This window comes from Pimephales promelas, chromosome 2 (genome assembly GCF_988280905.1).
Source record: "Pimephales promelas chromosome 2, fPimPro1.hap1.1, whole genome shotgun sequence".
Classification (NCBI taxonomy): Eukaryota; Metazoa; Chordata; class Actinopteri; order Cypriniformes; family Leuciscidae; genus Pimephales; species Pimephales promelas.
The window spans coordinates 18,028,990-18,317,347 of NC_142770.1; the positions used below are offsets into that span (position 1 = coordinate 18,028,990).

Genomic DNA, 288,358 nt, shown 5'->3' on the forward strand with positions numbered 1-288,358 from the left:
TTTTTTTTTTTAAATCTTAAGCTTGAGTAGCCTAAGCAAACTGTACTTTTTATGTAATCAAGTAATAAACAGAACATTATTGTAAAGTGTTACTGATTAGTTATACACCGATTCAGACGTCTCCCGAGTTCACTGTTGGAAAGATCAGTTGTTTTAACCATTCATTAAAATGAATCGGTTCAAATGAGTCATTAGTTCGCGAATTGGACGTGTTATGCGCGTTGTGTGATTAGCTGTTAGGACATGGATGTCATGTTTATGTCAACTGAATGTCCAGAACGCTTCTCAGAGAAGATAAGGCAACTTATTTAGCACAATTCACACCCAGCGGTAAATAAGGGGGAAAAACACAGAATGCTCCACATTAAACTTTCATCTTCCGACCTTTTACCACCGTGTCGATTTATTTTGATTAATAATATGTGCGAGGGTGGGAGACAGGGAGAGAGCAAGTTGCAAGAGTTTTGTATGGCAGGCAGTAACGTTAGCCAACTAGTTTACGGTTACACTAGGCTAGCTATTGATAACGTTACACTGCATAACATTGTTAATGCTCTGAATTCGCAGCTAATATCAATTCCATAACTTTTGATCAAGTTAAAATGTCCAGGTCAACCATAAATAATCCCACTACCTTTTAATATCATCCGATAACTAATTCAATGCCGATTTGTTGCATTTCCAACTTACCACTCGCCAGTTCAACGTGCGAGCTGCTTGTACCGCCGGAACATACACAGCAAAGATTCTAAAGCTTTGCTCTACGCGCGTAGATTTGATACACAGAGACACCATATTAGGAAAAACGGGCGGGCTAATGCTGACCGATTTATTATCACACATCAAGAAAAAGAATATATTTGAGTCGTTATAGGCTCTGGTAATTATGGAGCATAATAGGAATAAAGGAATCAGGAAAAAAATTAAAAGAAATTTTAAAAGAATTTAAAAAAAAATTATCAGGGAGGAAAAATCTGAGGGGGCACGTGCCCCCTCACTTTGAATGGGCATGACGCCACTGGTAAGGCTGTAACGATCGCGACACTCAGATCCACGAACCTGTGTCGCGGTGTGAGAAGACAGAATCACGACACCGACACGTCCCTTCAACTCCCGAAGTTATCCTTCACGTCCAGACCCAATGCTAGCTACAACATCTTTAAATTACTATTAGTATTATTTGAAGTTAACATTAGCCTATAAAATACGTAGACTTACACCACAAAACTTAAATTATTACTAATTTTTTTTTTAAATTGGGCAATTTCAGCATCCAATTCCCAGATAATTAAATATTTTAATAAATTGGCCTATGTGAACCACACTGCACAAACCAAAAGTAATACTCACCGGATGAAGAAGGGTTGACTCTCTCCAGAACATAAAATCTTTATTTTATTTTCCGTGTTCGCATTTATGAGGAAAAACAATCCGAACGTGACCGTTCTCTGGAAGCAGCACTAAAACTTTCACATAGCTTAAACATGCAAGCACAAAGCCTTTCTTTAAAGTAAATTTCGTTTTAAAATAATTATCTTAATTTAAATCAATGTTTCATCAACCAATTACTAGGATTTAATAATAAGAAATAAATTGCAGACAATAGGCTAGGCCTAATCACGACGCGGAGACGCGCGGCACGTGAACTGAAGCTTGTCTCATGAACCGAAAGTCAGCGTATAAGGTATCCTCACAGACATATATATATTGAAATGTCTACTTTTAAACACAACCATTCAAAATGAAAGAAAACAGACTGCTCTCTGCTTATGTGGGCTAATCCGTATGAAAACTGAATTTCTCTCTGACTCCTCTTTAATCTTTCTGATTTTAGAACATTTTTGTAAAAGTGACTTTTTAATTATTTATTTCAAAAAAATTAAAAATAAGTTGAGTTTCAGCCTCGTTAAATTGCATTTATATGTTAATCTATTTGGTCAAATTAAGCTATATAAAATAAATAGTTTATCCCTTAAAATGCTATGGATTTTGAAAGATATCAAAAAAAAAAAAAAAAAAAAAAAACGGGCAAAAAAACTTTAAAAGCGATTTTCTTAGGTTTTCAATTGGAAAAAAAGGGCAGACGACCAGAATTCAAATCTGTATATCGTTACAACCATTCAAGGTATGACCAAGGTATCATTTGAAAGCTTACAGTGTCCTCTTTCCATTAATATCAAAATCTCAATTTTTAAATTTGGGTCACTGTGACTAATTTTGCTGGATCAGTTCGGTCACAAATGTGTTTTTTATTGTAGTATTATTTTATACAGAAATACATTATAATTATATATAATATACAAAATATAACCGTGGGCGCGATTAAACAGTGTTACAATAAAACTCAACATTGTGTTTTTTAAAAATAAATTCAAATAATACAAATCCCGAAATTGCGCTAATTTTAAAATTAAACTAAAACTCATGGCTGCACAAGCATTCATGACTGTGCGCGCCAACAGCGAGGAACCAGCAGAAAAGAGTGAACGTTCATTCTGTTTAGTTCAATCCTACTTAATAGGAATTTATTTAAAATGCTCGCTCTACTCCACAACATTAATGTCTTGTGCGGATATCTGTATTTTGACTTTCGGTTTTAAGTAAGCGATTTAAAAGTTCCCGAGTCCCAGCGGAGTCACACGTTGATTAACCGGTGGGAATATACACAATAGGCCTACCTGATATTGAACACAAGAGGGCAGTATAGCACTACGTATGACTCAGATTATTTTTTCTTCTTCTGAATTTTAAAACCATTCTGGCTGTTTTTGAACGTAAACATAATTCTTAAATGAAAAAAGGGAAAAACTGGTTTAATTATAATATTTGTATAATTTAATTTAGAAACAAATGATGTATAATTACATTTTTAGAAGATATGAGGCTTTTAGTGTTTACTGTTTACTTTTTTGACATTACTTTAATCTTTTGCCAAAGTTGCACATGCCTACTGGCTAATAAATGTGATGTATCTGTCGAGCTATCTGTATCTATCTGTTTCAAGCAATTTCAAGCATGCTAAGAGTCCCAAAAGTATCAAAAAAGAATGTTAAAGTTTGATTTGTTGCCACAGCAACAGTATCAAAGATATCAAGAATCCATTCACAGGTCTACATCTGCTGTATTTTTACATTATACAGATGAAGTTTGAAGCAAATCGGTTAAAAATAAGAGGGTGATATCAAAGCAGTTTGAAAGTGACACACTTCCTGCTGCCAGTTGGTGGCGCTATAACTCTGACTCACAATAGTCACATCCACGTGATCGTCCTCTTACAGCGAACACACTGCTGAAGTTTCATCAAGATCAGTTAATCTATGCTGAAGTTATAACACACTTCCTGTTTCACGTTTCTCGCCATAATTTTGTGTCCTCGCCACGGCCAAACCGTTCGAGATATCAAAAATCCCCTCGCAAACTTTCATCCTCAATGCCTTGACTTCATGCTGACCGAGTTTCGTGCCGTGTGTTTGAATTCTCTAGGAGGAGTATTGCACATTCCATTGCGAGCGTTTTACAAACAAACCTCAATAGCCGACTTCCTGTTTGGCTGGGGTAAAAAGTAAGAGTGTGAGGTATAGATGAAACGATGAGATCAACATGTGTACCGAGTTTCATATTATTACATGCAAGCGTGTTTGATTTATGGACCAAGTGTTCGGACCCCGTTCCAGGGGGCGCTGTCTAGCCCCCCTGCCACACCCAGGTACCATCTTCAGCCCGGCTCTGATGGCTGTGGGATCTGACCTGTGTGCAAAGTTTCAAGAGTTTTCAAACCCGTTAAGGGCCCCAAAAGCCGCTAAGAGTCTCAAAATCATAAAAAAAAAGAATTTTAAAGTTTGATGCGTTGCCACGGCAACAGTATCAAAGATATCAAGAATCCATTCACAGGTCTTCTTCTGCTATGTATTTACATTATACAGATTAAGTTTGAAGCACATCGGGTAAAAATAAAAGGGTGAGTTCAAAGCATTTTGAAAGTGACACACTTCCTGCTACCAGTTGGTGGCGCTATAACTCTGACTCACAATAGTCACATCCATGTGATCGTCCTCTTACAGCGAACATACTGCTGAAGTTTCATCAAGATCAGTTAATGTATGCTGAAGTTATAACACACTTCCTGTTTCACGTTTCTCGCCATAATTTCGTTTCCTCGCCACGGCCAAACCGTTCGAGATATCAAAAATCCCCTCGCAAACTTTCATCGTCAATGCCTTGACTTCATGCTGACCGAGTTTCGTGCCGTGTGTTTGAATTCTCTAGGAGTAGTACTTCAAATTCCATTGCGAGTGTTTTATGAACAACCCTAAGTAACCGACTTCCTGTTGGGCTGGGGTAAAAAGTAATAGTATGAGGTATATATGAACGATGAGATCTATATGTGCTCCGAGTTTCATATTATTACATGCAAGCGTGTTTGATTTATGGACCAAGTTTTCGGACCCCGTTCCAGGGGGCGCTGTCTAGCCCCCCTGCCACGCCCGGGTACCATCTTCAGCCCGGCCCTGATGGCCGCGGGTTCTGACCCGTGTGCTAAGTTTCAAGAGTTTTTGAGCATGTTAAGGGCCCCAAAAGTGCCCGAATAGTCGTATAAATAATAATAATAATAATAATAATAATAATAATAATCCTAAGGAAAACAATAGGGCCTTCGCCCTTTCAGGGCTTGGGCCCTAATTACTTGTATCATTTGTAAAAAACATGTTAACTCCTCAATAACTACTTAAGCGTTACCTTGTCATCCCGCAGGAACTACTAGTGATGTGGCCCATTATTTTAAAGTGAAAAACATGTTAACTCCTAACTAACTACAAGCGTTACCTTGTGTAAACATTGCGGGATGACGAGGTAACGCTTGTAGTTAGTTAGGAGTTAACATGTTTTTCACTTTAAAATAATGGGCCACATCACTAGTAGTCCCTGCGGGATGACAAGGTAACGCTTAAGTAGTTATTGAGGAGTTAACATGTTTTTCACAAATCATACAAGTAATTTAATTTTATATTTGACACATACTGTACAGGTTCTGTGAGGCACTAATATTCTAACAAACAGAGATATGGTTTTGCGCTTATCGTAACATAAATGCAGCCAATTTCTTCATTAAAGATACAAATTGTTTTTGACAAGTGAACATCAATGTTTATTTTCATGTCCTAAAGAGAAATCCTCCTCAGACAGCTACTGTAACATAAAGTTATAGGTCTTTGGAGTCTGAGATATATGTGACATTCAATAGAGCTCATAATAGTGAACTAATCCAATCATGAGAGTGTCAGCATCACTTCCTAATTATTTAAGGTTTATTTTTAAAAACTGTCTTTATTAGGATTATTTTATGTTTAAGTTTTAAATAAACAGAGAACATGCGTCCATCCTGGCAAGAGTAGTGGTCACAATCTCAACCTAGCTAATGTATTTGGGGGGATATATAAACTTCATAAACTGGTTTCCACAAAGAACCCATCTGAGGCACGTGCTTCTGAAATGTTATGACCATGTTAACAGTAAAACCCCCACAACTGTTCACTTTTTAGACATGTTACTTTTGTGATTAGTAATTAATTGGTTATTATTTCTTAGTTCACAAGTAGTTCTCAATGAGGATATATTTCTTTAGTAACAATCAAATAACTACCAAGGAACTACCTTTGTACTAAATTACCTATTACTTAATGCTTAGTTAATATTGCTTCCATATTAGTTAATAGTATTAAGTTCGGTGTTAATGCAGTACTACCTATTACTTCCTGCATAGCTACTTGTTAACTACTGACCATTATTTTAAAGTGTTACCTTTTAAAACACTTTATTAAGCCTAAAATACATTAAATATTTGTCTGTGTTATTATGCCTAAAATGTAGTTAACAGTTAACATGTTAACTACAAAATCATATACTTTAATAAGCCTGAAAATAGACTAGATTATCACCTTGTTAGCTTAACAACATGCTAACTACAAACTTCGAGACACTTTATTGAGCCTAAAATACATTAAATATTTGTGTGTGCTATGTTTTTATGCCTAAAAAGTATCATGTTAACAGTTAACAACATATGTTAACTACAAAATCTTACATACTTTAATAAGCCTGAAAATAAATAGACTATTAGAGTATCACCTTGTTAGCTTAACAACATGCTAACTACAAACTTTAAAACACTTTATTAAGCCTAAAATACATTAAATATTCGTGCGTGCTATGTTTTCATGCCTAAAAAGTATCATGTTAACAGTTAACAACATGTTAACTACAAAATCTTACATGATACTAATAAGCCTGAAAATAAATAGACTATTAGAGTATCACCTTGTTAGCTTAACATGCTAACTACAGACTTTGAGTCACTTTATTATGCCAAAAAATACATTAAATATTTGTGTGTGCTATGTTTTATGCCTAAAAAGTATCGTGTTAACAGTTACCAATCTTGATACTTTAATAAGCCTGAAAATAAGTCATATTAGAGTATCACCTTAAGTTAGCTTAACAACATGCTAACTACAGACTTTGAGACACTTTATTGAGCCTAAAATACATTAAATATTTGTGCGTGCTATGTTTTTCTGCCTAAAAAGTATCATGTTAACAGTTAACAATATGCTAACTACCCAGATAGCAAACTGACATTGCGTGGAAATATGACATCGAAACAATGTTGATCTGACATTGTTTTGCTCATCGAATTAACGTTGAACCAATGTCAGACGCGTCATTCTTTCAAAACTAACGGAAAATCAACTTGAAATCAACGCATTGTTTCAACGTTATAAAAGCTTTGAAGAATGCCGCGTCTGACGTTGGTTCAACGTTAATTCGATGAGCAAAATCAACGTTGTTTCAATGTCATGAGAGACGTCGTTTCCACGTTGATTCAATGTCAGTTTGCTGTCTGGGTACAGACTTTGAGACACTTTATTAAGCCTAAAAATAAATTAAATATTTGTGCATGCTATGTTTTTCTGCCTAAAAAGTATCATGTTAACAGTTAACAACATGTTAACTACAAAATCAATATGATAGGCTACTTTAATAAGTTTGGAAATAAATAGACTATTAGAGTATTGTTAGCTTAACAACATGCCACTGGCAAACTATCAGAATGAATTGAGATTCCCACTTATTAAGGCGCACAGGTTTGCTGCCCATGTCAAGCGCTCCAAATCCAGCATTAATGGAGTAGTCATGTAGGGAGCTTTGAAACAGAGCTAATATGAAACTGATGTAGTTCCTGTCACCCCACAGCTGTCTCTCAGTACCACAGAGTGGTTGATTGTTTGCATCAGCTCGCTGACTGGATTTCTGTTGGTTTCTTTATTGATTCATTTCAATGCCCTCGCATTCTGATGTCACCCCATGTGTCGCAATTGTTAGCATGGTTTTATTAGTTTTGGTTTAAATGTAATCTTGAGGTCTGACTCAGCTGCTCTATCATGTGAGAGATGGGTGAATCATTTAGCTTACGTGTGTTTAACAACGTAGTTTTTTGCGGAAGTCGGCCACAGGAAAATGCACACCCGTGCACACTGCTATCAGAATCTAGGGCACTGTTTTTATTGTGTTGGTGATGTTTGCTGAGGCAAGCATTACTACTGTTCGTACTTACAGTAGGTTTGGGTTTGGCACATGGCATGGCACATTTTTTATAACATTCCCATGTGAGTGATCATACAAGTTTGGCCTGAATATCAGACTTAGAGGTGGGATTTGAGTATTTGGATTCTTTGTGTTGATTCTAGAACGAGAAAATCAATGTGAAAGCTTATCAAAGACTCAAGATCTTCAAGCTTGAGACTGAATCAAAAATCTGAGGACATAAAAAAAAGATTAATAAAACATAAGAACCGCCCAAAGGGTTACATCATACAAATGATTGCATGACACAGCAGTTGGTCAAGCCCTTACCATTGAAAGACAAACACTAATGTTCCCAGGTCTTAAATTTGCTCTGACAGATGAAGCAAAGCCCGTCTCCTTTAGTATGATGGCTGTTGATTGTGCTTTTGAGAGAGATCGCGAGTCTGAATGAAATGGCCATTATTCTCATTCGCATGGATCAGAGGCCAGCATCGCCCCAAAACAACAAAAACCTCATCATTCGGTGCCCTGACCCCGCCTACATCTCATCTACCTGACATTTTAAACGCCCTAATTTAATACCTCCTCTCACAAGGACATTTTTAGTCCACATCCAAAACCTTCACTGTTTATATCACGTCATATACAGATTTACATGGACGAGTCTTCAGACAGACGCACACCCGTATATTCCTTCACCCGTCTGGTTAATGCTGCCAGTCCTGGAGTTTAATCCCAAAAATCAATCTCCTCTCCAGGGCTTCTGCTTGCTTTACTGTGGCCTTGACAGACAATAAGAGCCAGAAGAGAGATAGAGAGCGAGAGAGATCATCCGTCTGTAAAGTAGGTCTTCCATTCACCCTTATTCTTCCCATTCATGGAGTTAGGGATGGCTGTTTAGGCCAGACAATTGCCGGGATCTAAAAGGCCCGTGCAGAGGTCTGTCGTCTGGGTCAGACTGAAGAGAGACGCTGGGGCACCTCTTGCTGAGGAACATCTGGACGTCATGCACATCTATTCACTCACTTAACAGTAGAATAGAGATTTCACGAGTGTTGTGGAGATCTCTTCAGTATGACGTGAACTCAGAAGCTTCATTTACATGCTTTTGTAGGTCTGAGTTTGAAGGTTAATGCAAATTTAAGACGACACCTTGTAAACTTCGGATTATCTGGCTATTGGGTTCTTCAAGGACAGTCTATAAAGGTTTAGCTGTAATATTAAAACCAAATGGTTTTTAAACAGTATTTAAACATTTTAAATTAAGGATTATTAGTAGCTCAGTTGTTTCGCCAAGGCTTGCAGGCTTTTGCTTCGAGACCCAGATTTGACATTGGACATCAAGATGCAACACAATTCAGAATCAAAATTGGTCCATCATATAAATGTAGTTATTAAAAAAAACCAAAAAAACAGCTTGTCACTGGGGCAGAACTCGTAGCCCTCAAAAAGGTATATACTTTATTGCCCTTAATCCTGTAATTGTGGACTAATGTGGGCACAGAGGATTCAGGTGTGATCCTAATTTTTTATTTATTATAAATTTCATATCAATGTCTTCGATAAAGTTTTGTCTATCCGTTTATGGTGTGTTTTTTTTATTTTGGGGGTATTTTTGAATTTATTTACTTAAAAAAGTACCATATTTTCTGTGTAAATTATGCTTATTTTATTTTTACATTTTTTTTAACTACATTAAAATATCATTCCAATAAGTTCTTAGAGCTAAAACCCAAAGATGAAGTGACTTTTCTGTCACCTGGTGTCATATGAATGCTCTAAATTACAGTTTTTCCCATTCATTTCTATGGATGCCCATTTTTGACCCAAATACAAGATTAAGGGAGGTTGTTTTTTTTTTCACCCACTGAACATTGTAGAATTGAGTCAAAAAAATTGTGTGTTCAAAAGGCAAACTTAGGAAAAGTAGCCAAGTCGTGTACCGCTCAGATCAAGGGAAGTATTTTTTTTTTTTTTAAATAAATCAAAACTATTTTGCCCACATTTGTCCAGAATATGGTTTTAGGGTTAAAGCAACATTTTTTTGGACCTTATTTACCTCTAAAAGGTAACTCCAATGCACATTTTAGGGGCAGATAAGATACGAAGTTGTCCTTTTAAGGATATTTCCCCAGTGACAAGCTGGTGTGACCCTGAAGGTCAAATATTTGCACATTTTTTCAGACATTAAATAGTGAGGTCATGGCAACCTGTCCAAGTTGGCAAAATGAATTTGATGTGGCCGAGTTTGTTTGTATATACAACCTTTGACCAACAACAAAAGCAGCATTTTCTCCACCGTTTCAAAAATGGGATAAAATTATTAAGATAATACAATTATTTGCATTAGTAAACGCATTTTCAGGTCACAAACTTACAGTTCCGTCATAGAAATTTGCTCTCCAGCAATCTCACGTTTTTAACCTCTAGATTTTCAAAGATTCGAGTCACAAAGGTTGCGACCAAATGTTCCTACCAAGATCCCAAAGTCAGAGATATGAAATCAATCGTGTTTTACGATCAAATGATCTGAAATTTTTAATTTCTCCCAAGGAACTGCAGAAGAAACATCTTGAAAAAAAGTCCCCTGAGCTATGATCTTCATGTCTCTATAAACACAATAATCATAATCTGGGTGACCAATTTCTTTGCTGCTATCTCGGTCTCACACATCCACTGTCATATCGTCCCAAGAGGACGGAGGGGGTGCAATAAATAGACAAAGTAGGAGAGGAATACAAGTTTCATCCAGAAAGGATTGGCACAGCTGTGGGCTGAGGATAGTTTCTGTTGAAGAGCGATTCGCTGCTTTAGGTCTGGTGTTTTACTGCTCAGTAAGTCATTTTTCTCTATTTCAGTAGGAATTACGAACCCCTGCCCCCTTCCTCAAAGCCGGTTGTGTGTTAATGCAGGGGGTGGTGGAGCCTCATCCCCTGCCCCAGACAATGGGTGCAGATGGCCTTTAGGGTGGGGTGAATGTGGGCTGGGGAAACACAGACATCTGCAAGGAGGAGCGCGAGAGAGTGTGGCATTTCATTTTGGAAAGCTAACTGTGTATTTTGGGAATGAGGAATTACCCAAAACTAGTTAAGGAGACTGACAGAACTGCAACTGTTAACCAGGAAGGTTACTCAAACAGATATGATGTGGGCATCAAATGTTGCAAATAAAACCAAGGACTGTTTTCAGTCATTTACTCACCTCATGTCGTTCCAAATTTCTTTTGCCTGACATATATTTCGCAGAATGTCCAAGCTGCTTGTTTCCCTACAACAAAAGAGTAAACATATGTAATTGTGTGCCGTCACATTAATCTCTTCAGTCATTTTAGTCATCAATTTCTTTAGTCATCTCTTTACCCAGACAGCAAACTGACATTGAATCAACGTGGAAACGACGTCTCTCACGACATCGAAACAACGTTGATCTGGCATTGTTTTGCTCATCGAATTAACATTGAAGCAACATCAGACGCGTTCGCGTTTGAACATTCATCAAAGCTAAATGAAAATCGAAAATTGGTTTGCTTTCATAACATTGAAACAACGTTGATTTCAAGTTGATTTTCCGTTAGTTTTGAACGAATGACGCGTCTGACGGTTCAACGTTAATTCGATGAGCAAAACAATGTCAGATCAACGTTGTTTCGATGTCATGTTTGCTATCTGGGTAGTCTCTTTTAGTCACATTAATCTCTCTATCTCTTTTTGGGTGAACCAAGTGTGGCAAACTCAATGTTCTCTGAATTTACCGCCTTTTTAATTATTTCTGGCATACTTGCACCTGCTATACTCTCGGTCTTGTACAGTTTGGGTTGCTTTTGTTAAATCCGAGTCCCAGCCCGTTCTTATCCCAAGGCGTCATATACTGACGCTTTTGCCAATACGTATACATCCAACACACATGGCGTCAATATGAGACGCAGATATATATGGGCCAGAAGGCGCCTCCTAGTGGTCCAACCCTACCCCTACCCCAGACCTAATGGTGCGTTCTATTATTTACCCGTCTCGGAGATCCGAATCGACGACAGACGTTGCCTAGCAACACGCCCCCTTTCCTCGGATTTCTCCTCTCGGACGTCGGACAACCGTGAGGACACCGAGCAAGAATTCCGTTTCGGAATTAAAGATGGCTGCTCCCTGTGACTTGTTAGTATGAATTGTTTTTGAACCGCTTTGGTATTTAAATGGCGATTATAATCACTCGTATAACTGCGTCCCCTGTAGGTATGGGAATCGGTTGTTGTGAGTGCAATTACTAACGTTGCTAGCGTTGCTAACAGAAGATTAACATGAAAAACATTAAATAAAGTGAACATTTGCAAGTTCAAATGGCTATGTTCTGATGAGGTGTAGTCATAATATTTTTTTTAATGTAAGTGCCTGGTACTCGGCCAGTCCTACCATTGTAATAGCTTTCCGGGTGGCGTCCATTTTTTTCTCCAACTCGGACACGCAAAACATAATAGAGCGCTTGAAGTGTGGACGTGACGTCAAATCCGAGGTCCGAGTCGGTTCGTTGGCTATAATAGAACGCACCCATAACCGAAGCGTGTTATATTGACGCTAAAGGGTGCCATGTGAGTTAGATGTATACGGATTGGCAAAAGCGTCAGTATATGACACCTTGGGATGAGAATGCGTTGAGAGACCCCTTGTCCTTGGGGAAGTGGCAACTCTCGGCTCCTGCTGCAAGTTGGTCAGTGTGGTTTGGGATGTCCTGAGGTCTAACATCATATCTATCCTGCAAACAAACAACATGACAAATCTAGAAGTCGACCGTTATAATCAGCAAAGCCAAGCACTTACTTAATAATGGGAGTTTTCAAATCACGTCTTTTCAATTCATCTGTAACTTTGTAGATGCTGTAGATTAGCAGTTGTGTGACAAGTCTTCATCTTTGAAGACGGTGAACAAAACTACAAAAGGTAAAGGACAATAAGAGCCAGTATAGGTTAAATAACTATAGTTTACTGAACCAACATGGTTGCTGGTTTCTTGCAGGCCTGAGTTTGGTCATTAGCTGGTTTAAGCTGGTCTTTAGTTGGTAAACCACGCATGTTCCCAAAGCCCAGCTTGATCCTCTGGCATGAGCTGGTTTATCGATGGTCTACCATTTCATCACCAACTTAGACCAGCAAGAAACCAACAACTATGCCAGCTCTTCATATCAGGTAGTCGTGTTTAGTGAACATACCTGGTCGACCAAGTAAAGACCAGCTTGGTCAGCAAGAATAAGCTTCCAGCTACCAGGTTAATATTAATTTCCAGCATGGCTACTGGCAGCCTCCTACAAAAACAACTACTATGCCAAACAATTTGGGTACTTTGTTTCGTGGCATTTGAGAAGCACTGCTCTACTGACACAGATACAAATACAGGGTACAGTTCCTTTAATCCATAGAGATCAGAACACGTTACACAGTAGCAGAGTCGGGTTACTGATCAATGGTTGTTTTTTCCCCTCCGAGAAACACAATGGCATCAGTGTGACCTACTGCTCGATATAGGCGCCCTGAGACTGATGCATTACACACACACAATGGGCTTATCTCACAAGGAGGCCAGTGTGTGTGTGTGTGTTATGACACAGGGTCGTCCTGGATTAGACAGTCGATCGGTCCCCGTTGTGCACGCCTGAGAGTGCTGAGAGTTTGCAGGACAGGGTGGCTCTCAGAGTATTGCGTTACAGGATAGAGACAACCAACAGGTACAAAATAAACCTAAATTTGATCTCATGCTTTTCCCTTCGTCACATTGCGTGACTCCCTCTGTTTATTTTTCCTGTCACATTCGCGCTTTTCCTGAACTATCCCGGCTGCAGGAGGGAGGAAGAGATGGAGCCGGATATTGGCAGTGTTCTTTGGGTGCCTTAATCCCTTTTTAATATCAGATTTAGGAAGGAGGCCGAGAGGAACTGGTGAAGACGGAGCCAGATCCCAGTGCCGAGTCTTGCTGCAAAGTCATTCTGTTTAAACACAATCCCCTTCAGATACTCACAGCGGCCTGTCCTCATTTAGAGGGCTGATGGGAGCGTGTTTATCATCGTACTGCTGACATGGCTTTGGATCTGTTTGGCTTCAGTTCAAGGAGCTTCTGTTCTCTCTGAAACAGACTCGGATTGAGGCCAGTTACAGTCTGACGGGGGCTAATTTTAGTCTCAGCTTAAGTGGAATCGCAGTATAATGTACTTTGACTTGCACGCTTTGTTTCATAATTAGAAGCAAAGTTGTTGTTAAACAGCCATTATGAAATGGATCATTCTAGTCCTGGCTTCTGTTTGGTGAATACCTACCTAATGCATTGATGTGACTACAGTACAGTCTTGCAACCTTTAGTTCATGTCTGTTAGCATTGAAATCCTCAAAAATATTACAACACTTGCAGTGGCATATACAAAGTTATAATGCTCTCTAGAATGAGAACCATCCCCCGACCACACCGGCCACTGACTAGCATTAGCAAGTAGCACATCATGGTTTCTCAGGTGTCATCAAGATCCTGGGTGTTTCTCAAAACCAAGAATGCAAAGAACGGACTTGTGTTCTTGGGAAGAAAGCTCTTGCAAGTTGTTCTTGGAAGAATGAACTCACAAGGTGACGAGCACACAGAACGCTGCTGACAGTTTGAGACGATGTGTTCCTGCTGATATTGCGCAATAGTACCCCCACACAGACGCCGTCTGCAGTGCCCAAACATAACGAGAATTATTGACGTTAACAGCCAGGCTTTATCGCCCAAGCCTACCCTCGCTTAAGGGATTACTCTACAATGTAATGTATATTCATAAAATAAAGCAACGCCATTCTCATTTTAATTCTGCTTCTGTTGTTTTGTTTGTGTACATCACAAGCCAACGGCGGGAAAAAACGCCGGTAATATTCAGTTAACTAAAAATTGACCTGCTTCTCTCTGCTTACCGCTCCTTCCTTGAATGTCGAAATGAATGATGGGATATTTCATGCCGTCGAGTTCACACAAGATAGCAACCGATGCATCCTCGGTAAAATGGGCGTGTCAAGAACACATCCGGGATTTTTAATCGTTCTTGCCAAAATGCAAACTTGCATATTGGGACAGTACTTGGGCCGCGACTGATGACGTTTCACAAGTACACAAGTACAGACAAGAAGGCATATTGAGAAACGGCCCCTGTTCTCCTTCCTCATCAAAGCCAAGTTGTTTTATTTACTCATAATCAAGAAAAAATGTTAATATTTTAAAGTACATACCACAATTCTCTGTGTTTTCAGTCAGCAAGCTAACAAACTAGCCTACAAGCTTAGCATAGCACTAACTGGTTTTAAAAAGCTAAATTAGCTAGAACAAGATGTTATAATGGCATTTTTTTGAGAAGCTTCTGTTGAGAAGACCAAAAATATTTGCTTGCAGTGGCATATACAAACTTATAATGCTCTCTAGAATGAGAACCACCCCCCGACCACACCGGCCACTGACTAGCATTAGCAAGTAGCACATCATGGTTTCGTGGTGTCAACAAGATCCTGTTCTCCTTCCTCATCAAAGCAAAGTTGTTTTATTTAGTCATAATCATGATAAAATGTTACTATTTTAAAGTACATACAACAATTCTCTTTGTGTTTTCAGTCAGCAAGCTAACAAACTAGCCTACAAGCTTAGCATAGCACTAACTGGTTTTAAAAAGCTAAATTAGCTAGAACAAGATGTTAAAATGGCAATTTTTTGAGAAGCTTCTGTTGAGAAGAACAAAAATATTTGCTTGCAGTGGCATATACAAACTTATAATGCTCTCTAGAATGAGACCCACCCCCTGACCACACCGGCCACTGACTAGCATTAGCAAGTAGCACATCATGGTTTCGTGGTGTCAACAAGATCCTGTTCTCCTTCCTCATCAAAACCAAGTTGTTTTATTTAGTCATAATTATGAACAAATGTTAATATTTTAAAGTACATACCACAATTCTCTTTGTGTTTTCAGTCAGTAAGCTAACAAACTAGCCTACAAGCTTAACATTAACTGGTTTTAAAAAGCTAAATAATTAGCTAGAACAAGATGTTAAAATGTTAATTTTTTGAGAAGCTTCTGTTAAGAAGGCAATTTTTTGCACCAGTTTGGAATACAAACCAAAACCTTGGTTTTTCTACACGTTAGTAAACAGCCTATGTTAGCCTTTCCTGCTGTTAGCAGAGTCACAGCAACAGGTGCGGTCTCAGGACACCCGTTTCAATGGGACATTTTATGAAGGTGGTCTTTAAAAGTAAGCTGAAATGCACCAACTTTCACATTGAGACCTTGAGAGTTTGGGGTGTATAAGTGTTTGTACCCACGCACATCCATCTCTGTCACTTAAGAAACCTGACCTGGCTCAGGTCAACACGGAGCGGGACGCTCGGGAGACAATGTGCAGAGCGCAAGGACTGATCCTGATTAACCCTCTCTGACCTACACTGTCATCCTACACTGTGTGTGTGAGAAAGAGAGAGTGTGAGCCAGGTCACCATGTGCTATTGTGGGTAGGCCGATGCTAAGGGATTGTGTCTATCTATGTGTGTGTGTGAGGACCTGCAGTGCCTGGTCTCCATTAAAGGCATTGTCTTTGAGTTGGGACATCCTCCTGCCTCCCTCCACAGTGACCCGATGACCTCTTTTCAGGCTTGGATGGGGACGTCTGCCTCGCTCTTGCCTGGCACAGGGACGGGTTCTTCCTTGAAGTGGTTGGGGGGACTCCTATACACCATCTGCTCCAGATGTCTTGCCCATTGGACACCAGTTCACAGTAGGACTCCTTGCCCGAGGAAATGATATCAATACAATATCCTACCAATAAAGACAAGTGATCGGTTCACAAAGAGCACATTTCAAGCGGGACATAAAATTTAATGGTGTGGACATCCAGGCAAATGTATACATACAAACATTTTAAATGATACAATACTCTTAGTTGTTATATTAAAGGCTATTACTTAAATAATTGAATACATAAATGCATATTTTAAAGATTTAAAAATGTGATTCATATTTAAAATTGCGACAGTACATTTTTTTACATTTTTTAAGTCACTTACAACTTAAATTACACCAAACTGACTTAAATTATTCGTCTCGTTTTTTTACAGGTTATACAAGTCAGGCCCTGTTTACACGAGAACGCTCGCGGGTGAAAACGTAAAAATATTTTATCGGATCCCAGATAGCAAACTGACATTGAATCAACGTGGAAATATGACATCGAAACAACGTTGATCTGACATTGTTTTGCTCATCGAATTAACGTTGAACCAACGTCAGACGCGTCATTCTTTCAAAACTAACGGAAAATCAACTTGAAATCAACGCGTTGTTTCAACGTTATGAAAGCAAACCAATTTTCGATTTTCATTTAGCTTTGAAGAATGCCGCGTCTGACGTTGGTTCAACGTTAATTCGATGGGCAAAATCAACGTTGTTTCAATGTCATGAGAGACGTTGTTTCCACGTTGATTCAATGTCAGTTTGCTGTCTGGGATGTGCCTTTCGTTTACATGGCGACGGCATTTTTGAGGCTTAAAAACGCAAAAAAGTGAAACCACCCTCCGAAGTGGAAATCTTAAAAACCGCTCCACCGCCGCGTTCCCGTGTAAACGGTAAAAACGCAAAAGTCTCCTTGACAGTGCAGGTGCGTGGACTTGGTGTTGTTGTAGTATGCACTCCTAGCCGCCTGAAGTGCATACTACTTTGACTTTCACACACTTTTGCGTCACCATTTGCACGCGGATTTCCCACACAAAACGCTCGTCTAAACGCAGAATAAAAAGTGATGAAGCAACGCCACTTTTGCATTTTCTCTTCAGAATCATTTCTGTGTAAACATAGCCTCAGTTAAATGTAATTTAAGTTGAAATGACTTAAACAGACAAGTTGATTGTACTGAAAATATTTGAAATTGTAACACTAAAAAAGCTACTGTTTTATCATTTTAAAGTATGACTGTTGGATAAATTCTCTCTCTCTATATATTAGGGCTGTCAAACGATTAATCGCAATTAATCACATCCAAAATAAAAGTTTGTGTTTACATAATATATGTGTGTACTGTGTATAATAATTTTCTATACATTAATTCACTCACATACATAATATATTTAAGAAAATAAAATTATATATAAATATAGATATATATAGACAAATATTTCTTAAATATATACATGCATGTGTGTATATTCGTATACAAAATAATTATACACAGTACGCAGTACACACACATATATTATGTAAACACAAACTTTTAATTTGTATGCGATTACTCGTTTGACAGCCCTTTTTTTAATCAAATGTATTCTTTTTTTTTTAAATAGGTGATAATTATATAAAGTTGTAATATATTATTATAAAATTAGGTATGTTAGTGTTCTTCTGAAATGTAGGTAAAGTATAGTAATAACTATAACTACGTAATTAATTCAGATTACTTTAACAGTACACTGTAACAACGACCCCTTAAAATAAATTGTAACCTAAAATGAATTAAACAAATACATAATCCACAGAAACTTTTCTTCTCATGAATGTGTCCTCAACCTGATGTAGAATAGTGTATTTTATAACCCATATTCAGCGGGAGACGGTGGACTTGGCGAGGCTCATGAAGAACACCGTGTCTCAGTGGGTGAGTACGAACTGTTCTGGATGTTCAGGGGTGACGTATGAGAGCTGAAAGAACGAAACAGGGAGTCTACGTTGTTAAAGGGCTTTGCTGAAACACCCCCCCCCCCCCTCCCCCGATGGGCTCTCAGTGGCCTGTAGAGGGAGTGCTCCCGTTTTATCCCTCTAGCGGGGCATCCATCTGGACTTGAGCAGTTTTATTGTTTTGACACTCACAGCAAGACACCGTCTGGAGACCTGGGGCCCCCATCCTTCTCTCTCTCTTTCTTTCTGACACCCCCTCTGCAAATTCCTCTCGCTGTTCTCCGGCTTGATGTGGAGATCTTCCACGAGAACCCATCTACACCATTCCCGAGCACCGTCCCGTCTCTCTCCTCTCCAGGGATGCCCCGGCTCTGAAAGGCTGTATTGTCTACGGGCTGATGTTTCGGCCCACTGACCAACTTCCCACAGCTCCTGCAGGCATGACCTCATAGGGCCAAACACACGATGACAATGCAGCCGGGCGGGGGACCGAGGAGCGTTTCATCCCGACAGGAAGGCCATTTCCGGGTTTTGGGATTCGCCGAGGCACATGTGGTTAAAAAACATGGACATGCTTATTAGAATTGCATTTGAATGCTGCTCTTGTGACCATGATGTTTATTTAGGACACATAGGGTATGATCAGTCTTCTATGAAAGCTTGGAGCAAAGAGGACACCGACAACACGCCGACAGACAGGACAGAGCACGTTCCCTTTGATATAAGAAAGTCGCGGCTTTTAAAGTTGTCCATTTAAGAAATTCAAACCATAAATTCTGTTTTGTTACTCTTATTGTATGGGGACAGATCTCATGAACTGATCATCTCTTCCTAGTAGTTCATTTATAGCACCAAATAAATATAAATGAAGATGTTTCAACCGCAGAAAGACGTCAGTACACCGTTTTCTTAAGTTGTTCATATTTCTTTTTTTTTTTTTCAATTGAGGTTCTCACAATCCTGACTTTTAACCTTGCAATTATGAGTTTATATCTCACAATTCTGACTTATTTCTTACAATTGTCAGTTTATCTCACAAATCAGACTTTTCCTGCAATTGCCAGTTTTTAAATGTCAAAATTCAGACTTTCTTCCTCAATTAAGTTTGAATCTCACTATTATGAGTTTTCTCCTTGAAATTATGAGTTTATATCTTGAATTAAGTTTATCTCAATTCTGACTCTCGCAATTGTGAGTTTATATCTCTCATTTCTGACTTTTTCCTCAAAATTGCAAGTTTATATCTAGCAATTTTGACTTTCTCTCAGGTTGTGAATTTGTGTATTTGTACTCACTGTAAAAATAAATATGCCTCATCTAATCAATAGAATTGGGGAAACAGATTACATGAAATATTATTAATTAGATTTAAGAAATTAGAATTGAGTAATAATTAATCAAATTATTCCTTAAAAGTTAACCATTTAAAATGAGTAGAGTTTACACCAAAAAAATGTAACAAAAATATCTGAATAATAGACAGACGTCAAAGATTAATTAAGAACTCTTTATTTTAAATGGTTAACTTTTAAGGAATTAATTTGATTAATTATTACTCAATTTTAATTTGTTATATTTAATTAATAATATTGCTTGTAATCTGTTGCCACAATTTTTTTGGATTGGATAAAGCATATTCATTTTTACAGTGCTGTAAAAAAATATGTTCATGATTTGTAATCACAATTTTTTCTTTTGTCAAATCAACTTAAATAAATAATGTGGTTCAGATAACACAATATTTTGAGTTTCCAATTATTAAAATCAATCTCCATTGTATTAACTCAATTTTTCCATTTCAATGAACTTCAAATTAAGGCAAACAGGTTACTTCATTTTTTAAGTTAAACAAACAAAAATCTTTAGTGTGTTTATATTGCAATTCTGAAAAAAAGACTGAATTGTGAGATGTAAACTTACAATTGTGAGATAAAAAGTATATATATATACATATAAAAGTATATATATACACACACACACTATTTATCTAAAGATATAAACTCATAATTTCAAGGAGAACAGTCAGAATATAATTGCTAGGAAGAAAGTCTGAATTTTGAGATTAAAAACTGTCAATTGCAGGAAGTCAGGATTGTGAGATATAAACTCATAAATAGCAAGAAAATTGAAATGGGGAGAATCAATTGCAAGAAAGTCAGAATAGCGAGAAATAAACTCATAATTCCAAGGAAAAAGGTCAGAATAGTGAGATATAACCTCAATTTAAAAAAATATAAATAACATAAAATAAAATGGTGTACTGACATCTTTCTATGGTTGAAACATGTTCATTTATAAATATATATATATATATATATATATTAATTCTGTAGTAGAAACAATCTTCCATAGATTTTAGTGCTTGGAAAAGATGCAAAATAAACACTGACCAAGTGCCAAAGGGAAGTAAATCTTGTTTTTTTGGAGAGCATCAAACTCACCAGTCAGCTGTGAATTTTATTAGGACATGTTTGTAGTTTGTATTTTGATGTCATGCACGACAGTGGTTTGTAAACATTTTAAAGCAGGGGTTAAAGCATGGGCACAATTAAATTCACAAGGCCGCTTTGTTACATTTCCATTTAATCTTGATGCTTCATATACAACCAAAACATCTTCAAAACATTCATCTGCACGGGAAAAATAAATCACAAGGCCGATAATATTTGGATCACCATTAGAGTTTAATCTGAAGTTTCACTATGCATAGGTCCGACCCGAGATCAGCCCTCAGGGCAGCATTAGTCTATGGCTCTAGAGCTAAGAGGGCAAAATGAGTCGATTGAGGATCATCAAATTAGATGTGCAGGGAAAATGAAAGCAAATGAGCCATGCGAGACTACCGATCTACAATCCTGACCACTTTGTTGGCTAAAACGGCTAAACTGACCCTCAATCAGCATGTTAGCCACCCACAGTTTAACCAACGCACACAGCCTCGATAAGTTTGTTGCATATTTCAGTTGTTCCACTCATGGGAAAGACAGAAAGGCACACCAGAACGAACACAATAGTGAAGCGCCTGCTTTTTATACGAACAGTCTGTTGCTTGTGCAAAAGGAATCCGATGCATATTCAGTCCACGAGAGGTCAAAGTGAAGAATAGACTGGATTTATCAAACTCTGAGCATTACACGTCAATATATGTTAAAAATTCAACATACTCTTGTCGGCATGTGATTGTGAAGTAAAAGTATTATTTTTTTTGCTGTAAAGAGACAGAATTCGCTGTAGTAGTTTTCGGTGCATGTTTGTGTTAGAAGCATAGTGGGACTCTTAAAGTGCGGCATACAGAAATGCAAAGGGAAAGCGAGGGCTCATTATTACACGAGTAATAATGAGCTTTTTAGAAACATGGTTTGGTGCACATCCTGCTTTTAGAAACATGGTTAGGTGGACATCCTGCCTTTAGAAACATGGTTAGGTGGACTTCCTGCTTTTAGAAACATGGTTTGGTGCACATCCTGTTTAGTCATCATATATTCACTCTCATGCCATTGAAAACTCATCAGACTGCGTGGAACACACAACAAACTCCTATTTCCAATCCAAGCTCACACTTTTTTGGGACGTTTTTACGAACTGAGAGGCAAGTCTAGAGCCAGACCGATATTATCGGCCGATATTAAGCATTTTCTAAAAATATCGGTATCGGCATTCATAATGGCCGATAAATGAATATTTCAAAAATAAAATAAAAACGGACGAATCACACTTCAACCACGTCATGAGTGTTGGAGTTGTATAGTTTGTCCACCACCACTCTACACCGTCCCTGTTGGAAACACTCGTGTATAACATTCTGTCGTTCTGTAATAGATTTAGATTAGAATCGGCAGGCAGCGACTGATGATTGAAAATGGTTGGATGGAAAGAATTTAAAAAGTGCAGGTAAAGGGATAAGCAAGCTGACATTGTAATAATAAGGTAGCTTATGAGGAAAAGTAGGGACTAATTATTATTTTATTTATCAGAACTTTAATATATTTTGATGTTCCTCTGTTCTGTTGTGACAAATAGGAACAAGTTTCTTTTTAAAATGCATTATCATATTAGTTTAGTTAAAACTCATAAATAACTACAAATAACTAATGTTAGGGAAATCTGTTAATATTTTGTTGCACGTTTCTGTAATAAAAAAAAAATAATATCGGCCGATATATCGGATTTTAAAACCAACAAATATTTGTATCGGCATCGGCCTTCAAAATCCTTTATCGGTCGGACTCTTAAGAACCAATCTTAATGCTCCAATTTTTAGATACCAATGACACCCGGAAGCTATTTTATGAATTTAAAAGACTGGCAACTATTGGCGATAGCAGTAATGTTGTTAACTGCACAGTTTTTCCATTGTTTCTCTAAGAAAAGACGCACTAGAAGCTGTATTTTGCAGTATCTCGTGCACCATCCTAAAAAAACAGAAGTCGAGTTAAAAGTAGTTCAACCTTTCTGGAGCTTTACTTGTTTTTTCATTCCACTGCCCTGCATCTTGTGTTTTTAACCCTCAATCGGGTCATGGGGTCTACACGACCCCAATCGAATTTTACTTGATTAAAAAAAAAAAGGTTCCCTTCATCTCGGTGGAATAAGATTTTGTGACTTTTCATACATTATCTATCTATACACACAAAAAAACTGGGCTTGATTCGGTTGTTAAGAAGGTATGTACAAAAAATGCTTTTACACTTCTGGTCTTCGGGGTCAATATGACCCCACATTGAAATGAATGGGAAATGTGAAAAAACAAAATATATTTTCTTCATGTGTCAAAAAACAAATGGCATAAATCTGAAATTTTTTTACACAGAAATGAAGAGCATAAATGCAATGTATCATAAAACAAATTATATGTCATATGCTAATGCTAAAGCTAATGGTGTAGTTGAGGAATTGTGTGGTATATGGATACAAAAGTACTTATATCTCCAAAAACACAGCATTAATGAATAGATGAGAAGTAAACAAAACAAAAATGATGTTTGTATGATTAAATCAATCAATAATTAATCAATTATTGGGGTCGTACAGACCCCGAAGCCCAGAAGTGTAAACAGGAAACGAAGACCATTTGCAGGTTAAGCACAAAAACACAAACAAGTTTGGCCTGAACGGTTAAAAACTCTCTCTGCTTCAAAAAACTCGTATTTCGATGATAAATTACAGCATTTCCCAGCCCAATTTTTATTTTAGATAGAAGACCACAATAATCGTGATATTGTGTCAACCATACAGGTGATACTGCCCACTTTTGCCGAGTGAAACGAGTGAAAATATTTCTCATTTCACGTCCCAGAGAACAACATCTGGGGATCGGAATGACACGAGGGCCAAGTAAACTACTTTCTGAGGTAAACTAACCTTTGAAGTCAAACGTTCCCATTTAGTTAGACGTAAACATGACTGTGAAATGGTTGCATGTGAAGAACTGAGAATAGCCATGAATGATGTAAACAGATGCACAAATGCTAAAGATAATGGAGTGAAACGTAGCATGTTCCCCACAGACTTCGAGTGCCGTGTTTGCTTCTTAAAATAGTTTATTTGTGAATTTACACTGATTAGCAATACATCTAAAAGCAAGTCCGTTAGATAACCATTTATATACGATTTCACAGAGAGGCTCGCGTGCCAAAGCAAACAGGCGCTCTGAACCAGAGACTACAACAAAGAGGCATTAGTAAAACAAGGTGCAAAAAGGGAGAAAAAAAGCAACAAAATTAAAAACAAAACGAGAATTGAATACCTTGTAGGGTATGAACTACACTCCCTGAAAGCAAAAACCACAGCGAAAAGAACCAAAACAGCAAGAAAATTTAAAAGCAATAAAATGAGTTAATCTCCAGAGTTGTCGCTCTAAACTCACACCCGGTGCAGCTTTAAATGTGTTTTAATCCACGTCTGGCCCGCATTCAAAACCACATGCTATTTACACAGCTTAGAAGTGTGTGTCTCTCTCTCTCCGTGCCCAAGCCAGTACTTCACATTGCCCACTGGGATATACATCTTTCTCTTTCTCAGTGGTTTCGCCTTCCCCCTACGGGACGTATGACGACCACATTTGGGCCCGAGTGGGGTTCAAACCAAGGTCAAACTGCTAATCTTAAGCATGAGAGATTAGCTTTTGGCGAAAAGCAGTACATTCTGTCCACATTGTGGTGTCTCATGGGACAGGGCGCTTCAAAACAAGCCAAACGAGCAACCTCTGAACTCACGGCTTACATCTGGCGCAGGGAAGATGAGCAAATCAATCCAGTTTCAGACAGACAAAAACACACTGTACAATGCCGTTTCTCATGAAATCATACGGACACTGATGCTTTGGAGACTTTTGAGCCAGTTGGATGGTCATAACAAGGTGGCATAATGAATGATGTCGTCATCCGGAGCACTATAAAGGCCCAGAGTAGATTTGAGATAGATTTGAACCCACCGTAGACGCCGTGAGAGCTTTGGGACAAAGATATTTGTTCAAAAATACAGTTTAGAAATATATATTGTGTCTTATATGTTAACAAGTTTCCCTTCTCCACCCTTTTTCAAGACATTTCTCATGTTTTCGTATCGCGCCTCTTTCGCTCTTTCGCCTGCCGAGTTCATCCGGACACATTTTGTTATGTACACCACATTAAAAAGTGCAGCACAAAAATATCATATATATATATATCATTAACATCACTCCAGTTTTCATACATTTCCGTTACACGTGTTTAGTAATCTGAGCTATTACACGACTGAGAAGGAGTCAGGCACCGCTACATTATCAGCCATATAAATTCAGGCTAGCAAAACATGCGTCAAGGTTTCGTTTTTTTTTACGTTGTTAAAGTATAGAAACGAGTACAAAACTGAATGGATAAAACCTAAATCGTTTCAATAACAATAATAAAAAAAAAGCTACAATAATTCATTAGAGATAAAGAGTGGATGTTCACGAAACCAAAATTACAGTTCACTAAAACGTGATTGCTCTGCTTTTTATGCTATTTGGCAAAGAACAGTACGGAGAGGAGGCTGGAGCGGCTCTACACAGGAGCGTCACACGCGCGCTGCTCAATTTCACACCGACAATCACAGCTGAGAGGAAGCAAATAAAACAAACCCTGTCAAAATAACCCCAGAACGGTTTCCAGTGTGATTCCTGTGTAGTGTAACCAATTACGCCCGCCGTCCACCCACGAGCACAAGCAGAACCGACACCACGAGGGATGACGTGGCGGATGGAAAAGGGGCTCTGTGTGAGAATCGAATAAACATACAATATGAAAACAAAAATAAAAACAATGCAGTATGGGCTCATCAACGAGATAAAATCATTAGGAAACTGTGTACAGAAACATTTTCAGTCCGTCAGGTGAGAGAAGCCAGTTTCCCAGGAGTTTCCCTCGCTTCTCTTCCTGTATAAAACTCATCTTAAGATCACGTGAAAAACGGATGTAACTCCATCTATTCACCGACTCCCAATATAACCATGTTTTTGTTATACATAACCTCAACAAAAACGAACTCAAACACATAAAACGACAAACAGAAGGACAGAGGAGGTGGTCTCTCTCTCTCTCTCTCTCTCTCCCTCTCCTCTAGGCCTCCACTTTCTCTTTCTTTTTGCTCTTCTTCAGGAAGGACGGGGTTCTGAACTTCTTCTTCTTCTTGTTGGGCGATTTGGAGGGCGAGCTCTCGGGCGTCAGAGCCTCCTCGATCTTCTCTCCCGAGCGCACCTCGATCTCCACGCTCTCCACGCTGGTGGTCAGCTGACTCACGCGCTTGATGAGCTCGTCCTCGTCGCCGTGCCCGTCTTTGCCGTTCAGCATCACGCCGGTGTGGTTCTCTGGAGCAACACAAATAATTCACAATCAACACTTGCTAACTATAACAACAACATTTTTTTTACTGTTTTATTAATTACACTGAACTAATTATTCAAAAAATAACTAATATCAACTAATTCAATTCTTCAAGTTGCTGTATATTGATACTTGGTAACCATAAACAGCCAAATGTTGTGCTGATGAGTTATTTATTTGCCCTAAGATATGTTTGTTTTGTTTATTGTATTAATACATCTAATTATTAGAACAATTATTAATTAATAATAAATTCAATTCTATCAGTTACGATGGGCGGTAGTTAATTTTATTTCATTTTCTGGAAGATTTGGTTATTAATTATTGCACTAATATATTCTTAACTAAATAAAGAAAAAATTCAAATATTAAATAATAAAATATTTAAGTATTAAATTAAGCTAAAATGTTGCTTAGCAACAAACAGTGCTAATTTATTATTTTATTTGCCAGAAGAATTTAGTTTTTATCCTTTTAATTCATTATTAAAACTAATAATAAAAAAAGTAATTTTGATATTAAGTTGCAATATTTTCTGAGGGGAAAAAAAACAACAAAAGGCAACAATTGCGCTAATCAATTTTATTTTATTTTTGTGAAGAATTGTTAATGGAATATTTATTGCATTATTAATAAATTCTAATATTAATGATCTAATTATCCGAAAAAAAAAGAAAAAAAAATATGAATACGATTATTTAAAAATGTTTAACAAACAACAATGTTGCTTGGAAACCATAAACGAATTGTTAATGGAATATTTATTGCATTATAAATAAATTCTAATATTATGATCTAATTATCCGAAAGAAAAAAAAAACATGAATACGATTATTTAAAAATGTTTAATAAACAACAATGTTGCTTAGAAACCATAAACGAATTGTTAATGGAATATTTATTGCATTATTAATAAATTCTAATATTAATGATCGAATTATCCAGAATATATATATATATATATATATATATATATTTATACGATATTTAAAAATGTTTAATAAACAACAATATTGCTTGGAAACCATAAACCTATAGTTTAAAATAAATGTTTGCGATTATCAATTTTTCCATCAACTCACTCACTACTTTATTTAGCTTTAGATGGAGTTAAACGGAATGGCATTTACATTTAACTTTAGGTAATTACTGCATAATTTATAAAACATCTTATGAATATTTAATAAAAAGCTTTTTGACTATCAGATTCCCATCTAAATTAGTAATAACCAACAATCCTCATTGCAAGAAAACTGTGTAAACTGTCCTGGCTGGAGTGTGACCTACACTTCAGATAAACACGTTGAAAGCGTCCTGGATTGTTTATGCTTCATCAGCGGTCGTGTAATGCGTCCGGTTGGGTAACCAGTGAGTTTGATGCAACTGGTTCACAGAGACTAGGACAAACGCATCCTGTTTCTCCACCTCACGCCTGCGAGAACGCATAGATTTCGTTCATTTATGTAAGGCTTCATCTTCAGTTTACGTAAGGGTCTCTACATCTTGCAGACGACTTGCATTTACTCTTCAATCAAGTATTGCTTGTTTTCTACAAAGGCAACATCACAGAAGAGAAGGTCCTGCAACATCCTGCCAGAACCTTTGCCAACACCCACTTTAACATGTTGCAAAAAGATTTAAAACAAACAGGACAGTTCATTTCCAAACGATTCACTGTTATTTTACTATTATTTATATACTATTATAATACTCATTAATATTTGAATTCTTCAGTTTCTGTATGTATTTTTTTTATTATTAACCGATATAATTATTTCTATTTAGCTTATAGGCCTACTTCATTTTATACTTCATAATTAATTAACTTAAACTTGTTTATTTCAGTAAAATTTCCCAAAGCAAGTTTTTCATGTAATACTTTATATCAGCTTCGACTATAAGAAATGACTAAAAACCACAATTTTTATAGTTTTACTTAACAACAACACTGCAATGCGATTCACACAAACGGCACGAAAGCAATCCAGACTAACCTATAAAAATGAACCACTATTAAATTAGTCATAATCTGCATGTTACAATATAATGAACCTCAGCGCATGCGTTTTGTTGTTACCAGCTACCCTGGTGGACAATTGCTGCTAATACTATTCTCACGAGAGCGCTTTCAGGGCGTTATACCTTCTTTGGCTGGAGTGTTGTGAGGAGACACTGACTGAGAGAGCGTGGACGCGTCGTCTGACGTGAGCTGCTCTTCATCTGCAGAGTGAGTTGGTTAGTGAACAGACAGTCAGGCAGGGAGACACACCGTTAGAGAAGTAGACAGGTTAGCATGCAAGGACATCGTCACAGCCGTAAGACACTCATCTTGGCTGGATGTTTTATTCATGTTAGTCCTGTGCAAGTCACACGGTATTGATTTTTAGCTATAAGGGGCAGTGAGTTACAACATTAGCATTGACTGGGTCATATAAGTGACATGGGGAACAGGAAGTGAGGTGCTCTTGAAAGAAAAGAGGTGTCATGCATCTCAGTTTGGAAGGTAATGTTCAAAAGTTTTGGGTTGGAAAGATTTATTTTTGTATGTTTTTCTGAAACAAGCTCATCCACCCTGCATTTATTTGATAAGCAGTAATATTGTGAAATAGGATTACAGTTATTGTAAAATATAATGCATTTCTGTGATCAAAGCTGTATTTTCAGCATCATAACTCCAGTCTTCAGTCACATGATCCTTCAGAGATCACTCTAATATGATGATTTGTTGCTCAAGAAACATTATTATCATTATTATCAATGTTGAAAACAGTTAACTTAAATTTAAACTTAAATGACAATTAATAGGTAATCCTCATTGCAATTTAAGTGAAATTACTGAACTTAAATATTCAAGCTTGATAAAAATGTTCATTCTAGAAGAAAATTTCAAATGGCACTTAGATGCTTTTGCATCTGAACTCTTCATTTATTTTGTAATATTATAAACGTCTTTACAGTCAATCCACTTTTTTGAATCAATTTAATTGAATTTGGCCTCACTTTTGGTCAAATTAATGCATCTCTGCTGAATAAAAAGGGTTCATTTGAAGTGTAAGGTGGAGTGTTTTACCATCTAATCCTACTCTCTTCTGGTAGTCGTTCATCTCTTTCTCGATGTGCTCGCTGAAGGGGTTTGGAGGAAGAGGGACCATTTGGTCCTCGCAATCGCCCATGTACGGCTGCGTGGGCAGGAAAGAGAACACAAAAATAAGACACTAGCATAGCACCTCGGTAATGAAATGAGTCATAACGACGACACAAACCACTCAAACACACAGACCACATGTTAATCACTTAGCATTCAAAAGCAAAGTGTCACAAATCCTCTAATATTAAAATCAAAAACTAAAAAAAATGAAGTAGGAACACTGCAAATCCAAAACTACAAATTTACCGGTGACCTCATGCAGACATTTCAAAACTCAAAATCGTGATTGTTTTCAACATAACGACAAACAAAACACCCTGGGATTTTACCTTAACTGGCGACTGTCCCTTAAAGAGAAAAACAGAGCTTCATAAGACCCTGCTTTAAAATATCCTTTGCCCCACAAGCTGATGCTAATTCCACCAACATCGTTCACACTGCTCATCTGTCTCTGAGAGGATCTGGCGCCACCTAGTGCCGCAGATGTGTGTGCTACCCACACATGGTTTATGCTAATGCCGTTCTGACACTCACCGGCGGTCTTTCCACCACAATCCCTGCCAGCCGCTGTGACTGCGGCCCTGCTGTCATCATATCAAACCGGTTCTGCTCGCGAATCTGAAAAGATCACAGGAAAGCGGTTTAAGACCCAGTGGCATCGAAGAAATGGTGAATATTAGTCTGATGTATTTCCAGTTTTCAGCTTTGTAAATCTAACATATCTAGCAAAATGCATATTTTTAGGGCTGGGTAAAAAAAAAATTGATTTCTATATTTTAATCATTCTTATTTTTATGAACCGATATCGATTATTAAATCCCAAGAATCGATTAGGCTAGTCATCCTGTTTTCAGTTGATGAATGAATGGAACATTGTAGCGCGCATCCCATCCAATAAATCACAATAATCTTTGTGCTTTGTTATATTGATATGAAACAGAGTCTCAGATTTCAAATTACCTCCATTTTCTTATGAAATTAAAATAAACAGCGTTTTGTTTTTTACGGAGCCCCCCCTGGTCCCACTTTGGCAAAAAAAAAAAAATTAATTATATAGAGTTAGTATCTTGAGGCCACGGGTTACTATCTTGAGGCCACGCGATAGTTATAATTAATTTTTTTTTTTTTTGCCAAAGTGGGACTAGGGGGGCTCCGTAGGTTTTAGCTCTGGCTCAGCTCAGCTGAAGAGAAGCAGCAGCACCACCCATATAATGCCAGTTACAGCATGAAATAAACATTAATGAGCATCTGAAAGTGGTAAAAGATAGAGAGCCAACTCGATACAACTTATCGAAATCTGTATCATGTCACATTGAATCGCTCAAAATTTCAACCGTGGAAAGACGTCAGTTAAACAGCTTGTAAACAATGTCATGTAACGTCACATTACCTCAGAAAAACCATATCCACTGACCATAAACTCATTAGTCAGCTAGAAAAATTAACTCTAGAGGAGTATTTTGCTAAATATTTGCACCGTATTACATATTCATTATAATTTATAATGTTCTTCAATATTTAATGCATGTTTGAACCTGCCAAGTTTTTATGACAGACACTATTTAAATGTTTACATTTCATAAAATAAATAAAAGTGTAATTTAAGTGTTTCAGTAACAAATCAGTCAATTTTTACCTTCAATATTATAGTAGGCTAATAGGCTACAACTGACTCCCATAGTTTACAGCATTAATTAAGAGATTTGTTTTCCTTGGGAAATATGCCATGTATTGTACCTGATATCCAGAACAATCAATACTGAATCGAAATCGAATCGCAAGCTTGTAAATTGAAATCGAAATTTGTGTCAATGCCCAGCCCTAATATTTTTATTTTTTTAAATAGTTAATGTACATTTATAACATTAAACTTGTGTTATATTACCTTGACAAAGCTAGTTAGCGCTGCTGTGCGCTTCTAATACAAGCTGAGGAACATCTTTCTCTCTTCTGACAAACAATCAATCTCGCAATATTTTTTTTCTTCAAGTCTTAGAAACATTCACGGAAGGCAAAAATTACATTTTTTGTATTTTTCGACCCCTACTATGCAAGTTTGCATTCTGTGACGACTTCTGCATCTAGGCTCAATGATCAACCGTCTGTTCGCACACACAACTCACCTTATTTCTCTTTTGCAGAACTTCACTGGGGTTTGTGTTCATCGGAACAAACTGGTTGGGATCTTCGATGCGGATCGGAGTCCCGCTAGTGTTACCGCCATCATCTGACTTCATCCACTGCAGAGATTTAGGACACAATTCAAGAAAACAAACACAAACTGGGATTTGTTTACAATTATTAAGCCCTCTGCGCCCATTCAGAGTCAACGTAAAGTCTAGGGGCAAAAGAGTTCCAACCAAAATTTCTCTCAAGTACAAATTTTTGCCATGAAATCATTTGCACAAAAGTATAGTTCTGAGCTCGGTCTCCTTTTTTAGCTACGGCTGACATTTTGCTCTTAGTGAAAATGCAGCCAAAGTTGTAATACTAAAGCCTCGACCACTAGAGGTCAGTAGGGAACTGTGTTAATCCTTGAAGACAGTGGCATCATCCAGAAGTTCAGGCTTCATCTGAGTTTCATCTGCAGCTAGACCGTCAGATATGCCCAGGAAATAACCACATTCTTGCTCTTCCACAAAATCCACCTGAGGACTTTCTGCTTTTTTCATTTAGCATGCAAGGCTTTCAAAAACAAGACCTCAGAGCACCATAACAGAGATGACCTGAGCCTCACCATGGTCTTGGTGCGTCCGTTCTCCTCGCTAGCCCCGTCCGACACGTTCACCTTCATGTAGCAGTTGGGTGAATTGAGCCAGCGTGTTTTCTCTCTCTGCTGTCGCTGCTGCAGAAACTTCAGAGGGAAACGCGGAGTGTCGTCCTCGTCGAACATGAACGCCGTCACTGTCGCGGGAATCTCCACCTCGCTCTTGTGTCGCGGCTTCTCCCGCACGATGGGGTGCCGGTACGTGTAGCCTGTCCTGTAACCCTGAAAGTAAATATATTACATTAAATAAAAACAACTAGATATGTTACAAGGATGAGACCTATTCCTAAATCATTTAATAGAGGGAACGCATTGGCGTCACTTTCCCGCCGGAACGACCCCCCTCAGCCTGACTGAGTGGCAAAAGATCTGCTGCGTGACTGGATTTAATAGGGGAAACTGCGAAAATGCGACTATAACGAACAATTTTATCAATTTAAACTAAATGTTGGACTCAATATAGTGTTCCTTACAACTTACTAAAGATCCAGTGATCCATGGATATTGACATGCAGCCAGGAATCGTGTTGCCTGACATTTATGTTTGCCTGATTTCGACACCGGGGAAATAAAAGCAATATAGACCCAAACATGAAGCAAATTTGCTTGTGAACGCTTTATATAAATACAATATAGGTAGGTCTAAATCCAGGTGATCACTATACAGCCTATATATCTATATAGGCTATATATAACACCATATCGTAACACCATATATATCATCATATCGTCCAGCCCTATAACTTTTGTTTTTTTGGTCAGTGTTTATTAAAAAACATCCAATAATGCAGAATATGCAAAAATAAATATTTAATTGATGAGTTGTTAATATATATAACAATACAAAATATACGGGTATGGTTTTACACCTAATTCAGCATATTGACTCAAAATGATAACTGCAAATCCACCTTTCGCTGTCCAGTTGTTTCTGTGAATTGCAGCGATCCATTTGCTCCTCTTTCTATAGACCTTATGTAGCCCCGCCCCTTTTCAGCGTTGCGCTCGTTATCTTTTGACTTCCGGTCTGTATTTCCACAGTGATCTTGCATAGGTATTAGGGGTGGCACGGTTCACAAAACCCACGGTTCGGTTTGTATCACGGTTTTAGGGTCACGGTTTTCGGTTCTGTACGGTTCTTGTTATTTTTTCTTTTAATCTTTAACACTCCAGAAATGTACTTCAGCATGTGATATATAGCTTAATTATCCACACTTTAGGATACAGTATTAAAAATATATATATTATATTCATGCAATCATGCACAAACTGAATTTGACTCTTTGACTTTAAGCACATTTTGGGACTATCTCAGAGGAAAGCTAGGTGAGATTTAGATACAGCAAGAGAGAAGAAATTGACATGCTTTTTGTTTATTTGGCAAAAAAAAGGAGAATGTGTATCACTATCTCTACAAGAACTTGTGCATTTTTATCACATAAATCTTATTTACACAAAGAAATTAACTTTCATGTATCAACTGCTAACTTTTGTAGCTCTTACCAAAATTCTATCTTTTAAAAGAAAAAGAGAGCAACTCTTAAAACACTGTCTTTTAAATGTCAATATACATGAACCCTCATTGCCTATAGATAATAAAGCTATTGCAATAGCAAAGGCAATAAACATAAAGTGAAATTTAAGTTCAACCTCAACACAAAAACAGTATCAACAATGCTTCTATTCCCAAAATGTGAGGGTACTTTTTTCCACTTAAAATTAAAGTGCAGGGTTTGGAAACGTATGACTGAAGCTCTTATCTATACATAAAGTGCCACTGTAGTTAAATTAAAATATCATAACATGAAATCCAAAATGTTCCCACACACCGGACTTATACCATAGACTTATACGACGCTGGCGCGTCCTCCAACTCCCTCATCTCTCCCACTTGCCATTTCTCCGCGTGCCGTGACCTGCAGCGCTCCATACTCCACTTTTACTGGCTTGTTTATTAATTTGAACCGGCGCTGCACAGAGCGATCGGTAATGACATCAAATACCGCGAAAGTGATGAATGCATACGGAGCCGACTCGCGCTAGATTGATGTTATTCACCGATCGCTCTGTGCAGCGCCGGTCCAAGTCGAACAAGTTTATGTCGCGCGAAAAGAAAACACACGTCACATACGGGCACGAGGTTACATTGCGCATGCGTCGAACCGTGAGACGCACACGCGCTCCGAACCGAGACAAGCGAACCGAACGGTTCGGGTGTTTTTTCATGTACCGTGCCACCCCTAATAGGTATGAATGAACTGCTCATAAAAAAATTCCCGTTTGACATTTGTTAAGACATCTGCTTTAGAATGCTTATGATAAACATTACAATGCGCATGATAACTCTACAATAAGTAAATCCACTTCACCAGCTAATTACTCCTCGACAGCGATGCCATAGAAACATACAGAACCGGAAGTTCAAAGACAATATTCTAAAGATGACGGCGCCCACGTTTCTCTGGTGCATAAGGTCTATAGCAGTCTGTCTCTGATTTGCGGTCAAATCTAGTTGTACAGTCAATCGCAAAGCTCTTTCCCACTTTATGTGTGTTGGGTCCGTTTTTCGCGGCATTTACGCTAATAACAAATACAGCCGCTCAGTCTTTTTGTGGGTAACTGCAGGCACTCTGGCCGACGGTGATGTCACGCGCATACCCTCTATTGCCAACGAATCAAAGTCCGTTTATGAATGAGCTTCAACCCTTTGAATAGGTTTATGTAACGAGCCACTGCTTGAAAACTGACTTTGCAGAAGGTGCACGAAAACACACAGTCTTAAAGGTACATCTGCATTTCAAGCGCATTCTGTAACCATATCCTGAAACTCTCCAGCATAAGTGGGAAAAACATTGCTTCACTGGAAGCGGGTAATGGTGGCTCACTGAGCGACGCACCATATCATTATCATCTTCCACATCACTCCATTCTTCTGTCTCAGCTGAGAAAACACTTTCCACATGCCGGCATTCTTCCCTATCTCACACGGACAGAGAGAGAAAACAGAGCAGTCTGCACAGCTGGAGAAAGACATGGACAGAAAGAAGAGAAAAGAGTTGTGGCAGAGAGTTTGTCTCTCTCTTTACGTTGGTCTCCTTTTGTCTGTCTAATAGGAGGGGAAAGTAGTGATTTTCCAGTCTCTCCGCTGTGATTATTCCTCTCAAACACAGTTCGACTAGTAGTAAGTAGTCATTTAGTGAACACTTTTGGCTTTTTCACACTTGGCACGATCGATGAGTTCAAATCCTGTTTCTGTATGACACTGGGAGATGATTATAATTTGGCGCACAGCTCATTGTAACCGTATTTGAGTCTCACACAAACATACCAGGTTGTCCAGCATTCTCATGAGCGACTCGAACTCCAGCTCGCCCACCCTCCACTTGTGCTGGGAGCCGAAGTTGACCCCGGCTTCTGCCACCCCCTGTGTACGAGGTTTAAACTTCTCCAGATCCAACAAGATCAGGTTCTCCACTCCTCCAGCGCATGAGAACGCATTCACCTAAAGAGACAGAACCACGTCAGACATCTACGGCACAAAAGGCCAGTTGTGGATCATTTTGCAGTAATGAAGCGCAGTTTAACATTTAGCTTACTTAACCCCTTACCTGTCGCCCCCCTTTTTGAGAATGGGGGTTAAAATGCACTTTTCACACTTAAATGGTTGTAATTCAAGAATGCTTTGGAATATATACCCAAGTTTGGTCTTGTTTTAAAGGAAACACTCAAAAAATGAAAGTATGAAAAAGCTATGGAAGTTTAAATTCACAGTAAATCAAATATACTGTACTATATATTTTTATTTTATATAAAATATATATTTTACTCTAAAATTACTATAAAATCAAAGCCATAAATCTAACCAAGTTATGTTCCGGGTGCCATTGAATTCCATTGAGTTTAGTTGTATACATTCTACCTTAACAGATTAATACATTTCTGTCCAAATATCAATTTTGTCACAAAATTTGAACCTTGAGACCTTTCTGACAATATGCGTTTTGTCAAGATTAGAAAAGGTTTTGATCATAAATTATGAAATATAATGATACCCAAAAGGGGAGGAGCCAGATAAAATAAGTACCGTTTCTATGGTAACGCAACGTTCAATTATAAAACTGTTTTCACAGGATGAATTCTGAGTTTATAAGCTTTCAAATGATACCTAATTTATGATAACTACTAAAATATGTGATATAATAAAAAAGGCGATAAAGGATAATATATATATATATATATATATATATATATATATATATTATAATAATTTTTAGAGGATAATATTATACTATAATTTTTTATTGAAAAATACTAGATTATATGTTTTATTATGAACTTTTAGCATAAAAACAGAAGTTTCAATGATTAAAAATGGGTGCATCGACTTTTGAGACAAAGGTCAGACCTCCTGTTATGATGCAGATTTTTTGAGGTGCACTCCTGTCATAAATTCATCAATTACTCTTCCCACATAATTTGTAACACAAAACAGGGGTAGAATATCTATTTAGAAGTCTTAGACCTTTCCAACGATATATATTATTTGTCATAATTAGATTAGGATTTAATAGAAATATTGTGAAGTAAAGTTAAGGGGTTAAAAGATGAAAACAAAAAATGAACATTATCCCATAATTTACTCGCACTCGAAATATCCTAGTTGTATGTGACTTTTTCTTTCAGCCAAACACATTCGTAGTTATATAAAAAATATATATATATATATCCTGGCTCTTCAAAGCTTTATAATGGGAGTGAATGGTAACTTGGATTTTGAAGCCCAAAAAAGCTCATCCATCCATCATAAAAGAAATCCATACAGCTGTGAAGTGATTTTGTTTTGTGAACCACAGACACAAAATTTGGTTCTGTTAGCCATGTGTATGTTATAAAAACATCACCCAAAGCATTTTAAAAATGCATTACCCAGCATTACGAGCAATTTACCTGAATTTCACAGGCCAACTGAGCGTTGTAAATGTAGTGAAAGGCCTCTTCAATGGTCTCCCCGAGAGCGACAACCCCATGATTCCTTAAAACCAACACCTGCAACACACACATACACAGATCGGAGAAAAATATCTCGCACATTTACAAACGTACTGCAATTTTCGCTTTCATCATACAACTACTCATGAATTTTGGCAACGTTGTTTACCTTCGTTGACGGTCCGAGGGCTTTCTGGAGCTGCACGCGCTCATCTGGCTCATCTACACTGCCTTGGTAGTCGTAGTAGGCAATGTCACCGAGGATCAGAGACTCCTGAGAGATGGGCAGCAGGCCGCACTTCATAGACGACACCTGACATAACACAAGAGATTCATGCGAGTCATGGAGATTTAAAATAAACAGTCATTTCTTTGGATTTTCTTTTTTGAGATGTGAAGTGCACGTGAAGCTGAAGCTGGTGTGACACGTACAGCAGCAGTGGCCGGTGTGCGTATGTGAATGATGCAGCGCACGTCGGGTCTCATGGAGTAGATGGCAGCGTGAGGGCTGAAGCCGGCCGGGTCGATCTGCAGGTTGGTGGAGCCCTGATCGATCACGTCACCGAGAATGTTCACCTTTACCTGCAGAACGAAAGAAACGCATAATGTGGAATATAATGTAGTTTATGATCAGCAGTGAGGCTAAAACAGACACAAACCAGAAGTATCAATACAAAGACTACAGGTCTTTATTCCCTTCTCTAAAGTGTCCAACACATTCCCTCATTTCCAATTAATCCTGACATCGTACGCCTAATCAGGAAGGAACCGTCTTCGAAGATAAACTGAGAACCAGTGGATGATTCGGTTAATGTTTTTAATAAGCCTCCATTTCCTGGTAACCTCGATAGATGATGACCATTAAGCTTTACATTTATAGACCATTTTGCAAGATGTAAACAACGCTGCTCCAGAAGCACTTCCTCTTTCAGTTTTTTAACACTACATAAAAGCTGGGATAAAATACAACCAACAGAACATTTAAAACTGAATCAAAAAGTTCAACAAACATCTTTAAGATGTTTCCTTTACATGTGAAATAAAGAAAACAGTTACAAACTGAAACAGGAAGTGCTTCTGGACCAGTGTTGTTTACATCTTGTGAAATGGTCTATAACTACGGTTCAAAAGTTTGGGGTTTTTGAAAGAAAAAAACCTGTACAAACTATATCTGACCAGATTGGTACAGAAGGCAGACAAGGTTTGTAGAGATACAACCCATCCACTTTCATATGAGCTCGAGCCGCTACCTTCTGGTCGTAGATATAGATATAATAATAATAATAATAATACGTTTAATTTATAACGCACTTTTCATCCAAGGATCTCAAAGTGCTACAGGTTAAAAACAATAAAAGATAAACAGAAAAAAAAAAGAAAGAGGAAAAAACTAAAGAAAAAAAATAACATCTAAAGGGTATCAAAAGCTTTGCTAAAAAGGAATGTCTTAAGGCCTTTTTTAAAACATTCAGTGGATTGAGGTGCCCTCAAGGTGTCAGGGAGTGCATTCCACAGTTTTGGGGCAGCAGCACAAAAGGCCCTATCTCCCATTGTCGTAAGTCTGGTTCTGGGTATGTGGAGGAGGTTTGAGTGAGTGGAGCGGACAGAACGTGTTGTGTTATGTGGGTTGATAAGTTCTTTGAGGTAGGGGGGGGCATGACCATAGATGCACTGATGTGTGAGAAGAGAAACCTTGTACTCAATCCTGGTGGAGATGAGAAGCCAGTGGAGTGAGTGGAGAATGGGGGTAATGTGCTCATGTTTCCGGGCTCTCATCAGGATCCTAGCTGCAGAGTTTTGGATGTACTGAAGCCTCTGCAGACTCTTTCTAGGAGTCCCAATGAGAAGTGCGTTGCAGTAATCCAGTCTGGAGGAGACAAAGGCATGAACCAGCTTTTCAGCATCTGAGAGGGAGAGAATGGACCGGACTTTGGAGATGTTACGGAGATGGTAGAAAGAAGTCTTACACAGGTGATTTATATGGGCTTCGAAAGTAAGTTGGGGGTCCATTTTTACACCAAGATTAGTGACTGTTTGTGAGAGGGGGATGATGGTGCCAGAAAAAGTGATGCTGGTTATGAGTGATGATTTAACCTGGTGAGGAGTGCCAACCAGGATGGCTTCGGTTTTGGAGCTATTTAGTTGAAGGAAGTTGTGTTCCATATCCGAATAGTTAGAACAAATCGAGCAAAAAAACTCATTTATTCCGATGGCAATAACCCAATCAAATAAGGCGGGGGGAGGGGTATGATTGGAGAATACATGTGAAGTAATGTGAAGTGGTTTATTTTGTATTTTTACCTATTTATTTATGACATTGTGTATGTGGAAATGTTTGTGTTGTGGATTATGTGTCAATATGCCTGTATTGCACAACAAATTGCCTTTCGAGGACATTAAAGTTTTCTAAGTCTAAGTCTAATAAAGAAATTGATGCTTTTATTCAGCACGAGTGCATCTAAACAGATCAAACCAGGACAGACGTTTATAATTTTACAAAAGATTTCTATATCAAAGGTTGATCACAGAAATAAATTACATTTTCAAATTCATTTTAAATTGTAATAATATTTTATATGACTGTTTTTACTGTACTGTATATATGATCCAATAAATGCAGCATTGGTGAACGTGAGACTTTCAAAAACATAAAAAAAAAAAATCTCTCACCAACCTCAAACATTTCAACGGTAGAGCATCTATAAATGATTTATCAATCATTGGTTGTGCGTGTTGTTTTTGTCGTGGGAAGTGAAAGAAGAAGCTTGTGCGCGTCTGATTCCTCTAGAGCTCTGATTAAATATTGAATTGCATCACATGCTGGTCCTGTAACAAGCCTCCCAACATGCCCTTCACATGCCTGCCGATGCCGCACCCCATATCACTACCAGCTAAAATTAACACACAGTCCCTCTGCTCTGCTAATGAGCTATGAGAGACATCCAACCGATCGTGTTTACACACGGCCACTAATATCACATGACAGTTCTGACATCTATCTCATGCTATTCTTTCTTCATCGGTTATATTTTGACTATTAAAATGGCCACAGGAAGTTGGTTCTCTTCTATGTAGACATTATACCAGCACACTAACGCTAATGGACTGAAACAAGACCTAACAGTTCTTTCAAGACGAGTCAGGAAACTGTCAAAATCTCTCATCCGATATGAAGAGACTTGTAGCTCAGAGTAGGTCTTTGGTTATTAAGTAATACATGGTAAGAGTAAATGCTTTAATCAGTATGTATGTGTGGTTTCTGTAAAATAGTCCAGCAAACACATTTTATATTCATCATTACGAATTGAATTTTGTGGAGTGAAAAACATTTTACAGTGCAATTAAAGGGCATAAAAAGGAAAAAACAAAAGCTACAAGTTACAATTTCCTGTTACAGGAATATTTGGAACGGTTCACAGCAGTTGCTTCATAGACGTGATGAAATCTCATGCCACATTATTGTAACAGTAAAAGCTTGCTTTAGCACAACACTAATCAACATTGTGGTTAGGAATTTGAACACACTCCTTTAGGTGGGGGGGCCATTTATCATTGAGGACGAAATCCATGCTGAAATGCTTGAGCACGACTGATTTCCCCATGCAGATTTCGCAAAGCGGAAATTAAAGTTGGATTTGCTGCATTGACAAACAGAAAGCTGCTTGGTTTGAAAGTGACTTGTGTGAGTTGCTTCACTAATTAAAAATAGATCAGAGACCTTTTTAAGAGCACAATGATGGCGCTTTTCTATTACCAGTACCAGCCATAGACAGTATAAGAAGTGGACAGAGCCTCCATTGAGAAAAAGTGAAGCCCATTTTTGCCGATTTTTTAGCACTTCCGTTCCTGATGCGCAGACTCAAACAGAGCTTGATGACGTAGATGTGACGAGAGCAACCCTTTCGAAACTTGCGGAGAGTGGAGCAGGAGGAACTTTTTCTAGTTATTCATTTTGCCTCCATGTTTCCCTAATTGCGCGGTACCTTCTCCTCATGTCCATACGGTAATCTCTCTACTGTGCAACGGAGTCGCGTGGTTATGACGCAATCGTTACCCTACTTTTACAAAAAACTGCTTCTACGGGGCCATAACATAAGCTAAAAGGTAATGGACCATTTTATTCATTGTCATGTTTCTTTAGAAATACATAAAGGAAAAATGGAGTCTTCAAACGCCTCAGATGTAAAGTTATTCGCCGTCAAAGTGACGCCAAAATGAATGGGAGTCAATGGGAATGCTAACGCAAGTGAAGTTCTGCTAAAAGATGGCGGCACCCGGCCAGCTTCAACTTCCGGTCGATGGATTACCCCATTGGTACCAGCTCGACTCGCCTCGCTTTTCACCTTCTTTTTTTTCACATTGCCGACAGTCCAGCCACAAATAGTACCCAGTCGTCAAAGCGACGCCTTTCGTTCCTCATTGCCCTATCAATCTCTCGCTGGATCCTCTCTTCGGCAACCACACAAAGGAAAGTCTGCACCTCCTCGTTTGACCACAGCATATTCTTCAGAGTTGCCATTACAATAGTAGTAAGTTTAGTAACTATCTAACTATTTAAAAATGGCGGGGATATTCTTGATACTCCATCTGGCGCATGCAATGATGACGCAGTGAAGAGTGACGATTCTCTCTGACCAATCAGCAGTCGGGATTGTTTTTGCGTCACATTTTAGTATCGCCTCAGCTCGCTCAGAACTAAATGCACGACACAGGATGACCAATGGTTAATTTGAATAAAACTCACTCAGAATATACAATTTTAACAAATCTAGGTTGTTATTATTATTATTTTTTTAAATGTTACTGTTTTTGTTAATTAATTTAAGTTTAACATAGTAAATCTCATCCTAACTCAAGCTAATACTACTGTCAACTCACTGTCAAATATGCGTTTCGAGACAAAACATGTAATATAAATATTGCAGCCTGCACTCCAAATTGTGCTGAAGATACGTGCCAGGCAACACAAACCTGTTTCAAGACTTGAAACAATATCCCCCATTAGTGCATACAGAAACTAAGAAATATGTTTTTCCATTCAGATATTTATTTTGTTAAGGGAAAAATGACATGTTTGAATGTTCTACCTGAGATTTGCGAAATGTTCTGACAAAGAGTAGTTTAAAATCACAATTAACGTTCTGGTTTCTACAACTTTCACTTAGGAGCAAAAATCTGCCTTTAAACTCGAAACTGTGATAATTATCGATATCGACTGATATAAAAAAAAAAATATCGTGATTACTTTTTTTGGCCATATCGCCCAGCCCTACATTAACTCTTTCCCACCATAGACAAGATTTTCCGTCATATATGACAACACTTCCCTGCCATTCAGAAGTATGTATGGCGATCTGCATCTTCTTAAATAGTACAGCATTTCCTGATCCAAAAACAAGTGAAGATGAAGAGGAGCTGTTTACGCACAAGTTAGCTAACCATCAACGGCACATAAATCAGAAACTGCCAAACATTACCGTATGGAATGCCGAAACCCACAAAGGTATAAGACCGTGCAAGCTCTGGGCGTGTTGATGGACTCATTCGCCGATAATTCATGTTTTGATCCGTCATTCTGAATCCGATCAAAACAAAGTATTTGACAAAAACATAATTTCCTTCGAAAATGTTGATTTTTTGTTGTTTTTACATGAAACCTTCAAGTGTTGATTAAAGAATGAATGAAGCTAGAATAATTGTATTTGTTTGTTGAAAAGCAGATGCGTTGGTCTTTTGATATATTGACTATTTACAAGTTTTGTGAACATGATCAAACTTAAAAATGACCCCAAATAATGTTTTTTGTTGATGTTGAAATGTACTTCAAAGAATAGATCAGAGCCGTGTCGACCTTTTGACTACACACAACACCCTAGTCCCGAGTCATGGCAGTTTTGCAGGGGCATTCTCTTCTCCTCATATTCTTCTCTGTTAAGGGGCATCTAGTGTACTTATAAGTGTACAAGAGAGAGTGTAAAAGTGACTGATCACATAGAGGGTTAATAAAACTGTGACCCAGATTGCTGGCCTCATTCCAGCGGGCACAAATCCACAGCCACGCCCACAGAAGCGGAGAACAGGAGCGGTGTCAGCAACACTGAGCTCTTTCTCTCTCTCCATCTCTCACACACACAGATAAAAAAAAAAAAATCCTGTATATCCGACTATGCAAAAGAGATCGGGATTTATCTAACTCTCACTGTCTAAAACAGTCCACACAAACAGAAACTGGACAAACCTGTACTGGCTTTGATCCATAAATAAAAGGTCAACAAATTAAAGCCTATTATCTAACCAAGAGTGCAAGAGCAAAGAAATCTGCCGCGATCCTGAAACGACACAATGACTGAGTGTATTATGCGAGTAACTCTACCCCAAACACAATCCAGCATTAAAAACAGCATTAGCCAGCGCAAGAGTGCAAGTCGGATGCAGACACTGCCGCTGCTGTCCTCAGGCGATTTCAATTCAGTTCACGGGGTCATAAATGCTGCAGACAGGAGGACATGTGCTTCACAAACTCATTCCAGCACTAAATCACCTGATTGGCAGGAATTTGTCAAAACAGCATCCACCACGAGCATGACAAAACTCATTATATTCACGCCTGTCATAACCGTAATTACAAAATGGTAACCCGTAACTCGTTAAAGCTAGAGCTTTTCACATCCTCAAACTTGGATATGTGTTTTTATGTCAACACCATCAACACAGAAATGAATCTGCAGCAGTCAGGTGGTACAAGTAAGAGCTCTGTAAGTTGTTTACATTCATTGTGGCCGATACCGATAACCGATAATCTCATATTTAAAAGCCGATAACCGATATATTGGCCGATAAATCTAAATCCACATTTTTAGAAAATTTTTGAGAGCCTGATTATAAAAAAGTCTCCTCATTAAAAGCCAAGATACACACACAATTATGATGTTCGTATTTTAATGTTTTGTAGCCGATATGACAGACTTGCGCTGCACATTTTGCACTTTAACTGGATTTTCCCTTTTTAAAGTGATTTCAATCGTATTTCAAGCAATTTAAAAGCATCATGTTGAACAGTGCGCATCTAAAGTGCCTCAGCTGAAGGATAAAATACATTATTTATCAGCTTTTAGATATCGGCTAAAATGTTCTTGTTGGGCCGATAACGATAATATTAAAATCGGCCGATACTGATAATGTGGCCGATATATCGTGCATCCCTAATTATTTTTGTACTGTTTGAGACATGAGGTAGTTTAACATCTCTCATTTTGTGAGGCTTAGCAGATTCTGCGGAGTGGGTTCATGTGTTTTGATGTGTTTTGAAGGGAGGGTGGGATCTCAGGCTTTCAAAACTAGCTTCCTAGTGCTAGCCTCTCTGAAATTGTCTGAAAAAGTACACAGACATTTAAATATGTCAACTTCTGCAGAGAAATAGCACAAACACAGGACAGGGAAGGAACTTTCTAGTGCCAAACTGGAGTATACTTAGGGAAATATCCTAAATGTTCAATGCAGGGGTTTTCCAGGACCAGGGAAATAATAAGAATACTAAATAATAAGCATGAACAACTACAGGCACTAAAAGCCTCCGACTAACATGAACACACAGGCTAGTACGGATCCAAAACCCACTCTGAGATTTCAAAGAAATAACCGGCTGATTAAGCATGTCAAACATTGGCAACGATCAGAGCGCTCAGTCAAGGTCTGCCAACACACGTTCCCTCTGTGCACGGCACATTTCAGACTTAAATCCCAAACACAAAGACAAACACACATCATTTTAACTATTATTAAGCTCTGGGCAATAATAATGTCTCAAAAATTTAAACAGGCTGTTAAACCAATAAGATAAACAGCATAAAATGTAACCAATAAGCTATCATTTATCATGTCATTGACATAATATGTAACTGATAAATGAATTCCGAAGGTAAGAACGACAAATGCCTGTCGAATCTATTTTCATTCTCACTGGAATGTGAGTTTGAGCTGAAGTCGCTGCTCAAAGTGACCCTGTCAGCCCTGTGGGCGTGATGCTCAAGCCATTCCCAGAACCGCTATCAGGCTCTGCTGTGATAATGCGAGACAGGCAGTTTGTTTACCAGATTGGACGCGGAGGCCTCGGCAAAGGACAGCCCTCTGGGGATGATGAGGATGTGATCCTGTTCCTTACTGACACGAACCTACAAGGTAAAAAACAAATAAGCAGCTGCTTTTCTTCTCGTGATCAAATTAGAACAAGTTTTTTTTAATCCGTACCAACAGCCATCCATATATTTAAAAAAAAAGTGGATATTTCGTTTTTTAGCACATCAGCATTAGCAGAGATGCTGTAACTACAAAAGTATGATGACAAGCAGCATATTTCTCCATTGACGGCCATTCAAAAAATAGTGGTGTGCTATTTAATAATATAATAGTATAATATGACATTATTGGGGATTCAATGAATGGAAGGTTTATAGACCTACTTGGCTCAATGAATTAAATTACATTAAATTTCCAGTGTCTGATAAGAGGAAATATGTTCTGCCTGCAAGAATGGATTGCCAAACACTGGATAACACCATGTATGCCATTCACTTTCATTTCCTTGTTCTAAAATACTAACACAAAATCAACTATATTATTTAACCTCTGGTATCAATATTAATGATGGAAAGCTAAGGCTTACTGTAATGTAACAGCTTGTGAAGTGGGCCCAGCTGAACAGGTCCACTATTCTGTAGAGGCTGGCCAGTTTGCAGCGGGTCTGTTTCTCTCCCTTCACCATAGTACTGGACTCCATGCTGAACATGTCGTTTATTGGGGTCACCATGCCCAAACCTGCGAAAACCAGGAATTCAAGAACTGGTCAAAGACACAAAATAAACAAATTTCTATGTGCTGCTTTCTCGTTTGTTCGTTCAGATTACACGATTTTAGCCCGATTTTGGCACGATCCGTTTGACTTAGGGTGTCGTGGGGATTCGTAAACGACAACGGGTGTCGGGACGCAAAATTCGATCGTATCATCTCGTATAGTGTGTCATAGTGGGCGACAACCTACATCGTGTCTGCGATGCTTCGCGACATCACGACAAAAAGACTAGCATGTTTAATTTTTTTAACGGTCGTCCACGACGGTTCCGTCACATGTATGAGGTTGACCAATAGGAGGAGAAGCTTTTCCATATACAACTTTCAAAAAAGACCAAACGAAAGAGAGACGATGGTGCTAAAAGTAAAAATATATAAGAAAACAATATTTTACCTCAAGTTCTCCTTGGAGGATTGACAGCCCATACTGTCCTCTTCAAGTAGGGTTCTCAAGTCTCAATGGCCGTGAAACACACGCAATTCAACCAGTTCACACACTCACACGCCACACAGTGCATTTCTCACGCTGAAGAGGGCAATGCCGAGCAATCCAGGAAGTCACTCGCTACGAGTTTCGCCTTCTCGATGACATCACGCGCGCCGTTAAACACTGGTCAGGAAGTAACGTGTAGTCTTGTCCACGACACGACAAAATTTTAAGGAGCCAAAATCACGTAATCTGACTATCGTAACAGACAACAACAAAAAAAATCGTGTAATCTGAACCAGGCATTAACAGTTTTAAACCATTTAATAAGATAAGACTTCAATTAAAAATGTATGTTTCGTTTATATTAATGAGTGAGGCCAACTGAGCGCACAACTTGAAATTGACATTTTAGGACAGCTCTCATGGGAATAATATGGGCAACGAAGTGGTGTGTAAGTCGATACCCTGATACTGATCAAACTCAGACTCTAAATAAAGCCAGTGGTGTGTCCAGATTAACTGATAACACCTCAGAGGTGTCCATGAAACTCTGATACGCCTGAAATCTAATAAAGACGTTTTAGTTGGATTGAATTTATACAGCTAATAACATTCCTGAAATCAATTTGCCATAGCTTATTTATAACCTTTAGGGATTCGGGTCAAAGAAGAAGAATTAGGAAATCCAATAATGATAAAAAAAAAAAATTAGTCCATACAATAAACACGGTTAAAGGGATAGTTCACCCAAAATGGGAAAATTCTGAAAATTCTGTCAGTATTTACTCACCCTCATGTTGTTCCAAACCTCTATGTGTTTATTTGTTCTGCTGAACACAAAGGAAGATATTTGGAAGAATGTTTTAAACAAACAGATCTCATTCCCCATTGACTACCATGGTAGGATAAAATACATACTATGGTAGTCAATGGGGAATGAGATCTGTTTGATTAAAACATTCTTCCAAATATCTTCCTTTGTGTTCAGCAGAACAAATAAACACATAGAGGGTTGGAACAACATGAGGGTGAGTAAATACTGACAGAATTTTCATTTTTGGGTGAACTATCCCTTTAAGCTCTTCGCATCTACAATAATCACATTTATTTAAAGCACAGACGTAAATCACGACTTCAAACCATGACTCAAGCATTCCAGGCCAGTCACACCAAACTATCTGAGCGCAAGGAATTGTGGTAGCTAGATGTAAATAAACCAGCATGGGGGACCTTTCGGGGCTTATGCGCATTTGCAATAATTTCTGTCGCCAAAGATGCTTACTACTCCTGTTTATTTGAGGGAAACTGAGGAGGAAAAACAGCGCATAAGACAAGATAAGCTGTTATACCTTTTATTTTACTTCATTTCTATATTTAGAAATGTATTAGGTATTAATTTATCTTTGCACAATGGACTGAACACTAGCTAACATTATATTGTCGTAAGGTATATTCTGTTATCCTGCAGAAACACTGCATCCGTAGAGGTTGCCTTTGTTGTTTTGTGGGCTATGTGGCGTCGAGTTCACGGGTGGGAAGTCACGGGTTTGACTGCCGTTCCAGTGCACTTTCACGGTTATAAGGTTGTAAAAACACGGGTTACAGGTTGCCTGGAAGTTTATTACAGAACTACACTTGGCTAAACGTTCCAGGACTCATCCGTGAACTAAACATTCCACACGTCTATCCTAGAACTTTACTAAACAATCCTGGGCTACTTTTCCCAAAAGCATTTTGATTTTATTGTAATGAACACTGGTGGCAACGGTCTCCACACACTTGGGGACTCGGGCTCACAATGCTTTTGGGAAATGCAGCACCAGATCTCATTCTAGAGCACTGGATGACAACACATTTCAGAAGTCTAAATGTCCGAGAACTGTTTCCAGAACTCCAGTTGGCTGAATAAAACTCCAGCTGGATCAATCCGGAGCTTGGTGTAGTGTAAGATTGAGAATTGCTTTCAAAATCTACATTGAATAGACTTCATATATCTGTGCAAATGTGGGCAGTCATAAATAAACTGTGTAAACTGAAAAGGGAGCTTTTGAGTTTGAGTTTTTTTTTTTGAGAGTGCATTAAATTCGTATTTCTAATTATCCAACGCATTCTCATCCTAGGGTGTCATATAGTGACGCTTTAGAAATTTCATCTAACACACATGGCACACTTTAGCGTCAATATAACACGCTTCGGTTATGGGTAGGTTTAGTTCTGGGGTAGGGTTAGGGTTACACCACTAGGAGGCGCCTTCTGGCCCATATATCTGTGTCTCATATTGACGCTAAAGGGTGCCATGTGCTTTGGATGTATACGAAATGTCAAAAGCGTCAGTATATAACGACTTGGGATGAGAACGGGCTGAATTATCCAACGCATTCTCATCCTTTAGCTAGCATCATATAGAACGCTATATGACAAAACGGCGCTGTTCTACGCACATGGCACCCGTTATCGTTAATATAAAACGCGCTGTGATGGGTAGGTTTAGGTGTGGGGTAGGGTAGTCTCATATTACACTAAAGAATTTATGACGACTTGGGTTTGCGTGTTATATTAACGATAAAGGGTGCCATGCGCGTAGTATAGCGCCGTTTTGTCATATAGCGTTCTATATGATGCTAAAGGATGAGAACGGGCTGAATTATCAGATCCAGTTATCTGCTCTAGAAAACGCTCTCGACCTATGGATGGTCTACAGACACCTGTGAGGTTTCGCCTCTGAATGTACAGTCAGTCCTGAAAGGGGTTCACTGAAGTTCCACTGATTAGTTCCGCATAGCAGAGCACCGAGAGAAAACAGACACATGTGTGGAGAGCTGGATGGGGTGATAAGGCAGGAAGTAGTGAGATAAAAGAATGCAAATGCTTTCTTGACTTGGCTGCTCGTATTTCCTTCTTCAACGTTTGTTTATGGAAACAGCAATTATTTAGCGACTTGTATGCTAAAAAAAACTCTTGTGCTTTTAACCTTTTGAAACTGCATGTGTGTATTTTTTACGTACAGCACTTTTGGTCAACCAAGGTTGCTTTCAAATGTGCTTCGTAAATAAATGGCAAATGAACATGGGAATTGAACTGTAACTGTGAACAGGTGGAGGAGTTTCTGATGCAATCTGTTGCAGTGGAGATGAGCCGCACCATGGCGATACTCACTGAGGGGGGAGGTGGAGAAACCGGCTAAGGAGCTGGTCATGAAGAAGTCTGCGATCTGCCGTAGAGCGAGCAGTCCTGCTGGGTTATTCCCCTTGTTCATCTGTTCCTGGATCATTCCCTCCAGTTCATCTTTAAATGCCTGAAAGAGAAAGCAAGCATGAGATTAGAGATACCTCACACACAGTAATGAGAGATGAAAACACAGCTTTAATCCTCTCACGCTCCAACACGCTTTAACCTTCACATACAGTTTTTACCACTTGTACCGCAACACCTAGTTAAGTATATTAACCTAGAGGCCTACTCCACTCAATCAGGAGGAGATATGATGTTCTCTACAGACAAAAACAGTGAAAACCGGAGTATATTTTGGTTACGATGTTCATTTTTAATATACCGCCATACCGATGTATTTAATTACACAACGTTCGGAATGAACGTTACGCTGCACCGCCGACACTGTTTTAGACGGACTATTTACAATGTTGCACTTCTAAGCAGCGACGGTGAGGCGAGGGTAAATCAAACAGCAGTGCTCTGGTTTTACGTTACAGGGAAAGTGGATGCTGCAGAACTATGGCGTTATTTTCTTGTCAAATGTCGAGAGCGCACTATTGTAGCGCGAGAGTAAATTAATTTAATAAATCTCGTGTGCTCTCAGATACAGGCTGCTCTTGTAAGAATAGGTCTATTTTCTCTGGGCTCGCTCAGAGAATCCTGAACTTAAAACATGTTCAGTGCAATCAGGAATCTCTCCTCTTCCCCAGCTAACAATCTTAGGTTATAAGAATGTTTCATAACGTTTCCATTTAGTTATAAAAACGTCATTCAAAACGTCCAGTTTTTTAGACGTTGTATTAACGTTCTTGCTTGGTTATAAGAATGTTATTAGAACGTTAAGAAATAACAATTTTAGGTTATACTGGGTGCTATTCTATTCTACAATTTTAACTAATGACAATAAAATAGACCATCCTAAGTCAATTTATTGCAGTAATTCCTCTCTCAACCAATAGAAAATGCTTTGAACAACTGATTATGCATGGAAAAAAAAAAGTCAAACCAGAAAACCGGCTTAATTCTGAAAACAAAAAACTTGATATCAATGTTTGGTCAAACCGCCCAGCACCAGATGAAAGTAAAATCTCTTGTAGTAAGATTTGTCTTAAATAATTTGGTTATCCAAGTCCATTGAAACCTTGAAAACGTATTTTCAATGTTTAAAGGAGGAAATCCCCTACCACTTTGCATCATGTGTGTTTTGCTTTCTTTTTTTTTTATTAATTTATAGTGCTGTCAAACGATTAAAATATTTAATCGCGATTAATCGCATTAATGTCGTAGTTAACTCACGATTAATCGCACATTTTTATCTATTCTAAATGTCTTTTGATTTCTTTTTGTTACATTATTTTTTCTCATTTTAATGCTCTTATCAACATGGAAAAGTGGATCGGCTTGTTTAGTGCAAATGTTTTTTTTTTTATTATTATTATTGAAAATAATATTGGAATAGTGTTCAATTTCACACTAACATATATAAATAATCTCTCACACAATGTAACACTGTCCATCAATAAAAGGGTGAAAGAAATACTGACGAGGTCCTTTATTGACGAGGGGCGGAGAATTTGCGTCATCTCTCTGTGTGTGTGTGTGTGTGTGTGTGTGTGTGTGTTTGCTTGCTTGGCCATCATCAAGTGGTGTTTCAGACTGGACGTGCTGTGATGATAGCTCAGTTCACAACGACAAAACACACAGATCACTTTGGTCTTGTCAATGGGACAATTTGGCAACTTTTTAAAAGTAAACTTTCCATTCAGAATCTTAGGGCATCCGTTTAGGCGTCTCGCACTCGTCATCCAATCAAAACTATTTGGCCGGCTCGCAAGCCGAAACGAGTGTGTGCGGCACAAAACGTCCACAAAACGACGTTTTGTTGCTTCTTCGACCAAAGCGCAAGCAGATCTAGCTAGACCGGAAACAAAACAACAGGCACGCCGCACACACTCGTTTGGGCTTGCAAGCCGGCTTTGAGTGGATGACGAGCGCGAGACGCCGAAATGGATCAGGACGCATGCCGCGTCCTGTTGCAAAAGCATGTGAAAAAACTACAAAGTTTGCTAGGACAAAAAGACCGTTAATCGCGTGATAAAAAAAAAATAACGCCGTTAAAATCGGTTTGCGTTAACGCTGTTAATAACGCGTTAAACTGATAGCCCTATTAATTTATGAAGCCACTTTAAATTTTGTCATTACATATTGTTATATTTAAATGCTATCCTATATTGGGGAAGCAATTCGACCTACCCACCACATATCCGTAACATGCCCACTCTGCAAAACTAGTAGTTTTGGGGGATCCACCCCCCCCCCCCCCCGCCCCCCTGAGAAAGATCCTAGCGGAAACACTGATTCATAACTGTTTTTAAAAGCAGTGATAAAGCTCTTCTGTAAAATGTCTTGTCATTCTGCACACCTGTTCAGATCAAAGAGTTCAGACTGAAGAATGAATCGCAGACATTGATAGAGTGCTCACATGCTGCGGGTAATAACAGAGGAGATTCACTGACACAACACTTCAGTTATGATGACTTCATTCTTACTGAACAAGTGCACAAAGACTTGTCTTATTACCAGGTGTGAGTAAGTGTCTGGATGTGAGCTGATGCATGCACAGTATGCAAGGCTGTCACACTGATGCGTCCTAAGCAGGCAGAATACATGCAAACACTATGCAAAAACATGTATGCATAAACCAGAACAAGAAAGGTAAACAAGTTGCCTGATGGATTTTGCACACAAAATGGTGAGCAGTGGTTAAAAACCAGCTGTTTTAAGCTAGGTTTATGCAAATTACATGTACTGGGATAAATAATGGCTTTTTAAAGTTGTGCTTATACAGTAATAATAAGCACCAATCAATCACTAGATTTGCCAAAGTTTAGGGTCATTGACATCAAATCTTTGAGAGACACTCAGAGTTTAGTTAATGGTTAACTAGATATCTACGAGGAGAAATGTCCTGCTTTGTGCTTGTGTGTAAACTAATCAGTACTTATTACTAATCTAGGGTGGAAAACTACAGAGGAATCAAATTACATTGGCCTTTAGGTTTGTTTGGTTTTTTGAACGAGAGCGAGAGCCTAATCCATCAAGCATATACCGAGAAAACAAAGGGAAAGAAAGAAGCCACAAACGCATGCCCTTAATACACACATAACAGCCCCAAACTATGGTTATGGGTTTGTTAATTTTTAACTCTTAAAGGTGTGGTCATGAATCCAAAATCCAGTCTTTTTAATAGCAATCTATGACATTGGGAAAATCACGTTAAGGTGAAAAATTTCACAGATTTCGCAACACATTCAGGTGGGTAATGCGAATTTGCAGTGTTTAAGAAGAAAGATTCGTGGTTTGAATGTGACTTGTGTAATATATTGACAAAAGACACTGGATGTTTCTTGCTTGGAAAGTTTTGCAGAAATGTGGCTAATGTAGCACTTTAAGTATGAGCAATAGTAATAGTGATGCTTGTCTACTACACTAAATAGGTGCGAATAAGCACACAAGCAATCTGGGATCAGTTTTGCTGTGTGCAGTTCAGCGAACTACTTCAGAGGTGAACAGCATGATGAAAGATTGAGGATAGTTCACTTTTAAAAACTTTTGCTGATAATTTGCATGTCATCCAAGATATCCACGTCTGTCTTTCTTCAGTCGAAAAGAAATTAAGGTTTTTGATGAAAAAATTCCAGGATTTTCTCCATATAATGGACTTCAATGGGAACCAAACGGTTCAAGGTCCAAATGAGAGTTTCAGTGCAGCTTCAAAGGGCTTTAAACGACACCAGACGATGAATAAGGGTCCTATTTAGGACCCTTCGAGTCATGACTCGAAAAAAGATTTGTTCATTTTGATGACCGAGTTTGAACGGGAGAGTCACGAGCGCGCATCACAGAACAGAGCAAGGCGAGCATTTGAGCTTATAAAACTTAAACTTTTTTTATTTATTTTTTAAATGAGCGATCGTTTCGCTTGATAAGACCCTTATTCATCGTCTGGTGTCGTTTAAAGCCAATACCTTGAACTGTTTGGTTCCCATTGAAGTCCATTATATGGAGAAAATCCTGGAATGTTTTCATCAAAAACCTTAATTTCTTTTCGACTGAAGAAAGAAAGACGTGGACATCTTGGATGACATGGGGGTGAGTAAATCATCAGCAAAAGATTTTTTTTTTAAAAAAGTGAACTACTCCTTTAACTGTGGGAATCAAACATGTCTCCAAAACAAGCCATGCATGCTTGTAGGGTTATGCCATCACACAAACATGAGCTGTTATGCCCACACTTGTCATTAGATCAAAGCGGTGAAGATATAACTTCATAACACAAAACACAGTTGCTACATTAACATCAAACCACAAAACTGTATCCGTCATGGTGGAAGATGGCCGCGATGCGACATTGTAATGTGGGTCAGAGTGAGTTTTGATACGAATTTGTTTTAGTAACCCATTTACCTAACGCTATGAGCACATGGGCGGCTCTTCAAGCGTAACAGTCCGAGTCAAAACTACGTACTAAGTACAAAGGTGAGATGGAGATATCCTGGGCTTTAATTCCCTGTGCCAGTATTAAATTGTGCTTGGACGCCCGGGACAAGGTATGAACGATCCCGCCTGCCTCTCAGCATGAAATCCTCTCAAACGTGATTGTCCTGACCAAACCAAACCACAGCGCTCTTGGAAAACAATACGACTCTGGGAATGGCATGCTTTAATGCTGAAAATGGAAACAAGGGGGGAGTGGGGGAACTAAAAATAACCCAAGGGAGGAAATTCAAGACAAATTCAATTTTGCCATAACAGTTTAATATCATTAACATGTTGTTTAACCGCCTAAGCAAATATCCGTCGGATCAAACCACTACTTTGCCTCAGTTTCCAGGATGGCTTGCGTTCACATTGAGATGTCTTCATTTGTTTTGGTTGCGAGAGCGAGCGCAGATGAGGTCTAAGCATAGCAAACTCCGCCCTGCCTATAATAGTCCGACCTTAAACACAGTCTACGGACAGACGTGTAATTTAAGCAGCTCTCTTCCACACGCACACACGTGCAAACCCTGACGCTACAGAGAGAGATGAAAGAGGTGCTTGTTGAATCGTCTCTGATAGCGCAGACGTAAACACACAGTCCTGTGTGCCGATACACCTGCTGCCTACCCGGCCTGGCTCCTCTCTCCACACAGAGTGAAGGATGAGTGAGAATAGTATATAGCGCGTCTCAGAAACACGTGCTCGGACAGCTGCTGCTAATAAAGCCCAGCAGGCCATGGCGTAATTAACCGTGCTGTCACACTGCCTCTTGTTTATCACAATTACAGAGATCGCAATGACAGAAAGAATGCATTTCACTTTCAAACACTGACGTTAAAGCGCTCGACCTTGCTTCAAATTCAGGTCAAAGGAAAGTGCAGAAGTTTAGACTGATCCTTTTCCACCACAAAAACCCTTAACATTTAAATTTAGCATTTGTCATTTTATAATTAAAACTTAAACATTTATTTTTAAAAATGGTTATATTTTTTACAAAGTGAGGTACGAGTTGGTCGATGGCTTGTAGGGCCCTATAATTTCCGCAATCGCAATCTAGTGTTAACGTGGAATTTTATATATTTGGAATGAAATTCTGTTTTTGTGTGGGAGAAGAACGTATGTGTGGTGAAAATGCAGATCGGGAGAAGCAAATCTGGGCGACGCAACCATTCCGGTCATTTCAGCTCCAATGACGGCATCAAAACAATCAAAGCATGGCGAAACTTACTCGACGGTAAGCCCTCGGTACCGAGCAGGGGTGCGCTTCCCGTACACCGACGTATTTCACTGTTTCACTATCATAGTACGATGCATCGTTGGAAAAATCAACTAGCTACTAGTCACGACTGTTTCCCGAAACCCATTGTCGCAAAGTATCGTTCAACCACGTTGGTTTCGCATGTGGCGGAGTAATAACTACTTTAAATGAAACTGTTTGAGATCCAATTAACGCTAGATTTGTTTTATATAAATTACAGACATGACATCTGAGGACTATTTCTAATTATTCTTAGTTATTTTGCTTTATAACCAAACTCAATATTTGGCTCGTTCTTACATAGTAGAGCACTTTCGCACATGCGCACTCTTCAAACACGGTACTTTAAATCTTTTGAAAAACTAAAAGACGTAAATTACATTTGTATGTTTTCTAAATAAAAGGCACCGGTTGTACTGAATGTCAGCTTGCTTATTTTGCTCAAGATAAGGATTTATTACGTCCAAATGTGATGAAATATAGAAACGATGCCTCTAACCACAGGTCGAGAGCTGTCGTTCAAACCACACCACTTTGCGATGCTGTTTGCGAATGTTCGTTGGAACGATGGTTTCGGGAAACACCGACTCGTTGAACTATACTGATAACGACAGAACTTGCGACCATAGTTGGCTAACAATGTAACGAACAAGGTAACGAAGCTTTCAGGAAACGCACCCCAGAGCAGTTTGCACGCGACTTTAATGAAGTGTTTCCCACACATAGACTAATTTGTGGATGTGTGCTAAAAAAAAAAAAATCGTTATTAATTTGTTGTGCCATTTAAAACACGCAGCGTATTCTTTTGGTTGCATTTCCTTTCTCCTTCTCTCTCTCTCTCTCACTCACATCTCACACACACACACACACAAAATCATCTCCATGCACGTCTATCTATGTTGCACCGGACTGGACAAAAGTGCACGAGAGAGACCAAATGTGTCCGAGAGCGCGCACCAATTGGCACTAAGGGGCCTAAAGTGTGCCAAGAAAACATCCCCCACACCATTACACCACCACCACCAGCCTGCACAGTGATAACAAGGCATGATGGATCCATATTCTCACAGAGCATGCCTTTTATTTAAACTTATATAAACTAGTATAATCTATTTTACTGGACAGTTTAAAGCTCATAACCATATTTTGTTGTTACTTGAAGAGTGCAGTGCTATGTTGCATCATGCAGAAAATGTCTGTTACCTCAATCATTTTAAGGTCATTCCTATTTTATTTGTGTACATTTTAATCATTTACATTAAAATAAAACTCTTTTTACAGCTAAAATAACAGTGAAAAGGTAAAAAAAAAAAAACGAATTTCCTAAAATTTAAACGAAAAAAAAAAAAAAACGGAATTGGGAAAATTTTATAGGGCCCTGGGCATGTGACAGATGTCGTCCATACAGCTTAACTTGTGTTGAACCCAGAACATTCCTTTAAACAGTGTGTGTTTACTGAAATGCCTGCAGGAGTGTAATCTGCGCAGTATGTTCACTGTAATCTCTGCAGCGTGCGTTAACTGTAATCTTGTGTGTGTTCGCTATAATCTCTCTACTGTAGGTCAGAGGTGCAGGGCTGTGCTTCGCTGGCTGGCTTGTGTTTATATGTGAGAGGTGGATGTCGGTGGTGTGTGTGTAATAGGGTGTGGTCTTCCAGATGGGTTTTACGCTGCAGCTGTGGCTTTGTGTGTACAACTGAGCTGTAACTCAAAACATCACACCAAACGCACAATTAACCTGCTGACAAACCCACTCATCCGATAAAAAATAAACCATAAATCTTTCATTGTGAACAGAGAGGCTGTGTAAGGTGCAAGCGGCCGGGTTCAAAACTAACTTTGGAAGTTCATGCCAAGCTTTGAATGTAAACTTCACGGTAACATGGCGTTTATTCAAAACCACATGGCTCGACACAACCTGTAAAATCTATAAGTAAACACTTTCACATTAAAAGCACATTCTTGCCGATTAAATCAGTGGAAAACATCCCTGTACAGTACAAACAAAAGTGTTGTTTCGGTGTGCACTGTTTTTACTTTAAAAACAGTTCACTCTAAAAACAATTCACACTGAAACGGCTAGTAAATTTCACAAATAGTTACAAAAAAATGATGAGTAACCCAAAGAATTAAATATGAATTTACCTGATAGTATTTTCTTGTTAAAAAGTCCAAGTCGAGCAAGACTATTGACCAATAATGTATGGGCCATTAAATAATTGGTTCACCCAATTGATTCGCTCAAAACGCGGATTTATTCAGAAACGAAACACGGCTGTGTGTTGCTGGGAGACGTGCGTTGTCACCGATCGATTTGTGCAGTACCGGTTCAAGTCGAACAAACCTATTTACTTAATTCCTGAATGAATTATCTGTTTGAACGATTTAAATGAATGACTGACTGACTAATTTTGACATCAGCTCAAATGAATAGCACCGTTTTCGTTTCGTTTTCGTTTGCCATTTGACGTTTCTCGTATGTAAACAGAAGATGCAGGTCTTATCAATTGGGCAACGTGGTGGTCGCACCAGTGCGACATGTCGCCCATTTGGTCGCAGTCTGGAGCGCTACTTGCATAAAGGCTCTTTTATCCTTCAACCTCGTAGAAGCCAACATTACGCTAGATTTTAATGCAGAGGGTGCCGGTCGGATTACTCGCTAAACCATCATGCGTCTCTGTTATCGAGCATCCTTACACCTTCACCGGAAATACCGCCGTGCATAGAGCCCATTAGCGCCACAGCGCCGTAGTGGTCAAATCACGATATTGCACGCCCTTACATTAGGTCACGTGAGATCAAACGACTACTCGACAACAAAGATATTTGTCGACAATTTTTTTATTGTCGACGTTGTATCGTTTCAGCCCTAACCGACAGTGGGGGGGGGGGGTGCCGCGGTGGGCAAGTGATGTAACCGGTGTTGCGGCTGAACACTGGTAACACTATCGCAACAAACCTAATTTCCATATTAATACAAATAAATGAATAAAAACCTAAATGGTTGACCTTAAAAAATTAACCATCTGTCGTTTATTGGCCAGATGAAGCATAAAAGTTTGTGTAATAAATGTTGAATCAAATATAATATTTCCTTCTAACGCTGATTTTTGAAATGCCTATTTGATGCGTTTCTCATCTAACACAATAATGACTTTAAGCTGTCTTTTGGGGGTAATTTCTCAGCCAAATTCAAAAACACATTTTTTTAACAGTGAGTGTTTGTGTTTCCTTACTGGACTCTGTAGTATCTGTGTGACTCTTTTCTTCTGCTCCATCATGTTGAAGTCTTGTCGCAGGTCAGGTGACATGTTGCGTGCACGCAGGTATTCGGGGTCATTTTCATTGATGCGGTCGAAGTAACCCTCCCGTTTCCCCGCGCTCGGGGGCGGAGGGGTTGTCACCACCCCCGGTCTCGACTCGCCACTCATCTCTACTGTATTGTCCTGCAGTTTTCACCTGGAAAGAGAGAAAAACGTATTATTGGACACCCCTATTAAACGCAAAGTACATCTTCCACTCACTGAATGAAAAAAACCTGCAAGAGGAAGCCTGTGCGCTTCATTTGACAGGCAAAACAGTCTCGATCAGTGATGCTGTGGGAGCAAACCTAACACGCACATACATCCACCGATCAATACAATCATAAAAACAGGCAACCGCACATAAGCTGAACTCACTTGCTGAGAGTATCACTATTCACAATGGACCTTGTTCTTTGTTCACCCTCAACAAAAAGAAGAGTGGCTGTCCCGCCAACAGCGAAGGGTGGCGTCAGGTCAACCAACAGGAGGGCAGCGCTATCCTATTACACTATCAGGTTTAGTTAGGCCTGATTTTTTGCTCTTTCTCACACACACACACACAGTTGTCCCAGCCATTTGGATCTCCCTCTAGTTTGAGTAAAGCTGAGTATTAAAAATGAATTTCTCCGGATGGCACACTGCCGTTCAAAAGTTTGGGGTTGGTATGACACTTTTATTCAGCAAGGATGCATTAAACTAATCAAGTAAAGTAATCAAATAAATGCTGTGCTTTTGAACTTCCTATTTATCAAAGAAGCCTGCAAAAAATATATATCACGGTTTCCACACAAAAAATGAAGCAGCACAATGAGCACATATGTTGTCGTTTTTCTCCAATTGATATGATTTGAGCATCAAATCATCAGATCAGAATGATTTCTGAAGGATCATGTGACTGAAAACAGGGGTAATGATGCTGAAAATTCAACTTTGCGTCTCAGGGAATAAATTACAGTTTAAAATCCATCATTTTAAATTGCAATATTGCTGTTTTTGTTTTCAAATAAATGCAGCCTTGATGAATTGAATATAAGAGACTTCTTTCAAAAACAATACAAATTACGGACCTGGCGACCCAAAACTTTGTATTTAAGGACATGATTTGATCATTTTATGGTCCAACTGGTGAGAAAAGCATGTTTGATTGATTAGAAAAGTAACAGCACACCTCTCCTGAAGCACCATTCATGTCTGTGAAATAAAAATGTGATGAGTTAAAGTGGTAGTTTAACTCTGCTAATGGCAAGCAAAGACCACTGAAATCAGACATTCAGCTGGGACTGTTTTCAAATCACTTTGCTGTTGCGCCAGACTGTGTGTGTCAGGCATTTTCCCAGGCCACAGTAAAAAGCTTTCACCTGTACTTCTCTGTTTTCACACTCACTCCCGTCTCCGCTTCATCCTGCAGGGGCGGGTGGGCTTCTTTACTCTGCTGTACGTTGCTAAGCTGCTCTTTCAGGTCAAATGGCACTTGGAAAGATGGTTTAGATTAGAGACATACAACTCTGCCAGAAACACACACACACACACACACACACACGGTGGGCTGAATAGAAGACCTAGCCAACAGGAAGCAATACTTCACCACATTTTTAGGCATGTGCTCTACTGCACGCATGCAAAATTATACCATCAAATATCCCGATTAACCGGATTAAGAGTTGCATTCTAGGATATAAAAGTCAAATAAACACACACAAACATAAACAAATACAACCTCTACAATAGATCTGAGCAGTTCTGACTAACAGGAAGAGAGGAGCTTAAGTTTATTATGCTGTCAAGACAACAAGCCAATATGTGCACACAAAGCTCATGCGTTTCAACTTATGATGCAATAATCGAACCTAGCGAGGCCTGGCTGCTGCGGTCGTGTGCTGACAGATGACGACAACTCTGACACACCCACCCACAAACAGAAATACAACACGAAGGCAGCCAAGCCTGAAAGGCAGAGCTACAAACCGCTCTAAACAATGACAACAACAGCAGGTGGGTGGATCTCACCTGACAAGACCCCAAAAATATAACTTCGGTTCACTCATAACTTCATGTCATTTAAAAAAAAGGGAAAAAAAAGTAATTGTTCAATAAAAAAGAAAAATTATTTTCGTATAAGTTTTATAGTTTAGAACGAATTCTCAACTGGTTTGACTATGGGACCCACATTTACGCATTAAGCCACTATTGTAGGCGCGCCTCTCCATTTGTGTGTGCAATACAAGCACAGTTCAACATCTGACAAGACAGGAAAGTTCGTTTTAATGAGGTGAGACTTTTTATTTAGTAACAAGTTACGGAAATGGCATTAGAATTAAAGCGATAGTTCAAATTGAAATTAATTTTTGGTATGTTTTATCTTACCTCAAGGGCATCCAAGATGTAGGTGTCTTTGTTTCCGCAGTATTTTCAATTTTGATATTTTTAGGTCAAACCGTTCTTGTCTGTCAGTCATATAATGGAGGTCTATGGTCACCACCTCAAAGAGCAGCACAGAGAAGTCCAAATTAAACATGATTCAATGACTCCATTAATGATTTAATGGACTTCTCTGTGCATGCTCTTTGAGGTGGTGACCATAGACCTCCATTAAGCTCTTTGCTTAAATGCGACAATGACATACTCGTAAATGTAAGTACACATTGATGGCCTAAGACACGAAACGAGCGGTTTGTGGGTGAAAACCAAAAAAACCAAAAAACTTCCCTTGATATGTTGATACTGTTCGTTTTCTCACACAAACCGCTCGTTTCGTGTCTTAGGCCATCAATGCGCACTTACATTTACGAGTATGTCATTGTCGCATTTAAGCAAAGAGCTTAATGGAGGTCTATGGTCACCACCTCAAAGAGCATGCACAGAGAAGTCCAAATTAAACATGATTTAATGACTCGTAAATGTAAGTACACATTGATGGCCTAAGACACGAAACGAGCGGTTTGTTTGAGAAAAAGAAAAAAAAAACATTCCTTGATACATTGATACTGTTCGTTTTCTCGCACAAACCGCTGGTTTTGTATCTTAGGCCATCAATGTGTCCTTACATTTACGAGTCATTAAATCATGTTTAATTTGGACTTCTCTGTGCATGCTCTTTGAGGTGGTGACCATAGACCTCCATTATATGACTGTCAGACAAGAACGGTTTGACCTAAAAATATCAAAATTGAAAATACTGTGGAAACAAAGACACCTACATCTTGGATGCCCTTGAGGTAAGATAAAACAGACCGGAAATTAATTTCAAAGTGAACTATCCCTTTAATGACAATGACATATAGCCTGACAACATCTCATCTGACTGCAGAAACTGGATCAGGACAACGCGTTTTTCTCAGGCACTCTTTGCTTAAATGCATCTGACAGAAGAATCAACAGCTTTTTCAGGCTTTCAGAAAATAAATAAATAAATAAATGCAGCTTTGGTGAGCATTAGACATGCTACTTTTGTGCCATGTCTAATTTATCTAACCATTAACTATCCAACCATTTAAAACTTTCCACCATCTGTTAAAAAACTGCATAATGGAATTATAATCTGCTAAATATGAATCTGAATCTACTGGGACGGGCGGCAGATGTCCTGTACATGAAATTATATAACCATGCCTGTCAATCTCAGCTTATCGACTGCTTTAATGCAAAGCAGTGTTGATTTGTAACATGTTGCTGATTGCTACAAACTCTCATCATGGGTGTCCGAGGAAAGTAAAAAAGTGTGGGAAATGGGAAGGACCCTCAATCCTCACTTATAACAGCTGTTCGGCAGGCAATAATGAACTGCTGTGCTGGATTTCTCACACATGCATCCAGATCAGTGCTGTAATAACAGAACAGACACTAGTAATACAATAGCCACAGAAGACAATAAAATACACTACAGGGACACCAGCAGTACGAGTCACAAGATTCACAGTGTGCACTACAGTCAATGCCTCATTGTGTTACTGCTTTCTCTCACACAGCTTAAATTCAGTTTGACATGAGTCCCATTTCAGACAGCAGTCGCCCTCATATGAACCATTACAATCACTACTTACCATTCACAGCGGGAGCGACTGACCCAAGGACTGTATGTGAACCTTTTAACATACACATGTCGTGACATTTATACATTTTTTTTCCGTTTTAAACGCCCTAAAGTGCCTTTAATGGAACTGTAGGCTACGATATGCGTGTTTCCTCCCACACCCACCCATCATCGTCGGTATGCCTTACTATTTCTCTCTTATCTTTAGCAGATCTATAAATAGCGAGAGATTTTCAGACTCGGATTTCAGGCGTTGCGGGGTCTCGCGCTCAGAATAGCGGACCGCGAGGGGGTGTGTGCGTGCTCGCGCAGAAATAACGACAAAGCAAGCTTTAAAAAAAAAAGCACAAAATTATGAAAAAATTATATGATAAGATGCAAAAACACTGTTTTAATGTAAACAAAATAGTGATGGTTGACGAATAAGACCTTTAAATCGTTTTTTGCCGCTGTTGTGATTTCAGGCGGCGATATTTGTAGTTTACTCAATCGTTCAAATTGCCTTTAAACGATAATGCAGGGTTAGATAGTAACCCTGAAAAGAAAACGGAATGGTTTTCCAGAACTTGTGCCGTTAAACTCACCTGTTTGATCCTCACAGAGTGAAAGTCCAGTGAGCGCTCGAGCGCATCTCTTTCATTCCCAGATTACCTCGGAGGATTAAACACGACAAAAACAGTCCAAAAACTCCACAAACAGTCCGCAATTCCACTCAGTAAAGCGCACAAAGCAACCCTCACACTCCTCTTCCCTCGTAAATAGGGGATTTTCGGCTGTAGTGTGTATGTGCGTGTTTGTACGTGGGAGTCTGTTTGAGAGGATCTGCTTCAGGAGAGAGAGAGAAACTGAAGTGGTCATGTGACCTACTAATCCGGCCCCTTCACAGAGCGCACAAATCCAATCGGCCAATCAGAACGTAGGATATCTACTGTGCCCCGCCCACTCGTGTCCAAACTAGAAGAATTAAAGGTCAGTGTTTACGATACTGAGTGTGCGCGCGCGCGTGTGTGTGTGAGAGAGAAAGATATGAAATTACAGTGACACAAATCCACACTATAACCGAATTATCCTCATAGCTCGCCTCACACACAAGAAATCTACACATAGATGTGAACAGGACACTGTTAAAGTATTAGAGTCTTTCATTGGCAGCTGGAACACATCTTGCAGGTTTTATCGTCAAAACAAAACATTAGCATTGAACAACAAAGTTTGATTCAATCAATGTTTTGGGTTCAATAGGAGTTCATCAGTATCAACTCGACAGCATCAATCATTTTGACTCTTCATCACATTAGTCTATAAAACCAGTCACAAAAAAGAAGAGAGAGACGCAGCTTATATTTATGTTAAAGCACTTGTATTAATTCTTTCAAACAAAAGTATGTATTATTAATCACTGTCTGGCCATCTGGGATTTCGTAATGGAGATAAAGGTTAGGATTGTGATTTCAACACACTGTGAGAGTGTATACAAGTACAATTTGTTGTTTGTTTTAGGCATCTGATAATGTTTTGGACTTGGAAACAGTGACGTGTGACGTCAGAATGATCAGATTGGCCAGTGAAAGCAGTAATGAAACAAAATTATTCAACTATTTTCCCACGACTTGCCGTCCAGAGGGTTGGAGACGCTTTATAACACATACTGATATTGATGACTTGCATACTCTTCTAGTCGGAGTGTGTGTCAGTGTTTAAGTTCATAGATAAACATGAGGTCAAGGTAAGCATGGGCCAGTTCGCATCTGTAGATGCCGAAACAACATTCTGGGGATAAGCACCAGGTTACTGTTTCCTCTGTCCTGTCAAACAAAGGGTACTGCAGGTTACTGTTTCCTCTGTCCTGTCAAACAAAGGGTACTGCATATGTAAAGAGAGGCATAAAAACTCAGCTCAAGAGAAGACAGACACCAATATCGCAACCATAAATCTTGTTTTCCTGTCAACGTAAACAGATAAACATAACTCACACACATCTTATCTCAGAAGGCATCAGGGAAGTGAGGATCATTCCTACTTTATGACTGTTGTGACACAGACAGCAACAATAGAGTATAACAGACACCAATGCAAACCAGAATATCAGAGATAACTGTGGGTGTGATCTGTAAACTTGCACAGGAAGCGTCCAGTACACCATAGTAATTACACAAAATATCCTAGCAACACCTTAGCAACGTGCCACTTAAGAAAATGTAACACTTTACAATGCTTCATTTGTTACCAGTGATTTACTGTGTTCGTTACCATGAACTAATAATGAACAATACTTCTAGAGCATTTATTCATCTTAGTCAGAGGTAATTTTAACATTCATGAATATATATTTGTAACTGTGTGATCTAACATGAACAAACAATGAACAGATTATATTATACTAATATATTAACTAAGCCCATCATGATGAGGAGTTTTGTTCTGATGATTGACATTCAAATAATTGCAATTAAAAATTTTGTTTTGTTTTTGTCACTTTATATAATAAAACTTATAATTAAAATATGCCAATGATTGACTTAAATGCTGTGAAAATGAAGAATGTTTGTTAGTGCTGTTAAATCAATTAAATCACATCTAACTATAAAAGTTTATGTATATGCGTATATACTGTACATATATATGAAGAGTTCAGATGCAAAAGCCTCTAAATGCCATTTGAAATTTTCTTCTAGAATGATAATTTTTATCAAGCTTATATATTTAAGTTCAGTAATTTCACTTAAATGGCAATGATAATTACCTATTAATTGTTATTTAAGTGAAATTACTGAACTTAAATATACAAGTTTGATAAAAATCATCATTAAAGAAGAAAATTTCAAATGGCAATTAGAGGCTTTTGCATCTGAACTCTTCATATATATATATATATATATATATATATATATATATATAAATAATGGGTAACACTTTATTTGAAGGGGAGCGCATAAGACTGACATGACACTGTCATAAACATGACATAACACCTGTCATGAACATGAAGGAGTCTTTATGAATGTTTATGACTTTTGTCATTAAGTGTCATTCGGTAAATTATGACACTTCTAATGCAAAGTTGACATTGTTTAAAATGTCTTGATTATGACAACTTGACATTAACACAGACCGAAATGTCTTTGTTATGACAACTTGACATTAACCAAGAAATCATAACCTGTCACAAATATGTCATAACAGGTCTAATTATCAAACTTAAAGAAGTTATTTAGCTTTGCGTTAACATTACATTACCCTGTCATGTGTGGTTGGTTTTGACTTTGGCCGTCATGACACCATAACTCTGTCATGAATATTTTACTTGTCCTCAAATGAAGTGGACACATTGTACTAGTTATAAAGATGTCATTAAGGGTTATTATTACACTGTGAAATACTATCAAAAAACAGTGTCATTAATATTTCCCCTTACCTCAAGTAAAGTGGAACACGTTGGACTAGTTATAAAGATGTCAGGTTGACAGGTTATGATTTCTTGGTTAATGTCAAGTTGTCTTAATCAAGACATTTTTGTCTGTGTTAATGTCAAGTTGTCATAACAAAGACAATTTAAACAATGTCAACTTTGCATTAAAAGTGTCATAATTTACCGAATGACACTTAATGATAACAGTCATAAACATTCATAAAGACTCCTTCATGTTCATGACAGGTGTTATGTCATGTTTATGACAGTGTCATGTCAGTCTTATGCACACCCCTTCAAATAAAGTGTTACCAAATAATGTAAGTGTGTGTATGTACAGTACAATATATGTGTGTGTTAGATGTGATTCATCTATAGACAGCGCTAATTAATTAGTCATGAATAATAACTATACTAACTATAAATATAAAATACAGATTGTTTGGATGGAACAACATGATACTGCACAATTATCTCAAATAACAGCGATTAAATCGAATAACCACACTGTAAAAAAATATTGTTGGTTTAACTTAAAGTAAGTAACCTGGTTGCCTGGTAAAATTTTAAGTTGACTGAACTGGAAAAAGTGAGTTAATACAATGAAGGAGATTGATTTAATCATCAAAAACTCAAAATAATAAGTTATCTGAACTAAATAAATTATTTAAGTTGATTTGACAAAAGAAAAAATGTGATAACAAATCTTGAAAATCAGACAATTAATCAATAACTGTGACAGGCCTAACACTAAAAAAGATGCTTTTAAAAATATATGAGTCATGTAAGCGAATGCATTCACTAATGTTAACAAATGAGACCTTATTGTAAAGTGTTACCGAAAAAGTAAAAATCGAGTGCATTTTAATGACAGCACTTGGATATGATCATTGATCAATGGCAAAGTGAAGCGATAACTAACTTTCAGCAATGACAGAGACAGACTATAAATACATGGTTTCCATGTGCCAGTTCACCAAAGTCCAGTGGGAGGACAGTCAATCAGATTGACAGCCAGAGGACAGACAGGAATTCAAAAGAGAGAGTCGGCAAAACCGAGCGGACAATCTTTGTCTCGTGGTTTGGCCTGCAAATAAAGTCTCACTTTTATGGAGTTTGCCCTGATATCACTCCCTTTCCCACAATTCTCTCTGCCTACTATTTGACTAGAGTAATACCAACAGAACAGGTGCGATTGTGTGTGCGTACTTCCCAGTGTCCTAACGCAAACAAATGCCATTCACTGTTTACTCTCTCTGATGGCGCATGTGTGTGCGGTACGGTCATCTCGTTCTGTCCCGTGTTTCCGCCCGTATCTCGCTGTACGAGGCCTGACTGCATTACTTGATGCAACCGCAGTCACCGCAGACCGACCCTACCCTCTAATAACAGGCATCCGGGCCTTGCACATGGTTCGTACAATTGGTTTGAACCCCTGTTTGAGTTCAGTGTGAAACCTATTGTTTGCACTGATAAAAACTGTAAAATATTGACTTTACAACACACAGACACATTGTAGTGATATCAAATCAGGCCATCGTTCCTCATGTTCCGTCAAAGCGCGGGGCTTTATGTGTGATATCTCAGAGAAGGGCAGAATCATTGTGGCCAGAGGCTAATATTTAACCCACCCTGACTTTTTGAACAACGGAGACAGTGTCCTGTATGTGGAACAACTCTTCCACACACACACACACACACACACACACACTGATATTTAAATGACTCTCTTACTGAACCTGCACATAAACCTGGAACCGGGACAAATTCATTAAACTGGTGATCTCAAGCATTTCAGAAGATCATGAAGACACACATAAACATACGGTTTAATGAGGGACAGAAATGAATTCATTAGGTAAACTAGTTCTGGAGTTGGTAGTGAAGCTATGGGTAAATGCAAACTAGATAAAGACATTAAAGGAAATAGGCTCATTTTACCACTCCCCCAGAGTTAAACTGTTGGGTTTTACCGTTTTTCAATCCATTCCGCCAATTTTCTGATATTTAGAAGAATATCAGTAAGCAGATAGTTTCTGGTCTCATTGACTTTCATAGTATATTTTTTTCCTACTATGGAAGTCAATGAAACTGTCTGGTTACTGATATTCTTCTAAATATGAGAAAATCGGCTGAAAATTACCCTCAAAAAGTAACAATTTAACTAAAACTTCACATACACACTCTGGGGACATCGAAGACGGAAATTTCCGTTAAAAGGGTGGTTTCGCATCTTGTGAAGAGGGCATTATCCCACCCCCTTTAATGCCGCGGAAGTGTTGTCTCCTAAATGACGAAAATATCCGTCAATGGCGGCGGAAGAGTTAATAGTTCGACTTTGTTAGCTTCTGTATGTGAACTTAAAATATGTCTGAAAATATTTACGTCCTTAACGCCACTGGTACTTGGATGGTTGTATTAGTATTCTGGCAAATCAGTATCAAATTCTTGTGCTTGTCAGTCAGTCAGCCAGACAGTAAAGTTCATGGCTGATGTACGAGCGTGTGCCAAGATCCGCCTGTAGCGCCGCGGCTCCTGGAGGACAGCATCACCTGATAGCCTTCAACAAATTCCCCAAGTGTAGTAAGCGTAATAACACAGGGCAGCAGACCAGAAAACATGCACACAGATAAACAGACTCTTTGTATGTTGTCATATTTTGGATTCTAAAACAGATAACCGTTAATAGTAGCCATGGGAATGCGCAAATAGTAAACAAGCTAAATGCGCAACCATGTCAACTTAACTATAGGCTTAGAAATTAAAATGTGGGCTGGATAAGTGACATTGTCTTCATATTTAATTTTATCATCATAATCTGACCTGGTCAGGGAGTAAAAGGTAAAATTTCCTGCTTGGTGCACCAACTTTTACAAAAACAGCGGATGCAGCTTGACGAATACTGTAGTTTTCACTCAGTAGTGACCTCTCTATGATTGTGTGTTTTATCTAGAGAAAGAGAGAGTTCCTCAGGGGAAATAATTTTACCTTGAACTGTTTGAGTTAAGTTGATTTCCGATTGTTTTAATTCAATCTGAGTCAGAACATCACAGGGGGGACGAAAGACTTTAAAGGGGACATAATAGAAAACAGGATTTTCCTAGGTTTTTTTTTTCTAAATAAATAAGACTCTGATGTACAATGTTGTCATACTTTTAAAGTTCACAATATAAAGCCCCCTCCCCAGTACATCCAGACCTGAAAACTAGCCAAACTAAAAAAATAAAAATAAAAAATCATAAAAAAACAAAACAAATATGGCCACTTTAAGCAAACAAGTTATCGTTTAAACCTTGAATAAAACACTGTACATTCTCATCTTGTAACAGATCTAAGCTATCTTTTCTATCCTTTTATTCTCAATGCTGATCAAAGCCTTTTCTTAATAAAGCAGTGCCAACATTAATTTCATACCAATAAGCGGTTAACTCGCTTGCTCATTCATTAGGGATTATATAATAGCTGATGACAAAAAGAGACATGCTGCTCGTTTGATCACAAAAGTCATTGCTTTCTGTCCCTCAGTCTCATTTAAAGTTAAAAGGTGATCAGGCCTTTGCTGCTGCGGGTCCGAGGCTTTGGAATAGTCTGCTTCTTGAACTAAGAGAGATCACCTCTTTAAATAACACAGTCTCATCCCAAGAAGTCATATGACGTCTTTTGACCATACGTCAACATCCGCCTTTTTAGGGTACCCTTTAACGTCGGTTACATGACGATCCCGGGCCGTCATACAACTGACGCTTTACCTTTAACGTCAGTTAGGTGACGGGGTAGGTTTAGGTCTGGGGTAGAGTTAGGATCCGATAACGTCATCTAACCGACGTTTAAGGGTACCCTAAAAAGGCGTATGTTGACATATGGTCAAAAGACGTCCCAAGACGTCAGTTATATGACGTCTTGGGATGAGACTGCGCTGCTTTAAATGTATTTAAAGGGGTCATGAACTGGCTTTTTAAATTTTATTACATTGTTGTCTGTGGTCAATTGATGACGTTCGCTTGGTTTTTGCATTCAAAAACATGAATGAATAAGTAATAGGCTATTTTCTACCCTTGTTTTGAGCCTAGCTGAAAAACGCTCGGTTTTAATGGGTGTCTCGCACTGAAGACTTGGAAGTAAACGCCCACTGCTGTGAGTGGATAACAGTTTTGCATATTATAATGAGTTTCAACTCACCCGTCGATGCTCTTGGGGGAAATTGTTTTGAAAACATCCAATGTTGTAAAATGGCAACCGGAATGATTCGCCCATACATGTTCGACCGAGAGTTCGTGTGTTCCACCATTCCTGTCAGGTCCAATATAGGCACAGCAGCGATCTTTACTCTTAATCGGTCTGCAAATCCAGTCTTGTTTACAAAACAATCCTCAATGAAATGAAGCGAACAGACGGACAATGTTTTACCCTCATCAGCTGGAACGTCATTAAAAATAAAGTTTATCCGTGCAGACGGGGCTAAACCGGCCTTGTTGAAGTAGGCGTTGATCTTCTTCTGCGGGGGTGGTGTTTTATCCTCTTTGACATCATAGTTCCCCACTTTGAAAAACGAGTTGTTTGCTGGGGTTGGTGTCAATAAAAGCTTTTATTGGACTAACAAGGACGTTTTCAGTTCTGAAACTTACAGGATAGTCTTATAATATGATGACCTCTTAGATGTCAAAAGCTCAAGGAAAATTTGATTTCTCAGTTCATCACCCCTTTAAAGCCAGTGTTAAAAAAATATTTCTTGTCATTAGCCTTCGCGAGGTTGGGTTAGTATCTGTATTAGTAAGCTGCCTGTTGTTTTGCGTTGTTTGTTTTTATGCTGCTGGTTGTACAGCACTTCGGTCTGCAGTTGCAGCTGTAAAGTGCTTTATAAAGAAAATCAAGTAAGTAAAAGCTGCAAAAAAGACATCAGACGGTAATTTAGAATTAGAATAACAGAGATTGCCACCTTTCAAATTTTAGACACTTCATTTATACACTCCACAAAGTGATTCTGATGGCATATATTGACCATTTCACAAGATGTAAACAAAACTGGTCCAGAAACACTTCCTGTTTCAGTTTGTAACTGTTTTCTTTATTTCACATGTAAAGAAAACATCTTAAAGATGTTTGTTTAACTTTTTGATTCAGTTTTATATGTTCTGTTGGTTGTATTTCATCCCAGCTTTTATGTAGCGTTAAAAAACTGAAACAGGAAGTGCTTCTGGACCAGTGTTGTTTACATCTTGCAAAATGGTCTATAAAGCAAGTCTATAGCCTAGTTTATAAATCACCAAACCTCATTCGAAGGTCAATGTCACAAATCTTGTCCTGAGCCATATAACATTGCTGGGTTTTTTTCACTGAAATTAAAGATAGACTAAACATGTATGCACTAAACCACATTATTAATTTAGAGTAGATTAATTAGTCAGTTTAATTTATGGATTTGCCAATCATCTCACAGACCACTCGGAATCCTTTACAGATCCCAGACTGAGAACCACTGACTGCACTAACCAAAAAAACAAATCACCATATAACAGATCCAATGAATACATCCTTTCCCAAAAGAACCATTCACCCATGTGTAATAGACCTCATTTCGTGATGACCCTGATAAATAAACTGATAAAGAGGATGTTTGTGTACTGCTATGTATCACATGGCACTGCTGTGACTCTATTTCATGACCACACAAGTTCAAACCCCTCAGGAGTCATTTTAGAGGCACAGATCCTGTCGATCCTAATGGCGAAAAAAATCACATGGTGCCGTCAATCCGCACAGAAGGAACTCTTGTCTTTATAGTTGGCTAATTAGATACAATCACAAGGTAAACTGGTAGCCATTTGTTCTTTATTAAAAATGCCAAGAGAACCTTTAACCAAACCATCAATGAACATGAAACGTCAAGTGGAATCGCAAATGGAACAATAATCAGTAAACATCTTTTAATTTCCCATTACTAACTCTAACTCTAAGTCTTATATGTTGAGCTTGACCCAACCATATCAGATTATGCTGATATCAGATCATAACTCGGAAACGAGGGGAATGTCAACAGGCGACCTTTATCATAATAACCATCTCACTCTCCCCGTGGAGCCATTTCAACATTCCAGAGACGGGAATGAGTGAATTAAAAAAAAAAAGAATATTAGAACAAGAGACTCATTCACATCTGCAGAAGCCATTGTTGCAATCTAAAAAAAATAAATAATTTCAGAGTCATGTCCATTGTGGGATCGATCCCGAGAGAGATGATTACTGAAGTTCATGAGATGAAGCTGAACTTCTGGCCGTGACAAGGACTTGTGACAGTCGATTTGTATAACTGAGCAAAACTGAACTGAAACAATCAAAGCTTGCATGGATGAAGGAAGGGACGACTGTTTCCTGGAAGGGTATTGCGCAGTCAGGAAAAAGAAACCGGGTGTGTGTGTAAGGCAATGATGTATTACCCCATGAGCCAAAAGACTTTCTCACAAGGTTTGTATGACCAGTCCATCGCAGACACACACACACACACACACACACACACACACTTAAAAACATCTGCCGTTCACTCAGCCGAATTATCAGAGGTTTCCAGGGAGACGAACACAACCAGTGGAGATGTATGTTGCGGCCCCACCTCGTGCCCTAAGAGAGCAATCAACCTGGGTAAGTCCCCTCCTTCCCTTCCGTCAAATTTCACATATGGTTCTTTTTACCATCTTCAAGGGACTCGTATATAGAAAACATCTCAAACACACGATAACATAAACCATGTGTACAAAAGATTTAAGAAGTAATGGAGCAAACGTGTAATTACATGGGATGATCTTCCATCTTCACTCTTCGTACGAGACCTTTGCCAGATTAAGACATTATCACCAGCCACCTGCTATGGGTAACAAGCTAGAGGTGAAGATTTTCATAGGGGTCCCAAAGGCGCGAACAAATATGTGCTGGGCCGTGAACTTGAACTGTGACCATTTCAACCACTAGATGAAAGAGTAACTTGTAGGACGAAGGGTTGCCGAGGTGAGTTACGAGCTTTCTTTCCTCTGGGTCTCGGTGTTTTCAAAGCATGCTGACTGAATGAAGGAATCACAGAGACTTTTCTCCAACGCAGTCGTCTAGTTCTGCTCAGGAATTCACCCCGACTGAAGGAGGAAAAAAGGGTTTTATTCAGGGGTCCCATCTAAAAGGCAAGGGAGTCTTCTGAAAGTCTTGTTAAAAACACTTTGATCACAGTCCTTTCTGTTCTTGTTTTAAACAGTTTACAACAAGCAAGTTTAGTCGAAGACAATCAGACCACTTTCCTGCACAGCTTATTAATCTACACTAGTTTCTCTTAGGTTGGGCTGGGTTGAAGAATGGATTTTAGACGATAAAAAATAAGCTAGGGCAGGAAATTCCAATGCAATAGGCAAGAGGACAAAAAAGGAAATACATTTATGGAGAAAAGACAACTGAGAAGACTCGACTAAACTGAAGAGTGGTTCTAAATATCCAAGGTCTGAATTGATCCCTTTAGGATGAAAGGAAACTGTAGTTGAATATTTGCTGTAGTATGATAATGTGCTGTCAAACGATTAAAATATTTAATCGCGATTAATCGCATTAATGTCGTGGTTATCTCGCGATTAATTGCACATTTTTATCTATTATAAATGTCTTTTGAATTCTTTTTCTCGCATTCTATTTTTTCTCATTTTAACGCTCTTATCAACATGGAAAAGTGGATCGGTTTGCTTTGTGCAAATGTTTTTTATTGAATTTTATTGATTTTTTTTATTTTTGGAGCAAATAATCTCACACTATGTAACAGTGTCCATCAATAAAAGGGTGAAAGAAATACTGACGAAGTCCTGATATTGATGAGGGGGTGGAGAATTCGCATCATCTGTGAGTGTGTGTGTGCTTGGCAATCAAGTGGTATTTCAGACTGGACGTGCGGCGATGATGATAGCTCAGTTCACAACAACAAAACACAGATCACTTTGGTCTGGTCAATTGAACCATTTAGTAAAGTAAATTTTCCATTTAGAATCTTATTGGCATCCATTTCAGCGTCTTGCGCTCATCATCCACTCAAAACGTAATGTTAACCAACTTTTGGAAGGCTCGCAAGCCCAAACGAGTGTGTGCGGTGTGCCTGTTGTTTTGTTTCCGGTCTAGCTAGATTCGCTTGCGCTTTGGTCGACAAAGCAACAAAACGTCCTCCTCGTGTGGCGCAAGCCATTGAAATGAATGGGTTTCATAACGCAGCGCCATGAAAAAAAAACCTACAAAGTTTGCTAGGCCAAAAAGACTGTTAACCGCGCAATAAAAAATTGACGCCGTTAAAATGGGTTTGCGTTAACGCCGTTAATAACGTGTTTAACTGACAGCCCTAATTATGAATGATCTTAACTAGCACTCAAAGCTGTACGGCTCTTTTCCAATCTGGCAGGTTAGTAATAGAAGACAGTTCAGCTGGAGGAAGTGAATCAAGTTTTTCTCTGAGAACTGTGGATGCCCCATTGTGTATCAATGCTAAACACCCATCGGCAGGGGTTTGGAAAATTCCGGAGCCCCTGCGAAGTGAGCAGAAGGTCAGCTCCGAGCTGAACCAGCAGTAAAGGCCAAGACAGAGACCAATAGACGTCCGCTCACCCAGCAGCAGGAGCCATCACTTCCCCAGCCAAATCCATTTATGCAGCACCACCTCCTGCCGCAAACACCATTCAGCTAGTACCACTGTTCAAGATCAGACTTCCCAAAAAGATAGAAGAGTTTGTGGTCGCCGCTTTGTCCATTCAAGGGACAACAGGACCTGTCACTGGACTTGCTGCAAAATTTCAGATGGAGAACAGCACAACTAAATAGAGTAGCGACAAGAACACTTCTTCCTACTCCTTATGCAATTGGCCATTAATGACTCAGTGGTGATGGGTCCACAGTCGGGATGAGGCAAATCAAGAACCAGAATATAAGGAGCCAAACTTCCTGATAGACAAAGGGATCCAGCTGGGTCACAGGCATTCATCCAGAGCCTGGATGACATGCAAAGAGACAGAAGCATGAGTAATACGTGACTCAGGACCAACAGTAAATTCTAAACTCTCAAGCCAGTTTTAAATTCCAGTCAAAAATTCTAGAACTTTGTCAAGTCAAGTCAAATATATTTCTATAGCGCTTTTCACAATACAGAATGTATCAAAGCTGCTTCTCCAAATCAATCAAGACAACAGTGTTTGTTTATTCATGGAAAAAAAGACAATCAAGTTTGGTAGAGCTGATCAATGATGGCTCATTTAATTTGAGTATACCCAACTGAGCAAGCCAAAGGCAACAGTGGCAAGGAACCGAAAATTCCATTAAGTAACCCGATGGTGTCCTAAAACACCATCAGACTTTGAGGTAAACAATTGTAAATCAAGTTCAACAACATTGAATTCCAAACTACAACCAATATAAATTAACTGGGGATAACTGGGGTTATCCCATTTCCTACAAACAAGGCATGTCATTAAGGGGTGAACACCCTGGAACATTGTCCCAGATCTTTTGATATAGGAAGTATTCTAAGGTCTTCTATGGTACAGCCAACTCATTGGGCATGCATACAAAGCTGGCCTCCTTCTAAAAAAACTTCATTCAGGACCCTGTAAATTTGACCAGAGACCCTGCCCACAAGTATGGAAAACTTTGTTCCTCAGGAAAAGCCTTGACAATGGACCACCAATGTACACAGCTGTCACAGTCAGGGCCGTTGAGGCGGTCCGAGAGGCACGGCAATGCCTTTTTACTGGAGTAGGTTGTGCTTAAGTCATATGGATAGTATCTCTCTTTGTTTGTTGATAAGACTAAAGGTCACTCCTTCCAGCTGTTTCCTTCCACACCCCCAATGGAGTGAGGGAGTAATGAATGAGTACAGACTGCTCAGGGAGGATGGTACTGATGGCTCAAGGAATCGATGCACTGCTGCTACTGTAACTGTAAACACACACACACGTGACCCAAGACAGGCAAGTCATTTGTAGCAAGTTTTAAAGAACAAATTAAGGGTGTGACCTAAGAAATGTGTGGAAAGAATATAGAGCTGAGGTGATCCAGACAGGTTTGTAAAATATTTCCTCTTTGCAAAGTAGCTCATCACAAATCATGCCAACTGTCTATTAAAAGTAATGCGTTGTAAGACTAGAAAACTGGAACTGGTTGATATATAATAAGTGACCAGTGTCTTCTGGAGACAAGAGGACCTTGTTTGAACAACACACACACACACACACTCTTGCAGAGGAAGCTCACACAAGAATATGTGTTTTTAATGTGAATGTGATAATCTTAAAGGACTGTTTAGAATCATTTCATCATCTCAGGGTGACTGGTAATAATGTCTCATTTCCAAAGAAGTTAAAGAAAAGGTAATAAGGTTTTTAAGAATATAGAAATATCTTGCACACAAAAGGGTGTGTCTTTGAGTTAATCACATTCTACCTTTTGCCTGAATGCAAACTCTCCTTCCCCCAGTAAACATGGTGGGGGTTTCAGTCCATTGTAGTTTGGTGATTGGATCAGGTAAATTTGGTGATTAGATCAGGTAAGGTTTGGCTCTATTTAAGGAAAATGCTCAAGAGTTCATGGCTGCCTTTCTGTATTCAGATCAGCCCATGATGTTGTGTCTCTTCGAGGCTCAGCTCATGTCGCCTAATATGTTGGGTAAAGTTCTTTGTTCTAAAACATTTGATGGTTTGCTCTGATTATCTTGTGGAATTGTAATGATACATTTACCTGACATAATAAATTGTTATATTTGGCTATTCTAACAGACTTTTACTTTATTTTCATTAAGTTAAAAGTAATAGTCAAGCATTAACATATTTAATGATGCACAGATATCATTGATAAACCCTTTTCATTTTATGGAGTCAGATGAAACGAGTTAATACATAAGATTAAATGTGTTGCATTTAACTAAAATTCACTTTGCCATGGAAAAGACGGAACACGCTTGAAACCTTCACCACGAATCGAATTCCGCGATTTGGGTCGATTTCGTGGCCCTTTTTACAGCGTTGTCGATTTATTTTACAACAGACGCGACAGCGGAATTTATACATCTCAAGGAGTGTGAGCTTTTTTAACCCTTGTGCTGCATTAGATTTTTAACACCGTTGAGTGCATTAAGGACCAAAAATGGCCACATATTAAACATTGCCTAAAATATTATATATTATTTTTATTTTCCACTTTTACCAAGTTAAATCTTTTAACCAGCATCAGTCCTCATCATAACTACCAAAAATGTATTCAATTTCAGGATTTTAACCCTTTAATTACCAGTTTTGTTTGCGAAACCATCGATTTGTATAAGAGGAAAAAACACAAAAATTCAATTATTTTCAATAAACTAAATGCAAAGAGAATACTTTAGATTTGGATTATCACAGTCCCACTTTGCAAAAAACCCCACTTAGCGCGTTAGAGACCAAAAATGGCCACCTATTAAACATTGCCTATTGCCTAAAATAAGGTGCATTTCCACCCATAGGGAATAAATATGTAGTGACGTCATCTGGTGGAATACACTATATAATGCAAATATAATGCTTTTGCTTCAAAATGAAAGGATGTTTGTGCAAAAATCAGCAAAAATGACAGCCTCAGATTTAAACAACGTTTTAATGGGTTTCAATGGGCAATTTTTGGTCTTTATGGTGCTGAGTGTTACTATTTGATCTACACAGTGTGTGTTATACATATTTTGCAAAATGGGATCACATTTTTTACATGTATCCAAAAAGTCACAATTTTGCCAAATTTCATACCATTTGCATTAAAACAGCCAAAATGGTCAAAGAAATTAAACTGCAAAAGACCAAAAATGTCCCTAATGCAGCATAAGGGTTAAAAGTGAGGCAGTGAGTATCTGAATTTACTGGTCACTGGTAAACCAATAAAAGTACTTCCAGACTGTCTCGCTTCTTAGCAGTGACCAGTGGGGAGAAAATCACTTTCAAACACCCTCGATGATCTCAGTTTCTTTTTCATTTCTCTTCCTCTGTTTAAGGCATCATCTCACTCTCTCAGTCCTGCGTAGTGTACGGATTGTGTGAGCTCAGAACTGGTGATGACTCTCATATTTCCATGTTTTTTTTTTCTTCTCTTTTTGACACAAGGAGATATTAAACACTGCTGTGTATCCATTAGGTTTGGTGACGGTCAGTGGAAAGATCTTCTAAGGACAGCCTGCACACTTCAATTTTCCCCAAAGTACAACCCACTGACATCAATATCTAGAGCACAGCCAGAGACCATAGAGATTTAGCGTTTCATTTGACGGGGAAAATACGCGTGGTTACTGATAAGAATATAGTGTTTTATGTTCGCTTGTAAAATCCCTATTTTTCTCCTTGTTCCTCTTGGTACAGAATGAATAATTGGACAGGACGTCCCTGCATAGTTTCGTTATCCTCTGTTTTCATTGCCCATCTCCTCTTATTCCTCACTGCTGCCATCCTTCCATCCAGTACTAATGCCGCTCTTCTTCCACCTCACTGACTCCCAGCACTTGTTTGTCCTTGCTCTTTGTTCGACAGGAGTGGAGAGGGCGGAGGGGTTCAGGCCCCGTTTAGGGAGCCCCTCTCTGTCTCCAATGACGGACAGTGCAATATTCTCCCTGCCCCACCCACATATGGAAAAATAAACAAGTGTCCATATGTAGCCACGGAATGTTAATGGTTTCCATAACTCTGCTCCCCACCTGCCAAAATGCAAGCAAGTCCATAATACAGATCCTGACATATTGCACTATGCACTGAATCTCCAGAGTTAATGTGTACTAAGAATATTCATTCAGAGAAGCAAACTGAAGAAAACTTCTTTGCAATCAATTTAAATGGTCTGGCAGTTCAACCAATGGACTACCTTTTTGCTGAACAATGGAGGAGTGTTTGAAACCAAGTTTTAGGGCGTTATCACACCTGAAAGTCCGCACCAAGGTCCGAACTAAAGTTCATGTTTTGAAACATTTTATAATTTCAGACAGTTTTGGTTTGGTTTTACACTGCAATAATGCGAGCGCACTATAGAACTTTACGTGACATATTCACGTCCTGTCATCATCATCTATGTGGGCTTCATCTTGACATTGGTTGGTTTAGTAAATGGACGTGCGTCTGACGTAAGCGTGTTGTCAACTTCGGTGGGTAACTTTGACAACATGAACGAACAGACGCATATCGTTGCAACCATATTGTTATTTTTATGGCATAATTACCTGCAGCACCAACTATACACAAGGCTAGTTCAAATTCGCCAAATGAACGTCCTCGTCGTGCGTACATTTTATTGTCGCCGGCAGGAAAGGAGGAGAAGACTGCAAGTTGACTTCTTATTATGTCATCAGGCCATACTTCAATTAAAAACCTCGTCTCCTCATCTCCCAATGTGCAACACGGCTCATTTTTCCTGCCACCTTCTGTTTTTCGGCTTTTTGGGAACCACCAGAACTTCCTGTAAAAGGTCTGAAAGTTCGAACCATACATAAATGCTTTCACACTTGAAACGAACCAAACCTTTGTTCAGTTTGATCCGGACCGAGACTACCTCTTTTCGTCGGACCAATTTTCATCTGTTTGGTCCGGACTGTGGTCCAGGGGAGGTTTGACACCTATAATTTTGATTAGGACCAAACAGGGTAGGGGTGAAAGGGCCCTAAAAGGCCTTAAATTTAAAGACTTTCAGCCTGAAAGTCTTGAAGTGTGATGAGGACTATTCAGTTGTCTGAGGCCTGCAGTCCAACCAAGCCACACTACTGTTGTGATTAGTCCATAAACAGGGCTGTTTACTCACACAATGTCCATCAGATGGTCCCTGTAATGGAGGTCTGGCCTCAAGACTGTTTGCATGATCTCCTTCACATGGGGTCTCTCAGACACTGGGTGGTCCAGGAGACTCAATATTGAGTTTTAAAGCGGTGTTCCCTTTCTTTCATGACTTCAGCATACAAGAGCTCTTCATGAGCCTGAGGGCGCATTACTTAGGAATTTTCAATGGCTACGTCTAGGGTTTGTGTGACTACTCAGTTTTAGTCAACTAGCAGTCCAAAAAGTAGAAGGGATGTGCAAAATTCCCAATTTCCATAGTCCACGTCATGTCCACGAGACCCAAATGCAACCCTAAGCTCTTGAGTCCACACTTTCTTGACATAATGCAGCTTTGACTGTGGGATAGAAGTGAGCTTGGCAAAAGAGAGAAATGACAAATGGGAAACCCTACTTGTGGACTTAACAAACTAGCGGCAGCCATAAGTCCACAAGACTGTAAGTGTACAAGAAGTGTGCCATTTGGGACATGGCCTGGATGTAAGTTTCTTATGGATATATGGATGTTGCCTTCAATAAGAGAACTAACAAATAAAAAGGCTATAACTACACTTTATTGCACAGAACTAATGTAAATCCAATACTGAATAAAACAAATGGCTTAAATGTGCATACCTAGATGCAGAATATTGAGCTTCAAATGTAGCCAGAGAGGCAAACTATATATTATGGCTGCGATACATCTAGTTCAAGCCATCCAACAGTTTGTTTAACCTTTTTTCCTACTCTTAACAGTTTAAAGCTGTAATCAGTGCTCTGAGAAACACCCTGGAGCAAGTAACACACCATAAACAGACATTTATGAAGAAAAAATACTGTCCTTTAATCTCTTCACAAATAAACTTGTGGATTCTGCATTATAACATGAATTAGATGTATGCCGGGACACAGTTTGTGGAGCACAGTAGAACCAATACACCAGTCTGTGCAACCACAAACTTTTTCAAGTAGAAAACGTGAAAAAATGTCTAGTTTGGACATTTGAAATGATGCTTTGGTGACAACAGATTCTGTCCATCTCTGCTGATCTTGTTTTCTGTGATGCTTTACAGAGGAACACCCAAACTCACGCTGGGTAAATGTTTAGTTTTCCAAAACTCTGTGTTATTATCCCCTCTCGCTTGCTCCAGCTGCAGAGGAAATGACAATGCTCGAAGAAAAAAAAACAACAGCCGGTGCAATTCATAACCTCCGCATCTCTCTACAGCTGGAACATCTCGAGTACGGGGCGCTTCCTCGACTGTGAAAGGGGTCTTGACCCTGAAATCCAATACGTAACAATATAACGCAATAAAATATTGAGTAACAAACACTCACATGGGGTGGTCAGATGCTTGTTTCAGGAATCCTTTCAGGCTTCTTGAAGAAAGAAACACTATGACTATAACTAAAAGCAGGATTACGATTTGAATGGGATAAAAGCCCGGATACAAAAAGATGGAGATTAGGAGAGTGGGTCAAAGTAATGCATTTGTTAACAGGATTTGTTTTTGCATCACATTAGGATGCACATAAGTCCATGTGTGTGTGATATTGATGTCGATAAGTCACAATGTAAAGTAACAGCAACAGATCTTTTTGTCCACATTGTGATGTACAGTACATCCAAGTAAAAAAGTTAGAGCGGAGATTTGGTTCTGTCCATCGGTTGTTGATTGGAGGAAGGCAGATCCAAAAAATTAAACATTCATTGATGAATGCAATGACTGAATTGTAATTTGCAGTCACTACGAGGCACTTAGCTCATCAGACGAGATTGGGTTCACGAGAACGAGACGAGCTGAGATTTTTGCACAGTATTTTTAAGAAATCAGCAACGACTAGAAAACTATTCTGCAGGTGCATTTTGATATGTTTTAACTAATAATCTTGTAATGAATGCCATTTCAGTTCTACTTTGAGTATGAATTATCATATGCATTGAAAGACAACAATATACAAGCACTGAAAAATGTTTTACCACAAACTCAGCTGACCGGCTTCTGTACGATTCCACATGAGTCTCTTCAGACTTAGAACTGTACTAGATTTATGAGCTTCCTCAACTTTAGACCTCCTAACTAATCTCCTCTCCACAAATTGATCATAGAAATAAAAACAGTTTAAATAAAAATTAATAACAGTTTTTTCATCAGGCTTAAGTGCAAACAACAAGTGCAACCATAATCAAAGTACTCTCTCAATATTCAAAGTGTAACTAGAGATCAAATTTTTCTTCAAGCATATTCGCATGCATCAGGAAGCCACTTTCAAAATGTGGGGTATTAAAAGTGCGCTTGCGTTTTACTTTCTCGTGTACTTTGTGAATAGGGAGCGGTGGTGCTGAGGTGGCATATTCTACAAGATAATACATTTATCAGACTCTTCCGCCATGGTCTTGTCAGTCATCTCACTCTCGTCACGTGATCAGTGAACTCTGAATCCGGCTGCACTGCGCGACTCTGCAGTTCGTGTTGGATGTGGAGAAACCGAAAGTGGAGGCGTAATGTAAACGTACAGTAGCGGTGGCATACTCTATGCTATTTTCACCCTCACACTCCATCATGGCACTATCGCGAGACAGCTTTTCACCTTGACGAGGAGGTCAAGGTGCTCTCGTCACACCCCTAACAGTAACTGATATTAATTTTAGGATTTACAAAAGATAACATTTATCATTGTTACAAGCCTTACCTAAAAAGGTAACCTGTATATGTAAATATGGAAGAAATGAGCATGAATATTTACATTTCCAATACCAACTGATCCCATTACATTGACACGGAATCTCTCTAAATACATCCAATATTTTGTTAATCTCTAGTTTTTAAAATCCAATTAAAATTGTCCTACTTTGAAAGTGCATGACGTTCCTGAGAGACAAGGAAAGATAGAGGAGAGGTGGGTTAACGGGTGACAGGATAGGGAATATTGCTTTACGTGTTCTGGCCTTGTGGTTTCTGGATAACAATGGATATTCCATTTCCCTCCCTGAAGACTCCAGCCGGCTACAGAGGCCCAAAGCTCAGCTTAAAAACTTTTGTCATGACTTCATCGCTCTCCCACCCTCTTAGTTCTGACTTTCCCTCTGCACTCTGACAACTCTGTCTCTCGTCCCCCTGTGGTGATGGTTCACATGCCGTATGTGTGGCCTCATGGCCTGACAATTCCGGTCCCTTTTTCCGCTCAACACAGCCGCAGGGTCTGGGGCCAGTCATGAAAAACATCACATGGATTATGAACCCACAAATGGCCCACAAAGTTTCCAGATTCAGAGTTAAGTGGCTTGTCTTTTATTGATCAAAACCAAAACTCGGAAGAGAAGCGTGATTTGTGATTTGCCATCATTTTCTTACACTCATGTCATGCCAAATCTGTATGTTTTTGTTTCATCTGCAGAACACAAAAGATGATATGACTGTTTTTCGTCTTCGTTTTAAGGACAAAAAATCATCTCAGACAAAAAAATCAGGCAGATCTATTTGTTCCTCGGATCAAATCCACAATCTCCCATGGAGATCAGTGAAGCAGACCAGATGTGGTGCTTTCTGAAGAGATTCGTTCCCTGGATCTGTCACAATATCACAGTCAGCACCGAATCAGACCTGGCATTCTGTGTCAGATAGCAAATCTGGAAGGAAATGAGACTTTGAAGGGTTGAATGGAGGAATGCGAGTGGCGTGAGAGTGGGACAGGCCAGAAAGGGAGTCGGATCAGATCCCCACGCACACCCAAAGCGCTAGTCTTTTTCCAGGTGTGTTGCTAACTTCTTGGATTAAATACAATATTGGAAACACAGTGCAATCTGGACAGCATATGGATACTGAGATGTAAAGACTGCATTTCAAAATAACCGATATTACAGATTTTGAATTTATCATATTGGTAATGATCATGTCCTGATTTTAGGGTCACTCCACCTCTGGAAAGATAAATGTGTGTTTAAAATGGGTCATTTATGTAGAAGAAATGTGAAATTATTTTTGAATTTGGAGCTTTCTAGACTGAGAAAAGCCAGAAAATGTACTTTTGGCTTATGTGGATGAAAGACAACAACTCCCAGAATGCACTTGCTTCGCTGCCACACCTACTGGTAACAGAGCTCAGTAGTTAAACAACAAGTCTAGGCTACTAGCGAGTCTCCGTTATGAGTCTGCCCGAAAATGTGTTTCGAGATCGGCCAAAATGTCCGGGATTCAGCTTTTGCGTTCTACAGTCGCCATTCATCATGTTTACTGTGGCGAGCGGGACGAGTGAGGGCCGCGGGAGAACGATGCAAGGCCGGTGGCGTGATTACCGATGAGCGACACCTGTGAGACGCAAGTTACCGGTCTCGTATCTCTCACAGAGGAGCGGGAATTTTCTTAGTTATGTTAAAACGCACATCAACCCATCACTTGTTTAGCGTTCATGTAAACACTACATTCAGATTTAACAATCGGAATGAATTCAATTAGATTGAAACAAAAGCTGTACATGTAAACAATGAATGACGACTGCAGAAAGAAAAAAGCTGAATCCCGGACATCGACGGCCGGACATGTCCGGGAAAAAGAGGATGGTTACTACTCAGCTTTCTCCACAGAACAAGAGTCTGCTAGCTTAGCTTCCAAAACAAGATGGCTGACACCATGTGTAATCCCAATCCTCCATAACGCATCCGTCTGCGTATTCAGTACCTTCGTCCATATTTTCAAAAAGTTTCTGCCGGTGAAATCAAACGCACTGAAACTGATCTGTGATTGGTCTGTTAGCGCATTAGGTCCAACCCCCAATGGGCAGGTTTGAAAGGGTGGGAACTAGTGCTTGTAGTCTTTACAGAAACCCCCCCCCCCTCTTACACTTCCGCCTACAATGACGTAAAATTACGATTTTTGCGTCATTGTAGGAGGAAGTGAAAAAGATAAATAGCGGATTTCTTTCATCTCAGGGGAAAATGAGAGTGTGTTGCACGACCAATCAATAGTATGACTGGGTTTCTAACAATGGAAAGCTTAATGCAAATGGGTGGAGTGTCCCTTTAAGTATTACCCCCAGTTAAGGTGTAGGCCATCTTTATGAATGCTAATAATTTTTATAACACTTAAATATAAACAAGCAAATTTCAAAACAAATATACTTTTCATACAATGTTATTTAAAATGTATTACTTTTGTTTTATTCTTAATTTATTTAGACAAAAGACTATAGAATTATAGTATAGCTATCGGTCATACTATGAAAATAATTATCACCCAGAATTAAAGAGCAAAAACAAAAACATAGGAGGGTTGCATTACGTGAATCTCTAGGCCTTACCTAAAAGAACTGGATATTGCTGCAAGGAAACGCTGATTAACCTCTACATCGCCACAGTCCTCCAAATGAGCTCCAAGTGAAACCAGACCCACATAAACATATCCTCATGGGTCCATCCCTCTTACTGCCAAATCAGGCTCCGCCACCTTAAATCAATCAGAATCCGGCCCAATGACACAGAAATAACTTCAGCGTGTTCATAAACAAACTCTTTCTGAGCATAAAAGCGCTTTCTGCTTTTCTTTGATTGTTGAAAGCACGTCACATCTACATCACTGCAGAAGAATGCCGTGAGTCCCGGCCCGTGAGCCCAGACCCAACCCGAATACATTTGGTTCAGTTTATCATGAAGCCTGACTCCACATTACTCAATCCGTCTCACACAAACACCATTAGTCCACACACTTTGGGGGCTACGGGCCGCCAAGACACATACGTGGTCACACAACACACACAACCATTTGTTACATGCACACCTGCAAGTACAGAGGGAGAGGGATGTTTCCTGTTGTTTCATTTTAAAAGCCAAGTGATCAAATGACTAAAGGATGGCAAAGGCTGAATGAAGGGAATGTTATATCACATCGTTTACAGATGCATGAATCCTGCCATCAGTTACATGACATCTCAGGTTCTGATCACAGACTAGTATTAAAGGGGTGATGAACTGAGAAATCAAATTTACCTTGAGCCTTTGACATCTTAGAGATCATCATGTTATAAGAATATCCTGTAAGTTTCAGAACTGAAAACGTCCTTGTTAGTCCAATCAAAGCTTTTATTGACACCAGCCTCAGCAAATGACTTGTTTTTCAAAGTGGGGAACTATGACATCAAAGAGGATAAAACACCACCCCCGCAGAAGAAGATCAACGCCAACTTCAACACGGCCGGTTTAGCCCCGCCCACTGATTCACGCATTACACGCTTAGCTAAATAACATAGATGCCTACCTCGTGATGACAAACCGGATCGAGCTACCAAGCAATACAAAATATTGTGCAGCGCCTGGTTGTGGAAGAAGACAGTCGCTGCATAAGCTTCCTCTGGATTCCAATAGGACTGCATGGATAAACTTTATTTTTAATGACGTTCCAGCTGATGAGGTAAAACATTGTCCATCCGTTCGCTTCATTTCACTTCAGTTTCAATTTCAGGATTGTTTTGTAAACAAGACTGGATTTGCAGACCGATTAAGAGTAAGAACAGTGCTGTGCCGTCTATATTGGATCTGACAGGAATTGTGTAACACACAGACTCTGGGTCGAACATGTATGGGCGAATCATTCCGGTTGCCATTTTACAACATTGGATGTTTTACCCCACGTGTACTGACGAGTGAGTTGAAACTCATTATAATATGCAAAACTGTTATCCACTCACAGCAGTGGGCATTCACTTCCAAGTCTTCAGTGCGAGACTCCCATTAAAACCGAGCGTTTTTCAGCTAGGCTCAAAACTAGGGTAGAAAATAACCTATTAGTTATTCATTTTGATGTTTTTGAATGTAAAAACCAAGCGAACGTCATAAGTTGACCTCAGACAACAATATAATAAAATTTAAAAAGCCAGTTCATGACCCCTTTAATTTTTTTTTTTTTTTTTTTTGTTAGGTCACAGCTACAAACCGTGACTTGATAGTTACTAGATTGTGGCAGACAGAATGAGGGGAGGGTCATTCTGCTTCTAGAGGTGATATGAGTCACCAATAGACATTTATCTTATCTTATTTTCTTCTGATTTGCCAGAAGATAAAAACTGTAAATTCTAAAATGCATATTAACTACAATTCGCAAGTTTGGGATTGGTACGATTTTTATGTTTTAGAAATAAGTATCTTATAAATCACAAAGGCTGCATTTACTTGATCAAAAAGACTTATATTGAGGGGAAAAGAACAGCATTTATTTGAAATAGAAATCTTTTAAAGCAAACCAGACCGGACCCCCAAGAACCACATCTAAACTAAAACATTTTTTATAGTTACTTTTGATCAATTTAACATGCTCTTGCTGAATAAAAGTATAAAAACATACTAAAAGCGAATTGCCAACATGCAGGGGGGCTCTAGCATAATAATTAGCCACGATGCTAACAGACATGGAATAAAATCCACAAAACTTTTAATATCAGCACATAAAGAAGAACATCAGATCATGTGCTGACCTCTAAACCACGTCTCAGACAAACCAGACCCCCAAGAACCACATCTAAACTAAAACACAGCTAGACCCCCAGACCCAAACCAAGATTAGACGCATCACGACCCAGATACCAAGAGCTACTGTAGCCCAAAAACCTAGACTAGACACAGACCCAGAATAAGACCAAACCCTAAGACTAGACTTCAAGACCCAGATCAAGAAACTGGCTGTCCATTGGCTGGCTGAGTCAAAAATGAGGAAACCCAAACCAAGAGACAATGCGGTCTGAAGTAGATCTTCATTCTGCAGACTATACATCAAACACTTCCATATAGTACACTTCTGTGAGGCTATATACTGAATACCTGTGTGACTACTTGTGATGATCTACAATCCCAAAGAACAACCTAAAACGAATGCTATACACTAAATAACTTGGAGCAAAAATAAGCCATGATTTATGACATTGAAAGTAGTGTTGAAAATATCATCTAATATCATAGTAGTAGGGAGATCTAAAGAAGATTTACAGCTCTTATATAGTGCCAGTGTGGATTTCAGATCCCAGTTTACAGAACTAAAGTAATAACGTTAAGTCCTTTACTGCAAGCGTTGAAACCACAGGCAAATGGATATTGTCTGGCTTTTGGCAAAATGCAAAATTTCTCTTGAAGTGTAGCTTTTAAATCTCTTAGGACGGTCGTCAGGAATTTCAGTAATGTGGAAAGCGGCACTCACTCCAGTTTATTGACTCTTTAATGACATCTGTGCGCATCTCCGAGCAGCTCTTGGGATTCGGAGATGTGTGGGTGGAGCTTGTGAAGCCGAGTGACAGCATCTTTTCACACTTTAAACAGGATAAAAGAATGATTTATGGTTAGCCTGAGGACTCTCCTGCTTTCCCATTGCTTGACACGTTGGCCGTCAAATAGTGCAAAATCTTGTTCGTAATTATACACCATGACAACGGTTCACACGCTTATATACGTTTTCATTTTTTCAGCTCAAACTTAGGAAACATTTCATTCATTTTGACAAACAAATATGAAAACTACTCATGCTTTGTGTTTTTTTTTTCTCCAAACGTCTCAAGTATATCAACATATTAATAATCCAACACTAATAGATCCGTCATTGTGAAACTGGAAACAATTAATGTATTCTAATATGACATTAGAAAGCAATGTTTACTGTGTTGTATGACTTATTTTTGGAATACCAGGCATAACATTTCCTAACCACTGGACGGATATTACAGAGAAAGCTGTCCTGGGATATTGTATTGGTATCAGCGAGAGACCTAAAATCTGTAAAATGGCAAAAGAAATATGCCCGAACGCCAACCGTTTGGGGCTGTTTTTCAATAAAAAAGACTGTACCTCAAAATAATGGAAATAAATGTCTTTCAACTAAATTATTCTATCAAAAACTAACATACAACACCAACCAATATAGTCGGACTCACTAACAAATGACTATATAAACCTACAAACCAGTTATTTTTAGTGACTCATATCATACAGAACGACCCATAATCCATTTAACGAATAGTTCAAAAAGACAAGTTACTGGTTTGAATCAGTCTGACACAATGATCTGTACAACTTACTTTAGAAGAGAGAATTTCTTTCATATGCAAGTAAAATGAATATTGTAACTGAAATATGCCCAAATGAATCAGAATCAAATCAAAACCATTTCGTCATCAGAATCAAAGCAAACCTCTCAGCTTCAGGATTCTTTCTCTCCAATACATACAGGGCATGAGATTTACAGTATATTGAGGGCAGCGGCAATCATGTGGACTGGTGTGGTTTTCGCAGCATTGCATCTATGAACGGGACGCATTCATCTGGAAACACAGAGCATAATGGGCCAAAGGCTGCTTTTATGCCCACTTAAGATGACTTCAGTAAACAAAAACACATGAAAGGAACTCACCCGCTGAATGCCGTACTCAAGTTCTTGCTTGTTGCCTTCAGGCAAAGAGTGTTCGGAGAAGTGAAATGACACGGCGGGGCCTTGTTTCAGCCTCAGTTTACATCAACCACACTTTTGCACCTTCGCTAACCAATACACACACAAAAAGTCAGCCCTTAGGCAAAGTGGCTCCTTTTGCTATTAAACTGAAGCACATTGTCGACACCCTGACCTGCACAAAGATCTATCCGTCAAGGTTTTTCTCCAAGACTTCTAAGAAAGAGAGAGCTCAGCAAGTCCATCTGACTTTGATTCGGAGTTGGGTTCGGGCCCACGGTCGCTGCCTTGTACGCTAATTAGTTATTTATTTGCCCGACTGCAAGATGACAGCTCTGAGAATTCAGTCTCAACAATATACGAACAATGCACCTCCACCGCTAAGATCCATGAGCTCATATGTACTCAATCTGAAGGGATAGTGAATTGAAATGAAAGTGAAATTTTGTAGAGTACCTAAAGGTATGTGTTTCTCAGGGGAATGCAAACCTTTTGGGAGAATCCAAAAGCTTTGCGAGCAAAAATGCTGATTTCTTGCAGGAATGAAAGTTTTGCAAGAAAAAATTGGCGAGCCAATGCGAAGCAATTCTTTGAAGAGAAATGCATGCAAAAATGCAGACTTATCAGAAGGTGGTGCTTGGCGAGGCGACTGCATTGCCGCTCGGGTTCAAAAGAATTGCAGAGGAATGCACCTCAAAAATGCAGAGGAGATCAGAAGAAAAATCGCAATAGACAGAAAAATTCACCTGCTCGAATTCCTGGACTTCCTGTTCTCAAGGTTTTGTCTCTTTGTCGCACAAAAATTCCAGAGCTCCTACATGGGCTCTCCAGTCTCCACTGGAGAAGATACCACAATACTCATCTCTCACGGTTAGGAGAGACTGATAGAGAGAGAGAAAGAGGCAGAAACAGAAAGAGAGAAATAGACACACACACATAAGGGAGGGATCTCTGATTAAAATTCTCCTGGCACATTGTCGAAGGCCGTTGCAGCAATAAAGCCCTGCTGGCTGGCTTTTGTTCAAGTTTAAGGCTGTAGTCTTTTTTCACCCCGATTCTGCCTCTTTTGGTCTCCTGGCAGTCTTCTCTGCAGCTGAAGGGAGGTGCAGGGATGCAAAATGAAAAACTAGCGGGGTAAGAAAAAAAGATCGCCCCCTCCTCCCTCCCCACACTCTTGTCTTCTCACTTTCTTCAGATGTGGTATTCATTGGTCTCTGAAGGGACAATGCCCAGCATCAGACCGCAACAAAGCCGAAGCAGCTTTCAAACCGTCTTACAAAGTAACACGGCCTTCAAAGCTGAAAGACTGCCAAGAGTTTGCTTTGTAGATTCACAATCAGAAATGAGGACCTAACATGGACAGAGATACACCTGATATATAAACCCGGCCAATTTTACCATTATATCCACTCCAGATATGTATGGACCAATATTGCAATTCTGGTCAATACTGATTGGCTAATAATTGGTATGGTTGATAACTGGACAATATTAAAACTTAGAAACTAGTTTATCTAAATTAATTTACAAAACAATCCCCAGAACTTGAAAATGTAGGCAGCACGAAATTAAAATGTTTAGCATGAAAAATGGATATTCATTTTGAGATTTGTTAAATTAGCCTACATTTAACAATGTTATTAGATAAATCGTTTTTTAAAGATTAATTCTAAAGCCCCGTACACACCGGGACGAATATCAATGTGCATTATTCGTCAGCGTTTTTCAACGCGTTTTTTGTTTTCACACCCAAGCGATTTTCGCTGACGATGAGCTGAGTGAACACACAAATTCATTCCCTGACATTAGATGGCGCCAATTTGCTCTCCAATACCACTCCATATCAGTTTTCTTTTATTTGTAGTCCCTGTCACGTTTGTCATGTAGTTCTTTATGTTCTAGCACCAACGAGAACAGCAGCTCTATATTCATCTTGCCTTGCATCTTCCTCGTCTTATTTCTTCTTGGCAGTGTAGACGGCGACGCTACTTGGGGTATATCTTCTTCGCCGTTGCATAGGTGTGCTCGGCAAGACCGTTTTGTGTTTGAGCGCCCCCAAGTTGTGTTTTACTGTAACTTCAGGAGCTCCAAACACGTGAGCAAAAGCGCCAATCTCAGTGGTCGGATAGTTTTTGACGCAGCGCGTCAAACTAAAAAAAACACCCCGTCCCGAGGCGGTTTTTTTTTTTTAATTACGCTTTTACGCGTTGGTGTGCACACTCACATTGGCGCCCTTTGTTTAATCACGAGGCGTTAAACGACCGTTTTATGTTTGAGCGCCCCCAAGTTGTGTTTTACTGTAACTTCAGAAGCTCCAAACACGTGAGCAAAAGCGCCAATCTCATTGGTCGGATAGTTTAACGCAGCGCGTCAAATTAAAAAAACGAACCCGAGGCGTTTTTTTAAAAATGACGCTTTTACGTGTGGCGTTGTACGCGTCGGTGTGCATACTCACATTGGCGCCCTTTGTTTAGTCACGAGGCGTTAAACGTCGGAGAATAACGCGCGTGAAATTCGTCCCGGTGTGAACAGGCCTTAAGTGTGTGTTAGATTACAGCAAAGGTCATTTAAATATCGAATACAGACTGATACAGATAAATATATATTTTTAAAAATCAGTAATATTGGCCAATAACCAATATGGTACCAATATATTTCGCATACCTGGTTATAAATCTACAAACATTTGTGCATCATTTGTGGTATAATCAGCCAACCCACTACACACAAAACCCACTCTTGCGGTCTTCATAAACTTTTAATCTCCATTAAAACCAAACTCAACATGTCTCTCCGGAGTTGGCCCCACATGCAATTGAAACCAGAAGTGCCACAAATTTTACTCCAGTGTCGGTGGTAATTGTAAAGAAGTTCTTGACAGTGCTAGGCTAGTTTATCCTGCAACATTTTTTCAGAACAAAAAGTGGGGCTCCCATTGGTTGTATCATCTTAATGGGTTTTTAGTATTGTTAAACGGTTGTCCCAGGGTCAATTTGTTAACTAAAGAGGCACAAAGAGTGTGACACTGAATTAGCATATGAATAACTAGGCCTATATACTATTCTGCTGAGTAAGTCATCAGTAAATCTATCTAGTTTGTCTCAAAAGCTCCTGTTGGAATTTGTAAGACCAAAGCAAGTGCTGTAGATGTAAACAAAATTTCACAAAATGTCGACGATCATTTGAAATGGGACAGCCTAATACAAGCAAAACAATCCAAGTAAAGCTCTTTCCAACACAACCGGTGGTTCCTGATGTCTTTTTAATTGCTGAGTGAAATGCCGAGATCTGCTAGGGAGTGCTGACCAACGGAGACAGTGAAGAACAACAGTTATGGGAGGGTAAAGTATGACTGTGTACTGTTCACCACAGAAAACCCAAATGAAAGCCCTCAGCGGGGCCTCTGCAAGTGTGGGTCTCTCAGGGGATGTTAAAAATCAATATGCAACCAATTATTCATGCCGGAGGAAAAGTCTTTTGCAGTCCAAAAGTTGACAAGAGGCTGGAAGATTCTGTATAGTATAGTTGAGAGTTACGCAACAAATTCATTCTGTGATAAAGATAGTTAATAAAAATCAAATTTTTTAATGTTGTTTAGTCTATGTATGTGGTGTTTTTAATGTGCTTTAAGACAAACCACGAGCAAATTCATCAGTCAACACCACCATTGGTGATTATTTTCCCCTAAAAACTGTAGTGAACTGCAGACGGTCTCAAAAACACGGTTTAAAATCGCCCTTGTTCTATATGTCACAAACATGTAAACCAATCCCATCACGAGGGGGGCGGGCTTTGGCATATCATTAAATATGGTCTCAAGTGAAGCCAGGTTATCATGGTATTTTTCTGTTGATATAAAAAAATCGTCTAGATTTAGCAATATAGTGGGTGAATTAAGTATATGAAGACCACCAAGATGGCCACCATAACTTGCCTTTAATGGATTTGGACGGTATTCTATATTTTCTGCATCTGAAACCCACTTTAAGACGTGCAGCGTTGCAGATTTGTAGTTGCAACTCCCTTCAATTCTTTACTCAAAGGAGTTTAACACCGTCTTACAAAGGTCAAAATCCAGATGTGTGTTTGAAAAATTAGCCAGGAGTATGCAGCTCAGTAGAATTTAAATAACGCTGTAGGGGAAGTAAAATCTGTTTACTTGAGTAAGTAATGGACCATATTACATCTTTTCCATGGGGACAAATAATAAATGAAAAACATTCACACATTATACATTGCTGCAACCAAATTGAACAATTAGCTGATAGCATGCTGTACGTCTATAGGCCTTAGTCAGGTTAGACGTCATATTGAATTTAACGCAGATGAAAATTATCTTTATAATGGCACACACTGCATAAAGATCCTAGATCACATAATTTTCACAAATCACAACTTTTAAAATGGTTTTATGAAAGTTTTCTTTGAAAGACGTTTCATCAGCTGTACAATCTGCCTCGTTTTCATTCCTGTCGAAAATTCAATATGGCGCCATCATGGTGCCAAAAGGTCTACCGAAATATCCAAATGTCAACTGCCAAACAACTGATTAAAACAAATGTCTGTAGGGACTCGTTAACATCTTCATTTCAAAATTGACAGTCATTTTGTGGCATAGGGCTACATCTAGCCTCAATTAATTATCAATATAGTGCTCTCTGACATTTTTGACTGGCCAACTTGTTAATGAAGAGGGAATGCCATTTAAAAATCAATCAGGCACTAAGCACGCATGACCTATAGTGTACACTTCAATATGTACGGGAAGAAAATCACAGACTGGCTGCCATCCAACTAGTGCTTTATGTCTAGACTGCATACAAAAAGCAGTTAGTTAATGTGTTGCATTTAACTTAATAGGTTTAATTGACACTCACAAGTGGTGTACTGCATAGTACATACTAAAGTATTATATCAATGATTTGGGTCTTTAGGGGGCTTGCAAAATACCAAATGCAACAAAAAAGACTGGATTAACTCACTGACATTGACTAAACGTGAAGAATTTGCAGCTGCACTTCACCACACAGAGAGAAAATGCTGTTCATCACCATCAAACTAAGCTTTGAGTATATTCAAGATTCAAGCTACTAAAAGTATGTTTTACAGGCATCTACAAATTTTGCTTTTAAAATGTATGATTGAAGCCGCCTATGCTTAATTTCCCTAGACCTAGACCTCTATTATTGGAATAGAATCATATTTGCAAGCCTTTTTCTGTTTCTTTGATGGATTTAGGGTTGATGTTAGATAAACTGTATTTTTCGACAGGGTTGACAAGTCTGAAATGCTGGACCCAGTCGATGCTCATTTACATTTCCTGTACCAAGCAGAGGCGGACAGAGTACACAGCTTTATTACTTGAGTAAAAGTACAGATACCCCTTGCTAAATTTTACTCAAGTACAAGTAAAAGTACTACAGTCAGATGTCTACTTAAGTAAAAGTACTGAAGTACTTGTTTTTAAAAGTACTTGAGTATCAAAAGTACTTTTTCTAAATATTGCATTATTACTGTCACAGTGCTTACATTTATGGACAGAAACGTCCTACATGAAGTTATGAAAAAGGTTAATGTTTATACGTTGGAGAATGCAAAAGGAATTGAAAGTAAAATCAAGTCATTTTCATCTTTTTACCATGTTGCTTTATTTAACATTTAAGAAAATTTCAGAAAATTGAAATAGTCTGGCGAGGTGGGGCCACGGGTTGGCACATTCACGGGATGGACCGGCTGCGTCTTCATCCATTGTTTCGTCTCTTATCTAAATCTGACCATGGAGTTGACTTTGGCGGAAAGCTGAAGGTGATTGCTGATAGGCTACAGATTGTGGCAACAGATTACAAGCAATATTACTAATTAAATTGAATAAATTAGAATTGAGTAATTAATCAAATTAATTCCTTAAAAGTGAACCCTTTCAAATGAGTAAAACTTAAAACAACAACCAAAAAAAAAAAACATAAATTGAAGTCACCATTATGGTGATCAGTTTTTTTTATTTAGGTTTGTTTTAAAATTACGGTTTCCAGTGTCAACCCGCCAAAGGTTGGATTTCACCAGTGGCGTGTAAAGCAGTCACCCCTACTAGCCACTTTGGTGGGTTGAATTGTAATATTAAATTAAGTGGTCTTTTAAAAAGGCATCTGAAATAAAACTAAGTGAAATGTAGTTTTGTCAAAAATATAGATTTTGACACATATCGATATTGAAATGCTTCCAATACTAATTTTCTGAACAATATATACACGATACCAGCTGTGCTTTCTCACTTTCTCATCTCTCCGACAGCGAGTTGACAAACAAACCCGCCTCCTCTCACTCACTCGCTTTATTTGCTCCGGATTAACATTGTTGGGGTTACAAGGCTTGGATTTCAGTATGGGATTGCACGTATTGAGCATAATTTTATTAATTCCCGCATATATTTTTCTATACTTATCGTGCTTTGACAAATACAGACAAATTAATGTCAAGTATTCATATAAACACATTTAAAGTGAACGCAAACAGTTGAGAAAGAAAACGCATGTCTAACAGTATAATGGATCCTTGTGTCCGGTCCTAAAGTGACAGAAGCCTAATATGCCTGCTGCCAAATTAAGAGATATTATTAAAAATTAGATTAAAAATATCTTTATGGCAGTTTTTCCCCATGGTATCGATGTCCACTAGCCACAGTGGGCAAACAAGTTAATGTCAAGCCCTGCTCATTGTGATTTGTGAAGGCTGTTGCAAAACGCTCAACATACAAACAAGGTGATGGACTTCGCTTCAGGATGAATCTTTTACAGACGGGGTAATCTACCACAGTTTTATATCAGAGAGCTTCTGGGGTCTTGGCAGGTTGGGAGCAAGTTGCTTTGACCCTCCTCTGGCAACCCCAAACAACCAAGAAAGTGTCAGAGAGAGGGGGCACCAATAAACCAGTCCTTTGAATGCCCATCTGCCCTGGTTGCCCAGCCAGGGAAGTCAAATGCATCACCGCACACTAGATCAACAGGCAGCACAATGTGTCTGTTGATGGGGACACAACAAATCAGATCAGGCAGGGAGGGGACATTGTGAGACAAACCCAAATGTAACTAAGAAAAAGCACGAAAAAGAATAGAGTAGCTCATTTCAGCTGCTAATGGATGAGATCTCAAATGTACGAGGAACATGTTAGGTTGCAAACCAGATCTATGATGGTAGTAAACTGGACCTGTTTATAGCTAAATGTAAAATAAAAACACCTAAAACATGCTGGTTGGAAATGCCAAGAAGTTTTTTTTTTATTACCCGATAAGATGATATAATCACAAAATTACAAGGTCACGATTAACTTCAAGTGAAATCGAAGAATGAACTGATGTGACGTCATTTCGAACAAAATCAGTCTAATACGAGTTCCGGAAAAAGTTTGCTTCGGCTAGTAAACTCCTTTGTTCTGCTATTGGTTCATGGTGATTCATAATATATGTATTATAATATTATAATTAGAGCCAGGCCGATATTATCGGCCGATATTAGGCATTTTCCAAACTATCGGTATCTGTAGTTATAATGGCCGATAAATGAATACTTCAAAAATAAAATAAAAACGGACGAAACACGCTTGAACCATGTCATGAGTGTTAGAGTTGTATAGTTTGTCCACCAGAGGGCACTCTACACCGTCCCTGTTGGCAACACTCGTTGAGTTGGTCACGATACATATATTGCTTGAATAGCAATTAAAAGATCATCCCCATCAGTTCTCTTAACTGAAATAACCACGACAAAATTTGTCCAATTTGCAGTATGACATTATCCATTACTAAATTATAGCTCATCATAGACTAGCTAACCTCAAAGCTAGCTAATGCAACGCCAATCAGTCTGTTCTGTTGTGACAATAAAAGAAACAAGTTTCTTTTTAAAATGCATTATCATATTATGTTAGTTAAAATTCATAAATAACTACAAATAACTAATGTTAGGGAAATCTGTTAATGTTTTGTTTTGCGCATTTCTGAAAAAAATAAAAATAAATATCGGCCGATATATCGGAATGTCGGATTTTAAAACCCAAAAATATTTGTATCGGTATCGGCCTTCAAAATCCTTTATCGGTCGGGCTGTAATTATAATATTGTAATATATGTAACTCGGGTCGAGCGCACCAAAAGCTCTTTCACGCACTTCACGCCCTACGACCTAGCTGTTCGTGATAGGCGCCTTTTTGCTAAAAAGATAGACACTTAGTGCAAATATACGGTCCGTTATCGTAAATGTAATTTTTTTTCTTCCCCTCGCTTGAGCCCCAAGTGCGCATGGCAAACTTGCATTGAATAAATTTTATCAGACCGGACAGACTTGAAACACTACCGGCCCACCAGGGAAACTCCCGACTCTCCCGATTGCCACTCCGCCCCTGCTGGACGAACTGCTTTTAGTAGAAAAAATGAAGTTGTACTTCTGATTAAAATGAGACACTGACACTGTTTCATGTTTAATCCGGTAAAGCTGATTGATTTTAAGCAATCTAAAAAATGCTATAAATATATAAACGTGACGTGACTTTACTAGAGCGCTGAATTGCAGAACTCGTGCAAACATCCACATCGCCACGATCAGATGCTTTTCTCATGCTTTATTAGGAAAAATGCTTGCCGTTTTCTCAGTTTTATTGTGTTTATTTTGTTATTGAGAGGAAAGCGACGTCAGATGTTCAATAACAGTATATCGCTGCTCGCGTATTTTGAACTTCGCATTACCCCTAAACGAAGAACAAAAATGTTCATGTTTTGACGTCAAGTCATGCAATTAACGTTTTCACGATCGATCACTGCCATCACTTCAGATTACTCGGACAAACCAACCCGATCTCACGGGAATTCGTATGAATTTTACGAGGTGGCTAATTCGTAACAATTCGTACGACCTCACTCGTACGATTTTGCTAAATCGTACATATTTTACGAATTAGCCAATTCGTATGAATTCGTACGAATGATCCCTGACCCCGCCCCTAAACATAACCGTCACGTGGGTTTAGACAAATTGTACAAATTCGTACGAGTGAGGTCGTATGAATTAGTACGAATTAGCCACTTTTGAATCACTCGTACGAATTGGCCGTGAGATAGCGTAGGACAAACGCAATCATGCTGTTTTTTCAGCAACGCTTACAGTAAGTGTGCAACAACCTTTGGTTTACTGCCACAAGGACCCTTTGAAGTTGCCTTCGGTAAATACAGACACAGACGAACAGACATACTGTACATGCAATTACATGCAGCAGAGCAACGGTGCGGTGCAGATCCATGAGCCATCATGGTTAACTCAGCTGCTGCCTTTGAGGAAAACACCCAACTGGATAATCACACACACACACAATAATCCCACCCTCAATACTGAGTGTCTGAGTTTTAACTGTGTTTTCGGCATTCTAGAGCAGTGAAGTCACTCGACAGACTGTATTGAGTGGGAGTGAGTCCTTTTATGCAGTCCGGCTCTTATTACATTACAAGACCACAGAGCAGAGAAATCAACAGCTTTACAATATCATCTATCCATGTACCACACAGGCTCCGTCTCAAAAGCTAGATTGCCAGACTGTCTACATTAAGTCGGAAACGGAAGTTGGGATCATCTTTTCTTCCCTATTATATATCAGAGTGAAACGGCTTCTCGAACAAGAAAAAAAAAGATTGTCCATTGGGAATTGGTTGTGGTTTGCCATTGGTGGATCTCAAGTGAGTGACAGGTTGCCCCACCTTCGCGCCAATAAACGCATGCAATGACAAGCATTTATGTGAACTTGTGTGAGTTTGAAGACAGTTTAATGACTGACAACTTCTGGAGAGTAACAGCCCAAACACTGGACAAAGATGAACCTTTCTAAAGGCTATGGCTACGTCCGAAAGCTTAAAAATGCTTCCTTCGGAAGACGTATTCGAAGGTAGGAAGGCAATGTTAGCTTCACTTCCGGTCTCAGAGATGCCTTCATCTGATCGAGTTTTGAAGGCAGCAAATTTATCCTTCACTGCCTTTGCCTCCACATTCTGCAACAGTTAAAATAAAGATGGCGTCTGAAAGTCGCGGTTGGTTTGTGCGTTTTTGACAATTTTTTTCCACTTTTGATGTAATTTTCAGCAAGAAATTAGCATTGGAGTAAATAAATATTTCCTTAGTTTTCACCAAAGCTTGCTCTACCGCTGCCTCAGAAGTGTTGTGTGAGGTATATTCGATTAAGATAAATATGTAAATTTGCACTGCGCACTTCCCTCTTAATACCAACAACAGCAAAAAAGAAATTGGTGAGAAAACAGCAGTTTAGAAAGCATCGGATCATAGCAATATGGATATGTTTGCACTCCAGTAAAGTCACGTCACATTTATACAATAGATTGCTTTAAAGCAATCATCTTTACAGTATTAAACATGAGAAAACAAGTGTCAGTGTCGCTTTCAAAACTTCAATTTATTATAGCGGCTCCAAAGTTTGTAAGTTCTTCTTGAGCAGTTTTATTTGCATTCGACCTCAATGGAGAAGACTTCCACGTCAAATAAGGCGAAGCCTCAGAGCCACACCCACCCACCACATAATTGCCACGGTCCAACGGTAGTCCAGAAGCGTTTAAAAGCCAGCATGAACCAAGTTCGCTTGGAAGCGGTTTTGAACTCCACACTTCGTTTTGGCCTGATTCTGTTAAGATTGACGTCACACCAGCTCAATCTTCAGTTGTTAAAGGTGTCATTTGGTTCATTCAACAAACAAAATGACTTGAAAAAAAGATTCGTTCATTTTAATGAACGAGTTCGAACAGGAGAGTTACGAACGCACATCACAGAACAGAGCAAGGCAACCATTTGAGCTTATAAAACTTAAACTTTGTTATTTATTTTTGAAATGAGCGATCGTTTCGCTTGATAAGACTCTTATTCGTCGTCTGGAATCATTTAAAGCCCTTTGAAGCTGCATTGAAACTCTCAGTGCTCAATGAAGTCCATTTTATGGAGAAAAATCCTGGAATGTTTTCATCAAAAAACTTAATTTCCTCCTTAACCGGGGGTGAGTAAATTATCAGCAAAAGTTTTTTTTAAAAGTGAACTACTCCTTTAAGTATATATTCTTTGAGGGGTCGGGTTAGATTTCAGGTGACTGTAATTAGCTTCGAATTGCTGAACTGTACAAAAACAGTATGTGCTCATTTAGATAAAGTTTCAGCCCTGCCAAAAACCAAACTCTACCAAAATCTATCAAGGTCATCCCTATACGTGTATATAATTATGTCAATTATGAGCTTTCCAAATCCGAATTATGACTACAACGGATTTAAGTCGCAACTTAGCTCAGTTTGGACATAATGTGAAGTTACTGCATTTAGCAGCATGGTAAAACACTCTCATACCCTGCAAGTGTCTGTTTAAACTCCCAAACTCTTGCACAAATGACATCATAACGGAGGGGGGGAGGGATATCAGTGCTCAAAGGGGGTTTGTAGATGCGTGTGCAGTGAAAAAGAGCAAAAGAGACAGAAAAGAAGGGCAGAGAGGGGATAGGGAGGAAAGTGTAGGCTTGAGGAGTCATTTGGGACGTTTTCTGCAGTCCAGCCAGAGAATGAGGCCTCAGAGAGACTCAAGTGTTCGGTTAAAGGGGTTTGCAGACAGAAACCTTGTTTTGTTGTTTGTCGTTCAAAGATGTAAAACTCCTGTGGATTGATGGACTCCTCTCGAGACGTTATTCACCTTTCATTAACATATAAAACATGTGAAATTGTGTCAGAGGCAAGGAGAGAAAGATAAGATGGAGTCATTTGGACTCTACAAACGATTGCGTCATGGCTTTAGAATCCGAACGGATCATCCAACAGCTCCCTCGTCGTGCTTTTTCACATTAAAATCCACCTTGTTTACAATGAACTATGATTTATGGGATTATGATAACAACACAGCCCAAATCCACTTTACCGGTAACCCTGATTAGAGCTGTCGCATTATGTGGGTTTAGCCAAAAATCACATTCAGCGAGTAAACTGAGACTAAGACCTCAGCGACAGATTATTAGGCCTGTAGTGTGGAATTGATCACAGATGACTTCACAATCATAACCAGACCACAGACTATCCTAAAACAAAAAGTGAATTTTATGCAATGACTTCAGTTTATCTAAAGTTAAAAAAAAAAGACAAATCGAAAAAATACCAAAAACACAGGAACAAATGGAAAAATGTTAGTAACAATGGAGGTAAATAATCTGAAATCTCATATTGGTTTGTATGTGGACCCGAATGTCATGAAACGAAACAAAAAAAAACAAAAAAATTATAAAAAGTGATGACTGACAAACACAATTTAATCTGTCCATTAAAAAAGTATTTTATAAATAACTATTATCTATCATTAGTGATTAATAAACTTAAATTTGCTTGTCTGTTTTTAGAAATTCATTTGATTTGATTTTTAGTGAATTTTTATAATCAAACTTCAAAATTAAACAACGTATCCATGTTTACAATTTTTTTTTAGTTCATTGTATATTAAGTAATTTCTCTAATGATTGTTGGTCACATTTTGGCATTTATCATTTTGTGTGAATATTTATTTTATATTTCTAGCTGACAAATAATAAAAATCATGAATCATTTGCAGTGCCTAAAATGATTTGATGTGAGGGAAAATCAACAAAATCAGTCATACTATACTGAGCTGATAAGAGATGTGCGAAAAAAATGTTCAACTGGTAGCGAAAAACATTTAGTATGTCCTCCAGACGCCATTCGTGCACTGAACATGCGCATCATGAATAAACTTATACACACAGCACGAGTGGAGGCTACTTTGAACAGAGCTCTGTTCGTTTTCCCAGCATTCCCAGTCTGTGTCCTCAAACGCCCCAGAATTGCAACATCATTGTAACAAGAGTCCAAGAATCAGAAACAACACTTCAAATTAAGTTATTGACCCCAAGAAGAGATTTATGGACACTCAAAATCCGCCTCGCCTTCGCCTCAAGTCAACGGTCTACATTATTTAGGCCTATATTTTATGCCACTAAATCCCAGCAAACCTAACTAATAAATCTATAGTGCTTCAATAATATTTCCCAGACGTCAGAAACCCCTCAGGAAGTGTAATCCAAGCGCTTTAAACATGGGCTCTCCCAACAGTCCCGTAAAGCACGCTAATGCTCAGGGACGCGCCGTCATCACTCTCTCTCTCTTTCTCAGCGGCCGAAGGAGCGGGAAGAACTGCAGAGATGTTAAATTAATCACAAGAGCTCAGAAAAAGAGAGACTGCGACAGAGAGGGGAGCTTGTAAACTGCCCGATTTGGGTTTGCGGTCATTACAGCCGTCAGCGGTTCCCGCTCCAGGACTGTAAAACGTCTCGCCAGGTCTTCGTGACTACATCCATGTCATTTATGTCATTCAACAACAAAAAAGGCCCAACCATCCACACAAGTGCTCATTTTCACAGAAACAGACTTACTTGGTCGGGGGCTAATCTAATCAAAGCTGACAGCAGATTTTTAAACTGACACAAAATGTATAATTCTATTAAATTGAGCAAGCGGTCAGTTAAGGCCAAATGTTGTCCTCAGTCTCGGAAAAGTCATGCAAGCTTGCGTGAGAACTGAATTTTGGATCTGTATGATGCATAAGCTGTTTGATTAGTTATGTAAAATGGGCACAAAAACACAGACAACACAACAAAAATGTGCTTAAAGCTACACTGTGTAACTATTTTAGTTTATTCTTAGCTAAAAACTCTGAGTTCTTTCAAAAATATATGTGCTCATTAATTTATATTTACTTCGTTCAAGTATGAAAATACACACGGGTAAGGGGTTCTAATGTCGGTCGCCATGTTGCCCCTCCATCTTTAAAGTACATTAGCCAAAGAGGGACATATCCGTTAATTTTTGCGTTTACGTTTGAGTTAACACTCATGGACGAGGTCGAACTGGAAGCTATGTTAATATTGTACTACATTGGCCACCGTAGGAGTTAAAACGAAATCGGAATTGAGAGGAACAGAAACTAATATTCACTGGATGGTCATATACCTTTTCACCACTAGATGGGGGTAAAAATCACACAGCGTAGCTTTAATGTGGAAACGGCTGACTCACCCTCATGTTGTTCCAAACCCGTAAGACTTTCATTCATCTTCAGAACACAAATGAAGATATTTCTGATGAAATCTGAGAGCTATCTGTCCCTTCATCGACAGCAATGCAATTTACACATTCAAGGTCGAGAACGGAAAGACATCATTAAAGGGATACTTCACCCCTGGAAAGATGAATGTGTATATAAAATGGGAAATTGAAATGTGAAATTATTTTTGAATTTGGAGCTTTCTAGACTGAGAAAAGCCAGAAAATGTATTTTTGGCTTTTGTAGATGGAAGACAACAACTCCCAGAATGCACTTGCTTCGCTGCCCTAGGAGGCCACCCCTACCGGTAACAGAACGCAGTAGTTAAACAACAAGTCTAGGCTACTAGTGAGTCTCCGTGATGAGTCTGTGTTTCGAGATCGCCCAAAATGTCCGGGATTCGGCTTTTGCGTTCTACAGTCGCCATTCATCATGTTTACTGTGGCGAGCGGGACGAGTGAGGGCCGCGGGAGAACGACATGAAGCCGGTGGCGTGATTACCGATGAGCGACACCTGTGAGACGCACCGGTCTCGTATCTCTCACGGAGGAGCGGGAATTTTCTTAGCAATGTTAAAACGCACATCAACCGAACACTTGTTTAGCGTTCATGTAAACACTACATTCAGATTCACCAATCGGAATGAATTCAGTTAGATTGAAACAAAAGCTGTGCATGTAAACAATGAATGGCGACTGCAGAAAGCAAAAGCTGAATCCCGGATATCGATGGCTGGACATGTCCGGGAAAAAGAGGATGGTAACCGCTACTACTCAACTTTCTCCACAGAACTAGAGCCTGCTAACTTAGCTTCCAAAACAAGATGGCCGACACTATGTGTTCATTCTGTGAGTGAGATCCCCCCCCTCTATGGGCGGGTTGAAAACATGCGGAACAGCTCCTTCTACTGGCTTTTGCCTCTGGACAAGAAAATCCTCCGATGACGCAAAATGACGATTGTTACGTCATCGAAGGATTTTTTCCGGACAAAAAAATACATAAATCTCTCGTCTCAGGGGGATATGAGGGTGGAAAGAATGGTAATTTGAAAATACTACAGGTTCTCTACTAATACAAAGCTTAATGCTAAATCCTGAAGTATCCCTTTAAAGTAATCCATGCAAATCCCGTGGTTTAATTTACCACTTTATTTATGAAAATGTTGACCTGCAATCCAACAGGGGAAGCACCACGAGTTCACGACGACGCATGCGTGTTGTGTTGATTTGAGACCGGAAGTTGTCTCTGAAATATGGTTGTAAATTATGTTTTTTGCCGCATACAAAAGCGCTCACTTCAGCTCACAAAATTGAGGTTAAACCACTGCAGTCACATGGATAACTTTAATGATGTCTTTCTATCGTTCTTGACTTTAAATGTGTTACAAATTGAGTTGCTCCCAATGGAGGGACTGAAAGCTCTCGAATTTCATTAATAGGTCTTCATCTGCGTCCTGAAGATGAATGAAAGTCTTACGGGTTTGGAACGACATGAGGGCGAGTGATTAATGACAGCATTTCATTTTGGGGTGAACTAACCCTTTAAACAAATGAACTACAAGCATAAATGTCCATTCCAGTTAGCTTTTACAAACGTCTACAAAAACTGTACAACTTTCCACAATAATTTACAACTTCCAGAAAACATTCAAAGCAATAAATAACAAGATAAATTATTTATCAATATTGACAAGTCATAGACCAATATATTCGCCAATTTTTTACCATTTTGAGATTATCGGCATTTGCCTGTTATATGTAGAACTAAGTCAACATTTCAAAACGCATTCATACTCATTTCAAAACAGCATATTCACTTTTAGCCTCTGAAAACAAGCATCTCCAGACTCAAGCAAAGGCCGTACCCCGAGGGAACGTCTCGCTGTGCGTTGAATGAAAAGGTGCTGCGAGTCAAGGTTCAATTGAAGGACTCGCTGTGGGAATGAGCTTTATTTAGACTCACCTGCTGGTAGCCTGAGATCACACCGTCTGTAACGCTCGCGCTGCTCGATCACCTGAAATAAACAAACAAACACAACAATCATCCAAAGTGATGAACGCTGCATCTGGAAGTAAGAAAGAAAATATCAGCTACCAGTAGATTTCACTCAAAGCCTTCCAAATAGCTAGGTGCACTTCCTCCCTGATCTGATGTACCTTGTTATCTCTTCAAACGCCTGGAATGCACACGAGAGCCAAAAGATTGAAAAAAACGTAGACAGTCAACTCCCTAGGCCTAGACAAGCCCATCAGTCGATAAATGGAGAAACGGGCCAGGCTAAACTCTTTGAATCTTTAAAATAATAACTCCTGCACACATGCTAAACGCTCCTCTTCTATGAATCTCACAACGTCTACACCATTTCATTACAGGGTAACGATAACCACATTCTAGAACCAAGTTAACACTTCCTGTTTTTTTAGTTGTTTAGCTAGCGTTTATTTAGTGAGGTAATCTCTCAGTGTACAAGCTTAGCACTCCGTTAAACAATTATCCGGCTAACTTAAGGCCTGTTCACGCAAAGAACAATAACTACAACGATATTAGCTTTGCCCACACCAACGCATAATAACGTTTGGTTTATTATAACCGTTCTGCGGTTCTCGATTGGCATGTCAGTGTTTTTTTTTTTGTTTGTTTGTTTTTTTTACATAGAATGTTAATTGGGAAAACGAACATATCTGCGTGATGAGAACTACCAAAAATGACAGAAACAATTTTAGGAAACAAATTATTTGAAATTTAAATCAATTTTTTAGTTTAGCTCGCATCCCATTCGATTCGATGGAGAGGGCGGGATTTATGAGCTATACTGCAGCCAGCCACCGGGAGATGACCAAAATGTTTTGGCTTCACTTTTCAGGACTTGTGCTGCACACACTTGGTTTTAAGACTTTTTTTTAGATATAGTTCCTCTGTCTTTATCATTATGGTTGTGCTGTGGACTTCTCTATTCTCAGAATTAGAATGATTATTAAAACGTAATAGTTATCGCTAGTTATTGTCCTTGGTGTGACCAATTATTTAGCCTATATTCTGTTCAATTATACAGTTTTCTTTGATCATCAGGCAACACAAACTGTGGACATTGGACAGACTCAATGGGTGGACGAGAATACTTTTTGTGCGGAAAAAACAACAAAAATAACGACTTTATTCGACAATTCCTTTTCTTCCTTCTGGGCCTGAGACGAGAGTTCAAGATATTTCCACAACGCATGCGCGAGAACTAAACAAGAAGTAGTAGAAAAATAAAGTAGTTCTCGCGCATGCGTTGTGGAAATCGCTCGAACTCTCGTCTCAGGCCCAGAAGGAAGAAAAGGAATAGTCGAATAAAGTCATCATTGTTTTTTTTTTCGCACAAAAAGTATTGTCGTCGCTTGATAAACTTATAGTTGAGCCACTGTAGTCACATGGAATATTTAAACATTTTCTTCGATGACTTTCTGGGCTGTCAAGTTTCGATCCCTTAGGCAGCCAATGTGGTAGTGAGACAGCTCTCAAATTTAATCAAAAATATCTTCACTTGTGTTCCGAAGATGAACGAAGGTCTTACGGGGTTGGTACAGCATGGGGGTGAGTAATTAATGACTTAATTTTCATTTTTGGGTGAACTAACCCTTTAATAACAATAACAGATGGTTATTTAGCTAGTATTGGTTATTGGACTGCCAGTACCGCTAAAGCGAAGGCACAGTCGAATTTACCGTTATTTGTCAAATGTTTGTCAAATGTTTTGAATCCACACAATCAGGAATTTTAACGCAAGGATAAAAGATTTCGCAACCAGTTCAAGTTGGTCACGCAAATTTGCTAAAAGCTGCTTGATTTGAAACTAACTTCTGCACGAGCTTTGCTTCGTACAATATTGCTATACAGTATATTTGACAATGGACATTTTTTTCCAACAAAACTTTGCAGAAATGTGACTACACCTTTACTTTACAACTTGTCACTAGTGTTGTCGTGATACTGGAATTTCCAACTTCGATATATGATACCATGAAAAAACATCGATTTTGCAACATGGCATCATGCCTTTGCGTAAACATACTATACTTTCAAGTCAAGAGGCGTGTTATCTATACGCATTTTGAGCTATCCGCGTGTATGTGTGTATGTCTACGCCGTTAAATGTCCGAGTGATTCCGCGTGTATGTACATGCTGTCATATGTCCGAGCGAAACGAAGCAAAATGTAGATCTACATCTGGGGAGCGATATTATTTTCCTAGGATGGTAGGAGAAGACTCATAAATGCTATTAACCCCAGTGACGGGTAGGTTTAGGGACGGGGTTGAGGTAGGTCATATATTTATATACAGTAATAACGTTAACTCAACGGCGTTCATAAACACGCTGAAAAGCGATCATGCGTGTTGATAGCACGCCAAAAATGGAAATACGAATTGGTGTGTCATAAAAATGCCATTTCATGAGAACAGTCTGGATATTCAACCATTTACCATCACCATTTTCGATACAACGGAGAAAACTGCCATCTATACCGCCATACGGATAATTTATCATATAATAATTTGTGGATAATTTGGGTAATTTAGTTGTGATATCTTACACAACACAGGGAGGGTTTTATTTGAATCGTTGAACTACATTTACAAAAAAAAAAGTAATAAAAAGAGAAAAAACTGAAAACGATAGAGCAATAAATACAATAGAAAACAAAGCGGCTAATGAAATAAACATGGCTTTTCAGATAATATCAACACATCAAAATATCAACATTTTTGACAACACTACTTTGACCACCACCAATAAACATTTTGCAGTTTTGCACTTCTTCTCAATTCTTGCCAAAATGTTGCTATATTTATGGTTTAGCACCTGCAAATAAATCAGACGCTTTTCCGCATGTTTTAAAAATGCTCTAAAAATGACAGACCCCCTTTACATACCGAGAGACAGACAGACCTCCATCAAAGAGCTCAGTTGAGGGGAAAAACCCATCAAATTGACCCTGTCTAGAGCCCTCGGGAAGATCCGCAGCATGTGATGACCATCTTTATCGTCTGTACCAACACATCTGTCTAAACACTGCTAGGTCATCCACACAGCGGGTAGTGCATGCATCACGTCCATGCATTATTTCATTCTGTGTGTCCGATTATGCTTAAGTCTTAAAACAAATGTTCCCCAAAGAACCTTTCACTGAGCATTTCTTAATCAAACCATTTTGTTCTTAGCATGAAAAACATATCCAAAGAACCATTTGCCACTATAAAGAACCTTTTCTGCAATAGAAAGTTCCTGCGGATGTTAAAGCCTCTTCATCCATAAATGCCAATAAAGTTAGAAACCAACTGAATCTAAAAGGTAATGTTCAGAAAACTCAAATTAGTACACTCCTGTTACGCCACATGCAAATAATTGGTTCACGCTTCATTCACCGTGCTGATGGGGTTCAGGGTCACTTAGATAACATCCGTACTTACATAATTGTGTCTGGCCCGTGTTGTCCCACAGACAGCTAGTGGCCCCTGAAGCGAGGTGATTCCACTCGGCAACTTATGCAAGCAAGCTTGCAAACGAAACATTTAGCATCTGTTTTCACACTTCCAGACATATTTTGGCTAAGGAACCCATTTAAATTTGGGGTTTTATTGTAGACCAGTGAGCTCCCAGCTATTTTAAAAAACTCAGACCACGCCGTTTGTGGGAAACGAGACACTTACGCAACACTGGATTGTTAGTGTGATTCTGTCAGACGGCTCTGAATTTCACAGGCTCTCGCTACTGAGTTTGGCTCTTTTTGACACCCTGAGCATGGAGTTTATGAGAGGAATGTGCAGAGATTTTGGGGAATACTTTGGTAACCCACAGCATCATTACGTCAGCCACGTTACGTTTACTGGCTGCTTGACGCATATTGCGTACAAAAATGTCAAGCGCTGGCTAAAAATGTACAGTTCCAATCTGATTGGCTGTTGGAGGTTCTTCTTGAATTATTAGCAATATAACAATTCTGGAAAAATATAGCTGCATGATATACTGTATATCGCAATGAAAGCATTATCGCAATATCGCAATATGGCTTAGCACAATTTAAGCAAATATACGTGATACCGGTTTCAGAGTAAAGCACATTTACACACGTATAGTTCATGATACTGTGTTTCCGAGTCTTGGTTAATTTAAAGTGAATTAAGTTCTGAAATGCTGTGAGATACACACGTGTAAATGAACTAGAGCCAGGCCGATATATCGGCAGGCCGATATTATCGGCCGATATTAGGCATTTTCCAAACTATCGGTATCGGCAGTTATAATGGCCGATAAATAAATATTTCAAAAATAAAATAAAAACGGACGAAACACGCTTGAACCACGTCATGAGTGTTGGAGTTGTATAGTCTGTCCACCAGAGGGCACTCTACACCGTCCCTGTTGGCAACACTCGACTATGTGACTGAAGTATTTCTTTAATAGCGCGTGACAGCTATAGCAATGAGACGCATCATCTCTCCTTGGCCTGTTATATTGAAAATGTATGTTTTACAATTAGCATTATGATGTAATCCAATGGTAAATTATGGCTCATCATAGACTAGCTAACCACAAAGCTAGCTAATGCCACTATCATCGGTCTGTTCTGTTGTGACTAAAAGAGACAAGTTTCTTTTTAAAATGCATTATCATATTATTTTTGTTAAAACTCATAAATAACTACAAATAACTAATGTTAGGGAAATCTGTTAATGTTTTGTTGCGCCTTTCTGAAAAAAATAAAATAAATATCGGCCGATATATCGGAATATTGGATTTTAAAACCAACAAATATTTGTATCGATATCGGCCTTCAAAATCCTTTACCGGTCGTGCTCTAAAATGAACATCTAGTTCCTTCACTCTAAAACCGAAACCGCATTATTTATGTATTGGCAACCCGTCAAAATAAAAGCTTGATGACATACTGTTTGAAAATGACTGACAAAGAATTGTGAATTAACATTTAGAATTAACATTTCTTATGTTTCATATGTTTAATATATTTAATAAAAAACAACAATCCTTAATATAATCCTATAATAATAACACTGAAATCAAAATCCTAATAATTATTATTTCGATATAATTGAATTGGTTAAAAAAAACAGTGTGAATGTGGCCTATGAAACTTAAGTGGATTTTTTCTGATGTTCACTTTATAGTTAGAATTGGTTCTTGTAAACAGTCAACTTAAATATTAACACCACATTTTTCAAGTTTTCAGACCTAAAAGAATATCACACTCAAAATAAATGCAAATGCACTCACCAACAAAATCTCAATGATTCTATAGCAATTCATAGTTATTTCCAAATAGAGCAAGTCATCTGGTGAAACTTCCTTTCCTTTTCATATCACATTTATAGTCGTAAAATATCGTGCTGCCATTTTTCCCCCAATATCATGCAACCCTATGAGGTATAAATGAGGTGTACATGTGATCTTGCCCAGCTGTGGTTGTCAGATATGGTCTGAGCTCAAAAGAGTGATCAAAGAGAAGAGGAAGTCCACTTTGAACGGCTGACTAGCTATATTTGACAGAATAACGGGCAGATGAGCGTTCAGTAAATCATCTCAGAATGTGAGTATCCCTGCGCTCGCTCTACGCCAGAACAGATGGTGCTCGGGAATCCCTCAATAAATGATAAACCCCCCTCAGGTCCACTGCATGACTGACAACCCCTAAGAATATGAACACATTTATGCCAGTGATTACTAAAGTGCTTAACTTGTGCACTTTTGAATGCAGACGAATCTCTTTGCTGTTACGTAGCAGCCAATACAAGCCTCTTTCACACACCTTTCTTTGACATGGCATGACATAATGAGGATATGGTCCTAATTTTTGTCTTAATTACTTAGGGCCTATTCACACCTACCGTGTTTGGTTCGGAATTTCTGACTTTTCTGTTCGGTCCGAATCAAAATTACAGGTGTGAAACCTACGTACCAAACAGGCGAAATTTGGTCCGACGAAAAGAGGTAGTCTCAGTCTGGATCAAACTGAACAAAGGTTTGGTTCTTTTCTAGCGTGAAAGCATTTCTGTATGGTTCGGACTAGGCCTGGATGATTAATCGAAAAATAATCGAAACCTATAACCGACGTCATTTTACCATGTCGGTTATTTCGGTTTTTGAATCCCATTAATATTTCCGCCCACTCTGTGTTAATGTACTTTCCCCTTAAAACATATTACCACATGTGTAGTCACGTAACTCCGCCCCTTCCAGTCTGCGACATTTAAGCAACATGAGCCCCTTTCACACAGCGCGTTGATCCCGGGAAATTGCCAGAACAAACACCTTCTGTCCCTTCACGACCCGGGATTGGTGCCAGGTTGGGGACAGAGCAACATTGTCGTGTTCAGTCCCAGAACAAAAGCCGTAATCAATGCCGTATTGTAATGATGGCGATTAAGCCGGGATCGTTCGCCAGCGTGAAACGGTACGTAATGCGCTAGTTTATGATCGAATCAGAGACAAAAAAATGCACAAGCTTGGTTTCTCGAGAAAGAATATAATAATAATAATACAATAATTATAAAATTAATAATATAATAATAAAATTATAATAATTTATTTTCTTTACAAAAATAACTATTTTCTACATTTTTAAATATTTTGAAATATTTAATAAGCATTAAAAGCTCTATGTGCGTTTCCTTATTTTAGAATCACAAAGATAGGACTCTTTCCTATAGAAAAAATACATACATATTTACAGTATAAGCTTTAGTGACATATGAGAACAATTTTTTTAAATAATCGTTCAATAATTGTAATCGAGGTAACTTGTTCGATTAATCGCAATTATGATTTTAGCCAAATTCGTCCAGCCCTAGTTCGGACTTTCAGACGTTTTACAGGAAGTTCCGGTGGTTCCCAAACGATACGCATCTGTTCATTCATGTTGTCAAAGTTACCCGCCGAATTAACAACACGCTGACGTCAGACGCACGTCCATTCACTAAACCAATCAATGTCAAGATGAAGCCCACATAGATGATGACGACAGGACGCAAGTATGTCACGTAAAGTTCTTTAGTGCGCTCGCATAATTACAATGTGAAACCAAACCAAAACTTTCTGAAAGTATAAAATGTATCAAAACGCAAACTTTGGTTCGGACCTTGGTGCGGACCTTCAGGTGTGAAATGCCTTTGACAGTGTGACATGTGCCTTATAGTTTCATTTGAGTTCATGCTAGAGTTGGACCAAAATCTTATATCAAAGCATGAATAATTTTGTCTCACAATAACACATTTTTTTAAAGGAGCTGTATGTACGAAATGTATTTCAAATAATCATAAATGGCCCTGATATGTCACTTGGCATTAAGTTCATTTCAAATATTATATTACTGACAACAGTAGTCCGGCCAGGATATTGTCATTTAAAAAGTGAAGTTGCAGCCCTCAACTGATGTTGATGTTGTCATGTTGTGTTTTGGTCTGATGCTCTACCCTCCACATATCTACCAATCACGAAGTCAGTAGTGTTGCGGCATCCGGGTTGCCAGCTCTGCTCTAGTTACCACAGCTGCAGATATAAATGTGTCGGATAAAATGTTGGATCCTGCAGCCTATCTGGCAACCTCGAGTCAGGGGGGAGGGGATTCACCGCTCTAAGGTAATTTGAAAGTGATTGCAGTACCAGTTTTGGCCACAATCTTACATACGGCTCCTTTAATGTTTTATATTTTGCACAAGATAAAAAAAAATAAACTACTCATTTAAAAAAATGCATAAATATTGCTGCTTTACATTAAAGGATTAGTTCACTTTTGAAAAAACTTTTGCTGAAAATTTACTCACCCCCATGTCATCCAAGATGTCCATGTCTTTCTTTCCTCAGTCGAAAAGAAATTAAGGTTTTTGATGAAAACATTCCAGGATTTTTCTCCTTATAATGGACTTCCATGGGAACCAGGTCCAACCGAGGTCCAAACGACAGTTAATAACAGTTACAGATGCAGCTTCAAATGTCTTTAAACGACACCAAACGATGAATAAGGGTCTTATCATGCGAAACGAGTGGTTATTTCAAAGCTTATTCCAAAAATGTAACTTTTCTAAGGACAAATGCTAGCCTTTCTCCATTCTGTGAGGCGCGTTTGCAACGTCACGTAATACGCAATTACGTTCAAAAGGTCACGGGCGACGTAGCCAGAAGTACAGAGTCAGAGTGTTTACAAGTTGAACGCATAGGTTGAACGTGAAAACTAACTCAAACGCCGTTTACAAAAAAGGAATTAAAAGGTAAAACAACGATGTCGGGCGATTTTGATTCTGTACTTCCGGCTACGTCGCCCGTGACCTTTTGAACGTAATTACGTATTACGTGACGTTGCAAACGCGCCTCACAGTAGATTACAAGGCTAGCATTTGTCCTTAGAAAAGTTACATTTTTGGAATAAGCTTTGAAATAACCGATCGTTTCGCATGATAAGACCCTTATTCATCGTCTGGTGTCGTTTAAAGACATTTGAAGCTGCATCTGTAACTGTTATTAACTGTCGTTTGGACCTCGGTTGGACCTGGTTCCCATGGAAGTCCATTATAAGGAGAAAAATCCTGGAATGTTTTCATCAAAAACCTTAATTTCCTATCAACTGAGGAAAGAAAGACATGGACATCTTGGATGACATGGGGGTGAGTAAATTATCAGCAAAAGTTTTTTCAAAAGTGAACTAATCCTTTAACTAGTGTCCTTTGTTTGCTGACAGTGCTTGGGAAACAGGGTTTAATGGTCCATTGCTGACCCAATGAAACACTGCCCGTGTACCAGAGGAAAACCTGCTTTTAACTCGCCTGACGGTTATCTGATGTAGTGACTCAGAATCCCCCGGGAACGATCAGCTCAATGTTAAGGAGGAACTCAGTGTGCAGCGAACATAGCCAAAGCACAAATCATATAAACATTCAGCGGAGAAGAGACACAAGGTCATTTCAATCTCATAGTTGGAGCAGATGGGATGGCGACCTTTCAGTCGAGATTTCTAAATGAACAGCATGTGGTTTATGTAAAACAGCCCGTCCCTGCATCAAAGGGTGTTTCCTAACTTGCTTGAATAACTGATTTATGAAGTTGTAATGAAACACAGACCCATTTCAAAGAGAAAAATTGGTGTTTCTGACCACTACAAAAGACAAGAATTTGAGAAAAAGACAAATTTGTTATTATTCACTCATCCTCATGTTTTTCCCTAATTTGTATGTTGTATTTTTTTCCATGGAATCTTATGATCCACAGAAATAAAAAAAACCCACCATGCAGGTTTTGAAAGAGGGAGAGCAAACAATAACTTTTGTATTTGTCCTGTCAACTATCTGTTTAAAATGTATATTTATATGTTGGTATGAATCACCAAATTGCTAATCTCTTCAGGGATCTGCAGTCACACCCTCATGTAACAGGATTTGTATCTTATGGACATGGCCGTGGAGATGGGAGGGTTAAGGTTCATCTAGCACTGACACAGCAGCTGATCTGAAACACATATGTCCAGTGAGGCGTGATGACTGTGCACACCCAAACACACAGATGGACGGGTGGGGGGAGCGGCTGCGACCTTTTCATGCACTTTCAGGCTCATTTCTTCCTTACTGTCAATCTTTTGTTTTAAAGGGATACTCCACTTTTTTTTGGAAATAGAATCATTTTACCACTCCCCCACAGTTGAACAGTTGAGTTTTACCGTTTTCGAATCCATTAAGCTGATTTTCTGATTTTTAGAAGAATATCAGGAACAAGACAGTTTCTGGTCTCATCATAGTATATTCCTATGGAAGTCAATGAGACCAGAAACTGTCTGGTTACTGATATTCTTCTAAATATCAGAAAATCGGCTGAATGGATTCGAAAACGGTAAAACTCGACTGTTTAACTCTGGGGGAGTGGTAAAATGAGCCTATTTCCAAAAAAAGTGGAGTATCCCTTTAAAGTTCCCCTGTGGGGAAAAGTTTGAAAATCAAGCTTTTATACAGTATGTCAGTCTCTACAACTAGCTGACTAATTAGTCTTAAAGAAGCCCTGTATAATTACGCTGGATTCTCAGTTCATGATAGGATGAATTTATATCAAACACTAGTTCAGTTTAGAAAATGCTGTATTGTTAATTAGGGTTAGTTTAAAGTTTCAACTTGCGACCTTGTATTGCATTCCAGATAACTTTGAAAATAACTAATAGTATTTTGTTTCAGTTGCCATCAAATGAAGCTTCTCTTCAAGATTGCTAGAAACTTCCAGGCCAGTATTAATCCAAAATTGCATTGTAGGCGCAATAGCCGCATTAAAGAATGCGGGCCAGGGCTTTAAAGACGCATTCCACCTCTGAAAAGATGAATGTGTATTTAAAATGGGTCATTTATGTAGAAGGAATGTGAAATTATATTTTAAATTTGGAGCTTTCTAGACTGAGAAAAGCTAGAAAATGTATTTTTGTCTTATGTAGATGGAAGACAACAACTCCCAGAATGTACTTGCTTCGCTGCCCTAGGAGGCCACGCCAACCGGTAAAAGAGGGCAGTAGTTAAAAAACAACTCTAAGATACTAGTGAGTCTCAGTGATGAGTCTGCCCGAAAATGTGTTTCGAGATTGCCCAAAATGTCCGAGATTCGGCTTTTCGAATGTTTTTCGAGCTCAGACTTAGGTAAACTCCGCCTCTGTTCATAACCACGCCTCAAGCCCGAGCTGGCCCGCTTTGGACCAAGGTATTCATTGGGCCAGAAAACCCAGGCCGAGGAAGCCCCAGCGAGGCCCGAACAAGCCCCCGGGAATGACAGTGGAAACATGACTGGCCCTGGCAGCATGCCCGCTTTTGGCCCAACAGTGGAAAAGTGGCGAGTATGGGTTGAGGTATCCATTTCAGCCATCATGGAAGCCATGGAAAAACACATGTATGGCCCATACTGTGGCTAATTCAGATAGCAACGTGACATCATGACTTTTGCATAAACATACACGCAACTTTCGAGTCAAGTGGCGTGCTATCTCTACGCATTTTGAGCTATCCGCGTATGTCTACGCCATTAACGTCCGCGTCATTCCGCGTGTCTGTACACGCTGTCAAATGTCCGCGCGAAACGAAGCAAAATGCACATCTACATCTGGGGAGCTATGTTTTTCTTTCCTAGGATGGTAAGGGAACAGTCAAAAATGCCATTAACCCCAGTGACGGGTAGGTGTAGGGATGGGGTTGAGGTAAGTCATATATTTATATATACAGTAATAACGTTAAGTCAACCGCGTTCATAAACACGCTGAAAAGCGATTATGCGTGTTGATAGCACGCCAAAAATGGAAATACGAATTGCCGTGTCATACACACACTACTTCATGAGATCAGTCTGCAGATAGGGACAATACCGAAACCCATAGTCCTCAAATACCTCAAGCCCATATTGTGCCTATTGGCCCCACCATGCAATGCTAGCTGGGTAGGTTGGGACAAGCTAATATATGCAGAATATTGACCCTCCAGGACCAGGAATGGACACCCCTTTTCCCATCAGAAGTGCAACGGAAGTTCCAAAACAGCGGGATGGAACACAATGGAATGGAACAGACTGCAAATATCCATAATAATGGATGGCTGTAGCAACAAAAAAATGTTTTCATGAAACCTTCATATTGTCCTTTTTGTTTTTCCTGCTTTTATTTTCCTCGTAAGCTTAATGACTGACCACATGCCCCTCAGCTTCGGAGGCAAATGTGATCTTGCTTGTCAGCATGTTGTGAAATGCCACTCTTGGCTGATGAGACACAAGAGCACCATTTAAGAAGACATCTGAATACTACAACTATGACTGTCCCGACTGTTCCATGGAGGAAACCCATTCTTATTACTGAAAAATTGTCCTTGTCAATTCTGTGAGGATTGTGTGACACAGGCCATGGACCAGATCCATCCGGTGCACTGCCGTCATCAAGGAGACCCATCTTGTGACATCACAGGGTCACTGTTTTCCTCTTCCTTCCTGAATGGAGCCATCACAATAACTGCATAATATGATCATATGGGGTGACCTACATATCTCCACTGACAAAAGACAAATTCAAGGAAAGAAAGTGACAACATCAACATTGTCTTTTTTCAAAGTCTGTTGTGTCAGCTTTGTAACCATCTGTTAAAAAAGAAAAAGAGCACTTCCTGTCCACTTAATCGAGAATAGGAAGAGGAAAGGGATTGCTTTCCTGCTCCTGCTGCGGATTGCATCACTGTCATTCGAACACACACGCACAACATAAAAACAAAACAAACAAAGGTTTACAGCACTCTTAGGGAGCCAAAAACAGTGCTGGACAGCAATTTTTTATTTTTATTTTGTTACTGTACTTAAGTAGCTCTAGGGAAACCTTTACTAGGGGTGTAACGGTTCACAAAATTCACGGTTCGGTTTGATACGATACACTTGTGTCACGGTTCGGTTCGATACGGTTCGGTACGTTTCCGATAAAGCAAAAAGAAAGAAATAGCAGAGAAATGTCCTTGATTTTTTTATTTTTTATTATATTTTTATTAAAACTAACATCATAAAGTATGATATTTTTAACTTTGAGCAATGATGGAACTATACTTGACTTACTTGAGCATATAAAACAAAACAGCTCCTTGGACAAAATGATATTTAATATTGTAGTAGTTATAAACAAACATTTAAGAGCAGCATTGTATTCATAATGTCAAAATAAAACCAACGTAACTAGTAGCTCAGTTTCGTTCCACTTACATTATATTTTCCATTTGGGCACTGTTGTGGTCACGACAGCGTCTCTTACATTATGAGCATGCTTGCCGCGCGCAACCCGCCTACATTTGAAATAACGAGATTTTGGTCGGCAGGAAAAATGGTCCAACGAACCGGTTCAAAAATGCGAACCAAAACCGAACCGAAAACCTCGTACCGAACGGTTCAATACGAATATGTGTATTGTTACACCCCTAATCTTTACTACACTTCGTTCCAAAGTTCCACCAAAGCTAGGCAGGGTTGAGCCAGGTTAGTACCTGGATGGGAGACATCCTGGGAAAACCAGGTTGCTGCTGGAAGAGGTGTTATTAAGGCCAGCAGGGGGCGCTCACCCTGTGGTCTGTGTGGGTCCTAACGTTCCAAAATTGTGATGCGGACACTATACTGTCAAAAAGCACCGTCCTTGGGATGAGACGTTAAACCGAGACTCTCTGTGGTCATTAAAAATCCAAGATTTACCCATTGGTCTCTGACCATCATCATGGCCTCCTAATCATCCTCACACCGATTGGTTTCCATCACTCTTCATCCTTAAGTAAATATTTTATTAGAGTATCTGTACTTTTTCTCAAGTAGGCTACTTGATGTGTACTTTCGTCCACCACTGGCTAATACTTACTAAGTAATAATTAGGCTAGTAGCTATATAATAGCTGCTCAATGAGTGGTGGTGTAGCACAACAAAATGCTGCATCGCTATTTTAAACATGCTAAATGACCAAAAATGTCATCTTATACTCATGTAAACATTTAGTTTTAGAAAATGTTCATTCGGAAGGTTAATTTAAATGAACTGTTTTAAAAAATACTTTATAGTGTAGACTAGCTAAAAGCTAGCGATTTAAATAGCATTAAAGCTAAGTTAGCTTCCACAGCTTCAAAGTAGCTTTCCCAACACTGATATCTGTTTTCGCAGCCACACATCCTCAGTGGAAACTGTGATATGAGGTTGGAGCTGTGCTTTGATAAGCCTGAGACATGCAGGGCTGGACTATCTCACAGTGAACCGTGTGCGTCTCACCATCAGGAAAACACTGAAGCGAGCACACTATGCAAGCGTTTGTTATTTTCTGAGGTAACATTTTTCAAGATATACACACATACAGTCAAACCTTGAGCCGTGAGGTTGCCTCACAAACCAAAAAGTACAAAATGATATAAAATTGACTTTAAAACGTCAAAACTGCAAGTGGCTTTGTAAAAGTGTTTGATATGACTGTTCTATATTTGACAAGAGGTGCAGCAACATGACTATCCTGACTATCTCCAAAAAGCCTCGTTTTTCACAAATTCAAAAGCACAAGAGTCAAAAAGGTTTAAGTGCTTAAGACAAACAACAGTAGGAGACTCTTTACACAATGATATCAGCTTTACTCAGGGAGGGGGTCAATGGGGGCTCGCTGTTAAAATACAAAGCTAAATGAGCATGGCGACCCATGACAGACTTTGATTGATGCCGGTCGGTTCAAGAACTGAAAGAGTCACATTGAGATTGTGGCTCCAAACCAAAAGCCTTTGGGGTTTGTTGGCCGGTAATAACGGTCTTGAGCGAGAGTGAAACTAGAGTTGTTATTCCTCTTTTTCTGTGATTTTTAACACATTACAAACTTGATGCTGGTGTTTCATATTACAGAAGAATATGACCACAGAAACAGCAGGTAAAACATTGTTAAAGGTCATGAGGGAGATCTACCACCATAAATGTCAAGAGAACCTCGGGAAGACAAAACCTGCTGTGCCACTTACTTTCAGGGTCGTTTTTAAGAGTAAACCGCTGCCTCATCCTTGACTAAATTGCCACATCCAGGAAACAGCCTTTAAGTGGTAAAGAGCTGGTGGAAAAGAGTGTACATTTAGACGTCAGTCATTATTTAAGAACATTGCCCTCCATTTGCTCTTAAATCTTTCAGTGTTATGTCCAGTTTAGCAACATCGTAGCAAAATTAGGACAGCATTACGCAAGTTTTAACCGCAGCTGAAGAGTGTGGGCCCTGCCCTGTAAACAATGATGCGAGAACAAACTGCAATATCCTTCTCCATTAGCTTGACTAGCCTCGCCCATAATCTGATGGGTATATTGCTTGATGCTATTTTTTTTTTAAATGACCAATTTATAATAAAAAAAAAACAAAAAACACATATGATGAAGTGAATACACATACTGCAACGTGGCCACGGGCCAACTCTGCTGGTACAACTACTAACTTATCCATTATGACAGGATGCTACAAGCCGGATAAAAATAGTCGCGCTTCTTCTCCATGAACTTGGACACAGTGCCTGGAACCAAAGACTGTGTTCAAATAGCAATGCGTTTGTTTATTGAGTTTGTGTTGCATGCAGATCGTTTATGTCATGTTAAGCCAAATCAAAGGTGGCCGTGTGTATCATTTGAACAGGGTATCTAGTGTCTCTGAGGAACACGACCCCTGCAGTGCTGTACATGGAGAAGCTCCAGTAATAGAAGGGAATTCCATGCTTTTAAATTTAGCATGAACATCCACCCACCTTCAGAAGGCTTTGGCACTCTTATTTCAACACACAGTAGTAAACTCGATCCTATCGGTCATTAACGCATCCATAAATACCCACTGTAATATACACAATCATTACCAGGTTGAAGAGACGAACTTGTGAACTGCCATTCCTTGCTCAGATTCCCATCAGTCAATAGAAATTTTAAAAGATCTCCTAGTAGATCCAGCATTCCTGGTTACTGAACTCCAAATGATTCTTCTTGATTCATTTAAATGTTATACGTTTAACCTTGCAGGAAGCATTTATTCCAAAATGTGACCAAGTAAATGTGAGGTATATTTAGTGGCAAAATTCGCTCTCGCCGCCCTGCCAGCGACGCTGTTGAAAGATTCGTGGACGCTCTGATGCTCTGATATAGATTGAATGCGTGATCTTTTTTAAAAATGTAATTAAAGGGGCCGAAAAGCAAACAAGCATGTCGATTGTTATTTTTGCAGAAAATTGATTGATGGAAAGAACTTAAAAAATTATAGTGACATGTTTGCTAATGAAATAAATTAAGAGCCATTTGCGTGGTGTGGCTTTTGTGTTCATGGTTAATTGCTATAATAATTTGCATTCCCGCTGAAAAAGTGTTCTAGCACGAAAATCTTGCCTATAAATAGTGTTGCGCGCCCTCTTATCAAATTCAAATGATCAACCTCCTCTATTTTGCTCCGGAACTAATGTGGTCGGGACTAAAGTTTACAGGACTGCGTTCTCTGGGATTCTCTCAAACGGAGCACTTCTACATTCCGATTGGTTGCTGCCGAACCGCGTCATTGCTTATTACCATAAATTTGAACTCACTTAAACTCTCCTCGCCGTCTAAGACGCGTCGCGCCACCCTCGCTGGAGCTCGCCGCCAGCTTTCATTGAAAATGAATGACTTCCGGCCACTTTGACGCTCTCGCCGTCGGTGGTGTGAACAGTAAGAGTCTGGGTGGGGGGTGTGGCATCAACATGGTGGCTCTCTATCGTGATGTCCATCGGCACAACCCTACATTGTGCCACTAAAAAACAAATCCTATTTGGTTTTTGTCAAGGAAACCAGTTCACCTCTCTATTGTGCTGGATTCAACCCTACTCTAGGAGCTAATTTTAGCCTGGTGAAAACCAGACCATTCTCAGTTGGAACTGAGTTGTGGTCTGGCAAAGCGTCATAGACAAATCATTTCCAGAGGGGCGTCACCAGCGGACGTCGCGGGTAGACCTAAAACCAATCAGAGCGATGAAGGAGATGACGTATGCAGAGCGGCGGCTGGCGGAGAAACATCTCTGAGTATTGTTCTTTGCCCAGTTTTTAACAAAAAGGAAACGTTCAAATCGCTTAAAAACAGACGTGATGGCTGATTCGAGATGGCGGCGTCCATCTTTGTAATGTAGGCTACAAAATCTGCTTCAAAATCCCAGCTCTGTCATCATCGTGTAAAGCCCGCCCCAACGTTTCTGATTGGTGCCGCGATTTCTGCAGACTGGAAATGGGACTGGAATGAGCTCTTTGCCATACTAACTTTCAGAGCAAATCTAAATTTGCCGGAAGTTGTCTGGGTTTTCCCAGGGTAAGCTAATTTAGTTCCCCAAAAGGCATTCCTATAACCAAAATCATTCCCAGTTCCTGTAGCGCAAACACGCCGAAAAGTGGGTACTTCCACCAATAGTTGTAGGAACTATGGAAAGGTTCCTCCAGTGCAAAAGCCCCTATACTGGGTAAGCATGGAAAAAGCTAAATAATTGAATTGTCATGGCAACATACACTTAATAAAAAAGGGCAAAACACAGTTGCGTTATACTTTCTCATTTCACTCACTATTGGCAGGTGTGGTAAACCGTACATTTTGGACCCTGTTTGAGAATAGAGAGCTGTGATGCGGCACTCGACAACAGGAACTATGGGTAGGGTGTGTCCGCCCAGGCAGATGAGTCGTTATATTTAGGCTATTTTTTTTTCTTTTTACACAATCAGTGCAATAGAGCACGTTTCCTTTGTGGGCAGGACGCCATACACCACCCTCAAAGTCACGGTCAGAGGGTCACAACATACGCATATAAACAGACAAGCTTAATAAACGTTATTTTCTTTTGTAACAGCATATTAATTGTGTGTGAAGTTCCAATCCTGAAAAACCTTTATGAAAGTACATTACAGGGCAGTTTTCCTTTCCTATGCACCATGAAAACACCTGTTTTTCAAAAATGCTGTTTTGCAATAGTTGTAAATATAACACCAACAACTTCCCTGATCCAGTTGAAAGATTCATATACACAACATATACATGTGTATAACTTCAGGCTAATTCCACAACTGAAGATGCTGTTGGTGCATTCCTGAGAAAGCTGAGCTGTTTTGGCCGGAGGGAGGGAAGTAAGACTGCCAGAATGTATATATCTTCATTAGCACATATGCGCTCAGATTTGTGTACTCAACCGCAAGAGACAGGGTCAAAAAGTTGATTTTCCGAATTCCAAACGATTCAATGACAAATTGAGCCGAGTCAAGGATTAGCTTGACGGTTCACACCTTCAATTAAGTTGTCAAAAAGACACGAGGCTTTAAGGAGGATGTCTTCAGAAAAGAGCTTGGCTAAGTGCTCTACACTTTAATCTGACCTCGAACCGCTCTCTGTTCCGGGGGCCGTGAAGTCGACCTCAACCATGAGAACTCAGAGCCACTTCCTCCAAACTTGCTGTGATTTAAAATCTAGGGATTCGTTGACCAGATCCGAGGCTCTTACCGAGAAACGAAGCGCTAGGGATCTGACACGTTAAATTAAACAAGTGCCTACGATCTATCAATGAAGAAAAGAGTTGGTTGGACATCTTTGTTTTCATGGCATTCACAAAGGTGGAATGTTTTAATGTCGGACAAACGTACCCCCTGGGGATTTTATGGATACAAAGCGTTGCTTTTAAACTGCAACAAAGGCCTGTCGTCCACTGGAAGCGATACGAAACCACTGTATGGGGCTACATTCAGTCTCGACATGTTTATGTTTCTTATTAAAGGAGTAGTTCTGATAATTTACTCACCTCCATGTCACCCAAGATATCCATGTCTTTCTTTCTTTAGTCGAAAAGGTTTTTGATGAAAACATTCCAGGATTTTTCTCCATATAATTCACTTTACTGGGAACCAAACGGTTCAAGGTCCAAATAACAGTTTCAGTGCAAACTACAAACTTTTCAAAGGGCTTTGAACGATTCCAGACGATGAATAAGGGTCTTATCAAGTGAAACGATCGCTCATTTAAAAAATAAATAACAAAGTTTAAGTTTTATAAGCTCAAATGGTCGCCTTGCTCTGTTCTGTGATGCGTGTTCGTGACTCTCCTGTTCGAACTCATTCATCAAAATGAACAAATCTTTTTTTGTGTCATTTGGTTCATTCAACGAACGACATGAACGTATTGGCTCGGAAAAACATTTGTTCATTTTGAAAACTACTTTTTTAAAGAAAAAGATCACACTGGTTCTGCTCAGCAAGGGTACAAAAATACAGTAATATTGTAAAATTTTATTACAATAAACTGTTCTATTTGAACATTTAAAAATGTATCAAAGCTAAATTTTCAGCATCATTACTTCAGTCTTCAGTGTCACATGATCCAGAAATCAGTCTAATTGGCCGATTTGATGCAATGACAGTATTTTAGACCAGATTTTGATGCAGAAAGAAAGAAAGAAAGAAAGACAGATGTGACAGCCACATCTGGGAGTGATTGTGCCGCTCTCAACAGATGTAAAATGACAGTGATTGGGCCCATTAAACTCCTGACCTGGAACATTTTTACTGTGTTCCCAAGACAAAAACACACACCCCCAAAGCCCCCCTGGGGTTAAGCCTCACAGTAAACACCACCAAACAAATATTACCCACACAAACTACATCTGAGTGGTTTGAGCTCGCAGCTGTCAAACCACAGCTACAGTACATCCCACCAGCAAATCAAAACTGTTACAAAATGTTATTAGCCATAGCCATGAAAATGGCCTTTTTTTGTAAGCGCATGTAATCTCTTTGTAATTAAAGTGAAATTTTAATAACGATTTCATTTATCTTAGTTAGTCTGATTTGAAACTCTTGCGTAAGACGTCTGGCCTCTCAGATCCAGCATGCAGAAAACTGGCTGGGACATCAAACAGTTCCGTCTCAAACTCATTTGAGTCAGCTCTTGGCATCTCGTTCTCGTTTTTTTTCCTCACGGGGTACGACCTTGTAACCATGGCGAAGAACTGCTAATATCAATGCAAATGGATTCTCTGCTTGCAGGAATTCGGCTGGACCGGAGGAACCCCGAGTGCCAGTCCATTTACATTCACACAGTCCAGGAATTAAAATCAAAAACCAGACAAAAACAAAAAGTTACATATATAATCAGGCCGGGAAATGCAGGTGTGTGTGTGTGTGTGTGTGAGAGAGAGAGAGATGGGGGGTGGTTCAGGGGAATAAATCCAAGAAGGCAATTTGAAGGGAAAGTGGAGTTCCAGTTCAAAATGTAGAGAATTTCCATCTTTTAGACATGTATACCAAACGCTATGCAAATTTCATAGATCAATATGCATCAATTTCTGCATCTGTGGTATAAAAATAAAATAAGTCACCTTTATTTATATAGCACTTTTTACAATACAGTACAGATTGTTTCAAAGCAGCTTTACAGTGATAACAGGAAAATAACTGAACAAAGTTTGTTTTGGCCAACTAGGGCGAATATTGCCAATTTCCACCACTATAATAGGTACTGTAGAAATTGTAGCAAAAAAGTACAGACCATTTATAAAAAATGAAGGGCTTTATTGTGACCATGTTTTTGCTAATCTAAATGCGTCTTAATCAGATATCACTATGCTACGCTGATAGGCCTGCTATGTTTTTAGTTTGTTCACCACCGGCTAATGGATAAAACAACGAAGACGGAATATTTGGACCAAGTTCTGAGAAACTTGACATAGGTTTTTGAAAAACTTGGACACCATTTTTAACAAAAGTTTAAATTCAAACACTCTAATGCCTGGTTCAGATTACACGATTTTAGCACGCTCCGTTTGTCATAGGGTGTCGTGGGGATTCGTAAACGACAACGGGCGTTGGGACGCAAGATTTGATCGTATAGTGTGTCATAGTGGGTGACATGTAGTGTAACATAGTCTGCGATGCTTCACGACATCACGACAAAAAGACTAGCATGTTTAATTTTTTTAACGGTCATCCACGACGGTTCCGTCACATGTATAAGGTTGACCAATAGGAGCACAGAAGCTTTTCCTTACACAACTTTCAAAAATGGCGAAACGAAAGAGAGACGATGGTGCTAAAAGTAAAAATATATAAGAAAACAATATTTTACCTCAAGTTCTCTTTGGTGGATTGACAGCCCATACTGTCCTCTTCGAGCAATCCAGGAACGTGTCAATTGTTGGGTTTTCTTTCTTTTTTGACTTTTTTTCTGAACACAGGACAGCCAATACAACACTCACCGCTTCATTCACTGTTTGTTTACGTTCGTTTCTGGAAGTCACTCGCTACTAGTTTCACCTTCTCAATGACATCACGCGCACCGTTAAAGACGGCGTGCGATGACTGGTCAGAAAGCAACATGTAGTCTGATATGTTTCTCATCCACGACAAGACAAGATTTTAGGAGTCAAAATCATGTAATCTGACACAGTGACTATCGTAACCTGATGTGTAATCTGAACCAGGCATAAAATTGTCGGTAACGCTTTCTTTTACAGTCCAGTTACCCATGTAAATACTGTGTACTTATTTTAGTAACTACAGTTACTGGGTAGTAACTAGTACTAACCCTGAACCTACCCCTAAATCTACCCCTGTTCCATGTACTTACCTTATATTAGCCAGTTCTTTCTAGGTAAGTACATTGTAAGTACACTGTAAGTACTGTACTGTAAAAGGAAGCGTTACCAAATTGTCATGTGGTATCACCAAGTAAAGGTACACTGTACAAATGATTTTTCGAGGTACATTTTACAAGAAAATACTAATCTTTCCACTTCAAAAGTTCATGCTTAATTCAATGTATTACTTTCCATTTATTTGAGCTGCACGATTTAACGTTAAAAGGTCACAATCTCGATTCAAACACCCATGTGATCTTATTCCACAACGACAATGATTCGCCTGAGTCTATTAAACCTTTGACAAAATCACAGCGAACTATAAAAGGAGACTTGTTTAGTTAGTGGTTGTTTTTTTTCCATTTCATGCTTTGTTTTGGTTGCACCTGATGACTTTCATTTAGCAGATACAGTACAGGATAAAAAAATAAATAAAATAAAATCATGCTCCACATAACTCCAAATCAAACAAAATTCTGACTGGTCATGAAATTGTGGCTTCACTTTTTCCGAGGACAGAAACATAACTTGACTGGAAACTTGTCGCATCTCCTCTAAACAGAAGGACGTTGTAAAAGGACATGGAAAAGATCTCTTGGGCAAGACATAAGCCCATTCAAAGTCTGTGAAAAGGGTCCTTAGTGTCACATCCAAAGCGATCTCATGGGGTCTGTCCTCCTCTCACTTCCTGTGCTGGTGTAGAGTTGTGTTACAGTCTGTGAGAACCATCTCTATGGGGCCTGTTTCCACCCACACATGTATAAAGAGATTATTCTGACCCTTATCCCACAGAGACACAATTCCTGACAATGATGCGGTCTTGTTATGCCACACCGGCTCATCCAATTATATTACAAGATTTGCCCATGTTGCTCTCTGTCATTTAGCTTGTTCATCTATAATCAAATAACACCACGGAACAATATGTGGATATGGCGAAGACCACATTATGCAGCTGTGCGCCATTTTGTGGGTTTATAAATCTAATTTTTGACTGGAAACGACCGGAATCTGGAATGTCAATGCAGATGTTCTTCTCCAATGGACTTTAGGTTATAAAACTCTCATTTAAGGGGTCTTCAAATGATAATAAGAGGTATCCCTCGCTTAAAAGGGTATTTCATAGGTTAAAGACATCAAGAGCAAGGACATTTACATGTGTTGAACTACAACCCATGCTCTTGACCTTAAAGGAGTAGTTCACTTTTAAAAAAAACTTTTGATGATAATTTACTTACCCCCATGTCCATGTCATCCAAGATGTTCATGTCTTTCTTTCTTCAGTCGAAAAGAAATTAAGGTTTTTGATGAAAACATTCCAGGATTTGTCTCCATATAATGGACTTCAATGGGAACCAAACGGTTCAAGGTCCAAAAGACACTGTCAGTGCAAACTGTTCAAAGGGCTTTAAACGATTCCAGACGATGAATAAGGGTCTTATCAAGCGAAATGTTCGGTCCTTTAAAAAAATAAATAAAGTTTTATAAGCACAAATGCTCGCCTTGCTCTATTCTGTGATGAGCATTCGTGACTCTCCTGTTTGAACTGGTTCATCAAAATGAACAAATCTTTTTTCGAGCCATTTGGCTCATTCAACGAACAAAATGACTCGAAATAAGATTCGTTCAGTTTGATGAACAGGAGAGTCACGAACGTGAATCACAGAACAGAGCAAGGCGAGCATTTGTGCAAATAAAACTTAAACTTTGTTTATTTTTGACATTTTTAATCCTTTAAAAAGCTGGTGCAAAAACAGTCTGATTTTGGCCTTAGGACAATTTACAAATGAATGACTGTTGAGAGATGGCTGCTGTAATAATGAATCAGTCGAAAAAGACTCAAAAACTCGCAAGTAATGGCTTTGAATCACCTGAATGATTTCGTTAATTCACAGAAACAGCATCGGTCTCATTTACTAACAAATAGGCTAATAGCAAATAACAACTAGCAATAATTTACTGAATATCTTCTTTAAAGCTACACTGTGTAACTCTTAGTTTATTCTTAGCTAAAAACACTTAGTTATTTCAAAAATATATGAACTCAATATATTTACTTCGTTCAAGTAATCAAAGTATTCTCGTGAGTGTATAATATGCCATTGCAAATACATACGGGTAAGGGGTTCTAATGTCGGTCGCCATGTTGCCCCTCCATCTTGAAAGTACATAAGCCAAAGAGGGACATACCCGTTAATTCAAGCTTCGCCTTTCGCGTTTACGTTTGATTTAACACTCATGGACGAGGTGAAACTGGAAGCCATGTTAATCTTGGACTACATTGGCCACCGTAGGAGTTAAAATGAAATCGGAATTGAGAGGAACAGAAACTACACTCTAAAAAATGCTGGGTTGTTTTAACCCAACTTTGGGTCAAATATGGACTAACCCAGCCGTTGGGTTAAATTTTTACATTACATATTTAACCCAACATTTTGGGTTTGTCCATATTTGACCCAAAATTGGGTTAAAACAACCCAGCATTTTTTAGAGTGTAATATTCACTGGATGGTCATATACCTTTTCACCACTAGATGGGGGTAAAAAAAAAAAAAATCACACAGTGTAGCTTTAAAATAAAAAAAAGACACCAACCAAAGGTCTGTATTCCAAACTACAACTATTTACGCTCAAAAAGTGGGGTGACAGTTTGTCAGATTAGTCCAATAATTCAGATAATCCACAACTAGTCAACTTTGAAAACACGTAGTTTGGCATTTCCCCAATTTAAATCAAAAGATTATCAGCGCAAAACACATTTACATACAAAAGTACTCTCAGCATGCAAACGGTGAGAAAGAAAACCAGGATAAAACAAACCCGAAATTAGACTCGCATGGAGCGGCAAGACCAAAGAAAGTGAGAGTAACTTGCACAATAAAAACACCACTCACTCGCACACACTCCACACATCCTCAAAACAAAATGAAAAGTTTCCATGGCAGAACGCAGTCAGCATGTGGAGCTCATATGTTTCTGATAAGCGTTAATGGGGAACTGTGAGGTAATGATGAAGTCATGCTTGTCCACTGGACAGGTTCAAATAAAAGACTGGTGCTTTCCAAAGGGTTTCATTCTTACTCAAGCACTGACACACACACAGAAATGAGACTTGTCAGGGCAAGAGAAGATAAAATTACAGTTTAAAGTCGTGTTTATCTTTACACACGGCTGGATAACAGATCCTCCAAATGCATCTCTGTGTATCTGACCTCAGAAAGCATTCTCAGCCAGACGGTGTTTTTTCTCTAATATGAAGAAAGAAAAACAGAGAGAAGCCTGATCATCTGCAATATTCATTCTCTTCTTTGCGTTCAGAGAAAGACAAGCAGACACACCCATCGAGAAAGGAGAATGGCTAAAAACTGGCTTAAGAAATGGAAGCTTTAGCGGTAAGTTCTGCCAGGAAGACTCAATTGTCGCGTCACTAATTACTTTCTCATCTATCCAATCTCGTCTAATACTTACGGTATAAAAGACCGGTACTTACACGTGTTTGAGTTCATAGATGCTGACGCTTCCATTGACCTCCATCCTCCCCTACACCTCCAAGATGGTTCCTTCCCTTCCAACCTCCCCACCACCACCAGGATGGTCCCTTCCTTTCCAACCTCCCCACCACCACCAGGATGGTCCCTTCCTATACCTCCTAGGGGGTCGGCTGCGCCCCTGCCTTCGTCTTCAGGCAGGAAATGCAGAGTCCGGACCCTCGGATTGAGAGCTATGGACGGGGCCTACGCCAAATAACTTTATTGCTTGCTGGGCTATCAATAAATGTATTTCTTGTTACAGTATTTATTCTCCCGAGTCTTTCTGGTTGAACTCAAATTGTAGTATGAAAGAAAAAATGTGTGATACCATTTTAAAGCAGAACACGGTTGTCAGTCCTGAGTCCTTAACACGTTACGCTCACACTCAGTTTTGTTATTTACATGAGCGACAAGTCACTGTTCTCCATAACTACTGTAATTTGGAAGAGATGTAAAGCTGTGACTTTTTACTCGAAGCGGTTCGTGACTCATATTTGTGTTTCAATGGCGATCAGGTGGTACTAGTAAGAGCACTGTAAGTTGTTTAGGTTCATTGTTATTGTATTTGCTCCTTGTGCGTGTTCATTTTGGAGATGGCGTGGCTTTGTAGAAGCTCTGAAGGAAGGGTGCGATCTCATGCTTTCAAAGCTTGCTATTGCTAAAATTCCACTTATCTAAAGAATTATTAGGAACATCTGTTCAATTTCTCATTAATCCAATTATTTAATCAACCAATCACATGACAGTTGCTTCAATGCATTTAGGGGTGTGGTCGTGGTCAAGACAATCTCCTGAACTCCAAACTGAATGTCAGAATGGGAAAGAAAGGTAATTTAAGCAATTTTGAGCGTGGCATGGTTGTTGGTGCCAGACGGGCCAGTCTGAGTATTTCACAATCTGCTCAGTTAATGAAAGCTTTAGCTTAAGTTCTCAATTAGCGCGTCATGTATAACCTCATTTCTATCCAATCAGGTGCTAACAGTCATAGTATAAAAGATTGGTACTTACACTTGTCTGAGTTCGCAGATGCTGACGCTGCCATTTACCTCCATCCTCCCCAACCTCCACCAAGATGGTCCCTTCCTTACCTCCAGTAATCTCAGGCAGGACATGCAGATTCGGCAAACCTCGCTTTGCTCGCTAAGGACGGGGACTACGCCAAAGAACTCATAAATTTATGCTTGCTGAGCTGTCAATAAATGTATACTGCTTTTATGTATACCCGAGTCTTTCTGGTAGAACTGGGATTGTTATGCACAACCATTTCTAGGGTTTACAAAGAATGGTGTGAAAAGGGAAAAACATCCAGTATGCGCCTATGCGGCAGTCCTGTGGGTGAAAATGCCTTGTTGATGCAAGAGGTCAGAGGAGAATAGGCCGACTGATTCAAGCTGATAGAAGAGCAACTTTGACTGAAATAACCACTCGTTACAACCGAGGTATGCAGCAAAGCATTTGTGAAGCCACAACACACACAACCTTGAGGCAAATGGGCTACAACAGCAGAAGACCTGAGTACCGGGTACCACTCATCTAGGAAACTACAAATAGGAAAAAGAGGCTACAATTTGAATAGTTATATAGTATACTATATCTTTATTGTTATAGTGATCGTCCTTCCTTGGTGTGAACAGGCCCTATCATGGATTTTTGAAAATGACTGTTCATGTAGAGTGGAATATAGCTCTAAGGGAATGAAAACATCCTGCAAAGATTTATATCTGAAAGTGCACCGTATATAAAATTATTTTCTTTCAAAAGTGAGAGTCGACTCTGAGTCTATGAAATGAATTGTTTTTGAACGAGTCATTAGCTGTTACATCGTGACGTAGATAGGTCATTGGCCGCTCCCAACAACTCCGTGCGCAGACTTGAAGTGACGTCTAGAACACATCATGTCGAGAAGACGCTGTGTTCTACATTGCAAAGACAGTTCAGCCACTTGTTTCCACTGTCCAGGGACGAGCATGTGAAGAATCAGTGGTCAGAGTTCATATTTGCAATGCCCGAACCTTGTGTTCTCATCATTTTAATGACGAATCATTCAAAATTCAAAAATATAAATGAATTCAAATGTGTTGATTCGCAAGCCGGTTGTTCCCGAAGGAGGGCTCAGTATCCAGTGTATTTGGATAAGGTTCATCCTCCTCCGAATCACAATCTGTAAGTAATATTATGTTTTCTGTAGCATGCACAATATAGTTATGTGTGTTATGTACACTCCGCGCAGCTTCTAAGCGGGGTAAAGTTAGTTTTGTTTTTGATATTCACCAGACATTCACTGAAAAATGGCAATTACCTCCTAAACGACTTAGCCAAATCTGACTAAGCTCTATATAATAAGCAATGCCCTTCAAAAGCCCCCGCAATGTGAGTTTCGCTGGGAAAGCTCGCTCCTGACGGAGACGTGAGTAAGGGACCGTGTGGAAGTGCACTTTTTCTGACACGTTTGTCCAAACACTATATACAATTTTCAACACTTGACAAGCTATAATCCTGGTTATGGGCATCCCGTTGCCGACAGTCTCTGCCTACGGTTTACCAATAACAACTGACTGGGTCATTTGACCAATCGCCGCAGATTCGCGTCACTCAAAGGAGGTGTTTGGGAAAATGAATCGTCGAACAAATCATTTGGGAGTCGTTGAGCAAATCAGTTAAAAATAAATGCATGTTATAAGACAAATAAAGTGTTTTATATCCTTGCCTGCACGTTAAACTGTTTTTGGGAACTCCTAAAACAAAAATAGGAACATTTCAAATGCTATGATAGGGGCTCTTTAACCTTGACTTCACTAACAGTTTCAGTTACGTTCACCGGGAATCACTTCTGTGATGATTACATGTGATTAAAGACATATTCACAACAGAGTTTTGCTCTAAAATAGGCCTAATAATGGTCTTCTAAAAAAAACATTTCACATATTGTTATCTACAATGTGAGGTCCAATTGTACGGTTGAATCAACTGTAAAAGAAAGACCATTGGAACAACAATCAGTCAGTATCTAGGTTATTTGTTCTAACTAAAACATACTTTTTAGTAAATGTTGCATTTTAGGAGCCAGTGACTCCTTTGTCAGTGTCTATGTCTGGAGCCCTGTGCTTTCAATATTATTAACCTTGACTTTGTGTCCAACCCAAGTTATCTCACTCCCTATCAGGAGTGGACATAAACACCATAGACATTAAGATCCTGCTACCTACACTGCAATCTTGGGCATAATACACACAGAGCACTCCTGAGATATCAAAAATGCTGAATAGGAAGACAGCTCATTAGGATTTGAGACAGAGCCAAACACATTTTAGTCAGGGGCCTGAAATGAACAGAAGGCAAGTTCAGGCTTAATTAAATATTAAAAGCCCATAAGAGTCTTTATTGGACATACACACCTTGCCCTGCAGACAAATTAATCTTCAATTTTTATATCTCATGTGCAAGCGTGACTTAATTAGAATGAATTATGAATCATGATCTCCAATTAAAGAATGAAAGAATTACCAAAGAGCAAAGAAAGCTTTAAAAGGCGCGAACATCACTGTATGTGCCTTTGACTTTTGACTGTATTAAGCAGGCGATAATGACGGCCTGCGGCCTGGGACAGAGAGTTTAGAGCCAGTTTACAAAACTAATCTATTATCCAAAGGCAATTTTTTATTTATTTATTTAAAGAAACCTTCACATTTGATATATATATACATATATATATATATATATATATATATATATATATATATATAATTTTTTTTAATTGTAAAAAAAAAATCAAGCATAGCCTATATTTAATGTACTTCATATATTAAATTTAACATATTTATTTTAATGTGTTTTTAAATAAAATTCATAATATATATGTGTGTGTGTTTGTGTGTGTGTATATGTGTGTGTATATATATATATATATATATATATGTACACAGATTTAACACCTTTTAATTAACACAATATATAATTTTAGATCTATAAATATTTATTTAAATAATATATAATCAATTGAATAATATAAGACTTCAAATGCAAAAGCCTCTAAGTGCCATCTAAAATTTTCTTCTAAACTAGCATAATCATTCTGATCAAGCTTGTATGTTTATATTCAGTTATTTCACTTTAATGCCAATGAAAATGACCTATTGCCATTAAAGTGAAATTACTGAACTTAAATATACAAGCATGATAAAAATGCTAATTTTAGAAGAAAATTTCAGATAGCACTTAGAGGCTTTTGCATCTGAAGTCTTCATATATACAACTTTTTTATTTAATAATTAATTTCAAATTCATTTTATTCATAAAATATTAATGATGTATTCTCAATATTACAAAATCTCATTATAAATACATGCATGCATACATAAAATTATGGTATTTATAATTTTTATTTTACATATTAAATAGTTTAATTCAAATAAATGACATTATATTTGATATTATAACTGTTTATCTATATATTTTATGTTTAAAAATACATTTATAATATGCTGAACTTAAATATATCTATTTGATATTTTATATAATATATTTCTAATTTATTTATTTATTTATATCTATTTCACCTAAAAACCCATATGCATATTCCTCTGTTTGATCTGCATCAAACACATTATTGCTCTGATCTGATTGATCTCCATGACGAACATGACAGACAGCATCTCTGTTACTCCATCGCAGCGCAGGGAGGGACACACTGGGACACTTCAGAGGCTGCACTGCATCCATCACTTCAAACCAGCTTCATAAACGTATAAACTGCGCTGCAACTGAATTCATGCATGAACAGGCACGAGCACTCTCCCAAGCGCAGATGCAGCATGTCACAGACAGTCCTGTCTCATCTGACAGAGGCCTAAATAAAATATCGTCCCAAAGCGTATTAAGCGCCGCTTACCTGTGACAGGTTTGGGAAGTTGCACCCAATCTGGTACTTTCACTCAGTCCACGCGCCGCGCACGTTCAGCGCCGAGAGCTCGAGCGGTTTGAACTGCGGGTTCATCAGGGCAGATGCAGTGAAGAGCGCGTGAGGTCAGTGGCTCCGCGCAGATGACATCAGCAGAGGGATTGACGTCACACGCAGTGCTCAACGGCTTCAGCGGATCCGCATGTGATGATGATCTGCGGCAGGGCGGCACGCGCACTATGTGGCAGGAAGTCATGCTCGTCACGTTTGCATAAGGAGCAAAATATGGCAGCCGCCGAAAATGTGTAAACCAATCGAGTCTGTAAAAGGGTTTTTTTTAACCCTCTGATTATCTTCATTTGAGGCCTACACGGACCCAAGACAACAACTTTTAATTTTGTAACAGAATAACTTTTTTTGTAATTTTATTCTGTTTATTAATGTTTTTACTCAACATTTGTGTGCAGTTTTTTGAGCATTTATGATATCTTTTAAATTCCTATAAATAAATGTAAACATTTTTACCAAAAACAGCATTTTATGTAAAAATTCACTTTATTGAAAATTTAAAGAATATACATTTTTGAAATACTACAAAAGAAAGTTTAGCACCGGTGTCTGTGTCTATGGGGCAGTAAAGCAGCATTATCTAAAGGAGATCCTGCTGTTGCTCTGCTGTCATCTAGAGGCGGTAAATGGAAGTGTTTCACTCAGTTTTACCGCTGGATGGCGCTGTCACTCGTTGACTCTCTCTATTTCACATTCATAAGCACATGTTCATCATTCGCTCATTTACATTATTTATATGTTGAGAGAACTCGATCTCGATCTAAACTCTGTCTAGTTTGTGTCTATTTGTGCATCAGATCTGCAGTAAACTTCATCTGAACTTCTGTGTGGAGAAACCGATATGAAGGGTTTTAATCACAACAACATGAAGATCATTTAGCTTCAGCTCTGTGAGTTTATTACATGTTATAACTAGCCTACCAGTCAAAAGTTTTGGATGATTTTTTATGTTTTGAATGAATGTTTTGAAAAAATGTCTCTCATGCTCACCAATGCAGGATTTATTTAAAAAAAGAAAAAAAAAAAAATTGTGAAATATTATTACAATTTAAAACAGCTGTTTTCTATGTAAATATATAAAGTAGTAAAGTGTAATTTATTCCTGTGATCAAAGCATTTTCAGCATCTTTATTCCAGTCCACGATCCTTCAGAAAACAGTCTAATGAGGATTTGATTCTCAAGAAACATTTCTCATTATTATCAATGTTAAAACAGTTATTTACATTTTTATTTCAGGACTCTTTGATGAATAAACATTAAAGACTACCGTTCAAAAGTTTGGGGTCAGTTTTTTTTTACAGATATGTTTATGAAATAAAATAAAATAAATAAATAATATTATTCATAAAGGATTAATTAAATTGATCAAAAGTGACCATAGAGACATGTATAATGTTACAAAAGATTCTATTTATAAATGCTGTTCTTTTGAACTTTCTTTTCATCAAAGAATCATGAAAAAATCATTGTACAAAACTGTTTTCAAAATGTATAATAAGAATGAATGTTTTTTAAACATCAAATCAGATTAAAGTGATTTCTGAAGCATCATGTGCCACTGAAGACTGGAGTAATGATGCTGAAAATTTAACTTTGATCACAGGAATAAATTAAATTTTAAAATAGTTCAAAAAGAAAAAGAAACATTTACAGTATTTTAAATTGTCATAATATTTAACAATATATTACAGTTGTTTTTTGTATTTTTAAGCAAATAACTGCAGCCATGGTGAGCAAAAGAGAGTTCTAAAAAAAAAAAAAAATTAAAAATCACACCTATCTAAAACTTTTGAATGGCAGTGTGCATATTATGATTATTAATCTCGCAGCTTTTTCATAAAGTGTTATTTATATGACTTCACAGTTTTAAATAAGCTATCTTAATTATGATGCATGTTTCATAGATGTATTAATCTGTTGTCGAGCTGCAGTATCAGATCAACTCACTGATCTGGGATCAAATGTGACCATAAACTGTGATCTTGATGAAAATGAGGTTTATTGGATTTTACTGAAAACACCAGATCCTCCAACAGTGATTCTACGATCATTCTCCACACCAAAATCACCTTTTTACTTAAATGATGCATTCAGAAAGAAATATTCTGTGATATTTAAACACCGTCTGGTTATTAATAATGTATCCGCTGATGAATTAGGAGTTTATTACTGTATGAAAACAGGCACACCTCCAAAACTCAGCAACAGCACCAGACTGCACTTCACCGGTGAGTTCATTTACTCCTTCAGTGATCAAGACATTGATGCTTTCATGTGTCATTTACTTCCTTCACTTTTTTCTTTCTTTCCAGAATCAACTCAACTAACCGAGTATCTCAATCATACAGTGGTGGAGTGTTTTGATCAGAATCAGAATCACACACAATGGCAGAGTATTGTCATCATATCTGGACTCATGAACGGCCTTCTGCTCATTGTGCTGATCGGTGAGTGACTGTTCTTTAAGAAAAACTAAATTAGGAAATGAAATATATTAGTGTTTGGTGCCATTTGTAACAATATAAAGATGATGCTCTTCTCCAATTGGAAGGTGACGTTTTTTCTATTAATTCGTATTTTAACTATTATTTTGTTTGTCTCTCCATATATACTGTTAAAATTTAAGGATTTTTAAATCTGAATTCACTGTTTCATTTTCAGTTTTTGCAGTTAGAAAAACAGAACGGCTGGAAAAAAGCATTTATAATGCTGATTTACTGCTGACAAAAGTTATGTATCAGCCTCAGGACCCAAACCAGTCAGGTACATTATATGAAGTCATTCATATCAATACTAAAATTAATGAGTGTAAGTATTGATAATAGTGTAGTATTGCTGATGACCTTTTATTTAAAAAATAAATAAAAAATTTGTTTGAAATGCAGCTGAAATGCTAATATTGTGTTTCTCAATATTGTTTTCAGGATACTGAGAGGGAGTTTATGAGCTGGATAAAATATTCACCATCCAAATGCAGCAACTGTACGTGTGACTATAAAACATGTTCATAAAATATCATGGACTTTACATTGTGCATCATGTCAAGATTATATTGTTTTACAGTGTATCAGGAGTAGGCTATTGGAGAGACTGGGGCTGGTTTTTACTTTTACACCAATAAAATTGTTGAAAATCGATTATAAAGTCTCTTTCTTTATGTGCACAAACCTTGAAGTCTTGGCCATTGAACATTTCTATTGGCTGGGAAAAAAATACGAGGAGTTTATGACTTAATGAACTCACAAAGATTGTCAGATTCATTGTCTTTCGTTCATTGTTCATTGATGTAAACTTTAGTTCATTCACTCAGAATATAATGTAAATAAATATGTGATTATAGTGAACAATAAATTAAACATAACAAAATAAATTGTTCTTCAAAAATGGCCTGGCATGAGTTATGGACCATTTTTATAATAATAATTTATAATTACTATATTTTTATGACTTCTTGTTTTGAAAAAAAAAAAAAGATACAGGCTACAGCATGTGGTTAAACTGAAGCACAAACCAAAACCAGAAACATGTTCCAGTTTGGTCAGCTCACAACTAGTGATGAACAGAGTCTGTCACCTTTGTCTAGAGTTGAGGTTTAACTGTGAATCGAGTGTTTTTCCAAAGCCTTTGTGTCTTTGTGTATCTCAGTTCTCACAGTTGTCTAAACCTCAAGTGGAAACAGCAGCATTGCTTTGTCTGCATTAATGTCTTAGAGATTGACAAGTGTTTTAATGCATGGAAATCACCTTCACACTAGATACTGTTATATCACTGTGAATGAGTAATTTTCTCATTGCGGGAATATGACCGCCTCTGTACTAAGGTCGAGACTAGCCTTCATTCGCAAAGCTGGAGTCTCCATCCCCAGGCTCCACTCTACTGTCTCTTCTGGAATACCTTTCCAGAAAATACCCAGCGTGCGATCTGGGCTGGGTGACTCAATGATTACGGTGAGGGGCAATCCACCCGGCAAAGCCCCGTGAACGCCGCTCCTGTAACTTTAGTTCCTGAAGTGCATGAGGAGTTGACAAGGGCATGAGTGGCACCTTTCTCTTCCAGAAATCACCTGACTAGCTCCACCCCCCTCACTACCCTTGACGGGTGAGCAAGGCTATGGGCAGTGAAAGGTTACGAGGCTATCCCTCCAGTGGAGCAGTCTGTTGCGATGCAGCTGTGCCCAGCAACCGCTACCTCATGGTAAGGGGATCCTCGTCTCCCAACTAAGGCCTGTAAGTACTTGTCCGTTCTCATGGGCAAGGCTTACAAAGTCTGTGGGCCAGCCGCTTCCTCTCTGCATGCCATGGCGTAGCTTCAGGTCCACCAGGCCCAGGCACTCATGAACATGCATGAGGGTAGCCCAGACTGTGAGATCACGAATGAGCTCTGCACTGCAACCGACCTTGCCTTCTTGGGCACGATGGATGCAGCTCACGCTGGACCATCATAGCGGCCTCCACCTAGGCCTCAGCATGTAGCCGGCCGCAGGAGTGGCACCCCGCCTGCTTCAGACGCTGCCAAGCCAGGTGGCAAGCGACAGAAAAAGCGTTAAACCTGAGACGGGCCACCTAGGGATGCTCTTGGAGATGGTCACCGGCCGCTCCCTTCACTCGTAAGAGGGCCAAGTGAAGTTGAAGTTTTTGTGTGGGTGTACCACTGTTGGTTCCCAAAAAAGCGGTAGCCAGTGGTACCCACATTTTCAAATAAAGAGTATTTTCTCCCTTCCTGGGCCCCAAGAGGGCTAGTTGGCAAGCCTTGCACCCTTCACCTCCCACTTGTTCGCCTGCCGGCATCTAAATGCAGTTCGAGGACCCGGTCATCCGCCTTCCCAGGTATCCCCTGCCACTCAGTGAAGTCAGGTAACTGCAAATGCAGCTGCACTGCACACTCAGACCCTGATTTAGGCCACCTCCGGGCCTCTCGAGTTGGGGCCCTGTTCTCCACCTCGCTGCCCCACTTCAGGTACGTCTGAGGTCTCTTTGGCCCCTGGTATGGTGTGTGTAAGCCTCAAGTGCTTCCTACCGCTCCACTTGGCCCTGAGTTTACCAGCAGACTTGGCTTGCGATTCATTTCGCTTTGCTTCTGCCCTGGCTCAGTGATATTCTTCACACCTAAGTGTTGAGCTAGATGCTCCTAAAATTATTGATATTTTTTCACACCTACATGTTGAGCGCTGCTCCTGTCCTGTGTGCGCACATTGTTGTCCTACTGGCTAAGGATACGATGTAGCCCCTTCCTCAGCCAATATGAGTACCGGTTTCTTTTAACCTGTACTTCATTCTACCCTAGATATTTGTTGGGTTATGGCCATCTTTGACCTGTGTCAATTGAAAAGGGACACTACACAGAGATGCATTTTCAAATGCTCCATCCCCAAGGTTGGACAGACACTGGCTCTCAGCTGACCCTGGGACACTGCAGAAATGCGTTCCCCTGTGAGTCTTCTAAGAAAGCGGCTATGTAATTCATTGCTTGGCGCTGCTCAAGTTCAGTGATTTCATCACACTCAGTTTTTGAGCAGAAAGGCTCCTGAAGCTCAGTGAGATTCACATCTAATGTTGAGCAGTGCTACTGTCTTGTGCATGCATGTCGCTTGCACATACTGTGCTAAGTCATGAGTGGAACAGGTCTTGATAGTTGTCCCTCATTGGCCCAACCAGACCTAGTTCCCTCGACAGCCTTCCTGACTTCCCCTGAATACATTTCAAGGACGAGGCAGGATGGCACCCACATTCAAAAAACTGGACGGGGAGGTTCAGGTGGCTACGTTATGTGACCATCACATCTACAAGCACCCCCTTTAAGAAAAAAGTTGTGCTTCGCTAAATTAGAAGAGGAACCTATTCATTGAATGAGTCTTCTCTCCATGAAGAGATCCTGAGAACATTTGGCCATTTCACCAATCTCTAGTGCTACTGCACTGCTGAGCCACTGGAGTGAGTTAAAAATTCTGTTTTTACAGTTCTCCTGCTCGCATGGTCTCTGATAGAGGGTAGGGACTTGATCGCTTTGAAGTTAGAACAGTGAAATCATAATCAACCACCCCGTTAAACAAGTTAAATGGTGTAAGCCTAATTTCACGACAAGAGTCATCAAATCAACACATCTAACTAACACAACTAAATAATACTATTGATGCAATCATTTAATTTGATTTATTTTCATTTGCACATATAAATGAATATACACTCAGTGAAGATACACTAATGGTACTTAAGCAAATCATTGAACTCGTCAAATGTCCCAGTGCACACTGCAGACATGAAATGCTATTATTTTAGTTTTGTTACCATTTACTCAATAATGTTGTTAGCTTCTGCTATACTCCCTACAACCTTAATATTTATACATTTCAGTATATACAGGAAGTTTCCATACTCTAAATACAGGAACACAATATTAGATAGTGACCCACCAATATTTTATTCACTCAAATACAATAATTTTAATCTCTTAAAAATTAACAAACATTAATATATTTTGTTTAATCTTTGATAATAGCTGAATACCTAACATAACTATTTTTGAACTACTTTCTACTGGAAGTATCATTTTGAATGTTATTTATAGGAAGAAAAATCCCAGAATATTCTAGACAGAAAAGCCTAAATTTCAGAAACTCATTTCAAACTGCGGTCTATGAATTAAAGACCTACAATTGGCTCATTTTCATTCGTCATTAGATGTAATCATCCAAACTCTCGATAGCTTGCTCTTTTGAGTAATGGCTCCATCCGTAAGAAATGTCATCCCACCTGTGGAATGTTTTCTCAAAGTATTCTTCCAGATCTTTCTGAAATCTGCACACAAACCACTTCCAGTATGGCAGCTCAGAGAAGTCGGGGGTGATGCTCCACTCTGCATAAACATTTCCTGCATTTCTGTATTCTCTACATGGAATCCACTGACCTGTATAGAACATTTTACCAGTTCTCACTAATGTTGTGCAAAAATCTGCACTGAGACACTCTGTTTCCTCATAACAGCATCCACTGAGTCCATCCACCCGATGGAAAGGAACGCTGTGATCTCCAGTATGGTTTTCTAAAGTGTTAGTGCAAGTGGCAGCACAGAACGGACACTGAACCCAGCAGCACTGACAGAGATGATCAATCAGAATCTCATCGGGTCTGTCCTTGTGTTCCAGATTTTCTGGAAATGTCTCTTTGCTGAATTTATTTTGTATTTCAGATGATACTGAACCAAGTTCTTCACTTATCACAACTTCTAGAAGATTGAAATCATCAACACCATCTTGACTCACTCCACTGAGGTCCTTTACAGAGAATATCAGCACATCGGAGAGCTGCAGTGTGAAGTAATTTAGCCACTTCTGAACATCTCCGCTGGTTGTGTTAACCAGTGTAGTTGCTCTATGAGCCGCTTCCATGATCTTCTGTTGCAGGAGTTTAACGTTCTCCTTCATCTTGGGCCGAACACTGACTCTGAAGTTATCAGTTATGTACCGATTGACTTCATCTTTGATGAAACTCTTGAAGTGATCTTTGGGACTGTAAATGTAGGTAATGTATTTGTGAAAATCCTCTTCTTCTGCCAGAGTCTTGAGGATGTGTTTTTCTAGTTTCGATCTGTTTCCATTTAGCGATTCACAGTTTGTCTTAATTTCATTTGTCAAATCTCCGGCAGTATCTTTGTAGACACTTTTTTGAATGGGCTCTTTCAGTTTCTGACAGATGATCTCACCAAAAATGGCAGCTGATGTTGCACCTTGACAGTATTTCTGAAAAATACTGTAGTACTCTTTCTTCTTCTTTTCAAAGTAGAAAACAGGATCGTTGGCTTCCCTAAACATTGTATGCTGGTCAGTAATTAACTTGTTTTCTCTCTTAGAGATGGAAATTATCAAATCCATGTAAAATTCCTTCGTAAACACAAAGTTCCTGGAGCCTTGCTCATAATCTTCTACTCTGACTTTGATATATTCTACGAGTTCTTGAATGTAGGTTTTGTTGTAGCCCATCTTTGCAATGTTAAACGACATGATTTTTTTGTCTGCTTGCTCAGCAATCTCATTGACCAGGGTTCTAATTTGGGTTTCAACCTGAAATTTCTGTTTAGCTGATCTGAAGGGATTTGTAACATATCCTGTAATTCCACTTGATTTCTTGAACTGTATATAATCTGAATAACGCCGCACAGAGAAAACATCCATTCTCTTCTTCCAGTCGTTGACAGGAACACTTTTATAGTTACTGAGGAATTGTTTCACGTCTTTTAACACATCAATGGTTTTGATGGAAGGAGTTTCAGTGGTAATCTTCTTGACACACTCTTCCCAAAACTTTCCAAACTCTTTTCTCAGGATTTTTTCATCATTGGCTTTGTCTTTGAGTTTTAAGGCGAGTTCTTTGCTCTTTTCCAAGAGGGTATTTTCATAACGCGTCCTCTGAGCATCAATCTTTTTCTTTATATCTCGCTGCTGAAGAATCTCATTTAATTTCCTCTTTGTTTCTCTCACAATGTTCTCCTGAAGCTCTTTAACTTTGATGTCAAATGATGTTTTCCACTGTATCAGTATATCTTTATCTTTGTCTTTCTCAAAGAATTCTGACATTGATTTTTCTACTTCTTCACTTTTCTCTTTTAGTTTTCCGTGAAGATCACTTTCTGAAACCTCATTAATTGTTTCATTTTCGATGTTGTTGTAGAGTTTGTTCTCTATTTCCAGCATGGTTCTGCGAAGACTCCAGGACCACTTGCTGTATTCTGTCTCTAGCTTTCTGTATGTTGCAATTTCTAGAGCATTTTTGAAGCTGAATACAAACCGTTCATTCAGTAAAGCCTCCCAGAGATCATTAATTCGAACTTTTAGTTGTGTCAACTCTAACCCATCTGATTTTGAGGCATGGTCAAAAAACATTGTCTTTAGCTCTTGGATGTTCTCACAGTATGATGGGTTTGGTGGTGCCATTGGTGGGCTTCCCTCCCAGAGCTGTGCAAAATATTTCACATCCTTCTGTATATCAAAAGTAATGATATCATTAAAACACTCTGCAACATAGACTTCATCTTTAGCAGCGAGTTTTGTCATCTCATCCAGTGTGTCCTGCAGCCGCCTCCTTCCCTCCATATTCTTCTCTCCAGCTGTGATGTCCGAAACATTCTGATGGACAAACATACAGCTGGGATTCAGTCTGACCTTCTTCATCCTCATGAAGGCCTGAACAACGATCTGAAGAATGTCCTGCAGCTCTGATGGGCTTTCTCCAAAGATATTGATCAGTGTCATATTACCAAGACCAACAACAAATGTGGCAATTTCATTGTCTTGGTGTCTTGTTGACCTTCCAGACAGTTCTAGAGCACGGAGCCCCTCAGTATCGACAACCAGAATATAGTCAAACTTCAGCTGTTCTTTCATCTCCTCTGACACTCTGATCAGCTGCATGAAAGCTCCTCTGGTGCACCTGCCAGCGCTGACGGCAAACTGCAGTCCAAACATGGCGTTCAGCATAGTGGATTTCCCTGAGCTCTGAATCCCTAAAACTGACAGCACAAAGACTCTCTTGTCTCCCAGTTTCTTGATGAGTTCATGCAGAACAGCAGTAACCCAGACCACAGGAACATGAGCAGCATCTCCATCCATCAACTCCAGTGGAAATCCAGAGATCATCATGTCTGCTGCAAGACTCGGGAGGAAAGTAAAATTACACGGCAGGCCTTCCTTGTTGCTATTCACTGATTTACATGATTCATAGATCTGACCGATCTCCCTCAGGATGTGCTCCAAGCCAAAGGTTGCAGCTTGAAGTTCTTCTGATATCCTATGAAGTTCTGTGTGTTCATTGGTCATCTGTTGCGCAGCTCGGACTTTTGACCATTTTTCATTATACTTATAATGTAGAGCAGAAAGGTCAGCTGAGGTATATTCATCCAGGAAGATTGCGAGCCATTTCAGAAAAAATGTCTTCTCATTTGGAGATTGTGAATTAATTTTTGCAATAAACAAATTCATGAACCCACCAATGTTCAGCGCATGCTGCTGTTTACGGATTTCCTTCATTTCTTGTTTCTGTTTTATTTCCATGTCTGTTTCATTCCCCTGAGATCGATGTAGTTCTTTGTTTTTGTCACACCACTGATGCCACAGTTTCCCCTGACAGGGCAGAAATGATTCTTTAATTTTTGTCAGATTTTTATCTTTCAGTAAACTCATAATCTGCTGTGCTGCTTCTTTCCCTCTTCTACAGTCATTGTCATGATCCTCATCTACTCTGATACCCGAGTGTTTGGACACATCTTCAATCCTGAAAATAAAATATGGCTCTGATGATGAGGATGAGAGACATTTATTTATAGTTTTTATGAGTTCTTCAGATACATCTGATTGATTTCTGTTATCAAGTCCAATTTTGTATTTCCCTTTCTTCACTTGAGTTAGACTATATTCATCCTCAGTACAAAGAAAAATGAGTGGCTTTTTGTCCTTGAACAGGTTTTGGATCTTTACTGCATTCTTGTCATTCTTGTCAAGTCGTGGTAGGATAACAACATTGACTGAGGCCATTTCAGTGAGGATCTCCAGCTGTTTCTCATGGTCTCCTGCATCACCGTGAAGGTTACAGAACGCAACACACTGAGTAAATTTATCTGTGTCTTTCCCAGAGGGGCAGTACCAGGCGATCTCCACCACTCCATCCATCAGTACTCTGGTGTTGCTGCTGCCTGGACAGTGCCTGTGGAAGAACGTGTTGTGTTTCTCATTGATCAGACTGTTCATCAGCTGAGATTTGGATGAGGACAATGAACCAAACCTAATGAAAGAAACCATGCATGTTTCTGCCTTCCAGACTGGTTGGATTTTACTGATGATTTCATTGTGCGTGTTCCTCATCTTCCAGCTCTTGTTGATTTGTCTGAATGTCCAGAGAGGAAACTCAATCTCTTGTGTGAATGGATCAGGAACAAGCAGAGGCAGAGCGTACTGACACTGAGATAGTTTAGTCACCATGAGCTGCTTTAGTAAACTGTCAGCATAATAAATTGCGGCCATCTGGACATCCATTGGGTGAATAGCATCTTTTCTATTGGTTTCTTCAGGAGATATTTCGCTGTATAAATCAACATCACCCTCATCATCAGATAAATCATTGTTAAGTTGTTGTCTGTCATGCTGAGTATCTTCAGTTTTAATGCATCTTGCTCTGTAGTTCATCATCAGCAGTTTTTTCAGGAAAGCCTGAATCAGGTCCTCCTCAGCACAAGACTCATAAGACTCTAATGAATGTTTAGTTAGTTGAAGAACATCTGCAGCTCTTAGTTGAAAGGGGTGCTTTTTATCAAGATGAAGCCTGTGAAATAGATGCTCTACTTTATCCCCCCTTCCGTTTCCTCTTTGATCCAATCTTGCACCATCAATTGATCGCGTCTCTCCCTGAAAAATATACAGCACAAGTGTTAGCTTAAAACAATTTACAATCAACTTAAATAAGTATGAACCTTTCCCCATCAAGTATTAGCCGTCATTTCACCATCTAGGTTAACTATAGACCCGATATAGTCCAGGTATGAGTAACCCACTTCTAGCCAAAATAACCTTGAATTTGGTTACATGTCAATTTTTGCCAAAATAACTTGCAAGATGTATGATATTTCATCATGTAAGCAAAGTCGACAGTGATTACAAGTTGTTTGGTTTAATTTCTTTGACATTTATCTAATTGATGACCTGTCTATTATTGGGCGTTGGTTTTGATGTGTATAAAATTTTCAATGACAGCCCAAATTTCTTCTCCTTTAAGCCTAGACGTCAGGGCTGTGTTTGGACGGCTATTAGACGTCTTTTAAAAGCAATATTGCTTGCTGAGTTGGATTTTAGTACAACCAGTAATTGTTGGAAAGAAACCTTCTTTCTCATTAGCAAACTGTGTACACATGATTAGCAGTCTTTGGAAAGTAGTGCACATGACAGATGTGCAATAAAATGTGTAAAACCATATATTTAAGATGTATATGTTAGTGTTTTTATAAAAGCAAAATATCTGAAAGTTTTGATGAGAAAATGTGACTATGTAGTACAGTCATCGGTAAATATTTAAATAACTCCAAAACCATAAAAGGTCAAGGGAAACTATCATAAGGAAAGAATGATAATAAGGAACCACACTCCGTAAGCTGTATGTCTACATTCATTGAATTCTTTCTCCCTCTATTTTTACACTAACTCAACACTTACCTCACGTCTCTCTCTTGTCTCTGTTGTCGAGGTGTAGTCCATACTCTTTTCAATAATTGTGGTTTGATCTTGTGACAGAACAGAAAATGTGACAGAAATATTAAAATAGATAAGATCATTAATGGTTTCTAATTGATTGTGTTAGTTCAGTTCAGGTGTGTTTCAAATAATTATCTAGATAGTTTCTCTCTTTGTCTGCAGTGCTTGAATTCTTGATTCCTGCTTCCTGTGTGACCGAACTACACAGTGACCGAACTACACAGCGTATAACATTAAAGTCCCTGTGAAATCAAAATTGACCATACTTTGTTTGCCTAAATTGATCATTTTGTGCAGAACAATTCATACATGCAAGTCAATCCACTCAAAAAAAAATTTTTGGCTTCGTAATCTTTAATCAAATTTTTAAAAATGCCCCTCCCCTCTGCATTGGAGGACCTTGCCTGATGACGTAGGCTTTACGGTTTGGGTGTCTCCTTAACATCCATAACCACGCCCATCTAACTGACAGCTGCTGTGTGTTTGCGAGCGCCAAGCGAGCATTGATTGACAGCGTGTGTAAACTTGCGTCATCCTCCATTTCAGAATGAAACATCCATTTTTCTAGATCCAATCAGGTGCTAGTCGGAAAAAAAAGCCACGCCGACTATTTTGCCTCATTTAGTATTCCGTTTCTCTCGGAAATACGTCACAACACTGGAGAAAAGTCGTTTGCAACTTCCGGTTCACGGGGACTTTAAGTTAGACTTATAGTCTCAGTTTAACAAAACATACCAACATTTTTGAGTCTATGATACTGTTGTAGCAGTTTCTTTTTTTGTTGTAGCCTTTTTTGATTTAATTATCTCCAGGTGTTTTCTGTATAATTTTTTTCATTGTTTTTTTAAAGCCTTTTCACTATGTAACATGTTCGTCTGGTCAAATCTGTTAATTGATTCTGGAAGTTTTTGGTTTTCTTTGTTTTTAATTCAAATGTTTTATTTCATTCAAATCTAAATTTAGCTTCTGAATCTCAGCTCAGTTACAAGTACAAGTAAAAAATCATGAATAGAAGTGTTAGAGTCAGGGGCAAATAAACATGTCAGAAAGCCAACATAATGTCAATGAAACCAAATCTGTGTTCTTACCTCTTGTGTTCCTGTCTTGCACATCTTCTCTCTTTCTTAGCGCAGTGTTGTACATCTCTCTAGTGTAGTACTGCTGGTTATTCTCAATAAACAGATGCTCAACTCTGCTCATCAGGTCTCTCATCTCTGACTGTTTGGTCATGTTCTTGCTGCAGGTATGATATCGTCCACCACATTTCTTCAGCAGCCGCTCCAGAGCAGAATTTCCCTTCAGATCGTCTATTATAGAGTCAGACTCTTCTTCGCTCTCATAGGTGAAGAGAATCATCACAAACTGAAGAACTCTGTCACCAAATACTCTCTGAATCCACTCAATACCCATCTTATCAGCGTCTGTTAGCTGACCCAGTCGCACAACAAAGATGAAGGAGATTATTTTATTTTCACTCACTAGTTGACCAGTGAGGGGATCCAGGTCAAGTGCACTCTCATGCAAGCCAATCATGTTGATCACTGAGACACGACGTCCTGATATCTTCATCTGGAAAGGAACAATCCAGGACATTTCTACATCTCCAGTATCTGCTTGTATTTCTCCAAGTAGAATATTGTCATGTTGAAACTGGACTGCCGCAGAGTTTCCAAATAACAAAATGGTCTGATTGGGATCTAGAATATGAAGAGCCATTCTCAGATTCATCAATGTCCTCCAACATAAGAACAAATCTCATTCGGTAATGTGAATAATCATATATATATTTGTCTTCTTACCCATATTGCTGAGCGATGGATCAACAGTCAGACAGTTGAGGTGCTCCTCAAGTTTAGAGATGGTCCTTTATTCTACATGCTGTTCATTATCCTGAAAAAGATAGTGTAAATTAACTTTCATACTTTTAGGTGTACATGCATATAACATATTTTTTTCTTTAGAGTATAACACACTTTATATTTAGCTTGCTAACAGGCTGCAACCATCCGAGTGATGAGTATCAAGTCAAAACCAAAGAGACTTGAACTCTTCCTGCTTACAATATACAAATATAGGTTTAGATCCAGTCTAACAGGTTTTGCAGTTTACATAAAACATAGTCTGATATCTAGTAAATCACATGGTATCTTTTCTAAGAACACCTGACTACCATGTAAGTTATTTAAATCCCATGCCGGTCATGAGCCGGGAATGAGATATCTCATTCTTTTATGTCTTGTTTTAATTCCTCACTCTGCACGTGCGCTCATGCTCAGCTGTTTGCGATCACACTCACCGCGAGCGCTTATTGGCTTATTGGACGACTCTTCGGGAGGTGTAACGGTGGAGGACCAGGGGAAGGGGTGGTGGGCCAGGTCCATGAAGGGAAACAGGAACAAGGGGTGACGGCTTAGCTGACAGCCAGGAGCGAAACAGAAAGTCCATCGGGTGGCCAGGGCGAGGCAGTCAGTCTATCTGGCAGCCAGGGCGGTGAAGACCCTTCGGGCGGCCACGGCGGAGACGAACCCTCAGACGGCCAGGGCAGAGACGACCCCTCAGGCGGCCAGGCCGGAGACGACCCCTCAGGCAGCCACGGCGGAGATGATCCCTTTTGGCGGCCGTGGCTGAGGAACAGACACTGGCTCAGACACCGACACAGGCTCAGGATCAGCAACAGGAATAGACGACACTGGCTCAGGAACAGCAACAGGAACAGACTACACCGGCTCAGCAACAAGAACAGACAACACGTCTCCGGCTCTGGAACAGCAAACACTGGCTCTGGCCCTTGAACAACAGACAAGGGCATCTCCAGGATCTGAGCTAGATGTTCCAAATAGTCGGTCAGTACCCTCGCGGCCACGAGAATGGAAACCCCCCTGATCCGACTCTGACTGGGCAGACTCGACGTGAACCGTCTCCGGCAGGGCAGACGTGACATGAACAGTCCCTGGCTGGGCAGACGTGAAGTGAACCGACTCTGACTGGGTAGACGTGATGTGAACCATCTCTGGGTGGGCAGACATGACCTGAACAGTCTCTGACTGGGCAGACGAGACGTGAACAGTCTCTGGCTCCACAGACATGACGTGAGCAGTCTCTGGATCGGCAGACGTGACGTGAACAGTCTCTTGTACGGCCTCTGGAAAAACACCAGGCTGCAGGGGCACTGCCTCCGGGTTCTTGAGGAGGCTGGAGGTCTTCCTCCTCCTCCACCATTTCTGATGACGATATGCACGCTCTGGGCTGGACAGAAACAGCGGCGGATGGAGCTCTGGGTGGCTGGGGAAGAGAGATTAGATTAGAACACATACCGCTGGATCTTGTAGTGATGGAGTCCTTCTGTCACGATACACCCACAGGAAACAGGGAAAGTAGATCCATAAGCAGTATGTCTTTTATATAGGGTAATCCAAAATCATAGTCATCCAGGCAGGGGTCAAAATCCAATTAATCAATCCAAACAGAAGAACCAAAACAATAACAAGCAAGAAAACAGACCTCAGAAGTGGTGTGACAATAAACAGGGACTCCATAACAAACACTAAACAGGCAATGTATTTATACACACAGAACATGACAATCATGATGGGGAACAGCTGAGTGCAATGAACAGTGGTGAGCGGAGACAAGGATTGTGGGGAATTCAGAAGTGAATGATACAGTTGGGAAAGAGGACCTCTAGTGGACATCAGGGAACATAAACCAAACACTGTGACAATATGTGCACAGGCCTGTAGTCCTTCTTCACAAATCAACCCTCAACAAACTACTTGTCAGGTCTAAAAAATGTATAATACAGAATTTTTTGTCGCTTCTGCATAGCCACGCCAATCGAAATTATCTGGATAATGTGTTATCTGTACAGAGGTAAAGGGAGGAGGCCTTCACAGGGGAGAGACTAGTTGACACTTGTGTTGTCGTCGTGTCCAGGCGATGGTCCTTCATCAGATCTGGATGCGATGTGGATCCGGTCAATGGTAGCATGACTGTTTCAAAGTGTTAGTGCTAAATAGGAAAAGGATCTATCTGAAGGAGATATTGCAGTTCCTCTGCTGTCCTCTAGAGGCGGTAAATGGAAGTGTTGCACTCAGTTTCACCGCTGGATGCCACTGTCACTTGTTGACTCTCTCTAGTTTCCATGTAATTGTCTGTTTGCTGAAACATCACACTTTCACTTGCACATGTTCATCAGTCGCTCATTTACATTATTTACATGTTCAGAGAACTCGATCTGTGTCGGATTTGTGTCTGTTTTTGCTTCAGATCGGCAGTAAACTTCATCTGACCTTCTGTGTGGAGGAACCGATTCATATTGAAGTGTTTTAATCACGACAACAACATGAAGATCATTCGGCTTCAGCTCTGTGAGTTTATTACATGATATTTACACTACCAGTCAAAAGTTTTGGATCGGTAAGATTTTCTTTGTTTTTTAAAAAAAAGTCTCTTAAATAAATGGCTGCATTTATTTAATAAAAACAGTAATATTGTGAAATATTATAATTTAAAACAGCTGTTTTCTATGTAAATTTAAGGTAAAGTCTATTTTAATCCATCAAAGCTTAATTTTTAACATCTTTACTCCAGTTGTCAGTGTCATCCTTCAATGTGAGGATTTAAGAAACATTTCTCATTATTATCAATGTTAAAAGCAGTTATTTACACTTTTGTTTCAGGATTCTTTGATGAATCGAAAGTTCAAGAGAACAGCATTTATTTGACATATAAAGCTTTTCAAAAGTTCAAATGTGTTGGGTCAGTAAAAATTTTCTTTAAAAAATATTTTTAAGAAATGAAAGAAATCAATACTTTTATTCATCAAGGATTAATTAAATTGATCAATAGTGACCGTAAAGATGTTTATAATGTTACAAAAGATTTTTTTTTAAATGATTCCTATTCATCAAAGAATCATGAATTATTTTTTACAAAACTGTATCCAACATTGATATTAATAATGAATGCTTTTAAGCATCAAATCATCATATTTGAATGATTTCTGAAGCATCATGTGCCACTGAAGACTGGAGTAATGATGATGAAAATTCAGCTTTGAGCAGAGGAATAAATCATATCTTAAAATAGATCAAATATAGAAAACAGTTACAGTATTTTAAATTGTCATAATATATAAAAATCTTACTTTTATTTATTTTTTTATTTTTTTTATCAAAAGAGACTGCTTAAAACATTAAAAATCGTACCTATCCAAAACTTTTGAATGGCAGTGTACATATGATTATTAGTCTTGCAGCTGTTTCATAAAGTGTTATTTATATGACTTCACAGTTTTAAGTAAGCTTAAACTTTTAAGTAAATCTTAATTGATGCATGTTTTTATCTCATAGATGTATTAATCTGTTGTCGAGCTGCAGTCTCAGATCAACTCACTGATGTGGGATCAAATGTGACCATAAACTGTGATCTTGATGAAAATGAGGTTTATTGGATTTTACTGAAAACACCAGATCCTCCAACAGTGATATTACGGTCATTCCCAACACCAATATCACCTTTTTACTTAAATGATGCGTTCAGAAAGAAATATTCTGTGATATTTAAACACCGTCTGGTTATTAATAATGTAACCGCTGATGAATTAGGAGTTTATTACTGTATGAAAACAGGCACACCTCCGAAACTTAGCAGCAGCACCAGACTGCACTTCACCGGTGAGTTCATTTACTCCTTCAGTGATCAAGACATTGATGCTTTCATGTGTCATTTACTTCCTTCACTTTTTCCTTTCTTTCCAGAATCAACTCAACTAACCAAGTATCTCAATCATACAGTGGTGGAGTTTATTGATCAGAATCAGAATCACACACAATGGCAGAGTATTGTCATCATATCTGGACTGATGAACGGGCTTCTGCTCATTGTGCTGATCGGTGAGTGACTGTTCTTTAAGAAAAACTAAATTAGCAAATGAAATATATTAGTGTCTGGTGCCATTTGTAAGAATATAAAGATGATGCTCTTCTTCTCCAATCAACAGATGAAGTTTTTTCTATTAATTCGTATTTTAACTATTATTTTGTTTGTCTCTCCATATATACTGTTAAAATTTAAGGATTTTTTAATCTGAATTCACTGTTTCATTTTTAGTTTTTGCAGTTAGAAAAACAGAACGGCTGGAAAAAAGCATTTATAATGCTGATTTACTGCTGACAAAAGTTATGTATCAGCCTCAGGACCCAAACCAGTCAGGTACATTATATGAAGTCATTCATATCAATACTAAAATTAATGAGTAAATATTGATAATCATGTTGGATTGCGGATTACCTTTTATTCAAAAAAACTAAAGTAGCCTTTTGTTTGGATTAATTTTGGTTGAACTGCAGCTGAAATTCTAATATTGTGTTTCTCAATATTGTTTTCAGGATACTGAGGGGGAGTTTATGAGCTGGATAAAATATTCACCATCCAAATGCAGCAACTGTACAGTGACTATAACACATGTTCATAAAATATCATGGACTTTACATTGTGCATCATGTCAAGATTATATTGTTTTACACTGTAATATTAGGTGTATTGGAGAGACTGGGGCCAATAAAATAGTTGAAACTTGAAACTTAAAGTCATTTTCTTTATGTGTACAAACCTTAAAGTCTTGGCTATTGAACATCTCTATTGGCTGGGGAAAAAAAGAGTTTATGACTTTATGAATTCAATCGCATCATTGTCAGATTCATTGATAAAGGGTCTTTCGTTCATTTTGATATTTAGTTAATTCACTCAGAATATAATGTAAATAACAATGTAAATATGGGATTGTAGTGTACAATAAATCAAATGTCAAAAAATTAAGTTGTTCTTTAAAAATGGCCTGGCATGAGTTAATGGACCATTTTTGTAATAATAATTTTTTATTAGTATATTTTTATGACTACTTGTTTTCAGAAATAAAAAAAGATACAGGCGACAGCATGTGGTTAAACTCAACTGAAGCACAAACCAAAACCAGAAACATGTTCCAGTTTGGTCAGTTGAGGTTTAACTGCATGTGAATAGAGTGTTTTATGTGTTTGTGTATCTCAGTTCCCACAGTTGTCTAAACCTCAAGTGGAAACAGCAGCATTGCTTTGTCTGCATTAATGTCGTAGAGATTGACAAGTGTTTTAACGCATGGAAATCACCTTCACACTAGATACTGTTATATCACTGTGAACGTCCAACAGTTAATGGACTGCAACTGTCATGGCCGCTTTACATGAATCTAGAGTCATTCTCAGAGGATTAAAAAATAAATAAATACTATTTAACCTTATCAGTTTAACCTTTTTCAGATACCTACAAATAAGAAACTATTTTACAAATCATAAGGAAAGGGAAATAAATAAAAAAGCCCTAAACTAATGTGGAACATTATTTCAGTGCTATAAAGAAACAACACCTACATAAAAAAAAAAACATATGTCGCACATATACAGCAGATTACTGCTTGATTCAACATAATACATTTCATACAAAGACAAAGTGGGAGTTTGAAATGAATGATCATGTAGAGGATGAGACTTTGGTAAACATATGCACAGGATGTCATAAGCATAGATATCCATAATAAAGGCTAGATATCTTACGGTGGAGTCTCTATCGTCATCACCGGCGGCCATCTTGTCACAGGCAAGCTTTCTGGCGGGCTCTGTGGTAAGATGAGTGATCAGCACAAACACAAATACTCTTATCTCGTTGAAATCTTGACGGATTTACAAACGGGTTGGTGTCACAGCCTGTCGTCTGCACCAGTCTGTCTTTGTCATCAGCACTACACTTCCCAGGATCCTTTTGTCTCCTCTCCTGAACTCACTCCCTCATCAGCCACCTGTTCCTCGTTTTGATCATCTGTTTCACCTGTTTCCACTCCATTATGTTTGATTCTTCTGTGTATTTAGTTCCATCTCATTCAGTCTGTCTTGGTCGGTCGATGTTGTTCGTATGTTGAATGTTACCCGGTGTACCCCGTCTTCCTGCCTGTATTTCTGAATTAAATATATCTTCATTGTGACTCTGGAGTCCTCCAGTTCCTTCTGCCTGCTCCACACCGTGACAGTTGGTTTCTTGCAAATGTTATTAATGTGGCTATAATTCTGGATGATTGTTTATTGATAAACTTATTATTCATAACTGAGCAGTGTCATATACATCTCTGACGTTTATAACAAACCAAACCGTTTGAAAATCGGTAGAAAACTGAGCAAGATATGGTCATTTAAAAATTCCATGCACCATTAAAACTCTGTGTTAGGAGTGAGCGAGCCGACAGTGACAAGATGGCCGTCAGTGCGTACGTCGACCTCCATTGGCCAGCAGTGCGGACGAGACATCTAACCTTTATTGTGGATATCTATGGTCATAAGGGCGTCAATAGTCATAACTGGAAGGAGTTTGACTGGAAAAACGAAAATCAGGTTTTTTAGAACACCACAGGTGATATTAAAATTTGTGGATAATCCAGAAACATAGAAATGTTGGAGGGAGTATTTTGGGAATGTCCAAAGGCACACATGATCCAATTTGGTCATTAAGCATTCACCAATACAAGAGCCCCAGACCCTTGTATCTCCTAATAAGACCACCCAGCTGCTGTTCTATTTACAGAATGACCTGACTTGCATCATCCCGTCCTCGGTAGCACATACTGAGATGAACTTGCCAAATCTCTAATGATATAGCACTACAACTCATATTATACACAGAGAAATATTAATTAAATCTCTTATAAAATAGCTATCGGCTGACCACAAAGATTTTAGACCATCATTTTTGTTTTTAACTCTTTTTATGCCAGTACTTTTATTTTTGTTTTAAAGTTGCAAGCCAATGCAATCATAATTTTCACAAAATGTTCATGGCCCCCAGAATATTTTGTAGTGAGAATATATGAATACTATTCAATATATCAACAGAAAGGTCAGTCTCTGCTCTTAAACAACAGCAGCAACAAAACATTTTATTCTAGCTCCATGCATTCTTTTTTTATCAACACTTGAGCAAAAACCTGAAAAAAAGAGCATTTTTGTTAAAGACTTTGTCTGGATCAGATTCAGAACGATGATCAAAACATAGATGGATTAGATTTAGTCCATCAACGCCCAACGCTTCACAGTCCTATAGCTTGTCCTGGGTCCACATTAAAGGGTTAGTTCACCCAAAAATGAAAATTCTGTCAGTATTTACTCGCCCTCATGTTGTTCCAAACCTCTATGTGTTTATTTGTTCTGCTGAACACAAAGGAAGATATTTGGAAGAATGTTTTAATCAAACAGATCTCATTCCCCATTGACTACCATAGTAGGAAAAAATACTATGTTAGTCAATGGGGAATGAGATCTGTTTGATTAAAACATTCTTCCAAATATCTTCCTTTGTGTTCAGCAGAACAAATAAATACATAGAGGTTTGGAACAACATGAGGGCGAGTAAATACTGACAGAATTTTCATTTTTGGGTGAACTAACCCTTTAACATTAAGCAGTTTTGATTTATATGTTGTTGAATGTTGGATGATCGCGTTAGCTGACATGTGCGTGAGCAATGCTTCTTTACCTGTGTTTTGATCATGAGATTCTGTACTCTTTCAGAAGATGGATAATATCGCCCCAAACCGTATCACAGTGAAAACATGGATTACCGGACAATTCAGGCAATGACAGGGAAAGAGTTCAAGCTAAATTTGCCAATGGTGTGTAACTGTAATTATGTTGTAACAAAACATGAATGAAATTGGATAAGAGTTTAAATGATAGAGAGATGATTACAAAAGGTAAAATCGAACCTCGAAAGGGTTTGTTTTGTCAAAATGACCAGCTCAATCTACATTATCACACTTATCACATACCAAATAAATATTTGCAACATGAATAATGTTTTACATACGTTTTTATTAGCTTTTTTGTACTCGGGACAGATTCAAGTTTCTGCTAAGAAAAATAGTCAATTAGTGGAGAAAATAGACAAAATCTGCATTAAAAATAAGAGGTAGAACACCAACTTTCACAACAAAATTTCACATCAGTGCTCAAATAAAGTTTCGATCCTGGCCAGGAACAACAGCAGCATAACTGTTTACAGCAGTGTAACTTCAGGGCCAGGGGTGAAACAACAAACACAAAACTATCTACTAAAACTACTACAAAAACTAAATTACTAATTTAAATAAAATTTAATTTAAATTCTGAAAATATAATTTAAAAAAAATCAATCAACTAAAATAAAAACTTTCTTGTCAGTATTTATATGAGAAATTGCACCTAGCCCTTAACACTCTCCAACTATTGATACGCAGTTTACAGTTCTTTAAAAAAAAAATATGATAATGCAAATAACTTTTTATAAAAAATATATTTGCCCAGCCTATTAAACATCCCAGATTACGTATGTAACCATGCTTCCCTGAGAAGGGGGTGAAACATCACGTCTCCTTTAAAGAAGTTGATCATGTGTACACCCTCTTGTACTCACGGTCGCACCCGTAGAAACGTCACGAGCTGTCACCGACCAATGATATTATTGCATTTGAATAAGGCAATTAAATAATCAGGAAAGGGTATGCAAGTGACGTCCCCGTCAGCTGGAGTGACTGCGGTTACACCCACTGAGTGACAAAAAGACGGAAAAGCAGCATTGGTTTTCAGCGTGAATGCTTTAAAAAACACAAAAAACACATCTAAAATGGGAAAGAGCTTGACAAATGACTGTAAAACTACACTTGACAAGAAATCTGAGGTATATTTTTACAGACTGCCAAAAGCTACAGAAAAAAAGAAGCAAATGGATTTCTGCAATTCATAGAAACAACTGGACTCCAGGCAGCGAAAGGTGGATTTGCAGTTATCATTGAGCACGTTTACAAGCACACCAATAACACAACAACGCAAGTAAACCGCGTTTACATGACTTTAGCAATAAACCAGGCCATCACCCTCTGTGACGACAAAACAATCATTTGTGTATCATTGTGAGATTGCGATGAAGTTGTTTAATGATAATAAAATTTGCGCTCTTTGCCTAGTAAATATTTTTAAAGGGGAAGTACATATCAGAAACGTCTCAGGTTACGTATGTAACCCTGGTTCCCTGAGAGGGAACTTCGAGCTGCGTTGTCAAACGCGATGGGAACGCTCTGCGTGATTGCGTCATGAAGCGTCTGTACAATCAGTCCAATGAGAGTGTAGGACGTCTGGTGACGTCATTGACCAGGAAACTATATCGCACCCTTGAGATCAGCTTCTGGAAAGGCCTGAAGCAAGTCGATCAGGGCATGCAGGAAGTATGGCAGGCGAACGCAGCTCTCGTTCCCTCTCAGGGAACTTCGAGCTGCGTTATCAAACGCGATGGGAACCCCATACCCACTATGCCATGCTGAGAAATGCCCATTCTGTGTGAAGTCGAATGCGCACACTAAGAAGCGAGCAACCTAGCCCCGGGAGTGGAGAGGTCTAGGTCATAAAACCTGACAAATGAATGCGGTGAGGACCACCCTGCCGCATTACAAACGTCTTGAAGGGAAACACCCGAAATTAAAGCCTTAGAGGCAGCCATACTCCTTGTAGAATGGGCACGGACCTCCATAGGTGAGGGATGTCCGACCGCATTATAAGCAATAGAGATAGCCTCAACTATCCACTTGCTCATTACTTGTCTCCTTGATCTATTACTCCTCGGAGCATCGCCCCCCAGAGGGCGCTGAGGAGGAATGATTTCTCGAAACCATCCCTCCCCGGAGGGGACCACCCTCAGAAGTCTGACACCCTGTGAGTAAGGACTTCTTCTTATTCCAGGATTTCTTAGAGATGACAGTACTCAGATCTTGCCTACCCCTAACTGACCTGGATTGCGACCGCCACCCAGGCTCCGAAGACTGTGGAGGAGCCCGGGCGGCAACGCTTTGCCTTTGGCGTGTTCTTGTGAGGAGCTAGCACTCGGCTCAGAAACATCAAAACGACAAGGAAGGATTTTTTTTGAAAAGCAACTGACTGTTTTTTAGTCTCTTGAAATCGATCGATAACACAGTTGATAGCGTCGCCGAACAGACTTGATGGTGACATCGGTGCGTCTAACAGAACAGATCTATCTTTTTCTTTTATTTCAGAGAGATTCAACCATAGGTGGCGCTCCGTGGCCACCAGGGCTGCCATAGACCGGCCCACTGATTTGGCCGTCTCCTTAGTGGCACGGAGCGCTAGATCGTACTCACTTCCTCGCGTTCATCAATTTCCCTTAGCAGATCAGCCTGGTATGCTTGCAGTATGGTCATTGTGTGCAAGCATGGCGCAGCCTGACCTGCTGCTGAGTATGCTTTACCCACCAGAGAGGATGTAGACTTTAATGGTCTGGTGGGTAACGTCGGGGCTTTTAATGATGACGATGACTCGGTAGAGAGATAGCTCGCAAGCGTAACCGCATAACCATGATCAGCAGCACCTAATATGTTAATATAATTAGATGTCTGCGGGTTAAACACTCTAAATGAGACAGGTTTATTCCACGATCTCGCCACCTCAGTGTGGAGATCGGGACAGAATGGTAAACCCCGACGTGGAGGCAGTGTTTTAGATGACAAAAATCTTTCATCAAGTAAACTTCTTTTATTAGATACACTTTCACTTTCATCAGCTGGCCAGTCGATATTTCATCTAGCTATAGCCCGTGATAAAACCTCCAAAAGCTCCTCATCACCGGGGGTATGAGCTGGCGAATTTACATCATGATCCCCCGCATCAATGCTGACGACATCCAATTCCTCGGAACTGGATAGCGTCAGCATTGGTGCCTCAGCCCGGGAAGGAGAATCCGCAGAGCGGGCTCCTCCCTGGGCAGAGGCACTGGATCCAGCAGGTGAGGGCTACCAGATCCATTTGCGAATCCCAAGATGAAAGTCGACGCTGTGCCTCGACGACAGCAGGACCTGCACCTCAGGGAATGCGGACCGAACCGTCCTTCTCAAAGAACGCCTGGCGGGAGTGGAGCGTTCTCATAGAAAGCTTCACACAATGCTCGCAGTCAGCTCCCTCGAGAACTGACTGGGCATGCTCCACTCCCAAACAAGCCACACAAAGCTGATGTGTGTCCCCACCCGTGATGAAACGGGGGCAAGGAACAACACAACGCTTAAACTTTTGATTCGTCATTGATATATATATATATATATATATATATATATATGTATAGTGTGCTTGACAGACAACAATAAATAGACAGAGACAGAGTACAGAGATCGCTTGCTGAAGGCAACAGAAGCTGTCGCGGTCTGATCTCAAGGGTGCTATATAGTTTCCTGGTCAATGACGTCCTACTCTCTCATTGAACTGATTGTACAGACGCTTCAGGACACAATCACGCAGAGCGTTACCAAACGCGTTTGACAACGCAGCTCAAAGTTCCCTTGAAAGGGAACTTAATATTTTGTGTTTTGGTGTTGTTTAAATTTAGAATTTGGTCTATTTCAGTTATATTAGACTAAATACGGGATGTTATTGTTTTGGTGATTGTTTTGTAGATCATAAAAAATGTTGTAGCTATTTCATGTGTTATGTCAGTTGATGTTAAATAAAGCTTGCAACATGTCAGCTCATACTTTATCTTCTCGTGCAGTTACAGATGCAGCGTTTTGACTAAACCATTTCTACTTCCGTTGCACAAAATGATCATTTTTTGTGTGTGTGTGGGGAGGGGGGGATGCATTAAAGAGTCTGTGTATGTGATATTCTTCCTTCTTCCTTTCCTTCAAAATATGTCTGGATGTGTTTGAGTCTGCACTAAGGATGCGTTTCTGTCACATTTCACACATGCACACTTCAATAAGCTGACAGAAAGCATTTTACCGTGCAAAATTCGAGTTAGAGGCTATCGTAAATTCCAAGGTAGTACTTTTCAGAGTTCGGGAACTTTCGGGGTGGGACTTGTGCGCTGAACATGCTGATTGGTTCTTACCACTTGTTCTTTCTGCCCGATGGCGCGTGTTCGTCCCATCCCTCTCTCGGTCAATGTCCGCTGATAACAAACGTCTACTTTTATATCTTGCATTCTGAATACGCTTTGGGTGCTTGTCTCTTTTCTGCCGTTTTGTTAATTACCTTGTTAGTAAACCAATCGCACACAAAAGCAGCACAGCTTGCGCAGATTGGGAGGAGCAGTCGCACGCAGTTTGACGTCACTACATAATCTTCCCGCCCTGACCGGTACTTTTGTTGTAAACGCTTTTGTTGTGAAGCGGTCTGGGGCAATTGCGGTGGAAACGCGGCTAATGTCTCGTTCCCGCCTCTCAGGGAACCAAGATCGACTGATGACGATCTGCACTAGATCCCGTCTAACCCGTTCTTATCCCAAGACGTCATCTAACTGACGCTTTTGATGTACGTACGTCAACATCCAACGTTTTAGGGCAACCTTTCACGTCAGTTAGATGATGCTATCTAACCCTAACCCTACCCCAGACCTAAACCTACCCGCGTCATCTAACTGACGCTAAAGGTAAAACATCAGTTAGATGACGTGATCAGAAAGTGACATCAATTCTTATAACCATGCATCAGTTGAGCTTCTGTCATTGCATCTGTAGTATACATGCAGCCAATACACAAACAACACATCATATTCTTTCTTCATTCAAATAAATTGAAGGAGATAAAGCAGAATTAAAAACATAATCCCCTCTGCTCTTGTCTTTGCTCCATGGTTTCTTATGCCTGTAAGACACATCACAAAAGCATTTAGAGAATTTTTCCTTAAATAAATCAACATTGTATTTTTAAATAAATAAATAAACACACACCTTTGACGAAAAGCTGTGTGCTTGGATTTTGATGTGCCTTTGTGATGTAGCAGACATATTTTCCAGCATCAGTGTATTGAAGTTTGTTGAGTTTGAGTGAGAAGTTTCCTTTCATATACTCATTAGGAAAGGTTTCAGCTCTGTTCTTGTATGCCGGGTCCTGCTTCTCTACTGAACCTCTTCCCTCAAGTATGTCATAAACATTTTGGCTGCTGTTATGTCTCCAATAAACTGTTATATCTTCATGTTTAAAGCTATTGCCAATGGAAGAACAAGGCAAGACAGCAAAGCCTCCAAGATTACCCTCAATAATGGACTGCAGACACACTGAAAACAAGAGAAAATTTTAGGATTAAGGTCAACTACAACATTCATTTCTGTTATACTACAGGGCTGTTTAATGCTTGATTCTGATTGGTTGAGGACGTTCTAAGGGTGTGCAATTATTTTCAGGGATATGCACGGCTAAAGTAGTTTCAGGCAGGTTTAACTAACACAGTCTCATCCCAAGACGTCATATAAATGACGCTTTTGACCATACGTCCACATCCGCCTTTTTAGGGTACCCTTAAACGTCAGTTAGATGACGATTCTAGGGCGTCATCGAACTGACGCTTTACCTTTAACGTCAGTTAGGTGACGGGGTAGGTTTAGGTCTGAGGTAGGGTTAGGATTCGATAACGTCATCTAACCGACGTTTAAGGGTACCCTAAAACGGCGGATGTTGACGTATGGTTTAACCGCATTACAGTTCCACATCACTGCTCGTAGTTAAAGGGATAGTTCACCCAAAAATGAAAATGGAAAATTAAGTCATTAATTACTTAATTTTCATTAATTAAAGTCATTCATTAAAGACCTTCGTTCATCTTCGGAACACAAATGAAGATATTTTTGATTAAATTTGAGAGCTGTATATCTACCACAAAGGCTCCTATGGGACTGAAACTTGACGGCCCAGAAAGTCAATGAAGAAAATGTTTAAATATTCCATGTGACTACAGTGGCTCAAGTATAAGTTTATCCAGCGACGAGAATACTTTTTGTGCGAAAAACGACAACAAAAATAACGACTTTATTCGACTATTCCTTTTCTTCCTCCTTGTAGGCCAGAGACGAGAGTTCAAGAGATTTCCACGACGCATGCGCGAGAACTGCGATCTTCTTCTACTCCGATCTAGTTCACTTCTCGCGCATGCGTCGTGGAAATCTCTTGAACTCTCGTCTCAGGCCTACAAGGAAGGAATATTTAAACATTTTGTTCAATGACTTTCTGGGCCGTCAAGTTTCAATCCCTTAGGGTGCCTATGTGGTTGTGATACAGCTCTCAAATTTAATCAAAAATATCTTCATTTGTGTTCCGAAGATGAACGAAGGTCTTACGGGGTTGGTACAGCATGGGGATGATTAATTAATGACCTAATTTTCATTTTTGGCTGAACTAACCCTTTAACTGTAATAACGGAAAATAGGATACAATTCATAACAAGAAAAAACATGCAGCCCCATGCGCTTCAATTTTGGATGTCACAATCAATGGACACATACAGTTTAATTTTAATAAATAAAGTATGTAGTCACATCTATAATAGGCTAAATAGAAAATTAAACTGAATAGGCTATATAAATAAATTGATAGTCCTGCTGTATGGATTTTCTTCTTTATTTCAGATAATATAACAAATAAATAATTATTGATAAGCCTAAGGGCTTTGTGTGTTTCATTAATTGGGTTATCTACTGTCAATTATAGAAAACAAGAATGAAAGAATTCATTAAAACAAATTTAATTAATAAATAAATCATTATATTGACGCACATGCTTTTCTGTGTCATTATTTCAACATCTTCCACTCTCTAATAACTGCATTAATAACTGCATAAAGCCGGGACACACTTAAGGCCTACTAAGGGCAGTTATGAATGTAATTTGATACTTACAGTATGACTGATCATGCCCAAACGCGTGCATTACCCTTCAGGTGTGCATTATTTTTCTAATAATTCAATGGCCTATCATCAATTATTCCTTACTTATTGATGCATTATATAAAAGTCTGACTTAGACCAGGGCTGCCAACTCTCACGCATTGAGCGTGAGACTCACGCAATTGAGCCAATTTTCAAGCTCTCATGCCACACCCCCGATTTCTCACGCTAAAGTGTCAAGCTGGTCGGTAAAATACCTGAAAGATGAGTTTATCTATAGATCCACCAGTTGAGCCACTCGTGATCGACTAGTTTTACCGCAAATTAGTTAAAATATCCTCTAATCTAGAGTGAGCGTGCATGCAAGACAGATGTTGAGCTCCTAACGGCGCGGATGCAAAGCCAGGACTGGAATCAAAGCACGTTCCTCTCTGCACTCTAAGCGTTCTGTTGTCACGCCGCTTTAGTCCACTACAGGTTTTCCAGTCTCACTCACAGGAAAAACTGCTCTGTGTTCAATCATTTTTAAAAGATAATCTTATGTTTTATTTTTATATATATATGAAAAACTGCTCTGTGTTCAATCGATTTTAAAAGATAATCTTATGTTTTTTTTTTTATATATATATATATACATATCACAAACGTCTGAATTTATAATAATATATGTAATGGCTTGAAAAGTATTCTACACGTTTAATAAATATTCCAGCTGCATTAACTTGCACAAGCACACCAAGGTAAAATCCAAATCCATTTACAAATCCTACGAACACTTTTAGTTTGCCAACAGTTAATTATAATAAATATCATTATTATTATTATTATTATTATTATATACGTATATGCCGCACATGCACGACGGCAGAGAGGTAAGTGAGCGAAAGACCTTGCGTGTCTTTTGCAGCAACCCCCCCCCCCCCCTTGTGAAAAAACTCACGCCAAGCTAAACTCAAAAGTTGGCAGCTCTGTTGGACAATGAAAATGACAAAAAATGTGGTTTTCATGCTACACTCACCTTTGTATATCAATATGCCAAAGACATAGAGACAGAAACTGTAAAATAAACCCCAAAACTTATTTGTATTGCAGTGGCAAAAAACAACAAAAAAACCTAACATTACAAAAGTGACTAAACACATCGCTGGCCACACAGCTTGTTTTTTGCACCCCAATAGCACATGTATTAGTGTTCTGTACTGGAGGCTAGAGCAAATGTGCTTAGTGTTATTGGTTGGCTTTTCCAGAATAGCTCAGCATATTCAGTGCTGGCCTGTAAAACTGCAGCATTTGTGGTGCAATGACACAGCACAAACTACTGCAGCAGACCCAGTCAAAAGTGCCTCTCTCAACAATTATCAATAAAACAATGCATTTGAATGTTTGTTTATTTTTACGTATTTATAAGTCTGAGAAATTATTGCCAAGGAGCATTGCTATGGTGAGAGTCTTCTGACTTGACCGACACTGCCTTCTTTACTTTTGTTCTTTTGTTGCAATTATTCTGCTCATTGTAAAAATAAATGAGTATGTCTGACGTCATGAACGAGAACAATGTTTTTCGGACCCAGCCACGCTAGGATCGAGATGGACATGATGGCTAAAGTCTTTTGAACTGTATGGAGATGGGAAACGACTCATCATCTCAGAGGATGCGACGTACGCGACTAAACAACAGAGGAGATCTTTATTGTTATACCTCACAGAACGAGACGTACAAGGTACAAGATATCTTTTCGACTCTGGAAAACACGGTGGTCACTGCAGTGACGGCATCTAAATCTAATTCCTATTCCGTGCCTCAAGTCGACGCAGAATTCGCCTGGCAAGCTTTTCACAAGTTGACTTAGAAAACAGGTAAGACGATACAACAATTTGCTACTCTTCTGCGGCAAGCTGCAAAAGACTGTGGATTTCGATTAGACACAGACAATCAGATACGAGATGCTATTTTTAGCAAATACACGTCAGATTACAGTACTTTTGTCGGAAATTGTTAGAGGAAGGCTCGAGTCAACCGCTTGCTAGGTCAGTAAAACTAGAGTCACCGTGTGAGAGAATTGAAGAGCAGAAATCAGTCATGTCGTTGAAACCTTCCTTGAAACCTGAAACAGGTGCAGTTAATAGAACTGCACCAAAGAGAGAAAGAAAAGAGAAAGGCGATAACGGATACACCACAAGAATGCAGGAAACGGATTATGCATTTCGTTGTCCAGGAGAATACAATGTCAGGGAGGTTGTCTTTTCTTATGATTGCCAACGCCTTAACAGGAATTGACGATGTAGAAAATATTTCAGACGATGTCATTGTTCATGCTTGTGACCAAGAAATACACAATCAGCATTTACAACGTGAATTGACATTAAACTCTGAGAAGCGCCAGTTGAACATGAGCAAACTGTTATTCATGGGAATTCTTTTGTCTGAGAAAGGAATCAGTCAAACAGAAGAAAGGGTGCAAGCTGTAATGGAGGCAAGAGAACCAAAGATGACTTCAGCGGTTAGGAGCTTCCTAGGTCTGGTCGGCTACAGCAGCAGATTCATCCCACAGTTTGCAACAGTCGCTGTCTAAAGGCCTCATTATGCTTCTGCGTCAACTCCACGGCGTAGCTACGTCGTCACTACTACGCCGTTGTGGCCGTTTTATGCTTCTGCGTGAGGTTGTGGTGCTTCGCGGTGCATTTCACCGGCAGAACGCTAGGGGGGTGTGTGGTTCGCGAATCTCTTTGCTAGTTTGTTTTGGTTCCGTGCGCCGCTAGCGAAAGAGAGAGAATGTTGTTGCAGCTGGAGCTAATCGACGTTGAATAACAAGATGACACAAACTGTATCCCCATTGGCTATGTGCACAAGCGTAGTTTCGAACTTCCGCTTTTGTCAGAAGTCGGCATATCAGTTTCCGGTCTACGACTGGTCATCCGCATCCACTAATAAACAAACAAGATGAGTGCTGCTGTTGTACGAAAAAAAAGAGTTCTTAAACACATATAAGTTTCTAAGAACTGTAGTGGATCTAACATCCGTTTCACACCCGTTTGCAGTGTGTGTTGCGGTGCAGGAGCGTGCTGTTAGGGCGTTCACATATTATGATGCGTTTGCACAGTGAATAACTGATCCGCGGCTCTACAACAAACACATACTTAATATATTTATTATTTTTTGCGCGTCGCCCAAAATGTCTATTTTGTGCAGCCACTGCGCACGAAGGTTGGTGTTTATCAGGAAGCAGTAGAAGCTCAAATGACTTGAAGCCGAGCAAAGTGCCACAAAACAGTCTCCTAACGCACCATGTAAACAGGTTAGCTGCTAGGGCTTTCACTTTTCACTGATGTGGTACGTATAACAGCAGCACAGCGATCGTTTCCACGCCGAATCTATTTCTGCTGTGCTGCAAACGCTGGTGGTCAAAATGATAAAGATTGACCTGAAAATGTAGTAATTTCACCATAAATGCGTTTAATTAAATAAAATGTAGTAATCTCACCATAAATGCACATTTAATCAAGGAAAACTACAATTTACTTCAACCAGGCGACAGAACGAACAACACTCGTCTCAATCGTGGAGGTGGAAAAATAAGTTATTTGTGACATGCAAGATCAATTGTTTTAAAATTAAAATGCAAAAGAAAAGGCAAGTCGGCTGCTTTTGTCAATTTCAAGTTTTAATTTAAATTATTTGCGATTTTAATATAGGAAATATTTGACCACTTGCTTGAGCAACTTGTAATGCATGGAGTAATATAGCCCTAACTTATTGTTTAAATTGCATTTAAACGTGCATACAAAGAATCGCAATGCTGACACAACTTTTTGTTTTTTTAAAAATAAGTTGCAGCATTATGGACTTTAAATAAATATATTAAGTACGTGTTTGTTGTACAGCCACGGATCAGTTATTCACTGTGCAAAGTGCAAACGTATCATAATATGTGAACGCAATAACAGCACGCTCCTGCACCGCAACACACACTGCAAACGGGTGTGAAACAGACGTTAGATCCACTACAGTTCTTAGAAACTTATATGTGTTTAAGAACTCTTTTTTTCATACAACAACAGCAGCACTCATCTTGTTTGTTTATTAGTGGATGCGGATGACCAGTCGTAGACCGGAAACTGATAAAAGCGGAAGTTCGAAACTACGGTTGTGCACATAGCCTATAGAATCAACACGGATGTCCAGGGCCTGTTCCACCCATAGAGAGTAAAAGAAAGGTTCCACCCGAGCTGCCATAACGATAGCTGTTCGGAATGACTTGAAGGATTTTGTCCACATGGAACTGTGCTATTGCAGGATAATGTGTCCCGTGGCTGTGGCAGACTTGGTTAGTAGGCTACTGTATTATCAATTATGTAAGTTAACCGTGAACATTGTATTGAAATAAACAACAAACTGTGTTTCAAAACAAACGTTTGATTTATTGATTGATTGAAGTTTATTGTGAGCAAAAAAGAAAGAAAGGAATAACAGTTATTGACGTACTGTATATTATCAATGAAATAAAAACAACACCGATTATTTTAGTTTAATTCTTTATAAGTGTATTATAATTACCAGTACGAGGGTGCAAATGTTAAAAATGGCTCTATAGCGGGAGGGGGAAACTCCTGAAATGATGTATAATCTGACCAATCACAGCCCTTGCTGTCTGCGTCGCCTCGACACGTAGTTAAATTTTTTTGGAGGTGAAAAACACGTCAAGCTACGGCGGAGGGGTCGGAGAGGGGTTCGCATCGATGCAGAGAGGTCTGCGGGCAGTACACCGTCGATTCGACGCAGAAGCATAAAACAGGCTTGACAGAGGCCCTGGCTCTTGTGTGGGCATATGAGAGACTGCATGCTTTTATTTATGGAAGCGAATTTGAGCTGATCACTGACCCCAAACTGCTAGAGGCCATATACAGCCGTATATGGCCTCTAGCAGTTTGAGGTCAGTGATCAGCTCAAATTCGCTTCCATAAATATAAGCATGCAGTCACTCTTTGCCGAAATAGAATGGTGTGTACTCCGACTACAGCCATGCAATTTCAGAGTCACGTACTTACCTGGCAGACCTGCAGTCAAGACTGCTGGGGGGAATATCAAAAACTGAGAGACACATACACAAGTAAGAGGAATATGTCAGGTGTATTTGCAATGAGTGCTACTACCAATAGAAGATGCCTCTGAGAGCGACCCAGAATTGAAAGAAGTGTGTTTTGCAGTTAACAGCGGACACTTTGTGAATGGTAAAGCATTTGCTCCGTAATGGCCATTTGGTCCTCTGTGGAACACACATTGGGGTACCAAAAGCGTTACAACCTAGGGCACTGGCTAAAGTCCATAAAGGACACTTAGGTAATGTGGGGACTAAACAGCACCTGCGGTTGAAAGTGTGGTGGCCAGGTTTGGATAAAGCCACAGAGAAGTACTGCAAGTCATGTCATGGGTTCCAGATCCACTTGAAACACTAAGGCCCACACCACTGCCAGATGGACCCTGCCAGGATTCGGTCATAGACTTGTTAGGCCCACTCCTGACTGGTCACTCCATACTTGTTGTGGTGGATTATTATATTTGCTACAATGAATATGATGTACTGATTTCGACAACATCAGAAAAATTCATAGTCCGGAATCTATATTTAGCAGACACGGCCTACTTGTTACATGTCGGTCAGATCAAGCAACTCAGTTCAGATCTGGGGTGCATTTCCCAAAAGCATCGTTAGCCAATTATGGTCGCAGGTTCTGTCGTTATCAGCATAGTTCAACGAGTCGGTGCTTCCCGAAACAATCGTTCCAACGAACATTCGCAAACAGCATCGCAAAGTTGTGTGGTTTGAACGACAGCTCTCGACCTGTGGTTAGAAGCATCGTTTCTATATTGCATCACATTTGGACGTAATAAATCCTCATCTTGAGCAAAATAAACAAGCTGACATTCAGTACAACCGGTGCCTTTTATTTAGAATACATACAAATGTAATTTACGTCTTTTAGTTTTTCAAAAGATTTAAATTACCGATTTTGAAGAGTGCGCATTTGCGAAAGTGTTCTACTATGTAAGAATGAGCCAAATATTGAGTCTGGTAATAAAGCAAAATAACTGAGAATAATTAGAAATAGTCCTCAGATGGCATGTCTGTAATTTATATTAACATCATGACCAGTGATCAGAATTCGAGAATCAGTTGCTTTATCAGTTAAAAAAATAATTTTATAATTGCAGGATCGCGAACAACCCCATACCACCCGCAAGGAAATGGACAGGTTGAACGTTTCCACCAGACATTACTCCAGATGTTAAAGACTTTGACAGAAACCCAGAAGTCTAAACTGGAATGAGTCATTGAACAAACTTACTTTTGCCTGCAACAGTACGCAATGTGAGGTTCTTGTTTGGGAGATTGCCAAGACTACCCATTGCTCTTTGGAGTAACGGCAAAGGAAGGGACTAACGACCATAAGGACTACGTAAAGGGATGGAGGCAAGCAATGCAGGAAGCTTTTGAGATTGCCAAATAGAACAGCAAGAAGACAGCAGAAAGAAACAAAAGGAACCATGAGCTCAGTGCTGCACCCAGGAGATTGTGTTCTGTTGCGAAATCTCACACCCAGAGGAGGTACAGGAAAGTTTTGCAATCACTGGGAAGACCATATACTGTACACACAGTTATTTATCGAGTGGGAGAAGAAGGCCCTGTTTATGAAGTCAAGCCGTAACGAGGAAAGGGAAGACCAAGGGTTCTACATCAAAATCACTTGTTACCTGCCAATGGAAATGGAGCTCAGAACACAACCAAAAACAAAGAGAAAAGTGGATAAACCTGACGATGAGAGAGACGATGAAGACGAGGAAGGATGCAGCCAGTGGTACTTACCTGCGATCCAGTCTCAGCAACCTGTGGAAGGAAACAATGAGTTAGCAAGTGGAAACTTACCAGTTATCTGGCCCAGTGAACCTGAAAAGGAAAAGGAAGAAATTGGCCTAGAGGTAGCGAAGGATCATGGAACAGAAGTTTGAATGAAAAATTAGGAGATAGCTTAAAAGGAAGTTGATGTGATGGAGGAGGAACAACCTGGAGGAAAATCTCACGATAGCCGACAGGAGATGGACATCTAGCCCCGTGGGAAAGTAACAGTGAAGAAGAACAGGAGTGTGGAAGAGAGAGAGGAGACGAAAGACATTCAACTATGATCACCTGGGTACCCCTGCATGCTATAATGTAGAACATACGAACACAATAGCGTTTTAGCCCACGCCATATGAAATACAGAACATGACTCCATGCCTTACCCAGCATCACAGTATCAGCCACTATACTTTTACTCATACAAAGACTTATATGCACAGTGAAAAGAATGGATTAGGAGATGAAAAACATACAAGGAGATGACTGAAAGGAATAAATGCTATGTCAAATGCACCACAGAAACAATGGGACAACCACAAGTTAAGTAGCTGTAGAGGCATAGGCCCGTATGTTTGCATATTTTGATAAATATGATGAAACTGTAGGATTACAAATTTATCAAAATGATTAATTTAGGTTCCAATAAAATAGTATTTTAACTGGTAAAGTTCTGTAAACTGTTTTCCATTTTGAGGCAATCAAGGTGTCGGACATTAACCTCTTGTCACTTTCCAAAGGTCAGCTGGGCCTTTTGTTGATCTAATCAGGCTGATTGGATTAGCATCTCAAGGCTCTGAGTTACACTGTTATGCTGATGAAATCAGGTAACCAGCTGAATCAACATACTTTGTTTCAGAGTGTCTCCAACTCTATTGTTTCAGAGTGTCTCAAACTCTATGTAACCCCTCTCCCTTGTAAGGTAAATGAACACAAGGTATTTTGCCTTTAGTCAGACTTGGCTACGATTTTTGAATGAAGTAGACTACAGCAATAAACAATTATGCTTAAAGATAGTTCTGAGTCTCCTGGTTTTTGCTTCTGATTTTTCAAACACTTTTGAAGAAAAAGTTCACAACAGAACACATTTAGCTATTTGTTAACCCTTTAAGGGTTAATAATTTGGTTATAATTTTGATGGAAAAATGGTTCATTGCTATTTTTGTATGTATCTAGACTAAAATGGCAGAGTTCATGCATTTTTTTCAAAATATGACCTATAGTTTCTAAGTTATACTCTGTATCTCCCGAGATACATTGCCCATTTAGGGTTACATTTTGCAATTTATTATATTTTTTTATTATAGTTAATATGACAACTTTTAAAACATTTAATGAACAATTAATTAGCTACAATTTTTCATGTTATCCATACAACATTAGAAAAATTGGAAAAAACTTTTTCTCCCAAGATGCATTGCCTATGTAGGATATACATTTAATATTTCATAACTTTTTAAACAGTCCATGTGGCGATTTTTTAAACACCCTTTTCCTGTTTTGTTTTTTTAATTCTACCATCTTCCCTGTGGTGCCCCACAACAGATATGTTCTATGGGCAATGGAAGCTGAGAAAACAGTTGTGAGCATTTTGTCCAGTGACCAGACAAAGCCTGACTTTTGCACTTCTGACACATGATGGATTTCTGCCCATCCTGGCACATCCAAAACCTTTATCCTATTCAATATCTGTAGAGAACAGGCCTCAAAACATGAGAATATCTGTGAGTGATCAGCCCTGGAAAATACCCTTATATGGGCAATGTATCCCCCGGGATACAAACATTCAATGCCGAATAATCAAAGTTGTGAGAAGATTATTTTGAAAATAACAACAAGAACATGTAAAACTATCCTTAAAAAACTACTTTCTAAAACAAAAATCACTCTAAAATAGCATAATCGTGAAAAATATAAAAACACTTAGCTCATGGCGAGTGTCTTTGTCCACATATGCTGCCATTTTGGATTTTGATACAAATATTTGGAATGTTATAGCAAAAAGTCACATGACCTGATTACATGACCCATCACCCCATCAGTGTTTCTCATCAACTGCAACCAAATAATGCCCCTCCCCCCATAGCCCCTCCCCCTACAGCCTGTTAAATCTCTGTATCCCCCAGGATACAGAAACTCTTTATGTCTGCAGTGAAAAAATTAAAATGTTGAGAGTATTGTGAAAAACAGAAGAAAAGAAAATAATATAAATATAATGGCCTGAAGAAGTTCAAAATATTCATTGAGTTATTAGAATTTAGTATTGATAAAACATGTTCAGTTAAGTAATGGCCTGAGGTAATTATTAATATGCAGATTTAAATGTGAAAAGGTGAGAAATCGGATTTGGTCAGTTTGATCCGTGCATTAGATCTTAAAGTGACGGCAAAAAGATAATTAAACCACTACAAATACAGAAAGAGAAAATAACTCATTGCTTTGGACTGAAACCAGTTACATTGCCAGTTACATTTAGGATTGATTTTAAAGTAGTATTACTGGTATATAAATCATTTAATGGGTTAGGACCTCAATATATTGCAGATATGCTAACTGAATTTAAACCCAACAGATCGCTCAGATCATTAGGATCACATCAGCTAGAAATACCAAGGGTTCACTCTAAGCATGGAGAGTCTGCTTTTAGCTATTATGCCAGCCGCAGCTGGAACCAGCTTCCAGAAGAGATCAGGTGTGCTCCTACAGTAGTCACATTCAAATCCAGACTCAAAACACATCTGTTTAGCTGTGCATTTACTGAATGAACACTGTGCCACTGTTCGTCCGACTGTTACCGTCCTTCATTTTATTCTAAATGGTTTTAATTTACTGTATTTTATTTTTATCATAATTTTTATTTTTCATTATTTCTTATTCTAAACTGTTTTAATTATTCTGATTTCTTTTGATTATTTTAATTTCTTCTATGCAAAGCACTTTGAATTGCCATTGTGTATGAAATGTGCTATATAAATAAACTTGCCTTGCCTTGAAACAACTTTAAGCTTAAACAAGGTTTAATCTGTATTTAATTTATAGTGTGAAGATTATGTAGTGTTATTTTACATTTGATTATCCAATTTCTGTACATACTGCTAGACCTATATTTATTTCATTTGTTTAATGTTTGTTCTTTTAAATTGGTTTAAGGCCATTGCTTAAATTTATTTTTTCTTATTTGTTTTACGTCTAAAATAGCTTATTTATTTCAACAAAACGTTACATGGGTCAAAAGAAAAAAAGCAATAACATTTTAAATGTATTATTATAATTTTTTGCCCAGTTGTGCCCCTTATTGTTTGTAGTATTTTGCCAATACTAATGTAAAAATATTTATCATGCCAGACCTAGACTATATTGAAACTAAAACTAAAACTCTCTCTTTCATTCACATGCACGCCCATTGCTTCTCTCTAATAACTAATATTACTGGAGCAGCGCATTCATTCATTACTAGTTTTAAAGTGACGCTTTTGTGGCATTCAGACTGATTTTTATTATGGATATGAGACTGACCTAAATTATGAATGCTAAATCAGATGCAGATAATGGACTATCATAGTCGATCTCTCTCTCATAATAATGTACTCTTAGATAATACAATAAGCTAGTTTTAGTAGCTAAAATACTAATACTAATATATATATATATATATATATATATATATATATAAATACTAAAATACTCGTTTTAAAGTGACGCTTTAGAAATAGCAACGAAGGCTTGGTCTAAATTCCATCCCCCCCCCCCTCTCCCTCTCCCTCTCCCTCTCTCTCTATATATATGTGTGTGTGTGTGTGTGTATATATACATATATATGTATATATACACACACACACACACACACACACACACACACACATAAATGCAGAGAAACTGAACTGCATTTAAAAAGTCTATACTACACATTATTGTAGTTAAATAATCGTTCTTATCATAGATTACAGTTCGCAGAATTTTAGGGTGCTGCCATTTAAAGCAAGCTAGATTTTTGGAACAAATTCACAAAGAACTAAATTAAATAATGCCATTAATAATTTACAGAACTAGTCATGATTAATAATAAAGGAAAACAGCAATCTACTGTACTATATTACTACTGAAAATTCACATTCAAAATTCACAAACAAAATAACACATAAAATCCAATAGGCTATACCTGGATCTCATGTTCCAAACCCTCACACTGCAAATACAATATGCACACTTCTTTTTTATCTTCTCCGACTCAGAGAGAGGATAAATGTCCCGCAACCGACAGCTGACACTGTGAACTACTGCCGCACTGACCATGTATGTGCGCAGGCCCCTATAGATCCCTTTTGCCCGTCACAGTTACGTCACAGCACTAGCTGGAGGCAAAGCAAAGTTAAAACTGGAGGCGGCCAAATGCAAACCAGCACAGATTCGGCTACATAATAAGGAGCTTAAATAATTGTTACTATTATTAAATGTCATCTTGTTGTGTTGTTTGGTGCAAGAATTGATTATAAATGAATATGCTGTATCTGGAACTTTTATTTCTAGAAAATATTCACATCATTAAAATCGCACTGTAATGTCACTCTTTACATTGTCGTGGTCTCGGCGCTGGCTCAGCAGAACTGCGGATCGTACACACAAGTCTTGTACAGGACCATATAGACATCAAAAGGTTTACATGCCCTCAGTTTCTATTTACGATCGGTTTCTCTATAAGGTAACGTTAGGTGTAGAAGTCAGGCCACTCAACCGATGTAACGTAACTTACGTTAATCCTGTCAGATCATCCATGCATTGAGTGAGCGTGTAGGCGGCTACAGGTCGGCCAATCTGGTTCCGTCCGTTAAAAATAACTTTTGGTAATAACAATCGCGGTCCTGGACACTGAGTGACCTTACTTACACATTAAGATAATATCGGATTTTCTCCAGTCATTGTTAAAAAACAAGCTAACAATACTTGCTAACTAGCGTTAGTGAAGCGGCCAGAGGGATCTTTCTGCCTCCACCTAAGCTCCGCCCACAAAAAAAATCACCATGTTTACTAACTGTAAAAAAGGGTCTATAGTCTTTCTTTACAAAGTGTTATCACCCAACTTGTCCGGCCTGCATAATACAGAATTATTAGTTGTTTCCATGGATCCATCTGAACTGGAATAATTTTGGTTATGTTTTATATGTGCAGAGGTAAAGGGAAGGAGGGAGAGATAATGACACTTCAGGACTGCATTGTCGGCGTGTCCAGGCGCAGGTCCTTCATCAGATCTGGAGTGTGTGTGTGATGATACATTGTGGATCCGATCTCATCATGTTTATCTATGTAACATTGATTAGTACGCACACAGATCTGGAGTATGTGTGTGTGTGTATTTGCTCCCCAATGTTTCTTCTATTAATATCTATGTTTATACTATATCTCCACTCAGTCACTTATGATATGCAGATGAGATTGGAGTGTGTAGTAGTCAGAGCAAACCTGACTTCCTGTGCTTGACATGGTTGAACTTTCCCTCACTTTGCTCGATGCAAGAGTTCACCACTGTCTCGAGGAACCCGGGTTTCATATCCAAGTGTTTACAACTACAACATGACTATTCAGATTTATCTCTGTAAGTATCTTTGAGCATTTTGAACAGCTTTTCAAGCGCTTTATTCCTGTTACTTTATTTCATGTGTTTTGTCAAATGTTTGGACACACTGCACTATATTAATTTCTCTTGATGCATTTGATGCAATGCAATTTTTTTTTTATCTTGTAGATCTGCTCTTATGGTCTCAAGCTGCAGAGGCTTTAACAAATCAACTAACAGATTTGGGGGAAAATGTGACCATAAACTGTGATTTTGAAAAAGACGTTTTTTGGTTTTTACTAAAACCTACAGATTCTCCGGTTGTGATAATGCGCTCTTTTCCAAAGTTGCCGTTTTACTTCAATGAAAGATTCCGCCTTAAATATTCAGTGGACTCTAAAAATAATCTTTTCATAAATAATGTCACTATTGATGAGTTAGGAGTTTATTACTGTATGAGCACAGACTCAGATCCTAAATTCAGCAATGCCACCAGACTACACATCATTCGTGAGTACACTTTTAGTCATATTGTTCAGTATAGTGACTATTTAGAGATTATTAACACAGCTTAATTCATTCTTTACAGAACCAACTCCAGTAACTGAGTGCCAGAATCATATAGTCGAACAGTGTATTCAGCAGAATCAGACGATGGTGAAGTACATTCAGCAGAATCAGACGTCATGGCAGACTCTTACTCTCGTATCTGCTCTGTTCAATGCTGTTTTGGTCGTTGTGGTTATCGGTGAGTTTTCATCAGTGTAAGTAAAATTACACAGATAATTGCAGTGGTACCGATAAGCTTTTGTGTTATGGTGTTGATAACTGATAAACGGCCCATATTAAACTTCTATATTTCAATTTCAGTATTTTTAAATTGAAAAGATAATGTAGGCATTACAACATTCAAGGGCCCTATTTTAACCATCTAAGCGCATGGTCTAAAGCAAGCGCACTTAGGGCGTGTCCGAATCCACTTTTGCTAGTTTAACGACGGGAAAAATGGTCGGTGCTCCCGGCGCATGGTCTAAAAGGGTTGTCCCTATTCTCTTAATGAGTAATGGGTGTGTTTTGGGCGTAATGTTCAATAAACCAATCAGAGTCTCATGTCCTATTCCCTTTAACCCTTTCACTCGTACGATCACACCGGTGTGATCAGTCTTGGCTGGTCCCTGGAGCGTACGATCACACCGGTGTGATTAGAACGGTCAGTGCATCACGTCAGCAACTGCTAAATTCAAACTTGCTCTCGCGCGTTGGCTGCCGCTCAGCCAGAGACGGACGCACTCAGTGCTGTCATACATCACAACTACTGAGTGTTTTCAACCACATAATGTTTATTTTAGGTTTCAGACATTTAAATACACATATGTACAAGCAAAACAATGATTTTGAGTTTGTAAAATACACAGATGTCTATGGAAGCGGCAATAATAATCCTTTCAATTATAATAAGACGACACGTTTTATTCATATCAGATACACATTCTGTAAGTAGCTTGACGTTGTAAATCCAACAGATCCGATTCTCTGAACTGAAAAAAGAAATTAAAATGGCGCCACCTATTGTGCATACATCTCAACTAATGCGAACATTATAAAGATTTTTAAACAACAAAACCCATCCACTTGCACATATTTGACAATCGGAATATCAGTGTTTCATGATATAGCTAATACATTTTTGAATATTTTAATAAAAAAGGAAAAACGACATAAAAGCAGATCATCCTTCATTCAGCGCTGTGTTTTGGTTGTGCTGTGTCACGTGACAAGCAATGACGCGTCACCATGGAAACATTAAAGTGGCAAGTTCGAAATAACGGTCACCTTGAAAAACTCACGCTGGGGGGTCAGTTAGAATATTTTAAACTTATGTGTGAAAGGGTTAAAAGTTGCGCTCGCTCCATGGCGGATTCGCTATTTACAAGGCGTTATTTGCAAGCGGATCTTCAGTGAGGAAACGGATCTGCTATTGCGTGACTTTAAAGCGAGCAAACGGACCATCTACGGGCCACGCCGGATTCCACTTTTATGTACACATAATACTCTTCTACATTGTAATCCTTTCATTTTGAATATTTGCCATGAGTTAGTGCTGCTGCATGTCCCTATGTGTGTAATAAGCACAGTGTGTGTAATAAGCAGTTTGTGTACGCGCGTTCTGGACCCGACTATAGGTGCACATTACTAACGCATTCTTTAAATAACAAAAAAATACTGCACCATTAATTCTAGACCAGGTTTCAGTTGGTTAATAGTGCAGTCTATTAATATTAGTTGCCTTACAATAGCAATGCACAAAAAATGCACCTAAACACACCTCGTTTTCAGACCAGCAGTCCATGGGCGCACAAATGGGTGCAAATGCATTTTCTATAGCCGCTTTCCGACCAAGTAGTTACAGGAACGGTCCACTTCTAAACAGTTCTAAGAACTACTCTCCCCCAAACTCGGTTTTGCTGCTTGCGTTCGCACTGGCCAAGTGGCCATAGGAACTGGTAGGAGAGGTAACGCAAGCACGGCGACGGTCTTTATAGTAGCGCGGCCAATACAACAACAACAAACCACCATGGAGGAGGCTATTGCAATGTTCCTGTTCTGCCTTGCCGGGACCTTAATTAACGGAGAACGAACGGCGGCGTTTAAAGATTATGCTTGAGTTCTGTACAGAGAAACACAAAAGTCGAAGGCTCCAGCGTAATATGATATTAAGTAATATGATGGAAGAAGATAAAAGAGCAGAGCGCAGGAGGCAAACAAAACGATGGGTAAGTTTAGCTAGCATTAACAATTAGCTGGTTGAATGCGTTATGTTTGTCTTAATCCTCGTTGTAATGTTTTGCAAAAACACACAGCGTATGGCAGACAGCGCGCTACAAGTTCCATGTTGACAGTGGGCATGATTTATAAGTTGAACCAATCAACGTAGACCTAGGGAAAGGGAACTAAAAAAGTCCTTGCTCTAGACTAGGTACTGAAAGAGTTATAGGAACTACGGTCTGAGGAACTAAAAAAATCGCCAATTTAGTCCGGTCGGAACACGAGAAAAAAAGGGTTATAGGAACTGCAAAAGTCATTCCGGTCGGAAAGCGGCTTATGTAAACAGTGTGGCACAGGATCTGAAAATGATAATTGCGTCAGGCTGAAACTAGCAGAATAAGCACTTGCGCTGGGTGTAAGAAGATAGGGCCCATTATGTGGAGTATGAAAAATGGAAATTCATTTTGAGATTTGCTAAAGATCACTTTTAACCGTTAACATCAACGATTGGCGTTTTAAAGATTAACGTGAGAGCTGGATAATGGCATAAATAAATATAGAGGAAATAAGCAAGCACAATAAACATATCAACAGATATGACACATTATATTTATATTGCTAATATCTGCCAGTACAGTGTAGGAGATCAACATAATGTTGCAAGCGTTTCACGAGTTTCTTTGCCCATATAATCTTTAGGCTAATAAGGTTACGCGTAATTGGCTTGCAGTCCGCAGTGGAGGAAGAAGCAACTTCAACTTGAGCTTATATATTCCCCCCAGTGGGACTACTAATGCTTGGATGATGAGTATGAAACTTAATTGTTTACATATATTATTTCATTTCATTTATTGTACTCTATTCTCAGGACATTTGAAGGTTTGTGTTGTCAGAAGGTCTGCAGAACAACAACTTCATAATACTGACGTACAGCCGACACCAGATTTACAACAGCATCTAGATCCAAATCAATTACAGGTACATTATGCAATATCTATCTATTTATCTATCTATCTATCTATCATCCATCCATTCATCAATCGAATACTCTTTTCCTCTTTGTTCTTTCAGCATGCTGAGGTGGACAGTTCCACACTGTATACAAATATTCATCCCGTTCGAGTCAATAGCGGCTATGTTACATTACAACTGCCAAAATAATACACAAATGTACAGCTGACCTCATACACGCTTATTTAATAGTGGAAGATCAAGCACAGAACAAATAACTAAAGCTCTGGTGTTGTCCAAGTGCACATGATAATGGTTGTGGTTTGGTCTGCAAAAGTGTTGCATCTAGACAAGTGGTCTGCACTTTGACCCAGTGAAGTGTTTTTCCTCTTTGTCTTCTGTGATGTTAACATTTGATCTGTGTTCCCAACAAGTGTGTGATATTTTATGATATGCTGAAGATATTTCACAGTAAACTGAATATTTCAGCTAATGCCATGTTCAACCATGTTTCTTATTGAATTAAAGTGCCATGCAATCCCTGTGTCATTTCTGTAGCTATCTTTACACTTCTGCAAATGCTTTAAAAAAGAGGTGTGGAATTTTTGCAGAAAGGAACATTTGGAGGTGGGGACGGCCACAAAACATCTAGATCTAAAGTGAGATGAGTAAGCTGGAACTGTGACATGAGGCATACAGACAAATGCAACAACACCAAAAACAACGCAAAAATCTGCCACTGTACCATCTAATATTAATAGTTGCTATGAACATCCTGTGAGTTTTAAAAGAACCACAGTGCTGCGATAGCTTTAATTCAGCAAGAGTATTTCAATTTAAAGGCCCACTGAAGTGCCTTGTAATGCATAGCATTTATTCTGTGTTGATGTCATTTGAAACAGGAAGCGAGGGCAGGAAATGAAGCCAGCACAAGTTCTACCAAGAAGACTCAATCGTTCACGTCATGTATTACCTTATCCAATCATATCCTAATAGTCAGTATAAAAGGGTGATACTTACACGTCTGAGTTCTGAGTTCTCACCTCCATCCTCCCCATCATTCATGTGCTGGGTCCTCCCCTCCATCCTTCCCACCACCTCCTTATGTGCTCTCCCCTCTACCCTGAAGACGCCAGGACGTCCTCTCCTCCTTCCACCCCACCACCACCAGATGGCACCCTTCCTTACTTCGCAGGGGGTGGGCTGGGCCCCTGCCTTCGTCTTCAGGCAGGATATGCAGATTCCGTACCCTCGGAATGCGAATTACGGATGGGGCCTACGCCAAAGAATTTGATTGTTTGCTGAGCTCAAATAAATGTTCATTTTCACAGTATTAATTCTCCCGAGTCTTTCTGGTAGAAATATTGATCCGTTCCTCCCCTTTTTTAAATGGCCAATAGCGTATAGTTTATTTCACAGCTATAAGTAAAAATTGTAAACATCCAGGCAAAGGTTCAAAATCCATACAAAGGCAGTCCACAACATGAAACAGACCTCTGAGGCGCAGTGACTTTAAACAAGGAATCCACAATGAACACAGAAACAGACATGGTATAAATAGCCAGGTGCAAATGATGTGAGTGGGAACAGCTGTGACAGAACAGGATGATGGGAAATGCAGTTCCAGATAAGGTGGTGATGGTAAGGGGAAGAGACCTCTAGTGGTGACCCAGGGAAACACAACCCAGACACTGTGACATAAATTGTACTTACTACAGTGCATCACATGTGGCCTGGGAATTGGTTCACATTAAACATTGTATTAGCCTTTCGTATGTGATCTAAGTTGTAATTTTGAAAAAAAAAAATGAGACAAGTGAAGTAAGTGAACTTTGGATATGTAGTGACAGGCAGAATCATCACAATACTGTAACACAAGCACAAATCATCACTCACGTCTACCTTCAACAAGATGTGCACTATAAGAGAGCTTTTACACATTCAAATCATGTTGGTGTTTGCACAACTACACAAAATGTTAAAAATGGACTAAAAATAACAGAGTAATTATAGAGTGATATCTAATAAAGCCATCCAGCTGTTTCCAGGAATTGAGTCATTGGAACTGGAGGTGAGTAATGGAAAGAAACTCCTTAACCTTGTTGGGTGTTCTGTAAAACATTATTACAACAGTTAATTAAAGGTTGTCTCCAAAAGCACTTGCAATATGAAGAATGTGTTGATCACGCTGTTAACATTGCTAAATGTACTTACAGCTCAAATAAAATATAAGGCCACCCCAATACACAGAGTGGAAATGATCATTACGATCATCTCTGGTTTGTGGTTCGAACCTTCATTTGCGTTTTTTGGATGGTGCATTTTTTGTCTCTCTGAAAGACAAAACAAGGTTCAGTGATAAACACACAAGTGTATCCTTTTATGTTTCTATGGTAGAATAGATGTTATAAGAGGGTGCGAACATTTTTGGCATTTGGTTATACACACCTTTAATCAAAAGCTCAACATTCTGGACAGATTTCAGCACTGAATCCTGTGTGATGAAGCATATGTACTTTCCTGCATCAGTGTGTTGAAGATTGTAGAGTTTAAGTGAGAAGTTTCCATTCAGATACTCCTCAGGGAAGGTTTCAGTTCTGTTCTTGTATGCCGGATTCTGTGCGTCTACGGAGTCTTTACCCTCACTAATGTAATATACACTATGTTTGTTGTGTCTCCACTGCACAGTGATGTCTTGAAGTTTAAGCTGATGTTCTTCGGACGAACACGGTAAGACAGCAGAGCCTCCGATAAAACCCTCAGCGGTTTCCTGCAGAGACGCTGAAAACAGAGAGAAGTTATATAAAAGAAGCAAGTATGATTTAGCAGACAAGAAAGGTCGAAATTTGCTTCTGAAATAATTGTTCATTTTAGCACTCACCTTCATTTATTAAAAGAAGCTCAAGCAGGGAATAAAATAAAACCCATCTGTAAACACAGAAAAAGATGTTAAATGCAGACGACATTATAGGTGGGATCAGTAGTTTTTTAAAGGGTTATTTTAAAGGGTGGAGACTTGAATATGTATTGAAAGTGGGTCATATATGTAGAAGAATAGTATCATAAATTTCTAATTTGGGTCCTTTTTGGCGGATAAAAGGCAGAAAATGACTTTTTAGTGCTTGTGGAATGTAGACAACAATCCCCATAGCGCATTGCAATGCTCCGCTCTGCAGGCCACTCCCACTACTCCCCCCATCAAGCTAGACTCTAGAGTCTAGAGTTGAGCTCCACTCTACGCTACTGCCTGGAAATCATTTCGCACAATGAAATCAGGTAATGCGCGATAATATAATATGACGACGTAAGAGCGTCAAGGCGGCGCCCGCGCCATCAGCCAATGGATTGGCGTGATTCTATATGGGCTTCAGACAATCGGCACACTTACTTTGATGTGTAATTTTACACGTGAAATGCAGCCAAATCTTGGAGCATTTTGTCTTCTTCATTAATCCACTCGCTATCAGACGTTCCGGGAGTCTCCCGCATATTGATAATGGCTCCCTGAAGCCCGCAAATTAGTTCAAATCTCCCGAAATCTAGAGCGAGTGAGCAAGAGTGCGCATGCGAGACAGATCAGACTGTGCTCCAAACCGTATAGTGCGCGCACGAGGGAGAGAGTGAGAGACTTAGTGTGTGTGCGCCTCATGACACAGAGACTCAGGCACCGAAATTTTCGTTTCGTTCTTATTCGGTCTGGTTATTACCGTTTACGTCGGAACCGGTTCCCTATTGGCAACCTAATCCATAATGCATCCGTCTGCGTATTCAGTACCTTCGTCCATATTTTCAAAAAGTTTCTGCCGGTGAAATCAAACGCACTGGCACTGATCTGTGATTGGTCTGTTAGCGCATTAGGTCCAATCCCCTATGGGCGGGTTTGAAAGGGTGGGGACTAGTGCTTGTAGTCTGTACAGAAATCCCCCCCTTTTACACTTTCTCCTACAATGACATAAAATTACGATTTGTGCGTCATTGTAGGAGAAAGTGAAAAAGGTAAATAGCGGATTTCTCTCGTCTCAGTGGAAAATGAGAGAGTGTTGCACGACCATTCAATAGTATGACTGGGTTTCTAACAATGGAAATCTTAAAGGGTTAGTTCACCCAAAAATGAAAATTCTGTCAGTATTTACTCACCCTCATGTTGTTCCAACCCTGTAAGACCTTCGTTCATCTTCGGAACTGTACCGCAGAGTATAGATTTTAATGAATTTACAAAAACACATACAGATCTATACTGCCGTAGAAAGGCAAAACGCCGTACCATCATGTTTGGTCAAAAATGAGTTAGTGTCATTTTTGTGGTATTTGAGACGTCCTTTATCATGAGTATAAATATCGTGAGTCAATTTGATTGTTTTAATGAGAAAATAAAGGGCATCCAAAACCATATGAGAAACCAAGGCAGAACGCCTTTGTTTACCCTGGCATCAAGAGATATGTTACGGTGCCGCTGTGTTACTGTACTCTGGGTTTGTCATACTGTCAAATTTGTCCGCTCTTTAACTGTGTCACCAACCACATAACATGCACATAATTCATCTTACATACAACACAAAATTTTATTATCAGCTAGTTTGCGAGAACATAATACCACCAACTTTGCTGACCAGACAAACTGATAAGTATGCAATCAGAAACAAAGCAAGGTGAACAAGCCATAGATGGTATGCAAGCTAATAAGTTGTCATAAATGTTGTTTTTCTTTCAGGACGATTGGTTCAGATCTGTAAATGTCAGTGACGGAGCTAAATTTAATTTGTGTCATGTAAATTAGCGCTAACGTTCATGCCAAAAACTAATTATTAAATGCACAGGCACCCTACCTTTCCAAGCCATCCGATTTAATCCATGGAAAATACATAATCCATAACAATGCATGTCACTGTATCCACAACAATCCATACGTGTTTGAGTCATATTTCCTTCTTGCAGACATTCATGATCTTACTTACACAAATCCATAGCACTAATAATCGCTAACGTCCGTACAAAGTAGGCTATCCTACATGGTAAAAGTAGCTTTTTTTTCTGTTGACTGTCTATTTGATCCATCTCAGAATTAAAAAGCAGTAATCCAAGTCGAGTTTGTTGACTGTGCATCTTGAGCAGTTCGTCACCACACCAAACCCACCACACCCCTTCTCCCCCAGTTCTCCCCTCCCCTCCCTTTTTTCGCATAGACATGAAAATCGCTATCCAAACTAATGGTTGTAATTCAAGAATGCTTTGTAATAGACCCATGGACAAGTTGTGTTCCAAACTTTAGGTTGAAAAAATGAGCATTCACTAATTGTATTTGGGCGCTGTAACAAACTTTGTCAGATGAACAGCCAAGCTTCCTTACTGACCATATAAGGGTGCCTCTATGTTCATATATGCTTTGAGTGATCTGAATTCTGAACAAAGAATTTCCATAATTTGCATACAATTTATGAAGTAGAAATCCTATTCAGAAGTAGGATGAGTGGTTGGGCAGTATTTGGTTTGAATTCAACCTCTAATAAACACATAAAACGAGCATATAGGCTATGTGTGTTACAGCTGGCAGCCGCATCACAAATCGAGAATCCATAATTTTTTGTTCTTATATATATATATATTTTTTTTTAAATTCCGACTTTAAAAAATAAAATTGAATTGTGTTATTTTTTAACTCTTGGTATGAAAACAAACTGAGCTTTCTAATTTCATGATTTTTCATGTTTATTGCTTTTTCAAAATAAAGGCCTAACGATGCCTAATGAATATGACATATTCTTGTTGCAAATTTATAAATTACGTTTAATTAATTATTACTCTATCTTGCATTTAAATAAATATACTTTTGTATTCAATTATAATTAAATTATCTTTATTGTGAAAATATTTCTTGTATTTATTCATACTGTAGGCTACTGCAAAGTAACTTATCTGTCATACTGTTTAACTGTGTTAGTGTTGCTGCACTATCCTGATCATTATAGCACTAAATAGGAACAACCATAGGTCTTCTATATAATTTAAAACACATACCATGATGACTAGACTTGGTTAGGTGTACTTATGGATGTAAGTATGGAGAACAACAAGCAAAAATTGATTATATGTCAGTTACTGCCTTTTGCCTTTGCACGACTTCTTATTTTTGGCACATGATACAATGGCAGAGTACAGTAACTGCCAAAAAAGGGGTCAAAGGTCAATTTTGAGCTCAAGATTTTTTGCATACAAACTTTTCTTCATCATAGCAACTAGTTGTCAAATTTTGGGAGTCCTACCTATAATACTTTTGTCTGGACAGAACAGAAACTTTAAAGTCATTTTTCTCAGTTTCACACTCTAGCGAGTTAAGGTCTTTTGCCTTTGCAGGGCAGTATACACATGCACTCACTCAAAAAGGAGCACAAAACGCAAGGCTCGCAAAGGAAGGAAAAATGCACAGGCATGGAGAATTGCACCCACACCAGAAGCCTCCCCAACGGAACCTGAAGTCGCATGACTTATGTGTCGCAAGTTTACTCTCACATGATATAGTTCCGTTGGAAAAAACCCAGATTGTAGAAGGAACAATGTAACCCAGTTCAGTATAAATATGACTGCTCTTTCGCTGCTAGTTGTTGCATCCTTGATCGAGATCTTGCGTGCATCCCTGAAGGTAATAACTCTTCAGTCCAGTTTATTGGAAAAGTTTTCATCTAATTGCTCTGATGTAAGATTTTAACTTGATATGCTCTGAACAAGACCAAGTTAATTTTCTCATCTGTTGCTTGAACTGTATACAAGGTATATAGCCTTTGTAATTGTGCCACTTATACAGGACTGCCCTGTTAAATTTGGATATACTGAAGTATTATAATCTGTAACCTTTTATTATTTTGCTACAAATCCGAATGTGTAACCAGTATTTTTATCGTTTGTACAAATACATTTTTATTTTTCTATAAAGACAAAAGTGGTATAGTTTTCACTTCAGTGTATATGAGACAGTTCTATAAGCAATAGTCAGAGCATTAGAATCATTCTTGCAAGATCAAGAAGTCACCAGGACCCCACGGAATCTTCTCCTAGGAGGGTGAGTATGAATTGAATTAATGGTTGTTAGGAATAAGTTATTGTTTCACATGAGTGTAGGGATACACCTAGATTTACTGGTATAGGTTAAATGAGCTAGAGTGGATGTTTATACAGAAATTCTGACCTGACAGCAAAAGGCCACCTGGCTACTTCGATACCAGGGGCTCTTCAGGAGCTGAGGTAATACCAGATCTCACCACAGAACACAAATTAAGATATTTAAGATATTAAGATCGCTCCTGCATACTAGTCCATAGGCTTCTTGAGGGAATGACTTGCTGTCCCCGAAAAGTCATTAAAGGATCGTTAAAATAGTCCAAGTGACTACAGGGGCTCAATCTTAAGTTTATCAAACGACAAGAACACTTTTTGTGCGCAAAAAAACAACAAAAATAACGACTTTATTTCAACTATTCATTTATTTCTCCCTCTGCGCGAGTCAGGTTACTAGTTTAATAGCGTAAGCTTCTGTTATTGTACGTCACACGCATCACACACACGACCAGCGTCGGCCAATAGTGAGCCTACGTGTGACGTAGCTCTACGCAATCACACTACGTTAACTGACTTACAGGCTCATGGAGAAGGAAGTGAATAGTTGAAATAAAGTCGTTATTTTTGTTTGTTTTTGCGCACAAAAAAGTATTCTCATCGTTTGATAAAGTTAAAATTGAGCCACTGTAGTCACTTGGACTATTTTAACGATGTCTTTGATGACTTTTCGATGCCAGCAATAGTCATTCCCTCAAGAAGCCTATGGACTAGTATGCAGGAGCGATCTTAATATCTTAAATATCTTAATTTGTGTTCCGAAGATGAACAAAGATCTTACGGGGTTGGAACAACATGAGGGTGAGTAAATACTGACAGAATTTTCATTTTTGGGTGAACTAGCCCTTTAAATATGCCGTTGACCAATGTTGATATTTGAAACCAACCCTAACAAACACACCCCTCTCTTTATTGCTCCACCTCCAAAACTCTCACTCCAAAACGCCCGTCCCGAGTCGGTCTTTAAACCCTGATCTCTGCAAGCGAGGCGAGTGCAATAACAATGATGCTAAACACCGCATTCACTAGCAGTCGTCAGCTGGAATCACACCAGCTGTCCTCCGTTGCGCACGCAATACATGAGTGCATGTCTGTATCCAGAAGCGCAACTGAATAATGCTTCACGAAAAATAAAGCAAAGATGATAACCGAAAGACAATTAACGTACACTACACAATGGTAATTACAAACATAAGTTGGTTGTTAGTTGCCAACAGCACAGCAGACACACAATGACACACCCAGTGTTACTCACATATGTAGTGAATCAAAGCAACATCTGTTTGCGTTTAGGCCTCCAAGTAAATTAAGGAAACGGCATTCACAATCCATGTAACACCAGCTGTTTTGTCCATATTATCACGTTATTTCATTTTATTAGTCATGCTTTTGAAACAAGACACAAAAGCTTTAATAAGGGCTTGGCTTGTTGTTCTAATTCATCTAAAAATAAAAGATATTATAAAATAAATATGTGTTGGGAAGAAAATATATAATTGCCAATAATATTTACATTCATATCTATGTAATATGTTTTAGTGTAGATTAGTTGACCTATGTAGAAAAACAAACATGTTGGCCTACCTCCTGACATTTCCAGATTTTTGGCAGAAATCCATGCTGGAAACAATGAATTGTAACACAGAATGTAGTCTATACTGTAGACTCTCAGAAATATCTTCAACCTACAAAACCAGACAACTCCAGTTACGTGAAGTAAATCCTGCCACAAAAAACCCCCATCTCACTCGTTATTACTCATTCTTTACAAACAAGAACAATTCACACAATGATTTTATATATAAATACAGAAAGCTTTTGAGACAAACCTTTGTTACAACCTTGTCCACCCAGCGATTCTGTGAAAATGAAATTAGGTCAGTATTCCCACAGCTCTTCTTCACATTTACTTCTCCTGAGTCACTTCTTCACAGTCCACTTCCCGTAAACCATAAAAAAACTAATAAACTGAAAAAAACTATGAAACTTCCTGACAAGCAGTTTCAATCTTCACTTGAATTAATATATCCAATTGTTCTATCTGCTCAGTTCCTGTAATATATTTTAAAAATCATGAAAGTGCGTATCTATACCACAAAATTCATTTCTCGTGCTATTTATAAGCCAAAAAATGTGTTTGCATTTTTCAAAATGGGCATATGCGCACTGTAAACCCATTGGAGGGTTGGGGTGGGGAGTGTGTGCGTATTACACGCCAAAATGTGCGTATCATATGCACGTGAAAACTGCGTATCGTACACGCAAAACTATTTTTAGCTTATAAATGGCACAGGAAATTAAATTTGTGGTGTATATACGCACTTTCCTGAGATTGTGTTGATTTAACCCCTCTTTCCAAACTTGCTTTTTCTACATCATGAAAACTGCCATTACAGATTCTTTGGTAAATTTGTGGTTCTACAAAAACCGCCGGTCTGAGTATTTCACAATCTGCTCAGTTACTGGCATTTTCACTCACAACCATTTCTAGGGTTTACAAAGAACGATGTGAAAAGGGCAAAACATCCAGTATGCGGCAGTCCTGTGGGCGAAAATGCCTTGTTAATGCTAGAGGTCAGAGGAGAATGGGCCGACTGATTGAAGCTGATAGAAGAGCAACTTTGACTGAAATAACCACTCGTTACAACCGAGGTATGCAGCAAAGCATTTGTGAAGCCACAACACACACAACCTTGAGGCGGATGGGCTACAACAGCAGAAGACCCCACCGGGTACCACTCATCTCCACTACAAACAGGAAAAAGAGGCTACAATTTGCAAAAGCTCACCAAAATTGGCAGTTGAAGACTGGAAAAATGTTGCCTGGTCTGATGAGTCTCGATTTCTGTTGACATTCAGATGGTAGAGTCAGAATTTGGCGTAAACAGAATGAGAACATGATCCATCCTGCCTTGTTACCACTGTGCAGGCTGGTGTTGGTGGTGTAATGGTGTGGGGGATATTTTCTTGGCACATTTTAGGCCCCTTAGTGCCAATTGGGCATCGTTTCCTACCTGAGCATTGTTTCTGACCATGTCCATCCCTTTATGGCCACCATGTCCCCATCCTCTGATGGCTACTTCCAGCAGGATAATGCACCATGTCACAAATCTTGAATCATTTCAAATTGGTTTTTTGAACATGGCAATGAGTTCACTGTCCTAAAATGGCCCCCACAGTCACCAGATCTCAACCCAATGGAGCATCTTTGGGATGTGGTGGAACGGGAGCTTCGTGCCCTGGAATGCTGGAATTTCTAAAGAATGCTTTCAGCACCTTGTTGAATCAATGCCACGTAGAATTAAGGCAGTTCTGAATGTGAAAGGGGGTCAAACACAGTATTAGTTTGGTGTTCCTAATAATCCTTTAGGTGTTGTTCATTTAAACTGACTTTTATTTTTTGTCATTTACAATATTGACACCTGCTGGACTGTTGTGCCTTTTATTTATTTAGAGTGTTGGCTTTGACTTCCTCAGATTGATGTGGCTAAAATAACCCTCCTAAAAACCCAGAGTCCAGCTTCACCTACAAAGCAGTGTGAACCAGACCACATCATGTTGAGGATCCTAAAGCTTCACCTCTGTGAGTTTATTATACATGAAAATCTTTTCAAATGCATTTGACATGTTATAATGAACACATTTTAAGTAAAATACTCCTAAATATTTTTCTCCTCATAGATCTGTTCATATTGTGTCAAGCTGCAGAGACTTTAACTGATCGAGTAACAGATTTGGGTCAAAATGCGACGATAAACTGTGATCTTGATGATGCAAAAGAGGTGACATGGCTGTTGCTGAATCTACCTGGTCCTCCGGTTGTGATATTACACTCCTTCTTAAACCCTCCAACAGCATTTTACTACAAAAATACCTTCCGGCACAAATATTCAGTGAAATCTGCACATCATCTGTTCATAAATAGCATCTCCATTGAAGAGTTGGGAGTTTATTACTGCATGGACACAGAAACAACTGTGAAATTCAGCAATGGCACCAGACTACACATCATTTGTAAGTGAATGTATCCTACACCATTACAAATATAGTAGCCTGGTCAATATTTGAAGTGGCTCAAAACCTTTCATCAAATTTATACAGGAATTTTGAACAACACCCATTCTTGTCTTAGTTTTGGTCCACTTCAAATGTTGACTACTGTATTTGTTATTGAAACTAACATTATATTAATAGTAACACACATATTCACAAACATTTGTATATTTGACAGGGGTGCGTCAAGATGTTTTAGGTTGGGTGTAGGCTACTGTTTTTTTTTTTTTTGGGGGGGGGGGGAGGGGGGGGTTGTCATGACCCAGCACCCCAACTTCCCGCACCCCTGATATTCGAACACTTTTTCTTTACAGACCCGACTCAACCCACAGAATCTACAGTAAACCTACCGTGTCCGAATCACACAGTAGTGGAGCAGCATGATGATGATGAGCCGTCGTGGTGGCAGATTGTTACTATCATATTTGGTCTGATCAGTTCTATTCTAGTCATTGGGTTGATAGGTAAGTTGGTTTTCGAAAATATTACAATTAAATGTTAATATTACAAGTAAATGTGTAAAGAAACTCTATTTGTAAGAATAATGAACATAGGTTGGCTAATGTTATTTTCCACTAGGCTAGTTCTTAATGTGTGATTTTTCTTATTTTATTTTTTAGCATTCTTTGTAATGATTAAGTATTTTCCCTAATGCAACAAACGAGCTCATGAAATGGACTCACAGGAGAAGTTTCAAGTGTCCAGACGTCCCTGTTTCACAACGTGTGTCCTGGACCATTTTTCCATTTTTCGCATGTAAGCAGCCACAACAACATACTCGCGTTTTGCATTCACAAGAGTTTCCGCTCATCATCTACATAGAAAGTATCTGCTAATGCTAAAGTTTACAGTATATATTTTAATAACAACCATGAATGATAAAATGCTTATTAGGAGTGCTGAGAAATAACGAACGATATGCATTATGTATTACAACATATTGTGTTTAGGCTATTTTCTATTCAACATTTCAACATTTGGAATTGCCATGCCATTAAGCATTCGCTAAAGTCATCATAATAAAATTGCTTGAATATTAGCCTACATATGGCTTTGCGTTTTGTTTCATTTTTTTCATCATGAACAGTTTGTTCTTAAAGACTTAAAAGTCTTCTGCTATAAAATCACATGTACGTTTGTAGAGTCGAATGTCTTCAAGCATGTAAGCCGGCTCTTATCATTTTCTATAGTTTTAGAACAACATACGTAGGCTAACACTATCTGAACTGTTTCATATTGTGCTTAAAGTGATAGTTCACCCCAAAATGAAAATTCTGTCAGTATTTACTCTCCCTCATGTTGTTCAAACCAGTAAGACTTTCGTTCATCTGTGGAACACAAAATCACTCTGGATCACTCCTTCGTAGGCTTCTTAAGGGACCAAAACTTGCCAGCCCAGAAAAAGACTTTGTTAAAAACTTTGCGTATATCAAGCGACAAGAATACTTTTATGTGCAAAACAACAAACAAACAAATATTTATCTTTATCAAGATGTCCTAAGAAGATATTTGTCCCCATTTTGGTCAAGACAAGGTGGATATATTGTCAGAGACCAATTTAGCCCAACCACATTCAGACCTCTCTAACCAATGGGAAATGTTGTGTTTGCAACGGCAAGCCCTACGGCAAACTCTTTACTCTTTCAAATTTAATTTAGAGATTAGACATAACTTAGAATGAAAATTCACTGCATCTATTTTGAAAAGTTTCTGACCTCATAATGTTCAATCAAGATCCCATAACAAGACTTTCCAGTGAAAATGTTTTATGCAGGACATTGGTGATGTATGCAGAACCCTTCCAGCCATTTAGTTTTTAGTTTTCCAAGCATTTCATTTGAGAAGCCAAACGCCTTCACAGTAAAAATGTTTTACAGTAATGTAAAATCAACAGTAACTTACTGTAAACAGCGTATACAATAGAAAACTGTTAAGAATACAGTGATAATGATGTGAAAATGACAAAATCTAAAGTAACATTGTCCTCAGATTCTTCACTAAGGCATTGTTGAGAATACAGTAATATTACTGTGAAAACAACAGAAATCATTTAAAGGGCTACAAAAATCCTTGTGACGAAATACTGACTTATTCTGTACTCTGGAGAGAACCAAAGAAGAAATAGAATACATGTCTAATTAGAGAAAAAGAGGAACTAAAAAACAAACATTACGGTAAGAAAACAAACTTAAACATACTCAGCAACCAAGGAAACCAAGTCACAGGAAATGTAATAATGGAAACAAAGAAACAGAATTTTATAAAAATAGATGTGTGGCAAAAGTGTGTATTATGAAGAAAAAAAATACATTTGGCTTGTAAAAGGCCATTTATAGACCATTTCACAAGATGTAAACAACACTGGTCCAGAAACACTTCCTGTTTCAGTTTGTAACCGTTTTCTTTATTTCACGTGTAAAGAAAACATCTTAAAGATGTTTGTTTAACTTTTTGATTCAGTTTTAAATGTTCTGTTGGTTGTATTTTATCCCAGCTTTTATGTAGTGTTAAAAAACTGAAACAGGAAGTGCTTCTGGACCAGTGTTGTTTACATCTTGTGAAATGGTCTATACATGCATTTTCATCAGGGGAGAGTGGGGTGAGGCAACATTTCTTTTTTTTTTCTTTTTTTTTACTCACGTGGTCCAAAAGATAAGAGAAAGTAGACAGAAGTGCAATGAAATTATCTAAAGTAATTTCAGGATGTTTCCTATCATTTTAAATGATCAGAATATGTCTATGACAAAGGGTTCTAAAAATACGACTTCTTATATAAAAAAAAAAGTGTTCCTGTGACTCAATTTGCCCCAGGTAAGGGGTAAGTTGATCCAAGTCAGTAGGTGGATGCACCATCTGGGTGTAAACTGAGCATCACTTTGTCCCTTAGCTGCCATTTTGGATAAAACTATAGCTTAGCAATTCAGGCTAATACTTAGCTAAATGATTTGCATGGTTGTATACTTTACTAAATCACCAATATGGATAATACATATTTTAGACCTGGACAAATTTGTTGTGATTAGCCATTACATCTGTTATGCTAAACATACTTGACAAGCCAAAAACTGTTTTTTAAAGTAAAAACGGGTGCCTTCCACTCCTCACATGTGCTTCTCCTTTTCATAGTCTGGCAGAAATGATGGGTGGTTCCAAAATGTATGGTAACATGACAATAAAAGTATACAGTTGCCAAGATAAAGGGGGGTAGTAGGACAACTTACCCACTGGGTCATCTCCCCTGCACATTCATGTTTTCGTTGGATTTACACTGTTCTGACCAGCAGATGCCGCCAGCCTGTGCTGTTTCGAGCGCTTTGAAACAGTGAATCATTTTACGTATTGGTTCAATTGATTCAGTGCTTCTAAAAAATCGAATCACTTGCGCGAGCGGTGCGCGATCGTGGTCGACTGATATCGACATTAACCCTAAAACAGGCAACGTGTCTCACGAGATACATAGGTTTTCTTGTATTTTTGGGGGACAAAGAAAGATTTTTTAATCAGATCTTTTATCACTTATGACAGCTTGGTCTGTCTTGAGTATGCTGGTCACATGCTTCAAATTTTTTTGTGATCAATTAGTCAGCCTGCCTGACCTAAATCCAACATGGCTGCCAGTGGTGCAGAACCTATAAACATCAAGATATTGAGAAGTAAATATATATTAAACTTACTTTTCTTCTGGGGAAAAAAAGAAGAAAAAAAGAATACTGCTAACATTAATTTTGAACATTGTCTTAAGGTGCTGAAGGAGAAAACTAAATAAAATGTTGTTCATGTTGTTATCTAGTACTTTGGACTATATACACCTAAATTTGGTCTTGTTTTAAAGAAAACTGTCAAGATTATTGCTGAAGTAAAAGCACTTAAAAAATAAAATATGAAAAAGTTAAGGAAGTTTAAAACTTGCATTAAATCAAATATACTGTTAATATTTATTCTTTTTTTTATATAACATTTGTATTTTACAAAATATTTTTTTTACTATAAAATTACTAGGCTATACAAGCCATCTATCTAACCAAGTTGTGTTCCACATTTGAAGTTGATATCACAAAAATGTAAGTTCCCATGAGATTTTGTTTAGGCATAATACCAAAAATAGCCACTGGGTGACTTATATTCTATTGAATTTAATTGTATGCATTCTGCCTTAACAAATTAATAAACTTTTGTCCAAATATCACTTCTGTCACAAAATATGGAACCTTGAGACCCAGCCCAATAATATATTATTGGTAAAATATTAAAATATTAAACAATAAAATATTATTGATGAATAGTTTCTACAAACCTAATATATAGGCTATTAGGTTTGTAGAAACCATTCATTAATAAATTGATTTGACAGCATATTTTGTTTAATGCAGATAACTGGCTAAATAACATATCTGTGATCTTCAATACTTGTGTTGTTGTGCCTAACATTTCTTTATTAAAGTTGAGACAAGCTCAGTAAAATGTTTCACTTGCTGTGCACCACAAACAATGAATCACAAAGTCTCACCCAGGATGTGTGAATTAACCAAATGATTTCACATCAACCTCGAGTTTCAGTCATCACCATTTTCTTCACCTCAAAAGAAAAAAAAAATGTTGCAGGGGTTTAAAATAGTTTCTGTATGAAGTATTTCATAGACTATCATACTGTAGATATTTACCAAGAGGCCACACACGCAGTTGCTGATAACTGCCATCATATTGATACAGTACATACATACATATCCGTTCAAAAGTATAAAAAAGCTGTTACTGACATTAAACTAAAATAGACCGTTAAATATTATTGGGTCAGTATATTGTGCTCACTAAGGCGACATTTATTTGATAAAAAAAAAACAGTAAAATAGTAATATTGTGAAATATTATTAACATTTTAAAATAACTTTTACAGTATGTAATATATTTTAAATTGTAATTTATTTCTCTAGTCTAAAGTAAAGCTGAATATTAAGCATCATTACTCCAGTCTTTTGTGTCACATGATCCTTCAGAAATAACTCTAATATGATGATTTAATAATAATAATTTCCAGTTTTGGTTCATTTAATTATTCTGGCTGAAGAAAAGTATTAATGAACTTAATGAATCCAAAATTTTGAATAGTAGAGTGTACAGTTATTAAATAATGTATTAGGAATTTAAATAGCAACTACTATCACAGAAATACACTTTTGTGCTCAATAAAATCTAGAGATAAAACAAAAACAAAAATGGTTCTTCTGTTAGGTGTATAGCCAGAAAATATATTCTCAATACATATATGACAATTTTTATGACAATACATTATACGTACATTAACTCGAGTAACCCAACATGTGAGCTCTGTTATTCAATCAACAAACATGAAAACATTTAGCTTTAACTAACTTACCACTTTAACCAATCAACAATGAACCTATTTTAGATTCCACCATGAGCCAATGACATCTTTTCATTCAGATGTGGTAGAAAAGAACAAAGGCCTGAAGATTCTGGAAGTCATTTTCATGGACAGTCAAAATAATTTTAAAAGCCCTTTGATGAATCCGTGGAGGCCATCTATTTATCATTCCCAGATGCTCCGACACACGACATATTTTTGATAACTGTACACACAAGAGACGAGCTGAACGGTTTTGGAGAACTTTGCTTTTCTTTACAAAATGACATGCATAGAAGTCATAATACAAACACAATATTTACTCATGGATGTTCTCAGGAAAGAGCAGAAGAAATTGTTCTTGAAAAGGAAGGAAACATGAAGCGTACATCCTGGGCAAACTTCCTCTGAACATGGAGGCACCTGCTGTTCTCATAACAAACTACAAAATTTGAACATTTGACTATCAATAGTCCAAATATAATATCGATACAATGATATACAGATCTATATAATCTACATGCCAAGTGAAAGCAAGAGAAGTCAGTTCATCTTTCCACTGCCGTTAGCCGTTGGCAGCGTGTTAGATTATCCATTTGCAACCATACATAGCATTTAGCATAGATGCTTGTCTTTCAAGAAGGTTGACAAACAACAGAATTACAATGAAAATATTACAGAAAATGAATGCAAAAGGTGTTCAGCTGGATGCCAGATTGCACAAATTCATAGTTGCACAGCTACAGGCTGTTTGGTTACACTGTGTTAAAGCTACATGCTAACGCTAGCACCTAGGCTACAAAAATTAAACTTAAGAGAGGACTTAATGAAAAATAATACAAGTTCTCAAGGTCCGTAGCCCTTTGTTGTTGTGCTAGTAGCAATTGGTGGATGCCACTAGTTGGAAGTAGCCTTTGTAGCCATTAAGCTACAAACAAGATGCTAATTGTCCAGATAAAGTCACACTCTCCTTTTCATCAAAAGTCTGCAGTTTCACCTCCGTCTAGAGGCTCGTCCGGTGGATTTTGTCGCCTAACTCTTGCTTTACGGTTTTCAGACACCTGCTTCCACTTCAGCGTGCGAAGTTTTTGCTGTCGCCGTTTTTCACGATACCAAAGATGTTCACAGTACTCGTCAGCTGTTAGCCCGCTAACTCCCAATAGATGTAGTTCCTTTAAGCTTCGCGGTGAGGCTGCGTAATTTCCGGCTTGGGTGTTCTGCGCTCTCGACATGTTGTTCTGGGGGATGACGTGCAGCTCGTAGCGGGCTAGCGTGCGGGAGAACGAGTGTTCGTAGGCTACGCAGAGGTACAGGCCAGCGTTAGCAGATGTTAGCTGCTGGATTAGAAGCCCACGTTGCATGTGGATGAGGTTTTCTTCACCTGGAAACAACTGAGAAACAGAAATTGGTTTGTGTTAGTGTAGAAGTAAAGACTGTTCTCATGAAGTGGCGTATGTATGACACGCCAATTCGTATTCTCATTTTTGGCGTGCTATCAACACGCATAATCGCTTTTCAGCTTGTTTATGAACGCCGTTAACTTAACGTTACATTACTGTGTATATAAATATATGACCTACCCCAACCCTGTCCCTAAACCTACCCGTCACTGGGGTTAATAGCATTTATGAGTCTTCCCCTACAATCCTAAGAAAAAAATATCGCTCCCCAGATGTAGATCTACATTTTGCTTCGTTTCACTCTGAGATTTAACGGCGTGTACATACACGCGGAATCACTCAGACATTTAACGGCGTAGACATACACGCATACACGCGGATAGCTCAAAATGCGTATAGAAAACACGCCACTTGACTTGAAAGTGGCGTGTATGTTTATGCAAAAGTCATGAAGCCATGTTGAGAAGTAAGTTAAGTGTGTATCCACTTATCAGTTTACAAATGTTTACATCGTAAAAACAGGATGTGGACGGACCTCTTTGCTGTTCTGGTTGTTGTTTGGCTGAATTATCCACTTGATTGTGGCTTGTGGTGAGCGTGGGACACATTCCAGGAAGGTTGAGTTCGTCTCCACACCGTATACCGTCTTCAGTTCAGGCTGCTCTGAACCTGCAGAGAGGAATGGACACTTTTAAAGACAGGGAAGGCGATTTCGGTGAGGTTAGCAAAAGTGAGCTAGCTTTGAAAGCCTAAGTTCCCACCCTCCCTTCTGAGCATCTCCAAAGTCTCGCCTCCTTTAAAACTCATGAACGCACACAGCAAACTCTGCAAAGCGTCACAAGATGAGATATGCTAAACTACCTCATGTCTCAAAGCACATAACGTTACAATGATAATGAACAAACAAATCACAGACATAGTTGTACCACCTGACTGCTGCAGATTGATTTCAGCATTGATAGTGTTGACAGAAACGCATAAATCCGATGAATTGCTCTGAGTAGAACGTCACAAGTAGCCATCTCGTAATTACGGTTATGGCATGATATGAATGCAGCATAAGCTTGTTGTTTTGGTTCAGGTGACTGACATCTGTCTACAACCCGCATAGCCTCGAATGCACCGAATGCAATGATTGGACGATTTTATTTTTGGTCCTAAGACTTCCACAGAAGATATATGTTTAAATTTTTTAGATCACTTCTATTATTGTTTGCTATCAGGATGTGAAGAAAGTTTCAACCAACGTAACAAAAAGTCTTTATGAAAAATTTGTAAGGCCTGAATAAACAGCGGTGACAATTTCCAAATAAAAGTTTGTTTGTCCAAAGCGATCTTTGGAGATTTAAACATTCCCTGTAATTTTTGTTGCATTTATTTTATTATTGAGAGGAAAGCGTACAACATATTTGCATATTCATCTAAACACGGCTGAACAAAATCTTCACTGTGAGTATATCAGGGTATTTAGCTTCCTAAAATATATACATTTTTTATTTCTTTGAGACATGTTTTACTAATTTGTCTCAGTAACACCAAAAACTTGCATTAAGAAGCAAACAGAATCAGTTTGTATTTCATATTCAACTGGTGCACACATCTTAGCATGTGTTAGTATCCATTATGCACACTAGAGGGAGTAGTGTGCACTCTTTTTTCCAGGACTGGGCAATATCATATACAACCTGATGGTGAAGAGTCGTGAACACAGTGTGATTTATTACCGTCTCGCATGTCCTGACACTGGCTCCAGGGGTCTCCATACCGCACATCCTGTCTCCGGGCGCGCCTGCGGACCACAAGAGAATATTAGGATCAACCCTCAGATGCATTATTTCAAAGGTTTCCTCGTGGTTTTCAGTATTGTTATTTATGTCAGTAATAAATAAGCCCTCACTTTATTTCAAAAGTTCACTTTAGACATTCAATTAACTGTAAATAACTTTGTGACTACATGTCAACTAGTGGAATAAGTTGTACCTTTTGTTGCTGGGAAAGTAGTTAGTACAGGAGGAGCCGTCCCAAGCGCAGTATGGGTCTCGAGCTAAACAGCAGTCTACACACGCTTTACCATAGAGATCGCATCTCTGCACCGGAAGCTGGACGATACCCTCATCACTGCTTACAAACAGCACTTGCTAGAGAAGATATCAAATAAAAAATGAGGACGTGTGGTGGATTTGAAAGCAGAATCATGACCACCCACCAAACACGTCCACTTACCCTCTTGGTGGAGAGCTCCATGCTCAGTATTGGGGTCGGAGTCTACAGAACAAAAAAAGAGAGGAAGAAAAATCTAAACACATAAAATAAATCAACTCCCGAACAAAGTGGGGGACGACACGCATTGTTGGCGCTGAATAAGAGCAGCTCATCATAACAGGCCCTTGTGAATGTTTTAAAGCTTTCTGCTCTATTGGTTCATTTCTCTTTCATTTACAGCAGCAAATGAGCCTTGACTCTTAAAACTACTCTGGCTCTACAAATGGTAGGTGGGCAATGTCTTCAATCATATGTCTTCTGATAGGTTTGACTGATTACTTGACATATACTAACGATTAATAATGTCCATACCAATTGCCTTTATGCACAGCTGCACCACTTCCTGAACTTCAGCCAGCTCCTTGTTTCCTGTCTGCCATTATTGGACAAATTGATTAATTCAGGTGTGCCTGACCTCAGTAGTCATGGCAACAATAATCAGACACATCTGAAATAATCAAGTTTGCCAATAATGGCAGACAGGAAACATGTGTAGGATTAGGGGTGGGGTTAGGGATCAGAGGGTGGAGATGGGTAGGTTTAGGGGTGGGGTTAGGGATCGGGGATGGAGATGGGTAGGTTTATGGGTGAGATCAGGGATCAGGGGGTGTAGATGGGTAGGATTAGGGGTGGGGTTAGGGATCAGGGGTGGAGATGGGTAGGTTTATGGGTGGGGTTAGGGATCAGAGGGTGGAGATAGGTAGGATTAGGGGTGGGGTTAGGGATCAGGGGGTGGAGATGGGTAGGTTTAGGGGTGGGATCAGGGATCAGGGGTGGAGATGGGTAGGTTTAGGGGTGGGGTTAAGGATCAGAGGGTGGAGATAGGTAGGATTAGGGGTGGGGTTAGGGATCAGGGGTGGAGATGGGTAGGTTTAGGGGTGGGATCAGGGATCAGGGGTGGAGATGGGTAGGTTTAGGGGTGGGGTTAAGGATCAGAGGGTGGAGATAGGTAGGATTAGGGGTGGGGTTAGGGATCAGGGGTGGAGATGGGTAGGTTTAGGGGTGGGGTTAGGGATCAGAGGGTGGAGATGGGTAGGTTTAGGGGTGGGGTTAGGGATCGGGGATGGAGATGGGTAGGTTTATGGGTGGGATCAGGGATCAGGGGTGGAGATGGGTAGGTTTAGGGGTGGGGTTAAGGATCAGAGGGTGGAGATAGGTAGGATTAGGGGTGGGGTTAGGGATCACAGGGTGGAGATAGGTAGGTTTAGGGGTGGGGTTAGGGATCACAGGGTGGAGATGGGTAGATTTAGGGGTGGGGTTAGGGATCAGGGGGTGGAGATGGGTAGGTTTAGGGGTGGGGTTAGGGATCAGGGGTGGAGATGGGTAGGTTTAGGGGTGGGGTTAGGGATCAGGGGGGCGGAGATGGGTAGGTTTAGGTATATGTAAAGTGGGAGGAATTGGATGCAGATCCAGAAAATAATGCCTCCCCCTGGATTTCGTGTTCTGCAGTTAGGACCATCTCTAAGTAGACAGCCATGGGAAATCTTAGAGCAATCTGTTTTTCTTCTTTAGGAGTTATTTTTGTTTGGGAAGTGCTTGACATGAAAACAACAACCAATAAGAGCCCAGGGTCGGGGGTCATGAGGGAGTCCAGCAGATGGCTTTACAAGAGAGAGAGAGGGAGAGAGAGATAATTACATCTTATTCAATTACCTTGAAAACATTCAACTCCTCTAGAATGATTTCTTCAGTTTCCCAGTTCTCTTTAGGTACAGAGACCACCTTTATTACTTTGCCATCATCTGAAGATACAGAAGATTAACTGTGTGAGATTCCAATAATAGATAGATAGATAGATAGATAGATAGATAGATAGATAGATAGATAGATAGATAGATAGATAGATAGATAGATAGATAGATAGATAGATATTCACATTAACCTTAACCTTTAAATATATCCCATAATGCACCCTTTCTTAGTTACCATGGTAAGTGAGCACTGGCTTTTGGCGTGTGTATTTATCCAGCCCCCTGAGGGCTTGCAGCTGTTACACTGTTCTAGTGCTACACAGTGTAAAATTGTAAGTCTGCTCTCTGTACACACAGGTTAAGCATATTTGTCCTGAACAGAGTATCTATTTGTCCTACATGATTTACTTAGATGTGCCAGATTTCAAGCACACATCCATCAGTTCAGAATGAAACTCAGACAGGAAAAGAAACACTGGCTCCTCGCATGCATGCATGGGAACATCTTTGATAGCGTTTGCCGGATCTGGTTGCCTATCTAGGAGATTTACACATTTGTAGTGCAATTTAGGTCTAACACTGTGTCTACAACTGACGCGAGCGGCACAATGTGACAAAAGACCAATTATGAGAAGTGACGTTGGAACACAAGGGCTAGTTGTCACACTTCTTTACTAGTCTAAAAGATTCAGCTCTTTGCACATGTTAACCACTTTCCAATACCTGTGCCAAGGTGTAAGACATCATATTGGCCATCCTCTGCATCAACCCTGTCAACCACAAGCTTCATTAGCTTGTAGGGTGCATTGATCCGAGTGAAGATGGGATGCTTGTGGATGGGGACCACTGGCTCCCACATCAACTGATGGGCCCTCATGAAGCTCACAACATCGTCTGGGAAATCACGGGTGGACTTGTGCAATGGGTCGTAGGTCTCGCTCGGACACTGAAGGGACATAGGAAACATAGTTAAGCTCATATTTTGGAACCCACTGGACAATTTGGCATCAGACTTAGGTAAAAATAGTCAAAAACATTTGTGCAGATGTGGATTTTGGCCACTGTTTGAGATATTAGTGCAGCAAGCAACATAATTCTTATTTTTCCATATTGAGAAATGCAGTTTTAAAGGAGTCTTCTGTTGTCAGTCAGTTTACCCACTGAAGCGAGTCCATCTAAAACCCCAAAGAAGCCAGCCTGAACCAACATGAATTTTTCAACAGGGATGTCCTACTACAATTTTCCTACTACATGTAAAATGAGTCTAAAGTAGGTTCCTTTAGTTTCAACATGATCTTAACTGCACATTCTAGTCATTAAACCCCATAATTTGAAAGGGTTAATCTGCCTACTCAAGAGTTCAGGTCAACTCTCTGGTTGTGACTTTGACAATTAATGGAGCAGAATTCACAGCCCTGATAATTGACTTCCTTTTGAAGACCTCACCACTAAAAGGCCACACTCCACCCGCTTCACAAACTGCCCAGACACGTGACCCCTAGAGTGCTTGACGACACTTTTACGGTCCCCTTGAGCCAGCGCAGTTAGTGCGAGGAGTGTCTGGCCGCATGGTTTCCAAGCTGCCCCAACACTCAACAACTAACCATAAATCTCAAATCTTGCGTCCACTTTCGAAAGCAGCATCAAGGTAACAGTTGGACTACTCAAAGTGGTTCAAGTTGTGAACAGAAAGGAAAAAGTAGCATCCCTCCAAATGAAATATCATCTTCTCTACTCCGCCAAACATAATTCCTCCCTGTTGAGAACTCACCGTCCCTGGCCGTGGATAAGGGATCCTCCCCTTGTACTCCATCCAGCGATAATCGGGCCCCTCCTTATGCGCAAAGGGCCCATTGAAGGCAGCTCGGATGGAAGCCATGGAATAGACACAAACGGCTGAACCTCTGAAGACGGAGCTTTTGAAAAGGAAACATGTATTAGTCAGATTCCAGGTTAGAATAACAGAGTTCTTCAAGCTAGGTGACCTTTCACCCCCCCTTATGGCCTCAAGCTATCCATTCCTCGGGTGGGAGCACCGAGACGGATTGTTCTTGATAGATCGGGCGGGACGGAGACCATCCTGTGACCAGACTGTTGATTTTAGGGGCGTTTTGATACTCATGTCAGTTCATAAGATAAACTGAGATAATCAGATTTAGGTTGTTGGAACGAACAAGGGAGGTCTGGGAACCTGAAGGGTTAGTTAAATGGGAATGAGTGTGACGGATTGGCTGATTTGGATGGAGCCAATGCCGAAATTGAGATAAACAAATATAACATTGGCAGGAATGTCGTTCCAAAAAGTTAAGAGGGTTATTGGGTAGTGACCCAATGAATGACAGACGTTCCAGGTAATGAACCTACCTGGAAGTGGAGAAGACACCATAGATGACTGGATTCTGAGGATCTTTGGTCTCCAAAAGAAAGATGTCCTCTAAACATGGGCAGAAAGTATAACTAGGGTGAATTTTTTAGTTCATGTTGACTATAACAGATGGCTGATTGAAGAGCCTACCCAGCTCGTCAAAGTGTGTGTCCATGCCTCCATGTCCTGGCACTGAGCACACCAGTCTGGCCTTCAGGAAGGTGCTCCAGCGATTAATCAAGCTTCGTTTTCCTCCTATGTCATTCTTATGAACACAGAGAGCTTGATTTCAACACACCACACAGCTTTCAAAATCTAGGCATCATACACTTAATGACATCATAAATGGTTGCAGAGGAAAAACTGGGCATTATACACTAAATGACTAAGGATCACACTACCAGACATTTAAGCCTTACTGAACACACCAAACTCACACAGAAACATCATGTGCTCCCTGCTAGGAGACACATAGTCTGTCATAATCATAGTCTGAAGCTAAACACATTGGATTCTGTGCCCAAATCCCATAAATCTGACTGCGTTGAATCCTCAAGACTCCAAATTGTAAATCGCGTGGTGTATTCAAGCCTTAAGCAATGACATTATCTCAATAGCAAGTATCGAATACATTACATTTTCATTCATTACAAACAAATACAGTGTTAAATAAATGAAATATTGAAAGCACTTCAAGAATGCTCTGATAAGATAACCCTGTACTGAAAACCTTTGCTATATTTGTTGCTAGATTAGTGTCAAACAAACACTTCATTCTTTCATTATTAGATACATGCTGCTGCTGCTACTGTACAACAGATGACACCGAGGCCTACCCGTCCATTCATTAATGCCTACAAAAGACTCATTGATTCTGCATACCAAACAAAGGTCTTTTGGATCTATTTCATGTTTTTATTGGCTCATTATGGCGCTGGATTTGGCACTCACCTTGCAGACACGGGCCACCCGACTGTAGACACGCTTGTCGAGCTGGTTGGACTCTACGGAGGTCTCTTTAAAGAAGAAGTAGACTTTTTCATCGTCCAAGCTGTGAGTGTCGGGGATGGAATATGATCCCACAAATTCTGGCTCTGTGAAAAGAATTTGGCATCAGAGAGAGTGAGGGTGGAGGAAGTAACACAAGTTCATTAGGCAGCACCAGCACCCCAAAACAGTGAATTGTTATCTTTTTGGGACATACACCTCCTTCTTATCCACTGCCAACAATTTCTATACCAGTATTTCTTCTTGTATTTTTGAAGAAATCACTACACATCCATAAAACCTGCTAATGTTTTTAAGGATGAAAAAAGTAATCTGATTATGTAACTCAACACTGCTTATCATATATATACTGTATATAGATATATATTTATGGATATATACACTACATTCTGTATAGACCATTTCACAAGATGTAAACAACACTGGTCCAGAAGCACTTCCTGTTTCAGTTTTTTAACACTACATAAAAGCTGGGATAAAATACAACCAACAGAACATATAAAACTGAATCAAAAAGTTAAACAAACATCTTTAAGATGTTTTCTTTACATGTGAAATAAAGAAAACAGTTACAAACTGAAACAGGAAGTGTTTCTGGACCAGTGTTGTTTACATCTTGTGAAATGGTCTATATGATAAGCAGTGTTGGGTAACTTGAGTTACATAATCGGATTACTTTTTTCAAGAAAATAGTAAAGTGTCACACTACTTTTAAGTTAACAAAAAATATATACGAGTTACTTTTTCAAATAAGTAATCCATGTTACTTTGTATTGACTGTTAGCTCTCCTTTCCCCATGTTGAGAGGATTCAGTATTCCTCAAAATCAATAAAAACAGTTAAACATCCCATAGATATCAACAATAAAGGCTAGATGTCTTACGGCAAAGTTTCTATCGTCATCACCGGCGGCCATCTTGTCACAGGCAAGCTGATGTAAAATGAGTGATCAGCACGAACACAAATACTCTTATCTCGTTGAAATCTTGACGGATTTACAAACGGTTTGGTTTCTTACAAACTTTATTAACGTGGATATAATTCTAGATGATTTTTTATTCATACACTTAATATTCATAAGTTTGCAGTGTCATAACTACATCTCTGACGTTTAGAACAAACCAAACCATTTGAAAATCGGTAGAAAATTGAGCAAGTTATAGTTATTAAAAAAGTACTGTACATGCACCATTAAAACACAATGTTACGAGTGAGCGAGCTGACTGCGACAAGATGGCCGCCAGTGCATACGTCGACCTCCATTGGCCAGCAGCGTGGACGAGATATCTAGCCTTTATAGTGGATATCTATGAAACATCCTCCTCATGCGTCCTCTTCTACTGCAATGAATGGCAGCACATCTGAAAGGTTTCAGCAGCGCCCTCTACTGTACAGGTGTGAATTTGCATTTCCTTCCGTCTGAAGCTTATTTATTTCACTTTTGGCGTAAAATTGTCTTTACTGTTGCCAAAATGATTTTTTGTTACTAAAAACCAAACAAGCAGCCAAGGCGAGAAAAAGTAACGCAAAATTAACGTAACACATTACTATTTCCAAAAAAAATTGACTAACTAATGCAATTAGTTACCTTTTTAGGGAGTAACGCAATCCTGTAATGCATTACTTTTAAAAGTTATTTGCAAACAACATATTTATCACAAAATGTTTATTATAGTAGATGCTTCACCAGTGACCCGTTTATTTGGAAAAAAACATTTTCCTGTCTACATTTGCCAGCTAAGGAACTGCCATTGAGATCAATTGAAATCAATAGCTTTCTCCAGGTATATTAGACCCTTATGCTTGTTCAGTTGTTGTTCATTTATAATGCAATATAACTAGATCACTTTCTCTACCAGCCTAGTTTGAAAAAAAACAAAGAATGTTTTATTTCGCTTCTCACCATTTAGCCAGTGGTCCTGGTAAGCTTCAGTGCGGATATAGTGTTGATTGCTGCTATGCACAGATGTGCGAAAAATGGCAGCATTTGTTCCCATGAAGTCTACGGACGTCCCAGCGTACAGGTCCCCATCTAAGGTGAGCATATACATAAAATCACATCCAGAACAACTCAGAATGACAAATGATTTTCTATAATACATGGCTCATTTTTAATGATTCTACCCTCTGACTCCAGATCCTTTGTTAAAATACTCTGTTTTACAGCAGCTTGTGTGAAAAGGAAATTTTGATTATTCCAGAGGCATCATTAAATGGTCAAAAAGGTCTCCAGTTGCAGTAATAAGCTTTAATTAGGTAACATATGGCTTATGCATTATGACCATCTGGGGTGTACATGCTTTAGAAACCCCCCCGAAATATATTACAAATTTTGGCAGCTGGGTTTCTTTTCCTGACCACACTGTAACAGCAACTGGGCAATTGTTTTAACCCAGTATACAAACTTAAATGGTCGTAATTCAAGAATGCTTTGGAATATAGACCGAAGTTTGGTCTTGTTTTAAAGAAAACAATCAGCAGATTATTATGTGAAAGCACTTCAATAAATTAAAGTATGAAAAAGTTATGAAAGTTATAATTTACAGTAAATCAAATATACTTTATTAATATATATATATATATATATATATATATATAAAATAAATATTTTATTTTTGCTATAAAATTACTATAAAATGAAAGCTATATATCTAACCAAGTTGTGTTCCAAATTTAAAGTTGATATCACAAAAATTGAAGTTCCCATGAGATTTTGTTTACGCGTTATACCAAAAATAGCCACCGGGTGCCATTGAATTCCATTGAATTTAATTATATCCGTTCTGCCATAACAAATTAATAAATTTCTGTCCAAATATCACTTCTGTTACTAAATATGGAACCTTGAGACTCTTTCTGACAATATGTGTTTTGTCAAGATTAGAAAAGGTTTTGATAATAAATTATGAAAGATGATGCCCAAAAGGGGAGGGGCCTAATAAAAAATACCGTTTCTATGGTAACGCAACGTCCCAAAAACAGCACAAAACATAAAATATCTATTTAGGAGTCTTAGACCTTTACAACGATATATAGTTTGTCATGACTAAATTAGGATTTAATAGTAATATTGTGAAGTAAACTTAGGTTGCCCGTATACGGGCAAGTGACAGGAAGGGCAGTTAACTTTTTCACTGCCTATTACTAAGTGTCCATTGGAGTCAAAAATGGGTGACAAATCTGTTTACTGCGGGAACTTCAAAATTCTGGAGCTATACAGATTCATTTATAAGTGACTCATGAGTACGCCTAACAAATGCACAGTTTTGTGCATTTTTCCTTTTACCACAAAGGGCTGATTGGTTGTTTTTGAGGACAGTGTGTTTAGGCTGTCGGGTCCAGAAACTCACCTGTCAGATGAGCGGTAAATGTCTCATGCGGACTGAAGGGACATTTTCCTCTCCCGGATTCTCCAACATGGCTGAGAAGCCGGAAAGTTGGTTTCTAGGACACCAAGACAAAGACTGTCACTTTGTTTGCACCATTACCCCCAGTATTAGCTCAGCTGTATGGTCAATAAGCCTCTGTTGGGTCCAATTCACTCTGTCAGTGCTCATATATATACAAGAAAATGTGTTTACTGCATTTCACAGTGGTTAAGGGTCTAAAAAGATTGACTGCTCACCTCAAGATTGTGTCCTAGGTCAATGTAGGTGCATTGTGGGTGGAACGCGCCGGTTCCACATACATAGACATGAGTTTTATTGAAGGGCTGTAGGAGTCTCACGTAATTGGCACAATCCATCTGAGAGATACATGTGGTATGCGATTAAAAGCCTGATTTTAAAGACTATTAGGTGTATTTGAAGCTGTTTAAATCATGCACCTATGATGTTTGCCTGTTATTGCAGGGGGGAAGTATGTTAAAACTTCAGACTTGCCCTCCCTTAAGACTTTTCAACTTGACATATATCCCCCCCATAACGCTATAAATATGATTGTTTTTTCCAGATTTTATTCTTATCTCAGTCTGTGAGATCACTTTATTAAAAAGGGTACTTGAAAGCTTTTTTCTCCATTTGTGCCCTTTTAAAGTTGTAGCGTCTTACCGATAGATTCTTTCCTGCATATTTGCAGCGTTCGACGTGTTCCTGTCCAGCTGGCCAGTGAATCTAAAAATAAAAGAGATAAAAGACAGTTTTCCCAAGGAATTATATAAAGATAAAAGAGCTTTTTCCCAAAGAACAGAACATTATGCATAACAAAATAACACATTATAGTTGTAAGTTATAGGGCGGTTTGTAAAGCAGTGCTATAAATGTATTATTTAATAGAACTATAAGTTTGAATAATAATATCCAGGACCTAGTAATAATTATTATTAAAATGTCCTACACCCCTTTTTAATTGATTCCTTAAAAAAAAAAAGTGCATTACATTAATGTTCTTGTAAAAAATGTGTTCAACAAGTATTGAGTTGATTAACTCTGCTTGGCGCAATACCATCATCACTCAACAATCTACATGCCTCTCAAACTGTAATCATTTCCATGTGGGAATATGTGCAGGTATTGACCTAATCATTAGCCGGCAATCAGCACACTGTACATAATGATATAATTGGAAGATCGAGAACCTGCCGTGCTTTAGTTCTTATGAAGATCACGTATGAATGACTGTGCCATGACCTTACGTTTAACCTCATTATTTCTTACAGGCATCTTTTGGTATTTCACTATTATAAAAGACAGAATCAATTCATTTGAACTAAATGTAATGTTTATTTAGCTGTGATGGTGTGTAGTGGAGAATTTAGAACTGAAATATGTAAATGCAGATACAAATGACTGGCCAACACATTGAAAGCACTTTACTTAGCGTGCAAACCTCCGTACACAAGGGGGCGATAGAGATTCCATCAAATATCTGCGTTATTAAAGTCGGTGTGAAACGAAAGTTGAGATTGTCATTTTTTCCTTGTCGTGAAATATATCCGAGTGAAACGACTTCCAAAATTCGAAACAAATGTAGGGCAGGGCTTGATTTCGTCCTTCGGGAATTGATCAGATCGTTGGAGTTTGGGCATTGACATTTCAAAGCATATTTCGGTTGACGGCATTTGTGTTCAGTTAAACTTGTGTCGATTATCACCTCAGAAAATAATTTCGAACTTGTCTCTCCGTTTGTAAAAACAAACAAAAAGTGTGTTTACAATAGTTAACTATAATAGTTGAGTTCAAAGATTGAATATATATATATATATATATATATATATATATATAGAAAAGCCTGTTCACACCAATGACTATAAATATAACGATAAAAATAGTTCAAAATCAATATAAATATAAACAAATAGCAGTCCACACCACAACTACAGTATAACGATAACTTCACAGAGCAGCAATTATTTTTCAGCTGATGAATGATAAAAACATTGACAGCCAATCAGAATCCATCCTGTTTTAAAGAGCTCGAGCATTTAAAGCGGCAGACGACAAAACTGCAGCGCGCTTATAATAAACAGACTGATTTAGTCAACTGGTGTGGACGCTAATACGTTTTTTTATGTATAAAGAACATTTATTCGTGGTTATAAACGTTAGAGGAATATTCCATTTTATCATTTTGAAAACGTCACGATGTTTACAGAGACAGTTATTCAAATATAAACGTTATATCTGAATGTTCGCTCAGTGTTTAAAACACGCTTAACAACGTTTTCTTCTCAACATTACGAGATATGATAAGAACGTTACATAAACATTATTTTAAGATTGTTTTGTCCTATATATCATTTACATTACCTTTTAAAAACATAATGGGAACATTCCATATTAGCTAGGAACATACTAAATAAACAAACATAATACCAGTTAAGCAATGAAGCCTTGATTTACAGTGTTGCTAGCTAGTGTTTAAATTTTACGCTTTAAAAAATATTGTTGGTTTAACTTAAAAAAAAGTAAGTAACCTGTTTGCCTTAAAATTTTGAGTTACTTAAAATAAAAAAAATGTAAGTTAATACAACAAAGGAGATTGGCTTTTTCAACAAAACTCAAAATATTCTGTTTCCTGAACCCCATAAATTATCTAAATTTATTTGACAAAAGAAAACTTTTTTATAGTGTATTTGTATTCATAATACGCAGTTTCAAAGCAGCTTTACAGAAAATCTTGATGTTAATGCTTATAATATCATACTATCTTTATGCCTTATAGTCAAATTTACAACTGTGCAATAATATACTTTACATTTTGTGATGATACAAACAAGTTAATCTGCTATAGTATATATCGCTTTATGTAAATATATTGTATATACATCTTAGTATATAGAGCTGTGTGATAAAACAGTTTACGTTTTGTGAGTTAATCACCTTGTAAACATTTTAAATAGTTTGCAATTGTAAATATACAACAGTAGATGCATTTTCATACACTTTTAAAGAGGGACAAGTCATTTCCTGTGAATAAGGTGGAGCAGTTTTTGGACAGAACCCTGTAACTTCATAAGATTCATGTGAACAGTAATGCATTGTAATCACGCTCTGTTTTCACTTTCGTGACCCTTATCCTCTCTGTCTGACATCATGCACTGTCAGATTGAGGTATTTGCATGCGCTGACCTTGCGTGTCGGTTGGGTGAGGCTGTCAGAGTTCAGCATGTAGATGTGGTCTCGGCCTCCGACCAGCAGCCATCCGCGGTCCTCATCCAGAAGTAAGGCCTGGTATGCTCCCGCCTCGCCACCGTCCCAGAACACAGCAGAGCTGTTCCTCGACCTCAGTTCTGACAGACAAAAAAAGTTTGTTTAGATGTTCTGACCTCCCAAATGTTCTGGTACCACATGACGAAAAAACTAGAATATCGAATGTATGCTGGTTAAAGTTAAGCTACACTCTTAAAAATAAAGGATTTAAAATGGTGTTTTCACAGTGATTGCCATAGAAGAACCATTGTTGGTTCCCCAAAACCCTAACAGTTCTTCAAAGAACCATTTAATGTGAAGAACTTTAAAAATGTGAAGAACCTTTTGTGGAATGGAAAGATTCCATGTTAAAGGTTCTTAATGGAACCATCGATGCCAATAAAGAACCTTTATTTTGTACATCAGTGCATGACTTATTTTAGAAGGATCGTGTTGGAATTTGAAACTTGTTAGACTGATGTCATTGTGAAGTGGGTCTGATCTTTGATAGATATGTAAAATAAATATGCCAATCATATGCAGAAATGGTTTTGGCATGCTCACATTCCAGGTTACAAGTATCAATATTCCCCTACAGTGACATTCACACAAAATTATACATGATACATTCTCGAAACGGACACATTCAGACACGTCCACATCTCTGCAATCCCCCCTTGCTGGTGCTTAAGCAGGGGAAAAACAACCTTCACAATTAAAGCCAATTAACCCTGAACACGTTCCTTGACAGCTGCACTCCTGCTACCCACAATTCCAATGGGACGAGGGGCCTACATATGTGGCATAAGTGTGCATAATTACACGTCCACAAGCAGTTTGAGTTAGCAGAACGTCCAGCTTTTGGAGGTGCCGGGCATTAGAGGAGGATTGTGGTAATACACTTTGACAGGTGTTTTCTTAGCCGCACACCCTGCCGATAAAGGGGAGTTGAGATGTTGCACAGGAAATAGCTCAAGGTCTAGAGACTGCATTCTTTGCTTGGTCCAGTCACACCAAGGTGAAGGTTAAATGGTGCATCTGGATGTTGCTTTCCTGTTCTTTTTTCTTTTCTGAGATAAATAGTACCTATTATGCCCTTTCACAAAGTCTTGGTTTTGTTTTTAGGATGTACTAGAATAGGTTTTCATGCTTAAAGGGATACTCCACTTTTTTTGGAAATAGGCTCATTTTACAACTCCCCCAGAGTTAAACAGTTGAGTTTTACCGTTTTCGAATCAAATCAGCCGATTTTCTGATATTTAGAAGAATATCAGTAACCAGACAGTTTCTGGTCTCATTGACTTCCATAGTATATTTTTTCCTACTATGGAAGTCAATGAGACCAGAAATGGTCTGGTTACAGATATTCTTCTAAATATCAGAAAAGCGGCTGATTTGATTCGAAAACGGTAAAACTCAACTGTTTAACTCTGGGGGAGTTGTAAAATGAGCCTATTTCCAAAAAAAAGTGGAGTATCCCTTTAAATGTTCAAAAACACAATATTTTTCGGTACCTCTCTTCCCAGTCTGTCAGTAACACTCTGGGTTAAGTTGGAAATAACCATTGGTAGCATTGTTTCTACGATACTTGGGGCTATGATGCATTTGGGAAACTCATCTTTGTTTAGTTGCCGTCTCTTTCACACAGAGATTCCGGAAAATACACGGATAATGTGACCCGGCATTTGTCCCGGGATTGTTTGATTTTGGTTCATTCACACTGCCAATGATTTGCCGGAATCTGTGAGTGTGTTCACACTCAAACCGCAAAGATCCCGGAAAGACAGATGACGTCAGGATGAGACGTGTAACGTACGCGTCGAAAACATGTACACGCGCATGCCGTTCAACAAAGCTGGTGAACGATCTCAGCTTCAGCGCGGGGATAGTGAGGAGCTCCTGTCTCTGCTTCGTTCCAGTTTGACGAACACAAACTTTCTTCTAAGAGCAACAGAGTCGCGCGATAGCACGCGCGGAATCACTATGACACACCCCTTACGGCATTGGTCCTGGCTTTTGTTCACACAGCGCGCGTCCCGGGACTGATTCCGGCAATGTTACTAGGTCCCCAACCCGGGTGCGATGCCGGTATCAATCCGGCAATTTCCCGGGATCAACGCGCTGTGAAAAGCACAATGTGCTCTGATTGGTTGGCTGAACCAGTGTGTTGAGATTGGTCAAGTGCTTCAAGTGTGTTTTGGAAATGTTGACCATGATTTTAGTCATCTTGTTATATTAAATTAGCATTGCCTAAAGGCCCGTACATACCGGGACAAATATCAGCACGCTTTATTCGTCAGCGTTTTTCAACACGATTGTTTGTGTTCACACCCAAACGATTTTCGCTGACGATAAGCCAAGTGAACATGCAAATTCATTCCCTGACATTAGATGGCGATACCATTCCATTTCAGTTTTCTTTTATCAAGATGTTTGTAGTCCCTGTCGCGTTTGTCATGTAGTTCTTTATGTAGTCCTTTAACACCAACGAGAACAGCAGCTCTACCCTTGCATTTTCCTCGTCTTATTTCTTTCTAGCTGTGTAGACGGCGACGCTACTTGGCGTATATCTTCTTCGTCGTTGCATTTGTGTACTCGGCAAGACCGTTTTGTGTTTGAGTGCCCCCAAGTTGTGTTTTACTGTACCTTCAGAAGCTCCAAACATGTGAGCAAAAGCGCCAATCTCATTGGTCGGATAGTTTTTGCACGATAACTAATAGTGATAGTGATAGCGCGTCAAACTAAAAATACGAACCCGAGGCGTTTTTTTTAAATGAAGCTTTTACGTGTCGGTGTGCACACTCACATTGGTGCCCATTGTTTAGTCACGAGGCATTAAACGTCGGCGAAAAATTCGTCCCGGTGTGAACAGGTATTAATACTTCAAATATAACTCATACTATACTTTTTATTCTAAAAAATCAAACATGTACTGTTGTTATTATAGTTATGTTTATAAAAACAATATACTTCATATAAAATGTCCTCGTTTAGACAAATTGTGTGTGTGTGTGTGTGTGTGTGTGTATGTGTGTGTTAACTGACATGAAGAGGCCATGATTAACTTCCACCCGTGTGAGGAAATTCCACTGCTTGCTAATGAGGTTATGACATTTAAAAAAATAAAATAAAGCCTATTTCTGTGAAAAAAAAGTTTCCATGCTGCCTTTAAAAAAGAAACATATCCAGTAACATGACCATTAAAATACATAAAGTTGATAACTGAATCGCCCGCATATGTAATGCAAATGAAGGCAATTAGGATCTGTGATTAATGCAAGCCAAATGTCTTTCTGGATTATATTTCACATCTCTTCCTGCTTCAGCTTTCTTTTTTAGTTTTCATACTCCATTAAAGCAGCAGATTGCATGACTCACCATTAAAGGAATTCTTTGATGACACAAGGTGATTTCTCACTGACAAGTAAAATAAATCTCATAATTGGGGCATGTTGATGCTATTCATCATGAAACACATTTAGCACGAAGGCCAACACACAAGTCACAGCACCTGCAGGAATCCTTTCCACGCGGCTTCCAGCGCTTGGTTAGTGTGTTTCCGGAAGGAAGCTGTTCTTTGGGGAATTTGCCTCATTTCATATGGAGAGTTCACATATAGGTGACTCTTACTGGTCTATTGATTAAATTTTTTACTTTCAATACAAAAAAAGGGATGTTTTCAAACTTCCCAGATAGCAGACTGACATTGAATCAACGTGGAAATATGACATCGAAACAACGTTGATCTGACATTGTTTTGCTCATCGAATTAACGTTGAACCAACGTCAGATGCGTCATTCTTTCAAAACTAACGGAAAATCAACTTGAAATCAACGCGTTGTTTCAACGTTATGAAAGCAAACCAATTTTCGATTTCATTTAGCTTTGAAGAATGCCGCGTCTGACGTTGGTTCAACGTTAATTCGATGAGCAAAATCAACGTTGTTTCAATGTCATGAGAGAGGTCGTTTCCACGTTGATTCAATGTCAGTTTGCTGTCTGGGTTGACTCCTTTTAAAAGAACCAAACGAATTTAAGTGAATCAAAAAGAGAACAGTAAGCGAAAAACAAACATGTTCTCATTGCATTCACACTCTTCCTGGCCTTAAAAGTAGATCTCATTTCGATCTGGTTCAGTGTTGAACAGCTCTCCGCTTTCTTATTTAATATTTGAAAATAAATATGAATATTCATTTTATGTAATTTTTTAAACTGAAGAGCAAGACCTTTGACTCTAAGGTCCTGTTTACACCTGGTATTAAGATGTGTTTTGGTCGATCGTATCCCGTTCACACCTGGTGTTTTAATACGTCTCTTTTGTCCATTTTCAACCAATTCTCCTGATTTCTTCAAGGGGAGGGTCTACGGGCGGGTAAATGTATGGGCTTTTTCAGATCTTTCGATCTAATGGACAAAAGAAGCTCACACAAATAACAAATGTATGCGACTTGAGATGACGGAAAAACATGGTAACAGTGTTCGGCAATGTTTTTCCGTTGTCTCCAGTCACATCCGTATGTTATTTCTCATCTGAAAGTTGTCGAAAGTAGAGAATCTCAAAACGTTTTGGACCCCATTTAGCGTCTGTATTTAGCGTCGTCCACTTGTGATCCGATCGACCAAAACACATCTTAAAGGGTTAGTTCACCCAAAAATGAAAATTCTGTCAGTATTTACTCACCCTCATGTTGTTCCAACCCCGTAAGACCTTCGTTCATCTTCGCAACACAAATTAAGATATTTAAGATATTAAGATCGCTCCTGCATACAGTCCATAGGCTTCTTGAGGGACTGGCTCTTGCTGTCCTCGAAAAGTCATTAAAGACATCGTTAAAATAGTCCAAGTGACTACAGGGGCTCAATATTAAGTTTATCAAACGACGAGAACACTTTTGTGCGCAAAAAAACAACAAAAATAACGACTTTATTTCAACTATTCGTTTATTTCTCCCTCTACGCGAGTCAGGTTACTAGTTTAATAGCGTAAGCTTCTGTTATTGTACGTCACACGCATCACACACACATGACCAGCGTCGGCCAATAGTGAGCCTACGTGTGACGTAGCTCTACGCAATCACACTACGTTAACTGACTTACAGGCTCATGGAGAAGGAAGTGAATAGTTGAAATAAAGTCATTATTGTTGTTGGTTTTTTTGCGCACAAAAGTGTTCTCGTCGTTTGATAAAGTTAAGATTGAGCCCCTGTAGTCACTTGGACTATTTTAACGATGTCTTTAATGACTTTTCGGGGACAGCAAGAGCCAGTCCCTCAAGAAGCCTATGGACTGTATGCAGGAGCGATCTTAATATCTTAAATATCTTAATTTGTGTTCCGAAGATGAACGAAGGTCTTACGGGGTTGGAACAACATGAGGGTGAGTAAATACTGACAGAATTTTCATTTTTGGGTTAACTAACCCTTTAAGGCCGTGTGTCCACCAAAGCATTATTTCACGCCCCTGGCGTATGTTTTCAATTGTTTTCAATGGGAGCGGCGCGTTTTTTAAACGCCATGAGCGTACTGAGGCGCTGAGCGTTTTTTTCACGCTGAAGCGCCGAGCGCCCAGCGTTTTTACTGGTCGCTGGTTGTTGAAAAATGTTCAACTTTGGATAAAACGCAGCGCTCATCACTGTCACTTTTTACCCAGCTGTCCAATCACAGTGGAGGAGGGGCGGGACTAAACCACACCGACCAACTGTCACAACATTCAAACTGCTGCGGATATTCTGTATCATAGCGACGAAACGTCTCAACGGAAAAAACGCTGCGCTGCCAAAACGCTCTCAAGCGCCCAAAGCACGGTATCTTCAGCAGAGCGTCTAGCGTTTTCAGCAGGCTTGGTGGACACACGGCCTAATACCAACAGGGCCTGAGTAGTTTACATAGTTTTCTAATACGTCCCTCAATCAGTTAAATCCAAAACGCTAGAAGCTCATCTGTTCCTCTCCTGTGATGTTTTGTTCGCTACAGGGTCTGAGTTCACATTTTGCATTACGCAATCTAACCAGACATCTTTATTTTATTGTCGACAAAAGAAACAGCCTTTGGTGAGATCATGGCTATTGAGAGTCTAGCATGTGTTGCTCGTGTGTCATGCACTGGATCAGGAATAATTCCCACATATTTCTGATAAATGATAAAGAAATCCCCCTTTCCCACCCACTTCCTAAATACACAACTTCTCATTACTACAGTCTTAAACACGAAAGACTCAATTCCTTATATCTCTTTCAAAGACACATCTGTTTGAGACCCAACCCCGTCCATTGGGTCCAGTTATCAGCTTTTCCAGGCTATTAGGATGCTGTGCCAGTGTACAGGTTCACATCAAGTCTTATGAATGCAGGAAAGAGTTTTGCATGTCTAGCCAGAATCTGTTAGGAAATGGTTTGCTTTAATGTGTTGAGTCCCAAGCACTGACTCAAATCAATGACGTTTGCTCATAATATGATGGTTTGGAACAGTTAGTAAATCATATCTGAACATGTGACTGAAAACAATGACTTTGTGCTAGCAACTAGCATGCTAATTGACTGATCTGTGATTGATGAAATGATTAAGGTTGGAAAAGCGAGGAGGGAATGACGTTCAGGCTTGAGATCTTCAACACAGCGCGGCTCTGATCTGGACTGACATGCACATCTGGTCGACATGATACAGCTGGAATCAACTTCTGAACGATCCATTCATGCTGAAAGTCGTTTTGTAGTCGCAATAATACAACGTAATTTATTTTTACTTTATGTTGAGTGTTTAATGAGTTGCTGAGTTTATTTTCAAGATGTTAAGCCATTGTTTCCAGGCATTTTACATCAACTGTTTAACGTTGTGCATTATATTTGTTTGTTTTATCCATTTATGTGTTTAGCTTGCTGTCAATCATTCGGATATTTATTTAATTGTTCAGAACATCATGTCATTGCAACAAAATGTTTGGACAGTGTCAGAAAAATTTTCTTTTTTCCTCTTCAACAAAAGGCCAGTGACATTTAACAACTTAAAATTCAGAAAACAAACTGCTGGTTTAAAAACTTATTTATATCAACTATATATATACTGTAGTATACATAAGTTTGAATTGTTATATATAGTATATATGTAACGATGATGCGGTTGAAGCACGGAAAATGCTGGATCCAAGTGCACCACACGCTTTATTTAACAGACTACAAATTTAAACAGACTAGACTGGATACAAGACTCGGGACTCAGGAACTGAATACAGGAACGGCCAACATCAACCATTCGACATTAAACAAGAACTCACCCAAGGCTGAAACACAGGGCTTAAATAATCAGGGACAAACGAGCTAGACAAGATAAAAAGGGGGCGTGAGAAATAAGAAACACCTGGGAAAATTAATAGACAGGGAACCACTGATAACGAAATGACAGGACACAAAACTCACATTATGACAATATAAGTTTTACTTACTTTTATCAAATGTATTTGCATTTTTTTTTTCACCCTCACTGTAATTTTTTAAGTAAAAATAAAATTTTTAAGTAAAATCAACTTAGATGTTTAGGTCGTTAAACTGATGTTAAAAAATGAGTTGAATGAATCTTGCATTACATAAAAACGTTGAAAACTGCTCAACTTATGAGTTAAAACAATGTTAAAACACGTTGTCATAACTCATTGATCATATATTGTTGAACAGTGCTGTTACTAATATTCAATATGTCTAAATATTAGGGCTGTCAAATGATTAATCGCGATTAATCGCATCCAAAATGAAATAAATAAAAATTATTTTATAAATATAAATACACACACATGCTTGTATATATTTAAGAAACATTTTCATGTATATACTGTGTATAGATTTATATATAATTTATATTACATATAAATGTAAATATTTTACATAGAAATAATATTTTTTTCTTAAATATACATGCATGTGTGTGTATTTATATATATAAAATAATTTTTATTTATTTTATTTTGTAAACTTTTATTTTGGATGCGATTAATCACGATTAATCGTTTGACAGCCCTAATATTTAGACATATTGAATATTAGTAACAGCACTGTTCAACAATATATGATCAATGAGTTATGACAACGTGTATATATATATATATATATATATATATATATATATATAAATAAAATAATTATACACAGTGCACCCACATATATTATGTAAACACAAACTTTCATTTTGGATGCGATTAATCGCGATTAATCATTTGACAGCCCTACTAAAATCATATAATTCATCTTTTAAAAAGCAACAACATACGAATTGATAACAGGTTTGCAAATGTAGTCTAGTTTGTAATTAGGCTGTCACTTAGCAAGTGTTATTATAGTATTATTAAAAGGATTATAGTATACACATATTCTAAATTAGCTTTTTCATATTTACATTTTCTGGGCACGAGAGTTGTTGTTTTTAACTGAAAATCATGCAGTAATTAGGGTTACACACAAAATATGGAACAGAGCTACATGTTTTTGGTTTTCAGATGAATTCCTGAATTTACAGTCAATAATTGGAAGACCTCTGAAGTGGGACTGATGTTTAATGTGGTTTGTGTTATGTGGAACTTAAAAAAAAAGTAACAGGCAACCAATTTGTCCAATGTCAGATACTGTTCCAACTTTCAGGACATCAGCTATCTGACATTGACGCACCTTTGTTCAGCCTCAGTTAAGTGTTTCGAAGGCCAAGTTGCCAAAACCTTCAAGATTTAAGGGGTCAAAGGTGATGTCTTGATTACCATTCCTCTTTACGTACTGAAACTTGTGGATTAGGCTTGGAAATGCAATTAGGCCACCCAGAATTCAACACAAAGCGTTCGACAAAGCATCTTTTCGAATCCAATATCAATAATAGCGAAATCCTGATAATCAAGTCCAGAGTTGTTTTGCTTCTTGTACGTTGGAATGGAGTGCTGGTGAGTTCACCGTCTCGAGAGATCATAAAACTCAAGCGTTTGTATCTGACGCAAGACAATTGCGAACATTTGCTTGTAATCCATGGGCACATCAAACGGAGAGGTTCGCTGGGACTCGGCCAAACACCTGTAACAATCTCTCGCCTAGTCAGAGGACCATGGAAATGAGCAAAGAAGGGGGAAACTTCTAAGCAGCCACTTCTGAGATATTAGGAAGCGTGTCTCTAATGGAAGACAGAAACTCAAGAACTCAAAGAAAGTTCACCCAAAAATATAATGCCATTATTTACTGACCTTCAAGTGCAAACAACATCATAACAACGTTTCTGCAACATTGCGAATATGTGTATTTATTATGTTAAAACATAAGTTAACAAATCTGAGTGGCTTTTTTCCCCTTTTTACGGTTCAAGCCACTATGATTTGTCATATGAAATAACCTGTAAAGTGAACTTTCCCTTTTAAGAAAGACCGGCTTAGCGGTGATTGCTTGCGTGAAAGCTTTTAATCAGACTATTCAATTTCTCCATGGGTATGAGCGTTTGAAACAGTGCTCTCATTATAGCAGATGGCTGATTAGTAGAAGGAGGGACTCTATTGACAGATTCTGTCACTCCTCAAGCAGCAGGGAGTCCGTTTCCCTCGTTATCTCGGATTTCATCAAGTGCTGGTGGCCTTTGATTGGGCGTAAAGCTTGAGTGATGGGAAAATCACAGGAATGCCAAGGGTCGGAAGCTCATTGGACAGGCAAAGATCAAGAGAACATCTCCATGCCATTGCATCTGCGTCCGACCACTTGAATAAGCAAACTGTTCAAATCAGAATCAAAACCAACATGGACCTGAACATGTGGATCTTTTCCATCTGCTAAAGCAAGGGATGCGTGTCTATGCAAAACAACATCAATCTGTCGGAGAATCACGCAAGCTAACTTCTGTTGGCCTACTGTACGGTTATCCATGCCAAATTCGTTAGGTAGACCCCTGAAGTGAGAGTGACGTATAGAAAGCTAATAAACTTTACGCCGTTTCCTCCCTAAGGCCCTATATATCCTAGGTGGTGAGGCTTATTTATTCCTGTTGCTGGTTTGGCTTTCAACGATTGTTTAGATCATTGTTGGCACATCTGGACACAAGAATTGTTGCATATACACTAAATAAAGCTTGACCAGGGAGTAATAATGAAAAACTATTAATGAAGTAAACATTGTTTATACACTTTAATGTTGCACCTGGGAAGCATTATAAGGTGGCATTAAGTATAATGCTGCTCTCGATCTTTTGGTATTCAAAGAAATTAAAATTCAAAGGCAACACTGCACAAATTCATTGTAATGAAGGCAATCCCAGAGTGCAATGCAACCATGTCAGTGAAAAATGTAATCCAAGATGGCGGACGAGTCAAGAGACAAGTCAATACTGAAAAGCATTGATATAGAAAGTTAAAATGCTTTGTTTTACCCAATATTTCTGTGCGTTACACATTTTGTTATACTTGTTAGCTTAGCAACATGTTACCATTAAACTTTTGACCATACGTTAACATCCGACGTTTTAGGGTACCCTTTAAAGGGATACTCCACTTTTTTTGGAAATAGGCTCATTTTACCACTCCCCCAGAGTTAAACAGTTAGGTTTTACCGTTTTCAAATCCATTCAGCCGATTTTCTGATATTTAGAAGAATATCAGTAACCAGACAGTTTCTGGTCCCATTGACTTCCATAGTAGAAAAAATATATATACTATGGAAGTCAATGAGACCAGAAACTGTCTGGTTATTGATATTCTTCTAAATATCAAAAAAAAAAATCGTCTGAATACATTAAAAAACGGTAAAACCCAACTGTTTAACTCTGGGGGAGTGGTAAAATGAGCCTATTTCCAAAAAAAAGTGGAGTATCCCTTTAACGTCAGTTAGATGGCACCATCTAACCCTAACCCTACCCCAGACCTAAATCTACCCGCGTCATCTAACTTACGCAAAAGGTAAAGCGTCAGTTAGATGACGCCCTAGGAAAGTGTCATCTAACTGACGTTAAAGGGTTCCCTAAAACGTCGGATGTTGACGTATGGTCAAAAGCGTCAGTTAGATGACGTCTTGGGATGAGGATGTGTTGAATCAGTAACTGCAAAGCGTTTAGCATCTAGCGCCATGAGATAAGTCAGTTAGAAATACATTTCTATTCAATTTCAACAGCCTTTAATAAAAAAGGGCTATTTAATTTTTACAATGTTAGGTTTTTGTGTTTAACATTGTTAGCGTAGCAACATGCTATCATCAAACTGAATTGAGTCAAATGCTATTTGAACTCCTCGCAGATTTACTGCACATGAAGTGTTTCAAATAAGTAACTTTCATTTAGAATGCCATTAGCGCCTAGCATCACAACTGTAAGAACGTTTTAAACGCATCTCAAGATTCCTGCATTCTGTTGCATTTTGTTGTGCTCCATTTTCGTTGCTTTGGAACGCCATAACAAACGTGAATGTCCCCTTAGAAGGCAACTGTCTACAGTTGGCAGTAGGTTTGAGAAAAGTGCTTCAGAGACTGAACTGTCCTTGACCTGTAACACATTCTGAACATCTTGCGCAAAACATCTGGAATCTGAGGTGGAGAAGAAGCTGGCTTCATTACAGTTTGGACCAGACGTACCTTTTACTAAACAAATCAGAATTGCACACACCGACCATATCATTCAGATCGTAATCTTTAAAGGAGTAGTTCACTTTAAAAAAACTTTTGCTGATAATTTTCTTTGTTAAGTTGAAAAGAAATTAAGGTTTTTGATGAAAACATTCCAGGATTTTTCTCCATATAATGGACTTTACTGGGAACCAAACTGTTCAAGGTCCAAAAGACAGTTTCAGTGCAAACTGCAAACTTTTCAAAGGGCTTTAAACGATTCCAGACGATGAATAAGGGTCTTATCAAGCGAAACGATCACTCGTTTAAAAAACAAATAACAAAGTTTAAGTTTTATAAGCTCAAATGGTCGCCTTGCTCTGTTCTGTGATGCGCGTTCGTGACTCTCCTGTTCGAACTCGTTTATCAAAATGAACAAATCTTTTTTCGAGTCATTTGGTTCATTCAACGAACGAAATGAATGAAATGACTCGAAAAAAGATTTGTTAATTTTTAAGAATGAGTTTGAACAGGAGAGTCACGAACGCACATCACAGAACAGAGCAAGGTGACCATTTGAGCTTATAAAACTTAACTTTGTTATTTTTTTTAAATGATCGATCGTTTCGCTTGATAAGACCCTTATTCATCGTCTGGAATCGTTTAAAGCCCTTTGAACAGTTTGCACTGAAACTGTCTTTTGGACATTGAACCGTTTGGTTACCAGTAAAGTCCATTATATGGAGAAAAATCCTGGAATGTTTTCATCAAAAGCCTTAATTTCTTTTCGACTAAAGAAAGAAAGACATGGACATCTTGGATGACATGGGGGTGAGTAAATTATCAGCAAAAGTTTTTTTCAAAGTGAACGACTCCTTTTAAGGTTTGATAGAACAAGCTACACTGCAAACATTTTCTCAAACATTCAACTTATGTGTAGGTATAGAAGATTTGTTTGTGCACTAAGTGCAGTGAGATTTGATTTGTAGTGAGTAAAGTCTATGTGGAACTGAATTTCGGGACAGTTAGATGAGTTTCCTGAGTTTGTGGAGAGTATAGATAATGCAACAGCGAACACAAAGCTTGCAATATTTGGAGATAAGAGGTTCGATCAAGAGGAAAAAGGAATCAAGAAGGTCAGGAAAGCATTATGAACTTTAAGTGACCCGTCTGTGGAACTGCAGTCAACAGTTCTGCTAAAAAGAACATTAGGAGCCAGATTCCCAGATAAAGATCAGGTTTTGACTTCAAAACTCAATTTCGGATGAAAATCAATACTACAAGACTAGACTTCAGACTTCACCGTTATTATAAACAACCGATATAAGTGTAATACCATTAGAATCACTGGAGATCTGAAATCATAGTTATCATAGAAGTCTTCAGGGCAATCAGAGTGTTTCTCTTGTGGTAATAGCAGCACAAAGTGTCTGAATAAGAACTGGATTAAATGGATCTGGTTTGGATTTGTCAAAACGACCTGCAATAAAACAGAACTGGCAAGACAAAAGCTGTAGGCGAGCACCTAATGCCAGAGTTTCCCAAGAGCTGTATAAAATATCTCTTCTGGCAATTCTGTCTGTTAAGAGACAGTAATGATGACGTTATTTTTATTCCGCCACAGTTGCATGAGCCGAAGTGACCACACAAATATAGTAAATCCGTTTAAATAGTCCTTGTAGTCCTCGAAGCCTGAAACGATTATGATACCAGCAAAAGAAGTGGGGTTTTGTCTTTGTATCAGGTGGCTGACCTACATCCTCTTTCTGTTTATCAATGCCTGGATGCTTCGAAGTCTCATCGTTTTCCAACTGTTTGTTCAGGACGAACACAAGGAACGTTTAAGGTGTGAATGTTCTTCTTGTCATTATGTTTCCTCCTGTATAAACAGGTCTGGAGAAAATTGGCGTCAGTGTGCACTGTTGATCTGTTCCCAAGGCAAACAGCATAACTTCAAAAGAGAAATTACATTTAAGTAGCGTATAAATTAAGCCATGCTTGAACTTTTAATATACTTTTAGAAAAATAGTCTTGAATTCAATTCAATATCTTTGTGTGGCTTTTATTTTCCACAAATAAAAACTCAAAAAGTCAACGAAGAGGAAATATTTCCTCTCTAAATAAAAAATATACAGTTGCGTTTGCTGCGATTCATGAAACTAACACTCGCTTTGAGAGTGGGAGAACTGTTAACATCAATTTAGCACCTAATTTATCTCCCACATTCATCAATTTCCCTGTCTTTTCCAATTTGTATTTTTTTTTTCAAACTGTCCCGAAAGGCTTTTTGTGGTGATGGAAGACATAGACTGACTCCATTTAAACCGACTTCTTTTTTCCCTTTGGGTCAGTGACAGCTAGTCATTCGAACTACCCACAGTGCCGAGTGTGAGTTGCGTTCTGGGTCACCCGCATTAGCAGAAGCAGTGTAAAAGAGTGAAAGGGAAACCAAAGGCTTCTTCATTTATCAGCATTAGGTTTACATTCAAACGGCAAATAATGGATGTCTTTACAGGAGTATGTTTTAAAACCCTTTTACATGGAGTAAAGTCACTGTCTAAAGACTTTAAAGAGGTCTTCGTTTCCCCAGACAATGTTTGTCCCTGTTTATTGAGTCTTTCTAAAAAGCCTTTAAACTGACTGATGCACTTTAAACCAGCAAAAGAGAACAAATATGTTACTAAACACCATTATTGTATGTTTCAAAGAGACCGGAGGAGGCCATTAACAGCCTATAAAGACAGACCTTCTGTCAGCTTTTACTAACTTGGTTAGTATCAAATTCCCTCCATCTAAACATTGTGATATACGTCAAAACACAAATGGCTCAGAGTTAAACCATATCTATCTATCTATCTATCTATCTATCTATCTATCTATCTATCTATCTATCTATCTATCTATCTATCTATCTATCTATCTATCTATCTATCTATCTATCTATCTATCTATCTATCTATCTATCTATCTCATTCCCCAGGGGATTTGAGGGCATCTTCATGTCTTTGTCTAATGAAACACTGTACTATGTAAGCCTGGTCTGTAAAATTACCCACAGATGGTGATTAATCTTCCAAGGCGGGTTTAGATGCTAATTTTTCATTTGTGTCCTTGCGTTTGTTTTTACAGGCTTCGTGAGACTTTGCAGCAAAGATTAGGAGGTTGTTGTACTTCCTCAAACTCGCTGTTGGTGCCAAACTTCAGATCGGTGAACTTTTGCTAACTTTGTGTCAACCACAGTCCGCTAGCACTGTGAATAACATTAGACTCAACAAGAACCTCAAGATCTTTGTAAGACGAGGGAATAGTGAGACTGCTGGAATCACGTAATAGCTTAACAATGAAAACTTACAGTAATTCGTTATGTGATTGTTACATGAATATTATTTTTCTTTACAGTTGCATAAAGATTAAAATGTTTTTAATTTTGTGTTCCACATGTTTAGAATGATATGAGGGTGAGAAAATTGTCAGATTTTACATTTTTTAGGTAAACTATTCCTTCAAAGCTAAAATGCAATAGGACCTAAGATATAGCCTTGAGGCACACCATTTATCAAATGCCAGTAAAGTTGGTTTAAACGACGAGTAAATAACAACATAATTTTCGTTTTTTCGAATAAGAGGAAATGTGTTGTCTACAGAACGATAAACAATGACTTCCCATTCATTGTGTGTTGAAGAACCCTGAAGGAAAACATAAACTAAGAATAATGGTCTTCTGATGACCAACACATCCCACTGGAGGTTTCTGTGGTTGTGACCCACATGTTTTTGAGTTCGCTGCCTCTTTAGGAAGAGTGTGGACTAAATTCCTCTCTCTAGGGGGAGAGTGTGCCTCTACAGACGGCTAGCGCTGATGAGAGGCCTCCGCTTCTGTACATTCGGCCCCAGAGTTGTTTTCTTCATCACGCTCTGGAGCGCTCTGAACGATGTCATGTCCCTAAAGGGCCATGGGGTGCATGTTTAATTGCTTCAGTCCTGGGCTGGAGGTGTTGAAAGTGTGCTCGCAAACACACATGGACACACACATGGACGTATTTGCTGCTTAAGTGCAGTTTGGGGGAGATAATCAAGTCAAGTGAGGCAACCCAAGTCCTGTCAATGACCCGAACCAAACCGAAGCCCATGCTGCTTTGCTCAAGACACACTATCATTATCTATCATCGTTCTGCAACTTGAACTGCTTTAGATGAGAGTGGAAGGGCTTTGGCACTGATTAATTGCCACAAGGTTGCGGTGTTGTGGTCTGAAAGTATGATTAGAACAATTCAGCATGCATGATGTTTAGGGTTTGGTTGGACGTTTTGTCTTGCATTATAAAGAATGAGGTCAGGACACTTAAACAGGAGACACAACTGAAATGAAATGTTGCTCTAAGCATAGATATGTACGAATAATAAATATATTTTTGAAGGTTAGAGAGAAAGAGCGAAGAGTGACCGACTTCCAGGTTCGTGCACAAGTAGAAATCAGTTATTCAAGAAACACTCTTTGAAAGTAAGCAAACGCAGATGCGACAGCTTGTTCTGTGCACTGTACTGTACATACTAAGCATGTTGTGCATATTAGCGTATTAGGCTGCCGGTAAAAAACTAGGAGTTGCCCTTGTAAAAGTATGTACAAGAAGAAAAGGTCATTAAATGGTACATAAAGAGACTGCACTTTCATGACTATGTTTAACACTCTTAAGTACACTTGAAAAGTGCACTTTGTCAAATTAAAAGTTTTACTGTAAAATCATTGCTTTAATAATCTTGTCATGCTTTAAATAACTTATGTCGATGTGTTGACTAACATAAAACAAGTACTTTATTATAATTTTAACTGTATTGTTATTCAATATTATATTTAAAGCTTTTCATAGTTCAAATAGAAATGACATTCGAGTATATTTTAGTTTACGGCTAATCTTTTCTCGAAATATTCCGAAGGTTTATTCTGATAAACTTCATCGTCTTCACCTTTCCTTCCTCTAATTAGCAGCATTCTTCTCCCTGGCTCTGTTCAGTGTTAATGTCCCGATAGTGTCACTATCCCCTGCCAGAGCCCCGGACCCCGAGTCATTTGCTGTGCTTATCTCCTGCACCTTTTTGCCACAGATTCAAAGGAGTTACACAGGCAGGGGTCATCACTGTGACGCAGCACTGAGTCAGCTATCAGGAACCACATCCCACAGGTCACATTCCAACAGCCAAAGAGCTGTATTTTTGCAATGACAGAGACTGTAATAAAAATGTTTTACTGTCTTACTAAGATTTGCCCTCTGAGGGCTATTGTGAAAATAACCCAGTTTACATAATTTAGTGGTTCTCTTTGAAATATGCCACTGAGAACTAGTCAACAATCTTGAAAATTTCAAATAAAAACATGGACTATGTAATTCCATATAAATCTTCTTATACAACCAATATGACTTGTGTTGGACATTATTTTATTTATTAGGTCAAACTGCATGATCTAAATATATTTTATTTACGTATATATGCTAGCAGTTTCAGAGTGAAGACTCGTTTTAATTATATAAATTAGTATTTCAGATTACGGAAAAATCCCAGGTTTATGTTGATGAATCCTCATTGTGTGTCTGAGATATTCCTCTCAAATATTCCCGTTACACACTATGAAGTGAAGCTTTTAAAATGACAGTGGGTGTGGAGCAAAAAAAAAACCTTCCTGTCGTGGAGAAACTGAGATATTTAGCCAGTCTCAAAGGCCAGGAATGTTTCTTTTGGTTTTAATCCACTCATCTGTCAGAAAGAAATCCCCAAATTTGCGGGAGTTTTACTGGTAAACACCAGTGGGAAAGTCAGCGGATACTGGAAAATCAATTGTATGTGTTTCTGCCAGAAGAACTTCATCTTCAGAGGTTAAACAAGCAGTTTATAAGTGAGGAAGTTGACTCAGTTCAAAAATAATGAAAAAAGTTATTTTAAGATAGTTGAGATGAAAGTACAATAGCTGCTTTTTTTAAATAAAACACGAGGAGATCAGAGCTGGGTAGTCAACTACACTTCACACATTAGCAAATGAGCCAATTAGATATTACACAACACATTTTTCAGTCATATAAAAGAAGAATCGCTGTTTTTGTTTTTGCAGATTTTTCTGTATCGAATGGCCCATTTGACTGATTCGAATTAGCTAGATACACATTAGCATTAGCATAATATGGCACATTAGCTACTACATTAACTACTATTTCATGTAAGTACAGTTGTGTAGATTTTATAGCCAGTTTAAAAAAATAGATTCACTGATTTATTTGCCCTTTGTAACACAGTACTACAGGGTTGATATAATATTGTAGGTGGATCAATCTATGATCAGGGTTCCAGGTCTGCGCAACAAAAGTAGCCCAACAGCCAATCAAAATTAGCCCAATGCGATTTTCTCCCTGGTGGTTCAGCAGGGTTTTTAAAAAAAAAAAAAAAAAGTCCAAGAGCAAATTAAAATCATCATGGCCCTCAAAAGGTTGCGTTTGACTTCTTCATAAAACCGTCATATTAAGCTACTTCAAAAATACTTTTGTTTACTTGATCTAATTTCCTGTCTTCTTTAGTGTGGCTTTCAAATCAGTCTTGAGATACCTGCAAGCAAAACAAGTCACTCCTGTCCGTTAATGTAAAACGTCTGGCTTTTTGCGTTTCGCTGCCAACCGGTGTGTGTCTGCCGCCCTGCGCTCGTAAACAAACGGCGCCCCTGAGATCATCTACATGTTTGGAGTCTTCTATTAACAGCCCTGGAGATAATGGGAAGCACATTACTACTGAAGGTACAGGGCGCCGTCCGACGCCACTGTATACAGAACCTTCCTGTGAGGAAGCTGCCGAGTCCCGCAGGTCCCGGGAGGTTCTGAGGGGTCAGAAACAGGGCCGGCTGGGATGTGCTGATAATGGGAGATGGCTAAGGGATGCGACTGTGTGGCGTGGGTGTCCAGACAGACAGTCGCAGAGCAGTCCGCTGACACATCACTGTGAGATTACGTCCTTATAAGTTATACTGTGGTTTTGGAGGGAACTACAACTGCATGTCAATTAACTCTCATTAGTATTAGTAGACTGTCTGCTTAGTTAGTTGGCCTGTAGTTGCAAATTAAAGAGTTAGTTGACCTGTAGTTGCAAATTAATGAGAATTAGTTGAAGTTGTAAAAGAATGAGGGTTAGTTGACCTGTAGTTGTAAATTAATGAGTTAGTTGATCTGTAGTTGAAAATGAATGGGTTAGTTGTCCTGTAGTTGCAAATGAATGGGTTAGTTGACCTGTAGTTGCAAATTAATGAGAGTTAGTTGACCTGTAGTTGCAAATGAATGGGTTAGTTGATCTGTAGTTACAAATTAATGAATTGGTTCACCTGTAGTTGCAAATTAATGAGAGTTAGTTGACCTGCAGTTGCAAATTAACGAAAGTTAGTTGACCTGTAGTTGCAAAAGAATGAGTTAGTTGACCTGTAGTTGAAAATGAATGAGAGTTAACTGACCTGGAGCTGCAAATTAATGAGTTAGTTGACCTGTAGTTGCAAATGAATGAGAGTTAGTGCTCCTGTAGTTGCAAAAGAATGACCGTTAGTTGACCTGTAGTTGCAAACGAATGAGTTAGTAGTTGACCTGTAGTTGTAAATGAATGAGTTAGTTCACCTGTAGTTGCAAATTAATGAGAGGTAGTTGACCTGTAGTTGCAAATTAATGAGTTAGTTCACCTGTAGTTGCAAATTAATGAGAGTTAATTGACCAGTAGTTGCAAATTAATGAGTTAATTGACCTGTAGTTGCAAATTAATGCGAGTTAATTGACCTGTAGTTGCAAATAAATGTGAGTTAGTTCATCTGCAGTTGCAAATGAATGAGTTAGTTGACCTGTAGTTGCATATAAATCAGTTAGTTGACCCGTAGTTGCAAAGGAATGAGTTAGTTGACCTGTAGTTGCATATGAATTAGTTAGTTGACCTGTAGTTGCAAATTAATGAGAGTTAGTTGACCTGTAGTTGCAAATGAATGAGTTAGTTGACCTGTAGTTGCATATGAGCTAGTTGACCTGTAGTTGCAAATTAATGAGAGTTAGTTTACCTGTAGTTGCAAGTTAATTAGTCAGTTGACCTGTAGATGCCAATTAATGAGATAATTGACCTGTTTTTGCAAATGAATAAGAGTTGATTGGCCTGTAGTAGCAAATTAATGAGAGGTAGTTGACATGAAGTTACTTATAATTAGTAGAATTTCTAAAGCGGAATTTTGAAATAAAATGTCATCATATTACATTTAATCAGATTTATTAAAAGTGTTTACTGCAATTAAATTCATACTTGTATTATTAAAATTGTATTTTACTAGGGTAAAAATGGGGAGTGGCTGATGGAAGAGGGTTCGATTATCAAATGGAGTACATTTTATTTCAGATATTTCTGAAATGTATTTTAATAGTGTAATATAAATGAATATAATAATATATGATTAAAATTAATGAATATGTTAATATAAAAATATATATATTACCTTTAACATTTAAATATTTATATAATATTTTATACAATTATACTTATTAATTTATACTTATATAAATACATTTTATGTTAAACAAATCATCAATGTAGGAGAATAATTATATATATTTGAAAATAAATGACATTGCTGTCGTCGCTGTTCTCATATCACAATACTTATCATAATAAGTGATATTGATGAATGAAATTCAGAAAGCAAAATAAAAAAAAACTCGAAAGAAGTCTTTCAAAATACAGTAGCCTAATTAACTGTGTACATTTTCAGGAAGCAGAGGTTAACGGCACTCTTCCTCTCTTGCATTGTGTCTGTTAAAGCTGCCTGACGCTGCTGATGTCCTCACGGACGAATGGAAAGAAGGAAAGGCCGCTTGATCTGTGTCTACTAGCACTCTGCATTAAAGACTTCAGAGAAAAGATTAACTTGAAGATTTGCAGACTGCCACAGCAAAGAGCGTAACTATTAGTGTTGTAGACATGATTTCACCATTTTCTGCTGCTCTGATTCTCCTTTTGATTCTAGTTTTTGAGTGTCAGTATGAAAGAGTTTGAGTTCTGACCTGTATGAGTGAGCTGTAGTCGTGGTATATTCTGCTTTCCAGCATTAATGGGCCGTATAAGAGGCAATAGCGAGTGGATCAGAAAGACCAGCAAGGGACTGTATCGCCCAGCCCTCCACAATCCCACAATCCTCATCTCCAGCTTCCTGTTGGCTGACAGTACAGGCTGTCTTCAATGTCACATCACCTCCGTAGTGCTGGAGAAATAACAAGCAGATATGAGCATGTACGTTGAAATTAAAGGTACACAATGTATCTTTTTTGTTCAAAATTTTGCAAAATGTATATAATGAGCGAGTACATCATCTCCCAAACCATGTTTTTGTCTTATAATCACCACAGTACCCTGTAATAAGTGTTTATATTCAGAATATATATAATATATAAATTAAATACATATAAAATATATTTAGAGTTAAATGAAAAACTATTAATCCTTTTAAAAAATACATTTTTACAGTGGTGTTCACTGTAAAAATATTTCACAATGATATAAAACAAATTTGAAAATGATTTTTAAGACACAACTGTGCAATTTTATATTAAATTATTAAATATCATGACATTTTTATAATTTCGCTAGAGAAATAACAAACCAAATTAAAACCAACATAAAAGTCTAAATTAAATATAGTAATAATACTGTTAACATGAAACTCCATATATATATACTGTATATATATATTCTTTAATTGTTAAATATGTTTTCATTCAATTTTATTTAAATTTGAATATATAAATTAGAATTATATACATGTTAAAAAAAGCTAAATAAATGAAACATTATGTAAACATTAAAAGCTAAGAAAAAAAATATGTTTCCCATTGAACATTTTTTTAGTTTCATTCAGAATCAACAACGTTTTTACACATCAAACAGATTTTTTCTTTTCCTCAGAATGGAGAACACTCCAGATGGCATTCTTTCACAATGACATTAACCCTGTAGATGTCATCTTTTCTAAAAAGAAAACAGAATGTGCCTCATCGGCCTAAGCAAGTCCAGCACCACCCAATGTGGTTTACAGTCTCCTCAGGTCAAAAAGTGCTTAAACCAGGAGGTGCAACAGATGCTACCCCAAGAACAAACTGATTCTCAGCACCGGCAGGAAACCCGAAACCCTCCAGAGCGCGCGAGCGGCGTGCCGAGCTCACACGACTGCGCGAGAACAAGCCTTGCGCGGAGAAGGAAACCGGAGCATTGTCTCGAGAAAAGTTCCCATGGCTAATCAGCTGCCCTGATCTTTATTCGCCTTCCTTTCAGAGGTCACCCTACATAAACAGATCGCATGCGCAACCTAGAAACACTCGAGCGGCTTCCTCCTGTAAACGCTAGCCGCTAGCACTGTCAAAGCAGGAGTTCAGTCCAGTGGAATGGATTTCGTTTGTCCGTTTCATGCGACACACAGTATAGAAAGTTCAACAATTGGCGAGCTCATTGAAAGAGCAGCACTTTTTGTGTTGGCGCTCAGGGGAAGCATTTTCCCATCACGAGGGTATTGTATGTTCCGCCACTTAGACTCGCGAGGGGACCCCTGGGGACGGTTTCGACACGAAAACAGGGCTAGAGCTCAAACATATGCAAAATGAAGATAGGCTTTTTCTATTGCTCCATTCATCACCTCAAAATCTAAGCTCATTACGCCGTTATTCGGACATAATAACTCCATTCAAGTTCCTCGAGTGACGGAAACCAAATGCTCTGCGGTACGCAGAACGATTTATTGCGAAATGTGTTTTAACCTGAAAATCAGCCGGAATTCATTTCCCAGTTTAACTGAGGAGCTCGGGTTCAGGATTTACCGTTCCGTAGTGAGTGCAGGTGCTCAAAGACTCTTATTAGGACTCAAGCCTTATTAATCTCCCTGAGAAAGCAAAAGAAAACATCATTCCTGGCCCGACAACAACTATGTGCGAGCTGTGCAAGTTGGTGATGGTCTGGCAGATACTAATATAGGCACATATTTCATTAGATCATTAGAGCACTTGTGGTTTTCTTTAGGTCTCGGTTTAGCAGATATGCATTCAGTTGGGAGAGCATGAGAGATTTGAATTATGTTGTATTAAAACGTCCCTTCGGTGGCCTTGGTTTTTATAGAATGAGTGGGATATGGTTTCAATCATTATTAATGGCTCTGTGGAGACTTGTGACCTATTATGTGCTGCTACTAGAGTCGTAACATCGTATGCTTACTGTTGACTACTGGCGTTAAAGCAGCACTATGCAGGTTTTTTTTTATCTTAAAGGGTTAGTTCACCCAAAAATGAAAATTAAGTCATTAATTACTCACCCCCATGCTGTACCAACCCCGTAAGACCTTCGTTCGTCTTCGGAACACAAATGAAGATATTTTTGATTAAATTTGAGAGGTGGATCACTGCTACATAGGCTGCCTAAAGGCCAATTTATACTTCTGCGTAGGGTGCGCGCAGTAGGAATGGCGTAGCATACGCACAGACGTGTCCCATACCGCGTACCCTTCGCCGTCGCCTGACGCGCACCCCCTCAAAAATGTAACTACACGTCGCGACGACGCGGACCGCAAGATCTTGATTGGTCGGCTTGGTAGCATCGCATTTCCGCACGTACCATCTCCTCCGACGTCTTCTGTCATTTCTGCCTTTCAGTTTTAGTAATTTCACTAAAGTGAACTATTTTTCCACCTCAATAAGCTCCAACTCCAACATGATCCGCTCTCTTTCAGTCGCTATTGCTTGTAGTAACCTAGCCGCGAGGAATCTAAACACAGTGGAACATTAAAACCCTCCGCCGCCAACTAGCGTTTCGGAGCAGTACTGCAGAGCAACCAAGACCTGAACGCAGAAGTATAAATGCTCACAAACCCGTACACTACCCCGCACCCTCGACGCAGAAGTATAAATTGGCCTTAAGGGATCGGAACTTGACGGCCCAGAAAGTAACTGAAGAAAATGTTTAAATATTCCATGTGACTACAGTGGCTCAATTATAAGTTTATCAAGCGACGAGAATACTTTTTGTGCGAAAAAACAAACAAACAAAAATAACGACTTTATTCGACTATTCCTTTTCTTCCTTGTAGGCCTGAGACGAGAGTTCAAGAGATTTCCATGACGCATGCGCGAGAACTGAACTAAAGTAGTTAAAGGAGATTCAACTATTCTCGCGCATGCGTCAAGTTTCGATCCGTTAGGAGCCTATGTAGCAGTGATCCACCTCTCAAATTTAATCAAAAATATCTTCATTTGTGTTCCGAAGATGAACGAAGGTCTTACGGGGTTGGTACAGCATGGGGGTGAGTAATTAATGACTTAATTTTTGGGTGAACTAACCCTTTAACTGAATAGCTTCAGAGTTATTGCAATGGTTATTTGACTATTTTCAGGTTGAATGTTGGGAGTCTCTGTGCTCAGAAAACTTTGAATATACTGTAAGTCGCTTCAGCGTCTGCCGAATCCGTACACGTAAAGGGTCGTGAGCCTTTGTGGATATTGATGGGGAAGAAAAGAAACACAGATGTGGTGAATCAGATTGACCTGCTCCCTGCAGACAACAGTTGGTCATCAGCTTTTTCAATATGAGGAAAGACAACAAACAAACACTAACTGTGGGAAAACCATCAAGCTTCGGGAAGAGGAAGTAGTTGATATTAACTCACTTCCAGGCGACAAAAAAACACACAACTTTAACCAGGAGAGAAATGGCAGCTCACTCCGGATATAGACTCTGTTCCCCTACAATGGTAAGAATGACAGAAAACTAGAGCGTGTCGGCATCACGTTAAAAAAATGACATAGTTTACAACCTTGACTGGCGAAGCTTGAAGAGGTTTTTTTATTTATTTTTTAAACACCGATCACGTGTGGTGGAACAGTTTTCTGTCCAAGCCTCAGAAGTTAAGCACACTGAGGTTTCATCTGGTTCAAAAAGCCTCTCCAATGAAGGTGGAAAGACTGCAAACACCTTCCCAGGCAGACGGGGAAATAATGATCCCTGCAGGGCGACACATAAGGGACTTTGTCAAAGTAATGGATGAGCACTCTCACTTCCTCTTGGGCTTGTGACCGGGCAGAACAGAGGGACCGGCGGGGAGTCTTTCACCGCTCTGCACCAACAATCTCTAAACCGACCCGACAGAAACCCACCACTTCAGACTCGGCCACCTTTCCCTGCATTCACACGCCACTAGTGGCGCCAAACGGAAGTGCAGTCTGTTTAACTAAACGTAAACGTGTGTTTGGACCAATACTAACTTTTTTATTGAAAAATGGTGGATTAAGGATTCTCTTCTTATTATTTACATGTTCTAAGCATCATATTTGTGAACTAACAATTGATATATTTATTCAAAGCAGATTTATACAGATTCTAAAACATGAATAGCACGAAAATCAGCTAAATGATGTTTAAACATCCAATAAAGAACATTTAGCATTGGGTAAGCGTCAAATCATTGTTTCTTGTGCTATCAACACAATAAAATCTTTAATATGAGCCATTTTTAATCATATCTTTTTTTGTTGAAAATTTTACTATACGGCACATTTGTTTTTGTGTTTTTATCAAGCTTATATGCTTGCATTTGCATTTCTTCAACCATGGACACTTTTATATTGCATTTTTGAAACTTGTGAAAATATTTTTTATATGAGTCATTACATAGCATGGTAAGGGTTTATCTTATAGGCTATTATTATATAGTAATTTTTGCTGAAAATTAAATAAAAAAAATATTATATGATAAATTACCAACACTCTTATGACAATTTATTTCACTTAATTATGTGTTTTTGTGATATTATCAAGCTTATATGATGACTTCAGATGCAGTAATTTCACTTTAATGACAATTCATAGGTAATTGTCATTGCCATTAAAGTGAAATAACTGAATATAAACATACAAGCTTGTTAAAAATTCATTCTAGAAGAAAATTTCAGATGGCACTTAGAGGCTTTTGCATCTGAAGTCTTCATATGTTTATATTAAGGTGTTTCTTCAGATATGCCTCCTTCATATTTCTGGCGTATTCTTTCTGAAAGTCGTTTAAAAAAATCACATTTTGCAAACAAATCAAATCATACGAATTGATATGGAAATCGACAATATGAGATCTCATTGGAACTAACATTGGAAAACAAAGACTCTGAATTCTGATTGGCTGGTCCACATTTGTAGATGACAGTTAGGAAACAGTGAAACAACATTACATTTTTAACTAGTTCTGCATTGACTTGTTAGGGACTCTTACCAGTTTCTTTACGTAAGGTCAAACCAAACTAATGGCCGTACAAATACCGTCACATGATATATGTCGTCATATCGCCCAGCTCTAATTAAATTTGTTCTAGTTAGTTACATTTAACTGTATAAAAGGAAAGTGGATTTAAAAAATGAGCAGCCTAACTCAAATTGTACAAAGAGAGTTGCAGAAAATTACTTATTCATTGAAAGACTTAATGTGAATGAAAAGGGGCGGGTCGGCACATTAAGATCCGCCCCGAGCTGTGAAAAGATCTGCTACCCGTGAACAAACAACACTGGGCTCAACCAGCCGAAAAACAAGCAACTGGTCTCAAAGACACCAGCTTAACATGCCGGGACACTAAACACATTCAAAATCAGCCCTATTCTTTCCAAACCGCGGCCATTCAGTTCAAAAACACTGCATTTTTCACAATTCATTAGTCTTTTTATAATGCAAAAACCCGCAATTTAGAGAAACAACAGTCTAAAGGTTTCATGTTCCCAGGGAATCATTCACTGAGTGAGCAAATGTAGATACAGACGTCTTTAGGCCCTTCATCCAGGTGTCCATCCACTAGTGAGCTTCTGGCCACACAAACACAGCCCATGCCAGTGGATTTTCTTGAGGAAAAAAGGATACTTTACATGAACTCCTCTGCTACACAACTCATTAGGAAGACTTTAGGTTTTCAGGAAGGATTACAGTTTCTCTGCAACGTAATATGGAACAAATGAGCGACAAATGTGTCGAGTGCTAGAGGGCGGGAAGGTTATCTGAGTGTGTTTGGTAGGTGTCATGATGGAGGACCTCCAGCCTCACTGCAGATATCTATGCAAAGGCGAAAAAGTAATTTGTTCTTTTGTTTTGACATGCATTAAACTGTTTAATGTGGAATGTAAAGTATAATTTAGGCAGAAAGCCATCTATAAAGCTCTTTGAGACCCTATTAGGAGGTTATAAAGTCATTCTCAATTTCATAGGAATTCAAAACCTGAAGAACAAAGTGGGCAAAACGTTTTAGTGGTTTGTTTAATTTTGTTTTTGTGGTATTATCAAGCTTGTATTTGTGTGTTTTTGTATTAAGTTTTTTTAATGTTTTTTGCTAGAATTCTTTCTTTTACAAGAAAAACTTGTAAAAGAATTAGAACTTGATTTATAAGTTCTAATCATTCTAATGTGATGATTTAATGCTCAATAAACATTTCTGATTATTATCAAGAGAAATCATGATACATTTTTCAGACTGCTTTGATAAATCGAAGTTTTATTCAGCATCCTTGCTGAATAAAATTAATAAATACAAATAAATCTTACTGACCCTAAACTTTAATAAATAATTTTACACCCAGCATCCCAAATATACACAATTAAAGTATATTTCACACTTCATAATATATATATATATATATATATATATATATATATATGTGTGTGTGTGTGTGTGTGTATATGTATATATGTGTATATGTGTGTGTGTGTGTGTGTATGTGTGTATATACATATATATATATATATATATATATATATATATACACACACACACACACACACACACACACACACACATATATATATATATATATATATATATATATTAGGGCTGTCAAACGATTAATCTCGATTAATCGCATCCAAAATAAAAGTTTGTGTATACATAATATATGTGGGTGCACTGTGTATAATTATTATATATATATATATATATATATATATATGTAAATACACACATGCTTGTATATATTTAAGAAATATTTTCATGGATATACTGTATATAGATTTATATATAATTTATATTATATATAAATATACATATTTTATATATAAATAATATTTTTTTCTATCGCGATTAATCATTTGACAGCCCTATATATATTATGAATTGTGAAAATGTATTTTTATTTTTTTTCACAAAAACTTTTTAAAATAGGACATCAATTACTAAAATTACAAAAAATAACAGAAAATTAATACAAATTAATCAACCAAAAAAAAAAAAAATCCACTGAGACATGAAAGTGCTCAAAGTTGAAGAAACCAATTTATCAAAATCGAACATTTTGCTAACGATATTTCAGTTTACATATAGACAACAGCAAAACTTGACTGACTTTTTGAATAATCTTAAAGTAGCCCAGTTATTTAAATGTAAGGGTGGTGGGAGGCCAATAGTGGTTTGGGATCATGTGAACGTTCAGCTGGACAATAACTCCCTCATTCCTCAATAGATGGACCCCCTAGGCAGTTTTGGAAACTCTGGTTTCCTTCATAACCAAATAACCAAGCGTGGCCGAGTTGCATGGTTGCTGTGAAGACTCAACGTTTTTCCCTGCATGAGATCGTTCAACCGTACGGCCCTAAAACTCCCACACCAACACCCCAGTGATCTTGAACATCCCAATCTGCACCTCCAATCCAACAGACCAGAGAAAGCACTTCTCCTTCACATACCAGCCCAACTCTGCAATCCTCACCTCCAGACACCTATGTCTGACAAGGTGGGGTGTAACAAAATGAAGAGAGACAGATGAACTGTCCACTTCAGCTGTTTTCAATCTGACAGGATCCAGGGCTATTGGCCACTTCTGCCTTAAGGAGTGATGTGATGGGGTGCCTGAAAAGGCTAGAAGTTATAATAATATTTAAAATGGTAAAACATCGGCCTCATCCTGTCCAGGAATCTGGATTTTCAAATATACAGCATTGATGAGTAATGTTATTTTTACTGCACATCATTGTTTCATGTTTTGGTGAGTAAATTCCAGCAATTCTTTATGCGTTTGTTTCTTTTTAATTATTTACCAGCAAGAAACAATGAGAAGGGGGGAAAACACAGAGCTCCTTTTCAGGATATGTTTTTAGAGTCAGTATATAATATACAACATCAACTCTTATTAGGGCCCGTGCACCAATGGTATGAGGACCCTCTTGGAATTGCTCTGTTTAAGACGTTTTATTACCGTTGTTAATATTACTTTGACTACTACATTCCCATTTCCTGAAAGTAAGAAAAAGAATAGAATTGAAGAACGACAAGTTCAATAACAATTCAGAATGAAAATACTGTGATGATGTCATCGCTGTTGACATTTTGAATGCAAAACATTGTTTGGAGGTAATGGGAGATACTGTAATCTTAAATAATTCTTACTGTTATCTTTAATTTCAGACCTAGAGTTTACAAAAGAAGAAAATAATTTGGGCACCTAAAGTTGAAATTACCTACAAAACGAAGATTTTTAAATGGTGTATGTTAAGTAACTTGGTAACAATACAAAGGGAAGCAAAGCAAAACAAAAAAGGCTAAAACGAAACTAAATGAAACAAAAACAAAAGAAAAGAGCAAAACAAAACAAAGAGAACCAAAGCAAAACAAAAAAGGCTAAACGAAACTAAATGAAACAAAAACAAAAGAAAACAGCAAAACAAAACAAAGGGAACCAAAGCAAAACAAAAAAGGCTAAACGAAACTAAATGAAACAAAAACAAAAGAAAACAGCAAACAAAACAAAGGGAACCAAAGCAAAACAAAAAAGGCTAAACGAAACTAAATGAAACAAAAACAAAAGAAAACAGCAAAACAAAGGGAAGCAAAACAAAAAAGGCTAAACAAAACTAAATGAAACAAAAACAAAAAAACAGCAAAACAAAAAAAGGCTAAACGAAACTAAATGAAACAAAAACAAAAGAAAACAGCAAAACAAAAAAAGGCTAAAAGAAACTAAATGAAACAAAAACAAAAGAAAACAGCAAAACAAAAAAGGCTAAACGAAACTAAATGAAACAAAAACAAAACAGCAAAACAAAAAAGGCTAAACGAAACTAAATAAAATAAAACAGCAAAACAAAACAAAGGGAACCAAAGCAAAACAAAAAAGCTAAACGAAACTAAATGAAACAAAAACAAAACAGTAAAACAAAACAAAGGGAAGCAAAGCAAAACAAAAAAGGCTCAACAAAACTAAATGAAACAAAAACAAAACAAAACAGCAAAACAAAAAAGGCTAAACAAAACTAAATGAAACAAAAACAAAACAGCAAAGCAAAGGAAAGCAAAACAAAAGCAAACAAAAAAACCCCACAAAAACAGCAAAGCAAAACACGAGAAGAAGAAAAAAACACGAAAATATAATAATAATAAAATAATAAACAAAATAATGTAAAATCTCACAGAAACGAGTGCCAATTTTTGGATTAGGAAAGATTTGTCAGTCTTTCATTCAATTAATAAATAAAAATAAAATTCAGAAAATACGTAGTAAGAAAATTCAGCAAATTCCTTCTGTGCTCTAAACGAATCTTGTTACTAATTCTATGCTCTAACTAAATACTTGTTTCTTCATAAATCTGAACACTGTCTAAAAACTCCATAAAATAACATACTGATTTACAACCTACAACTCCTTCAGCCATTGCACAATTTAATGCCAGCAAACCATGTGAACTAAACCTTTTTATTTCTTGATAATACAGAGCTAAGTAGATGTCATATATCAAAAGAACTCTATATATTTCCGTAGTGTAAAGGAAGATTTCCTGTCTGATTATCCACTGTAAGTTTCTGTTTCCTATCAGTATCCAAGAAGCCCACTGGCTCTATATGCAGAATGTAAATTGCGCACAACATGGAACAATTTCAGCACGCTAAATCCATGATTGTCTGGAGGAGGCCATTCAGAGCAATTCACTTTGATATCCAAGGCGCCAGATTCCCATTCCCGCACACTAAATGACGTCCAACGTCACCACAAAGCATCTGAAAAAGCGTCCAATCTACATTCTGAACGCTGTTATTGTCTCTCGGAAATGCTCTGTGCTCATCTGGGAATCACAACAGTCGGACAGGGAAAAGCTGGGAAAAAATGTATGATTAGCAATCCGTCAACTCACGTTGTACTACTGGAGGTTTTAAATCAACATGTGCAACTGTAAGTGATCGACTGTCCGGCCCATTACGACTCACCACATTAAAATAAACAGACGTTAGTCTGTGTATTTTAAAAGCGAGAGAATATCCAGCATGTGAGATGTGAAATTGAAATGTTTGAAAATACAGTTAGACAAATAACTCTGGTTTGTGGAGGGAATGGGCCGAGCGAGTCGCCCCGGTTCAGGAATCCTGATGGAATGTCGTGGTATTCATTCCAGACAGCTGATTTGGAGAAGGAGTCAAACAATGCATGTTGCACAACCCTCAAAAATAGGAAAACAACTGTCTAGAAGGTTCTGTAATGGTCCCGAGAGAATCTGAATTACAAACCGCCAGCCCTAACCAATATGCCACTGGCGCTTGCAATGAAATAGGAAATTTGAAAGACAATGTGCAGAATTCCACCTCATTTCCTCCTTTCCAAGGATTCCGCGAGCCATTCCTGCTAGTGATTGTGAGGACGACTAAACCACAGTGGAGGACTTCACAGTGGCATGACCTTGGGGTGGGGAACAGCCTTGAGCACACGGACCCCCTCTTTAAAACGCAGCGTGAACCTGCCGGGCGAAGGATGGTGACGATTTTCCCATTAGCTGTTTGGTTAAGATCCACGTAGGAGATTTCCTCTCAAGACTTCACTGCAGAAAACCCTCAGGCATGGGAAACATGACTTGCACAAGTATTTTATTCCAGCTTGATCACATTAAAATCTGTAGGTAACTATATGGAAGTATTTAAATATGCACAGCTTTAGAAATTATAGATGTTGTAAATATATTTAGCCGCTAGAATCCCAACCACCCTAGAACCACTTCTTAACAATACTAATAAAAATAAAAATCATAACATTTTATTCTGATAGTCCCCTTTATTCTAACTATGTATCTATGTCAACTAACTTAACCCAATTTTGGGTCAAATATGGACAAACCCAATTGTTGGATTAAAAAATACAACTTATAAATTGTTAGTTAATAGTAGTTAATTTATAGAAAGTTAGTCTGGCAAAGAGCTCATTCAAGCCCATTTCCAATCCGTCGAAATCGTGGCACCAATCACAAACGTTGAGGCGGGCTTTACACGATGACGACAGCGCTGGGATTTTGTAGCCTACATTACAAAGATGAATGCCGCCGTCGAACATCACTCGCTCGAATCAGCTATCGCGTCTGTTTTAAGCGATTTGAACGTTTCCTTTTTGTTAAAAACCGAGCAAAGAACAACACTCGGACATGTTTCTGCATCCGTCATCTCCTTCATCGCTCAGGGGTGCGTTTCCCGAAAGCATCGTTAGCCAACTATGGTCGCAAGTTCCGTTGTTATCTGCATAATTTAACGAGTCGGTGTTTCCCGAAACCATCGTTCCAACGGACATTTGCAAACAGCTTCGCAAAGTTGTGTGGTTTGAACGACAGCTCTCGACCTGTGGTTAGAGACATCGTTTCTATATTTCATGACATTTGGACGTAATAAATCCTTATCTTGAGCAAAATAAGCAAGCTGACATTCAGTACAACTTGTGCCTTTTATTTAGAAAACATACAAATGTAATTTACGTCTTTTAGTTTTTCAAAAGATTTGAAGTACCATGTTTGAAGAGTGCGCATGTGCGAACGTGCTCTACTATGTAAGAACAAGCCAAATATTGAGTCTGGTTATAAAGCAAAATAACTGAGAACAATTAGAAATAGTACTCAGATGTCATGTCTATAATTTATATAAAACAAATCGAGCGTTAATTGGATCTCAAACAGTTTCATTAAAAGTAGTTATTACTCCACCACGTGCGAAACCAACGTGGTTGAACGATACTTTGCGACAGTGCGTTTCGAGAAACAGTCGTGACTAGCTAGTTGATTTTTCCAACGATGCATCGTACTATGGTAGTGAAGCAGCGAACTACGTCGTTGTACGGGAAACGCACCCCAGATTGGTTTTAGATCTACCAGCGACGTCCGTTGGTGACGCGCCTCTGGAAATGATTTGTCTGTGACGCTTTGCCAGACCATAACGTTACAACCAGATTACAACTGAGAATGGTCTGGTTTTAACCAGGCTAGGATTTGTCCATATTTGACCCAAAACCCTTCATTTTTTAGAGTGTTCATTTAGATTATTAGTAGAGTTGTCGGTCTGCCTAATATCTGCTAATATTAATATGTATAAATTGCACTTATCAATTTAAAGACTGTAGTTTGATATTTTATTGTTGCAGTTGCAATTATATCATTCGCAATGCTTAGGATAGGACGAGTTCTTCCGTTTATAATATAATATATCATCGTTTACCTTTTTCAAGATCAAATCAAAGATTTTCATGTTGTGATTCATCTCTGTGATTCACTAACAATATCTATGGCGAACAAACTGGAAAAATACTTCTGGGACCAAGGAAAAGGTGGGCGTTCACGGTTTCACTCTATTAAAGCTCATCTCTTCTCTATATTGGGAGTTTTACAACAAAGTAGTTGTTAAAGGCAGCTTGTTAACATTACCGTCTAGACTCGTTATGCAGCTTTGTTTTTTGTTTAGTCTGAGATGAGAGAACGCCAGACAACACCTGCTGGACTTAAAACCAGCTTGTTTCAGCGTAAAGACAAACAAAACACACTCATCCCTGCTTTGGATCCACAACAAAGGCTGTTGTGTAATAATGGATAAGTGTGTAAATAACATGCTTTGAACAAAAACACAAACACCAGAGAGAAATCCAAGTGTTTTCCTCACAAGTCAGCAATGAAGGAGGTTTGTGTAAATAAAAATGTGTTTTCACATCTTATTTAAAGTCAAAGTTTCCCTTCATTAAAGACAAACTGAGTAAAAATTAGTAAACTTTAAAATAATGTTAAAGTTTTTACAGGCTGAACATTTTGAGCTACTTTCTTAAGAGGACAAATCAAAAACGCCTCTTAATAATAAAATAGGCTATATTACTTATCCTCAGATTGAGAGTTAGCGCGTTTTTATTATTTTTTGGACCTGAATTATTTGCTAAAATTTACACACCCGATCTTTGGATCAGATGTTTGGCGCGTAGACCTTGGCTCACATAAATTCGATCTTAATATAGTCAAGTTTTGGTGGCCCGATTTTTGAGTGAATCGTTCTTTTCAATCCATCAGTTGACTCAGTTCATCGATCTGTGGTGCGTTTCCCGTACAACGACGTAGTTCGCTGCTTCACTACCATAGTATATAGCATATTTTGCTCAAGATAAGGATTTATTACCTCCAAATATCATGAAATATAGAAACGATGCTTCTAACCACAGGTCGAGAGCTGTCGTTCAAACCACACAACTTTGCGATGCTGTTTGCGAATGTTCTTTGGAACGATAGTTTCGGGAAACACCGACTCGTTAAACTATACTGATAACGACGGAACTTGCGACCATAGTTGGCTAACAATGCTTTCGGGAAACGCACCGCTGGTTTGAATAATTTGTTCATGAATCGGATTAATCAGTTTCTCTAGTTTTTAATTCAACTTACTTGAATTTCTGTCTGTTTCTCGCAAATATTTTATGGTGACTTTTGTGTAATTTTGCATCTTTACAGCAACCGATTAATCTGCAGTTATGAGTGTAAACACTTATTTGAAACAAAGATAAAGGTACCGTGAATTTTAAACAGTAGCTATATGAAGATTTATTATAAATGCCTGGGGTTTGTGATGTTTTAACTTGGGCTGTCAAACGATTAATCGCGATTAATCGCATTTTGGATGCGATTAATCGCGATTAATCGTTTGACTGCCCAAGTTTTGTGATATTTTGCTGTTTTTTGTTTTATACAAATTTGTTTGTGAAGTTGAAGCTACTTAAATTGCCCTGTAAATGGACAAATAAAGATTTTACTACTACTACTACAGTTCTTATTCATTGTAACTACATGGAAAAGAGCGGCCAGCGCAATATTAAAATCTCTCAACAGAAGAGAGAAAAGTCATACGGGTTTGGTTGGGGGGTTAACTAAAATGACAGTTTTCTCTAATGCATGCAGACTTTATACTGTCATTAATGCCATTAATCATTCGAAGTCCTCTTTAATTATCTCATAATTTTGTCATTATTAACAATCATCTTGTGCGACGCTTCTCATTTGTCTGACCACACTGACAATGTCAACAAACTCCAGCTCAGATGATACAGACTTATCGTGTGTTTTCCTCCCCGGTGGTCCGAGTGACCTCATTCCAGGCACTGAAGTCACACCAGCCATAAAACAGGCTGTCACGGTTCCCTGTGGAGCAACCTCAAGTACTGGCGTTCGGACTGCACTCAGACTGACAGTGGAGCCAGTTTGTTTAAAATGGCAAGCTTATTTTGTCTTTCGCCTCTTCCTTTTGCTTGAGGCTTTTGTTTGCTGTATTTGGAGCGCATTATCGTTACGCTGAGAGGAGAGAGAGGACCTTTTCCCTTCGAGTGTTTGTGTTTGTGTTTTCAGAACAGTCCCAATATGAACCACAGGTTTTTCAGTTGAAGGGGGTTCATTTATACACCACTGGAAAACATCTGCCACTTTTTCTATATTGGCCTTTCTACACCACTTGCATCATCAAACGCAATTGTTGTTTTTTATTATTATTGGTATTATTATAAGTCTTTTTTATTAAGATTTAGTTTTTGATTAATGCGTTTTTGATTAATATTCAACTCAGAGTCACTGAGTTGAACCGCTCAAAGATATTAAAATTTATGAATGAATCTTTGAGAAATGAAATTATCCAATTCAAAAGATCTATGCACTGACTTGTCAGGATGCTTAAAAACAACAGTGTCCCACAGTTCACATTACTCTGGAAATCAACCTACACAGGACTTGAAGTCTCTGCATAGAATAGAATAGAAACACCCCCCCCCCCCCCCCCAAAAAAAAAAAAAATCTGAAAAAAGTATTCTGCCTGGCCATGATTATAAGCCACTCCAGTGGAATTAAGCAAAGTATTTCCAGAGAGACTCGTTTGTGCATTAACATGTTCCCAGGGCATTTGAGGGGACTTGAATTTACAGCAGCGATAGATTAAAATTAGAGGGGTTGTTTTGGACTCTGTTTTGCCTCACATGACAGAACCTGAGAGGACATTAATTAAAGCCAATTACAGATAGCTACGAATTCCCTCTGCTAAGCCTTTGAGAGCAGTTTGCAAGTCCTGGAGATGAAACAGAACGGCTCAAGCATCACAATAAAACAAAAGAGTGCATCTCAACATGTGGCCCTCGACCGGAGTTAGCCTAGCGATAACTTTACAAGATGATTTACTCAAACACACCTAATCCAAAACAGATAGTAAGTTGGATACTAAATTATGAGGACAGCTTTTATTCTTTCAACTAAAACTATTAGATCATCATACCTTTGAATTCAAAAACTACATCACAGTTATGAAAGAAACAAGGCTTGTAGGACGCTACAAAAAAAGAAGAAGAAGCTAAATCACAAATGATAACAACTCCCATGATCTCTGCAGAAGCGCAGTCCTCTATAATCTTCACTTGATTTATCTTTGGCTCTTTGGCCTTGAAGAATTCCAGTGCCGTTCATTTGAAAGGATGAGAAAACAGAGCGGGAGCCCCATACCGGGAGGTAGGGATCCCCGCGGAGCTCTCTGACAAGCCGGGACCTCAAGGGTCATCCAGCCAGAGGGGGTGCTGGTATCCCTGCTAGGGTGGAGCGCTATATGACGGCCTGGAACGCAGGGTTCGGAGGTTTAGACAGGCATGTCATGATGTGGATAATCAGAAATATGTGTCCAAGACACCTTAGTCTCTGAGGTCTAGTAAAAATTTGTATCATGATATTAGGGTGTAAAGGTTAAGTGTGGGATTCCTGCACCGCGAGTACTGTAATCTGAGCAACTGTAGAGGCAGTAAAACACCAGCAACTTTTACTCCGTTTCACACACATTATGATTACAGGACTAGATTATGCATTACTAAAGACTTATTTTCATGTGTTGTGACCTCAAAACACCTTTACCAGAGTGCATGGTTTGTAAACTAATACATTTTGACCTTTGCATCACATTACCAGCTCCATGGCTTTTCTGCTGTCCCGTGAAACACTAGTAACGATGAAAAGCTTGTAGAAACAAGCGAAAATGGCATGTGTAACGGACGTAGGACAGTTAGAGCTGTGTGTATAAACCTCACTGCCCTCAAGAGGAGCACTAGCTAGTGTGATCTTTAGCGACCTTGTTAGTGCAGGAGAACCAGATTCGAATTCCGGTTGGACCAGGTCGAGTAAAACCGGTTACATTTGGTGCCGTGACCCGGATGTGGATGAGGTGTAATTTATAATTTATAATTTGTAAAACACAACACATGCAAACAAATGTTATTGTTCCCTATTCTGAACTTTTACTGTGGAGCTCCACACACTCAGTCCCAATTCTGGAAGAATAAATAGCTGCAGATTACAATGAAATCGCTAAGAAACAATGCAAGACAAATATCTACATGAATAATGATCGACACATTGCAAATCTCAGTTGGTTTTACAAAGATAACCATGCTTGTTAAGGCTCTGTAAGCCATAACACAGCAGAGTTTAGCTTGGCTGAATGATGACGAAGTTACTATTATTTGTCGAGAACAGCTGGTTGGGTGTTTAGACAGAGCTTCCCCTCGCCCTGGCCCACACAGAGCCACTTCCAGCCTTATTATGACCTTCCTGGGGTTGGCGCCAGACAGCAGGTTCGAACAGATGCATTCTGGGAAGGAAGTACTGTGTTTGCCAGAGCATTGTTATTGTTGAGCTGATAGAGAGAAGGGCCAATTAATTAAGATAATAGAGAGGCACTACAATGGGTTATTGAGTCATTAACTCAGGATGTTGTTTGCTGTCCCGCCAACACACGCACATTCAGAGTGATTCGTTTACGGACACCTGAGTGCAATCACGACTGATCTGCACCTCTGGCCAACTTCCCCAGATCCACCATATTCAATGAAGTACTTAAAAATGGAGATGGTCCACACTGCAGAACACGAAATCCAGATCCAAATCCAACTCCTCCCACCTTACATATACTTAAACCTACCCATCTCCACCCCCTGATCTCTAATCCTACCCATCTCCACCCCCTGATCCCTAACCCAACCTCTAATCCTACCCATCTCCACCCCCTGATCCCTAACCCAACCCCTAATCCTACCCATCTCCACCCCCTGATCCCTAACCCAACCCCTAATCCTATCCATCTCCACCCCCTGATCCCTAACCCAATCCCTAATCCTATCCATCTCCACACCCTAATCCCTAACCCAATCCCCAATTCTATCCACCTCCGCCCCCTGATCCCTAACCCCACCCCTAATCCTACCCATCTCCACCCCCTGATCCCTAACCCCACCCCTAATCCTACCCATATCCACTCCCTGATCCCTAACCCAATCCCTAATCCTATCCATCTCCACACCCTAATCCCTAACCCAATCCCCAATTCTATCCACCTCCGCCCCCTGATCCCTAACCCCACCCCTAATCCTACCCATATCCACTCCCTGATCCCTAACCCAATCCCTAATCCTATCCATCTCCACACCCTAATCCCTAACCCAATCCCCAATTCTATCCACCTCCGCCCCCTGATCCCTAACCCCACCCCTAATCCTACCCATCTCCACCCCCTGATCCCTAATCCCACCCCTAATCCTACCCATATCCACTCCCTGATCCCTAACCCAATCCCTAATCCTATCCATCTCCACACCCTAATCCCTAACCCAATCCCCAATTCTATCCACCTCCGCCCCCTGATCCCTAACCCCACCCATAATCCTACCCATCTCCACCCCCTGATCCCTAACCCCACCCATAATCCTACCCATCTCCGCCCCCTAATCCCTAACCCAACCGCTAATCCTACCCATCTATCCATCTGAACATGAGGCAAATCTTAACCAACGCTGGCATCCAATTCCTCTTTTCCATAGGGATGAGAGCAAATGAGCTTTTCCTATGGGAAAATGATTTCTTTTAGATGACCAAGTTATTTTTTCCCCATTTATCTCCACTTTCCCCCCCACAGAATTGTTCACAGTGGTTACTGTAAGCTTTATTAATCCATGAGTGAATGATGGAGGCATTGGGCACTTTCTTGTTGGGTGGCCTGTGTCCTCTACTATGTCCATAACTTTTTTCTCACATTGCAAACTAAATTTGGATGTAAAAGCACAAATAATGAATCGGTCAAAAGTTTGACCATGTCCATCCATTTTATATTCAATGTAAGTCATAAATAAACTAGAATGAAACTTTTTTTTTTACAAGTAGTGTAATTTCAAAGGTTTAAATAAGGCTAAATGTCGATCTGAGCTATCGTCCCTTTGGTAAACTATCAGAATCCAAATAAAAAGCATCAACTTTGGCTTCATATTCAAAAGGACTATCAGCAACATGGCGTTAAATCACAAATGCATGTCTGGATGAAAGATCTTGAAAATGAATTGATATATAAGAAGCGGCAGATTGCCAACAGAAGAGTGTAAGAGAGAAAGACATTAACCAGATACAGATGCTCAGATAATCCAGAACAGATCTGAAAGTATATATCAGTCTAAGATTGGGACATTCCCAAAAAACTGTAGATATGCATAGCAAGTACAAAGGACAATATCAGATTTCTCAGAGCCAAAAAGTGAAATGATTCATCACACAGGATAAAAAGGTGAATGACTTCTCCTTAAACTCTATAAAATGTCATCTGATATCATTAACACAAACTTCATTTGGTCAGATGGGTATCACACAAACCAGAATCCCCAAACACTTTGATTCCTTTACAGTTTTTTTTTGCCAAGTTAACCACAAACCACAGTGGAAGATTTTTCTATCAAAAAAACCACAAGTCCTCTGGGCACGAGATCTAAACGTTTAACCAACTCAAAAACCTTAATCATAAAACCAATTACAGGCATTATTAACTTCCCAAAACACACATTAAGAATAAAAAAAATAAATAATTAAAGGAATATTTCAGGTCAAACCGAAGCTCACTTTTTGAATTCATAACAATATAATAATAATATTATAATTATAAAAATATTTTATTAGATTAAGTAATTGCAGTAAAAAACAAAACAAAACAAAGCATATTCCTAAATTAAAAAAAAAAAATCGTTAAAATATTATTTTGATAAATTGATACAAAATTAAAAAACATTGATCAATTTGTAAAACTAAAACAAAAATATGTTGTTAAATAATGTTATAAATATAAAGTTATTATTAATTAAATAGTTTAGTAAAATAAATAATAGCTGCAGTCTGGAACCTTTTTGGGTTTTTGATATGATAACTAACTTATAAGCGATTATTAGATTTAATCTGCGTGATTTACTGCAATGTCAGAACCAGAACAAAAGTGAATGTTTCTTAATTGTTCAGATAACATTTTCCGGTGAAAATTATTATGTTGGTCATACTTCCAAAAAGAACAATCTGTGATTCTGAATGCCAGTAATCCACACCGCCATGGCGACTGACAGCCTCACACTCTCCTCAAACATTGTGTTCATCCACACTGTGCCGTGTCAAGGGTGTCAAAGTACAACTAACTTAAAAATCTGCAATTGCAGATTTCGAACAGAGATGGCGACAAAGAGGAAAATATGCGGACTGCAGCTTTAAATAAAAAAAATGAATATCAACTGAAAATTTCTAAACATTTACATAAAATTTGTAAAAACTATAAATGTATAAATAAAATAATTTTATATTATAAAGAAAAGGTTAGGTATATTAAAATAAATTAAAAAATACTTTACAATAAAATTATAGCACATACATTGTTAACATTTAAAAATATATGTATCTATCATTAGTTAAATTAAAATCATCTTCAAAAATTTCTTAATATAATTAAAAATGTATTTTAGGGAAATTAATCACTTAAAATTAATAATAAATTACTTCAATACTGTTGAAAAAGCATCAATGTCACATTTTTGAATGCTAAAAAATACAAAATAATGTGTAAAATATAGTGATACTCTAAAAAAATGCTGGGTTGTTTTAACCCAATTTTGGGTCAAATATAGACAAACCCAGCCATTGGGTTACATTTTTTAATTTGTCCATATTTTACCCAAAACTGGGTTAAAACAACCCAGCATTTTTTAGAGTGTTTATTTTGACTGGTAAATCAAAGCACGGCTAGAAACAAAGCAACAGTGTGTGCTGAAAGTCACTTCAATTGCACTGACTGAACACTCATAATGTAGACTGCAGTCACAGGGAGCTGAGCTATTGTTACCAGCAGAACAAAGCTCATTCCAGATAAAACAACAATAGCCGTGTCCCGCGAGGCAGCAGTGCTGGCCTGCACAGATAAGGGTCTCGCAGTCACCGCCTGGCTTTCCTCATGCGGCTCTACGTGAGGACTCACATCACAGTCAATCCGTCAGCTTCTCCTCTCCCTTTCAAGTGCTCGGAGTGGGTGTGAAACAAGACGATCACAACAGATCCCAATACTGAAACCGACCCGTCTTTAAATCAAAGGATCCGGCGACTTCACAAAACTTGTATGACCGTCACTTGCTGGAATTCACAGCTTTCTGATTGCTCGTCCATTTATTGCTCAGTTTTTTTTCTCCTCGTAATAAAATATATATATTTTGTTTTTATTTCATTATTATGTAAATGTGAAGTTTTATATATAAAACACATCTCCATGTCAATAAATATTTTTGATCAAATGAATCACGATGATTCGAGATCATTTTAGGAAATTTACAAGGACGGAAACAAACAAATCAGAGTAGTACAATATACACACCATACAGCAAACAGGAAAAGGAAAGAATCAGGGGACAATGAACATCACTGACGTCCAAACCTTTAAATTCATTCAATGCACATCCTGTCCACAAGAGCTACACTGTACATACTGTAAAAACAGGGTATTTGATATCAGAATTGTTTTGAGGTGTATATATATATATATATATATATATTAATATACTGTATGTATATATATATATATATATTAATATATTAAAATGATTAAGCCTCAAGCGCTGATGTTTGATCAACTCAGACACAGCAATAACGCACTGTAAAAAATTTTTGTTGGTTTAACTTAAAAAATGAAGTAACCTGGTTGCCTTAAAATGTTAAGTTAATTGAAATGGAAAAATTGAGTTAATACAATGACAGAGATTGATTTAATCATCAGAAACTCAAAATATTATGTTATATGAACTACATAAATTATTTAAGTTGATTTGACAAAAGAAAAAAATGTGATTACAAATCCTGAACATATTTTTTTGCAGGTTGACACTTCTTTTTTCCAGTTTTACGATATTTTTTTTAACATTTTTGTTAATGGGATAGTTTTCACATTGCTTTAACTCGTCAAAATAAGTAATACAAGATTCAACTCATTTTTTTAAGTCAGTATAATGTAATTTAAGTTGAAATTACTTAAACATCCAAGTTTATTGCCCTTACAAAAAATAAAAATACTTTTTTTTTTTTTACCATGTATAAATGAAATTTCTGTCATCATTTACTCACCCTCGCGTTGTTCCAAGCTTGCAGGAATTTCTGCTGAACACAAAAGAAAATATTTTGAAGAATGTCTGGTGAGTAAATAATGACAGAATTAATATTTTGAGTGCACTGTCCCTTTAATAAACGTTTCAAAAGTCCTCCATTAATCATGTTATATCTTCAGTTCAACAAATACTTCACTTTGGGATCTCAGAAACACTGAGGTAAAACATAAATACTGTGTGTATATACAAACAAACCAGACTCTGTAAAATCCCAATTTTTACTCATATTATGTCAACAAACAAATACAATATCAAACTTGAAGCCTTCATTTAAAAAAGTGCCAAATATAGCTACAAAAAGTACAAGTTTAAGTAGCTATAAGTAAAAAGTATAAGTAAAAAGTTTACCAAAAGTATCGTAGTAAAACATGGTTTAATTTGAAGAACTCCAAAAAAGTATGTAAATAATATGAGTAGCCTATTGTAAACTGATAATTCATTAAAGTATCATATTATCAACTTACACCATGGTAGTCGAAATAGCCAAAAACAACATTTCAAAACCTACCGGGTGTTATCTCCCCTCGTTCTTGACGCTTTTATTCCACTTTTCTGCTGTAATGTCAGTGATGTGAGTCTTGTGAAGATGCTCGCGCGTGCTGTCCGCACCTCCTTCACTATAAACAAGCGAGCAACAGCGCGCGCCCGGAGCGCACGAGACACTCCTCCTCCTCCTGCACGCGATCCTCTCCAAACCTGTCATATCCGTCCAGTGTGCTGATCACGCGCCACGCGAGTGCAGGTGTGTGTGTGTATGTCCGTCAACAACAGATCAGTGCAACTTCCGAAGGACAGTAGTCTCCGTTTGATGGGGACATTAAGTGTCCTATAATGTAATATGGAAGCACCGGGGTTAGTTGTCACATATCCTAGTCTATAAAATGTAAGCTCGATAACACAATAAGTGTGTGTTCTCTAACAGAGGTGTCCACGGGGACAACTTACTCCATTTACACACGCACACACATAGGCCTACACACACACACAAATAAAAAATAAACCTGTTTCACAGACAAGGATGACGTCTCTTAGGCTAAAATGCAAGTTTGAGCTGTTTTAACTGAAAGAAACTTGCACTGACAGATCTCGAAATATGTCAGGGTCATTGTTTTGTCCCAGGATGCACACCAGTAATGTTTTTTTTTTTTTTTTTCCCTAAGGCACGTTTATAAAAGCTACTAATGTCCTTGAACTGATGCCTAAACCTAGCTGCATTTGTGAAACCAGACGCCTCTTTTAAAAAAAGTGTTGAATATTGAATAATCCTTACATATTATGAATTAAGACATTTAAATGAGTAAAAAAAGTAGAGCATAGTAGTAAATATTTTTGGAATTAAGGGAATATTGATTCAATATTTTCAATATTAATGGAACAAGGAAATTAGTTTGTGACTCACATTCATAAATTAAATAAATAAACTATGTTTAAATTATGAATGCGAATCAAATAATTGGTCCATTCTCTTGTTCCATTATGATTTATACAAAATATTTTATTAAGCTCTACTTTTCTCTCATTTAAAATTCTTATTTCATAATTTGAATAGTTGGGTTATTCAATTAAATTGGATGGAATTTTACTACACAATTGAAATTCGTAAATCTTAATATATATACTATATGAAGAGTTCAGATGCAAAAGCCTCTAAGTGCCATTTGAAATTTTCATCTAGAATGGTCATTTTTATCAAGTTTGTATATTTAAGTTCAGTAATTTCACTTAAATGGCAATTAATAGGTAATCATCATTGCCATTTAAGTGAAATTACTGAACTTAAATATACAAGCTTGATAAAAATGATAATTTTATAAGAAAATTTCAAATGGCACTTAGAGGCTTTTGCATCTGAACTCTTCATATATATATATATATATATATATATATATATATATATATATATATATATATATATACAGTGTATATATATATATATATATATATATATACAGTGTATATATATATATATATATATATATATATATAAAATATTATTTTATTTTTGTATATTTTTCCTGGGAAATATATAATATTTTTTCCCGTACCAAAATCCCTCTATACAGGAACTGACTTTCAGAAATAAACATAATCTGAGAAATATAAAGGCATCAAATTATACGACAAAATATCACTTTTTTTAAAGAAAATCTGTTTTTTGCACTTCTTTTATGGAAAAAAATAAAGTCACAATAATTGTACTCAAAAATAATTTTAATTATGTATATATATATATATATGAAACACATTTTTTAAACATGCTGTAATATGCGTATATGAACGAAGATATATATATATATATACCTTCATTAGTCCACTAAGAATTTAATATTTTTTTCTCAGTTAATAAATATATTAAAATATAAATAGTTATAGGCCTACTGTATAGTGCAATTTACATGTTATGAAAAACTATTGTAAAATGATTTTGGACAAGACACAAAGCAAAGAGAGTTACTACAAAATGCTGCAGGAAGTGGGGTATTTTGTAATGTGAACCTTGTTTTCTCTCCCAAAAACAAAGTAATCGTAGTCTTTCCCACTGTAGGCGTAATATACATGAGTGAGAGGAACCAGCTCGATCGACTGACGCTGCAAGAGACAGAGAGAGAGAGCCAGGGAATGTTACTTTACAAAGAATATTACATTTGAAACATCTGAGATATTAACTTGCTAATATTTTCACTTATAAATATGGAAAACAATTAAAGGTTGAGCTCAGTTTAATAGGCCTACATATGCGTTATAAGTGATTAGTTGTTCAAGGCAGTGCTGCCACCTAGAGGTCATGTTTGTAGTTGCATTCTCTTATAAACACCTGCGCTGTTCACCAGACACGCGATTTTTAGCCTATTATTTGAATATTTTTGATTATTATGTTCATTGATAATACTATATTTCATCAGGATTCTGCTCACCTGCTGCAGGATGCGACTCACAGCGGAATATTTTAGCAGGTGGTTCTGGTTGGCTGTTTTTGAGGCGTCACAGATGTCCTGGTCAGGGAAGCCCTCTATCGGATAAACCTGCAAACACGCATTGCGCTTTATATATTATCCTATACACATCTGTGCACGTGCTAGTGCATGATATATGTTTTTAAAACGCAGTTATGTTCATATATTAATCAAACATGATTAGACAGGATGTGAGCACATTTAGCAGCATTCTATGTTGTTCTATTTTACAACTTTAACCCTCATGTCCATATTCAAATAGCCAAATGATAGCCTAATTATATTACATCTTTATTTTGCTTGAAAATGGTTTAATAAGATCCTCTGACGGTCTGACCTGATCAAAGGTATTTAGAAATATGTAAGAACAAATAAGTTTGAAAAGATGGCTCAGCCTGTAACAGACTGTTGTGATTGGTCTACTCTGCTCTGAATTATTTTACATCTTATTTTGCTTGAAAATTATTTTAATTAGATCACCTGATCTAATAAAAGATACTTGAAAATATGTAAGCACAAATACTTGAAGCAACGCAAACTTGATTGCACATGCTCCATTCCAACACATTTGTGTTGCAATCCCAGCATCACCTACAGGGGCGCTATCACGGGCATTAGCGTTTGCATACAGTATTACTGAAGCTATCGGTTTTACCACCGCAATATGAGGGTAGACAATTTAATCTCAGACAAAAACGATAGAAACGTATATACTCGTCAGATAACCTCATCATGTGAAAATTAATTTAATTAATTAATGTTTTACATGTAAACGCAAGTTAATGGTCTCACGGAGGCCGGTCGAAGCGTAATATAACATCACAGAAAGTCTCAAAACATTACAGAAAGTCATGAACTTGATTAGGTAAAATGAGCCTCGAGGTCTGAGAACACGAAGGTTAAATATCTGAATAAGTTTTGAAATATCTGCATCAGAATGAACGATAAATTAATCGATATATACCAGGAGGCTTTCATCTACGAAGAATGCCTCCCCAGACACCTTCTCAAACTTCTTCAGCGGCAATTCAGGCACCCGGTCAGGTATAAACTCAAATACCTGGTTCTTCCTGTGAAACAGTGTGAAGTTAGACGCAGATAACCACATGAAATAAAATGAACAAGCTAGATTATTGTGTAAAACAAAACAGGAACTAAAACAGGAACTGAGATCATAAAAACTAGAAACATTCTAATGTGTTTACCACAGATTGTGCAACATTTCACATGTAGCTTGCATCACACTTTCAAAACGCACAAAACACTTTTTTTTTACCATGTAACAGTGAGCTGTATGAAATGCACAAGGTTTCTGTAGCCGTTACACGTGAGACAGCCTTTGTCACCCGTTCCATGACAAGCCACACACCTGAAAGAAGGGATTGAGATATTTGTTTTTATTTTTACATGAGGATATAAAACACATTAGAGTATGAATGTGTATCTGTTGACCTTTTCTTTCCCCTTCCGTGGCAGGTTGTGCAGCGTCGGTTGCGACTGTGACCAGTGCCGTGACAGAACATACAGCGAGTCTGAGTTTGTTATTCAGAAAACAGTCAGTTTAATGAAGCTTTGGCAGACATGTGATAATGATAATTAAACATCCACGTACCAGTCCTATTCCACGACAGTGTGTACACCTCACTTTGCCGTTACCATGACAGCAGTGGCACGGCTGCAAAGACAAAGCACTAACAAAATCCAACAGGCAACACAACACATATAAAAGTCTGACTTATGGTGACGCATGCAGAGCAGAATGCAAATTAGGTAAAATAGTTTTTATTTTGAGCCGGTTTTAATGGTACATTACATTTGAATGTAAAGAGTATAAAGTGCCCCTATAATGCTATTTTAAGGTTTCCTAATTTTGTTTTGGGGGTATTCTATGAACAGCTTACATGTATCCAAGGTCAAAAAAAAACTTTACTTGTCTAATTATTAACATTGCAGCATTACCTCTTTTCTCACTGTCTGAAACAGTTTGATACAGGATCCTGTCTCTCTAAAACCTTCCTTTCTGAGAGTATTTCTCTGCTCTGATTGGTCAGATGACCCAGTCTGTTGTGATTGGTCTACTCTGCTCTGATTGGTCAGATGACCCAGTCTGTTGTGATTGGTCTACTCTGCTCTGATTGGTCAGATGACCCAGTCTGTTGTGATTGGTCTACTCTGCTCTGATTGGTCAGATGACCAAGTCTGTTGTGATTGGCCTACTCTGCTCTGATTGGTCAGATGGCCTAGTCTGTTGTGATTGGTCTACTCTGCTCTGATTGGTCAGATGACCCAGTCTGTTGTGATTGGTCTACTCTGCTCTGATTGGTCAGATGACCAAGTCTGTTGTGATTGGCCTACTCTGCTCTGATTGGTCAGATGGCCTAGTCTGTTGTGATTGGTCTACTCTGCTCTGATTGGTCAGATGGCCTAGTCTGTTGTGATTGGTCTACTCTGCTCTGATTGGTCAGATGACCAAGTCTGTTGTGATTGGCATACTCTGCTCTGATTGGTCAGATGGCCTAGTCTGTTGTGATTGGTCTACTCTGCTCTGATTGGTCAGATGACCAAGTCTGTTGTGATTGGCATACTCTGCTCTGATTGGTCAGATGACCCAGTCTGTTGTGATTGGTCTACTCTGCTCTGATTGGTCAGATGACCCAGTCTGTTGTGATTGGTCTACTCTGCTCTGATTGGTCAGATGACCCAGTCTGTTGTGATTGGTCTACTCTGCTCTGATTGGTCAGATGACCAAGTCTGTTGTGATTGGCCTACTCTGCTCTGATTGGTCAGATGGCCTAGTCTGTTGTGATTGGTCTACTCTGCTCTGATTGGTCAGATGACCCAGTCTGTTGTGATTGGTCTACTCTGCTCTGATTGGTCAGATGGCCTAGTCTGTTGTGATTGGTCTACTCTGCTCTGATTGGTCAGATGACCAAGTCTGTTGTGATTGGCCTACTCTGCTCTGATTGGTCAGATGGCCTAGTCTGTTGTGATTGGTCTACTCTGCTCTGATTGGTCAGATGGCCTAGTCTGTTGTGATTGGTCTACTCTGCTCTGATTGGTCAGATGACCAAGTCTGTTGTGATTGGCATACTCTGCTCTGATTGGTCAGATGGCCTAGTCTGTTGTGATTGGTCTACTCTGCTCTGATTGGTCAGATGACCCAGTCTGTTGTGATTGGTCTACTCTGCTCTGATTGGTCAGATGACCCAGTCTGTTGTGATTGGTCTACTCTGCTCTGATTGGTCAGATGACCCAGTCTGTTGTGATTGGTCTACTCTGCTCTGATTGGTCAGATGACCAAGTCTGTTGTGATTGGCCTACTCTGCTCTGATTGGTCAGATGGCCTAGTCTGTTGTGATTGGTCTACTCTGCTCTGATTGGTCAGATGACCCAGTCTGTTGTGATTGGTCTACTCTGCTCTGATTGGTCAGATGACCCAGTCTGTTGTGATTGGTCTACTCTGCTCTGATTGGTCAGATGACCCAGTCTGTTGTGATTGGTCTACTCTGCTCTGATTGGTCAGATGACCCAGTCTGTTGTGATTGGTCTACTCTGCTCTGATTGGTCAGATGACCAAGTCTGTTGTGATTGGCCTACTCTGCTCTGATTGGTCAGATGGCCTAGTCTGTTGTGATTGGTCTACTCTGCTCTGATTGGTCAGATGACCCAGTCTGTTGTGATTGGTCTACTCTGCTCTGATTGGTCAGATGACCAAGTCTGTTGTGATTGGCCTACTCTGCTCTGATTGGTCAGATGGCCTAGTCTGTTGTGATTGGTCTACTCTGCTCTGATTGGTCAGATGACCCAGTCTGTTGTGATTGGTCTACTCTGCTCTGATTGGTCAGATGACCCAGTCTGTTGTGATTGGTCTACTCTGCTCTGATTGGTCAGATGACCCAGTCTGTTGTGATTGGTCTACTCTGCTCTGATTGGTCAGATGACCAAGTCTGTTGTGATTGGCCTACTCTGCTCTGATTGGTCAGATGGCCTAGTCTGTTGTGATTGGTCTACTCTGCTCTGATTGGTCAGATGACCAAGTCTGTTGTGATTGGCATACTCTGCTCTGATTGGTCAGATGGCCTAGTCTGTTGTGATTGGTCTACTCTGCTCTGATTGGTCAGATGACCCAGTCTGTTGTGATTGGTCTACTCTGCTCTGATTGGTCAGATGACCCAGTCTGTTGTGATTGGTCTACTCTGCTCTGATTGGTCAGATGACCCAGTCTGTTGTGATTGGTCTACTCTGCTCTGATTGGTCAGATGACCAAGTCTGTTGTGATTGGCCTACTCTGCTCTGATTGGTCAGATGGCCTAGTCTGTTGTGATTGGTCTACTCTGCTCTGATTGGTCAGATGACCCAGTCTGTTGTGATTGGTCTACTCTGCTCTGATTGGTCAGATGACCCAGTCTGTTGTGATTGGTCTACTCTGCTCTGATTGGTCAGATGACCAAGTCTGTTGTGATTGGCCTACTCTGCTCTGATTGGTCAGATGGCCTAGTCTGTTGTGATTGGTCTACTCTGCTCTGATTGGTCAGATGACCCAGTCTGTTGTGATTGGCCTACTCTGCTCTGATTGGTCAGATGACCCAGTCTGTTGTGATTGGTCTACTCTGCTCTGATTGGTCAGATGACCCAGTCTGTTGTGATTGGTCTACTCTGCTCTGATTGGTCAGATGACCCAGTCTGTTGTGATTGGTCTACTCTGCTCTGATTGGTCAGATGACCCAGTCTGTTGTGATTGGTCTACTCTGCTCTGATTGGTCAGATGACCAAGTCTGTTGTGATTGGCCTACTCTGCTCTGATTGGTCAGATGGCCTAGTCTGTTGTGATTGGTCTACTCTGCTCTGATTGGTCAGATGACCCAGTCTGTTGTGATTGGTCTACTCTGCTCTGATTGGTCAGATGACCAAGTCTGTTGTGATTGGCCTACTCTGCTCTGATTGGTCAGATGGCCTAGTCTGTTGTGATTGGTCTACTCTGCTCTGATTGGTCAGATGGCCTAGTCTGTTGTGATTGGTCTACTCTGCTCTGATTGGTCAGATGACCAAGTCTGTTGTGATTGGCATACTCTGCTCTGATTGGTCAGATGGCCTAGTCTGTTGTGATTGGTCTACTCTGCTCTGATTGGTCAGATGACCAAGTCTGTTGTGATTGGCATACTCTGCTCTGATTGGTCAGATGACCCAGTCTGTTGTGATTGGTCTACTCTGCTCTGATTGGTCAGATGACCCAGTCTGTTGTGATTGGTCTACTCTGCTCTGATTGGTCAGATGACCCAGTCTGTTGTGATTGGTCTACTCTGCTCTGATTGGTCAGATGACCAAGTCTGTTGTGATTGGCCTACTCTGCTCTGATTGGTCAGATGGCCTAGTCTGTTGTGATTGGTCTACTCTGCTCTGATTGGTCAGATGACCCAGTCTGTTGTGATTGGTCTACTCTGCTCTGATTGGTCAGATGACCAAGTCTGTTGTGATTGGCCTACTCTGCTCTGATTGGTCAGATGGCCTAGTCTGTTGTGATTGGTCTACTCTGCTCTGATTGGTCAGATGGCCTAGTCTGTTGTGATTGGTCTACTCTGCTCTGATTGGTCAGATGACCAAGTCTGTTGTGATTGGCATACTCTGCTCTGATTGGTCAGATGGCCTAGTCTGTTGTGATTGGTCTACTCTGCTCTGATTGGTCAGATGACCCAGTCTGTTGTGATTGGTCTACTCTGCTCTGATTGGTCAGATGACCCAGTCTGTTGTGATTGGTCTACTCTGCTCTGATTGGTCAGATGACCCAGTCTGTTGTGATTGGTCTACTCTGCTCTGATTGGTCAGATGACCAAGTCTGTTGTGATTGGCCTACTCTGCTCTGATTGGTCAGATGGCCTAGTCTGTTGTGATTGGTCTACTCTGCTCTGATTGGTCAGATGACCCAGTCTGTTGTGATTGGTCTACTCTGCTCTGATTGGTCAGATGACCCAGTCTGTTGTGATTGGTCTACTCTGCTCTGATTGGTCAGATGACCCAGTCTGTTGTGATTGGTCTACTCTGCTCTGATTGGTCAGATGACCCAGTCTGTTGTGATTGGTCTACTCTGCTCTGATTGGTCAGATGACCAAGTCTGTTGTGATTGGCCTACTCTGCTCTGATTGGTCAGATGGCCTAGTCTGTTGTGATTGGTCTACTCTGCTCTGATTGGTCAGATGACCCAGTCTGTTGTGATTGGTCTACTCTGCTCTGATTGGTCAGATGACCAAGTCTGTTGTGATTGGCCTACTCTGCTCTGATTGGTCAGATGGCCTAGTCTGTTGTGATTGGTCTACTCTGCTCTGATTGGTCAGATGACCCAGTCTGTTGTGATTGGTCTACTCTGCTCTGATTGGTCAGATGACCCAGTCTGTTGTGATTGGTCTACTCTGCTCTGATTGGTCAGATGACCCAGTCTGTTGTGATTGGTCTACTCTGCTCTGATTGGTCAGATGACCAAGTCTGTTGTGATTGGCCTACTCTGCTCTGATTGGTCAGATGGCCTAGTCTGTTGTGATTGGTCTACTCTGCTCTGATTGGTCAGATGACCAAGTCTGTTGTGATTGGCATACTCTGCTCTGATTGGTCAGATGGCCTAGTCTGTTGTGATTGGTCTACTCTGCTCTGATTGGTCAGATGACCCAGTCTGTTGTGATTGGTCTACTCTGCTCTGATTGGTCAGATGACCCAGTCTGTTGTGATTGGTCTACTCTGCTCTGATTGGTCAGATGACCCAGTCTGTTGTGATTGGTCTACTCTGCTCTGATTGGTCAGATGACCAAGTCTGTTGTGATTGGCCTACTCTGCTCTGATTGGTCAGATGGCCTAGTCTGTTGTGATTGGTCTACTCTGCTCTGATTGGTCAGATGACCCAGTCTGTTGTGATTGGTCTACTCTGCTCTGATTGGTCAGATGACCCAGTCTGTTGTGATTGGTCTACTCTGCTCTGATTGGTCAGATGACCAAGTCTGTTGTGATTGGCCTACTCTGCTCTGATTGGTCAGATGGCCTAGTCTGTTGTGATTGGTCTACTCTGCTCTGATTGGTCAGATGACCCAGTCTGTTGTGATTGGCCTACTCTGCTCTGATTGGTCAGATGACCCAGTCTGTTGTGATTGGTCTACTCTGCTCTGATTGGTCAGATGACCCAGTCTGTTGTGATTGGTCTACTCTGCTCTGATTGGTCAGATGACCCAGTCTGTTGTGATTGGTCTACTCTGCTCTGATTGGTCAGATGACCAAGTCTGTTGTGATTGGCCTACTCTGCTCTGATTGGTCAGATGGCCTAGTCTGTTGTGATTGGTCTACTCTGCTCTGATTGGTCAGATGACCCAGTCTGTTGTGATTGGTCTACTCTGCTCTGATTGGTCAGATGACCAAGTCTGTTGTGATTGGCCTACTCTGCTCTGATTGGTCAGATGGCCTAGTCTGTTGTGATTGGTCTACTCTGCTCTGATTGGTCAGATGACCAAGTCTGTTGTGATTGGCATACTCTGCTCTGATTGGTCAGATGGCCTAGTCTGTTGTGATTGGTCTACTCTGCTCTGATTGGTCAGATGACCCAGTCTGTTGTGATTGGTCTACTCTGCTCTGATTGGTCAGATGACCCAGTCTGTTGTGATTGGTCTACTCTGCTCTGATTGGTCAGATGACCAAGTCTGTTGTGATTGGCCTACTCTGCTCTGATTGGTCAGATGGCCTAGTCTGTTGTGATTGGTCTACTCTGCTCTGATTGGTCAGATGACCCAGTCTGTTGTGATTGGTCTACTCTGCTCTGATTGGTCAGATGACCAAGTCTGTTGTGATTGGCCTACTCTGCTCTGATTGGTCAGATGGCCTAGTCTGTTGTGATTGGTCTACTCTGCTCTGATTGGTCAGATGACCAAGTCTGTTGTGATTGGCATACTCTGCTCTGATTGGTCAGATGGCCTAGTCTGTTGTGATTGGTCTACTCTGCTCTGATTGGTCAGATGACCCAGTCTGTTGTGATTGGTCTACTCTGCTCTGATTGGTCAGATGACCCAGTCTGTTGTGATTGGTCTACTCTGCTCTGATTGGTCAGATGACCCAGTCTGTTGTGATTGGTCTACTCTGCTCTGATTGGTCAGATGACCAAGTCTGTTGTGATTGGCCTACTCTGCTCTGATTGGTCAGATGGCCTAGTCTGTTGTGATTGGTCTACTCTGCTCTGATTGGTCAGATGACCCAGTCTGTTGTGATTGGTCTACTCTGCTCTGATAGGTCAGATGACCCAGTCTGTTGTGATTGGTCTACTCTGCTCTGATTGGTCAGATGACCAAGTCTGTTGTGATTGGCCTACTCTGCTCTGATTGGTCAGATGGCCTAGTCTGTTGTGATTGGTCTACTCTGCTCTGATTGGTCAGATGACCCAGTCTGTTGTGATTGGCCTACTCTGCTCTGATTGGTCAGATGACCCAGTCTGTTGTGATCGGTCTACTCTGCTCTGATTGGTCAGATGACCCAGTCTGTTGTGATTGGTCTACTCTGCTCTGATTGGTCAGATGGCCCAGTCTGTTGTGATTGGTTTACTCTGCTCTGATTGGTCAGATGGCTCAGTCTGTTGTGATTGGTCTACTCTGCTCTGATTGGTCAGATGGCCCAGTCTGTTGTGATTGGTTTACTCTGCTCTGATTGGTCAGATGGCTTAGCCTGTTGTGATTGGTCTACTCTGCTCTGATTGGCCCAGTCTGTTTAAAAAAAAATAAAAAAAAAACGCTGTGGGGAAAGAGTTAATAAACAGCTACAGTATATTACACACTGCATGAAAGGTAATATCTTGAAAAAAAAAAAAAAAAAAAAAAAACATAGGCATACCTTTATGAATGAAGAATGTGGGACCCTGACTTTCTGAACGGCGTCAGTGAATTTGGGTGGGTAAGACACCTGGATGAGCCATGGTGGAGGACTCACTCCATTCTGAGGCCCATCCACACACTGACCTGAGAAAAAGATATCAATTTGATACAGGCATTTCTATCATTTGTTTAATTGTATTGGTTTCATCAGGCACCTGTGTGCGGCTCCGATCCCCAAGCACTTGATCTGGACTCAGTAAATGTTTCCAAGCGGTACTGAAAAGACAAGGGACAAATGGCACAATCATATAACTATTATGATATGTAATAATAATATAGGAATCATTCCACATTTAGACTGGATAAGATTGGATAATAAAGAGATTTACACGGTAAACTGTAAATGGCTTCAGTTCTTTGAATATCAGATTTTTGGCAGGTTTGCTGCTGTATGTCCATTTTTTACCCACAAACTGGAGTAGAGCGTCTCTCGCTACATCCTCTGAGACAGTGGGAACCCTGTCAGTGTGCAAATACATACACAGATGTAAATGCAAAATAAAAACGTTATGGCAAATTTTGAATGTTTTTGTATTCATAACATCCTACAAAAAATGACATTGCACACAGAAAATACACATTGTACCTACATGACATTTGGGACTGAGGCATTCCTGTCATTTTCAGGCTTAGGGGCAAAGTCTGGTGGAGGAGGACAGATCTGATCTGTACAGTATACGATCAAGCACACAAACAAAAATAAAAGTTGAATATCACTTAAGCATTCAAGACATAACTATGATATTAGGTCATATATATATTTGACATGCAGGTTTTGTTATTATATGTTCAAGATCGACCAATATTATGTTTTTATGACCAATACCAATACATGTTTTAAAGCATCCAATATGTAAAAGCAATATTTATTTATTTTTTTAGTCAACAATAATTTAAAAAATCATAATATTTTAATATTATTTGTATAGTTATTAGATATTAATCATGTCTAATAGTGTATTAGCATAATATAATTTGTATCATTATTATCATTAATAATAATAATAAAATATTATTGTTAATATGCTTTAATGTAATAGTTTATTATAATGTATATTATCATATTAATAATAATAAAATGTATAGTATGGTGCCTTAGTGTATTTAATAGTGTATTATTATAATAAAAGAGTCTTGATAGTAATATTTTTATAAAAATAATCATAATAATTATTATTATTATTATCCCATAGGGTATATAATGGTGCATTATTATAATAGTATCTTAATAATATGAGTAATAAAAATATGGTTGTTATTGTTGTTATTATAATGTATAAATGCACATTATAATGTATTATTATAATAATTATGTCTTAATAATAAAATTAATGTATTGTTATTATTTATATTATTATACTTCCATATTGTATTACTGTATGATAATAACTATAATAAAATGTTATTATACTACATTTTAATAATGTCTTTTGCAGTTGCTTAGAGCATATTTTAGTGAATAATAATAATAGTATAAATAATAATAAAAATGTTATTATATTAAAATACAATTATGGTTATTATTATTATTGTTAATGTGCCTTAGTGTATACACTGTATTACTATAAAATAGTATCTAAATAATAATAATAAATGTTGTTATTATTGTTAATGGCATTATATTATTGTGATCAAATTTATTTTCAACAAATTCTGTTTTAGGATGTTATTGGACGGTTGTTATCAGTCTGTCTGTAATTCACAGCACAAGTGATACACATGAAACACGTTCACCTCCGCCGTTATGCTCTTCGTATCCCGAGACACTGTCCAGCCAGCCTGGGGGCGGAGCCGACGGACCCTCCTCGGGAAGACTGGGGTCAAACGTGTCTGCAGAAGACAGAGAGACTTCCTGATATTTCTCATTTATCAAACAGCAACATGTTCCTGTATCAACATCCCTCGTTGGCCCTGGAACAACATTCCTATCAAACAGCCCCCCGCCTTAAAGCAGCGACACCATTTTCCATGAAGTCCCTCGAACAACTTTCTTGTTGATCCTGGAGCATCATCAGTGTGGTTTAATAATTTGTGTTGCGTTGCTAGGCATCAGAACATAAACACATTTCTTAGCAATCAGTAGTTGGCAAGCTGTTCATGAAGTCATTAGGGTTCTTTCCCTCAGCAGTGCATCAGTGAATTGAGTTACATATACTTCACATAAATAACTTGTTCTGTTGGTGAACAATGCCGCTAAAAAGTGGATATAAATATCAGCTGGAGTGGGTTTCCTTCAACAGAGATTGTGCTTCAGATTTAGCATGAAGAATGGCCACGAAATGGGCCTGTATGCCAGAGAAACAATGCCCTCAAAATATAGCAGTGAATGATGGGTGGAGCAGGTGGTCTGTGATACAATTTAAATGCTAATTTAGCAAAACACATTCATTAAAATATGATTAATGATATTTGATATGGCAGGGATATTCTTAGGTGCTTGGTTTCTTCAAAATGTAAAAGAAAAAAAAAAGCTTAATATATTTGTTTTTTAGGGCAGCCAAAGTTACTCTGTTCACTCGAGATACAAATTAAATTGTGTGTGTGTGTGTGTGTGTGTGTGTTTCTTTAACGGTCCGACTGTAAACAAAGCTGACGTGATGCCAAACCCCCTCATGGAAAAAAGCTGTTTACAACTGTGCCAATGAGCGATTATCAGATATAATCAGATTTTTATCTGGATTTTCAAAATCATAAGTCATAAATCGATTTACAAAAGTTCGAGCCCATTCTCATGCCAAGCCGTCATATGTGACGCTTTTGACAATGTGTATACATCCAACGCACATATATGGGCTAGAAGACGCCTCCTAGTGGTCTAACCCAAACCCTACCCCAGACCTAAACCTACCCATACTCTGTGTGTGTCATATTGACCCTAAAGGGTGCCATGTGCGTTAGATATATACGCATTGTCAAAAGCGTCATATACGACACCCTGGGATGAGAATGCTTTGGAAGTTCACAGCTCCATTGGCACACTTGATGTGTACTCGCTCTTGATAGGTAGTACTCGCACTTGATGTGTACTTGCGAAAGGGAAAATAACCTTAAACCCCAGAGAAGCCTTTCTAACAGTCTGGTTCCTAATAATATCAATGCAAAAATAAAAATGCACTGATAACAGAAATAATAGACGTAAACAATTGCTTCAGTCTGAATTCAGTTGGTCGTGTTGCTTTTAAGAAGCTGGAATGTGATTAATTGTGCTTCTACTGACAGACATGTGCGGCTGCTTTGTGAAGCAGAGATCTATTTAGCAAACAGGATATGTTTATTTGTAAGATAACGTTTGCAGTTAACAGTTTCAGACTGTTAATTTGTCCTCAGACTGCATTTTTGCGCTTGCGATACATGAAAGCATTTTAGTGTTTGGTGTCATAAGTGAAGTTCAAAAAAAGTTAATGTCTAGATAACAGAGGCAGTATTATGCACACTTCAGTAAACAAGAGTGTTTTACTATTATATATTTATCAATGCATTCGGCGATACACTTAAACTATATTTTAAAGACAACATAAGTAATTATGAAATTACATATAAAGATGTAAAGGGGTGATGACATGAGAAGTGGAATTTGTAAAACATTCTGCAAGTTTCATAGTTTAAAAAGTCCAGAATATAAACAAAGCTTTTTTTAACAAAGCTTCAAAAATGGCTTGTTTTGATGATGAGGTCATATGGGCAAATACATTTGCATACGACTACCTCCAGAGCAAGACATCGACGAAAAGTTATAAATCATCGCACCATAAGCCCCGCCCACAGGCGCTAACATTTACCTACACTGGATGTTAGCGTCGCATCAAAGCAAATAAAACCATTATAATCAGTGATTCTGTCTACACTGGATACAGTATACAGATGTGTCTTCTGTTTCTGACATCCTTCACACACAACAGGACAAATGGAAGTGTGAAAGAACGTTCGCTTTGGCTCTTCCAGTTTAAACAGCTGGTTTGTGTGTCTGTACAGAATTCAGAAGGATCTCAGTGTCGGAAACAAGTGGATGGTTTATTTTAATGGCGTCCCGGATTGTTTCGGAGGACTAAAGTATGTTTGTTCGGAGCATTTTATTTTGAAAATGAGGCACTGTGTATTGAAGAGTTTGCAAAGAAACTTTTGTTGATTAATGAAGCAGCCAACTGTATTGGGTCCGACAGCAAATGCTTCACAAACACAGGCCACAATCAACAACCTTTTTTTCTTTTTTCATTTTAGAGTGGCCTTTTGTTGTAGCCAGCCTAAGGCACACCTGTGCAATAATCATGCCGTCTAATCAGAATCTTGATATGCCAAACCTGTGAGGTGGATGGAATATTTCAGCAAAGGAGAAGTGCTCACTAACACAGATTTAGACAGATTTGTGAAAAATCTGTTGACCGCCATTTTGAATTTGCCCTGAGGAAGGCCAAATAGGCAGAAACATGTTGGTATATGTTTTTTAATGGAATGGATTCAGACTTCCTGTTTATTTGAGAAACATTTTGGATCTCCAAACTGAAGAGCACCAAAGGAACACATTTCTCAACACCCAAGTAGCACTCTTAGTAGTGATGCACTACTCGAGTCTGGTCTCGGGCTCGAGACCGGTCTCAAGAGTGATTTCTGCTTTCTCTGACTCGTCTTGAACTTGTTCCTTCAAAGACTGGGTCTTGACTCGGTCTAGACCCTTCAAAGACTCGGTCTTGACTCGTTCTCGGACCACAGTGGGAAGAAAAGGACTCGTAATATTCAGACCGAGTCCTCGAGATTTTTTTTCCAGCGCATAATTTTAATGTTCATCTAAAAAAAAGACACGGATTGATGGGGATTATTTGTAAATGACATCTCATTGTGCAATGCAAAGATACTGCCATCAGGGCAATCAGTGTCTTCAGTTGCTGCCTGGTGTGAGCGGCGGCAAGATGAGCAATGAGTCTGCCATCATCAAATTCGCCTTTCAGAACCACAAACGTATATCAAAACTGATATGTCGGGACAAAATCCTGTCTCGGACTTGCTTCCTTAAAGACTCTGTCTCAACTCGGACTCGACCCTTCAAAGACTCGGTCTTGACTCAGACTCGACCGTATTCAAAAACCAACAGACTCGGTCTCGACTCGGACTCGACTATATTCGAAAACCAACGGACTCGGTCTCTACTCGGACTCGACCCTTCAAAGACTCGGTCTTGACTCGGACTCGACTGTATTCAAAAACCAACAGACTCGGTCTCGACTCGGACTCGACCCTTCAAAGACTCGGTCTTGACTCGGACTCGACTGTATTCAAAAACCAACAGACTCGGTCTCGACTCGGACTCGACCCTTCAAAGACTCGGTCTTGACTCGGACTCGACTGTATTCGAAAACCAACAGACTCGGTCTCGACTCGGACTCGACCCTTTAAGACTCGGTCTTGACTCGGACTCGACTGTATTCAAAAACCAACAGACTCGGTCTCGACCCGGACTCGACTGTATTTGGAAACCAACAGACTCGGTCTCGACTCGCACTCGACCCTTCAAAGACTCGGTCTTGACTCGGACTCAACCCTTCAAAGACTCGGACTCGACTGTATTCGAAAACCAACGGACTCGGTCTCGACTCGCACTCGACCCTTCAAAGACTCGGACTCGACTGTATTTGAAAACCCACAGACTCGGTCTCGACTCGGACTTTACCCTTCAAAGATTCGGACTCGACTGTATTTGAAAACCAACGGACTCGGTCTCGACTCGCACTCGACCCTTCAAAGACTCGGTCTTGACTCGGACTCAACCCTTCAAAGACTCGGACTCGACTGTATTCGAAAACCAACGGACTCGGTCTCGACTCGGACTCGACCCTTCAAAAACTCGGACTCGACTGTATTTGAAAACCCACAGACTCGGTCTCGACTCGGACTTTACCCTTCAAAGATTCGGACTCGACTGTATTTGAAAACCAACGGACTCGGTCTCGACTCGGACTTGACCCTTCAAAGACTCGGTCTTGACTCGGACTCGGCATAAGCGGTCTCGCCCCCATCACTAACTCCTAGTAACTAATTTGTGAATATTTGAGAGGAATAGGCCTTTTGTGTACATTGAAAAAAATCTAAGATCTTTGAGTTCAGCTTATGACAAATGGGGGCAAAAAAGGCTTACGTTTATAATTTTGATACGTTTCACACACACACACACACACACATATATATATATATATATATATATATATATATATATATTAGTGTCCGAAAACATTCAATTCAATTTGCACTTAAGTATATTATAACTATTTTCAGAAGTATGCTTAAAGGTGCCCTCTGGGATAAAAAATCAAATCATACACCATATTCCATACCAGATGGGGGCAGTATACCTCCAGAAAAATACCTCCATGCAAACAAATGTCTTCAAACAACACAGGCGAGCGGGTCTCCCTCACGCATATTAATCAGTAAAACTAATAGTAAAAGGTTGGAAGACCGCAGTTTCACGTGGATCATTTGGAGATTTTCAGAGATTAGAGACTAAATGAACAACATCTCAATACTAAATTATAAAGACCGTCTCATAGACAAGCCGGTGCATTTCGACGATATGGGAAAATTAAAGCCCAGGGGCCTCATGTATAAACGTTGCGTACGCACAAAATGGGCATAGAAATATGCGTACGCATTTTTCCACGCGCACATCGGGATTTATAAAAAATAAACTTGGCGTAAATAAGTGCGCACCGTAAGGATGCTCTTGACCGTGCGTACGCACTCTTTTAGAAGAGTATGGGTTTTGGCGACACCGATGGTGAGCTGGAGTCAAATGTCTTTTTGCTTACTAGACAGAGAGTCTAAAGAAAATTATACATCTACAGAAAGATAATACAAATATAATTTCACAACCTATCATCACTTGAAGCAAACATCCATCCCTTCTTAAATGACCGCGCCTGCACGCGCGTTGGGCCGTTTGGTGAAACTGACGCATAGCCTATAATCTAACGGCAGATGGAGTAAAACTGTAAATCTTCATTATGAGTCCAAATCATAAATACAGTCCATATTCACAATAACAGTTTAAATAAATAAGAGAATGGTTTAAACTATGTTTTACTTTTGATATAAACATTTAGATTAAATATGCCATTCTCATTAATGGAGTTAAACTCTTAAACTACATGAAATCATTACTGAGAAGTTACAATATGTATATATATATATATATATATATATATATATATATATATATATATATATATTCAATAAATAGAAATAGACCTATTTGTTGTGGATGCATTGCTTTTAAACACTTTTCTTCTGGCATGCTGTGTTTTGATGTTTTAACTAGAGATTGTCTGAGAAAACTGTTTAGTGCAAATAATGCACAACCATGTCTATCTCTTCCCTTAAAATCTCTTCCATTATCCATTAAAATATAAATCAATTAAAAATACTATTTGGCCAGTGGAAAAGATTGAGAAAAACTTTCTCTGAAATGTATTTAACACTATTTGATTTATTCATTCAAAAACAAGGCAAGGATAGGCTACTAAAAAAAATGTTTGTAATAATGTGACGGCACATCCGCATTTCATATTTTCCTAACGTCTTGTACCGTTAAACTTGGTATCACGTGGATGAATAATCATATGCAAATGATATGCAGATGAGGATATGCATAGTAAAACTAGGCGTTGTAATCTCCATATATGGTTATTTCGGGGAGGAGACGCACGTGCGCATAATCTCCCGCTGACTGGGTTTTATAAAGTGAATTCTGCGCAGGTTCTGGCGTACGAACGGTTTTATAAATCTGAAAACTTTTGTGCGTACGCAAATTCTGCCTTATGTGCGTACGCACACTTTAAGGATGAAATCTACGCAAAGTTTTGTGCATGAGGCCCCAGGCATTTTTAGTTTATGGTATTCATTTTGTTCATGTTACATTTTTTATCATTAGTTTGAATTAATTTGACAGACAGCATTCCCTGATGTGGACCAAGCTAGCGCCTTTCAGAGCTGCCAACTCTCACAAATTCACCGTGAGACACACAACTTTACACACACTCTCACGCCACATCCATTTTGTCATGCACAGAAAAGGACACAGAGACCGATCTCAGCTCTCAGATTCTGCTCATTTTATTACGCAATTCAAACAATAAATGCAGTTTTGGCGCTTGTAAATGTTAGACGACAGATCCCTAGCGCACGTGAACCGATCATCTCTACTAGCTAATGGTAAAAGAACACGAACACTGTTGAAAGATATGTTACAATATGTTATTCCTCATGCATAATATCGACCAATCATTTATTTAACTCATCCCTGAACTGAAATTTAGTAGTGGGCTGTATTTCGACACGACATCACGACATGACATCAGGTTCAAGTACACACAAGCCGGCGCGACTTACTCGTGTTACTGCAGTTTGGCTGGTGGTAACGTTGCCCGCCCGCATACCGCCTCCCATGGCCGAAACTGGTATTACAACACCTGCCGGGCCGGGGCTAATAATTTAGCATGCTAATTTAGGTTATATCTCGGCAGCACTATAACTTGCTAGTTTTTTAATGACATCATTGGACTTATTTCTTCTCATTCTTTTGATGTGTGTAGCTCATTTTTTGGATATTTTTACCTCAATTATTCCATATGGCACCTTTAAGTGTACTTTGTTTTCACAACAGTGTCAATCCTCAAAATGTCAAATATCTATGTTAACAGATGTTTCTTAACACTCCTTCCAATTGACTGACTGCATAGTTCCATCAGAATTCTCTCTAAAAACTCTTTTCTGAGGGAATTTTCACAGAATTCTTCTCCAAAAAAAAAAAAAAAAAATGAATTTGGATTTGGCCAGGATTTGGCTAGGTGATATTAATTCACTTGGGACATTTAGTAGCTTTTATAAACGCATCTAATAAAAACATTTCTAAAACAAAGACACATATTTTAAGATCTGTCAGTTCAAGCTGCTTTCAGTTAAAACAGCTCAAACACTATGCATCATAGTCTGAGACTCTGAGACTAGGTGTAAGTCTTTTCTGTCAAACTGGAGGTTTATGCTTCATCTCATTACAGTAGAAAGGGAAATTTCTCATTGAATCACATTTAAATGTCATTTAAAACCGGAGGAATAGAATGTTGCTTTATAATAATTTTTATTTTTTTTTAATTGATTCATGCATTATTTGGTCACAAAAGTCAAATAAACAAATTGGTGTCATTCAACATGTGAACTCAAAGCAAAAGGTCATATTTCCTTCCTTTTGCTGAAGTAAGGAGGCTCTTTGGATCATTCTCAAGTTAGATAGCATGGAAGGAACTGCACTACCAAAGCAAAATAAAAACTGACATTCGTTAAACTTTTAACTCAAACTGTTATCTGGTGATATAAACAATGTGTATTGAATTAAATAGCAGTTAGAGCACTGATGTTTATACACTAAAAGACACGGAGAAGTTTCACTTTTTGAATCGATTAATGTTTGAGGCAGTTCAGATCAGTGTGAGCACATGCTTTCTAACATGATCCTTGACTATTAGCGAGTTATTATAATGTTTAAAGTGTTGGAAAAAGTTTTGTTCAAACTTTATACAGAATGAATGTTTTTTTTTTTTTTTAAACTGTTTAATTTGACATTGTGCAAAAGGAAAACACAACATTTCCATATTATTGAGCAAATGTAGTGTCATCATAATACATGCACACGTCATCGCATTTCACTGTTTATGTCGTATCAATGGAATGTATCCTATAGACCATTTCACAAGATGTAAACAACACTGGTCCAGAAGCACTTCCAGTTTCAGTTTTTTAACACTACATAAAAGCTGGGATAAAATACAACCAACAGAACATTTAAAACTGAATCAAAAAGTTAAACAAACATCTTTAAGATGTTTTCTTTACATGTGAAATAAAGAAAACAGTTACAAACTGAAACAGTTGTGTTTCTGGACCAGTGTTGTTTACATCTTGTGAAATGGTCTATAGGTCTATTTTCCTTCATTAATATATATATTTTTTTTAAAAAATACCGTTTTGCCAACATGATACAGATTTGAATTGTTTATTTTCTTGTAAGCTATTCCGAGACAGTGAACATACAGTAAATATTCAAGTAAAACTTCAGGAAAAACACAACAGCAAAAAATATAGTTAGCTGTAATATGCACATCTACCCACCTATATCTTCGTCTTTTTCATCCATCACGCACAGAATGCTGATAAAGTCTGTTTCACAATGATCCTTGTCACAGCAGTGCTTTGTTCAGTTTTGATCTCTGGATCTTGGACAGGAATGAAGACACGCCCACAACAACTTATGTCAGACAGTTTTGAAAATACGTCTCCAGGGGTGTATTCCAGAAAGCAAGGTTAACTTACCGTCAGATAAGCCTTGAACTCTTGGTTGATTAACCCCCAAACTAGCTTACTCTGGGTATGTCGGTTCCAAAACACCTGTGAGGAGTTAGTTTAATCAATCTCCTATCCACAAGTTTGCGAGGGGCGCTCCTGTATAAAATAAAGTGGGTGAAACTTCCGGTGACGCGGCGGAAGTAGCATCAATGGTATTTTGTGTGTTAGTTAGCGAAGAGGCTAGCTGTTTTTCGGAGAATTATTTTACTATTTAAAGACGCCAATCTTTATGAGAGATGTCGTTACGGAGCTCAGGGACAACATGCGCTGTTCGCGGTTGTATGTATAACCGGACTAAACTAATTCAGTGGCTTAAACGGGATTGTTTTGAACATAAGCTGAAAACGAAACCACAGTGATCCTACCAACGACTGTAGTTTCCATCACCTCCCAAAAGACGACAAATCTTCCTGTGTACATTTGTTTAAAATCTTAATATTCTATAAACTCTATCAGCATGTGGTTGGCTGTTCGCTACTGATGTTACAGCTAAACTCAGGATCAAAGCCTGTGTTGACAGAATACCAAATGTGCCAGTTAATGTATTCAAGCAGCACATTCATTTATAATTTTGAATAAACTCCAAAGCACAATGACTAAGTGTGTATTTTTTATTTTAATTGTTTGTCAGCTCGCACAACTGTGTCACCATGCCTTGATGAGTATTGATTATTAATAATGTTATTATAATACTCCCAACCAAGTAACTGCAGAGGGTAAAGGTACTGTTATTTCACCCTTTTGAATTTCGTTGAGGTTGTGTTCCCACATCGTTAGCTAGTTTGGATCGCTATAACTTGAATGACTGTCAACTGTTGAATGAACGAGGGTGCTTCTCAATATCCCTCCTCGCTCCTCCGTCCTCCCTCCTATGACCCGATGTTCTGTCAATGTAGCATACTTTGTCAGAATAGCACACCGGAAGTTGAGTTTTATAGCGGTGTCTGTCAATTTAGCCTACTTTGTCAAAACAGCATACCAGTGTTTGTGAAGGGTATGCTGTTTCGATAGGCCCTGGTTTAAGAAACATAGTTTATAAAGGGGTATGCTGTTTCGATAGGCCCTGGTTTAATAAAAATACAGTTTATAAAGGGGTATGCTGTTTTGATAGGCCCTGGTTTAATAAAAATACAGTTTATAAAGGGGTATGCTGTTTCGATAGGCCCTGCATGTTTAATAAAAATACAGTTTGGGGCATGCTGTTTCGATAGGCCCTGGTTTAATAAAAATACAGTTTATAAAGGGGCATGCTGTTTCGATAGGCCCTGGTTTAATAAAAATACAGTTTATAAATGGGTATGCTGTTTCGATTGGCCCTGTTTTAATAAAAATACAGTTTATAAACGGGTATGCCGTCTTGATGGGCCCTGGTTTAATAAAAATACAGTTTATAAAGGGGTATGCTGTTTCGATAGGCCCTGGTTTAATAAAAAAATAGTTTATAAAGGGGTATGCTGTTTTGATAGGCCCTGGTTTAATAAAAAAAATACAGTTTATAAAGGGGTATGCTGTTTTGATAGGCCCTGGTTTAATAAAAAAATACAGTTTATAAAGGGGTATGCCGTCTTGATGCGCCCTGGTTTAATAAAAATACAGTTTATAAAGGGGTATGCTGTTTTGATAGGCCCTGGTTTAATAAAAATACAGTTTATAAAGGGGTATGCTGTTTTGATAGGCCCTGGTTTAATAAAAAAATACAGTTTATAAAGGGGTATGCTGTTTTGATAGGCCCTGGTTTAATAAAAAAATACAGTTTATAAAGGGGTATGCCGTCTTGATGCGCCCTGGTTTAATAAAAATACAGTTTATAAAGGGGTATGCTATTTTTGATAGGCCCTGGTTTAATAAAAAAATACAGTTTATAAAGGGGTATGCTGTTTTGATAGGCCCTGGTTTAATAAAAAAATACAGTTTATAAAGGGGTATGCCGTCTTGATGCGCCCTGGTTTAATAAAAAAATACAGTTTATAAAGGGGTATGCCGTCTTGATGCGCCCTGGTTTAATAAAAATACAGTTTATAAAGGGGTATGCCGTCTTGATAGGCCCTGGTTTAATAAAAAAATACAGTTTATAAAGGGGTATGCCGTCTTGATGCGCCCTGGTTTAATAAAAATACAGTTTATAAATGGGTATGCCGTCTTGATAGGCCCTGGTTTAATAAAAAAATACAGTTTATAAAGGGGTATGCCGTCTTGATGCGCCCTGGTTTAATAAAAATACAGTTTATAAAGGGGTATGCCGTCTTGATGCGCCCTGGTTTAATAAAAATACAGTTTATAAAGGGGTATGCCGTCTTGATAGGCCCTGGTTTAATAAAAAAATACAGTTTATAAAGGGGTATGCTGTTTTGATAGGCCCTGGTTTAATAAAAAAAAATACAGTTTATAAAGGGGTATGCTGTTTTGATAGGCCCTGGTTTAATAAAAAAATACAGTTTATAAAGGGGTATGCTGTTTTGATAGGCCCTGGTTTAATAAAAAAATACAGTTTATAAAGGGGTATGCTGTTTTGATAGGCCCTGGTTTAATAAAAAAATACAGTTTATAAAGGGGTATGCCGTCTTGATACGCCCTGGTTTAATAAAAATACAGTTTATAAAGGGGTATGCGTCTTGATGGGCCCTGGTTTAATAAAGATACAGTACCCAAGCAAGTGTTGGGGTATCCTTTTTTTTGTTAGTTTTCACACTTACCAGCATACCCCTTCATAACCTATTTCTGTGTATCTTACTAAAAGAAAACACATTATAAAAACATTCCTTGTTTATAGACAGGTTGAAAATTATTTTAATACAAATTTGGTACACATTGAACAATACGTACAACATAGAACTTTGCAACAGTTTGAGGCAAACATTATTCATTTAACACACACTTTTTACACTTAAAATGCTCAGAGGCAAGGGTTGCAGGGGTACACTGCTTGTGCGTCCATCTTGAGCATATGTCACACTGCACCTTTAAAGACAAAATAAAAAATAAAAAAAAAACTTCAGAAGCATTGAAGAATCATTAGGGACTTTTCAGCTGCACTAGCAGTTAAATAACCAGTTAAGACTATTGTAATATTACTTTTTCAAGGATGCCTGTTTTGCCTGCTTTAGTGAAAGCAGTTAGGAATGTCAAATTGCCGATTACTGAATACTACAAAGAGTGGACAGTGCCAGAAGAATCCCTCAACTTGTGTTCATTTATTTTTCAAATGTGGAATGAGTTAAAGATAAGCCAAGCAGGTGTGAAAAATAAAAACATTTCAGTAGGCGACAAGAAAGTTTGCCGAACAATGTTGTGTTTTAACATCAGCTAGCTACTTATGCTGGGAATATGGGGAACTTAGAGACCCCTGAACAATAAACATCGAAAAACATAATCGTGGTTTCCAAATGAAACTTTAGAGGAAAAATACAATATGGAGAAGTTGCATACATCAGTGTTAATTTTGAAAATTTTGATTTAGTTTTAAAACTAATTTGTCATATTTAGTCATCTGAATTGTTTTAGTTGACGAAATACAATAAGATTATAGCAATTTTAGTTTTTTTTTTCTCTTTTGATTTCATTAATCTACTGTAAACTAAACGTATAGTAGATTTAGTCGACTAAAATATAATGGGTTTAGGTAAATTGTAATGTGTTAATTTAGAATTTCTCAAAAATTTCCAAAACCATATACTCCCGAAGAAAACGTACATTAACCAGTTAAACGTACAGTATGCGATTTTTGGCCACCAGGGGTCACTCGTTTAAAATAATAACAAAAGACGTACTTTGATGACGTCAGGAAAGAGCGTGGGCTCACGGAAGTTGTTGTCGCTGTCAATGACAACCAGCTCAGCTCATGACATGACATCATCGTTTCACAAAATATACGGATATACGGCTGTCATATACGGGTGTCAGTCATCATGTGTCCTTCCCTGATTCGTCAGCCACTGTTTACAGCGGTGGTGAATAGTCATGTGATTCGCGTTTTCAGTTGTTTTAATGTGGACGGAGATAAATTCTAATCAGCAGATAAAACGCTGGTGTGGACGGAGATCGTATTCGTTTTAATTCTCCGTTTTTAAACGAAAATGCAGAAGTGTGGACGGGGCCCAAGCAACATATCAGGATTCCCTGCAGTTTGCTTATCATAGTGGAGTTGGCGTTGAAGACGCCATCATCCACCAGCTTCAACCAACCCATTTACATCAGATAAGACAAAAAACTAAATGAATGGATAGTGAAAGTTGCAAGTTCGTCAGTATATAACCTACTGTCTTATTACCATCTCTGTGAAATCCTCCTCAGCATCAAAGTGTAACATGTTGCAGGAAACACAGAGATCTTCCACACCATCTTAAATGAAAAACAAAAATAGTGCAACGCAAGCAATGTTAATTTAAAGACATTTGCTGCAAGACTTTAGCACAATTTATCCTGAATATAGTATCTTGTCAAAGGACAAGTCAGATATGGATAATTAATGGATACCTTTGCATTCCAGAAGAGTGGCTGCAATTTTGACTCTTGTGGCTAAGACCTCCTCTGTGTCTGTTTGAGCAACGTTGATACTTCTACCTTGGAGAATGAGCTCTGCAAACTACAAAGAGTCAGTGTAGGTGTAAAGTAACACACCTTCATCCCAATTATATTTATCAATAATATCCATACCATCAAAATTAAGACACCACAACTAGAACCGTCCTGCTGCAGATTGTGTCTTGCAATTTGGATCGTCCATGGGCCTTCACTGACATTTCTTGTCTTCAAAAAATTTCTGTTATTGTACAAGTCATTTGTTCAGAAACATTTCCGGTAACACTTTACAATAAGGTTCATTAGTTAACATTAGTAAATGCATTAACTAACATGAACTAATGATGAGCAATGCATTAGTTACAGTGTTTATTAATCTTTGTTAATGTTAGTTAATGCAAATACAGCTGTTCATTGTGCGTTCATGTTAGTTCACAGTCCATTAACTAATGTTAACTAATACAACCTTTGATTTTAATAACGTATTAGTAAATGTTGGAATTGATATTAACTAAGATTAATAAATGCTGAAGAAGTATTGTTCACATATTGTACATGTTAACTAATGTAGTTAACTATGGTTAACTAATGAACCTTATTGTAAAGTGTTACCACATTTTCAAATATGCAAGTCTACAAACGCAGTAGGAAGAGCTGGTTTTACATCACCTCCAATTCCGAAGAATTTTTCTCTGGTACACATTTTCATTACCGAGGGGGTCTATAACGAGGAGGGATTTTTCTTCCATTTTGACAATCTGTTGAAATAAAAATAAAAAAGTATTAGTTAATACTAAAACAATCCCTAAAGATTTTACAGACACACCAAAAAATACCAATAAAGTTTGTGGTAAATACAGAATCAGGAAAAGTACCACTAAAATCCAGTGACCTCCAACGTTTACAGGACAAATCCAAGTTGAGGCTGTGGGTAACTTCATCTAAAAATAGAAGAGAGCACTTACAATCCATAGTTCCCCAACATGCATGTGTATAAGATTACATAGTCTGTAATTAAACCATATTACCTTTTGAATAACTCTGAAATGGCCACGATAAAAGACAGAGGACCCAAGTACAGCATTCAAACAATGCACAGGTATCTGTAACAGTATTGGTCTGTTAAAATCCAGTATTTCTAACAACAGAATGAAAACACCGAAATTTCATTTATTACCTTGGCTAATTTCGTAATGCAGTGCAGGTATGCATCAATGATCTGTGTAAACAAATAAAATTGTTAGTAATTTAATTTGATACAGCACTGAAACATTAAGTATGGTATAATGTACTGTAGTGGGGCATGTCCAGCAGGGAAGGGGAGGCTTTGGGTTAACAACTAGGCCACCAGCCTAGAACAGAGCCACGTCATCAGAAAGGAAGAAATTGGTGGTGGAGGAAATACACCGACAGGACGAAGTAACAAGGTGGACCAAGGCAGTTTCTCTTGGTAAACAGGGACAGTCGACATGTTGGGGGGGGGGGATGTGGGCTGTGGCGAAAAGGAGGATCAGCTGGATTGAAAAGCCTCTTCACTAGAGAGAAAAGTGGATTTCTGAAGGCAGCAAGGAAAGACCTGGAAGATCACCTGAAAGCGACACACTCTGATCCAAGACGGCATGAACGGATGACCATTCCACCAGACATCCCACCAATCAACTCACCAGAACATCAGATGGAGACTGGTCCTCCGACCTGGAGAGAAGTGGAAAAGGTAGTACAATGGGCAAGGGCGACATCAGCCCCAGGTCCTAATGGAGTCCCATACAAGGTGTACAAGAATGCAACGCGTGTCCTAAGGGTTCTTTGGAAGCTCATGAGAACGGTGTGGCAGAGGAAAATTGTGCCCAAAGTATGGCGTAGGGCAGGAGGGGTCCTGATCCCAAAGGAGAAGAAGGCGGAGAACATTAGCCAGTTTCGGCCAATATCCTTTCTAAATGTAGAGGGTAAAATCTTCTTCAGCATCATTGCTAAAAGGATGTCTGAATACATTCAAAGGAATAAGTACATTGATACATCAGTACAGAAAGCAGGAATCCCAGGCTGTTCTGGATGCTTGGAACTTTCTAGCATGATCTGGCACCAGATCCAGACCTCAAAAGTTGAGGAAAAAGGACCTCCATGTCATCTTTTTGGACCTCGCTTTTGGGTCAGTGCCCCATGAACTCCTGTGGGCTGCCTTCACCTTCTTTCACATTCCGGACACCATTTTAACCCTGGTTAAATCCTACTTCCAAGACCTGCAGTTCTGCTTTACCACAGCTGATTTTACCACATCTGGGCAATCATTGGAGGTTGGCATCATGGCAGGACGTACCATCTCACCCTTGGCCTTTACAATGGCAATGAAGGTCATCATCCGGGCATCAAAATGGGTAGTTGGTGGGCAGCAGCTTAACTTGGGAACACGTCTTCCTCCCCTCAGAGCCTTTATGGATGACATCACTACACTGACCACCACTGCTCCATGTACCAGGAAACTGCTTGGAAAACTGGAAGAGAACATCAGCTGAGCTTGAATGAAGATAAAGCCATCAAAGTCACGTTGCATCTCCATTGTCAAGGAAGTGCTCTCTGACTACAGGTTCTTAATTGGAGAGGAGCCCATCCCAACAGTGTCTGACCAGCCTGTTAAGAGCCTTGGAAGGTGGTATGACGCCATCCTGAAGGATAAAGATCAGGTACAACAGCTGCGGAAAGAAATCAGAAGTGGGCTCCAGGCCATCAACAACACTTAGCTCCCTGGAAGACTGAAGGCCTGGTTTTTACAGTTTGGCCTTCTTCCCCGAGTGCTGTGGCAACTTACCATTTTTGAGGTCCCAATCTCAACAGTGGAGAAGTTGGAAAGAGGAATCACAGGCTGCATCAAGAAATGGCTTGGAGTGCCTCAATGCCTAACCACCATAGGCCTCTACGGAGATAGCGCCCTCAAACTGCACCTCACCAGTCTCACAGAGGAATTCAAATGTGCTAAAGTAAGACTCCAGATGACACTGATGGATTCTTGTGATGCAATGGTGAGTAACAATGCACCAACCTTGGTGGGAGGCCGCAAATGGAGACCAACCAGTGCAGTGGAAGAGGCAGCAGCCACTCTCAGACTTGCGGACATAGTGGGGCATGTCCAGCTGGGAAGGGGAGGCTTTGGGTTAACAACTAGGCCACCAGCCTTGAATAGAGCCACGGCATCAGAAAGGAAGAAATTGGTGGTGGAGGAAATACACCGACAGGAAGAAGTAGCAAGGTGGACCAAGGCAGTTTCTCTTGGTAAACAGGGACAGTCGACATGTTGGAAGGGGGCGGGGGGGCTGTGGCGAAAAGGAGGATCAGCTGGATTGAAAAGCCTCTTCACTAGAGAGAAAAGTGGATTTCTGAAGGCAGCAAGGAAAGACCTCGAAGATCACCTGAAAGCGACAAACTCTGATCCAAGACGGCATGAACGGATGACCATTCCAACAGACATCCCACCAATCAACTCACCAAAACATCAGATGGAGACTGGTCCTCCGACCTGGAGAGAAGTGGAAAAGGTAGTACAACGGGCAAGGGCGGCATCATCCCCAGGTCCTAATGGAGTCCGATACAAGGTGTACAAGAATGCACCGCGTGTCCTAAGGGTTCTTTGGAAGCTCATGAGAACGGTGTGGCAGAGGAAGATTGTGCCCAAGGTATGGCGTAGGGCAGGAGGGGTCCTGATCCCAAAGGAGAAGAAGGTGGAGAACATTAGCCAGTTTCGGCCAATATCCTTTCTAAATGTAGAGGGTAAAATCTTCTTCAGCATCATTGCTAAAAGGATGTCTGAAAACATTCAAAGGAATAAGTACATTGATACATCAGTACAGAAAGCAGGAATCTCAGGCTGTTCTGGATGCTTGGAACACTCTAGCATGATCTGGCACCAGATCCAGTCCGCAAAAGTGAGGAAAAAGGACCTCCATGTCGTCTTTTTGGACCTCGCTTTTGGGTCAGTGCCCCATGAACTCCTGTTGGCTGCCTTCACCTTCTTTCAAATTCCGGACACCATTATAACCCTGGTTAAATCCTACTTCCAAGACATGCAGTTCTGCTTTACCACAGCTGATTTTACCACGTCTTGGCAATCATTGGAGGTTGGCATCATGGCAGGACGTACCATCTCATCCTTGGCCTTTACAATGGCAATGGAGGTCATCGTCCGGGCATCAAAATGGGTAGTTGGTGGGCAGCAGCTTAATTCGGGCACACGTCTTCCTCCTCTCAGAGTCTTTATGGATGACATCACTACACTGACCACCACTGCTCCATGTACCAGGAATCTGCTCGGAAAACTGGAAGAGAACATCAGCTGGGCTCGAATGAAGATAAAGCCATCAAAGTCACGTAGCATCTCCATTGTCAAGGGAGTGCTCTCCAACTACAGATTCTTCATTGGAGAGGAGCCCATCCCAACAGTGTCTGACCAGCCTGTTAAGAGCCTTGGAAGGTGGTATGACGCCATCCTGAAGGATAAAGATCAGGTACAGCAGCTGCGGAAAGAAATCAGAAGTGGGCTCCAGGCCATCAACAACACTTAGCTCCCTGGAAGACTGAAGGCCTGGTGTATACAGTTTGGCCTTCTTCCCCGAGAGCTGTGGCCACTTAACATTTTTGAGGTCCCAATCTCAACAGTGGAGAAGTTGGAAAGAGGAATCACAGGCTGCATCAAGAAATGGCTTGGAGTGCCTCAATGCCTAATCACCATAGGCCTCTACGGAGATAGCGCCCTCAAACTGCACCTCACCAGTCTCACGGAGGAATTCAAATGTGCTAAAGTAAGACTCCAGATGACACTGATGGATTCTTGTGATGCAATGGTGAGTAACAATGCACCAACCTTGGTGGGAGCCCGCAAATGGAGACCAACCAGTGCGTTGGAAGAGGCAGCAGCCACTCTCAGACTTGCGGACATACAGTAGTGGGGCATGTCCAGCAGGGAAGGGGAGGCTTTGGGTTAACAACTAGGCCACCAGCCTGGAACAGAGCCACGTCATCAGAAAGGAAGAAATTGGTGGTGGAGGAAATACACCGAAAGGAAGAAGTAGCAAGGTGGACCAAGGCAGTTTCTCTTGGTAAACAGGGACAGTCGACATGTTGGGGGGGGGGGGGATGTGGGCTGTGGCGAAAAGGAGGATCAGCTGGATTGAAAAGCCTCTTCACTAGAGAGAAAAGTGGATTTGTGAAGGCAGCAAGGAAAGACCTGGAAGATCACCTGAAAGCGACACACTCTGATCCAAGATGGCATGAACGGATGACCATTCCACCAGACATCCCACCAATCAACTCACCAGAACATCAGATGGAGACTGGTCCTCCGACCTGGAGAGAAGTGGAAAAGGTAGTACAATGGGCAAGGGCGGCATCATCCCCAGGTCCTAATGGAGTCCGATACAAGGTGTACAAGAATGCACCGCGTGTCCTAAGGGTTCTTTGGAAGCTCATGAGAACGGTGTGGCAGAGGAAAATTGTGCCCAAAGTATGGCGTAGGGCAGGAGGGGTCCTGATCCCAAAGGAGAAGAAGGCGGAGAACATTAGCCAGTTTCGGCCAATATCCTTTCTAAATGTAGAGGGTAAAATCTTCTTCAGCATCATTGCTAAAAGGATGTCTGAATACATTCAAAGGAATAAGTACATTGATACATCAGTACAGAAAGCAGGAATCTCAGGCTGTTCTGAATGCTTGGAACACTCTAGCATGATCTGGCACCAGATCCAGACCGCAAAGGTGAGGAAAAAGGACCTCCATGTTGTCTTTTTGGACCTCACTTTTGGGTCAGTGCCCCATGAACTCCTGTGGGCTGCCTTCACCTTCTTTCCCATTCCGGACACCATTATGACCCTGGTTAAATCCTACTTCCAAGCCCTGCAGTTCTGCTTTACCACAGCTGATTTTACCACATCTTGGCAATCATTGGAGGTTGGCATCATGGCAGGACGTACCATCTCACCCTTGGCCTTTACAATGGCAATGGAGGTCATCATCCGGGCATCAAAATGGGTAGTTGGTGGGCAGCAGCTTAATTCGGGCACACGTCTTCCTCCCCTCAGAGTCTTTATGGATGACATCACTACACTGACCACCACTGGGGGCTGTGGCGAAAAGGAGGATCAGCTGGATTGAAAAGCCTCTTCACTACAGAGAAAAGTGGATTTCTGAAGGCAGCAAGGAAAGACCTGGAAGATCACCTGAAAGCGACACACTCTGATCCAAGATGGCATGAACGGATGACCATTCCACCAGACATCCCACCAATTAACTCACCAGAACATCAGATGGAGACTGGTCCTCCGACCTGGAGAGAAGTGGAAAAGGTAGTACAACGGGCAAGGGCGGCATCATCCCCAGGTCCTAATGGAGTCCCATACAAGGTGTACAAGAATGCACTGCGTGTCCTAAGGGTTCTTTGGAAGCTCATGAGAACGGTGTGGCAGAGGAAGATTGTGCCCAAAGTATGGCGTAGGGCAGGAGGGGTCCTGATCCCAAAGGAGAAGAAGGCGGAGAACATTAGCCAGTTTCGGCCAATATCCTTTCTAAATGTAGAGGGTAAAATCTTCTTCGGCATCATTGCTAAAAGGATGTCCGAATACATTCAAAGGAATAAGTACATTGATACATCAGTACAGAAAGCAGGAATCTCAGGCTGTTCTGGATGCTTGGAACACTCTAGCATGATCTGGCACCAGATCCAGTCCGCAAAAGTGAGGAAAAAGGACCTCCATGTCGTCTTTTTGGACCTCGCTTTTGGGTCAGTGCCCCATGAACTCCTGTTGGCTGCCTTCACCTTCTTTCACATTCCGGACACCATTATAACCCTGGTTAAATCCTACTTCCAAGACATGCAGTTCTGCTTTACCACAGCTGATTTTACCACGTCTTGGCAATCATTGGAGGTTGGCATCATGGCAGGACGTACCATCTCATCCTTGGCCTTTACAATGGCAATGGAGGTCATCGTCCGGGCATCAAAATGGGTAGTTGGTGGGCAGCAGCTTAATTCGGGCACACGTCTTCCTCCTCTCAGAGTCTTTATGGATGACATCACTACACTGACCACCACTGGGGGCTGTGGCGAAAAGGAGGATCAGCTGGATTGAAAAGCCTCTTCACTACAGAGAAAAGTGGATTTCTGAAGGCAGCAAGGAAAGACCTGGAAGATCACCTGAAAGCGACACACTCTGATCCAAGATGGCATGAACGGATGACCATTCCACCAGACATCCCACCAATTAACTCACCAGAACATCAGATGGAGACTGGTCCTCCGACCTGGAGAGAAGTGGAAAAGGTAGTACAA

At 38.9% G+C, this 288,358-nt stretch overlaps 8 protein-coding genes and 2 long non-coding RNA genes across 22 annotated transcripts; 5 read left to right on the plus strand and 5 right to left on the minus strand.

The window, feature by feature from the left end:
- Positions 1-23,760: 23,760 nt before the first annotated feature.
- add3a (adducin 3 (gamma) a) lies at positions 23,761-135,078 on the minus strand. Of its 6 annotated transcripts, XM_039694641.2 has the most exons (17): positions 134,930-135,078; positions 105,340-105,391; positions 58,513-58,735; positions 49,420-49,558; positions 45,649-45,800; positions 45,077-45,157; positions 37,419-37,568; positions 37,156-37,299; positions 36,945-37,043; positions 35,326-35,499; positions 31,968-32,219; positions 31,354-31,470; positions 29,765-29,848; positions 29,560-29,577; positions 29,153-29,261; positions 28,225-28,302; positions 23,761-26,066 (listed from the first exon to the last, which is right to left on the minus strand). In XM_039694641.2, the coding sequence occupies exons 3-17, from the start codon at positions 58,705-58,707 to the stop codon at positions 25,819-25,821; spliced, it is 2,040 nt and encodes a 679-aa protein (XP_039550575.2). In that variant the 5' UTR covers positions 58,708-58,735; positions 105,340-105,391; positions 134,930-135,078; the 3' UTR covers positions 23,761-25,818. The 6 variants fall into 6 exon arrangements, with proteins under 6 accessions (XP_039550575.2, XP_039550576.2, XP_039550574.2 ...); XM_039694642.2 differs by lacking the exons at positions 105,340-105,391; positions 134,930-135,078 and adding an exon at positions 89,997-90,081; XM_039694640.2 differs by lacking the exons at positions 105,340-105,391; positions 134,930-135,078 and adding an exon at positions 63,196-63,448.
- On the plus strand, positions 72,520-130,302 carry LOC120495204 (uncharacterized). Its single transcript, XR_005626004.2, has 3 exons — positions 72,520-72,656; positions 129,830-129,903; positions 130,020-130,302. It is a non-coding gene; the product is annotated as an uncharacterized LOC120495204 (long non-coding RNA).
- A 1,992-nt stretch (positions 135,079-137,070) lies between the features above and the next one.
- LOC148995835 (uncharacterized) lies at positions 137,071-138,078 on the plus strand. The gene is made up of 4 exons (XR_016145680.1): positions 137,071-137,236; positions 137,321-137,455; positions 137,670-137,771; positions 137,933-138,078. It is a non-coding gene; the product is annotated as an uncharacterized LOC148995835 (long non-coding RNA).
- Positions 138,079-141,138: 3,060 nt separating this feature from the next.
- LOC120495202 (interferon-induced very large GTPase 1) lies at positions 141,139-149,294 on the minus strand. Of its 2 annotated transcripts, XM_039694638.2 has the most exons (5): positions 149,231-149,294; positions 149,037-149,127; positions 148,326-148,934; positions 147,199-147,266; positions 141,139-146,397 (listed from the first exon to the last, which is right to left on the minus strand). In XM_039694638.2, exons 2-5 carry the CDS (start codon positions 149,038-149,040, stop codon positions 141,682-141,684), a joined length of 5,397 nt encoding a protein of 1,798 aa, XP_039550572.2. In that variant the 5' UTR covers positions 149,041-149,127; positions 149,231-149,294; the 3' UTR covers positions 141,139-141,681. The 2 variants fall into 2 exon arrangements, with proteins under 2 accessions (XP_039550572.2, XP_088973615.1); XM_089117489.1 differs by lacking the exon at positions 149,231-149,294 and having other exon boundaries at positions 149,037-149,155.
- Positions 149,295-151,255: 1,961 nt separating this feature from the next.
- Positions 151,256-153,634, plus strand: LOC148995836 (uncharacterized). Its single transcript, XM_089119146.1, has 4 exons — positions 151,256-151,604; positions 152,589-153,131; positions 153,349-153,450; positions 153,627-153,634. Exons 1-4 carry the CDS (start codon positions 151,580-151,582, stop codon positions 153,632-153,634), a joined length of 678 nt encoding a protein of 225 aa, XP_088975272.1. The 5' UTR covers positions 151,256-151,579.
- Positions 153,635-176,356: 22,722 nt separating this feature from the next.
- Positions 176,357-180,661, plus strand: LOC120495445 (uncharacterized). 2 transcript variants are annotated; one of them, XM_039695026.2, is made up of 5 exons: positions 176,357-176,434; positions 176,585-176,905; positions 176,985-177,143; positions 180,030-180,139; positions 180,233-180,661. In XM_039695026.2, the coding sequence occupies exons 1-5, from the start codon at positions 176,413-176,415 to the stop codon at positions 180,320-180,322; spliced, it is 702 nt and encodes a 233-aa protein (XP_039550960.2). In that variant the 5' UTR covers positions 176,357-176,412; the 3' UTR covers positions 180,323-180,661. The 2 variants fall into 2 exon arrangements, with proteins under 2 accessions (XP_039550960.2, XP_088973675.1); XM_089117549.1 differs by having other exon boundaries at positions 180,030-180,661.
- Positions 180,662-187,997: 7,336 nt separating this feature from the next.
- Positions 187,998-192,318, plus strand: LOC148995837 (uncharacterized). Its single transcript, XM_089117573.1, has 5 exons — positions 187,998-188,020; positions 190,697-190,802; positions 190,901-191,233; positions 191,587-191,736; positions 191,893-192,318. The coding sequence occupies exons 1-5, from the start codon at positions 188,015-188,017 to the stop codon at positions 191,922-191,924; spliced, it is 627 nt and encodes a 208-aa protein (XP_088973699.1). The 5' UTR covers positions 187,998-188,014; the 3' UTR covers positions 191,925-192,318.
- A 4,179-nt stretch (positions 192,319-196,497) lies between these two features.
- LOC120495352 (semaphorin-3D) lies at positions 196,498-255,082 on the minus strand. 3 transcript variants are annotated; one of them, XM_089117531.1, is made up of 19 exons: positions 254,808-255,082; positions 254,259-254,288; positions 232,582-232,778; positions 211,930-212,090; positions 209,410-209,472; positions 208,986-209,105; positions 208,711-208,804; positions 207,264-207,392; positions 205,304-205,446; positions 204,503-204,617; positions 204,352-204,421; positions 203,759-203,903; positions 202,711-202,933; positions 201,950-202,038; positions 200,258-200,299; positions 200,015-200,172; positions 199,759-199,823; positions 198,570-198,703; positions 196,498-198,025 (listed from the first exon to the last, which is right to left on the minus strand). In XM_089117531.1, the coding sequence occupies exons 3-19, from the start codon at positions 232,715-232,717 to the stop codon at positions 197,612-197,614; spliced, it is 2,301 nt and encodes a 766-aa protein (XP_088973657.1). In that variant the 5' UTR covers positions 232,718-232,778; positions 254,259-254,288; positions 254,808-255,082; the 3' UTR covers positions 196,498-197,611. The 3 variants fall into 3 exon arrangements, with proteins under 3 accessions (XP_088973657.1, XP_088973653.1, XP_039550808.2); XM_089117527.1 differs by having other exon boundaries at positions 254,259-254,291; positions 254,808-255,081; XM_039694874.2 differs by lacking the exon at positions 254,259-254,288 and having other exon boundaries at positions 254,808-255,081.
- A 1,412-nt stretch (positions 255,083-256,494) lies between these two features.
- ssuh2.1 (ssu-2 homolog, tandem duplicate 1) lies at positions 256,495-276,656 on the minus strand. 2 transcript variants are annotated; one of them, XM_089117542.1, is made up of 13 exons: positions 276,498-276,656; positions 276,297-276,400; positions 267,879-267,974; positions 266,735-266,786; positions 266,474-266,603; positions 266,300-266,360; positions 266,104-266,228; positions 258,866-258,928; positions 258,706-258,785; positions 258,530-258,622; positions 258,218-258,323; positions 257,215-257,322; positions 256,495-256,888 (listed from the first exon to the last, which is right to left on the minus strand). In XM_089117542.1, the coding sequence occupies exons 2-13, from the start codon at positions 276,319-276,321 to the stop codon at positions 256,754-256,756; spliced, it is 1,074 nt and encodes a 357-aa protein (XP_088973668.1). In that variant the 5' UTR covers positions 276,322-276,400; positions 276,498-276,656; the 3' UTR covers positions 256,495-256,753. The 2 variants fall into 2 exon arrangements, with proteins under 2 accessions (XP_088973668.1, XP_039550566.2); XM_039694632.2 differs by having other exon boundaries at positions 266,735-266,810.
- Positions 276,657-279,290: 2,634 nt separating this feature from the next.
- LOC148995838 (uncharacterized) lies at positions 279,291-286,649 on the minus strand. 3 transcript variants are annotated; one of them, XR_016145712.1, is made up of 8 exons: positions 282,226-286,562; positions 282,077-282,151; positions 281,924-281,983; positions 281,718-281,806; positions 281,184-281,289; positions 281,004-281,112; positions 280,798-280,868; positions 279,291-279,488 (listed from the first exon to the last, which is right to left on the minus strand). XR_016145712.1 is itself a non-coding variant. In XM_089117596.1 (8 exons), the coding sequence occupies exons 3-8, from the start codon at positions 281,987-281,989 to the stop codon at positions 279,395-279,397; spliced, it is 546 nt and encodes a 181-aa protein (XP_088973722.1). In that variant the 5' UTR covers positions 282,077-282,151; positions 282,226-286,649; the 3' UTR covers positions 279,291-279,394. The 3 variants fall into 3 exon arrangements, 2 of the variants coding, with proteins under 2 accessions (XP_088973722.1, XP_088973724.1); XM_089117596.1 differs by having other exon boundaries at positions 280,787-280,868; positions 281,924-281,989; positions 282,226-286,649; XM_089117598.1 differs by having other exon boundaries at positions 281,924-281,989; positions 282,226-286,480.
- Between the last annotated feature and the right edge of the window lie 1,709 nt (positions 286,650-288,358).

Bases quoted from the DNA above. Each gene is read 5' to 3' on its own strand.
- LOC148995837 (XM_089117573.1), top strand. The intron at 191,234-191,586 runs GTAAGTGAATGT...TTTTCTTTACAG, and splicing joins CACCAGACTACACATCATTT to ACCCGACTCAACCCACAGAA. The intron at 191,737-191,892 runs GTAAGTTGGTTT...TTTATTTTTTAG, and splicing joins TCTAGTCATTGGGTTGATAG to CATTCTTTGTAATGATTAAG.
- add3a (XM_039694641.2), bottom strand. From the start codon at position 58,707: ATGAGTGGCGAGTCGAGACCGGGGGTGGTGACAACCCCTCCGCCCCCG. The intron at 45,801-49,419 runs GTGAGTATCGCC...TGGTTTTCGCAG, and splicing joins TTTCTCCACCTCCCCCCTCA to GTTTGGGCATGGTGACCCCA. The intron at 35,500-36,944 runs GTAAATTGCTCG...CTGTCTCTTTAG, and splicing joins AGTTGGCCTGTGAAATTCAG to GTGAATGCGTTCTCATGCGC.
- LOC148995838 (XM_089117596.1), bottom strand. From the start codon at position 281,989: ATGAAGTTACCCACAGCCTCAACTTGGATTTGTCCTGTAAACGTTGGA. The intron at 281,807-281,923 runs GTACTTTTCCTG...TTATTTCAACAG, and splicing joins GAGGTCACTGGATTTTAGTG to ATTGTCAAAATGGAAGAAAA. The intron at 280,869-281,003 runs GTATCCATTAAT...TTTTCATTTAAG, and splicing joins CACTCTTCTGGAATGCAAAG to ATGGTGTGGAAGATCTCTGT.
- LOC148995836 (XM_089119146.1), top strand. From the start codon at position 151,580: ATGAAGATCATTCGGCTTCAGCTCT. The intron at 151,605-152,588 runs GTGAGTTTATTA...TTTATCTCATAG, and splicing joins GATCATTCGGCTTCAGCTCT to ATGTATTAATCTGTTGTCGA. The intron at 153,132-153,348 runs GTGAGTGACTGT...TTTCATTTTTAG, and splicing joins TCTGCTCATTGTGCTGATCG to TTTTTGCAGTTAGAAAAACA.
- LOC120495352 (XM_089117531.1), bottom strand. From the start codon at position 232,717: ATGAGGATTGTGGGATTGTGGAGGGCTGGGCGATACAGTCCCTTGCTG. The intron at 205,447-207,263 runs GTGAGAAGCGAA...TTCTTTTCACAG, and splicing joins CCAGGACCACTGGCTAAATG to AGCCAGAATTTGTGGGATCA. The intron at 202,039-202,710 runs GTATTGGAAAGT...CTGTATCTTCAG, and splicing joins TGTCTTACACCTTGGCACAG to ATGATGGCAAAGTAATAAAG.
- ssuh2.1 (XM_039694632.2), bottom strand. From the start codon at position 276,321: ATGGATGAAAAAGACGAAGATATAG. The intron at 267,975-276,296 runs GTGGGTAGATGT...TGTCTTCTGCAG, and splicing joins TGAAAAAGACGAAGATATAG to ACACGTTTGACCCCAGTCTT. The intron at 256,889-257,214 runs GTGAGCAGAATC...TGTCTCTTGCAG, and splicing joins TGAGTCGCATCCTGCAGCAG to CGTCAGTCGATCGAGCTGGT.
- LOC120495445 (XM_089117549.1), top strand. From the start codon at position 176,413: ATGACTATTCAGATTTATCTCT. The intron at 176,906-176,984 runs GTGAGTACACTT...CATTCTTTACAG, and splicing joins CACCAGACTACACATCATTC to AACCAACTCCAGTAACTGAG. The intron at 177,144-180,029 runs GTGAGTTTTCAT...CTCTATTCTCAG, and splicing joins TTTGGTCGTTGTGGTTATCG to GACATTTGAAGGTTTGTGTT.
- LOC120495202 (XM_039694638.2), bottom strand. The intron at 147,267-148,325 runs GTAAGAACACAG...TTCTGTCACAAG, and splicing joins GCAAGACAGGAACACAAGAG to ATCAAACCACAATTATTGAA. The intron at 146,398-147,198 runs GTAAGTGTTGAG...TATATTTTTCAG, and splicing joins AGACAAGAGAGAGACGTGAG to GGAGAGACGCGATCAATTGA.